General features: G+C 41.2%; 4 protein-coding genes across 16 annotated transcripts in view; all 4 read left to right on the forward strand.

Annotated features, from left to right (window-relative positions):
* Nucleotides 1–19,899: 19,899 nt before the first annotated feature.
* NUDT7 (nudix hydrolase 7) lies at nt 19,900–29,789 on the forward strand. Of its 6 annotated transcripts, XM_030581876.1 has the most exons (5): nt 19,900–19,975; nt 22,578–22,643; nt 23,236–23,389; nt 24,907–25,065; nt 27,564–29,789. In XM_030581876.1, the coding sequence occupies exons 1-5, from the start codon at nt 19,938–19,940 to the stop codon at nt 27,945–27,947; spliced, it is 801 nt and encodes a 266-aa protein (XP_030437736.1). In that variant the 5' UTR covers nt 19,900–19,937; the 3' UTR covers nt 27,948–29,789. The 6 variants fall into 6 exon arrangements, with proteins under 6 accessions (XP_030437736.1, XP_030437742.1, XP_030437740.1 ...); XM_030581882.1 differs by lacking the exon at nt 24,907–25,065; XM_030581880.1 differs by lacking the exon at nt 22,578–22,643.
* A 21,120-nt stretch (nt 29,790–50,909) lies between these two features.
* VAT1L (vesicle amine transport 1 like) lies at nt 50,910–130,993 on the forward strand. Its single transcript, XM_030582002.1, has 9 exons — nt 50,910–51,301; nt 60,938–61,067; nt 66,461–66,676; nt 78,507–78,649; nt 84,623–84,726; nt 85,801–85,856; nt 88,790–88,984; nt 124,800–124,883; nt 127,879–130,993. The coding sequence occupies exons 1-9, from the start codon at nt 51,072–51,074 to the stop codon at nt 127,975–127,977; spliced, it is 1,257 nt and encodes a 418-aa protein (XP_030437862.1). The 5' UTR covers nt 50,910–51,071; the 3' UTR covers nt 127,978–130,993.
* Nucleotides 130,994–161,648: 30,655 nt separating this feature from the next.
* Nucleotides 161,649–166,665, forward strand: CLEC3A (C-type lectin domain family 3 member A). The gene is made up of 3 exons (XM_030581843.1): nt 161,649–161,763; nt 163,900–163,983; nt 165,384–166,665. The coding sequence occupies exons 1-3, from the start codon at nt 161,649–161,651 to the stop codon at nt 165,773–165,775; spliced, it is 591 nt and encodes a 196-aa protein (XP_030437703.1). The 3' UTR covers nt 165,776–166,665.
* Nucleotides 166,666–232,668: 66,003 nt separating this feature from the next.
* Nucleotides 232,669–288,358, forward strand: part of WWOX (WW domain containing oxidoreductase) — a 672,980-nt gene continuing 617,290 nt past the window's right edge. For all 8 annotated transcript variants that reach the window (XR_004002846.1, XM_030582110.1, XM_030582114.1 and 5 more), the window contains exons 1-5: nt 232,669–232,841; nt 236,682–236,746; nt 238,448–238,505; nt 245,016–245,194; nt 277,051–277,157. Coding sequence is in view for 7 of the 8 variants with exons in the window: in XM_030582110.1 (XP_030437970.1) it covers nt 232,735–232,841; nt 236,682–236,746; nt 238,448–238,505; nt 245,016–245,194; nt 277,051–277,157 (516 nt within the window). In the remaining variant the exon portion in view is untranslated. The remainder of the gene's footprint in view (nt 232,842–236,681; nt 236,747–238,447; nt 238,506–245,015; nt 245,195–277,050; nt 277,158–288,358) is intronic.

Below are 288,358 nucleotides of genomic sequence, written 5' to 3' on the forward strand. Positions count from 1 at the left end.
CGAAAAAAGGCCCCACAGTCGCAGGAAATTCCGTCGGCCAACCTTCTTTCCCTGGTTTTGTGGATGGCTAGTTTGGCCAGGGCCAAGAGGAGGTTGAGAAGGAGATCCCGCAACTTTGTGGGGCCACGGATGGGGAGTGCATAGATAAACAGGTGAGGGGAAAAGTGCAACCAAAAACGCAAGAAGAGATCCAAGAGGAGCCAGAACAGGGGCTGCAACCTGGCACACTCTAAATAAATGTGCACCAGGGTCTCCTTCATGCTGCAAAAGGGGCAGGTGTTGGGGATAGGGGTAAACCATGCCAAGTACACTCCCGTGTTCACAGCCCCGTGAAGGAGCCACCAACTGACATCCCCGGTGGGCCTTTGGACCAGGGCAGAGTATAAGCTGGCCCACAGGGGCTTTTCACCCTCGAGACGTGGCAGGAGGTCCCGCCACTTTGTATCAGGGCGGGACGCGAGGGTGAGGTAGTGAAAAGTGTGGAGCATGAGTGTGTACAGATGGTTCCTCAGCGCAGTCTGGAACAGAACCAGCTGCAGATCGTGCAGCCGGCTCATGATGAAAGGGCGGGGGGGCCGATTGGGTCCACGGGGCAAGGGCTCTATAAAAAGGTCCACGGGGCCTGGGGTGGAGGGTGGGCGGGGCATGCCCTCTCGCAGGACCCGGTCGAGGTAGGCCCAAGCAGCGGGCAGTAAAGTGGCCTTCACCTCCTGAAGTACGCGCCGGGGAAGGCAGATATACTGGCCACTGGATTAGCAGTTTCTGTTCCCTGACTGCTCCAAACTAATGAGAACACCTGACTCCAATTAACCTGCAAAGAGTCAGGTGAATCCATTAAGGTAATGTGAACACCTGACTCTAATTAAGGCCCTTTTGATACTATAAAAGGGCTCACTCTGATCAGGCTGGGAAGAGCCAGGGGCGAGCAAGTGCCACTGAAGAGCTGGTTAATGAAGGCACCCTCAAGCCATCAGTAAGATAAGGGTGAAGAAGGGAGAAGAAGGAGAGCTGTGGGGAAGTGGCCCAGGGAAATGTAGCAACTCTGGCAGTGAAAGGTTGGCTGCCAACCCGAAGTAGAGGGCAGGCCCAGGTTCCCTGCCAACCCACCACTACAGGAACACCTCCTGGGAGGAAAAGTCAGGCCCCTGTCAGGACAGGAGGCTAAACTGTTCAGAAATAAGCCCTAGGGATAACAGAGTTCTCTCACCAACCTCCTTGCTGGCTTATGATGAAAAGGGCTCAGTAGACTGTAACCTTGGCCCTCGAGAGAGAAGGGCTCTGTGGAGGGTTGCAGTGAACCACTAAGGCTAGCATAAATTGCCTAGAAGTGTGGGACCCAGAGGGACAAGGTCAGAGCTCTGCCACACCCCACAGAACGTGGGAGATGGGATGAGGAGGACCTACCAAAAGCAACACTGAAGGAAGGAATAGGGAGGAGGACGAGGAGAAACAAGAGATAATAGATTTGCAAAAGCAAAAGCAAGATGAGATTTTGAGCAGGGAGACAGGATCAGCCAAGTCAAAAGCTGCCAGGAGGTGAAGGACAATGAAGATAGAGTAGAACATAAGAAGCCCTAAGACTTAACCCAGGGGAAGTCACTACAGATCTCAATGAAAGCAGTTTCAGTGGAGGCTGGACATCAAATCGGATAGGATCCAGGGTGGAATTTGAGAAGAGGTGTAACACAGGGACCCCTTGGTGCCAACTGGCAGAGGATACAGGGGGCATATAGGGTTTTACAGGCATCCCCTGGAACAAAGATGCATAATAGTTAATGAAAGGATGAGGTCTCTGCTGAAAGCCAGTAGCCTCCTGGTCATCATAGCCATTACCTAGTGTGTGTCGAGACAATATTTAAGAAGTTGCATATCTATTCTATAAATTATGTTCTTAATGTTTTGGAGTTAAGGCAGGTCACATATCTCGGAAATGTTCCTTTCAGGCAGGAGGTAGGAGACACTTATTCCCCTGTTTGATCATCTGTGTATTGTATGCCCCACAATATAGGCCTCTTTTTTTTTTTACTGAGCCATAGGCAAAAGGAGAGATTGTGAAATCTACATAAGAGGAAATGTACAGGTTGAAACAAGCAGCAGGGGGTGTCAAGTTTATGAGTAAAGACAAAGGATGGAACTGACCTATCTTGGTGGGCAAAGAAAAGCACAGAATCCTTCATCTAGGAGGCAAGCTGACAGCATGTCTATCTCATGAAAGGAGGATCCCAGCCAACCTGGCTTTGTTAAATAAACTTGCACTTGATTTAACACTAAACATATCTAAGTGCTGTGTGCTAAGCCGCATGGTGATCTGAGGTGGCACTGTTAAGCTGGGGTATACTGTTCCTTTGGAAGCAGTGAATCTGTAAATACTTGGGTGCCAAGTGGACCAGGATCTTGACACTCCAGGGAGACAGAGGGCTCAAGGGTTGGAGTGTGACTATTGCTAACCTGCAGGAAGACAGCAGGACCTGCAATGTCAAGAGGAGAGTGTTTATGTTGCCCATGGCTAGTGGAGCTGGGGAACTGACCCCTAGCAGGCACAGACAATACTTCCTCACACTAAGGGCAGGTGGTAGTGAGATGCCCTCTCAACTCTGGGTACCCCTCAGAAAGCATTACAAGAGGAACTGAAGGCAACATTTGGAGGTGAAGGAGAAAAAGGAGATGCGCAGTAGCTGGCAGTGGAGAGGGCATCAAGGGTGGCATTATTTGGATGTGGGTGACCATAACTAGCTTGTATTATGAGGAGAAGGAACCTGATGGGAGTGAAAGTTTAAAGGGCAAGGTGAGGAAGTCAGGGAATAAGGGCAAGGGAGGTCACGATAGGTTTGCTGGGGCAGGCGGAAGGTTAGAGTAAGAAAGCAGGAGTGAAACCTCAGTAATTGTAAATGGGGGGAGTGCAGGTCAGGAGGACAACAAATACTATATGCTTCTTTCAATATTATTGAAATGGCAACACTTTCATTATGGTTTCATTGACTCAGTAACAATGCATGCTTCATATCATACGTGCTCTTTGCAATAGTATAGACACATCAGATTCAAATGCATCTAGCAATTGAACTTATCTCCGTACTGATTCAAGAGAAGAACATGAACAGCTGGAATCACTGTTAGCTCTCCAGGGGCTCTCTCTATTGTCCCGTCTGCCAGCCAGAGACAAGCACTGATTCTGAGTATACTATCTGCTAGTGGCAAGCCCACATGGCTTACACACTCCAGCAGTAGCCTTCACATTAGTGAAGCTGCAAGCTGCAGAACACCAGAGGTGCGTACAAGTAAATACAAGCTGCAGCGGCAAAATCAGATTCAACAAATGCATACAGAAGTGACAGTTTCATTAAACAACAGCTCAATGAAAGGCAGCAGGAAGGCTGAAATGGCTGGTTTTATAAAATTATGAGATTTAAGGATTAGTTCTATTTATTTAGTTGAACAAGGTAATTGCATGGTACTCTAAAAACACTATATTTTATTTTAACCAAAATGCATTTTCTACATTTTTCTTTCGATGTTGTAAGGGGAAGATAGCACTTAACTTTTCTAACAATTGAACATGGCTTTTGATGATTGGAAAAATCTGCTGAGGGCGATAGAATGAAATCATTTGAAATACAATCATACAAATAATGGGTCTGTTTTTACACTGTTTTCAGTTCCTCACGAAATGTCAGTGTAATGTAAAGGTAATAAAAGAAATTACAAATAGATATAGATATAGATCCAATTCTATTTTAACTTTTTCTTTGCAATTCACAAAGAATTCTTTCTTGACAATGCACTGAGAACTACTCCATGAAAATAAATAGCCAAGGAGGAATATGGATTTAATTGCTTGCATGGCCACATTGCTAAAGTAAAACAGCTGTGATCACATACTGAGATAAAACCATTGTTCAACAAATAGTTTTATTAAACATCTCTGTGGTGATGATGAGTCCAGCTCTCCAAAAAGCAGAGCAGACCAGTTTCTGGACCACCCATTGCTCTGTGGGTATAACAGTGCATTCAGTTTTTGGGAGAGTTTGGTGGGAGGAAAGTTACCTAGATGCAGTGTATTGTACAATCATTATGGAATGAAATTAATACTGTAGCTCACTGTTACATTAAGTTGTGCAATCATTTTATTTTAAAGTTTAAGTGAATTATTTGTTAGGAAAAAATTCTGGCATCTTTATCATTAGCTGATGACAGTGGCAGAATTTCTGAAAGGGCACCATCCAACAACAATGGACTCCCCAACAGTGTAGGGGAGGGCCAAAAGGGAAACTAGGGTCAGCTGATGACAAGGGAGCACTGAAAAAAGTAGGTACGGGGTGAGGTCAGAGGTATAACAGGAGCATCCAGGGAGACAACTTGGTGTCAGAGCTGAGAAAACACCCCAGAAGCCTTAACCCCCTGCGTTAACCTACTGTACCCCACAATCTTCCCAACAGGATTGAAAGTCCAGGAGAATGAAGTTCTCTCTTTATCTACAAAGTAGCTGTAAGAGCAAGAGCTGTACAAGTTTTCCCAACACTGAAGTTCTGACCTTGCAAGCTTTATTCACAAACACTGTACCTGTGTTTCAGGTTTCCAACAGAAATGTCTGTGAGACTGAAAATTTTGACCCAATTGCTTATAAAAAGAATTTGCATCTACCTCAGAGAGATATCGACAGGCTACCATGGAACATGCAGTTGCAAATAAAATCACATTGAAGTCTGGGACTCTTGCAAGTGCCACGCTTAGTGCCTAGGGCTGGAGAGTGTTGGGGGTGAGAGAGGGAGTGCAGAGCAAAGAGCCATTACAGAGATGGCCCTGTTCCTCTGTAGAGCCCCAAAATCTGCACAGATTCAAATCTCTTGCCTTTTTTTCAGAAGGAAGGCCACATCCCACCCACCCCCACCCAAATTTAAAAAGGCCAGGAAATTCTATAGGTGTAAACTCATGCTGTTTTCCATTCGCTGTGCAGTAGTAGCCTGTGTAGGGGACAATAGGGCCCTAATAGTCTGAAACTGACTCCCTACATGTTTCTAAGTATATTAATTAAAACAAGTAAGCAATTTCCAAAGTGTGTATGTGCATTATTTATGATAGGAAGGGGATTGTGGTTTTAAAAAAAACAACACTGCCTAGGATACACAAATGGGCTTGTGTGAGCTGTGATTTCTGATGCCAAATGAAGAACAGATTTAGGATGTGCTGGGAAATATTGAAATCAAACTCATTCCACAGCCTATTGATCAGGTTTTTTTTGGTAACAGATCATCCACTGAACAGCTGCATGTTCCTCCTGGAGCTCATTTTTAGCCCAAAACCTTATAAATCATTTGGAATATACAGACAAAAGGCCAAGCCCTCAGCTGATGTAGATCTGCATAGCTCTATTGCAGTCGACACTGGTTTATGTTAGCTGAAGAACTAGCTCAATAGTATTTAGGATGCTTGTATTAAATTTCCCTATTGCATTTGAATTACAGTGATAGCTCTGTGTACTTTTCTTCAAATGAACAGTGATTCTCAGCCTAGAACATGTGTTTAATAATAAGGAAGGCACGTTTTATTTCCTATCAGTGAGTATTGTCAGCTGTGGTGGAGGCTTCCCTCTAGTGGACATTTGCTCTGATGATTTACTTTCAAAGCTGAAGGGTGTGTGTGTGTGTGTGTGTGTGTGTGTGTGTGTGTGTGTGTGTGTGTGTGTGTGTGTGTGTGTGTGTGTGTGTGTGTGGCTTCCTGCTGTATTTTCCACTGCACGCATCCAATGAAATGGGCTGTAGCCCACCAAAGCTTATGCTCAAATAAATTTGTTGGTCTCTAAGGTGCCACAAATACTCCTGTTCTTTTTGCTAATCTCATTTGAATTGCTTTCTATAACCCATTAGGTGACTGTGGTTTAATTTAAAACAAAACTATTAGGAGGAGATGCTTGAGTTGATGTAGCATCAAGTGTCTATTAAAATGCTTCCCGAAGACATTTTACATTATGCAGCTGGCTCAAGACTAGTTGCTTCAAACTCTGAGAAACTGCAAAAACAGGTAATGTAGTGAATATGATGGGTACTTGAGTAACCAGTGAATTCAAAAGAACTAATGGGGGAATGGCTGGTTCAGAGAACTGGTACAGAGAGAGGAGCCTGGGGTGACTAGTCACTCTCTGACCCCAGTTGGTAGTTATTAGGGCTGAGCAAATCTTACTGTATTTTATTTATCTCTCTGTTTATATAGTTCACATTTTCCAGATCCTTCAGGGTCCAATTTTGCAGGTGATGGAAACAGACTAACTTCTGCTGGTTTGCTTGGTGCTCTAGGTTCTTCAGAACCTTTACCGTTAAGAAAACCCTGCACCTGGCCTAAGGTGTTATTGGAAACCCCCTGTCACAGGACCTACATACACTTAATTTTGCTTATTTTCTGGAGGTGGTAGCATGGCTGCCCCCAAGTGGAATCTTCTGGATATGCTAAGTAGCCACTTTCCTCCCTGTCTTCCTTATTCAGGGTGGCTGCCTAATGTGGGCTATTTCCCTGCCTCTTTACCTGTCAAATGTTTATATTCCTGTCGCAGAGATCCTGAGTGATGCTCTGGAACTGCTCCCCACGAAGCCAGGCAGGACTTTGGGGAGCCTCCTCTCCCTTGGAGCAGACTGTCTCCAGGGCAAGAAGCTCACATGGCTTCACCTCCTGGATGTCTCCTTGGAGCATTCAGCATCCACTGCCCTTCCGTGTGCTTCCCACAGCGAATCCACCCAGGTGGGGTCCTGGAGAAGCCACCGGGTCCTGCACCCCCACTTCGCAATCAGATGTGACTCTCAGCCAGCCAGTAAAACAGAGGTTTATTTGATGACAGGAACACGGACTAAAACAGAGCTTGTAGGTACAGTGAACAGGACCCTTCAGCAGGGTCCATTTTGGGGGGGCAGTGAGTCAGACATCCACGTCTGCACTTCACTCCTCGTCCCCAGCCAGCTCCAGACTGAAAACCCCTCCGCCCCTTTCTGGCCTTTGTCTTTTCCCTGGGCCAGGAGGCCACCTGATCTCTTTGTCTCCAAAACCTTCAGTTGGCACCTTTATAGAGGAGGGGCCCAGGCCATCAGTTGCTAGGAGACAGAGTGTCAGGCATTTATGTACACTGGCCCTTTGCTCTGCAGCAACCATACACCCTTATCCCACCACCTAGATACTTAAGAACTACATAGGGGACACTGAGCACCAACCCAGTATTCAGAGAAAATATTAAGAACATTTCCAGTTCGTCACAGTTCCTCTTCAGCAACTGACAATAAAAGTGATCATTTTGATTTTATGGTGCAAACCACTATCCAATAGGAACTGAGACCAGCAATCCATTCCACATAGACTACCAAATAGCCAGCAGGAGATAACTTGAGATCACTGTTAGCTAGGGCTGTGTGAAAGATCCTGATTTCATCCAAACAAAGGTAGTCAAAGGTTTGAAATGGTATGAAAAATATCTGCATCAATGGAAGTCCGGAGGACCTGGGTTAATGAACTTTGGACAGTCCTACTTCCCCAGCACATGTACTAAACTTTTCCTCCCACAATCCCCAAGGTTTCCTGGGTCTACTGCTATATTTTTCATGTCTGGTGATCTGACCCTGCTTCTGTACTCTCCTAAAGCCTTTTAGGGTATGTCTACACTGCAATTAGACACCGTGGCTGGTCCATGACAGCTGACTCAGGCTCACAGGGTTCAGGTTAAGGGACTGTATGATTGCGGCTGCAGTCCGAGATCTGGGACCTTCCCACCTTCCAGGGTCCTAGAGACCAGGCTGCAGTATGAGCCCAAACGTCAACACCACAATTAAACAGCCCCATAGCCCAAGAGCTGCGAGCCTGAGTCAGCTGGCGCAGGCCAGCCGCAGGTTTTTAATTGCAGTGTAGACACACCCTTTGGAGATTCTGGGGTTCACACAGTAATCATTCCCACGTTTTTCTTCAGGAATTTCACCAAGACCGGTATAGTTCCCCAAGCCTAACTGGATGAATCTCATTTCCTGTTGGTAGATGTCCACATCACAAACCAATGCCACCACAATAGCCTTTTTCATTGTCAGTCTCCTTGAAGAGAAGCCAATATGTGGTAAGTAAGAAGACTAAATCAACTTCTCACTCCTACAACTGCCCACACTGATACTTCTATAATATCTACAATCCAGAATTATAATAAAATAATACTTAGCTTTTGCATAATAATCTCTATATATATTTCTGACTGGCATTCTGCTTTTTCCTAACATGGAATCCAGTCCTCAAATCCATATTCAGTCCTAGTTCAGACAATATTCCCATTGCAGTCAAAGCTCAGAAATAATTAAAATCAGTGGGAGTTTTGCCTGAAACAGGATTAAACAAGGACTTTAGGACTGGGTCCAATTCAGATCAGATCCAAAACAGTACAATGCCTAAAATGAACACAGAAATGCAGCATGCAATGCATAATCTCTAAATGTGTGAGTAATATACAGTCAAATCTGTCTTAAGTAACCACACTAGGGACCTACAAAAATAATTTACATAACAGAAGTGGTCTTGTAATAAAGGTGGAACATTATTTTCAGTACATTTGGTGATAGAGACCGGAGGCTGCCTAGCCAGGGTGGTCTATTACAAAGTTTTATAACTATTTAATAATGCAGGATCTCCGAACTTCCAGGTGCAGTTTAAGTGATTGCATTTCAATGAAAGTTGTGGCCTGGTCCATTAATCCAATTATTAGGGTATTTTTCCTTTCCACATCTTCCCAAGTGGCATCAGCAATGATTTGATGAAGGACTGAGGAAAAACAAAGTAATTCAGGAAAATAGTTTGACCCTTCTCCCTTTCCACCCCTCCCACCAATAAAAAAAGCTAAATTAGTCAAAAAAATAGTTATTTGTAAATAAACTTGCCAAGTTCTAATATCAACATTTTGTAACACGTTGCATGTGAAGTGCCATTAATTCATTTTAGGGAGGATTTATTTTTCTTTAAATAGTCTAAACAAAGCTTAGATAATATTATAGTTTGGAACACTTAAATACTAAGATAATGGTATATGCAAATACCATTTGATAGTGAATGATCATTAAATATAGAGTTATATTACTGTAATTTTTACAGCTCTGTTTAAATAAGGTGTCACGGAATCAGGTGACACAGCATTTAAATGTTTCAATAACTGCAATCTTATTTGTCTAATAATGGTTAAAAAGTCCAGTTTAATTAGTCCCAGTAATGATTCTAAATCGCAATTTTGAGCCTGAATTTCTAAAAGGAGTGGAATTTAACATACACACGCATGCGTGTACAAATAGTGTTACAAGCTGATGTGCACAAACACCATGAATATGCATGCAAGTTTGTGTGTCCAAGTGGCAAGCGATGCCTCTGAATCTGTCAGTTTAACAGTATCCTGCCTCCACCTGCACAAACAAATACCTGATTTGTGCTTGCAGTGGTAAAGCAATAGTGACCCTGCTATCCCATCAATTGCTTCTAATTTAATTCACATACTTCCTTTTTATATCTCCTTCTTTAGCTGTGTTCATTATGCTGGTTGGTTGCAGCAGAGCCAATGCATAATTCATTTTATGATTAATTTGATAAATAACATGGGCTTGTGATGTCAATGTATTAGTAGAGGGAAGCAATATCTGTTGCAGGGAGGATGGCAGAATAGACCTGTTAAAGGTAGGGTACAGGCTAATTTCCAGATGAAAACAAAGCAAGACAAACTGTATCAATAGTGCAGAGTTATTCTCAGCCCATATAGTTTGGAGTAGGGTGATAGCCTGTGGCTTGAGGGTAATAATAAACTATTATCTGCCATCATCAGATTTTATCTTGTTTTAGTGGAAAGAATAATTGATCAAACTATAGAAAGATTTGCTATTCAGATAACTTCTTTCATGTGCTTACTGAAAGAGGAGAGATCAGTTTTAAAAGCAAAACTGTCTTAAAGAAACAAGGGTTTGTACCACTTATGATAAATAGTATACTGTGTTGAAGACTTTAAAATACATGTTTTCAATTCCTCTTGATTTGTATACATACAACATTGCAGATCTCACTATAACTCTATTTAATATGCATCAGTTCTTTATTTTTTAAAAAACCAGCTTCAATAAATTAGAAGCAGATGAAGTGAATCCAAATTAAGCAACTGATTCCTAAAGTCATAAGCTTGTGATTTTAAATCTTTAATGGGTCTGTGCAGTGGTGATTTAGCAGATTGCTTTATGGTAACAGATTCCTGTATTATTTAGCATTAGCCATCCTGCAAAGGCTTTTATGGGTCTCTAAGATATATGCAGCAGGTCGCTTTGGTGATCTAGTAGTTAAACTGACATGCTCCTTGGGGTTCTGTTTCTGTGTCTTTTACTTTAGAGTGTAGTTGTAGCCGTGTTGGCCCCAGGATATAAGACAGACAAGGTGGTTGAGGTAATATCTTTTATTGGAGCATCTTCTGTTGGTGAAAGAGCTTTCGAGGTTACACAGAGCTCTTCTTCTAGTACATTTAACAATGTTTTGAATTTTATCATCAAGTAGCAGACAGGATGTTTATATAGCAGAGAGGATTTTTTTTAAAAGCTATTTATGTGAATGGCTGTATTTTGTTCATCACAGCTTGGCTCTAAAGGCTTTCAAAATCCCCATATCTCAAAAAAGAGGCCAAGGATATTATGACTATGTCCTACAAGTGTGTAAGCAAAAAAGCTGATTAAAAGCCGCCGAAGTAGCTGTGAATACAACTGTCTGCTGACTCTCACTGCAGAATATTTCCAGAACTGCCGTTGTGTACTATGTGCACAAAACCCATAGTTGACCAGAGAACAAATGGGTTGCATGTATGTAAAATATTCTGAATTAGAATGAGTATAGTTTATTGCTTAAATAAATGTAACATAAGGCTATAGCTGGCCTGCATAAGCAGTAATCACGGTATTATATGTAGTCATGCATCTAGTGTCAGGACTTCGGAACTTTTACCTGAAAATAATGTTCTAACTGCAGCAATATAACAACATTCTTGTTAATGAATATGGCCAAAATTCAACCCTGATTTAAGCAGAATCAACTCTATTGCAGTTCATTACAGTCAATTGTATTACACCCATTTACAACAAGGCTACATTTTAACTTGATGGTTCCATTTGACTCCAGTTGACCCCAGCCAGTTAAACTCAACATTATAATTGCAAAAGTAAATTTTAAAGATTTAAGTGCATTCAGCAGAAATGTCACTCTTTGGACCAATGGCATCATAAGAAAACTGCACAAGCTACAGAGAATTTGTTCAGACAAAATTTTAAACTACCATAAAGATCTTAAACTTAGAGCCTAAAATCTTGGCCCCACTGAAGTTAATGGGAGTTTCATCATTGCCTTCAAAGGAGCCAGGATTTCACTTTGTATATTTTTCTGTTCTTTTTAGTCAAACATGTGACTTATGCACTTGCAGACATTAAGACATAGAAGTCTTTGCATGGTGTGCAGCACAGGGCTCAAGATTCTTTGATTCCTCTACATATGTGAGCACAGCCTGTTCATGAGTGCCAGAAAGGTCCAGCAGTCCTCAATGCTGAGTAATAACACCGCTGTTCCATTGCTCTTGTTCCCTCACCTGCAAGTGCATAGGGTAAAAAAGGAACAGGACATGCATAGAAGAGTACGTATTCCTTCACTCTCACCAGCCAACAGCTCATGCTGAGAGAAATATCCCAGTTCACATGCATGTACAGGGTTAGTATAACAAAATCATGGGTCACATTTTCAGCAGGTAGAAATCAGTGTAGCTCCTTTGAAGTCAACAGAGATATGAAGATTTGCGCCCATTAATGCTCAGGCCCCATATCTACAGCTCATATCAGACAGGCTAGACACTTTCACGATCTCGTCTAAAATTTGGATAGAGCAAATTTAAACTTAAGGTGAAGCCAGTTTTGTTTCATCCCAGACCATATCTTCATCTACTAATAAAGCAACCACTAATAAAATATGGAAACTAAAAGGTGCCACTCTTTCACATGTTGAGTAGTACTCTACTGCACCAACAGTCCTGTTGGTTTGAATGTAGGTACTTGCACAGAATAAGATGCTAAATGGGTCTAGCCATTCTATTTCACATCAGAGTCTAGCCGTTCTATTTCACATCAGAGTGTTGATTTCGAAGAAAAATACTTAACACCTTATGGTATAGCTCTAGCCTTAGAGGAAGTAAGGTCCATTTGCAGACAACTTAAAATAAAACCTGCTAATTGATTACTTCATTCTGTGGCTGCTGCTTGTTTTGCGAGCAATATCCTATTCCAGTTCCCTAAGGTCTACTTTTCCTTCCTCATAAACACTCAGCTCTCCAACTGCCAAAAAGCAGACAAAAAACAATCCTATCTAAAGAGTTTGCAGGTGTTAATCTGTTTACACACAATGTGCTGAGCACTCTAGCTCTGCCAGTTCCAAGCTGACAGTTATTCAGCCACCAAATGTTTGGTTCCTGTGCCTATTTAGTGAAAACAAAAGGATGTTTCACAGTTTGTAGGAGAGTGTTACACATGCCAACCTGGAGGGAAAAGAGTTCGAATCACAGCAAGCTGCTGAGAACAAACATACCACTGAAACTTTGTCTTCCGCTACGGTAGTCACCTGCTTTGTTTTTGAATATGCAGACTATGCAATATTAGGAATATATGCTGCTCTGTACTTGTCCACCTTGGGTAGTTAGCTGTGTATTCTATTGCTTCTGCAAATGGCACTGATATCCACCGAAGAAAAACAAACTACAGAATATTAAGCAGGCTTTTCCAAAAGTAAATTTCAAGAACTTTGTTACATAGCAGATTTTTTGGGCCAGATTTTCTACTGGTGTAAACCAACCTGAAATGTTCAAAAATCATGAGTCAGGCTCACCACAAATCATGAGATTATGTAAAAATAATAGATTTGGTGTTCTTTTTATTTGCCTTGTGCTTTTTGAGCATTTAGCATGCACTGGAGTCACATTTTGAAGCTTTCTCCACAGCCACAAGGGTTAGAAACTTATTTTTTGTTTCAGAATAAAGGCTGAAATCATCATATATCCACCTGACTCAAGGAGTTAAGGCTTTAAGGAAAACAGTAATTATCATGAGACTTGTGACAAAAACGTGAGTTGGCAACACTGTCATAACCCTAACCCCATTGACTTCTGTTAAATGTTACTTTAGTAGAGTTAAACCCATTTCCACCAGCTGAAGATCTGTTCCATTTTACGTTGGGCCTTTATTAAAGGAAGGCACAACTGCCCACTGAACAATTGAAAGATAATTCTAACTCTTAGTGGGAAATTTAACATGCACACTTTAAATTGCATGTAAACTCCATTCATGTGCCAAGCCTATAGTTTACTCTAGATGTCCATTTCTCATAATATTTTGCTTTCTGCTTTAAAAATCTCCTGTGCCTGTGAAGCAATAGCACAAAATGTAAGAAGGGTCTGGAAGACATATATGTGCTAATATATGTGATATGGCTTCTGACATTCCCCATGATTAAGAAAAAATGCATTTAGCCAACACTGGAGACTTTTGGCCAAAATCTGATCCAATGGAAGTTTTGTCACTGATTTCAACCAGGATTTGGCCCAATGTGAAGTGGGAATTTTTATGCATGTCTGTGGCAATTACTCAAAGATTTAAAGAGTTTGGGGAATTGCTATAAAACACACGAGCTTGAGCTGTGTAGATTTTTCTATGCAGCGCAAGACAGTATTATTTTGGGTTTATCTCTCAAAAGGAATGTACACATGAGTGCTGGGGGAGTCCTCTCACACAGAGCTGTGGCTGCAGTGGGGTGTGGCCCTACCCATGTGTGTGTGCTACAAGAGGCCGCCCTTAGTCATCTCTTTTCCAAATTGAACAGTCCCAGTCTTTTTAATCTCTCCTCCTATAGAAGCTATTTCAGACCCCTATTCATTGTTGTTGCCTTTCTCCGTACTTTTCTAATTTTAATATACCCTTTTTGGAATGAGGCAACCAGAATGGCATGCTAATGCAAAGTCATGTGCTGTGATTAATGGCTTACTACACATATTTTATGTCCAGTTAAATATGGTTAAATAAAGTTTATTTTAAAAACTCCTCTAGTGCTTATTGAGAGATTATTAATAATCTGCAGGTGAGGTTGCTTGTCAAGGGCCATGCCATGTAAATCCACTCCTGCTGCTTCAATGGAGAGAATTAACCCATTGTTTCACTGATGCAGATAAAGATAAAGAAATAAGGTAACAGAGTAATGCTGCATTTTTAACATTTGTAAGGACATTAACCCTTTGATATTGCTGCTTATCTCAAATAGGTATCGGAAATCTACCTCTGCTGCATAAACATACCAAAACTGTTTACTGATGTGCAGCATATAGTTTCTACATGCTGCACATGTTTCTAAGGGTCCAATCCCACAGGGTACTGCACATCTCCTGAGAAGGGCTCAGTGTTGTCAACTTCCACCGGAACGCTTGTGGAAGAGTGAATTTAATAGAAGGTGAAGATGCTGAGCTCCTTAATTAAATATAGTGCTTTGGTCTATGGCAGGACTGAGCCAGCTACTATAGGTAGTAAAGTAGGATTAGAATCAACATTGCTCTTATTTCCACTGAATGTATTGCTGTTTTTATGAAGGGAAGGGAGGTTTAGGAAATTATTTCAGCAAAGAAATGTCATATGCTCTTTGAAACATCTTTTGCTGCCTTTGCACAAAATGTTCTATTGGCTGGGATCAGTTCGAACAGAGTTATGATTTGTTTGTGTTTGGTTAGTTTCACTTGTTGAAACTCAAACTTGCTTTTAACAGTGATGAGACTAGTGGCGCTAGAACACTTTTTATAGTGGGGTGCTGTTCCCCCCCCTTTAGCCCTTTCTGTCCCTCCGGCCACCCCCTAGAGCTTGGGCTGGGGACAGGGCCGGGCTCTGGGAGGGGGGGATGCAGACAAAGGTAAGGGGGCTGAGGCTGGGGCCACAGTTTGGGGTGGATGCAGAGCCCCAGGCACGGGGCCGGCAGCCAGGGCCCTGGGTGCAGGGCCAGAAGCTGAGACCCTGGGCGCGGGGCTGGGAGCAGAGCCCTGCGTAAAACCCGGGGGTGCCGCTGCACCCCCCTGCACCCTGCGCCTATGGATCAGAATATAATGCTGATTCACCATGCTGCATTACTAGAGTGCAATCTGAGCATTAGCTGCATGCTTACCAGTGTAGTAATAATAATAATTGAGTAAAGTTCAGATGGCCTGTATGTTTTTCTAAAAGACAGCATGATATGGGAAGGAGGGAGGGTAGGCTGGGGGAGAAAGTGCATGAGAGGGATGATGAAGTGTCATAAATTGAGAGGAAGGATGGTTAAGGCACTGGATAGGGACTCAGGAGATCTGAGCTCAGACACACACTTCCTGTGTGACCTTAGGTAAATTACTTAATCTCTTTAGGCCTCAGTTCCACATCTGTAAAATGAAAGTAATAATCTGTCCTTTCTTCCATACTTTCTCCAGGCCACCCATTTCGATCTTTAGAGCAGTGGCTCTTAGAATGTGTTTGTACAGCACCTAGCACAATGGAGCCCTAATCTTGTTGGGGGATCTACCCTGATAATAATTAATAAAGGAAACAAATGTAAATGAAAGAGTTGAGAGAGGGAATATTCACCGGCCTCTCAAGCTTCCTGCCTCTGAACTAAGCTAATACGAGGAAGTCAGGAACAACCAGCACATCTTTCTCAACATAATACAGCCCACAAAGTCATTGCATTCACCCACAGCATCTTGTAATTCCTGAGAGGCGCTACACTTTGCAGAATAGTAACACCACTTGCATAATGAAAATAGAGAAATGGGTAGCTGGGGTGGAATCAGTAGCTATGAAAAACCTTTAGTGTTCGGGGTTAATGTAAAGGCTTATAAGAAAAATATTCAACCCAGTGTTCCAAAGTAATTTAGTCAATTAATTCTCCTATCATATCTGTCACACACTAGAAAATGTGGAAGTTAAGATAACATAGAAATCTCTGCTACCCTCAGGCAATGAATGCAATTTTAAGTTATTCAGTTAAATGCATTCCTCTTTTAACAGTTGAGCTTTCCTCACTGGTCACTTGTCTATTTCCATTGGCACATGTTGGATCCACATTAATCAGCTGCTTTAGGTGCATTCTGTCAGGCATGTAAGTGGCTATTCAATGCTAGTAATTGTAACTTTTTTAGCTAGTACTGCAAAAGGTTTCTTCACTGCAGTTTTTAACACTAAAGTTAGTCGAAACTCAGACTTTCCATTCCACAGGAAATTCTGACATTTTGAAATTTCCTTTTGGCCCAAATCAAACAGTCGAAATTACCATGGAACAAAAATGCTGAACTATTTAGTTTTGGAAATATCAGAATGACCTTATAGTAAAGTTACATGTTGATAAGATCAAAGCATTTAATTTTGACTATTGCTCAGAATGTTATATTGTAAACGTGCAAGTTTAAATGAAACATCAAAATGAAACATTTTGACCTTCTTGAAACAAAACATTTTGCTTGTTTCCCATCAACATTTTTGAATAAATTTATACTGTAATTGTTACTGTGAAACATTTTGATTTTGTCAGATAAGCACATTTTGATGGAAAATTGTTCCACTGGAAATTTTTCAACCTGCTCTTCTTAACTGTTTTATTTTACAGACCAAGAGACCGATTCAGGCCCTTGCCCAGGCCCATTTACACCCCATAGCATTGTAAAGGAGCAGAATGGCGCGGTAATGGGCCTCCAATGCAGAAGTACAGTGTTTGGGGTTTTTTGTTGTCCCTCAACCCTCTTGTAGGACCGAACATTTGACTTAAAATATCATGGAGACCACCACATTGTTGTGTTTTGTGTTCTTATAGGGGGCTATAAATTCTTTGCCGATTTGCTGAAACATAAAAAGCACTACATTTAAACACTAACATTCACAGTAATAGGTGCAGATTTATCAGACTAAAAAGCTACTGTGTAAGCTATTTTCTCTTTCATGCAAATTGACTCTTTCCATATATTTAAATTCTGAGTCCTATTGGTTTACATGTTGTTGGTACTCAAGAAAAGGAAGAAAACATTGAATATATGCAAGTGTCATGTTTTAAGACAACAGCTTAATTTATGATACATTGAAAAGCAACTGATTTACTGACTTGCCCAAAGGAACAGAAGCATATTATATAATGAACAGCGTGAGTACATGGGAGAATATTAAAGAACTGCATCAGGGAATAGAATCCAGGTCTCTTGACTCCCACTCACTTGCTTTAAATTCCTGCATACGTGCTATTACCATTATAGAAGCTGAGGAGGTAGGAGTTCTAGGTTATGAATTATAGGGTATTGACTATCCTCCTGAAGGTTTGGTTCTTGTAAACTATATTGAGAGGCTTACTTTAAGAATGTTTTATTTGAAAATCCCTGTCATGCCCTATGGATCTACTGGATATAATCCCCCACTGAAAAAGGGGCAGTGGAAACCACTGCAACCCTAAGGTCGCACTAGTTGCCACAGAGCAGCTCTGTGACTTGTAGAGGGAAGGTTCTGTGTCTTAAGCTCCTGTTTCCCCACATGAAAACCCTCAGCTCTGTGCCTGAGTCAGAAATTTTTCCATAAGGAATTATAGTCGTTCACACTCACCTGCAAATGCATCGTACAATTCAAAACCACACCTCTCTGTTGCACTACCTACATATAACAGAGATGACTGAAAGCCATGATGTGTTCTCCAGAAATACATCAATTCAAATGCCTGTCTAGGTTATTGAAAACTAAATTTTTTTCGCAAATCCCACAATCTAGAAGCTCATTTCTCTGACTGATGACTGTTTAAAGCTGAATTTGCCACTTGACACAGTAACAGAAAGCACAAAATTCATGCTAAATGCAAGTTAATACTTTCAAGCATGTGGTGTCAGATTGTTTTAATCTCCTCCTAGAATGGTTAATCTACAGAAAAAGTCAATACTGTGGAAGAAGAACTGCCTGTATTAAATGGAAAGGTATGAACTGGCTTCTTCTGCATTAGCAGAAAAGAGCAGTTTTTAACTTTTCTCAGCAAAGTTCAAGCTAAACTATTTCAGTTGTTGGCTATTGGAAATGAAAACATTAGGGCCTGATTCTAGGCTGCCTTGCACGTTGTGGAGCCATTTACAATTAAGCAAAATGGGTGAAAAATGTCACCATTCTGAATGGGAGTTCTACCACTGACTTCTAGGGGAAGAGTTAGGCCAATGCTGAGCACTTTTGGAAATCCCACCCCAAGTGTTTTGTTTCATTTTTGAACTAACTCTAACAAATGTGTGGTATTGCTATAGGCATAATGAACAACATTACATAAAACCTGAAATTAGAGGTGGTCTTGCAATTTTTGTTTGATAGCATTATCATACTTTTTTGGCCAGAGGAGCAAGGGGAGTTGCTGGGTGCTGAACTCTTAAGCAAATCTATGTCAAAACCTCACACTTTTCTGCCTTTTCCCCACTTTACTTGCCTATAATTGAAATTTTCAGTGGAACTATATCTCTTGTGCATCAATAGCATTAATTGAATTTTGTGGTGAAAATAACTATATATAGGTACATTGTAGATATTTCCAAAATAATTTTGTATGCTTCTTTGCTACATGATTTGTTCCATACTCCCTGTGTTACAGGATTTAATTCCGGCTCCTTCCAACTGGCCAAGGCCCAGGAGTTCCACCTTTCCCTCCGAGATGCTGCTGAGCACCTAAGAACTCCTGCCCTGTGCAACTCATTCCTGACATTAGCTCAAATGCAAGGTTCCTTGATTTAATCTCGTTTTCTGTCATGTGGAGCCCCCTTTTCCAATTTGGCTGCTCGCCATAGGTAAGGGTCACGCCTTCCCCGTCTTCAGAATAGCTAGACAGTAGTTCTGCAGAAAAGGACCTAGGGGTTATAGTGGACGAGAAACTGGATATGAGTCAACAGTGTGTCCTTGTTGCCAAGAAGGCTAATGGCATTTTGGGCTGTATAAGCAGGGGCATTGCCAGCAGATTGAGGGACGTGTTCATTCCTCATTATTCAAAATTGGTGAGGTCTCATCTGGAATATTGTGTCCAGTTTTGGGCCCCACGTTACAAGGAGGATGTGGAAAAATTGGAAGGAGTCCAGTGGAGGGCAACAAAAATGATTAGGGGGTTGAAGAACATGATGTTATGCACAGAGGCTGAGGGAACTGGAATTGTTTAGTCTGCAGAAGAGAAGAATGAGGGGGGCTTTGATAGCGCTTTTCAACTACCTGAAAGGGGGTGCCAAAGAAGATGGCTCTAGACTAGTATAAAAACCTGTAACCAACCTAGGGTGATCAGACAGCACGTGTGAAAAAATCTGGACAGGGGTGAGGTAATAAGAGCCTTTATAAGAAAAAGCCCCCCAAATTGGGACTGTGGCTATAAAATCAGGACATCTGGTCACCCTAACCACCCCAACTTCAAACACATGGGGCTACTGCGCTGGAGTGCCTGGCACTAGCCCATGGGTCGGGGGGTGGGGGCTGAGGCTGGTTAAAAGTGAGGGAGGAAGCTCGCCCCTAAGTTCGGTGTGGCACAACCCCAGGCTCTGATCAGGTTAGGAGCTTCGCCCAAGCCACCAAAGGGTCGAGCGAGCCTCCCAAGCGGAACGATGCTGATCTTGAACCCAGGACCATTCCAAGCTCCGCACACAGGCAGGTGCAGCACGGGATTGAATGGATTTACGTCCCTCCCCCGCTCATGGACTCGTCCTACCGGCCCCGCTCCGCGACTCTAGCCAATAAGAAGCTACGCTTGGCAGCTCTACTCGCTGATTGGGGAAACACAGCTGCCAATCAATTCCGGCGGACGAATTGCGCGGCAAAGGTGGGGAATTGTCCCTCCTCCCGTCCCCCAGCTGTTTTCCCTCAGGACTTACACCGGCCCAGGGGCGTGTGGGGAAGATGGCGGCAGTGAGAGACACTGAGGATGAGCGGGGAAGGTAACAGGCCCCGCCGTTAGGGCGCCGGCTGCCGCACCAGCCCGTAGCGAGGGCGGGGCAGCTGTGGGGCGAGGAGGAGTTTTCCCATCCCCAGCCCCGCGCTGCCTGTGCCTGGGGCGCGGGAGCGCCTGTCACAGCGCGGAGCCTGGCGGCGGAGAGCTTGTCTCGGCGATGTCGTTAAGCGACCTCCTCGCCCGCCCGCGCAGCGCCGCCGGCCCCGGGCTTGGGGGGGTCACACGGAGGTCTGACAGCGATGTACTGAGGTCAGCCTCACTCCCAGAGGCACTTCCCGGGCTTGCCTCGCTGGCACCGAAATCGCGGCTGGCTTGTCCCTCACACTCGGGGTGCGGCCGTTTATGGGGGGCCCTGTTTTCTGATGACCTAAGTAGATTTTTACCAGGATCGCGCGCACCCGCACACACACACGCGCGCCCACACACACACACACACACACACACCCTTGAACTCCAGTACCTCAAGATGTGACCCTCACAATTGATTTCGTGACTCTGATCCCAGTTTCTGGGTGCACGTGCATAGAGGTTTATCCCTGCATACTCCTCCTCTGCGGCACTTGTAACACCAGCCCCTGCCGAGTTAGGGCACTTCAAGCATGTTTCTTTGTGGTGGTAGAGCTCCTTGTATGCCTCCCTCCCCCCGCCCCCATCAGTCGTTTAATGTATTTATCCTCACCCCTGTCAGGTCGGGAAGTGTTATCCCCACTTTACAGCTGGAGATCAGCATTACAGAAAGACTGTGGGTATGTCTACATTGCAAAGACAAACCCACAGCTGGCCTGTGCCAGCTGACTCGGGCACCTGGGACTGGCAGGGTCCTGGAGCTTGGGCTCCAGTCAGAGCCTGGAAGTTTAAAATGTCATTAAACAGCCCCTTAGCCTGATCACTGAGAACCAGAGTCAGCTGGCATGGGCCAGCCACGGATGTCTGATTGCAGCGCAGACATACCCTGGCCTAAAGGTACATCTATGTTGCAGGTAGAAGTGCAATTTCCAGCTCAGGTAGATATACATGCACTAGCTTTGAGCAGGCTAACATGCTAAAAATATCAGTGGACTAGCTGCCTCAGTACAAACCTGTCCAAGACTTAGAGCAGCTAGCTTGTGCCACCACCTGCACTGTCATGGCGACATTGCTACTTTTAGCAAGCTGGTTTATGTACATCTATGCCAGCTGGAAATCACAACTCTCGCTTCAGTGTAGGCATGTAGTGACTTAGAATTATAGGGACTGCAGAGGTCATGTGGTCTTAACCCCCTGCCAAGATGTAGGATTTGTTCTCTAAATCTTATCTAAGACCACATAGAAAGTCTGTGGCAGAGCAGGGACTTGAAGTCCCATTTCCCAATTCCTAGCATCTTAGCCACTGAACTGTCCATGGACCAGGGTTAGTCAGTCAGTTTTTTGTCTATGTCCAAATTTCTTTATCAAGTTATAGTCAAGGTCCAGACTCCAGAGAAGAAAATAATAAACCTATAATGATAAGTAAATAAAAAGACGTGTCCATTCAAAAATGTCTGCCAGTCCCGATTTGACCCACGGTCTGCCCATTGATTACCCCTGGTCTATTGTGTGAACCTTGGTGTAGGGACTCTCTCTCTTCAGGTTAATATCAAAAGTGTACTGAGTCACCAACTTTTTCCATAAGGATAAATATAGTAAATGCCTGTATTGTAGCAGGTCAAAATGTTCACAGAATTTAAGTGAAGCATGTAAATAGAATTTTTTTTTTAAATTCTAAGTAATGTTTTTTGGGGCAATCAGCTTTAAGTGTCATCCTTTCTTAATACAAGGGAGGAGAGTCTAAAGTAAAACCTTGTTACTTAAAATGTATTTGACTAGTTTGAGCAGTCTGGTTTAAATTATTTAAAATACTTCATAGTATACTAATAAAAGTATTGTAATGTATTTTTGTACAAGAGTAGTAAGTTTTTTAGAATACACTGCTCTGCAGTCCTTTGATATTACATATTGACTGAGGCAAGTTTGTGTTTGCGAGTAACTTTATGCTTGCAAGTAAGCCCATTGACTTCTCAGGTGTGTAAAGTTCCTTGTAGGAGTTTTCAGGATTGGGGCTTTCTTTCTTTTGTACTGTGCTTTATAAGACATCTCCCTAGCTGACAATTAACAAAACATAAGCATCATAAATTAGTCATCTTAATTCAAGGTGCATTCTTCATGACTGTCAAGTTGCCTTGAGATTGTATACATTAAGTGCAATAGAATGTGCCCAATCCTGGTTTTGGTATTTATTTCAATGGCAGTCAGGATCAGGGCTATTAACTAATATACCTAACCCTCATGAGGTGGTATTATTCCCATTTTGCATATGGCAAAACTGAAAAAGAGATGTGAAGTACTTGTCCAATGTCAATGACAGAATTGGGAATGGAATCCAATTCTCCTGGCTCCAAGTCTAGTATCCTTTCCACTGAACCATGCTGCCTCCCTCCTAAATGAGACAGAGAGCTTAAGTGACTAGATGAAGATGTCATAGGATAGTTATGGCGGAGCTGGGAAATGAACCCAGCTCCCCCAGGTCCCAGTCCAATAGCCTATTCACAGAACTATTCTGCCTTCTAAAGGGGGCTGTCAGATGTGGCAGAACACAGACTCATCTTCCAGTCATGCACCTTTAAGATTTTTCTTTGGTAACTACTATTTCATTAATTGTGTCGAATATGTTTAGCAATATTGTTTCCATAAACACACTGAGCTGGGTGGAGTCTTATCTTAAATTGAGTCAAAAAAGATTTAATTATATAAGTGCACAATCATATGCAATTTAGAATTATCGGGGGGGATGGGAAGTTAATTCCCACTGTATACACTTTTAAATTAATATCTAAGAGGTTTTTTTAAATGCCATAATATAAAAACACACTATGCCAGTGTTATATTTGCTAATGTTGCTCTGTGTATGTAGCTTGTTTATAATATTATATATCTGGTATAATATGTTAATTCAGTTAATGAGAACTGGTTGCTTATATATGAATAAAAAAATCAGTCCATGTTACTTTGGGAATGATGATGATGATCAGTAGGTTAGATTCAAAGTAATTGCAGGCTTGTATGGGCACAATATTTAGTTATGTTTGCCTGATAATTTTGAAAAACAGGACATAATATTTTTGTGAGCTCTGGTATTTGTAAACCCTAAATGATAATCTTTCCTATATTCCTAAGTAGTAGGATAACCATTCTGTTCAGTTATGGAGCATTTTTGTTTGGTTTTTTTAGCAGAAGTATGAAAGATAAGGCCAAGATCAGTTTAAGAAAATATGATGTTGGAAACAAATTCTCCCATTTGCCACTATCCAAAGCATCTGTTCTTATGCCTCTAATGGTTAAAGATGGAAAGCTGTATTTGCTCTTTACTGTCAGATCAATGAAGGTATGTGAACCATAAGGTCAAAGTCAACTGTATAACATCAAAAGTAAAATGAGAAAGTGTGTTGGAAGATTGTGCTGCGTGAAAAGAAAAAGCAAAGGAAGGAAAGCACTCAGCTGATAGTCACATTTACCCATATTCTTATCCAAGTATTAGTCTCTGTGTACAAATCTTAATTGTTACTGCATGGTTTTAGAGTCTAGTCTTCACACATGTGTGCAACCAAAATATCCATACACACACCTTTATTTGCACTTGTAAACAGGTATTGATCATGTAAACAATGATCACTGATATTTACTTTCCAGATACACAACAATAATGTGGATGTTTCTGTAAAGTCTGATGCCAGTTTCTGGGTCAGAATAAAGGGGACTATTGATCAGTTTCCTACAGAATTTAATAAAAATTTTTTTTACCTGTGCAATAAAGATTTTATCAATTTGATTCCTAAGTTTGTATCTAACATTACTTTCCCAGTCTCTTTCTTCACTTCTAGATGTGAGAGAACAAATCTACTTTTCTCTCCATTTTATGCTAGTGGTGTATCTCTAAAACTATTATTGTTACATATTGTACCTAGGTCTACTGTCCGTACTCTTTGATGAGTAATTTACCTGGCTGCATTTTCTGCTTCTGAGAAATGCAGCATCTCTTGAAAGATGCAATAATAATGTTCCTACTTAAAAATCTTGAGACACTGTAATAACTGCGCGGACACAGTGATGGTAAATGAGCTTTTTAACAAAGGCTATGATTGGTTCATAGAACTCTATTATTAAAGTGAAACTTCAAATAAATATAGAGACATTACTTATTCAGAGGTATTTTTCCACTGTTGATTTTGGTTTTTATAATGAATTCTGTACCTTGCATATTTAATTCTTTTGTTTGACCATGCAAAAGTAACCATTTTAGTGACAGAGAGTTCCAAAGAGCTTGTTCAATATCTCTTACATGAGGGAGAGAAGGCAAAAGGCCTTGAAATGTGGATATAAATATTAAAGGAAAGTATACAATATAAAGCATGTATCAGAGGGGTAGCCGTGTTAGTCTGGATCTGTAAAAGCAGCAAAGAGTCCTGTGGCACCTTATAGACTAACGGAAGTTTTGGAGCATGAGCTTTCGTGGGTGAATGCATCCGACGAAGTGGGTATTCACCCACGAAAGCTCATGCTCCAAAACATCTGTTATCTATAAGGTGCCACAGGACTCTTTGCTGCTAATATAAAGCATGTGATGATAAAAGTAACTCGTTAATATAAAAATACGTCTTTTGTGTGATGCTGAAAGTGAGGGACCTAGATTGGGTAGATATAGACACCATGTTCAGATGTTGAGAGCGCTTCCTCACACAGCTCTGACTGTGCATTTCTCTTCTCTCACCTGTAGAGCTCTTGTTCCAGTTCTCAGCCTTGTTGATTAAAAGAATCTACAATAAGTTGGAGTAATTTTGTGGACACAAGGATTTAAGGTGAAATCGGAAAACTCATGATACTTAATACTCCTTTAATTTCCAGTTGAGAAGATCACCAGGGGAAGTGTGCTTTCCAGGAGGTAAAAGTGAGTCAACAGACAGAGATGAAATAGCCACGGCCCTCCGGGAAGCCAAGGAAGAAGTGGGACTCTATCCAGAGCAGGTGGAAGTCATCTGTAGGCTTGTACCTGGAATTGATAAAGTAAGGTGTACCCGAAAAAACCCAAAACAAATCTGAGTATTAGGAAACAAGCTGAAAATTGCATTTCAGTTCTATAAGCTTATCACTGACATTTCAAACCTGAAGCAATGAGTGACCTTTTACTTTGTAACAGGAATGTAGCCAGTATACTTCCTCTGTTTTGGAGATGTTTTTTGAGGTGTAAATCAGGGTTAAGTTTTCAAGCTTCTAGGCTGTAGCTATATCTCTCATGGGAACCATTTTCACATATTGGAGAAAAGATATAAAGTGCTACATTTTCAAAGCAAGTTTTTTCATATTTTTATTTATAGATAACAATTCTCTTGTATTAATGCTCTGATTTTTGTTTTTGTATTTATATATTAGTCTCCTTACTGTTAGTATTATCCTGCCAGATAAGAAAATGAAAGTAGTATAGGGGTGAGCAAGCTACCCGGCCCACAGGATTGCCTGCCGTGGGCCCCGCACTGCTCTCAGAAGTGGCCAGCATCACGTCCCTGCGGCCCACAGGTGGGGGGGCAGAGGGCTCTGTGCATTGCCCTTGCCTCCAGACACCGTCCCCCGCAGCTCCCATTGACTGGGAACCGGGAACAAAGGCCAATGGGAGTTTCAGGGGAGATATCTGGAGGCGCGGCAAGGGCAGTACACGGTGAGCCCTCCACCCCCAGTCCCACAGAGGCCACAGCGCTTCCTGGAGTGATGCAGGGCTGTGGCCAGAGCAGGCATGCAGGGAGCCTGCCCTGGCCCTGGTATGCGCCGCTGCCACCCCGGAGCTGCTTTAGGTAACGGCGCCAGGCGGGAGTCCGAATCCCACCTGCACCCCAGTTCCCTGCCCTGAGCCCCCTCGTACACCTTGCACCCCAACCCCCTGCCCTGAGCTCCCTGCTGCACCCTGCACCCCTGTGTACCCCAGTCCCTTGCCTTGATCCCTCTGCAACACCCCAACTCCCTGCCCTGAGCCACCTCCTGCAGACCACACCCCTCCTTCACCCCAACCACCTTCCCTGAGCCCCCTCATGCACCCCACACCCTTCCTCTGCCCCAGTCCCTTACCCTGAGCCCCTTCCTGCACACCGCACCCTCCTCCCACAACCCGCACTCCCTCCCGCATCTCAACCGCTGGCCCCGGCCCTGCATACAATTTTCCCACTCAGATGTGGCCCTTGGCCCAAAAAGTTTGCCCACCCCTAAAGCAGTGTCTCCTCGGAGCACAGTGGAAACATGCAGTATCTAATATTTTGAAACTTGAAGTATTCAGGTAAAGGTAGCTTTAAAACACCAAAATTCATAGAAAGGACAAATCTAGCTGTTGTAACAGTTTTCTTAAGTATTATCCTGCTAAGTGAATCATTCAGTATATCATTATTCATTAAAATAATTTGAAATATACATATACATTTGAGTATACAAAAATGTTAACTTTTAATGCTCTCTGTTACAGCACTATCTACTTTTGTAGTGTCTCAGAGCCTGTTTTATTTTGAGAATTCTTAAGGGTGATATAAAATGATGTAATCAATTGGATAAAAATATATTTAATTACTTGATGGGTTTTGGTCTACAAACACCTTTATTTGTCTTATTTGCTCTGTTCCCTTGATATTCAAATACTCTATCCACATTTACATTCGAGTAACTGAGAGCAAATTGTCGTCCTTGTGTTGGGAACAGTGACATTTCCTTGCTGACTCTAAAGGTGATGATGGTTGGCATTCATTGTAACAGTATGTGTCAGCTTTTCATATTTATAATCTATATGAATAAGCTCTTTGTGAATGCTTTATAGTTTATCAGTGACCTCTACTGTATGGAATATCAGACTCTCACAGTGTGTGATTGTTGCCCTGTATTGATAGCAGCGTGCAGAGACTATAAACACTGATGTGTGTCCCAAATAAGCAAGATGCATAAGCACCTGCGTAAATTGAAACACCTAAGTAGTTCCATTGATATCAATGCTAAAAAGTACGTACATGCTTAGGTAGGTAATTGCTGAATTACAGTCTTTGTTTAATCCTGAGCTGATGGTGTCAAATTTGCAGATGAACTGAAGCTCAGCAGTTTCTCTTTGAAGTCTGGTCCTGAAGTTTTTTTGCTGCAGGATGGCTGCGTAAACAAAGACTGTGAATGGCTTACCAACTACAAAAGCAGTTTCTCCTCCCTTGGTTTCACACCTCAACTGCTAGAAGAGGGCCTCATTCTCTCTGATTGAACTAACCTTGTTATCTCTAGCCTGCTTCTTGCTTGCATATATATACGTGCCCCTGGAAATTTCCACTACATGCATCTGACGAAGTGGGTATTCACCCATGAAATCTCATGCTCCAATACGTGTGTTAGTCTGTAAGGTGCCACAGGACTCTTTGCTGCTTTTACAGATCCAGACTAACACGGCTACCGCTCCGATGCTGTAGGTAGATTATTTCTAAAACATTTGAAAAATACAGGACTTTCTTTTTAAGTATTTCAAACAAGTTGATGTTTTTTCTTCCTTTCAGATAGGTTCGTTGGTAACACCAGTTGTAGGATTTATAGAGGACACATTCCAGGCCAGACCTAATCCAGATGAAGTGAGTGATGTGTTTTTGGTGCCACTGGAGTACTTTATCGATCCATTAAAGTACATGACCTTGCCTTATAAAAGAGCGGATGGTGTTGCAAGTCGGCTGCACAGTTTTGTATATGATGACCCTGAGCGTAAAACATCACTTAGGATATGGGGACTCACTGCGCACTTTGCTGTATTTCTTGCTCTTGTAGTTTTTGAAAAGAAACCTACATTTGACATTCAGTATGATCTTGACAACTTAATTTCATCCTCTGAGAAGAATTTCATGGAGGAGTATATGTCGCTATATGAGGGAAAAAGCAGCAAACTATGAGCTGTGGGACTGGCACACAGGTGTAAACAGTTGGTTTAAATTATTTTTCAAGCTTTACTATTTGGTTTTCTGAATCAGAAATTGTCTCGTTTTAATGTCTTCATTGGATTACAAAAAATAAAGTGCTAATAGATTAATCATCCCTAAATAGACAAATTTCTTGTATTTATTTTACATGTATTTAAAGGTTCATTATATTTTTCATGGTCTTTGTGGTAAAGGCATTGAACTGGGACTCAGAAGACTGAGGTTCAGTTTCAGGCGCTGTCATGAATTTCCTCTGTGACCTCAGATAAGTTACTTACCCTCTGTGCGTCAGTTCTGCTCTGTAAAATGTGGAAAAAATTCTTCCCAACCTTTGTCTCTTTGATTTAGAATATAAACAGTTCAGGGCAGTGTGTGTATCTTACTGTTTTGTACAGCACCTAGCATGATAGGGCTCTAATATTGATTGGGGTCCCTGGACACTATTGTAATAAGATGGCAGTGCTTGAATAACTTGTTTTTTTGTTTTAGTTTGTGGATATTGGAGCTTGTGCTCAGAATGACATTCCTCAAAACCTAGCAGTGACACTGAAATATTCTCCACAGTGTTCTCTTCTTCTGGAGAGATCGCCCTCTAGGGTTCAGTCGTTTTTTATCTCTACTGAAATAACCAGTAAAGGTTCCAGGTAGTGCCAGATATAGTGCTGCTGGGTTTTGTGATGTTATAGCCTGTCCACTAGCAACTGCGCCGAGACCATCAGTTCATTTCATGTACGCCAGTAAATAGTTGTCAGATGGCTAAAGCTTTTAAAGGCACTATTAATTTAGGCTGGATTTGAACTTGCAGTTTAGAAGTAAATTTATCAATCTTCAGAGCCAGCTGATTTCCTCCAACATGCAGTGAGAGTTGAGGGCATTTAGAATCAAGCCCCCCTGTTTGCTAGCATAGTACTAGATTTATGCTGAACAACGTCTTCTAATATACTGGGTGAGCATGTGATGTGGACAGCTGGCCTCTCTCCTATACTAGAGTGTTTATTCATGCCCTACTGAACAAAAATTGAGTAAGACTCCAGGTCTCTGCTGTCACGGCTCAGGGCAACTGCACCCGTTTCCCCTTAGTGGTTCAGCAAGGGCATCCGTTCTCAGCTTCCAGCTCCCTAGCCATTGCCTTTCTGATAGAAGGTCTCTACCTTCTGACAGGAGTATTTCTAGACTGCATGGTTCCCTGCCTTCACTGCGTTTCCCAGCCCAGACAGGTTACGCAAGGATGCTTCCTTGCTTTCTTCCCAGCGATGATAACACTGACTGTCTACAGTTATAAATTACCACTCAGCGCTTCCTAGGGAAGCCTACTTTATTTTTAGGGTAAAAAGCATTAAAGAGAAAACATAGAAATAATAAAATAACCATATGCATGCTAATAAATTTACCAGAATTAACCCTAGCCCTAACATGGCTTCTGGTAGGTTCAGTCCTTCCAACTCTACCCTAAGGATTGTGTTCGTCTAGACCATGGGCCCTGTCTATTTACTGGGTCAGGAAGAAGCCCATGAGCCATTTGTCTCTTAGTCCCTGGAGAAACCGGTTTAAATTGGTGTATGCATACCTTTCTGGGGATGGTTTCTTTGGAGATGTTGCAAAAGCTGAGTGAGTTTGTCTAGTCATCCCATGTTCTCCTATTTGCCCTTCCATAGAAGTGTATATAATTCCACAATAACACACACAATCATCGAGTTAGAAGGGACCACAAAGATCATCTGGGCTAACCCCCTGCCAAAATGCACGATGGCTAATCCAGTCTCCTTTTGAAAACCTCCAGCAAAGGAGCTTCCACAACCTCCCAAGGCAGTCTTGTTCCATCATCTTACTGTTCTTACAGTTAGGAAGCTTTCCCCTGAGATTTAAACTAAATCTGCTGTGCTGTAGTTTGAACCCATTGCTTCTTGTCCTGCCCTCTGTGGCAAAAGAGAGAAACTTTAGCCATCTTTTTTGTGGCAGCCTTTCAAGTATCCGAAGATGGTTATCATACTTCCTCCTTAATTGCCTAGTTTCCAAACTAAACATACCCAGTTCCTTTTAAATAGATTTAAATCTGAGTCAGGTTCTCAGGTGTTGCAAACCAGTGTAGCTTCATTTAAGTCAATGGAGCCATGTCTGTTTACAACCATGAGGGTCTGGCCTGTCTTTCTATATCCATCTATCCACAATTTCCAAGGAGTTAAACAAGGTTGCACATTACTCTTACAGTGCTGTAGTATATAAATCATAGTTCAATAGAAAGCACCCTCTCCATGGAGACTTCTCTGTTGAAGGTGAATTTGATAAGAATAAATCATTCTGGTGTGATTAAAGTAGGAGGGCAGTCTGTTTGGTGATGTCTTGAAATATGTTTAATTTAGCTTTGAATCAGAAATCTATCATGTAAATGAAAACTAATGATTGGAGTGGTATCAAAACACATGCAATGTTTGGACACCACCTACATTTTGTTTATAGTTATATTACAGTAGCATTCACAGGCCCCAGTCAGGATCAGAGACCTGTTAGGCTATATGCTGTACAAATACTTATGAAGACACACTCTGGCCCCCAAATCTTATAAACTTAAGAATTCTGGAGAGCTCTGCACATGGGTTACAAAGGCACAAATGTAGTTTTAGGCATGCTATGTTGTACTTGCAGCTACTCAGCCTGCACCCAAATTTTTGTAAACCCTAAATATTTTATTTGCCTATTAAACATTAAAGTTCTTCTCTTTGTTAAGCAGGATAAACAGCTGGCTCACATTTTCTTATTTTCTTGAACTTCCTTGTGATTCCTGATGCTATGTTGCATTTGGCGATCATGCTGGTATACAGAGATGTTTTAGTCACCATGGAGCACTGTCAATCAGATCTACAGCTGATGTAAATCAGCACAGCTCCATTGCTGTCAAGGGTTCTTTCCCTATTTTCTTTTCCCCATCAAAAAAGAGGCACAACAAGTTCCAGTTTCGTTCAAAGCATGAAACCTTCTTTGTTCCAAGGCCTAAGGTATTTCTGTGCCTCTCTGGGAGAATCATCAAATAAATGCCAGCTACTTTAGGAGAAGTGTGACATGGGCTGGATTTGAACCAGTAACCTTCTTATCCCATTGTCCAATCCCCTGAGTTATCCTATCTTCCCTCTTGAAAAATCTTTTTTGAGTATTCTTCTAACATTTAACCTCATTTGTGTGCTTTTTAAAGCAGGAAAAAATATTGAACATTAAATGTTTTCCTTTTAATAAAAAAAAGAAAGATGCATACCCCTAACTGGAGGTATGCCACTCTTACTCCCTGTGCATGCTCTCTGTGTTAGTCTTACATGGTGAAGCACTGGGATCCGGATTCAAAAAGCAATCCTATTCAAAACAAAAGCATATAAGCATGTGCTTAAAATTAAGCACTGCTTAAGTCCCATTGAAGCCATTGGCACTGAAGCACACCTGCTTTCCTGAGTCAGGAACTAGATAGGTACTCTGTAGCATCATAAAGTTTTTCCCTGTCTCATAAACCACAAAGTAGATGTGCTTCCAGATCTAACAGGAGTGAAATTCATCTTAGTGCAGCTGTTCTGCCCAAGGTCCTGTGCACCAAGGGAGGCCCACTTAGACCCCATGTTAAAATTTAAATAAGGTATTCAGCAGAATGTGGGCCTTCTGCACTGGCATACGTTTCACAGAGAGGAAGCTCCTGCTTCCAAGAAGTTAATAGCAAAACTAATAGGAAGAGACCCCTTGGATCTAAAGTGTTCTAAGTCTCTTTTGATGGTACAGTCCAGTGCAGTCTATAGATGAGCTAGTAACATCCCAATATATAACGAGTTTGTTTGACCTTTCATTTCTGTCTTTTTATGTGCCCAACTCTTCTTGGATCTGTTTGCTATTGTTAAGTCTATAACAGTAATTTTTTTGACAGATAAATGTACAGTAGCTGAAATTTGGAAAACATGAAAATGGACGTTCTGAATTCAATAAAAGGCCATTTGTGACAAGTGATAGCAGAGTGAATGTTGTCTCACTTCTTTGTGGCACTTAACCCTCCCCCTGGAGTATCCATAACAGCTTTCTGCTTAGTAATTTTCCTTTTTTTTCTTTTTTGTCCATCCTTTCTCCTCAGTATTTTGACTTTTATGGAGAAATATTACATTCACTGTGTGAAGCTTGCTGTCAACTAAGGCTTTTTTCTAGCTGTGACCTAAACATCAATTCAGCTCCACTCTCCAAAGGTTCATAATCCCCAAAGTAATAGACGCAGCCACATACTCAGTACTGTAGGTTGCTGTGTATGTATTCTCCAATACATACCTAATAGTCCAGGCCAAATTTTCAGCCAGCCTCAAGCTAGCTTTTATATTTGAGTGTGCGAGATCTGCACAAACACCAAATTTCATATGGCAGAAGGCACAAGTTGTACAGTTGTCTCATTTTAACACTCATACCCCTAAGGGTGCACATGTGTTAGATTTCTGAGGGCAGACTAGTAAGTGCATTAATTTGCACCCACCTTGTGTGTCTGATATCCTGGGACTAACACGGCTACACCAACACTTCTAACAACAATGGAAGATACTTAATTTGCCAGTGTAATTTACTATTATTTATTAAACTAGCGCCCAGAGGCCCATGCTGAGATAGGATCCCATTCTACTTGGCAGTGTACAAACACATAGAGAAAATCTGGGCTGAAAAGAGCTTACAGTCTAAATGGAAAAGAAGACAAAATGTGGGAGAAGTGAAGTATTAGTCTCATTTCTCAGATGGGAAATTGAGAGAGAGAGAGAGAGAGAGAGAGAGAGAGGTTGAATGGCTTGCCCAAGGCAATGCAGGAAGCCTCTGGCAGAACTACAAATTAAACCCAGATTTTTTGACTCATAGTTCAGTGTATTAACCACAATGTCCTTCTTTCCTTAAAGGGGCAAACTTAGAGGCCACTCATGACAGGGACCTATAAATCCATAGTTTGTATGTTTAAAAAAAATTCAGACAATGATTAAAGAAGAGTCAAGAGTCAAATCCTCCTGCAAACCAAAAGGCATTGAGTCTGTTAAGCAACTGGATCCCTTCTGATGGTTCCCGGATTTTGCGTGAGTTCCAGGATCTGCAGAATCCAATTACAAGATTGAGGGCCTTTGACCTTGCTTACAGGCTTCATGATCAGGCACCACTACATTAGCATTATTTAAAATCATATTGTGAATGCCTTATTCATCCTGGTGAGCAGTTATTTAAAGTCCACAAGAACTGTTGGGACTTTCTGAAAATCAGGCCACTTATTTAGGTGCCAAAGTTGAGTTTAAGAGTCTAAACTCTTGTTTTTAAAAAAAATCTTGGCATTGTGTGTATCTGATCCTGATCCTGCTCTCACTGAAGTTTGGCTGTTGACTTCAGTGGAAAGAGGGGCAGGGCCTGTATTTGTATACACATAAAACTATTGGAGGAAAACATTTTCCTAGGATGAGTCCTAGTACTACATGTCAGATAATTTTTACAGGCATATTAGAATCCCTTGAACTAAAAATGGTTATAATGGAAAAGAAGATGCCATCTTAGCTGTAGTAATGCAAATGGTGTTAAAATAATGCTGATATTCCTTTCTTTGGTGTGAAGCAATAGGCCATGCTTGCATTTCCCACTAACTACCCACTAGTGCAAAGTATAGTCCATTCACTCTGCACTAGCAGCAGGAAGAGGATGCTGACAGTTTGCCCACTCCTCTTTGCTAAGGCAAAACTCCCATTGAAGTTAATAGGACAGTCGGGGAAGCAATCAGGAAGATGAAAATAACCTGAACTGGGTTTCAATGCCTCCAAAGATGAACTCTGGCTAGGGCCCCGTTAATGATGTCAGGGGAAATAGACTCAAGTTTGCTCACAGTGGGCAACATTGTATGGTACATCAGTATCCCTGCTGCCCAAAGCAAAATGTGCAGATTCCTGTGCACAGCTATTCAGAGCTCTTGGGCTAAGGTGGAGATGATGCACAGGACTGGGTCTGCTACTGCACACAGCTATGTTTGTTTAGTTAATTGAGTTGTCATGACAACTGCTTCACTAAACTGCTACAGTGTATAGGTTGCCATTGGCATCTGATGAATACAAGCAAATCTTAATATTTTCTAGCAAGTCAGCAAAGTCTGAAAGAGATGCTGTACAGTTGCACGAGATCGAGATGCTATTTTTAAAGGTACATCACTAAGAACTCAATGCTGCACATATTTGGGTGCAAGGTTTCAGAGTGGTAGCCGTGTTAGTCTGTAGCAAAAACAACGAGGAGTCCTTGTGGCACCTTAGAGACTCACATTTATTTGGGCATAAGCTTTCGTGGGCTAAAACCCACTTCAACAGATGTATGGAGTGAAAAATACAGTAAGCAGTATATATATGAAAAGATGGCAGTTGCCTGACCATGTGGCGGGGAGGTAAGCGCTAACAAGGCCAATTCAATTAAGGTGCAAGTGACCTATTCTCAAAAGTTGATTACTCTTGGTGCTAATAAGGCCAATGCAGTCAAGATGGACATCGCCCATTTCCAAGAGTTGACAAGAAGATATGAGTATCAGCAGAGGGAAAACTATTTTTTGTCGTGACCCATCCATTTCCACTCTTTATTCAGGCCTAATTTGATGGTATCCAGTTTGCAAATTACTTCCAGTTCTGCAGTTTCTTGTTAAGGTCTGTTTTTGAAGTTTTTTGATGAAGGATTGCCACTTTTAAGTCTGTTATTGAGTGTCCAGGGAGATTGTAACATTCAAAAACTAGTAGGAGAGCACTTCAGTTCTTGATGTTTGATTTGTGTCCATTTATTCTTCTGCCTAGAGACTGTCCGGTTTGGCCAATGTACATGGCAGAGGGGCATTGCTGGCACGTGATGGCATATATCACATTGGTAGATGTGCAGGTGAACAAGCCCCGATGGTGTGACTGATGTGGTTAAGTCCTATGATGATGTCCCTTGAATAGATATGTGGACAGAGTTGGCAACAGGGTTTGTTGCTGGGATTGGTTCCTGGGTTAGGGTTTTTGTTGTGTAGTGTGTAGTTGCTGGTGAGTATTTGCTTCAGGTTGGGGAGCTGTCTGTAAGTGAGGACTAGCCTGTCTCCCAAGGTCTGTGAGAGTGAGGGATCGTCCTTATGGATAGGTTGTAGATCCTTGATGATGCGCTGGAGAGGTTTTATTTGGGGGCTGTATGTGACAGCTAGTGGCATTCTGTTAATTTCTTTGTTGGGCCTGTCCTGTAGTAGGTGACTTCTGGGTACTCTTCTGGCTCTGTCAATCTATTTCTTCACTTCACCAGGGGGATATTGTAGTTTTAAGAACGCTTGATAGAGATCCTGTAGGCGTTTGTCTGAGGGATTGGAGCAAATGTGGTTGCATCTTAGAGCTTGGCTGTAGACAATGGATCATGTGATGTGGTCTGGATGAAAGCTGGAGGCATGTAGGTATATAGTGGTCAGCAGGTTTCCGGTATAGGGTGGTGATTATGTGACCATCACTTATTTGCACTGTAGTGTCCAGGAAGTGGATCTCTTATATGGACTAGTCCAGGCTCAGGTTGATGGTGGGGTGGAAATTGTTGAAATCCTGGTGGAATTCAAGGGCCTCCTTCCCATGGGTCCAGATGATGATGATGTCATCAATGTAGTGCAAGTAGAGTAGGGACGCTAGGGGACAAGAGCTGAGGAAGCGTTGTTCTAAGTCAGGGATAGGCAACCTCTGGCACACGTGCCGAAAGCGGCACGTGAGCTGATTTTCAGGGGCCCTCACACTGTGCGGGTCCTGGCCACCGGTCCGGGGAGCTCTGCATTTTAATTTAATTTTAAATGAAGCTTCTTAAACATTTTAAAAACCTTATTTACTTTATATAAAACATTAGTTTAGTTATATACTATAGACTTAAAGAAAGACCTTCCAAAAATGTTAAAATGTGTGACTGGCACACAAAACCTTAAATTAGAGTGAATAAATGAAGACTCAGCACACCACTTCTGAAAGGTTGCCGACCCCTGTTCTAAGTCATCCATAAAAATGTTGGCATACTGTGGGGCCATGCAGGTACCCACAGCAGTGCGGCTGACTTGAAGGTATAAATTTTCCCCAAATCTACTCAAAGTAATGGTTTGCGGGATCAGGCTGAATTCACCTAAAACATTATCAGAACAGGGGCTTGATCCTGCTCCCAGTAAATGAATGGAGCTTGTGTTTACATAGCACAATGGGAGCAGGAATTATAGGATATTTACAGTGTTAAGAAAGAGAAGCTTGAAAAAATAAAGATCAGTGGTACACTTCCTGCATAATAGACTAGTACCAAAGGCAAAATGCCTTGAGAATGTGAGCTGTTAAATAAATAAAGTTGGTATAAAGTTTGCAATGCAAGTGTTTGACAGGCCAGAACTTTTTACTTTGTCACGTTAAATAGGACATTTCACCTCTGTCTGTGTTCAGTGAATATCAAGACTAAAAGCTCTGACTCTTAAAGAAGCTGATTTCTCATCTTTAGGCATGTTCCAATTTCTACTATATTTCACCTCAGGCTCCAGGCTAGTCTGGCTCTTCCATTTCATCCAGGAGAGTTGGCATTTCATCTTGTAGCCCATGAAATACAAAACACTTGAGCAGAGATGTTCTTAACAAGAAGATAAGCTAGTAATGAATCTTAAAAGATTGATGTGCTTATACAGACATCTGAGTATATAATATGAATGACTGCTCAATGTTATATGTACTGTAGCCTGAAGAAGATAAAGATGCCTTTAAATTTATGATGCAAAGAATAAAATCTCATAATTGTTCACATTAAATGAATATTGTTTCATTTTTTAAAGGGCACTAGGAATTATAGCGATAACACTTCCCATTGAATACAATGCAACTTATATATCATTGTCTTGGCACAAGTGAACATGTATCCATATCTTGTCATTTGCATTCTTTGTAAAGCTCAGTCTCAATTGTGAATATCTACATTTCAAGTCCATAGCTAGAAAGCTTGAAAAATTGGTGATGAGGCCACTGCTTTGTTAAGGCTATGAAGGGAAACAGCACTCCTTGTTGACTAAAGACTGGGAGTCAGGATTCACAGGTTCCATTTCAAGCTCGGCCACTTGAAGTCCAGCTCCACAGGTACTTTCTGTCTGGCAGTATTTGAGAGCAAGTGCAGAGGACAGTGGGTCTGCCATAATGCATATTCTACAGTTCTTTCCCATCTGCTCCCTGGAGGGGTGCATGCTAGGCTTACAGAAGCTGCAGTCATTCAGTAGAGTACCTGTCATGGTATAATCCCCCACTCTGAACCTTAGCGTCCAAAAGATGGGGTACCAGCATGAATTCCCCTAAGCTCAATTACCAGCTTAGTACTTGTAGCGCTGCCACCAGCCAGGAATTCCAGTGCCTGGTACACTCTGGTCCCCCCAAAACCTTGCCCGGGGACCCCCAAGACCCAGTCCCTGTGGATCTTAACATAAGGAAAGTAAACCCTTTCCCTCACCGTTGCTTCTCCCAGACTTCCCCTCCCTGGGTTACCCTGGAAGATCACTGTGATTCAAACTCCATGAATTTAAAAACAGAGAGGAAAATTCACCTTCCCCCCCTCCTTCTCTCTCCCCCTCCCAGACTCTCCCTGAGAGAGAAAGTAATCCTAACACAGAGAGAAAATAACCTCTCTCCCCCTTCCCTCCTTTCTCCCCACCAATTCCCTGGTGAATCCAGACCCCATCCCCTGGGGTCTCACACCAGAAAAAAAAACCAATCAGGTTCTTAAACAAGAAAAGCTTTTAATTAAAGAAAGAAAAAACAGTAAAAATTATCTTTGTAAATTAAAAATGGAATAGGTACAGGGTATTTCAGCTATAGACACTGGGAATACCCTCCCAGCCTAAGTATACAAGTACAAATTAAAATTCTTTCAGCAAAATACAAATTTGAACTCCTTCCAGCCAAATACACATTTGCAAATAAAGAAAACAAACATAACCTAACTCACCTTGTCTACCTAGTACTCACTATTCTGAACTTATAAGAGCCTGTATCGGAGAGAAACCTGGTTGCACACCTGGTCCCTCTGAGCCCCCAGAGTGAACAACAACCAAATTCTAACAGCACACACAAAAACTTCCCTCCCTCAAGATCTGAAAGTATCCTGTCCCCTGATTGGTCCTCTGGAGTCCAGAGAACTCCTATTAACTCCTACTATCTGTTTATGACAGTACCCCTCACAGAATTGCTCTGCCCTGGAGAGAGAATTCCTCTTCTCCCCATTCCTCTGACAAAGAACCCCAGCTGAGATACTCAAACTGGGAACTGGGGACTCAATGTGGACCTTAATCTCTCTGTGCCTCAGCTTGCTCATAAATAAGATAGATGTGGCAATACTGTGTTGTGAAGATTATTTAATTATTCTGTGTAAAGCATCAAGAGATCCTTGGCTGGGAAGAAGTGGCAGGCACAAAGTTATTATTACTTATTGTTATTGGAAATCATCTCTCTTTCTCATTAAGTTTTGTTATTCCATTTCTAGTGTCATCCACTAGCAATATGGGCTGTGATTGATGTGACTTTCCTTCAGAACTTTTGCTCAATTCTTTGAGGCTACTTAGGGTATTTCTTGACTGCAGCCGGGAGTGAAATTCTGAGCACAAGTAGATAGACTTGCACTAGCTCAGGGATCGGCAACCTTTCAGAAGTGGTGGGCCGAGTCTTCATTTATTCATTCTAATTTAAGGTTTCGCGTGCTGGTAATACATTTTAACATTTTTAGAAGGTCTCTTTCTATAAGTCTATAATATAGAACTAAACTATTGTTATATGTGAAGTAAATAAGGTTTTTTAAATGTTTAAGAAGTTTCATTTTAAATTAAATTAAAATTCAGAGCCCCCCGGACTGGTGGCCAGGACCCAGGCAGTGTGAGTGCCACTGAAAATCAGCTCATGTGCCACCTTCGGCACCCGTGCCATAGGTTGCCTACCCCTGCACTAGCTCAACCTGAGCTGGAGCACTAAAAACAGCAGTGTTGATGTTATGGCACTGGCAGCAGCTCAGGTTAGCCACCCAAGTCCAAGCCCACCCAACCTTCTGCATCCAAGCTTGGGTGGCTAGCCTGAGTCACTGCCTGCACTGTAACATTCACATTGCTATTTTAGCACACTAACTCAAGCTGAGCCATCACAAGTCCGTCTGCCCGGACTGCAAATCACACCTCCTAGCTGTAGCGTTGACATTGCCTTGCAGATTTTGACAGTTGACTCATTTTTTCACGGTCTGTTCTCATCACATAATGCATCCATTGCCTGACCATTCAGGAGTCCTGGTAACAGCTGCTCTGTTCAGTTATTAATATATAGCTTTTGAAGTCTCCTGCAGAGACTGGCTGTAGTTACTAAACTTTCTTTGATACAGTCTGCACCTGGGGCAGCACTCAAGAAAGCATTGTTCAGTTTCTCTGATTGTTCTCAGCTGCATTACCTTGGCGATCTGAACTTTCATCCTGCTATTTAGGTCTCTGTATGCCGTACAAGAGCTTCTCATTTGGCTATAAAGACCTACCTTTTCAAAAGTCACTAGTGATTGTTCTCTGAGTGCTTGTCTACTAGATTCCACTTTGGTGCATATGTCCCCCATACGTATGAGATTGGATTCTTTTGACCAGCAGTGTCTGTTGGAGCTGTGCTGCACCTACATGCCCTCATGCCTCTAAGGTCCACGGATGCACCCAAGGACATAAAGGGTAGGGCAAGCCCATGCACCAGTCAGTTCATCCTTACTGCCCATGGCAGTGAGATGGAACTCCTGCAGTGTCACTTCACTGTGCACTATGCATTTTTTCTTATGGTAGTTAATAATATTATATTATTATACATTCATTGGCATTTACAAACAAACAAAAACAAAAATCACCTTTTTCTATCCGATCTCCAAGTATTGGGATCTAGATACTAGCTGAAACAAAGTCCCCTGAGTTCACAACTTGCTGCGCTTGTGACATGGCTATCCTGCTTAATGATGGGCAGTCAAGGTGCCTTTTTTGCCTTGGAGAGGGGCACATCCCTCATCAGTGCTCAATCTGTTGCTCCTTCTCCAAGAGGACGCAGAAAGTGAGAGAGGCCCATCAAACTTTGTCTCAAAGAAAGCCTCAGAACCTGATGCCACCTCACCTGCGGCTCAACTCCAAGGCAAAAAAAGGCACCTTTGACTGGGCTAGTTTACCCTCTCAGATGCCTAATCAAGTTAGACAAAGACCTCATCAGGCTGCTGTTTCCCCTCATGATCTTCAGGCAAAAGGTTCATTGTCCAAATAGAGTCCTTCTGACACCTCAGCATAGACTAGTAACTGGGTACCCAAGGTACTGCCTGAAGCCATAGTCCACATTGCCCCTAGTACAGACATCTTAGTACTGATATAAACACACTCAGTGCTGACAACTCCAGTGCTGATGGCTCCAGCCCCTATGGTGCAGAAGCTTTTGGCAGTGACTTTCTCAGCAATGAGGATGTCCTCAGTACTGAATGATCTTGCAGTGGCACACACCTTTGCTTTCCTCTTCTGCCATTAGATGACCTTTTACTTCAGTATCTCTCACTAATACCATTATGACACCAGTGAGCTCTTTGGCTCAGGTTGTATGTGAGATTCAAGATTGACCTAGGACACCAGATGGTAGATCCCTCTTTGGAGAAAGAATATGCATTTTCTTCCTTTCCTTCTGAGCATAGTAGGGAGCCTAGAAAATGGTGGGGTGAATTGTCCATCTCTGCCTCAGGGAGCAGCTTGCCTTGTCTCTCTCTGTGATTGGGTTCTTGTGTGATATTCTTCTGAATTCTAAGAAATAAGGTACTGTTACATTGCAACCTTCTAACATGAGTACTTTGTTTTTATCTGACTTCTCTGTGTATGCTGTGAACATTAGACTCTAATGCCATCTCAGTGATTGTCTGACATTTACTTGGCTAGTACAGATGTCAACATGCCTTAGTAACTAAATCCATCATCTCTTCAACACACCTAAGCCCTAAAGACAGCGAGGCAGAAAAGGTGACACTCAGTCTTCTTTCAGCGTGCAGCATGCATTGCTGTCAGCAAACTAGCTCCATTTCTGACAAAGTCAGTTTTCAATTACCTTTCTGTATGGTGAAATATAGCTAGAGATGCAATGTATAAAAGACATAAACATCCAAAATGTGTACTGGCAATCCACAGAAGTATCATAAACAGGAAGAGGGCATATAGTAATAATACAAGCTTCCACGTGATTCCTTGCCAATGTGTTAACCATAGCCTGAAGGGGTCACCTTTGTGTATAGAATAGTTCATAATCATTCAGTTCTAGTTCACGTCAATTAACTTACCCATCTGCTGAAACCACTAAAAAGGAGGCCAGTTTTAGAAGTGATGTATGCACCTGTCCACTCTGTCATAAACTGAACCTACCAACTTGTTTGTCATCAAACTCTGACAGCTTTTGGTTTTACTAGCCTGGCAAGAGCTAACCCAGCAGCAGAAAGGTTTAAAAAAACTCCATAGCAAGTTCTCAGAGCAATCCAACCCCGAAAACAAAAATCCTTCTTATCTCCTATCGAGATGTAAAGAAGAGTGCACCGGCATCCACCGGCATCCGCTACTGTAGCAAAACCAATGATACATGTCTGAGTTGTGAAGCAGCAACCTACAGTAGAGCTCAGGCAAACACATTATTTAAAGATTGCAGGAAAGATTGTCCCCCTGCTATCCTGACTTCCGTTCACCGGTGGGGTGTAAGGGCTGTAAAGGCAACACAAATACCCATGGCTCTGTATGGAATATATGAGACACTTTATGATATCATTGATACCATTATTGTAAAATTGCAAGGAATCTTACCAGATATGCCATGTAAGGTGTCCGTGAAAATGTTATGATTTGCAAAGTATGATCATCTTGTTTTTTTGTTTGTATCACCTTTGTATATCGTGTTATAGATATGTAGGTTATATCTGTATATCCAAACTTGTGCTGTGTTTCTGGGTGACACCTCCAGACAGATTGGCATCAGCACTTGGCCTGCTTGATGGCCCATCCAGGGACATCAGTTGTACAGTGAACCCATTGAAAGGAGCCAAGGACTATACCTTATGACTCAGCAAGGCATGCAGAGGCCTGCCTATGGAGATAACTCTAAGACTTTTCAATGCTATGTGCTGGGAAGCTTTTATCTGAAACAAAGGAAGTATCAGATACGTGGCAAAAGGACTATAAAGGGCAGATGCATCATCTCCATCTTGTCTTCAATCCTGCTTCTTGTCTTCAATCCTGCTTCTTACCTCTGGACCAACTTCTCTACAAACTGAAGCTCTGAACAAAGAACTGAATGATCCATCTAAGCTCCAGAAGGATTTTCAAGCTAGCAAACTAACCAATATTGCTAAGATCCTGATATATGGACTTTGAAGTCTTTGTATGTATGTTACTGCTTTACCATTTAGCAACTCTCTTCTTGTTCTTTCTTTATAATAAACCTTTAATTTTAGGCACCAAAGGATGGGCTGGCAGCATGGCATTTTGGGTAAGATCCAACCTACTATTAACTGGCAATGTGTCTGGCCCTTTGGAATCAGAAGAACATTTTGTATAGTGAGCAGAGTTTTAAAATAGCTTCTCACTGTACTTGACCTAGATGCTAATTGGGAACCAGAGAACTGGAATGCAATAAGGGGGCTGTGTAATTTCTTTTTTTGCTTCTTGATAACCAGCATGGTGGTGATCAGAAGCATAGTTTGTGACTGGTGGGGAAGTTTAACTTCAGTGTTATCCACCAGTCTTGGGCAGGGCCAGCTCCAGCATTAATAAATATACAGCACTGAATGTGATTGCTGGCTTATAAACCTAATACAAGCCAATGCTGGTGATATTATTCAGTAGAGTGTATCCATCTAATGACTGGATATCCTGAACAAACTTACTCTCGTTAGCTATTGAATTCTTATACTTGTGAGGATTTAATGTGTCTGTACTTTACTAATAAAGCTTATTTTTCCACAAGCCTTTCTATAGCAAGATGCTCTGGCTTCATAATTTTTGAGACTGAGTTGATCTAAAATGTCAAGTGGGATTATTCATTTAATCCTTTTTTTTTTCATGCTAAGTGGATACAGACAAAAATTGGTATACATTCCAGGCATCAAAGGTCACACTGTTTTTCTGCAGGAGACTTAATTTTCACTGCTGTCTTTTTCTTCGACTACAGAGTACCTAAAAGAACAAGATATGAAAGACCTCCAACAATCTTTGGAATACAAAGAAGTAGTTAAAACATAGCACCTAGATAGCACCATGTACGTGTTCATAGTACAGTTGTTAAGGTTCCTTCCTCACTCTGAACTTTAGGGTACAAATGTGGGGACCTGCATGGACACTTCTAAACTTAATTACTAGCTTAGATCTGGTACACTGCCACCATTCAGAATTTTAGTGTCTGAGGCACTTTCTGTTCCCCCAAAACTTTCCGCTCCCTGGGTTGCCTTGAGAGGCTTTTTCACCAAGTCCCTGGTGAACACAGATCCAAACCCCTTGGATCTTAAAACAGGGAGAAATTAACCATCCCCCTTCCTTCCCCTCCCACCAATCCCTGGTGAGTCCAGATCCAGTCCCCTTGGATCTTAAAACAAGGAAAAATCAATCAGGTTCTTAAAAAGAAAGCTTTTAATTAAAGAAAGAAAAGTAAAAATCATCTCTGTAAAATCAGGATGGAAAATACTTTACAGGGTAATCAGATTCATACAGCCCAGAGGAACCCCCTCTAGCCTTAGCTTCAAAGTTACAGCAAACAGAGGTAAAATCCTCTCAGCAAAAAGGAACATTTACAAGTTGAGAAAACACAAATAAGACTAACACATCTTAACTGGTTATTACTTACAAGTTTGAAACATGAGAGACTGATTCAGAAAGATTTGGAGAGCCTGGATTGACGTCTGGTCCCTCTTAGTCCCAAGAGCGAACAACACCCAAGAACAAAGAGCACAAACAAAAGACTTTCCTCCACCAAGATTTGAAAGTATCTTGTCCTCTTATTGGTCCTCTGGTCAGGTGTCAGCCAGGTTTACTGAGCTTCTTAACCCTTTACAGGTAAAAGAGGCATTAACCTTTAACTATCTGTTTATGACAACAGTATAAACACTAATTTTCATATCATACCTGTGTGGCATCATTTATCCCCATTGTACAGAGGCGGAAAAAGAGGCACAAAGAGATGAAGGGATTAGGCCCAGACAATGCAGTGACTATCGCAAAGCCAGGATGCTCAAGGGTTTCAACAAAATTTCACCATGCTGGGCCTGAAAAGACATAGTATTGCTAATTTAGCCAATTTCCCCATTGTCCTCATCACCACGACTGAATCTGCTTATAATTGTTGCTCCTGTCCTTTAGGCTACACCAGTGGTTCCCAAATTTGTTGCGCCGCTTCTGCAGAGAAAGCACCTGGTAGGTCGGGCCCATTTATTTACCTGCCGCGTCCGCAGGTTTGGCCAATCGCAGCTCCCAGTAGCCGTGGTTCACTGCTCCAGGCCAATGGGAACTACTGGAAGTGGCGGCCAGTACGTTCCTTGGCCCATGCCTGCGCTACTTCCCAGGGGCTCCAGCAGCAAGGATGTACCCAAGTGTTTTCCTGTGACAGTGAAGGGCTCCACTAGTGGGGAACTGGCAGAGCCATTCCCCATGCTGGAGTCTTTCACTGCGATACGGAAAGGTTCCAGCAGTGGAACACTACACTGCTAAAAACAGCGGCGTAGACAGGAAGGCATGGCTCCGGTGAGTAGAGAGCCCTTCAGGTGTGTCTTTACTTCCCTAAGGCCGGCCTTACAAACTACGCCACTATTTATACCCATTTTAGGGGGGCTACATGGGTATGTATGCTGCACGCTGCAGAAAGAAGCATGCAGTGTAGATGCACCCTTATAAACACACTCAGAGGTTAATCCAGCTAGTGAACATATATTTGTAAAGTGTGCATGTATGTTTCCTCTGCATAACAGAGTTATCAGAGAAGTACAAGTATCAGGCAACAGTACGTAAGTAAAGATGTTTTGATATGAGAAGGGGCTCTGTTTTTTAAAAATTGTCCAGTATAATTCCATTTAGCCAAATAGAATGGAGGATGTGGCCTATTTTTAACTGCATGAGGTTTCGATTCATGGTATATTTCAGTGCAAAGGATAAAAGACAGGCATATTCCGCTTTTGGATAGTGGAGGTTGACAGGTAAAAAGGGGTTAGCTCTATCTATGCGTGTACTTATGAGTTCCATCACCATGATATCTGGTTCTGTCATATTTTGATAAATAAAAGTAGCCATATCCATTGCAGATCTATTGTAAAGAATAAAAAGCAACAGAAAAGACAAATATGCAAGAGGGAATAATTTACCTCCTTAAACAAAAGCATCCTTACAAAATATTTAAAAATGAGTGTTTTTTTAAAAGTGATCTATCTAATTTCAATTGTACATATCACTGTGTTGTCTGGACAAGACCATTGAGAAAATACAATAACCAGACAGTCAACCAGATGAGTCATTCTGACATCTCTTAGACTTGCCAAATCCACAGCAAGAATGCTTTAGTTTCTTTTCCTTCTTAATTTAAAATACAATCCATTTTCATTATTCCAAATGACTCCAGGGTGCTTTAAACTGCTTTTTTACAATAAAGGGGAAAATACAGATCTCTGCCGTGACTACAAACAGAGAATTGATTAATTGCACCTCTGATTCATACAAGAATTCATACACATTTACGCTGATAAGAAAAATCCCCCAGCTAAGATAAAAAAAATTCTGAGTGTAATTCAGTATTATGAAATGTACGATCTCAATATCAAAACCTGATATACTTTACTGTTAAAGATTCTCTTGCCTTCCCTTTGTTTTGATGGGTTATATTGATGGGAAATAATTGCTGAGACCATCTCTTCACTGATAAGAGATGCAATTATGAACAATGGGTTATAATAATTGACAAAAATAAGTGTTACACGGACACATACTGCATCATTAATAAAATGCATTTTTCATCAGGCACAATGGACATTTTATAGGACAAAAGATGTAGAATGAAAAGTTGGCACATTTAGAAATAAAATAGAAAAGCTAAGAGAATTGTGTAGTTTGTTATTTTTATTTTGTCTCCAAGCTGTGGACAGTTTATTTAAAACTAGATTGTAAAAGAAAATGTTATATTTTGGTAGAACATTCACATTAAAAATTGCTTAGGTTTAGACAATAAAGCAGCCCCCTAAACATACATGGAATTTATGTCTGCTGAAGACTGCTCTATTATTTACCAAAGTTTGCAACGTACAATTCCTTAAAATAAAAAAATCCTCTGTGCTTTGACTGCAAATGAGATTTAACTCATTAATGCAACAAAGAAAACACTATTGGCATGAACTAAAGAGATCTCATTCTACCCATTATATCAAGGATTAAGGCCAGATTGTGCCATCCTTATGTTATACCTCTTGACCTGAGCAGTTGACCAATCATGAGGAGAAATTGATGATGGGAGGTAGGTATTTCTTTGGTGCAGTCCTGTTTATTTACAAAAAAATGTACACAAAGTCCTATTTCTGTGAACACAGTGGGAATCAAACAGTAGGAAATAGTTTCTTTGCTCACAGTTCCAAGCCTCTTTTTCCAGACAGCATCTACGCAAAAGCTCTCTCTGTGTCACACTACAAGAGCTTCTCTGGCTGCCTTTGCCTTTCTCCTACCTTCTCTGGCTGCTTGGCTGCACCCAATCGCGCACACTCCCCTCCACTAAAAAAATACCCAACCCTCTACATTTTCATTCAGCCCCCAATGAAACTCCTCCACCCAACTAGCTCAGATTCTGACTGGCCTTGTGTATGGTCTTGCATGTGTTTTGGGTGGTGACTCCTATTGTTTCAGCTATCTTACTCTGAAAGAAACTTAGCTGCTTCTTACAGTTATACTGAATTAAATCCCTACCAACTGCAGTGAGGTCTCACCCAAGCCCCAGGATAACATTTATGATGAATAGCCCCCTGCCTCTTGAATGATCAAATGGATTTAAATGGGACTGCTTGTAGAGTATACACACTATGAATTACAGTAGCAGAAAATGGCCTTAAATAAATACAGCATAGAGATAGATGACTACCAACTGTCAGGATTTATCCACAGATAATATATTACATTTTTAGTACTTTCCTGAAAGTACCCTTTTTAAGCACCATTGTTACAAGGAATGACAATGGAAAATATATCATTGACTTGACTTGTAGGTTAAGGTGGTGATCAAAGATTCAGCCTGTTCTGTTCAGGTTCTTATATCGTGCCCACCAATATGTTATCAAAGTGCCTGTGCCCATCAGATGCTTGAAGGCATCTTAATTTTCATATCTGTATAAATGCTAATTTATGGGCAGAATTCTGAGCACCTTCTAATTTCTATGCTTGTACAGTTCCAAACCTTCACATATCTGGGTCTTTAGGGCTTGATCCAAAGCCCACTGAAGTCAATGGAAATTTATCCTTTGACTTTAATGGGCTTTGGATCAGGCTCTTGATGATTTGCATAGGCACTCCACAGGACCGGTATGAAACCAGTGTAAACTGACTCAGAGCAGTACAGGCCAGTTAACATAAGACATATAATAAATTTGTCAGAATAAACACTTGTATCACTTCCTAGTGTAAACCTCAATCATGTATGACGCAATCTAATATTGTTACAAAAGTGGTTATGAATCAACGTGTAACAGAGAATAGAGCATTTCATATAATTCAAGAATATCGATTTAGTTTTACATTATGTTAAATCTTAGAACACATAGGTTTAGGTAACTGATGCGGGGAAAACATTTGTTCTACCATAAGCCAGACATTAGGATCTGTAAAATGGCCACGCGGTAAGATATCCCTTAATCTGTTTTGAGGTGCAAACAATATAGAGCTAGACCAGTGGTTCTCAAACTTCATTGCATCATGACCCCTTTCTGACAACAAAAATTACTATACAACTCCAGGAGGGGGGACTGAAGACCGAGCCCACCCAAGCCCTGCCGGCCAAGCCCTATTCCCCTGGCAGGGGGGCAAAGATAAAGCCCAAGGTTCTTCTGCCCTGGGCGGGGGAGCGGGGGCTTGGGCTTCAGATTTGCTGGGGCCCAGGGCCAACGCCACACGTGGCAATTCCATTAAAATGGGGCCGTGATGCACAGTTTGGGGTCCCAACCCACAGTCTGAGAACCCCTGGGCTAGATCCACCAGTCTGCACAAGCCACTCTTGATACAGCACAAAAAAGGAAGCTTCATGTTCTCTCATTATTCAGGCAAACCAGGGACCAAGGTGGTCCCCAGCATAAACTAATGTTGCTTTGCAGCCCTACACAACCAGAGGATTCCTCCAGGTAAGGGCAAGCCCCAGAGGGCCAGATCTATTTGCTGTGTGGCTGCTTTAGACCACCAGAGTGATGCAAAGAAGCTGGAGCTGCCCCCAAAGTCTCTCCATTATGCTGGATTTCACTGAGCTGACATACACCATCTGCTCTATTTTCACCAATCATCTTACACTTTACCATTTGAGTTAGAATTGTATTAAAATGTCAGCTGGGTGAATCAGTTGGACTATAATGTATGATATTCTTTATTTAGCTGTTAGTTGCCTGATCATTCATTAAAATGGAGAGATCTAAAGTGACAGAACTTGGTATTCTATTTTGCAACATCTAGCCAGCCAAGTATAGCTAGCATAGAAAAGGAAGTATTCAAATTATAACCAAGGGAGCAGAATGGAGAGAGGGGAGCTTCCTGACCTCTAAAATGGTTACGTGCCTCCCAGTGCTGATATTCAGGATGAGCAGATTTCCTCCCCTGTGGCATGTCACTTTGTCATCCTTTGGTAATGTTCCCTTTCCTGGTCTCTTGGGCACATAGCTGAAGATACACCTGCCTGAATATCGTTAAATTGACTTGTAAAAATATGGCTACATTTAAAATGTCTGTACAAAATACCCCTTAAGTGAAATGCATGATGGATAAAAAGAAGCAAGCTGTACATGCAATACAATGATATTCCAGGCATGTAAGTGAAGCCTCATAGTGACCTGATAATCATATATTGACTCAGAGCCTCCAAGGTATTTAGGCATCTAATTCCTTTTGAAGTCAAAGGGGGTTAGATGCCTAAATACCTCTGAAGATCTGGACCATTGTCATGTGCTTCTATCATGTATATTCATTAGTTAATATTTGTATTTGCATCAATTACAATTGATAATTCATAATCAATTGCAATTACAGCTACTTTAATTCACCACTTCTAACATACTTTGAGATCAGAATTTCTAAAGGGAGCATTTTTAAATAGGTCCTCAGCAAACATTAGTAAATATTTTATTTGAAAAGTATCCTCTGAAGAGTTATTATGGTGGATTTGAAGACTAAAATCCAGCTATTGTAGTGTGAAAAAAAAAGGGAGTTTGGTCCTGCTTTCAGAACTTTTCTAAACACAGCCTAACTACCAATGCTCTTTTCATTTCCTGAAAAGAATAACTCTGGAGTAGGACTATCAGTGTCTTATGTTATCACTCATTGCTGTAGTACGTGAGTGCCAATATCTTATACCAACACATTACTAATTATAATGTGATGATTAGCATCTTTTAAAGCTGTTTTGCATCCTTTAAATACTGTGTGCTAAATATACAGTCAGAGAAACATAAATGTGCATTTGATAAGTTAAGGAATATGAATGTACCTTGAATGCATAAGCCAGAGTCCTGACAAACTTCGTAGCACAATATGACCACTGTACTGCCTCCATGAATTGAAACATTTTGAAGCTAACTGAACAAAATTGGTAGCTTTTGGATGTTTTTCTATTTACAGTATATTGGGGAAATCTACAATGATCAGTGGGTCATATGCTTACCTGTATAAGGTATTACTTTAGGCTCTGAAAGCACTTAAACATGTGCATAACTCTAAGTATGTGAGTAGTGGACTTGTCATGTTGGATACATTCAGTAAGAGCCTGAGTCTCATTGAATGTCAATGGGACTTAGGCTCCTAAGGCGCAGATCCTCAAAAGTATTTAGGCTCCCAACTTCCATTGAGGAAACCCCTTTGAGAAGCTGGGCCTAAGTTGCTATTGAAAATGGTTGCTAAGTCACTTAAGCATTTTTGAAAATTTTCCACTAGTGCCCGGTGGGCTTTAATATAAACCATGCAAAACTCACCAATCCACTAAAAGTGGTTTCTTTTGTCTGAGGTTTTTTCCTTAGATGAGTTTCTTTATTTATATATCTGCACAGGTGGGTGTTATGGTGAAATGGGGTTTACACAGCTTGGAGATTCCGCACCAGAATGAAGAGCAGCAAGAAGTGAAATGTCACAAAAGCATAAGGTGCTAACTGATGGGCAGTATTCACTGCAAAGGGCTGTCCTTGGATAGCTTGGCTGAGTTTATCTAGGTCTGTATTTGACCTCTATTTAGGCAGGCAAACCTCTTTCCCAAGGAAAGGGAGCACGGAGTGACAACAAGGGTTAGGATAATCTCTCCCCTTTCTCCCCCCAGCTCTCATTGCAGTATGGTCTGAGGGGGGGAATCCTATGGGAATACAGGCCCCTGCCCCTCTCTCAGCGCTCTCTGGGCAGCTCGGGAGGGATAGCTGACTCATATCTACCCACATCCAGCCCTATATAACCCACTGTCAGGCTGGCTGAGAAATGCGCAATAAGACCTGGGCTGAGGTCACCTACTAATGGGTAGAGAATCTCCAGACAATAATCGCCCCCTCCTCTGCCCAGGGCTTCCTCACCAACCCCTTCTGCCCATGTCAAACTGTGCAGCCCGGGAGCTGTCTAGAAACGCGGGTACCTGGCACCAGACCAACTCGTCGTCATAGATTAACTGGGATAGGCTCTCGGGGGGCGGGGGGCTACCTGCGGGGCTGGTGATTCGTGCTGCGCAGCTACTCTGTGCATTGCGGTAGGGCTGGAAGGACCAGAGCCCCATTCAACCAGCTGCAGCCATTGCACATCCCAGCATCACCCACATTCAACAGGCGCCCCAGGCTGAGCGCAGCCCCCTCCGCCGCCGCAGCTTTGCAGCCCGCCAGCCCAGCGCCATGGCCAAGGAGGGCGCGGAGAAAGCGGACGAGACGGAGCAGATGATCGAGAAGGAGGGAGGCAAGGAAGCTGCCGAGGGCAGCGGCGGCTGCAGCCTGCGGGCAGGGGACACCAAGGAGATGCGAGCCGTGCTGCTGTCTGGCTTCGGGGGGCTCAACAAGCTCAGGGTGGCCAAGAAAGTCATGCCGGAGCCTCAGGAAGGGGAGCTCAAAATCCGAGTCAAAGCCTGGTCCAGTATCGCCTCTCTCTGCCTCTCCCCACCCCTCCCCGCCCCCCCTAAGCAGCAGCGGCCCCCACCTCCCCCCGGCAGCATCTTGTGGCCGTGATCGTTGCGTTTGTGTCTGGGGCGGGCGTGGGACCGTGTCAGTTTCAGGAAGGCAGGAGAGGGGGAAGGATCTGCCCCTGTATTGCATGGGGAAAGGATGGGGGTTAAAGAGAAGTAAATAACCGCCCCGCCCTCTTGCCCAGGAACAGGGTTCAAGGGGCATTTTCCATATGTTCTTTACAGCCACTTTGAGTCTAAATCCCGCTCCCTCCCCTTCGCGCTGACAGTCTCGGATCCTCTAGCCGTAGAGCATCCTGTAACTTGACATGCATGTCTGTGTATGTTTCTGGGGACTGATTTCTGCATTGTGAAGCACCAGTTTCTCTGCCCCTTTGAGTTCCTGTTAGAAAAGGCAGGCAGCAAATGGGAATCCACCTCCCTGCTTGCTATTAAACTGATTACCCCTCCCCCAGGCCTGTGACTTTGCAGTGTTTAGTGTAGCAGATTTTTGTGCTGACCCTGTATCTGTAAACTTTAGCTTCAGGTGTTACTATTTTGCAGGCTGTCCTAAGTTTCCCTTTGTCAGAAATTGCAAATTGAAGCTCGCTGGGGGCATTTTATTTGGTTTCTCTTCCCCATCTGAAGTCAAAAGGCAGTTAATTATTTCATTAACTCCCCTCATTCACCATTTTCTCTCAGCCCCACTTCTGAGCTGCTTTGGCAGTTTCTCTCTCCCACTGCAGGTCATCTTTCCTATATCTCTCTCTAACTTCAGTAGCTTACATTTTATTTTCATCTGATAGCTCCAGAGAGCAAATCTATACTGAGAACAGTTTGTACCAAAATATATTTTCACTAGACAAAGCCAAGGATAAAGGCAAAGTCATGGGTGTTTGTGCTGCAAGTGGTTGTTATTTCACTTTTAATGCCAAAAAAAGAGAATAATATTGCTTTTAATGTCTGAGGTTTTCGGAGCTGATTGGAAGAATTGGGGATATTTGGTCAGCTACATTGGGGTTTGATTTTTATCTGAGAAATGTTGGTGTACCTCTGATTGGTTTCTATACTGCTCAGTAGCATGACCTTTCCTTTTGATACTTGCCATTATTTTTCCTCACTAGACACTGCCATTGCTTCCCCCACACACACCAAGCTTCTCTTTGAGCACTGGCAGCAGATCAACACAACCTCCCCCCCCACCCCACCCTCCCGAAGTTCTTGTGAGGAATTGGTAGGTGGATAGTGACCAGTCAGGATCTAGAAACGTTTGGTCCAAGCTTCCCTGTTAAGAACAGTCTTTCAGGCAATCTAAACTGGATGTTTTTGTTCTTAAGTCTCATATTTATAACTAATAGAGGCCCAAACCTAGAATCTGTCTGTGCACAGAACTTCTTTTGAAGTCATGGATTTTTCAGGCCAGAAGGGACCATTAGGATCATCTAGTCTGATTTCCTGCATAACAAAGGCCAAAGAATTTTTCTCAGATGTCATTGGGAGTTAGGTCCTCTGTGCACACAATCCGAGGAGTAGAGCACTGTGATCACACAGCGGTAATCTGCTGCTATATGTAAATGCTTTGGCATCTGTGGAAAATAGATGTGAAGGTGAAGGCTGAACTGTTTATTTTAGAAACAATCAACACTGAAAGTGACACTGGTTTATGGCAATGATTTTGTTTTATCAGTGTATCCAAAGGGTATCACTGAACCGGCTGTGTTCTGATGGGTTTGCAGAACAGACACATTAACTGTAGATCTCAGTCCATTAGACACTGGCTTTTCCATATTATATTTTTGTGAATCAGCTGTTCTATTCCTGATGAGAGTATATTTTCTTCCTTACTTGCATCAATGAATTATGATCAGCTATCCAGCAACCTGAATGATTAATATAGATGCAGGACAGGATTTTGCCTTTTTTTTTTTTGATAAAGTGTCTTGCAGATTATGGGCACTATGGGAAATAAATGAAAACAAGTCCATGTTAACTATATTGAATATAGTGAAACCTGCTTGGTGGTTTATGTCTGTAAAATCAGGGTTTGGTTAATATTGATCAGAGCTGTAATGTCTTTTCACTGGGTTTTTTTCAATCATTAAATATTTGAAAGTTAACATTTGTAATTTTGAATGTGGTGTATGTCTGTGTTCCTTTTTAAAATGCCTAAGTGATTGACAGGACTTACTTCCATGTATGCACATGAATTTCCTTTTCATCAAGACTGCAGACCTCTGTGTTACAAATAACAGTAGTTAGCTGTGTAGTGAATACTTAGCTGTAAAATAATACTTAGCTTTTCAATAGACTCCAAGTATTTTGTTACTGTTAATAAACTGTTGGAGGTGTACACCCACTGCTTTTGTATCAGTGGAGCCACTCAAGTAAATTACTACTTTATAGTTATGCTTGGATCACTTATTACGCTATATATTTTTTGAAGCTGTAGCACAGTTCAAGGTGGAGGAACATGAGGTTTAGTGAAAGGCCATGTAGCCTACCATAGCCAATTGACAGAAGGGGTGAGATCAAGGGGCCAAAACTTGTATTGAGCAACTAATGGGCAGGGTTAGGTCCCTGAGCCCTGTGTTTGCAGATGGTAAAGAGAGAACAGGGAGTAGAAGTGATGCTGGCTGCATGGGTTTGGTTGGGAGATTGGTTGAGGAAATGATGAAAATGCCTGTTGTGGCCAGTGGAACATGCTCTTTAAGATGCAGAATGCATCTAGGATGAGCTTCTCTAGCATTGCCTACTCAGAGTAATACATTTAATTATGTCAATGTAAAGATAGCTGCCTCAAGCAAATGGGATTTTAAAGATGGGATTTGGGGGAGTGGGGGAAGAATCTACCAACCATACAGCTTTTGCTAAATATTAGTTAGAAAACTTAATAAGAGGCACAAGTACCTCTACAGTCTGTACATACTCATTGCAGGAATCAAGACAGTTAAATGTTACCTTCCTGTTTCAGAGTACTATAAATAGGAGAAACTTGGGACCCATTGTAGTATTGCTATTAATGCTAAGCCAGATGAATGACTTTTCTTTGAAGTCCTGAAATATCAATGATTTGCCTGAAAGTTTTTCTTTTGTGATGAGTCATACGTTAGCCTCATTCAGTGACTAAGAGATGGAGCAATAGTCAGTACCCAAGTTGAATCACAGCTTTTGCATATTCCCTATAATTATTTCTTGATTGGTAATGATGGAGCACCTTGGCACTGCTCTGTTTACTTGTTTATTTTGTCTGTGTCTAACAAAATGCCTGAGTTCATACTGTTTTCAAGATCAGATAAACAGCTAGAACAAACCTACCCCACATACAGCAGTGCGCGGAAGACAGGTAATGATCTCATATAATTGCCTCCCTTTACTTGTTTTTCGTCTTGATATGGTAGCTGTTACTGCTGCTCCTCATGATGCAAATACATAGATGGGGGGCAGAGGTGACCCTCTTTGCCTTCTTGGCATTTGTGAAAGAACAGAGCTGTCTCTAAATTAGAAGCAAGTAAAAGAAATCCCATATGTAACAGTGTGTCACATAGTGTCAAATGTACTCTTAAAGATAGGCTTATTCATATTTCATGTGTTTCTCTAAATAAAAGGAAAGTATGAGCTCTCCTCTTAAAAAAAGTTAAGAGATTTCAGGTTTTCAGGAGTCATTTTAGATCGGTGGTGGGCAACCTGCGCATGTGGCCCATCAGGGTAGTCTTTGGCAGGCCACGAAACAGTGTTTACATTGACCGTCCGCAGGCATGGCCCCTGCAGCTCCCAGTGGCTGTTGTTCGCCATTCCTGGCCAATGGGAGCTGTGGGAAGTGGCAGCCAGCACATCCCTGCAGCCACGCTGCTTCCCACAACTCCCATTGGCTGGGAACAGTGAACTGCGGCCACTGGGAGCTGCAGACTTTCAATGTATATACTGTCTCGCAACCTGCCAGCGGATTATCCTGACGGGCCGCAGGTTGCCCACCACTATTTTAGATAATTCAGGCAAAAGGAGGAGGAATACTTTTAGGAATATTGGTCCAGGTCCTCAAAGATATTTAGGCTACTAATGTCAATTGACTTCAGTGTAAGTTAGGAACCTACATATCTTTGAGGATCTGGGCCACAGGACCTGAGTGTCTCCTTAATTGCACTGATATAAACCCAGTGACTTCAAAGGGGTTACTCCTGAGTTACACCAGAGTAAGCAAGAAAATCAGATCTATTACATAGTACCAGCCCAGCCTGGGACATAGAGGGCACTCTGCAGCATTGGCATTGTGTTTAGATAGGGGCTAGGGACTGGGTGAGTCAGAGTCCTGGGGTGGGCAGCCCTGCACTGGATGGGAAAGAGTAAAGAAAACATATTTTATCACCACCCCCAGACCTGCAGAGATTATCAGGGAAAAGTAATACAGCCACAAAACTCTCCATCTTAGGGAGCCGAGAAATGCCACACTCCCACAGAGTAGCAGATGAAGGTGGAGCCTCAAAGTAGTTGCATTGGCACTGGGTTAGGAGTTCAGATACATCACTGACTCTGTGTTGGGCAAACTCTGCCCAATGACAGAACAATCAAGGAGGGGGTGATTTAGCCCATAAAGTTCAGCTTATTTGACATGCTTATTAATATCGCTGCTATTTCACAGGCTAGTCCTGGCAGAACCCCTACCTGAATACTCTGTTCCTGGGGAGTAGTTACTTGTCATTCTATGCCTTCTTCCTCAGACTCCAGTTGCATCCAAACTTTGACTTAAAATGAAAACTACAGTTAGAACAGAACCGAACTCTACCCACTTTCCCACTGCGTTCCCTGCAGTCCACCCTCCATTAACTCCTGCATATTTCTTAAGCCAAAATCAGGAGTCTTGTCCTTCCATCAGGATCCCAACGCTAGCTATTCTGTTAAGCAATCACGTATTTATCAAAAGTTCGTCTTCAAACCATGTCCCCAGTGCGTCATTCAGGTAGTTCACAAGGGAAGTTGAAATTGCCCATAATGAATTGTCCCTGCAGACTTGAAGTGTCTTCAATCTCCTGTAATATCCTCTAGAGTTATGCTAATATTCCTTTTAACTGAGATTTTTAACCAAAGAGATTCTGCCCCATGCTCAGCTCCTAAATGTTAAAAAAACAGTTTTCTGCATTCCCCAACTTTTGAGGAAGTTTGGATCTGAACTTTGTAGCTCTAAAGCAACACCTCCCCTGAATCCCTATGCAAGACAACCTCTCCTTCCTACATATATCATAAGCAGGGATTGTCATACAAGTGGTAATATAGATCAGTATTAGTATTCGATTGTTCATAGAGGGAAAGTGATTATATATTTGTGTGATTATTCTTAGTATGTCCTTTAGCCACTGTCCAAATTACAGCAAAAGCATCCACATCGAATAAAATGGAGGCCACAGCTTTCAAATATCAGAAGTCTGTAGAGAAAAGACTGAGGAGGCTATTCTCTTGTGCCATACAATGAAGCCAACCTGTCCCTTTCAAATTAGAGCAGACGCAAGGAATTTTGACGAGGGATTCCATGAGGCCTAATGTTGCACCGATAATTAATAGAGTAGCAATTTACCTCTGGATTCTTGCGTTCAAATTTCTCTTAAGCTTATTTAAAGATTAAAAATGAGTTTGCTGGTCTCATCATCAAGCCCTGTTCTGCTCTGAGTTACCTCATTGATGTTGACCAGAATTGTACACATGGCCTTATGAAATGGAAATAGAAAATGGAATTTCAAATCAGGCCAGGAATAAATCAGAGAAATGGAACTTTGCCCAGATGCCAGTATTTGGACATATATTATACATGCCCTTTTTGATAAATGGCATGCAGCCAAAGTACTTCTCCTGACACTGTACCAGGTACATTCAAAAAATATATGTGAACAAGTTGTATACAGGACAATAAAATGTGATGAAATTAGATAGTGTGTGACTAAAGTATTTATCATGCCAAAATCAAACTTGATTTCTCAGCTATGAATTAAATTATAATTAATTAAATTCAAAATTTTTCATTATATACCTCAATATCAATTATTTTAGGGCTGTCAAACAATTAAAAATAATCGCAAATAATAGTGAGATTAAAAATAGATGTAATTAATCACTCTGTTAAACAATAATAGAATACCAATTTAAAAATTTTGGGATGTTCTACATTTTCAAATATATTGATTTCAGTTACAACACAAAATACAAAGTGTATAGTGCTCACTTTCTATTTTTTTTATTATAAATATTTACACTGTAGAAAAGATTTTTAAAAAGACCTACAAGTTGAAGCATGAAGGGGCATACGAATGTTTAGCACATCTGGCACATAAATTGCTTGCAATGCCAGCTACAACAGTGCTATGCAAATGCCTGTTCTCACTTTCAGGGGACATTGTAAGTAAGAAAAGGGCAGCATTATCTCCCCTAAATGTAAACAAACTTGTTTATCTCAGCAATTAGCTGAACAAGAAGTAGGAGTAAGTGGACTCATAGAGTCTAAAGCTTTACATTGTGGGGTTGGTTTTTTTTGAGTGCAGTTATTTAAAAAAATACAAATTCTGCATTTGTAAGGTGCACTTTCATGATAAAGAAATTGCCCTACAGTACTTCTATGAAGTGAATTGAAAAATACTATTTTGTTTCTTTACAGTGTAAATATTTATAATAATAGTAACATAAAGAGAGCACTGTACACGTTGTATGGTAACTAAAATAAATATTTTTGAAGATGTAGAAAAGCATTCCAAAATACTGATAATAAATTTCAGTTAGTATTCTATAATTGCAGTTTTAATGTATTATTAAACAATAAATCACAAACATTTTAATCTAGTTAATTTGTTTTGCGTTAATCACTTGAGTTAACTGATTAATTGACCGCCCTAATTTTTTTTTAATTCTCCACCTTCATGTTCCTTCCCAATCCTGTTCTAATAACAAATTTGTTTTAATTTTGTATTAATGCTGCTGCTTTTTCCTGGAGATAAAGACAAAAGGCAAGGAATTGGTTTGCTAGAGTTATGTAGTCAGATTCATAACTGAAAACATTCCTATTCAAAAAATTTGTCTGCCAAGTAATTCCATCAGAATGAGTAGGTGTTGGTGAATTAAGGTGTGATAATATATACATAAAATCATGTTTTTTTCAAATAGCCACAGTCATACCATGTCTGTCTGGGTGCTCCTTGCCTGCTCTCTGTCACAACTCCAGTTCTTCTGCTTGTTCTTACATCACAACTCCATCCCCAGTTACCCAGTAGGAGTAGAACATGGGAAAGGTTAATTAAATAACTTTTGTAAAGCACTCGAATTGTGGAAAAATCTAGACAGTGGTCTCTAATGAAGTTGACATTTGTGAACAATGTTGCCTACTGTGTGTAAATATTGTTTTTAAATGGTGATCATTGTGTATGTCCTTCACTTTCTCTTAAATAGTCCCAAAACTTCTTTATTGTTCAGAATTTTTCTATACTATAGATGACATTACAGAAGGTGAATTGCTTTGATAGTTTTCTGATCAGATGCAGCCTTTCTGCAATCATTTTTAAGCCTCGAACCTGCAATGTGCTGTGCCCCTGCCAACAATTCTGACTATAGGCTTAGTGCAATCACTGTGTACAACTGTCTTTTTATCTTTCCTCTGGGTCTTCAGGGAGGATGGATGGCCCAGTGGTTTGGGTACTGGCTTAGGGGATGGTAGGACCAACGTTCAGTTCCATGCTCTGCTGTGGGTTTCATATGTAACCTTGAGCAAGCTGATTAGCTTTAGTTCCCCTTCTGTAGAAAGGCTATAATAACGCTTTCCATGGGGTCCAGGAGAGGAGATGGGCACAGTCAGGATAAAAAAACTTCCCATTGAAATGTCATGAAAATGATATCCCTATGACTTTGTGAGTCATGAGACACGCATGTCAATTCTGCCCATAATCTTTCTCATGCACAAATCAAGGATGGGTTGAGGGCACTTTTAAAACTTTATCCACAGCTGCCTTCAACGTTTACATTAGATGGAATTTCCACTGAAGTTCCTAATGACCTAGATCTCACCATGAATTGTCTTGGTTTCATGTGTCACTGTCTTTATCCTGTTTTATGTTTATCAGAGTTGTCCATGTCTTTGTTAGTAACCAGATGAAAGCCCTGATCTTGCAAACACTTGCGCTTAGTTACTGTGTGTGTGACCAGTCAATGGTTCTATTTGCGTATGAGAGATGACTCATGTGCATAACTTTGCAGAATACAGGGCCCCAGTATACATCTCTTCCGGCTGGCAGTAATTATGGGGCTATGCTCTGAAACAATAGGTTAGGGCTGTAGTATATTCTAGCTAGTTATGAACATAAGGAGTCTTCAGAATGTGTGCATAGTGTTTTGTGTGTCTGGAATCTATACAATGGGGCACAGGAAAAACAAAATACCTTTTCCCCTGATATATATATATATATGTGTGTGTGTGTGTGTATAAAATATGACATACAAAGACAAAGTAAGGAGGCCTCCTGATTTTCACAAAATTGAGCATACAAGGAAAAGTCATCAGTGATTCTTCTGAGCAGCCGCCCACGTAAGATTTCAAAGACCTAAATCAATCTTTTGCAAAGACTATTTAAAAATGATCAGGTGCAAAAGCGTCTATAATAGTTTATTGATGATAATATCCCATTTGATGTTTAATAAATTCTCACTAACGATTCTGTTCCTTGCCAAGATAACAGCAGATTCCTCCCTGGTACACAAGCAATTTAAATGCAGCTACACCAAGGTTGTGTCTGGCCCAAAATATCTATAGCATATATCAGTGGATTATATACAAACTCCTAACAAATATCACTTCACTGTTTGCATTTTTGAAGTCCTTAAAGAATATCTCCGATTACTGCATTGTCCTTTTTCTCAAATAAACCTCCGTTGATCAATGCATCCTAGGGACCTTTTAGTGCCCATTGGCAGGATCCATATGGATAGTTAGGGTGCGGCATGTTGGAGTGCTATAGATTTACAGTGAGTGTTCAGGTAGACACGTCCCTCGGCTCACACATAGATTTACAACAGTAATGCTGAGACCTAACCATGCCAACCTTGCATGTGCTCTATGTACCTTGAGTAGCCTGACTGTCCTTATTTACAGAAGTAGTCTGCTCTTCATAAAGCTACGTATTTTTAATACTGAAAGAGGTGTGTGTATTTCACAATAATTCAAAATGTCTTGTAAAGCATCATGAGATATCTCAGGGGATTAGTTATGAGAAGGAGCCTTTCATCTTTCAATCACTGATCTGACTCTGATCCAGGTGGTAATGATCTCTGGTCTGAAACAGTAGTTATGACTCCAGTGCAACCTCTAAGCATAGGAGCCCAGTGTAATCACAGATCTAGTAGCCCGACCTCCAAGACAGCCCATGCAGAGCTAACTTAGAGCCGAGTTCTTCCATGAGAGAAGATGTGAATTCCCTCCGTACACCTGCTCCACACCTGCCTACCCATGTGCAGGAGAACAATGCAGCATTGAAAATAATGGAAGCCTTCAGCATCTTTCATTGTCCTGGCTTAGTTTCTCTCCCTCCTACCCTCATGTTAGTGTTTTGATTTTGTTTTTGTTTTTTCTTGTGTTTACAGTGGTTTAAACTTCATTGATCTGATGGTGCGGCAGGGGAATATCGATAATCCTCCCAAGACACCACTTGTTCCTGGATTTGAGTGTTCTGGGATCGTAGAAGCTCTGGGGGACAATGTGGCAGGATTTGAGGTAATATTTCCTTTATCTTGCAATATGATCAAGGGCACAGCATTTGACTGGGAGTGAAGAAGAAAGGATTTAAGGCCAGATTCTGCCACCCCTGCTCACTTTGAGTAGCATCTGAAACCTTCTCTACCCAGTGAGTCTGTGGTCAGCAAGCCAGGGTGAGATTCTACAGCGCACTAGTTTGCTGCACACTGATTGGCTCTGTGGACCCTCCTACAATGCACTGAAAGTTCTGCAGTGGGCTTTGCCATATTCCTGTTTGAAACATTAAAAGTAGCGTGAAACGGGACTCTGTCAAAGCCCCCCAGGGAACTTTTAGTGCACTGGAGCAGGGGCCACATGGCCAGTTAGTGTGCAGCAAGTCAGGGTACTGTAGATTTATACCCTGGCTACCTGTACACTAACTCACCACATAGACAAGCCCTTATTCTGCAAGTAGTCCCATTGAAAATGCAGGGTAAGAAACTATCCAACTAACTAGGGAGTGAAGGGACAGAACTGGGACATTAACTAGCAGCAGACACTTCCTACAGCAACAATTTTCTTGTCTAGTAAGCTAAGATAAAACCACACTTATCTGAACCTTGATTAATGAAGAACTGTATTTAATCAAAATGACATCAGTTTCCCCTGAGGGGAATTTAAATTCATGGAAAAAGTTCCCCAGCTTATCCAAAACCTTATGTATACATTCTGTTCAACAATGTCTTACTGTAATCTTCCTTAATGGGGAAAAATTCTATTACTACTTTCTTTTTAGTGCATCAAGAGTCTTTTTTTTTTTTTTAACTTGTCATCGGTCTATCCCATTTCTAGAAATTCCTTTTTAAAAGATTTTAGACTGCTATATTGTGTTTGAAGACCTACCCAGAGTGGCACTTTGGAGCAAGTATTCTTTCAACAAGCAGAAGTTGAAATAAGTTTTAATGTATCAATGGTTTCCTGTACTGAAAGCTCTATTGCAAAGCAAACTGACTTCAATGTTGGCCTAGCACCTTGAAGATAAAAAACCTTATATGAGTGCTACCTGTTGTTAATTATCATTGTTGCATCCCTGAAACTTGCATTTTAGATTCCCCCCCTGGTCCAGGCAGCCTAAGTTAGTTGTTAATATGATCACAGGCCATCAAGATTTTTCCGATTCTGATATTGGCACCGACTGTGACAAACACTATAAATGAGATTGCATTTTCAAATTATCACTGAGCTGTAATTCTTATTATAAAAAACAATAAGACATGTTGCATGTCAAATTATCTCAGAGGTGAAATTCATTGATGTGCCCGGCAGCCCCATGTCGGACCTTCTGGGATATAATAGTGTTGTGGAGGCTGTGGGCAGAGCAGTCTTCACAATTTGGCCATTCCTTCGTTACCTAGCCATTTAACCATCCTGCCCTGATGCCTCCTACTCTGCCAATGATGGCAGCCTCCATTATTCACTTGTCTGTTCCTCCCACAGATAAGTTTGTGCTTCCTTTCTTACTGCCCCTTATACATGAAAATGCGCTGCTGGAACTAACCCATACAGCCGCTACTGCCACCTCCTCCAAATTCCTCTTAAAGACTCACTTCTGCCATGATGCTTATGATCCGCTGCCAATTGGTGATGACTAGGCAGGAATCCAGCAGACACGGCTGAGATCATTTATAGTCGCTTTTTATTTATACGTTAAAAGAGTCAAAATAATTGGACTAGAAATCTGCTAATTTTAAACATAATCCGTCTGTGTAACCATATTTCCTATCACTCCTCCCTCCCCTATACATTCCCACTGTTGCTTAGTCCCAGTTGTTGGGTCTTGACTTAAATTAGATTGTAAACTCAGGGACTGTCTCTCTCATGCTGTATTTGTACAACGCCTAAAATAACAGAGCCCTCATTCTGCTCTGAGACTCTAAGTACTCGGGTGAGACTAATAATAATTTACTCACTCTTCATGCAAGGAGGGGGTGAATTTCACCCTCGTTGTACAGTGTTAAATGACAAATAATTAAAATAACAGGTCTCACATGATCTCATCCTATAGCTGGCACCAGGTATTTTAAAGCACCTGTATTATGTGTAAAACGTACAGCATCCCACTCTGTTTTCCATCATTGATGTTAAACACCTCTCTTAGCTGAAACCTTCTGTTTTAACTTCCCACAGTATCTTCTTGATTTATATGCAAATCCTGCTGAGCAAATGCAACGTGGAGATGTGAATCTCCTGAAGTAGGACAGCTGGGCATGTGCCAATTATTTTATCATTCTTATCTCTGCAACATGTTTTATCAATGTAATGAAATAATTCTGCCCCCTTTTTTTTATCCTTATCCTATTTTTTCCTCATTTAAGTAGATATTGCATAAAGAGAGCTTTATTAGGCAGCATTATTGTTCTTCCACAAGAGCTTTGTGAACAGTGCTACATGACAGACCATGGTCCATTTGGTTTCTAATAGGGTCTCATTAGGAATGAGGCTAGAACTGTTTTTTTCCTTCAAGGAATCACAGCTTTTCAACTACCTTTTTCCTATAAACAATAATTTCATTGTCTGAAACCTGTGCTCTCAGATGTGCAGATCTGGCATTCTTAATGTGTGTGTAGGGGGGTTTTTTTTTGTTTTTTTTTTTTAAGAGTTAGACTCTGTATAAAGCTGAGGAGAAATAATCCAGTGTATGGAACTAGTATAATGAGATTCTGCTTTGGATTGCATTTTTTGGTCTAAATTTCTCTAATCCTTTTGAAATGGAAATCATACAGCTATAGGATATGAAAGTTTGCTTGAATACCATTATGCCTGACTGATTACATTGAGTCTCCTTTAAAAGTCGTGATCAAGAGCATGATATGAACAGGGTAGATCATGCTCAGTCTGGTAGAACCATCCTCTAATTAAAACAAGCCTTTGTAATTTTTAGACATATTTTACATAACGACAGCAATGGCTGGGTTATCTAGTAGAGAGACCTGAGACCATAAAGAAAGCTGAGACACACACACATGAATACACTGATAAGGAAATGTACCATTCAGGTCAAAATCAGTATCTGAAAATTAGAGAGAGCTGATGTTTGCACCATACTTGTCACAACCTGGCATCTCTGTGTGCAGGGTCAAAAAGACCAAAGGTTAACGCCAATCTTGTACACGGCTCCCCATAAATGGACTCCATTTCCATGCAACACCAGTGAAGTCACTGGGACTCCTTGCTGTGGAGGATTAATGTGAGCAGGATTCAGCCTGTGGTCATGAGTCTGCAACTGAACTGTGCCTTTCATCTCTGGCATAGCCAAACTGGAATTTAACGAGTCTCTTCATTGCCTGAGAATATGACAAATCCAGGCTTCTATTGGCAACCCTCATTGATAGAGGTTTCTAAAAATGTTCTCTGCGTTGTGCAAAATGATGGGTTTTATTCAGCAGTTGAAGGGCCTGTTCCTACTTCCCACTGAAATCAATAGCTAGATTCCTATTGATTTCACAGGAAACTGGATCGGGCCCCTACTGTTTAAGAAGCTCTTAATTCCATTGGCGGTGCTCAGTTGCAAAGATCTGAAGTGACATGCTGGTTAAACACTATAAAATATAGTAAAAGCATCACAGTAACTGGCAGGAGGGACCTCCATGCCCTACCCCTTCAGTTCTGTAACGATTTTTTTTGGTAATAGAGTATATACTATAAAGTGCTAAAATCTTGTGCCAACTAATCTTATGCAGAAACTGTGTGTTTAAAAAGTAGGCACCTTTTTAACAGTGCAAGGGAAACAGCAGAACTGTTGTTAATATGAAGGACCCTTTCAAAAGGAGGAGGAATTTCAGTGAAATTGGAATTACAGTTGTGTTCACCGACTTCATCCAACAAGATATAAACCTTTCAGAACTGTCACCAGCACTTTAAATTTTAACTAACCTACAGTATCCTAAGGCCAAAGAGATGAAAACATCTTGAGAGGCCAAAATGCTTTTGCACTGTAAACAGGTATTCTCAGGCAGCTGTCTCAGCATACCAGCTGCCTAATCATTGTCAAGTTTTCTTTTGTAAGCATGACAGCAAAGGAGAATTAAATGCATAGAGGCAAAACTTTGCTCACATGAGTCATCCCGTTGGACCAATTTCTGCTCTCACTTACCCCGGTGTAGTCTTCTTGAAGTTTTCCTACACCCATGAAAGTGAGGAGAATTTGCCTTACATTTTCAGACATTCATACTATTATTCTTGGCTGTCTATGGGGAATTGCTGTCTGAATTCTCAGAATCTGAAACTGCAATGAAGGCCGCTAGATAAATGTATGAAATTGATGTGCCTGCACTTCAGCCCAATCCTCAAGAGGCACTTAATATGGCTAATATAATCTCACTCCATCTTCAAATGTATCTTATCTCCATTTTGTATTTGATAGAAGACATTTTTCTCTAGTGTGCGTATATATATTTTTCTATGGTAATTGGGTCTTCAGTTGCAGGAAAAAAGAAGATTGCATTGTTCCTTTAATTCCTGCAGACAGGAGCTGATTGATTTAGAAGCTGGCATAAGAACCGAAGGACAAAAGGTTGATGTTTGAAGTCCTATTTTAAAGTTATAGGGTCAAATTCTGTTCTGTCATACAGGTGTAAACCCATGGTAGCTTCAGGGGAGTCACTCTGGAAATACAATGATATAGTTCAGAGCAGAATGTAGCCTCAGTAATTAAAATCCTTGTCACATATTGATTATCTCCAGCAGGCAAAGGCAGTTTAAATATCTGCTTAGAATAATATAACTACAGAGTAAACAGGTATTGCTAGCATAAAGTAAAAGGCTAAATCACTGGTTCTCAAACTTCCATATTGTGGTTAATTTTTTAAAATAGAAGGCCTCCCATTCCGATGTCATCACCTCCCCTGCAGCAAACGTATTGCCCAGAAAAGTAGCTTGTGAAAAATTCTTAAGATTAGGAAGGCCAGGTGAAAATAAACTCCCTTTTAGATGGGGTTGCTTAGTCATGTCCATTCACTTTGTGTTGGTGCTGTCCTAGCCCTACTCCCACATGCAGGACTTGCTTTCATTAGTAGCAAAGCTGCCCTCACAGCTTGGACACCCAACTACTCAAATCTTTTGATGTCACTTTGTAGTTTGGTCCTCCTGTGTTAACTACCATTCCAGTGTTAATATTGCCTGCACATTTAATCCCGATTAAATGTTCATCAAAGAAACAAATCAGCAAAGAAAGACCTGAAGCTGAGTTGTGGTTTTGTTTTTAAATAAAAGTTTAATTGGTCCAAAAAGCCCCTGGAAATCCTAAAGAGCCCAAGGCTGGGCTGCAACAAGTACTTATTCATGTATTCAATGTTTATAGCATTTTATAAGCATTTCAGATGTGCATGCTTACTATCCTAATAATCCCAATGTCATTCTTTCTGTTACTGCAGATTGGAGACAGAGTAATGGCTTTCGTAAACTACAACGCATGGGCTGAAGTAGTATGTACCCCAGTAGAATTTGTCTACAAGATTCCTGATGACATGAGTTTTTCTGAAGCTGCTGCCTTTCCTATGAACTTTGTAACTGCCTACATGATGCTCTTTGAAGTGGCCAACCTAAGAGAAGGCATGTCTGTGCTGGTTCACTCTGCAGGAGGTGGGGTGGTAAGTTAGTGCATTTAACTCTTCTTGTCATGTGAATAACTGAAATGGTCTGAAATATGTTAACACTCAAGAGGGGTCTGAGTCTTGAAGTTTGGATTCAGATCTAAACTTTCCCATGTGTTGTGAGGGTTTTTATCTGTTTCCCATCTCTACCTAATATTAAATGTATCCAAGGATTGATCAGATAGAAGCTTCAGGCCAAATAAGAAGCTATCCCAATAAACAAACAAAAAATGAAGTTGGAAGGCAGAGTTCAAAGAGCAGATATTAAGGGATAGAAATGTAGCCTGCGAATCTGTGCGTAGGGAGTAGGTGATATGCACAGAATGTTCTCTCCACTTCTGCACACAACCTGGAAAGGGGATACTACTTCTTCCACAGCAAAGAAAAACATTGCAGGACTTTCTAAGGCCAGGCCTGAAGTCAATAATATACAAAAGACAAGCAGAGTTGGAGTGAGCTACTGGGTCTTACAGTATGACACCTGCAGCAAAGTACACATTGCCTGAGCAAAGCACCAGCTGTATGGATTCAGGGGAACACAACACTAGCCAACCAGCAAACAAGGAGTCGGCAAGTCTGTATTACAAATCATGTAGGCTCTGATTCAGGAAAGCACCTAACCAAGTGCTTAAATTTAAGATACAAAAATTCTACTGTCTATCTTTAAACTAAGGGGCCATTCACTATATAGTTTATCCACTCAGGAACTGCAGTAGATCTCTGCCTTCTCAACTGAAGTTCTGTCCTTTATTCTTCAAAATTGTCTTCTTCAGGGCCGCCCATGGGGGGGGGAGGTGGGGCAAAAGGAGGAATTTGCCCCAGGCCCTGCACGGGCCTCCATGAGAGTTTTTCGGGGCCCCTGGAGCAGGGTCCTTCACTTGCTCTGGGGGCCCTGGAAAACTCTCACAGGACCCAGGCTCTTGGAGCTTCTTCCGCTCCCGGTCTTCGCCGGCGGGGGGTCCTTCTGCTCCAGGGCGGAAGGACCTCCCACCACCGAATTACCACCGAAGCGGGACCCACTTCCGAAGACCCCAGAATCCTCTGTGCAGCCCTGGTCGTCTTTATTTATTCCAAATTAATATTCCATAGTCATCTACCACCTGGCAGCCCTTAAACACCTTATCTTTGATTTTATGCCCTCACCGCTTCTTTCAGAGTCTTCTAAAAGATAGGCTGTAATTAAAGGAATAAATTCATCAGCTCTTTACACAAAATATTTGTAGCCAAAGCTAATCCTACTTGCAGTGAACAACCCTCTTGGAATACTCCAGTAAATGACTGGAATTTGTAATCTTATTACAGTTCAGTGCTGTACGGACTAGGGAATTATGGCCTACTTTGTTTAATATTAATCTTTAGTGTGGAATTTGGAACTGTTAAAATAACATGGGGCTGCATATTAAGGGAAACCGTGCACTTTGCTGTCACTGTAATAACTCATGACTGAGGTTTTCATTTAAGGCACTAGATTGTACGGGTTGGGGGGAGGCCCAGAGCTTCCTACTGGGGCTCAGCAAAAAGCTTGAAAGAAATTTCCATGTAGACATTTCTGTATAAATTAATATGCAAATTTGCATAGAATCCCAAAGTGTGGTCCCTTGGAAACAACAAATCCATTATATCCTCCTACACCCATGCAGATGTTACCTAATGCAGATGTATCAATCTTTCCTGCTACATCCACTGTGGAGGTTAGTGGGGGGTTTCCACCTCACTGACTGAAGCCGAGTCTTACAGTGAATGTGCTGACAGACTCAGATTCTAGTGGGCCCAATTCTAATACTCCATCTATTTAAACCACTGAAGACGTAACAGTATCCATTGAGCAAATAATTCCCAGGAAGTTCCTCATTTAATAATACAGGAAAACCAGCATTCAAATCACTTTAAGGAAAGAGATTTTCTGTGCTCTTGTATTAATGGATGCAAAGCCCATTAACGTTGACAGCAAGTGAAAAGATTGGCCAGTTGGTTTCTAAATGTCATCAAAATTCCTGAATAATTTAACAAGACAATAGACTTCCTGTGGTACAAGAACTTTGCAACTGTTCCTTTCTCAGCAATACTAGTTCATTATTCTAGTTACTTCAGGCATTTTATATAAGAAAACTTGTTGATTGTTAAGTTCTTGCCTGTTCATTTTTGGATTTCCCTCTGGGACAAATCCTGCAGCCCTTTCGTAGGCAGGAGCCAGAGAAAACTCCCACTGACTTCTGTGCATATATTGCCTGTTTGTTTTTGGTGGTGGTTTTTAAAGAAATCCTTATGATATTTAGTATAGCAGCTGTCCGTCTTCTAATATCTGTTTGGGGATATGCTCACTGTGATTGAGTATACTGTCTCTTTAAAGTCAGAGGGGGGAGCTTAGGGGCCAGGTAACCCCCATTCCAGGAGTTCTGGGCCAGAGAGGCAGATACTGGGAGACAGCAAGTGGTCACAGGGTAAAAATTGGTTTCTTGAAAAATCTAAGGTTACTAATCTTTCTAGAGCCGGGAACCAGGAGCTTTGTAGCATAGAAAAGGGCAACTCAATTTGCCCTGATAAATATAAAAAATGATTCCATGTTAACAAATCTTATTTGACTCAGTTATAGACTGTTGGGAAACCCTTTAAAATTGATACATTATGGTCCCAACCGGGCCTTTCAGAACGTTTGGTCATTTTTCAGGGTAAACTCATCCTATAACTGTTTATTAAATCATTTCCCTTGCTGTATTACATTGATTAGTATGGTTAGACCTCAAAATACAGCATTTCATCCTCCATGTGACCATGGTGAGCTCTTCGGTATTACCATAGGAAGTGCTGTCAGTAAAGCAGAGGATTGTTCCTGTAGACTTGGTTAAAGCAAGAGCCACTCCCATGAAAATCTCTGAGTTACTTACAAATGCTGGTGTAATTCATACGTTCCTCTGGTGGATGTGACCGGACTTCAAGCCAAGATTTATAGGGCCTGAGACAAAATGTAAAAGAGCCCCATCTCTTCCAGTTTACAGCCCATTCTCTCTCCTCTCTCTGTTGTTTTCCCCTTGCTCTTCACACTCTCTCGGTTGATTCTGTTCTCTAGGGAGGCTAAGGGAACTTCTCCGCCCTTCCTCAGAGCTCAGGGAAGAGGGAGCAGCAGGCATCTTCTGCTGTGGTTGCCAACAGGTGGATGGGGCTCCTCCTCCTCCTATTGGGCGTGATCCTGTTCCCACTGAAGTCAGTAACAAAACTTTCATTGACTATAATGGAGCAGGGTCAAGCCTATTGGCAGGTGGGTTGTGTTTTCCCCCATCTCTTCCCCTGGCATATTGAGAAAATAGACCTGAAACAGCTGCTGGGCATTCATGCCTTGGTCCCAGCCCTTCTCTTTGCTTTCCCCTGGGCACAGGACCCTCCCCTGCTACCCTGAAACTTACCTGCAGAGGAACAGGGGGAAGAGACTCATGGAACAGAATGAGCCCGGAAGAGGAATCTGGTAACAACTTGCATGATGCTCCAAGACACAGCTTTAAAAAAAAACCCATATATTTCACCAGGGCCCCTTGCTAAACCCAGGGATTAGGACAATATTAGCAGTGAAAGAATGTAGTTGGCCATAATTTGGCGTTCAGTAAACATACAAAACTAGTGGAACTGGCACGCAAAGAGGCTTTGGCAGGGGAGAGGAGAAAGCGAAGGAAGCAGGGCTCTGGTTTACCCTATAGTCTTATTTTTCCGGGTTTTTATCCTCCCCTTCCATCTTCTATACATGCGTTGTCCATGTTTTTGCACACCTGCTGAAAGCCAGAAGGGTGTAAATTGCGCCACCTCATCACTTAACCTCCAGATACTGTTAGGAGTTAATATTTAGTAACTTTCTTGCACTAGTATTTCAGTTTCACATGAGCTAAAATTAAACTTACGCTCATGCAGAGACATTGATTGCAAGCAACCCTATAGCTGTGATGTGACCTTCACTTTCAGGTTCAACATCAGAGGAAGTGCAAGCAGCATGAGTAGGTTCTGGATGCGATCTCATACATTTGAACTTGGAGGATAAAACTGGTAGGACAGCTCTTTTAGGTCATAACAGCGCTGTTTACTGTTTGTCAGGTGCTCTTTATCTGAATTTGCAGACACTGCAGCACATGTTTTCCAAGCGAACCAATCTACGTGAGCGATGATGGCATTTTTTGGTTTAGCTATTGAAAACTGCTCTTCCATAACCTTAGTACAAATCTGCAAGGTTTTTTTTTTTTGGGGGGGGGGGGGGGAGGGAGGAGGGGAGGAAGTGAGAAGTGAGAAGCAGAATGAGGAGTATATGGTGGCAAATGTAAGCAGTGGCATATTCTTAGCAACAGAAATTGTGCAAAATATTCATGAAGAAATGGCAAGCCTCAATTCAAGTGTGAGGAAATGTGTCACCAGCCCAGGAAAGAACCAGTGCCATGCAGACGTCTGTCTGAGGCCCTTGCCTCAATGCACAGTTTATTCAAACACATGAACTCAAGAAGTAACACAAAAAACAAAAAAGCAATTCCCCTGACCGTAGCAGGCTGTAGTCCCCAGAGGCCACAGAAAAAGCCCTTTTCAGCTATGCCTCCCCAGAGGACAAGTCCCTTCCTTAAATCCCCTGCCAGGTCATTTGAAAGGCAGGCAGCCCTTACTGTTATTTATTTGTATCCTGTCACATAGGGACTTGCATTTTTGTTCTGATCCTCAGCTGGAGTAAAATGGTACAGTTCCCTTGATGTTAATAGAGCGGTGCTGATTTACATGTTTTGTTTCAAAGTGAACACAACTGTCCAATTTTGCAGGGAGGGGAAAACATTTTGCAAATTTCTGCTTAAAAATAGGCCTGCTTTTGGGTAAAAAGAGGCCATTATCACTCTCTTATCCCTGTTTTGATCAAAAAAAACTTTCTTCTGGTGTAACTAAATCAGACTTGTATCCCAAATCTGTTCAAGTGTTTGAATTTCTCCTATTCCATTTCACTACTCAGCAATGTTTGCCTTTTCTACTGGCTTCCAATTTCTCCATTTTAATTGGAAAATGACACCTTCAGGAAGTGGGTTATTGTGTAGGTTGATATCTGAGGTGCAAGGAGACATCTCATTCTAGATGCTGAGAGGCTATTACACAATCCTTGCCCACAGTCCTCCTATTCAGTATGTTTAACACATGTATCCCCTAACATATCCTGAATATAGGCATTGCATCATGTCCACTTTTAAATATGAATATACCAGCGGAAAAAATCTAATAATGAATAATAGGTTCTATCCACATTCAGTCCCAAACAGGAATCTAATGCAAGGTTGAATCTGAATGATTAAAAAAAAAATTAAAAGAATTGAGCAGTGTCTCTAGACTTGACAAAAATGAGACTAATAGAAGGATATTTTGGTTTTTTGATGCTGCTCATTCTGAGATATTAGCTATACTGTTCATTACCTTTTTTAGATGGTTTATTGAATCAGGTTTTAAAGCTGGACTCAATTTATATCTTATCAAATAAACAAATTTCATATACAGAAACCTTGCTAAAGGTATTTCCGGTCAGAGTCACAGCTAGGGCAAGTTAGCAAGTCAGTATAGCTATGCCAGTTCATATAAGCTGCAGATCTGGCCCATTTTGATCAAAAGGGAGTTTGTGAAGATAAAAATCTATTGTTTAAAAAAAAAAACTTTCCTGTGGTCCTGGTAACACCTTAAATTGTTAAAATAAACTTACTTAAAAATATAATTTACTTTTCATTATGTATGCTTTTTCTCTAAATTGAATGAAATTCATAAACAATGGAACTAGACTGTCAATTTCAATTTTATGTTTCTTAAATTTCACTTTTTTGGTTCTCCTATATGACTAGCAAAACACTGCAGGTTTCCAACTCTGCAGGTGAGTAGCTGAACTTTTTAAAAAAACAACAAAAAAAAACAGGCCTTTTAACAGGATCTTAAAACACAATATTTCTATTTATATGAGATTTTGTAGTGACCCAACATATTGGTTCTATAAATTGATGTTCATGTAAATAAAATCCATCAAACAGCCTTTGAAACTTGCTTGTATGCCAAGCACAATATTATGAGATTCCTTATATTTCCATAGAAGCACTTTAATCTGAGTCATTTATTTCTCTGAAAACTCTTACTGTGATGTTGTGCATGATAAGTTGTATACAAATTACAGGTTTTGGAAATAAGATTAATTCTGTTTCAAGAAAATACGTCATCATAACATTGATTATTTCAGTGAAACAGCTGATCACTTTATCCAAAGGCTGCTAAGTCCTATTAAAGGTAAAATTAGTTGTCAAATGAAGTTTGGATTTTCATGTTTTGTTTTTCTCAGTTTCAGAAAGCATGAACCTGTTCTGTGGTTATGCGTGGAGATTTATTTCCAAATATTAACAATTCGGGGGGGGGGGGGGAAAGAGTGGTTGGTGGGTTTAGTCTTTTGTGCTGGCTTGGTGTGTGTGTCTGTGGTTTTTTGGGCGGGGGCTGCGGGTGGGTATTGTAGTCATGCATGTTTAATCACATAAGTGCTAGGCTGGTTTAGCAGAGCATAAATCATTACTTCTGGTACAATCCTGCCTGCTTCCCCACTCCTACAACATCCAGGATACAGGCAAAAGGCTAACTGGCAGTGGAGCTGCTGATATGGTTCTGCTGTGAAAGGAGCAGGTAGGACACTGGAAGCCCTCTCAGGTCTGCATCCATTACAAAGATGTTCTCTCCAGTGGAACTACCCTAGCAAGCAGGAGATATGGGCTGTGGTTGGCATATCCTCAACTGGGTGACTCCTCTGGACAAACTGTGCTCCTTGTAGAGAATGTGCAGCAGTTAGTCACCGGGGTTAATTGCCAAGTAACTCCACTGCTGCTCTCGTGCAGGAGAAGGGAAGACTCTGTTCTCTCCAGACTCTATAGAAGTCCTCCATGCACATCCCATTTACTCAAGTTCTGTAAGGGGCCTAGGACTGGACCCTCTGGTATTTGTAATTAAAATGTGTAACCTCATAAACATGAACTCTTAATGTGAATGTAACTAAATGAGTTAAGGGATTAAAAAGGAGATTTAAGAGAGATTTGCATAGCCACAGCACTGTTTTGGCATGCAACCAGATTCTACATATCTTTAGTTAAGTATTTGAGTCCACAGTTACTTGACTTCATTGGAAAAGGCATGTATGGTCTCGTATCAGGATCTGGCCCTATATCTTGGTATGTGAGGGTTGCAGAGGTACATGTGAATTACTTCTTCAAAAGAAGAGAAAAGGGATATTAAATTAAGATCAATTGTCCTGAGAATGGAGGAGTAGGGGGATAAGAGAAACATACATAAGAGTCCTTCTTAGGATTGCCTCCAGACTCTTCAGCATTCTTTTTTCAGCCCACTATAAAGGTAAGGGTCATCTTTCTCCAGTTTGGGCTTGGAACACCCACAAATGTCAGAGGGATGTTTGTAGGCTGGGGTTTTGGTCAGGCTTGTATCTGCAATGGGTGCACCACCCAATCTTCAGCAGTTTTGGCACGCATCATTTCTTCTTGTGCATTTTCCTAATGGCCTGGCACTCTCTTGGAAATGTGAAAGTCTGGGAATTTTTACATCCTGTATGTGCCCAGTATAACGTGGTTTTCTACTATAATAGTTTGACCTTTTTAGTATTCAGTGTTTTTGATTCAGGGAACATTTATTCTCCCTTTTCCTCCCAAGTTAGAGGGACTGTATGCAGAAAACTAATTATATTATAGAACAATGAGAAGGTCGGAGTTTTATTTCACTAGCGTCCTTCACAAAATATCCATTTATCATCATGTTCATACTGGTCCGGTCTGGTTAGAAAGCATCAAAATGGAAACTGGCACCAAATGAAACCAGTCCCATTGCAGAAGCGTGGTCACAAAGAGAAAAATACAAAAGCCAGATCTTGTTTCCATTATAAGCTCATGGTGTAATTTTCTTGCAGGGGAGAGATTAAAATTGGATTCAAAACAATATAGACAATTGAAGGTGGAAGTGAGTGTGAGACTAGTAAAAGAACTCCCTATGGTTTCTGAGGGATGAGGAATTCCCTCTCAAGCAAAAATGGCAGATAACAGTGAGAAAAGATGGCCGGTCTTTGAAACACTGGACTGGGATTCAGCAGACTTGGGTTCGGTTCCTGGCTGCACCACAGTTTTTCTGTGTTGTGTTCAGTCACGTCATTTAATCACTCTGTTTCGGTTTCATCCTCCATTTCTCCTGCCCTTTGCTTCAGTGTCGTTGTATCAAGCAGGCAAGCTACTAACAAGCTTCAACAGGACTTTATTTTTTTACAGTGGAAACCTCTTTACCAAGCTGCTGCTGCGCCCTCTGTCACTCCCACTCAGCCTCCTCAACTCCTTCCTGTTTCCTGTCCTTTCAGACTCCCAACAGCCAGTGCTCCCAGTTCTAATAATAACAAGCAACATCTAAACACCACAACTGTCTGCTTAGTTTGTGAGGTCTTTGGGACAAGTGCTATCTCTTGCTGTATATTTATACAAGACCTAGCACAATAGGGGCCCAGTCTTGAAGCTTCTAGAGGTTACCATAGTATTAGTAGTAATAATGTCCTTTCCCAAAAAACACCACTGGAAGGACTTCCAGTGAAAATCACATTCATCATTATGTGAGAGGATAACATCACAGGGCTATCTAGTTATCCGAGTGTAAATAAAAGCACTGATTACTGATATTTACTTATATCACCAGGAGTTCTGGTTGGAATGAACAAGAAGTGTGTTTATCCATGAATGATCTTACTAACCAGGCAGGCAGTTTACAAATGCCAACCGTTGGCTAGAAATATAGCAAGAGTTTGCTAAATTCAGCCAGACATAATTATTAGAATCACAATGCCAGTTCTTGCCTCCAGGTCTCAGTGAGATTACACAGGCGCAATCAGAGGCTGAATGTGGCTTATAAATATGTCTTTTGTGCATCTGTTTTAATAAAATAACTGTAGGGATAACTCTATATTCTATTCTAAATGTAAGCAATTCAGTGTTTATGCAATATCTCCTTCCCCCGCCTCAAGAAAATACAATTTTTCCACGTTAATTCACAGCATTTAAAGCCCACTGTGTCTAGAGATGTAAAACTCAGACCATATAAGGCACAGATTCTGCAAATAGCTCCCCACAAGCAGGGTCCTGCATCAGTGTAGAACTCCATTGACTTCTATGGAATTCTGCCCAGGCCCAGAAGCTTCCATCCACAAGGAGCTGGTTGCAGGATCTGGACCTTGGTTTGCAAGGGGTCCTGTGTATTTTGGGCCTAAGCCTATGAGCCCTTTGGTTTCAATGGGAGCCCTACATACAGAGGCCTTGTAAGAGTGGGTGGTTAATTTGTTTTGACTCACTCTCCACATCTTGCTTGTGAATAATAATAATTAAGAAAAAGCTTAGTGAATACTACACATAGTTGTGCCTGCTTTCTTGTCACAACCATCTGATGGAAGTGAATATCCATCAGACTCTTCCCCCTCTGCTTACAGAGTGCATTCTTGACCCAGCTGATTAGAAACACTTACAAACCTCTCCCCTACTCTGGAGAGAGATTTAATGAAATCGGGCAAAAGCTGATCTTGATATGAAAGTTTGCAGAGCTCTGCTTCTGGCCTGATTATTCTGTTTTCAGTGCATCCAGCATCATAATTCCATTTCACAGGGGATTTCAGAATTCAAAATTGTGGTATTGCTCTGATTGAAAACAAAACAATTTTTTTTTCAAAATTCTGGGACACAGAAAAATGGAAATGTCTCATGTAGATAACTTCAGAATAAATTCTTCCTGGTGGGAAGAAAGGGAGCCACGAGTCAGGATGCCTTGGGAGCCATAACTGAGCATGGAGCCCCAGAGCTTGAGATAGTCAGAACTTTCAGTCTCCCAGCTCCCCTTCAGCCTACCAGGTGGATTACCCCAGAGCAGGGGAACCTGGAAGCCTCGGGGTCTGTGACTCTGAAAGCCTGGGTATGTTTTGAAATCTGCCTCAGTTTCGGAGGAACTTACTCAAAAATGAGCTCTCTCCACAGAATGTTTCGATTGTGATGAATTAGCAAACTGAAGAAAACAAATAATTTTGTCAACGTGCTCTAGTTTTCAGTTAGGTCAGGAGTAACTATTGAATTAGTCTCATTTTAAGTGGGAAGAGAATCAGGATTCATTTTGTGTCTCACTTGCTCCTTGTTCCAGGCTCTACCAAAGAGCGATGTGACTTTTTCTTTATTAAATTCAGACTATCATATTGTGAAAGTCAGCAGGAAGCAGTGGCTGCAATTGTGTTTCATTGCTCAGGAGAGCTTAAGCAACATGACTCGTTCAAAATACTGCAAGATATTTCATACTTTCTGCTAGTAACTAAAAGGAATACATTAAAAAAAAAAAGAAGCTTGCAAAATTACAGGGGCTCAACTCCTCTGCTGTAAAATGGCAAAATTATCTTAAAAAGGCATTTGAGTAAATGGCACAAACTAACCTCAACCGTGAAATATCTTTGAACGTCCTTCCTCATCCCTCATTTAACAGGCATCCAATCCTCAAGTAAAGTGTTGCTGATAAAACAGGTAGAGTAGGCATGTTTAAAAATGCAACGTTTGTCTCTCACACGCTTATCTCCTGTTGTAAGCATAGCAAGATGCTGTGGTTATTGCAGGTACACGAGGCCAGACAGTGTATTTTGAATGCCTCCCACTCAATTAAAGTTTAAAAATACCATTAAAATATGACTTTATTTTTCTAGCTTGTAGTGTTCATATGATACCAGGGGAGAGTTCCGATGGTTACTGTTTATTGCAGATGCCTAAAATTGCCTTTGCATTTGACTACCGAAAGTTACTGAGAGAACACCTGACTAATTTGTGTGATCACCTTTCTAAAGACACGAGCTAATAAACTGTGATTTCCTCACTAGAGCTACATAATCCTGATATAGCAGCACCAAACTGCTCTAGCTGTTTACACTTACAATTTCATATCCTATTCTAATAATAACCATTGTTCTTTGTTTAGTTGCTATGTAAAAACCCACCCAAATGGAAGAAAATAACTGTACCAGAAAAACCATGATATGCTGCTTGTTCATAAGGGCCCAGATCTATAAGGTATTTAGGTGCCTAACTCCCACTGGTTTTAATTAAATCAGTGGAAGGTAGGAATCTAAATACCTTGTGAGAATCTGAGCCTTAGAATCCTAAATTTCATTGACTCTCAGTGAGACTTTAGCTCTTACTTAGTGCACCCAACATAATTTTAAGTAAATGAGTTCTCCACTGCTCACGTGCTTATAGTGACGCAAGTTACAAAGGTGTTTGAAAGCTTTCAAAGCTTAAAGCTGCACATCATACAGGTGAGCATAAGATCCACCGATCATTGTGAATTTCCCCAATGTACGCTCAAAAATCTGGCAGAAGACGCTGGCAAATGCCCATAGTAAACAAACTGGGAAAAAATAGAAATATTTTTCTGATAATCCTTCAGTAGCAGCAGTATGTAAATGTCTTTCATGTGAAAGTATCATTTTAAGTGGATGCTGTCTCTTTAATTAGAACATTTTACAAAAGCTGAATTTACTTCAAAATACCATAGTGAAAGGGATATATGTGTGGTATAATTTATCACTTGTTAAACTAATTTTATCCCCAAAGAATATTTTTCTGAATATGCGTGGGTTTACCACTGTCTCACTATGTGACTGAAATGTCTGACCAGGATATAAAGAAAGTTTTGAAAACTGCATACGGCCAGTCTGGGATTTTATTGTATTATGAGTGAATTGGCAGGCAAAAATCAAGTAATTGACTTTGTCAGTGGAACTGATATAACAATATATTTGCAGGGTCAAGCCATTGCTCAGCTCTGCTCTACGATCCCTAGTGTTACTGTTTTTGGAACAGCTTCCTCTTTCAAGCATGAAGCAATCAAAGATTCAATAACTCACCTGTTTGACAGAAATGCAGACTATGTCCAAGAAGTAAAGAGGTAAGGGTTTTGTTTTGATTATCAAGTAGTAGCTAGCACAGGGATGGGCAATTTTTTTGGCCTGAGGGCTACACTGGGTTTCTGAAATTGGATGGAGGGCCGGTTAGGAGAGGCTGTGCCTCCCCATACAGCCAGGTGTGACCTGGCCCCTGCCTTCTCCAACCCCTCCCTGGGCTTCTTACCCCCTGATGGCCCCCCACAGGGCAGCTACTTCATCCAAACTCCCCTGTTCCCTGACGGACCCCTGCCCCATCCACCTCCCCATCCGCGCTCCCAGTCCCCTGACCACCCCCAGAACCCACACCCCTGACTGGCCCCCACCGCCCCATCCAATCCCTCTTCTCCTTCCTGACTGCCCTCCTGGGACTCCTGCCCCCATTCAACCCCCCTGTTCCCTGCCCTCTGACGTCCCAAACCCCTATCTACACCCCGGCCCCTATCTACACCACTTCTTCCCGAACTCCCCTGCCCTCTATCCAACTCTCTCTTCTGCCTGCCCCCTTAGCACGCTGCCTGGACCACCGGTGGCTGGGGCTGCTACAGCCACACCACCCAGAGCACCAGGACAGGCAGCCGCACCACCAAGCTAGAGCCAGCCACAGCAGCACAGAGCACCAGGTCAGGCCACAACTCTGAAGCTGCACAGCCCCAGGAGCTCGCAGCTCCACCGCCCAGAGCATTGCACTGGCAGCACAGTGAACTGAGGCTGCACAGGAGGGGGAACAGCAGGGTAGAGGCCGGCGACTCAGGGGCTGGGCAGGAGGGTCATGTGGGCTGATTGTGGCCCACGGGCCATAGTTTGCCCAACTCTGAGCCAGCAAATTACTATGAAAAGTGAGTTAAGCATATATATGAGAACTGATTACACAGGTTGGTTTTGGAACAGTCACAGATCTAATCTAGATGTTCTCTGTCTTTCCAATGAAAAGATAATTATAGGAAATCAGTATCTCCCTCTTCCTTTACGATCTAACATGGGCTTTATTGATCATGTTCACTTAGATACCTGCCACAAGCCAAAGGAATTAAATGAAAGAGAACAAAAAAATTGATTGGAGGGAATCTAATCTCATACTATCAGCCTACAGGAAAATAATCTTTCATTATTGCTGTTCACTTAAGTTGTTTTAAGTAGATTTGGTGCAATTGATTCAAAATGTTTGGGAATTCTCTTGTGTGTTTCTGTCTGTCTAGGTTCTTAAACTGTGCAAACCACTAGTATCTTGAGTTCTGTGGTGTCTGGTTGAATTGTAAATACTTAGATTTTGTTTGCTTTAATGTTAGCCTCCTGAAGTTGTCACCTAGGCTTCAGTTTCTCCACAAATGTTTGCAGGTTTTTGGGTTAGTCTGATTAATACTGACTGCTAAGGAATGTATTTGACAGGGAAAGTAAAGAAAATTTTCTTTAATTCTAGAAACAAATATTTGATATTGCGGTTTTCTAATTCTACTTTAAAAATAAAGATGATTTGTTGTTACATATGTCTTGAGTGCACTGATGCACTACCTCAATCAGCTGGCAGGAGCAAAAGAAATTTCTGTGTCCATTGCACATGCACATATCCCGATAGTATGGTGTGTGGTTCTCCATAAGGGATGCTACATCAAAGTATATGCAAAGTTGGTAGTTTTTACCACCTTGGGTTGGGATCAGAGTGGATCTCATAAGCTAAGCAGGCTCAGTGTGTATATGGGATGTCCCCCAAAAGAACATAGGCCACAGGAAGTGGTGTTGGGTATTTGGTAAGTGGCATGCTTCCTTCTCAATCATTGCTGCCCCAGCTTGGTGTTGGGGGGAGAAACCATGAGAACTTTTGGAGAAGTCTCCATCATTCATGGCTGTTGATGATCCTGTGGCATTCCTCTCTAATATCAGAGTGTTATGTCCCCATATCATGACATAATTCTAATGTGAGTAATTACACTGTGCTTCCCACAAGTATTCTCTGCATTGTCAGCTGGATACAGCGTTCGTCACTCTTTCATCCTACATGGGTTGAGTAGTCTGACTGTCTACTGTTAAACACTGTTACATCAGAAGAAAATTTCACTCGGCATGAAGTTTCAATAGATGAGGAGAAGAGTTGTCTGGCAAAGGATATTCGCCCAGCACCACCTCTTCAGCCCTGGACTGTTCACAGGACCTCACTTCACCCCCACTGGAAGCTGTTGGGGGTGAATTTTCACTGCCAGTGGGGAGCTGCTATAGCATGATGGTCTAGCTCCTCTTCACTTCCCTCTGGGAGCAGCTGCAGCAGACTAGGAGTCAGCTACTTCCCACTGTACTAGGGCCATTTGAACAAATTGGGGTGGGGGGAATGTTCACAGAAATTTTTCACTCTTTAACGTTTGACATTTTGAAGAAAATGTTCATCAGAATTCAAAACCAGCCCCTGCTCCTTGCCCAGGGGACTCTGACTTCTCCTGTGCTCAACTGGAAGAAGATACAATCTCCTTGGAATGCCCCACTCTCTATGGTGCAAGGTGATCATTGTTCTGTTCCAAGGGGTTATTACAGTGGAACCCAGTTATAGTGGGGAGAAACTTTGCTACATGGGGTTCATTTAAAATGCCTGGCAGCAATTTGTAGCTTTCCCTGTGGTTTACTGCTAGTGGATTTTCCCCTGTGATCGGTCCACAGGGTGTGTGATTTGGGGCTTTTTGGAATGGAAGGTAAAACATACATGCTAAATGTTACATTTCCTCTTTAGGTTTGCCATGACTATGATGGTAGGGTGATGAGTGTGTCACTGAAATGTAGGTAGTGGAGCTGTGGAAAATCAAAATGTCCATCCCATGGGAAATGCCAATATTTTGAATTTCTGGTTTTGTCTCAAATCAGGAAAGGGAAAATGTTGATCTTGCAGAAACTGGATTTTTCCATTGGAAAAAACATTTTGATGGAAAATTCCTGACCAGCTCTAGTAGATAGATGGCTTGGTTGCCAGAGTGCAGTGGCCTGTTTTATATCAAAATCCTGCAGTAACAATGACTGGCATGATGTTTATAATAACAACGATACATTCACTGCCCTGATTACATTCCGAAAGGGTACATTAAGTACCATGTGTTTACAAATGAATGCTCATCCACTACCTAACTGTAGAAAAAAATATTAGGTTCACTGTTGTTGTAGCAGTGCCGATCCCTGGATGTTAGAGAGAGAAGGTGGGTGAGGAAATAGCTTTTATTGGACCAAGGCCTATTTGGTGAAAGAGAGAAGTTTTTGAGCACACAGAGCTGAGCAGTCCTGAAGAAGAACTCTGTGTATCTCAGTAGCTTCTCTTTTTCACCAGAGGTTGGTCCAATCAAAGATATTAATTTATCCACTTGGAGAAATTATTGGCCCACAAAAATCAGCAGTGTCTACCTGTTACACTACTAAGGGAAGAACTCTCATGTTTTGTGGGTCTTTGTAATGTGTTTCTGGCAGACATTTGAGAGCTGTCTTTATCTCTGTTTTCTGAGGAAAATGAAAAATTCTTTATAGGTCATAAAGCTTTCCCTGTTCTCTGACTTTGTCTAATTGCAGTTAGGCAATTGTAAGAGGTATGGTCATCACAAGCTAATAGTTGCTTTTGGGGATTAGAAACTGTTGACTGCACCTTATGCCTTTGATAGTCCCCAGGGTATAATTATCCTAGAATAATGTGCCAGTGGTTTGCGTAATTGTTTAATTAAAAAGAACTGGTAAATAATTTGCAACTACTAGGGTTATTTACTCGGTCATAAAGTAGAATAGCAGGTTTTAGTCAAACTGGAGGCAGGAGTTCACAGGTTTAGTTAGTGCAGAGAAATGTGAAATCAGTTCTTGTTACTGGCAACATGAGTAACTAATATTTCTCTCCCTCTTTAAAAAAAAAAATCTTCAAACATTGTCAGGTTATATTTTGCACCTGAAAAAAAGATAGTGGTTTTCTTGGCCAGTAAATACTGAGCTATAGTTCAGAAATGCTTGCAAACAAGGTTATTTATTGGAACCATATACAATTTCAACTCCTCTGCTGCACAAATTGTAGCCATATTCTGCCCTTGGCTTCATGTGGATGGCTCCTGTTGACTTCCATCTAAGTTTGGTTTAACTCAATGCAGGGACCTAGTAGATCAAAGATCCAAAATGGAATTATGTCCATGATCTGACACTTAAAAACATACTATCTGAGGAGAAGTAAGTTAGAAAATGACCCATTTCCCCTTTTTTAGTTTGCTTGATGAATGCAGAAGCAGCCCTTCCCTGCCTGCCATCATTACCAGGGTTACAACTTTAGTATTTATTTCTAGTGTGGAAACTATAGATTTTCAAGTTTCCCTCTGAATCTGCATGGGGGATGAATGAGAGTGCATCATGTAGAATTATTTGTTTCCCTGAAGAAATTCATACCTAAGAGCTGTTTTTATAAGTACCAATACATCCCCATGTGTCTGAGCGTAGACTCAGCCCTTAGTCACCTGAGTAGCTTTTTGCACTGGATTGTCATCTCTCACTGGCTTCCCACTAGTGTAACTATTGACCTCAGTGAAGTTACTCTTGATCTACACTGATGTGAGAAGAGAATTGAGACTGTTTACTTGAATGACACGTGAAGAGGATTGGGCTGTATTGTGAGTAAACACTCCCACTGCACTTCTGCTGCATGGTCGATATCTTCTGTGAAGTAGACCAATGCTGTTATTACAGTCGTCCATTCCCATGAGCCATGCTCTAGTCCAGGGATGGGTAACCTTTCAAAAGTGGTGTGCCGAGTCTTCATTTATTCACTCTAATTTAAGCTTTCGCGTGCCGGTAATACATGTTAACATTTTTAGATGGTCTCTTTCTATAAGTCTATAATATATAACTAAACTACTGTTGTTTGTAAAGTAAATAAGGCTTTTAAAATGTTGTAAAAGTTTCATTTAAAATTAAATTAAAATGCAGATCCCCCCAGACCAGTGGCTAGGACACAGGCAGTGTGAGTGCCACTGAAAATCAGCTCGCATGCCGCCTTCGGCACCCCTGCCATAGGTTTCCTACCCCTGCTCTAGTCTTTCACAGGTCTCTCTGACTTGCATAAACACTTCTTGATTTATTTTCATAACCTCCCTATTTTAGATTCTCATCTTGCCCTGTAAAATAGTTGTAGTGATAAATAATGATTTTCTCTCTCCCAACTGTCCACATAGTCTATGTGCCAGAGCTTAACAGTATATAATTTCTACCTTCTCATGTTCTGCTTCTTTCCCCCAGTTCTGGTTACAACACCGCTTGCTCAGATAAACAAACATATTTTAATCATCCTGTAATATACTATCCCAGTTGAATCTCAATTAAGCCAAACTTCTCTTTCCTCCATAATTATCTGTACCACCTATTGCATTCTAGCCACTCCACGAAACTCTTCTTCCTCATTCATTTTTCCTGAAGAAGGAAATAAACAAAAATAGTGTAGCTAACCAATCATTTACTAAACACTTGGCTTTTTTCGCTGCAACTCCTTTCCCATCTCACACATGTATGTTTAGTTCAGGCCAGATTCTGACATGTTTACTCACATTGAGTCGCATGTTACTCGACAAATAGCCCCATTAACTTCATTGAGATTGATTGTGGAGTAAGATGCTACTTAACATGATTGTGTGTGGCAGTGTTAAGACTCTAGGCCAAGTTTTTCAAAAGTGAGTATTGATCTTGGGTGTCTCCATTGCTGCATATCCAAGTGGAGATACCTGGTTTTCAGGGGGTGAATGATAAGCACTTTTGAAGAATTGGGTGTTCTTAAAATGCTCCCGTCATGTACTTTGTAACTGAAATGCTCAAAATCACTAGTTGCTTTTGAAAATCTTAACATTAGATAATAAACTCTTCCGACTCCTCTCTGAAGTGCCTTTCAAACTGTAGGTGCTATGTAAACAATAATCCTATAGTAGACCAGTTAAAATAAATGAAGTCTTGAGTCCTGTTGTGATGTGAAATTTGCCCTCCTTGTGTCTTAGAATCTCAGCAGACGGAGTAGATATCGTTCTGGATTGTCTGTGTGGCGAAAATACTGGAAAAGGCCTCAGTCTTCTCAAACCACTTGGGACTTACATTTTATATGGTGAGTAAAAACAAAACAATTAGAAGTTTATTTCAAAAATATCAATTTGCAAACCTCTTCCGGCAGCATGGGAACACTCTTTAAAACATCCAAGCTAATAAGTTCTCCCTGGGGAGTATGATCAATGTATCTGTCTTGTTACACTTTATCAATCATTTCTATTTAAGAGTTTCTGAGGATCTGATTCATAGGCTAAAAAATTAGGAGAAGCTAGTTGCTACAAAGCAAGTTGTTTTTTCAAAATATCCAAAGGCAGAACTGGCTATATGGTTCAGATAGTTGAACATCACTTGGCTACATAGAAGGAAAAAGTTTGGGGAGCGACTTTGGATCTCTTACTCCTCAGACCACATGAAGCTAGAAGTTTGGTAGAAGTAACGGTAGTATGATGCATGGAACTGTAGAAAGAGCGTCATTCAGGAATGAATTCACTTGGTCTGACACGAAGCTGTGCAAGCTGAATCCAGACTTCTAAATCTCACGCTTTACAGCCTCAGCATGTACCACTGGCCATTCAGCATATTTAAGAATAGAAATTGCTCCCCTATAACTCTGCCTACCTGCCACATAACTTTCTGCTAATGAAACAGCAACATCCCCAGACTCTGTGAGAGGAGAGTTAGAGACTACATATCTCTGAAGACGGAGAGAGGGGAAGTCGATATGGTTATAGCTGCCACCTGGCTGAGAAACTGTAATGGGGAGGAAGAGATTTGCTATCAAAATAACTAATATTATCTAGTCTGCTTGACTATGAACATCTGTCTGAGAGGCTGAATTGATGGTTTTTCTGATCTCAGAAATAAGGAGAGCTTATCTGTCATTTGATATGAACAAATCTTTCTTTTGTTCCTGAAATGTGTAGGATGCTATCAACTTGACTTCTTTGATTGCTGTACCAGTGATAAAAGGAAGGGCATCATTAAAGCTTATGCAGTTTGGAAAGAAAAGAAGAATTTTTTCAAAGCACAATTTTATTTTTTATTGATTTACTTTCTAATACAGACAATTAGATGGCCTCATTCATTGGCATGCAATAAAGGGTGTTTACATGTATGTGATCTCTTTTTTCAGGTTCATCTAATATGGTTACTGGGGAAACAAAAAGCTTCTTTAGCTTTGCAAAATCAGTAAGTATAGTACTCCTGTGGTTCTGTTATATCGCACTTATTAGCATTTATCTCCTAAACCCATTATTTTTAGCAGCTTAGTTCATCTTAACCAACACCAGCCTAATTTGTCTCCATTCCATTGTTTACTAACTCCAACATATAACATCACACTAGTGTAAATGTAGCATGGCCTGACATGGTTTTCTTTTGGTATGACAACTAGTCAGGAGTCTGCACTGTATGCAATAAATATTTGAGTTGCCAATAATCTGTGTAAAGTCATTTTATATCTTAGACCAAACTAAACCATCAGTTTATTTTCTGACCTGGTAGTAGCATGTCATATCCACTGTACAACTGTACTCCAGGGAGTTCTTTCCTTCTCTAGTGTGGATGCACAATTATGTGAATTCAAGGATATACTTGAGTCACAGGGTTCCATCATCTCTAAGAGTCTTAGGAATTAATTGAGCTGTACAGGGTATGTCTACACTAGAGTGTGATTACACCTCATGTAAACACACCCAAGCTAGCTTTAATCTAGTTTACTCAGACACCAGAGCAGTGAAACCTCAGCAGTGCACGAGTAACTACGTGGCTTCTGGGTGGGCTTGTACCGTCCACACTGAAGTGTGTGGTACCATGGCTTCGCTGCTTTGGCACCCCAACTAGCTAGATTAATGCTAGTTTGAGTATGTTTACACGAGCTTCAATCACAACCCATGATTGCAGGATAGACACCCATTGAAATATATGCTTCAATTCTTATGGTGCTGTCTTACCCTTTTCCTTGATTTTGTGAACAAACTAAAAGCTGAAGTATTAATTATTCCCTGGCCTGTTACAAGTAATGAACAAATCTGTTCAGACAATTCACAAACAGAAAAAAGGCCAAATCTGTCATATAAATTGTTTGCAAGGAAAAGTTCAACCACCTCAAAAAGTGATTCCTTCAGATATGAGAAACAAGGACACAAGCTACTAATCAGAGATCGACCACACACAATTTATCTGCTAAAAATTCATCAACGCCTCATATCAGCAACCCTTTTTCCCAGAAGAAATTAACTTTGAATATCTGTATGCAGCCAAAATCAGGATATATCAAAGTCCCCAATAAGAGACACTCAGAGACTTTACCTCCTACTTGTTCTATCTCACATAATGGCAAGGGCTAAAATGTGCAAAGATCCTTGTAATTAGATGCAGACATAGAGCTGAAATAGTCTGAAGAAATTCCTGTCACTGTTAAAAACTATTTTATCTCCAGAGAAAATATCTACATATGAACCTACAGAAAGAGATATTGTGGGCGCTGAAACAACCTGGTCTGGTTAGTTTGACATCATGGGGACAATTGGGAAATGCAAGACCAACATATCCATTAAGTTATTCTATTGTCTCTGTCGCTGCCTTGGTTTGTTTTTGAGCCCAAGACTAGGCAAGCTCCACATTGCACGTGTAAATAAGTCAAGGAGACAGGTCACCACGTTTTTCAATTGGTAGTGTAGACAACCCTGGTAAAAATTGAAATTGGCTCCCACTGGTACCATCTAGAGCAGCTACTGCAGGTTTTGGGGAAAAGCAACAGTTACGTTGGTTCCTTGAGCTACTGGTTCTCCATCTGAAACCAAGGGAGGCCCGGAGAACGAGACTTGTTGAAGATTGCTAATGCAATCCACTAGGAGGGGCTATACTGTTCCATAAAAAACATTAAAACCTTGGTATCTTGCTGCACATTGCAATTGTCGTGAAACCAGGTTGCCTGGAGCTACTGTGATAAATAACTGTATGGAAGTTACAGGCTAAAACAAAAGCCTTGATCAACATGTCCAGGCCTATATTAAAAAGCTTTAAACCAGAATGAGTCGATAGGTGCTTTGTAATGGATACTGGAGGGAATAATGCCACCTCTGGAAACTTAAAAGGCAATCAAAGGGAATATTTAATCAAAATATTAAGTAGTGCATTGAATTGTTCATAAAAATGTAAACTGCTTTTTTACACTAATATAATTAATCCCGTGGAAAATTAAGTTACCAAAAATCATAAGAAATTTTTTAATTAAAATTTTGCCCACTAGAATAAAACTCGCTAAGATGTGGGATCTCACTCACAAGGGTGCCCTGGAGCTACAGTAGCCAAAATGACATAATTAGAGATAATACAAGACTCCCAAACATATCGATGTACAAGACTTCAACAGGAGGGTAGACAGAGAGGCAAGAGCAGCAGAAAGGTTTACATGAGATTTTTGGTGGGATGGGTTATACGGGGGAGTAGGGTTAAGAGGTTTTCGAGAGGAGTTACATGGCTTCCCTAAAGTAACAAAGGAAGGCTGTGGCAGAGCCACAAATAGAATTCAAGACTCCTAAATCCTGTCCCTTTGTCACAGGATTATCCATCCTCCCAATTGTCTCTGTTTGCCTCAAAAACTTGCATTTGACCTTCACATGCAAATCAGGTAGCTACCTATCTGTCTACCCCCATTTCTTTGTGCAAACCTTGTGACTAAAAGAAGACAGCTCTGGAAATTTTTGGAATTTGGGCACAAAAAACAAACAAGTGTGTTTTAGCTCATTATTCTACATCAGACAGTTCAGTTTTCCATGCAGCTATTTCCTTATACTGTGCCTTTCTGCTGCTATTGTTCACACTTTTCTTTCATGAATCTTCTCTCCTTCACCATAGCCCTTGAGCTGTCAGCAAAACAAGAGTGCCTCTGTATTTTTGCCTTGGTTTTTCTTAAAATCCATTAGGTTAATGGGCTTTTGATCAAGTGCTGAGTCCAATTTGCAGAGAACCTTTATTCTATGTTGGGTTACCTCTCCCATGGAAGAATAAACATCTAAATCCCTGATAAGCTCTTTGCATACATTGCAATATTGTGAACCCTTTGGCCTATGTGTGTGTGTGTTCTTGTAACCTTCATGCCATTTGTTTCTCTCCAGTGGTGGCAGGTTGAGAAAGTGAACCCTATCAAGCTGTATGAAGAGAATAAAGTCATTGCTGGATTTTCTCTGCTAAATCTACTTTTCAAACAGGGCCGAAGTGGCCTAATTAAGGGTATAATGGACAAACTCATAACACTGTACAATGAGAAGAAGATCAAGCCTCTGGTTGATTCGTTATGGGCTCTGGAAGAGGTAGGAAAATGGCTTCTCCCCCTCCCTCCCTTATTTCTTAAATTCATAAAGTAAATGGTTATTTTGAACTATGAAATCAGAGTGAGTAAACTATTTACAGTAATTAATTTATCCAACACATTTTTCTTTTACTTCTGTGTGTGAATTGTTTGCAAAAACCCTGTCAGTCTCACATTTCTTTGTTATCAAGAGTTATGCACACATTTCTACTATGAATAATTTTTGGTTTGCAGAGGATCTGTTCCTACTTTGTTACAAATACTCATAATGTATGAAGTGATGGATAGTCACATGGTATTCTTTCTATTTCATGACTGGGTGAATCGTGTAACTAGCCAATGTAGCATGAATTGCAGAGGTCATAGTGGGCCTTTACACCTACGCATGGGCTCAAAATCTGCCTTTAGTGAATAGTCTTAATACATTAGAATGAGACTCATTTCTTGCCTATATTTCTATATTTTGCTAGATCAATTTAACCACTCAAATCTTTGCAGAAAGTGAATGCACAAGTGTTGCTGATCTGGGCAGATCAGAATTCTCTTCTGATTTGAATCAATATTCAGGGACAATTTTTTCTATTGCTTGTTCAACTCTATTTAAAGGATTGCAATCAATCTAGTCTGCTGATAATAGGATAGTTACACACCCCTTTTTAACCAAGCCACTGCTTTCTGAAAACTCTGCTGTCCCTAAGATGTTAGAAAATTAACTCTGGTCATCTTAGCGGTCTGAACAGACTTTTTTTTAATTATTTATTTGTATTACAATAACACCTGGAGGTTTAATTTTTGTGAAATTTACCAAGTTTGACACACAGCTATGATGATGGCTGTGTTGAATGTGAATTCTAGTTGTACAGTTGCTATTCAAAAGGTACTGGCAACATAGGTTGGCTGTGATTGTGCTGGTATTATCTGGCATCCACAAGAAAGTAGTAACCACCAAGCTCCATCAATGTGTGATATCAGCCAAAATCCTGGATGCCTCATAATGAGAGTTCAGACAGGGCACAGTACAGAGACTGCTCCCTCCTCAAGCTATGATCACTGGTAAGATCTCCATGCTCACACTGCTGGATCTCTCTGCAGCCTTTGACGCAGTGGGCCACAAGGTAGTGCTAACGCACCTGCATGACTTAGCAGAAGTACTTGGTCCAGCACTACGATGGCTCCAATTGTTCCTCTCCAGAACTCAGAGAGTGGTGACGGATAAATGCTCCTCCTTCAGGATCCCTGCTATCCCAGCTTGTCTTCAATGTCTGTTTCAGACCACTAGCAGAGATAGTGAGATGTCATGGTGTTGGAAATAATTTTCATCATAATTTTATTTGGGTTTACCACAACTAAGTTTCCACACAAGTATTCCTTTATTAATTCAAAGGTCACTTGATGTTTGTTACATCCAAAACACAAATATTAGCATATGCACACACCTCTATTCTGTACCTTAGCAGCAACAGTTACAAGCATCGGCCAAAATATTTACAACCAGATCAGGCTCAGGAAACACCTTCCCACCATGACTCCAGATGGGCAAGGGAAAGCTCTCACAAAGAACCCCTAGAAAACCTTTATTTTTTTATACACTATTACAAACAAGTTGAGTCACAGCTGGTTATGGGATTTTAGCTAGGGCCAGATAAAAGCTTAGGGCTGAGCCCTGTCCCCTGTTCCAGTACAGACAAGATTAATGACTGGACCTCTTTCTTCAAGCTTTTCTTATCTCATTTTGCCATATTTCTTCCTAATTACTGGGCCAAGCATTTCTTTATAATAAATGAAACAAATCAGTAATTTACTGCATCCAATACCCAGTTTTTAAAAATGTTGATAACCCCAACCCAAATCTTAAATGCCACTAATATTTCAATGGTCACTACAAGTTTAACACAAACAACGCCCTTCTCGTGATTTTATTATTTTTGATTACATGTCTTTGGCCTGTTGCTCATACTGCTATCCAAACTCAATTTAAAACCATAGTTCACTCAGGCCAAATGTGGGCCTTTACTCCTATGCATGGGCTGAGCTATCACCAGCTATAACACTCAGCTATATAGCTCACAGTGCTCCATGCATTTGTCACGCCTGGGCTGGGTTAGTGTAATTCATTGTATCTGAAGCTGAATGTAAAGATAACTCACAGGCTCCAGGTGGGTAAAGAATGCAGTTGCCTGCCTTCTACCTCTCAGGTTGCCATGAGCACATCAGGCCTCAAGTTTCTCCACCAGCTTCCAGTCCACTTCTTATGCCAGTTTATGGCCTGATTTTTCAAAGCAATTAGTGGATCAGGCCCCACCTACATCAAAACCAAATTTCAGTCTATGAACTCCCATGACAGCAGCACTCCTTTGCAACAGTGCAGCTCACAAGGCCCAGGATGAAGCATGTGAGAGCTGGGGACAAAGCATTTTCTGTCAAGGGGATTCCGCTGTGGAACAATCTTTCTGATTTGCTCAGGCAAATCTAGAGGCTAACCATCTTTGGGAAACCAGGGAAAGCCTCCCTCTTCAAGAGAAACTCTCTTCCATAAGTGACATATTTCAAATACCTCTTTTATTCCTAAACCTCTCCTAACTCCTCCCCAAGGAGAGACCTATCTCAATCAGAGTTCTGATCCTATAAAGGGAGAAGTGCCAGAGACTTTGTTTTGCTCTTGATTTTTTTAGGGAAGGGGATGAGATAGTACAGTGATGGGCAGCAGTATAAAACTCTAAGATAGATACATGCAGAATATGATTCTTTTTTTATTAAATGGCATTGCACAATATTTTGAAATATCTAGGTGGCATGAGGATGAAAGTGCTGGACTGAGCATGCTACTGTTTCATTGTAGATTCAGCTGTGGTATATATTAAAATAAGGAAGCACTTAAAACCAACAATTATTAGCCTAAGTAATTTTAGACCAAGAGAAAACAATATAAAAAAGGGTTCTACATAGCAGAATAATCTTCTAGTCAACATGATGGGAATTTACTGGGAGACTTTAAGCAATATTCTTACATTTGTTTGGTAACATTTCATAACATTTGGCAGTACATGAACTATCTCTCTGACATTAGTTTGTGGAATATGTAAATCCATCTGTTCAAGACTGCAGCCTGGCAAAATATAGCTCATTTTTCAATCCTGCTCAGTTTGCATGATCTCAGAGGCAATTTACAAAATGTGTTACTGACTGGCATCTGCAGGAATATAATGATCCTGGAGTTTTGGGGGTTGTTCGGTTTTGAATTGATTATAAAGAATTACTCTTCAATCTAAACATTAGGAAATATGCCCAGGTCAGTTTTCCAGTGCAAAATCAATATGATGGACCTAGAGATGGACCAGAGCTAGTGCCTTAGATTCATCAATCTTGAACTATGGGAAAGGGTTTTTTTTGTTTGGTTTTTTTTGAGTTTTTTTGTCTCTGCATTTCATGGATCTGACCCTTCCTGGAATGCATCATGAACTTATTTTGATTGCTTCTCATTTCTCATCAGTACTGGTAACCTTGATGCAGAACCTCACAGGCTGAATTCAGAAGCTCTATTCAACGCAGGCATGATTTTAAAATGTTTATTTATGCACTAGCCACCATTTGTATGGACATATGTTCATTTTACTATAGGTTCTTAATATGGCATGGAAAAAAAATACCTATCCTTATCCCCTCCTGCCTCGCGGCAAGCCTCTAACAGCAATGGGGGCTAAGGAGAGGGTTGACTTGCAGGCAGAGTTACTGATTAAGCAATACTTGTAGCTCCACTATGGAAGTACTTCCTTTATCTAGAAGCTCTCGGGGTGTTCTCCAGAGAGAAGCCCTATTCTGATTAAAGTTAACACCCCAGGACTCCAGTGGGTGAAACTTATTGGTCCACAGGAGCCTCAGGGGTGCATACACATGCAGGATGGGAGAAATAAACTCAGACTGCTCATATCAATAGAAAGCCCTCCATCTTATTGGAATAGTCAGCAAGCCAAAGAAATGCAACGGAGTTGGGGGTGGTGGTGATAAGGATGAAGCCTAGAGAGAGAGGATGCATATGGGCTGGGCATCAGGACAGCACACTGCCCCGACTTGCCTCTCCAGAGGTGGAAGTGAGGAGACCTTGAGGCAGGCTGGGCCGGGGACTGGTAGTTTATGGTAGATATTGACATAGAGCCTACTTTTCCTAGCATACATGGAGAAGGTTGTGACCAATAAGGAGAATTACTCCTCTTCCTGTTTAATTGTAACATTAGACATTTGGCCTGTGTCTGTGGTGAGACCCTGTATGTGTGAATGAAACCCTTAGTTAGTGGTGACTGGCTTGTTAAGTCGAGGGAGGCGGGGGAAAAAAAAAAGGTAGGACTCTCTTTTGGGTCCAAAATTTTAAAAGTGAATAATTTAAATAGTTTTCTCTGGAAAAACTTAGTAATCTCCCAAGTCTCATGGAAAATTCACTTGTTCACTGACTTCCAACTTGGAGACAATTAGTAATTAAATTCAATTGGTGACATCTGAAGTGTGAAGAGGTTTTCATCTTGTTCCAAGCACTCAATGCAGCCTAAACTACCATGACCCTGTGCATTCCTTCTTAACAGAGGCCATATTTTGCAAACCTAGGTCTTTCAAGTCAGCTATTTAAATCTATATTCAGGCACATAAGTGGCCTATTTTTTCAGGTGTTCTGAGCACTCCAATCTCCCACTGCAGTACCACTTTTAATCATGTTGCCTACTTGATATCTGCCTTTGTCTTCACATCTTCCTTCATTCAGTAGATATGAATCTACAAATGAATAGATTGTGTGCACCTCCATCCTCTCTCCAAATTCAGCCTAGCGATATAGGAAGCAAAGTGCATCATAGCAGGTACTATCCATACAACTCCACTGTATTGTTGGATTAATGCAACGGTTTCTAGTTGGTTGCTAAATGACTTGCAGGATATTAGACTGACATACTTGCCTTGACTCTGCTCCCATTGACATCAATGGGGAGGAGGGGGTTGCCACTGTCTTCAGTGAGAGCAGGATTGGGGCCACTGCGTTCACTGTCTAGCTGGGGTGGAATCCTTTCCAGTGTTTTGAGCCCTCCATTTTAGGGCCTGATTCAAATGCCACTGAAGTCAGTGGAAAGACAGAATGCCAAGGAGTCTTCCCATTGATTTCAATGGCCTTTGGATCAGGATCTAAGCATGCATTCTTAATACAGGCTGCTTAAATGAATAACACAAACTGTTGAAGAGTGGGCTGGATTCTGATCTCAGTTATACTGATGTACATGATTCCATTCTCTTCAGTAGAGTTACACTAGATTATTTAGATGTGACTGTAATCAGTTTCTAGGTCACTGATTGTAGGAGTATTTTTTTTGTACTGCTGTAATATCGGTTGATGCTGACTCATGAAGATTAATTCTTTATTGCAAATCCCTATCCATAAATCCGAGTTAAAAGCCTGTTCTCAAGTGGTTCGGATTAGCAACATTTTGTGATTTATACACAGAGGTTTAGCCAAAAGAGACTCTAACAAAATCCACAGTTACAATAAAATGGAAGTTTAGTTGGAATTATTAATCACTAACTAAGCAGAGCCGAATGATGAATTAGTTCCTCAAATATTTTGCAGTTATTTTCCTATGCAGTGGAGTACTTAAGAGAACAGGTAATTTTGCTGCTGGTGCATGCTTAAAATATTGTTGTAGCAAAGGGTTGATTGTGTGGCAAGATGGCACTTCAGTGTCAACTGTAAACTTTAGATCAGAATCCCAATTAATCAGTTACTTGCTTAGCTATATGTTTGTCTTTGTTGGTAACTAATGATCAAGCCTCTGATTTGGTTTCATTAAGTTGCTTTTCCCCATTTTGATTAGTCTGCAATAAGCATTTAATAAGCGAGTTTGCATTTGCCTGACCTTTTATGAAGTTTGGCTTCATAAAATAGATGACTCCAGATTATCATCCAAGGTAAATTCTAAAACATGTTATCTTAAAATCCAGCACATTAGTTAATCATGTATATGCTTCACCCTCTAGTGAAAGCTAAATTTGCAGTTTACCATAGTTACAAAAGTAGCATCTGTAAGAGGCATGAAATTATAAGTGAAATTGTTGTTTACTGGGGCATAGTGTTTGGAAATGATGTGTTTTTCTTAAGAATATTAGACACCTATTCCAGGCTCTAGATGCCCTGCAGCAATTTAAAATACCAACAATAGCAATAACAACAAAATGATTTCAAACCCCTCCCACATAAAACAGTCGGAAGGGAAATATTGCAAAACAAAATCTCTCCACCTCCCAGATGCCCACAAAAGCTCTTTACCACTCCAAATGCTCGCTCAAAAAAACTAGCTTTGTAGTATGCCCAGTCTGTGGATGGCAGGTTGAAAACCTTTGCTCCAGGGTACCAAAGAACTGGACCACAGGAGCAAATCAGCATCTATGGGGAAAGCTTGCAATCTCCTGACCAGATTCAGAAAAGGGAAGATAATTTTAGGTTATAGTTGCTGAAGGCAGCTGGAAACTAACCAGCAGTTCCCACAAATCACCAATGTAGTTTGTGAACATTGCTGACAAAAGATGAACACCTTTAACTGGGAGCAGAGTGGGATATCATTTTAGCCAAATCCTCAGACTGCTTCCTCTCAGCCACCTGAAACATCTTAGTTTTACCTGAACTGATTCTCGTCTAACTCACTGTTCTCCACACCCTGATCTTGCCTAGACGCTCAACTGAACATTTTCATCCAGAACAAGATGGTGATATACAGCTGGGGGTGTCATAAGCACACTGAAAACACTTCATCTACCTCTCTTAAAGGCTTCATATGCACATTGAACAAAAGGGTGACAGTGTAGAACTCTGTGGGGAATTCCACAAGAAGAAAACCTTGGGCTGAAGAACATTTGCCACTTGGCTCCCCATCTCTGGTTCTGTCCATAAGGAGGGACCTCTGGCTTCTAAGTACCAGATTACTAAGGCCCTACTGATCTTTGTCATCCTTGGGAATTGCCAAACATATTCCTCTACTATCACTGTTGTAGAAAGACTTGCCTTTTAATATAGGCAGTACAGAGGAGCCAGGCCCCAAACACTGCATACCTGTACGTCCTTGTGAATCTTTTTAGACTGCAGCGAGTACTGCTCTTCCTTAATTAGTGGGTTTTGTTTCTGCTATGATGCGATAATTAAGAGAATCCTACTGGAAAACGGAAGAGCAAGATCTCCAGTCAGGTGCAAGTCTTCTCAGAATAACCAAAATTATGAAAAAGAAATTTTCTGATTTCTCTTGTGTAGCAGCAGCGTCTGGAAGCCCATACTAATGTAAGGCACAAAAGCGTTGCCTCTCAGGGAGGATTGCTTTATTTAGGGCTTTAATTAGGCTTAGCACTGGAAAAAAAGAAGGTGATAGAAGTACTAGAACATCGTGGGAAAATTTAGTGCTGTACAATAACTCTTGATACCTTGCTACCTAGATTGTTGATTTGAATTAACTGTGTTTCACTCCAGGTAATATCTGTTGCTACAAAACAGCAGTGTGATAATGCCTTTCGTAATGTTAGTTACCTGGTGATAATGCAGTAAGTGTGTGTTCAGCTTTTATCCCCATGAGGTGGAAATGTTGGGGGCTGACATCAGAGGCTGGTAAGTGTTATGAATAAGGGGAGAGATGCTGACAATCATTTTGAGGTGAAAGGAACATACGGGGCCACCTAGTTGTCTCCATGAATCTATTGAAGCATTGAGTTCATTTTTCCTGAAACATCCTGAATCAAACTGTCTTTGAGAACCTAGCACTGAACCTAGCATTAAGATATTTTAATAGAATTACAGAATCCATGCTAGTATCATAATTTATTTTGAAAGGAACCATTTTGTATATTCCCATTTTTATTCACTCTCCCCTCTCTGCACCAGTTTTTGTTCTTTCTAGCTAGCTACAATGGAATACAGTAGCAACCTTCTGCCCTCTGCATCCAAGGTTTATGTCCCAGTGATGAAAGAGTTCTAGAACTGCTGTTGAGATGGGGAGTGGAGAGCACTTTCCAACTAGAGCAGCAACCCCAATGCAGAAATTTGAACTGTATGGTAGAGAGGTTAAAGGCATCAAAGTATATTAGTGTTTTAGGCAGTACTCTATGGCTTCAAAGAACTCTGTTGTAAATCTCGCTGCTTTTCTACTGAAAACATTGTCTGGCATAAATGACCTTATCAGTGCAGGTACTTCGATAGCAAAACTGTTCTAAGGGAAAAGCTCCTGTAATTGATGATGTAGAATAATGAAAGAGGGAAACCTCTAAAGAGGCTACAATTTCAACAAAACCTCTCTCTGTCTGTCATCAGTCTTAGCTGCGAGGTCAGGAGGAGCATTTGTATTTCAGTTCAGTAAGATTCTCAGAAAACTTGTATATTTCAGCATGGGTGGTGTGTCGTCCTACTGTATGGAAGCAGCCTCCCCAGCTGAAGACACTACAAAACTTTCCTGCCAACATTTGAAATCAATGAGTTTTGCTGTTGGCTTCAGTAGAAGCAGTTTGAGCCCTGTATTTGTCCTTGAAGGTGTGCCAGGGGACTAAAGAAACATTCCAAGCATTGGAAATGAAAGTTCACTGCAACTCTTCAGATTGCTTGCAGTACAGTAGACATTAAAATAGAATCGTTTACCTTGTCCTGATTTAAAAATAATATCACTGCAGTATTACATTTAAAGAATCGGAAAATATTTCAGTTCATTATAATATAAATGCTTCTTTTCCTATTGGCCATCCCTCTAGCACTAGAGTGTGGACTCTGCTATTCTGTTACTAGGAATATTGCCCTGATAGTACTTTAAGAGCAGTTGATCATGCAGGTGATCTTCCTAATCCAAAGTTATAAGACCTTGGTATACACTGTTTTGCCAGAGGGATGTCTTGCTGTTTTCTTGAAGTATAACATTTTGCTTGCTTTGATGACTACATAAAATAAAAAATCAGCAGTTCAAAGTCTAGTTACGTTGTTTGTCCTGTAAATTACTGCAGTTTATCTGTATACAGATACTGTTTAATGTAACAAGGTAATCTCATGCAGATATCAAAGCTAACAAAACTCCAAGAAGCTACAGTCCATCAACTGAGTATGTTTTGGTAATGCAATGTGGGGCGGGGCAGAGACTGAGAAACAAAAAAGGAACACAAGGATGGGAATAACCTGCCAAAAACAATCTCCTAATCCTAGGTGCATCGAAAGAACAATTTCTCTTAGATTTTGTGGAGGATAGATACAAAGCTTGCATTCCATTTGACGTTTACTCCAGTAGTATAAGAGTTTCAATTCTAAATGGATGAAACGGAACATGAGTAAGGTGACTTATTTCTTTGTTTATTTTAAAGGACCTGGCAAGAGAGTGTTTCCTAGAGATGCTTAGGCAATGTTAAAATTAATTACTGTAGCTGAAAAATTCAAGTGTTAACACTTAAAAGAATAGACAGTAAGCCATCTAAAATATTCTGCATACCTCATTAGAGCCCTTGCTGCTTTCATGCATACTATCCCATCTTGCCCCACTTTCACTGTACATCATTTCCTTGATATTCTTTGTCCTTTATTGTGGTTTACCAAGATGTGAATCTAAAAAGCTTTTACCTCATTTATAATCTATCTGCTCCCCCTCTCTGACTCACTGTAAATGAAGGTACAGTCCAGTAGAAGTTTTGGTTTTTAGCTTTTTTTGCTGTTGAACTGAGATGCAATAGGGTTGTGATATTAAAGAATGAGGCAGAGCCAGACTAGGGCAAAGGCACTGTAAGTACCTGCCTAAGGCCTTAAATCCCTGGTGGTTATGATGTACTTTAACATTAGTCATTGTTGCTGCAAGAACGAGGTGGTGGGTGAGCTCTCACAAAGGGAGAGGATTTTTATCTATATGTACAGATGGGGATATATACTCAAGTGAACTGGTATTTTAAGTTGCAGTCAAGTACTATATGAGGTATTATTTATAGAAGTGGGATGTAATTAAACTAATGAATTATTCCAAATTAATACATTTGTTTCCAGCTGCTGGCAATTGGGCTTCTGAAATGTGACTTGTTTTGGCTCACATGCCAACTGTGCACATAAATGTGTAAATAATACTGTAAGCGTATATAATGCATGTCATTGGGAGGGTTTTAAAGCACTCTTTGTCCCAGGTGGGTATGGAGAAGACCACAAGTAGGTTGTGATTTGCCTAATGTCACACAGCAAGTTAATGAAAGAGTCAGGAATAAAACCTGTGATTTTTCAGTTCTGTTTTCTAAGTGTTGAGTCACTCAGCTATGTCTCAGCAATTCTGAAGATCAGGCCCTGTCATTCTAGATGCATGCTGGGAGTCACATGGTCTTTGGGAATACAGAGTTTTAGGCTGGGAGCATTTCAGGAAAGAGTATGACGAAGCTAAATCTCGGGAAGAAGTAGCGAGTGCACAGAGCTTTGTAAAGCATTCCATCCATTATACTGATGAGTGTAGATCCTGTGCTAAAATACTGTGGTTGGAAAGGTTAGAAAGCTGATCAGCTGAACTAAAACTCTCCCAGTTAATGAAGATACAGCCTGTAGCCACTCAGTAAGCAGACTGCTAAGGATTAATTAATTATGAAGATAAGTCAGCAGAAAACAATCCTTTCTGGAGGCCGTGATGAATTGGAATTTGGAGAAAGAAGCGAGTCGTGACACATGTTATTGGGTCAGTGCTGACTGTCACTTCTGGTTGCCCTCGTTTACCATGGAAATAGCAGCTTTCAGTTATGGCAGGACATATCAAAGCAGCATGCAGATTTGGTATCTGGATTGATAATGTGAAAGAGAACAAGAAACGTAGGGAAGAAAATAAAAAGAATATAGTTAGCACTAATAGATTCCACTGGGTAAAAAAAATGAACTATGTGAAAGAGAAGCCAGTTCTATCCTGCCAGTTAATGAAATTACCTAGAGGAGATGAAACTGAGATAGATGAATTAGACCAATTTGTAATTCATTAGAAACTCAGAACAAACCTGTTGTATGGCGTGAGCTGCTGATTAAGTACTGCAAGGAAACAACATTTAACAAAAGGAGCCAGAGTACTAGGATAGGTGAAACGTCTTTTAGTAATAAATTGGCATGTTTCCCCTCTGTGTTAAATAGAGACTGACGATAGCACCCAAGAACAGCCTCCTGGATAAAATCAGAGAGAGACCTGATTTTTGGAGAGCATTACCAAGGGAGACCTGATAAATGTATGTGAAAATGCAGACTTGAGTGCAGGAATATTGGCGGGGTGAGGGAAGAAGAGGGTATCCAGTGTGCTGTATGTGGGAGACTGGCGCCAGTGACTCTAAATTTTACTGTTCGTTTTTATTATTTGTCCCATGAAATTTAACCTATTCACAAGAATTAAGGAAACAAAATATTTCATGGAGTCATCTCCCCTTCAAAAATGGCTTTTAAACTGTTTTAGAGGCCCCTCCCTGAGCCATGCTGAGGCCCCTAGGTGCCACAACTACCAGTTAGTTCAGTGTCTTAAGAAGTGGTAGATGGAGTAAGTGATGCACCCCTTAGAGCAGGGGTGGGCAAACTTTTCGGCCCGAGGGCCGCATTGGGTTTCAGAAATTGTATGGAGGGCCAGTTAAGGGAGACTGTGCCTCCCCAAACAGCCAGGCATGGCCCAGCCCCTATCTCCTCCCCACTCCCCCCGGTGCTTCTCACCCCCGATGGGGGGCCCTCCCATGACCCCTGCTGCATCTACCGACTGCCCCCGGAACCTCCACCCCTGACTGCCCCCTGCCACCCCATCCAACCCCTCCTCTCATTCCTGACTGCCCCCCCCGGACCCCTGCCCCATCCAACTACCCCTTCTCCCTGACTGCCTCTGAAACCCCTGCCCCTGACTGCCCCCCAGGACCCCTGCACCCATTCAACCCCCCTCATTCCCTGTCCTCTAACCCCCCTGGCCCCTATCCACACCCCCACCCCCTCACCACCACCCAAATTCCCTAGCCCTCTATCCAGCCCCACCTGCTCCCTGCCTCCTTACCACGCTGCCTGGAGCACCGGTGACTGGCAGCGCTACAGCCACACTGCCCAGCTGGAGCCAGCCACACCACCACACAGCATAGAGTGCCAGGTCAGGCCAAGCTCTGCAGCTGCGCTGCCCGGCTGCCCAGAGCATTGTGCCGGCAGTGTCGCACTGAGGCTGCGGGGCAGGGGGAACAGCGGGAGAGGGACCGGGGCAAGCCTCCTGGGCCAGGAGCTCAGAGGCCAGGCAGGAGGGTCCCGTGGGCTGGATGTGGCCCGCGGGCCGTAGTTTGCCCACCTCTACCTTAGAAGCAGCTCATCTTGTCACTAATTTTGCTGCTGGTGCCAGTGAGGAAGAATGAGTAGGAAGAGAAGGGGAAAGGGACAAGACTCTTACAGGAAGTAATTGTAAACATATCATACAATTAAGAGGTCTGAAGATCACTGCAGATCCCTGCATTTGGGGAAGTTAAAGGAAAGGACTTTGAATAGCTAGTCTTGCCCATGGCTGCTACCCCTTTAATGCTCTGTAGCCAGGAAACTAACGAACTGCAGTTTTTGTGCTCCCGATGCAGGCATGCTGAGATCCAGTCATCCCATTCTTTTAACCTGGTAATGCAGCTAACTGTCTGTGTATCTTATCCCGATTTTCATAGTTCATGATTAAATATGGTACAATCAGTTGGATCCATCTTGTAAAAAAAATTGTCAAATAGACCCAAGATAAAGAGATCAACTCCTATTAATTTCTTTTTCTCCACTCTATAGAACTGCAGTGGCACTAATTTGCCATCAGAGTAAATTTTAAGAATTACCATGTCCAAGTTTCATGTGCAACCCAGCACAACAGTTATTGGAATAGGCCTGTAACTGAACAGGGCCAGGCAGCTATCAAGGAAAAATCTTTAAGACGTGTTTCAAACTGTCTTTTAAAAGTTTCAAGGATGTATTTGGACTCTTGTGCTATGGCACATCGATGTGCTCTCTTTAAGCCACACAGCCTGTAGATGAAATGCAGGATTTTCTTCTGTGTCCAAAAATTCCACTCACGCTTCTTTGTTAATTAGTTGACTGGCTCAGCGAGAAAGCCCTCGATTGTTCAGGCTTGACGGACAGAGATTCTTAGAAAAACCGGATTTGTTGAATTTTCAGTGCGTCATGAAGGAGAGATACCAGTTTTTCAGAAGATTGGGAATTTAGTTCTTAATTAATTGAGATAGTAATGCTGGAGTCTAACTAGTGGTATGGAAAGAACTGACAGCAAAAGCACCCTCCAAGTATTAAGATACCTGTAGGCACAGAAATCCAGTTTTGTCAGGACTCAATCTTTCCTTTTTCACACTAGAGGCAAAATTCACTGTTGATATAATTGAGGTATACTCCATTGAGGTCACTTGGGTCATGACTTTGAGATGACTGGGTGAAGTTCTTTGGCCTGTGTTATGCAGAGCATCAGACTAGTTAATCATAATTGTCTTGATGGCCATTCAAATGTGAATCTGTTAATTTAATACTCATGATGAGGCTGTGGCTTGGTTCTATTCATCATGCTATCTGAGGAGTTCTGAGAGACTCAAAAGGTGTTGGGAGAGCTGAATGAGAGAAAAAGATAACATGTCCCTAGTCATAGTTTGCCTAGAATATGCCACACTCACATTAATGTCCTCTGTGGCCATCTAAATGACTGAAAACAGGCAGCTAAGCCAGGTCAGTATCTGGTAAGGCATCAGGCATGGCTGAAAAAAGAGAGAGGTCCTAACAGAGTGTTGTGTGACAGAAAATTTAATAGAGCGGAACAAAATGCGAGGAAGATTTCCAAGAGGATGTAAAATAGCTAGGGTAGGAAACAATATTAGATAGTATATGTTAAAGGTTTTTGTCTGGGGTCACAACTTTATGCCCTCTGAGTTCCATTTGCTCAGATAATATGGGGATGAGGATCACACACACTATACTGTAGGGACACTGGTTTTTTTGTCAGCAGAAATATACGTGTCTGATAAAGAAAAGGCATCAGACCCTTTAAGAAGTGCCTTTCTAAAATAATAACTCTAGTAGAATTAGCAGTGTTCCTAAGATCAGTTGTCAGTGTCTCTGGGCAACAGCAGCTAAAGCAGAAGTATGTTGCTAGCTACATCAGCAAGAATGAGTTGCTGTCTCTCAACGGCAATCACACTGATGACGACTGGTTTTGGCAGGCTGGTGGAACTGGAGGGAAGTCTCTAGAGCAGTGGTGCAGAATTCTGCCTCTGCTTTTTGCACTTTCACACTGGCTCAGTGATGTAAATAATAGTTACTTTTGTTGTAGAAAGGGGATAGACTTCTGTTCCATATTATTATCCTGACGCTTGCAAAAATTGCATTCATAAATAGCAATGCACACTTGAATACTTGATCAACAGTATTTAATCCAGAAGTGTTAGGTTAACTCTGATCAGCTGTAGTGATATTGTAATTGGGAAGCACAAATGCAGATTAAACCTTGCAGCTTCAAATCAATCCCAGCCTGTCTTGTGGTGCCACACTACACCCTTCTCAGGAGTAAGCCAGACTATCCCAACAGCGAGTAGGGGAAATGCCTCCTGTGGCTGAGGAGCCCCCAAATGACTGATTGTAACAAGAAGACCTGCAGTAGTTCTGGAAAAGAGATTATGCTAATATATGTGGGGAACACCGCATGTACTCCATGGAGCAGAGCACCAGCAGCAACTGATCTCAGGGTATTCCCTTGATATGATGCCTGTGCTGTCAGGCTTCCTCTATCCTGAAGCTCAGTTGCAATCTGCTCCTCCTTTCAATGGTCACTTGTGGGCCCAGAATATGCTACTTGTGGGCACCATTTCCTCCAAAGAAAGCCTACCTTGTGATGTACTGCCAAAACCAAACGGATGGTATTGTTAATATTGGAACAAATTCAACAGAATTCAAAATACCAGCATGAAAAAGGTCAGTGTAAAACAAATTCATTAACCCCTGGCTAGCAGGTTACAAACCCCTCCATCAGTAAGAAGCTCACCCACCCTGCAGTCAATGGTATGACAGAGCCTGGATCCCTCCGGGCCAACCCTCTGGCATCCACCAAAACACCCCAGGTCATTTGGGGTGGGTGTTGTCCCTGAAGGCTGTTGTAGCAGTCCATGAGTGTCCAGTGTATGGCACTCAGCAACAAGCTTGGCTGTGCACCATTCCATCCTAATGTCATCTGAAGTCTTAGGCTGGCATAGGTATTGCTGGGTTGTTTGTTAGTTTTATCTTTAATTAACCAAAGTTCCCTCTGACAAAAGGTTTGAAAGTCCTACCATTAAAAGCTTTTAAAACTATTTTATTTGGCTAATATTAAAACACGCTCTGATTAAATTCTTCTTTTCTAAAAATATTGTATTCTGCTTTGAGCAAAAGGAAGGTGTTTTGTAGGGCAAATCAATGTTGTGCATCTGCTGATGCAGTTTGAGCATCCAATGGCAGGATTTGGACATGCTATAAAAGCACTAGCAATTTGGAAATGTGGGTGATGATATTAAGAAGTCAGGCCTAATTCAACATAGCCCATTCTCAGTCCCTGCTCATCTGTATTTTGTTTTTTTTAAATGAAGATCACATTAAACTAGTGAGAAACTCCTTCAATAGATGCTGACCGCTCACCTGTACTTGACTCTGGGCTGAATCCTAGGGGGCCTTACTATTTCCATCAATGTTAGTGGGAGTTTTGCTTGAATGAGCGGAAAGGGCCTCGAGATTCTTCCCTAGATGAATAAAGAAGAGTTCACATTAAAGCTTGGGTGGAACAATGAAATTTAGAAAAGGGTGATAATAGCTTAGACAAATCATTGCTATCGCATCTCTTAGCAGGAGTAACCCCTGGAGTTCTGGGGCAGAAGTAAGACAACATTGTGGCAGACTTCAATAAACTATGCATCACTTCTTTGGCCTTAGCAATATACCTGTCTGTCTGCATTTCTCCTCCTGGACAATCCTTTGCCTACAGACATATCATCAGCATTGCCCAAGCCATCACTCATTGTTTTTCTCTTCTCTCCTTTTCACTACTCTTCCTGCCAGACAGCTGGTGCTGGAAGTATCACAGGATGTTTGAATATTTCCATTGTATTTTGACCAGTGGACCTGCCGAAAATTCTAAACAGTGGTGCTCAGCTCCAGTCTGGTTTTAATCTATGTTGCAGAATCCATGGGAATCCAAATATACCATAGAGCTACTCATCCATTTCTGCTTGGTTTGGATAGGAATTCATATGTGCATTTGGTGTAGAAGGATGAAAGGGTTCTGATATTTCCCCACCTTGCTAATAGGTGTTGGAACCCTGCAAGAAGCTTCTGGTTAACTTTTTATCTCCCTGGGCTGATATGGCTCAATAATCCCTACCCTAGATATAAGGAAAGTGAGATTAGCAGTCTGGCAGAATAGTAAGCATCTGGGAGCAGTGAATTAAGGTGCCAATCCAGCGTTCACTTCAGGCATGTGAATGCTCCCATTGAATTCAACTACGGTTCATATGCTTAAAGTGAAACATGTGCTCCAACACACTGCTAGAGCAGGGCCTATGGTAGGCGCTCGAAGGGCAGTCAAGCCAAGGAAAAGGCTTAAGTTGTGATTTATCTTGTTTCCTCCTGAGTTACTTTGGTAACAAAGCCAGACCCCAAGAAGGAGGTTGGCTTTCTACTTTATAGGGTATGCATTAGCCTTAGTCTGGATGTGGGTGGAGAACTTTAATTTGGATTTACTCAGCTGCACAGTATATGATAAGTAACTAACTGACCTTTCCTCTAGTTTCTTTCTTTGGCTTATTAAATGCCTTGCATACTTACAGTGGAAATGTTTTTGAAGCAAAGCAAATAGGAGACAGACCACTTACCAGAATGGCTGTTAGTTCCCATTTCACTGAACTGAGGTGCAGAAACATATATGACCAGTGCTTCAGAGATAGCAACAAAAGAGGCAGAACTGGGCTCTATATTTAAAAAAATAAAATAAAAAATTCCTTAATGTCCATTCCAAAATTGTAAGGTACAGTAAGTTTCATGCCCAATTCTTGCCATGAGAAATTTTGCCTGTGCTTTTGTTTTCTTTAATTTTCACATTTGAATAATCAACTGTATGGCTGTAGAGTCAGAGCAATTAAATCCTTTTCACTTAAAGACAATAGTTCTGAGTCGGCAAAACACTTCAGTATGGACTTAAGCACTGTCCTGCAGTGGAGGCCAAGGGGATGGACAAGTCATGCATTCAACTACAGTTTGGCAATCCGATGGGAAGAAAGGAGTGTTCTTTCTGAAGAGCTTTATGTAGTTCTTAAAACAAAGCTAATCCCTTCACTTGATCAACACGCAAGGAACTTCCTCCTTGATGCAAAAGAAATCACTTTGCTGTCAAATAAACAAAAGTCCGAACAAATGGCCAGTGATGAAAAATTTAAATAGGAGCAAGGAAATAACTTTGGGGTTTTCAACCAGCCTCCTGGGGAAGCTCGCAGTCAAAGCATACAATTGTAAAAATAAACTATTCATGGTCATTATAGCAGCATAAAATAACTCTACAAATCCCTCCCCTGCATGAACACACACACACACATAAGCCAAAGGGAAATGTGTGGGTTTGTATCCTTGGGCAAAACTGACTAACCAGCATAATTAATAAAATAAGTGAAACATCCATTGTCAGGCATTTCTTTATGCTCTGACTTTTTAACAGTACTTCACACTTTGATATGATCTGAGGGGATCTGAGGTTGCTTTACACACATTAGATTATATATATTTATTTGGATTGGATAAAACAGATGTCTATGCTTTAGTCAAATTTCACATAGTTTAAAAAGCCAACAGCACAAACAGCCAAGCACAACTAAAGCATGGCAGCACAATGCAATATATTAAGTTAATTATGTTAACACTTCTGTGAGGTAGATAAACATGATCCTACCAAAAATAAAAAAGCTGAGGCAGAAAGATTAAATAGCTTGGCTAAGGTCACGCACTGAGTCAGTGGTGGAACCGTGAGTAGAAGTCATGAGACCTGAATAAAAGTTGCATGTTCTACCACTATATTACCCTACAATAGTATTATTTGTATTGTGGTAAAACACAAGAATCTCAGTCATGGACCAGGACCCTGTTGTGCTAGATGCTATCTAAACAAAGGGTATGTCTACACTATGGGATTATTCTGATTTTACATAAACCAGTTTTGTAAAACAGATTGTATAAAGTCGAGTGCATGTGGCCACACTAAGCACATTAATTCGGCGATCTGCATCCATGTACCAAGGCTAGCATCGATTTCTGGAGCGTTGCACTGTGGGTAGCTATCCCATAGCTATCTCATAGTTCCCGCAGTCTCCTCCGCCCACTGGAATTCTGGGTTGAGATCCCAATGCATGATGGTGCAAAAACAGCGTCGCGGGTGATTCTGGATAAATGTCGTCACTCAATCCTTCTTCTGTGAAGGCAACAGCAGACAATCATTTTGTGCCCTTTTTCCCTGGATTGCCCTGGCAGATGCCATAGCATGGCAACCATGGCGCCTGTTTTGCCTTTTGTCACTGTCACCGTATGTGTACTGGATGCCGCTGACAGAGGCGGTACTACAGCGCTACACAGCAGCATTCATTTGCCTTTGTAAGGAAGCAGAGATGGTTACCATCCCTATTGCACTGTCTGACATTGTAATTTGGCGATGAGATGACAGTTTTCAATCATTTTGTACCGTTTGCAATTGGAAAGTGGCGATGACTTATCAAGCATTTTGTACCATCTGCTGCTGTCATGGGTGCTCCTGGCTGGCCTCGCTGAGGTCAGCCGGGGGCGCATGGACAAAAATGGGAATGACTTCCCAGGTCATTCCCTTCTTTATGTTTTGTCTAAAAATAGTCAGTCCTGCCTGGAATATGGGGCAAGTCTGCCAGAGAGCACAGCAGCTCCAGGTCAGAGCCCCAGAGATCCCGCAGAAATGATGATCTGCATGCCATTCTAGGGGGTGCCCCTGCAACAACCCCACCCATTGCTTCCCTCCTCCCAAACCCGTCCTGGGCTACCGTGGCAGTGTCTCTCCATTTGTGTGATGAAGTAATAAAGAATGCAGGAATAAGAAACACTGACTTTTTAGCGAGATAAAATGAAGGGGAGGCAGCCTCCAGTTGCTAGGATAGTCCAGGGAGTACAGAATCTTTTTTTTAGACACAAAAGGCCGCAGGGTGGGCTGATAGAGCTCAGGCTCCAGCTGCTATGATGAGGACAGTTACCCAGCATTTTGCACCGTCTGCCAGGAATGACAGGGAGTCATTCCCATTTTTACCCAGGCGCCCCCGGCCGACCTCACCGAGGCCAGCCAGGAGCACTCATGGGATGATGATGGTTTTCCACCATTTTGTACTGTCTGCCATCAAGAAAGGAAGGGGAGGGGATGCTGCTGTTCAGTGCCGCAGCACCACATCTACCAGCAGCAGGCAGTACACATACGATGACATTGGAAAAAATGGCAAGAAATGATTTTTTTTCCCTTTTCTTTCATGGCGGGGGGAGGAGGAGTAAATTGATGAGAGATACCCTGAACCACCTGGGACAATGTTTTTGACCCTACAGGCATTGGGAGCTCAGCCAAGAATGCAAATGCTTTTCGGAGACTGCGGAGACTGTGGGATAGCTGGAGTCCTCAATTCCCTCTCCCTCCATGAGCGTCCATTTGATTCTTTGGCTTTCTGTTACGCTTGTCACACAGCACTGTGCTGAGTCCCTGCTGTGGCCACTGTCTATCATAGCCTGGAGATTTTTTCAAATGCTTTGTCATTTTGTCTACTGTAACGGAGCTCTGATAGAACAGATTTGTCTCCCCATAAAGCGATCAGATCCAGTATCTCCCGTACGGTCCATGCTGGAGCTCTTTTTTGATTTGGGACTGCATGGCCACCCGTGCTGATCAGAGCTCCACGCTGGGCAAACAGGAAATGAAATTCAAAAGTTCACGAGGCTTTTCCTGTCTACCTGGCCAGTGCATCCAAGTTCAGATTGCTTTCCAGAGCGGTCACAATGGTGCACTGTGAGATACCGCCCGGAGGCCAACACCATCGATTTGTGGCCCTATTAACCCTAATCCGACATGGCAATACCGATTTCAGCGCTACTCCTCTCATCGGGAAGGAGTACAGAAACCGGTCTAAAGAGCCCTTTATATCGATTTAAAGGGCCTCGTTGTGTGGATGGGTGCAGGGTTAAATCGGTTTAACGCTGCTAAATTCTGTTTAAACCCGTAGTGTAGACCAGGCCAAAGAACGAAAAGTCCCTGCCCTGAGGAATTTACAGTCTAAGTACAGAGATTATATTCTGCTACATCTGAGTGCACACCAAGAAACTGGGCTTAATATTACTATTTGACAAGACACTTGATGAAAATTCACTGGCTCAAGAGTGAGGGTCATATTTAGCAAGTTCATTTCTTCCCATTCAGAATGTTTGCTTAGAAACAGACTATTCATGAACTCAGAATGCCTTCAATGGGTCAGATTTGAGAGGGAATTCAGAATAGATTGTCAGAGAAAAAATTTTGTCGTCTTTAAAAAGTGTCCTGCAAGTATCTAGACATTGTGTGTGAAAAGCTGTGGTTCTGGAAGTGTTTCAGACTTTGAGTGCTCACGTGACTGCCAAACAATATGATTCAAGAAAGGCTGTTTCTGATCTTTCACTTCTTCTGTGTAAAGGGGGATCACTACTTGCCAGATTCCCACAGAGAAGTTACCAGACAGAAGGTTTGGGGGTGGGGAAAGAAGATGGAGAGGAAAAGGGGAAATCAACAGCATTCATCTTCTATCACCCGAATATCATAATTAGAAAGCACTAGTAATCTGTAGGATGATACAACAGAATCAAACCAATAAGAAAAGCAAGGGATGCTTACTATTAAATGGTAGGTTTGGTTTGGTTTAGTTTGAGTAGGATTTTTTGTTTTTGTTTTATGAAAGGACTGTAACTATTAGAACATGCCTATATGAAACAGTATTTTGGTGACATGTATTTGTGGCATGATGCATATTTTTCTTGCAAGATCACAAGGATACATTGTTTAGACAAGATTTTTAAAAAACGGATGTCATGGTTTTGCTAGTCAGTAACAGCATAAAATGTCTTATTTTAATTACATTGTACTTCTTATAACATGCACGTGTTATTTCACCAGAAGAACACCATAAACTTTATTTCCTGCTATAAATCCTCCCAACAGCTGTGATGTAGGTTCCATAGGAATAGTCTAAATGGTGCTTCAAATATGCATTTAATTTATCTGCAAGGATTAGTTCATGTTTACTAAATACAACAGGCCTATTTCTTCAGGGTGTGTGCCACCAAAACGCATACTGAGGTCAACAGGCTTTTCATCTATGGTTCAACCCCGAATAGATTATCATTGGAGATGGGCCTGAACCGCAACATATGGACCAATTTGTTGAACATTCCAGAGTCCTGGAGTGTTTGGACTTCATGGTCCATATACTTGGCTGCCACCAAGAAGTGTCCATCACAGCTCAGAATGGGTAAGGGAGGTCCAAAAGTGACCTTAAGCCAACTCTGAGCTCCCTACATCCTGGGGGTGATATGCTTGAAGGTGGACTCCTGGTGTAAATTAGAGCTGGTCTAACATGCCAGCTGCCAACAACCGCAAAGAATCAGTACAGCAGAAAGCCATCAGCATGCAGGGATGTCCCAGCCTCACTTCCTAGTGCAGGAGGAATGGTGCTGTAGGAACCACTGTAACAGTTCTCCCAGCGTCACTGGTTATCTGCCTCTAACATAGTTGATCCTCCTCAGGCAGACTATATTTAGGGCTGCTGTGTGCGCCAGATGTAAGACAGGAACCACAAGTGATGGCTCCTTTCTCATGCTCACAGTAGCCGCTTGTTAAAACATGGTCCGTGATCCCCAATGTCTGTCAAAACACTGAAACACTAACCTTTACATTAAAAACCTTTGACTCTTTCCAAGGTAATGAAGTGAAGAAAAACTCCCTGTCTGGCCTGAGCAGAGCATATGCAATTATAATGCAACCTGCAACTCTTATTAAAGGCAACACAAGTCTATAATAGACCAGGGCAGCTTGTCAGATTGTGAAAAGCAGGGAGTGCTTTATGATGCTACTGAAAGCTATAGTACTATAGCTTTGATTAAGGGGTATCTCCACTAAAATAAATGGTGCAGCAGGCTTTTTCTTCACTGCTGCATTTAAATGATGCGTAACTAAATATTATTGATATTGGCGTAATTCTAACAGTGATAGCTCTGGTCTGGCTCAAATAGTGACTGATATTAACAGCAGCAAAATAGGACCAGCTCTAGAATATAGAATGGACAAGTTTTATTCAGATTATCCCTTCAAATCTGAACAAATCTGGATCATTATCTGAGCCACTCAGGTTGCCAAAGTAACCTTGGCCATCCAACTCATATTTACATACCACATGATCCTGTCACCATGGAGATCTATCCATGTGATTTGCAGATGTGATTAAGTTGCTGGCTCCTCAGACACACCACACCAGGGTGGGGAGAGGAATTAATTACGGGTAAGGAATGCTCTCCCCGCTCTTTTTTCTGTGATAGAAAGAGCCTGCATTGACTTCTATGACAGAAGCATAAACTTGCGCTGCCTTACTGTTTTGCTGCAGACAGAGGATGAGAAAGAGATTAATAAAGAGAAGGGGTTTTTTTAAAATCCTCCCAGTGAATAGCATCTGCATTATTGAGATATCAGGAGTGGCAAGCAAGCTCATCTCAGTATATATCCTCTAAGAGAGAGACCCTTGAGGCATAATATTTATTAGCCCAATAGCCCCACAAGTATAATCTCTACATAGCAGATGGCAAACTTTGTATCAGTCCAGAGACTCAGGGACTTATTACCCCCTCCTACTTCCTTTCCTTCTGTCACATCTATGCGACCTGACTAAAATCAGTGAAATTGGATGGGTGTAAGTGGAAGCAGAATTTCTCCCTCCATGTTAAATATATGGACCTCCTCTAGTCAAGCAGCTGGCATTTCCTCCTCTGCATACAACACATCCATGCTGTTATCCTGGAGAGCCTTACAAACCTTAGTAAAGCCTCACAATGCCATTCTGAAGTAGATAAATACTATATCCATTCTTCAGAATGAGTTTCGGAGTAGTTAAATGACTACCCCACAGTCACCTAGTGAATCAGTGACAAACCTGGAAACAGTCCAAGGCGCCTTCTCTAACCACATAGCAGAACTCCCTTTCCACAGAGCAATAATTCCCACAAAGCACTTTTTCATCTGTGGATCTCAACATATTTTAAAAAAGAGGTCAGTATTGTTATTCCTGTTTTACGGATGGGGAAACCGAGGCAGAGGGCTGTGAAATTATTTGCCTAGCAATCCAGTGGCAGTGCTAGAAATAGAGCAGCTCTTGAGTCCCACTCTAGTGCTTTATCCACTAAGCCAAACAGCACACCTTAGAATGAGATTATGATATTTTCTTCTATTTTTTTCACCTTTCCTGGTAGTTTCTATCACTACACAGTCTGTATCAGAGAGGTGGCCTTGTTAGTCTGGGTCTGTAAAAAGCGACAAAGAGTCCACAAGGTGCCACAGGACTCTTTGTCGTTCTTTACACAGTCTGTGACCTGTGGCTTCCTATTTCCTTGTAACAGACTTTTTTGTTCAATAGAACACACTTGTCTGCTTGGGGCGGCTCCAGGCCCCAGCACGCCACATGTCTGCTTGGGGCGGCAAGCTGCGGGGGGCGCTCTGCTGGCGCCGCTAGGGCAGCAGGCAGGCTGCCTTCCGCGGCTTGCCTGCGGAGGATCCACTGGTCCCGCGGCTTCGGTGGACCTACCAAAGGCGTGCCTGCAGAGGGTCCACCAGTTCCGACCAGCGGACCCTCCGCAGGAACGCCTGCGGGAAGTCCACCAAAGCCTCAGGACCAGCAGAGCCTCCACAGGCAAGCCGCGGAAGACAGCCTGTCTGTCATGCTTGGGGCCGCAAAATCCCTAGAGCCGCCCCTGCTTGTCTGGCTAGATATTTAGATGGCTCCCATCATCATGGTATCAGAGTAACTCACATAATTTGTTCTCTCAACACCTGGGTAAGGTAGAGAAGTGGTTCTCAACCAGGGATACCCATAGCCCTGGAGGTGTGCCAAAGTCTGCCATAAGTTATATCAACTCATCTAGATATTTGCCTAATTTTACAACAGGCTACATAAAAAGAACTGGCGAAGTCTAGTACAAACTAAAATTGCATACGGACAATGACTTGTTTATACTGCTCTATATACTACACATTGAATAGTAAGTACAATATTTATATTCCAATTGATGTTTTTTATAATTTATGGTACGAATGAAAAAGTAAGCAATTTTTCTGTACTAGTGTGCTGTAACACTTTTATATTTTTATGTTTGAGCTTATAAGCAAGCAGTTTTTAAGTGAGGTGAAACTTGGGAATATGCAAGACAAATCAGACTCCTGAAAGGGGTACAGTAGTCTGGAAAAGTTGAGAGCCACTGAGGTAGAGAACTACTATTCCTCATTTGCCGATGAGGAACTGAGGCACAGAGAGGTTAAATGACTTGTCCAGGATCACCTGAGAAGTCTGTGACAGAACCAGGAAATGAACCCAGATCTCTGGAGTCCTTTGGTATGTTAGCCACAAGACTATCCTCTGATTCTGGGCTGCATTTGGATTTGGGTTTTGTTGGGTACATTTTCAATTATGGTTATTATTAAAAAAAAACCCATCTATTAAAGTCTGCATTAAATCTGTTACTTTTAGTGAAGATCATTTGCCTCTTGGCCAGACTATGGATTATGTATAATATTTTAAAATATCCCCTTCCTCACTCTCTCTCTCCTGGGATCCTGAAGCAGCCAAGCATCTGCTGGCACTAATCAAATAACTATTTAGCTTTTGAGCAAAAATGTTGTCCTGCCTCACATGGTTAAATGGTTTAGCTTTATGTTGTTGTAAAATACTTCCAAAGGTTGTGTTTATTCTAGCTAATTTCCTGCCATGTTTTTCAAGGGTCTATGACTGGCACAAAGGGAGTCTCAAGACAGACATTAGCATTTGCACAAAGCTTAGAGCCTTGTCTTATTATTCTTTTCGGGTTTTTTGGAAGAGGCTGTATTGGTGTGGGATATAAAATGGTGGTATTACTGTTCTTTATTTGTAATGCAATAGTGTCCAACAGCCACATTTTAGAACTGGATGAGGGTCTCATTATACCATACAGAGAGAAAATGAAAAGACAGTCCCAGCCTCAAAGAGTTTACAAGCTTAGTATATGAAAGGAGACAACAAGAAGCAGATGGGAGAGCATTGTATAATGGTGAGATGATTATGATTGTTGTACCAAACCACAGTTCTGACTCATGGCTGCCTAGCCATTGTCAAACATCTTGTAGGCATGACAACAGAAGTGACTGAAGGAGAAATTTGAAGACCACTGTGACAGCCAGTATTAATGGTCACTAAATAAGTGGCTTTGCATATTTTTATGGGGAGCTCCACTTGTGCCTAAGTGGCAGCATGGGAGAAAGCATGAACGCGTTTAAGGGAAGATTGGACTGCTAGGTGATAGGCTGGCCTTGCCAGAGCAGAGGTAGTGGTTGATGGCTCAGTACCATATAAGAGGTTTATTGGTAGTGTAGGGCCGAGCTGTAACAGTCCTTAAAGGTGAGGACAAGTTGTTTGAGTTTGATGCAAGGAACAGGGGGAGTTGGTGGAAGGTTGCAAAGAGGGAAGCAAAGTGAAGTGGCTGGGATGGTGAGCCTTGCAGATGTTCTTTGCAGGAAAGTTTAGAAGGATAAAAGAAGGAAGGGATCAAGATGGCGTTTGTCAAGGCCAGACAGGCGGATGTTGTTGTAGTCAAGACATGACAAGATGAGGGTTTGGATGAGAATTTTAGCTGTGGAAACAGAGGGGAAAGGCTGGATCGTCGAGAAGCAGCAAGATTTAGATGCAGCCTAGAGGTGTGGGTCTAAAGAGAGGGCCAGGTTATGGTGCTGAGTCACCAAATAAATAGTAGTGTGTTCCACAGTGCCCCGCGCCCAGAGGGGATGGAGAAGAGTTTTGAAATTTGCATTTTCTCATGTCCTGCTGGAGGTGGTGATTGCCATTTCCCTGAAATGTGAGATCAGTGGTTACACTGGCAGAACTGTTGTCCAGTGTCCCAGGCTACCTTAAGACTACTGAACAGATGGGTATGAACTGGCCAGGAGTACATTTAGACTGGAAAGTAGGTGGTTTCTAACAGTCACAGGAGCGAAGTTCTGGAACAGTCTCCCAATAGTAGTGGGGGCAATAAATCTAAGTGGTTTTAAGATAGGGCTTTATAGGTTTATGGAAGGGATTATATGATGGGGGCACCAGCAATAGCAGGAGACTGGACTTGGTGACCCAAATAGTTCCTTCCAGTCCTATATTCTTAACTAATTCCACTTGTGGACTGGGCCAGATTCAAACTAGGAATGGACAAATCTGTTCAGCACCATTCAAAACTGGTCCAACCTTCACTCACATGCCCCAACATCATTTTTCCTGAGATTTAGGAAAAGCTCAGAGTCTCACCCAATCCTCCCTGCCCCCTCGTTCCCTAATACGTACCTACTTTCTGTGAATCTTAGATTTCTGAGAAGGGGCTAGAGGGCTGGCCCATTCGCCACCCTTTGGCACAAGTCTGTCTCTCTCTTGGTGGAAGCTTATCATTTGTGTGTGAACGGGTAGTCTGTTCCTTGTTCCAATGGGATCACCTTAAGGGATTGAAGGAGGCAGCAGCAGTTAGGTGTTGATATCGAGCAGCTTCTTAATTGAGGCTTGTAGTTCACACTGGAGCACAAGTACTGGGGAAAGACACAGGGTGCTGCTTACAAAGAATTAGGGAAGGGATTACTGTGTTACTCGGGGTGTCACACTGCAACTGTTGCCACTTACAAAGGGAAAAAGGGATTCCTGTCTTCTGTTTGGGTTTCTCCCCAGCCACCTCCCAAAGAATAACCTACACCAGGGGGACCCAGGGAATGAAATCACCAAACCCAAAGTAAACATGCCTTATTGTAGGAAGAGATATGTATGGAAGGAGAAGCACATGACAGGTTTAAAGATGGAAACTTATAACCTAGAGATATCATTTTGAGCCATTGGCTGGGGTTTGCCCAGATGGAGGGGAAAGCATATTGAATCATTCCTCTGTACCAATAGCCTCCTAGCCCAGATTCTGTTTTCATAAAGGATATACACTGTATCTGGGAGAAAGCATCCCAGCCCTGGTCCACGGACTTGTGCTAGCAGAGCTTGCACTAGCCCCCTAAAAATAGCTTCTAGACAGTGCTGCGACATTGCAGCTTGGGTGGGGGCTTGGGCTCTCAAACTCACCCCCCAAGCTTCAGAGCCTGAGTTCAGTGTAGATATCCCCAAAAATATTTTTTGTAAAATATATGGTACTGTTGAGCTGATCAGGTTTTTTTAGGATGACGAAACCATTTTATTTTAATGTTCCCACAGGTAAGTTTTTTCCCATGGTATGTTGCATTTGTTGTCTCTGTACCAAGCATCCACATTACTAACATGGATATAAAGCCCCCACGGGTGTTATGTTGTCACAGGGAGCAGTTTAATGTTCAAATGGTGCCTGATACTACTTTGACTTGAATATGTTTCTGCATTCAGCTACACTGAGATTTCTTTAACTTCCCAAAGGCTTGTTTCTTAATTGGAGCTGTGTAGCCTATTGGAGCCTATTGATTCAAATAATATTGAAAAGAGGATTTTGCAAGACACACTTGATAATTATGTTGCATTACTCATTGTTTCACAGGAAAGCTGCACTTAATTTCCACACTGCAAAATGATACAGGAGATAATTAGAAATCTATTTTTTCCATTTGGATAACAAATTATTAAACATTTACTATATATGTAGCAAGTAAATTGCTTTGGTTGTACCGTAATGACTGTGCACACTTAATGAAATTCCAAAGGAAACTGAATATTAGCAAACATTAATGAGTACCTCAACAGAGATTATTGCTGGGTCTTGTTTTCAAAATGGAGAATAGCTGACAGGTTTGAGGGGATAGAAAATAAAGAAGCAGAGATGGAGTAAAACAACAGACAGTTGAAGCATGATTTTGGTTTATTTGCTCCAGGCGTAAGATGTCCTTAAACCAGTGGTTCCCAAACTTGTTCCACTACTTGTGCAGGGAAAGCTCCTGGTGGGCCGGGCTGGTTTATTTACCTGCCGCGTCCACAGGCTCAGCCAATCATGGCTTCCAGTGGCCACAGTTCACTGCTCCAGACCAATGGGAGCTGCTAGAAGCAGCAGCCAGTACATCCCTCAGCCCACGCCACTTCCCGCAGCTCCCATTGGCCTAGAGCAGCAAACTGCAACCCCTGGGAGCTGCGATTGGCTGAACCTGTGGATACGACAGGTAAACAAACTGGCCCGGCCAGCCAGGAGCTTTCCCCGAACAAGTTTGGGAACCACTGCCTTAAACTATTAGAACCAGATTCAGGAAAGTGTCCCTATTCAGGAAGGCTGCTTAAGCATGTACTTGAAGTTGAGATTTAAGCAAGCGCTTAAGCGTTTTCCTGAATTGAGATCTCACCAAAGTGCATTAATGAACTATCATCTGCAAGGTACACAGCACCCTGTTTTGTCAAATTTGTCTGTGGAAAATTTCAGCTTTTCATCGAAAAACTACATCAAGGAAACCAAAAACTGAAATTCTGCAGCTGAAAAATGCCCTAAAAAACCCCTACCAGTTTTCCAACAAAAATCCAAAATTTTCAGGGAAAGCAGACAATTTCTGCAAAATATTTTGTTACGCAGACAAATGGGTTTTTACTGAATTTCAATGGAACATTTTCAACCAGCCCTGCCAAGAGCCCTGAGAATGCAAGGTTAAAACTAAATTAAATTACAAACTGATCACCGTATGTATAATTCTCATAATTTGATAGTTGATTGAAAAAGTTACTTCCTCTAATGATGACATTCCTCGTTTTCCATGATTGTAGAGTTGCTGAAATGATTTATATATATATATTTATATATATAGTTGCAACTACTTCTTGAAAATCAGAAAATAAAACTACAAATTGTCTAATTTGGATGACTGCAGCTAAGCAGTCATCATATTTAACCTTGAACAACTTCTCACTAAGATATGCATTCCATATGAATCAGGTGCTGCAGTTCTGCAGGCCTCGCTAATTGTAGATGGACATTATCAATAAAATCATACTTAGGCAGCAACACTGATATAGTGTGATTCCTAAAAGAGGTGGAAGGAATACAAGGGATTTGGTTGCATTACAGTCTCATTTTAGAACTGATAGCGATTAAGTAGAACAAGATTATTACTTCAGCCTTTTAAAAAGTCATTAATTTCTCAGCAGAAATGGATTCCATATTTTTATTCATGTTCAGAGAGATAAAGAAACAGTTTGATATAGGAACCGTAATGGTCATACTCAAGTTGTTTATTCATGGGAGTGCCTTTAAATAACGAGTTAGATAGTTGTCCATCACCTTCTACATTCTGACTTTTTACTTTTAATTGTAACTTTTTTGCTTAGTTCTTAATTTGTTTTCATGTATAATTGCTTTCAAGGCACTAATTAAAGAGTGATTACAATAAAGCTATCCTAGATTCCCATAATATACATCACTATCCTAGTCACTGGAGAAAAATGTGTGGTTATTATGTGGTAGTGTGCATTTTTAATGAAAAAGAACTATTGCTGTTCAAAAGTAAGAGTCTGCTTTGCCACTGGGCTTTGGCACAGCTAATGGGATACAGTAATAATCTTCCTTTGGCTTTAACAGGTTATCCAACAAATTCAAAGTATCGTTGTTAGAAGGAAATGTACAGTAACCAACAATACTTTGCATTTCTACTGCTTTGCGGTACATCTTTAAAGAGCTGTATGTAAGATGTGTATTTATTTTCATTAGACAACATGCTTGGATCTCTGTCAATTATGGCACAATAAAAAATTGCCATTATTGTAATTATAACTTTTAAAATATCAATATACTTTTAAAACTTCCTGTGGAGGTTTTGAAGTAAGATCTGTTAAATTACTATTTAATTACTGTGCCTTCCACTGTGGTATATTCTGGCATTAGATACCATGGATATGTTAATCCTATTAATGTTGACAAGATACAGGATTAATTACTCCAAAACTATCTCAAGTTCCTCATATCTTAAGACATCAGCACTTGCTGGACTTTCAGTTTTCATAATGCAGTCAAATGTTGGAGTAATTCTTTGAGTCATGCTAATCTTTTCCCCACAACTTCAGAGCATACTAAAACAGGTGAATTGACTGGCCAATGTTCATCCAAAAAATCAACCACATACAGGCCTACATAGCAGATCTGTGTGATTATTCTTTTTATTGCTCATGTAAGGGATCAGAGATGGTCACCATGTGCAATATAAGGGTTTTATTAAAGGGTTTTGGTTTTTTGACACAGGGAAGCTGAGCAGCATCCTGCTCACAGTTGCCATGTGGTGCAGCATAGCTTCTGTGTTTGCATACAGCTGTTGACACAATCAGTAATGGTCAGAATGCTCATTAGCACTAACATCCTTGTCTGGGGTGACTGGAAGCAAAATGAAGCATTAATGATCCACAGCGATCAGCAGTCCAGTAGGAAAGGCAGACAGCTGTGAACCAGTATTATGGTTTTGTATATAATCATAGGAATTGGAGATGGAAAAAGAGCAAGTTGCTGATCTAATCTAACCTCCTGTCATGCTGGATTCCTCACTAGAAGACTTTTTTCAGCATTTGGTGAAGTCTAGTTTTTTAAATGTCTCAGACAGCAAACCTATCCACCAAATGGATTTTCTACATTAGGAATCCTGTTTTTAAAATGCACCATCATCCAGGTTCTCTTTGAAGAAATGTAGAGCTTAGCTATTCAAAATCACAAACAATGTCTACTAGTCAATCCCAAAATGACAGGACCTAAGACATCTGGCCAGCCTGGATTTCCTATTCACTTTTCTGCTTTCAGTTTGGATGGTGTCTCATCTAATTTTTTTGGAGTGCTTCTTTGTATAAATAACGTCTGAGGACTCAGTGACATAACGTGTTGCTGAACTTCTTCACAAGAAGAAAGAGGAAATCTAATTTGGCAGGAGATGAGAGTATTAAATCAGGCACTTTTCCACAAGCTGTAGTTGTTGATGAAGATAATTGTCTTGACTTGGATGAGTAAATTCATCCAAGGTCCCAAATTCCAGATTCATTGTTCAGCTATGGTGGGTATAATTCACATCCCCCCAAATCTTTTCACTATGAAGTTATTAAGAAGAAAAGGATAATAACAAACAGTGAAGAGGACACCAAATCAAACAGCTCTGTGTTTTTATCGAGTGTCTTAACAGAGACAACATGGTGGTCTTGGAGAAAATTTGATGCAGCTGTCAAACCCTAAACCTCCAAAGAACACAGCTGTCATTAAACCTATTTCAGAACATCCTCTGACCTTTAATGCAAATGCATTTCTGTCCTTCCTCTTCTACCATGGTCCATTGGCAGTAAGTGTTGCTCTTCTCAGCATGCTACACAATACAGATGGACAGAAATGGCTTTGATCCAACAACAGCAGCAGCTCTAAACTCCCAACCATAACATTCCCCACCAGAAAATATACTGTGATAGGCTCTTTCACCACAGGCCGTCTCTTAGGCAGTTTTGTGAATTTCTTTTAAATTGTTCCTATCTAGGCCTCATTAAGGAGTTCTGCTTTAAAAAGGATGGTATGAAATGACTCGTGTGTGTGTGTGTGGGTGTGTGTGTAAATTAAATAAAAACTTTGTTAAAAACAGTTATAGCTGCTCACATGCATATTACCACCATCACAGTCCTTCCTAGCTATAATCATGATTTAGCCTTCAATACCCTGCCTCACCTACATCTACCATCCCACGATGCACGTTCATCCTCCCTCTGCTCTCCCCCCAGAATAGTTCTTGGAGTGGGGAGCAAGAAGGAAATAGGTCTCCATCAGCCTGGACTGATATGAGAGAACTCCAGGAATTCATTTTATTGTAGTTTCCTACTCATCAGTATCTCTTCCTGCTACACAGGAGGACATGCTTCATATTCACAAGGCACTGTACTTTTTTACGGCAGCATTGACCATAGCAGTCTTTTCTTCTTCTCCTTGACTGTGTGTAAATGGTTATTTGGTGCCAGTTCTGAGCTGTGTAATGCCTCTGGGATGGTCATTGTGTCTCTGTTGAGTCTCTTGGGGCTAAAATCAATACCACAGTGGTAGTTTAAGCACCAAACGTGGCAGGTCAAATTGGGCCCAAAGTGTAGGTTGTATGAAAGCAAGCCTATTGGAATGTTTCTATGGCTTCCTTATTTCAATGGGAATCATTTTTAAGTAAGGAAACATTCCCTTGCAGTGTCTGCAACCCAAACACTCTATCACTGTGCTAATGCACAAGAAGCAGAAAATGAAATTGACTAAACCACAAAAACTAAAGTGAATCTTATTTGTCTATTTTGACTCTCTGAGCTGACAAATACAAACAACAAACACACAGCATGATCAGTGACCAGTAATTTAGGGACAAGAAAGTCTGCTTGGCCTCTGCATGCTACACAACTCCAGCAGTTCCTTGCTGGAGCTAATGATACAGGCCCTGTGGATGAAATTCAACCAGAGTTCAGAGAATCTGCATCTTTTTATCACTTAAGCCCCACTTAAACTCAAGCCCAGAGGATGAAACTCAAATGGGGTGATGTGATAAATAAGGCATGAGACCTCTGATTTGGAGTGAATGTCACCAGGATGCACTGATGTGCAATAGAGAGGCATCAGTACAGATTACTCTCATTTGAATAACTGTTATAATAAATATCAACAGCAGTGAGATGTAGTGGCAAAGAATGGTTTGATTTTTTTCTTTTCCTAGCACCTTGATGAAACAAGCTGCCACAGACTTATTTACCAAATATGAACTTTTGGCACCCATATACTGCAAAGTCTTCTACTGTCATGCATTTTACAGCAGCTTGATTCAGATACCGTATGGCAAATGGAATTGCATTGATACAGTGAAGGGCAGAACCAGGGCCATTGAGTGGGCAAGCAAGTTACAAAGGACATTCTCATATACAGATTTTGGAGTGTGAAACTTTAGCAGTTCTTTCAAAGTTTTGGTCAAGTGAGGTTTTTTTTAAATATTATTCTTAAGTGCTCCACCTAGATCCCATATCCAATATTGTTTTTAGAAACTGTAATGTTCCCTTCTCCTCTCGCCTGCTGTTTGCATTTGCAAGCTACTTAAGGGTATCCTAGAAACACCCCTGAACCTTTCTCCAGAATCTTAAACTTGATACTGCGCATGGGAAAAAAAAATGCTGGGAAAGCACATTTTCTCAAATTTGCCTTGCTTAACGTGAGGTGGTGCAGATGATAATAAATGTTGTGTGCCCTTGCTTTCAGCATGACATTTCTGGTGATAAGTTTCAACTGGTGGGCAAATATGTTTGCTGGTTCCTTCAGTTCTGTCCTATTCATGGTTCCTTCAGTTCTGTCCTATTCATTTGGATTATTTATATTATTCTGTAACCTTTTAAAGAGACTAGATTTAGCTGAAAAGGTTTTTTAAAAAAGAAACTGCTTCTTCTTTAGGAACTCTGTTGGTTGTTCTTAAAAGAATGTTTTCTGAAAAGAATTCCTAGGCTCATAGAACATATCCTGCTCAGTACAGAAAGCTTAACAGGGTAACTGGGCTTACTGATCACTATACAGTTATTTCATAAAAGTCTGTTTGGTTTTATGTACACCATTTAAAAAGTCAACAGTCTACCTTTTGGTGAAAGCATCTGGGATCCCTGAAAAGAGGGAAGATTTCCAAAATTAAGTTACAGCAGGGTCCTTAATTGGAAAGCCTTTCATATTGGTAGTACATTTGTTTACATTATAAATGTACATATTCATTCATGTTCTCACAGATTTCTAAAGTCCAGCATTTTCTTATGTAGAGCACCATTGTGCAACATTTGGGTTTCAGAGCTGAGGGTTCATTGGTTCCAATTTTCAAACATTGGGGTGGCATTTAATGAGGGATTTAGGGATCCAGCTCTCATTGGATTTCAGTAGAAGCTGGAAGGCTTACTCTCTTAGACACTTTTAAAGAGCCAAGTCAAGATGTCTAAAGTTAAGTATCTACATCCATATTTGGGCCCTAACTGACCATGCTAAGTATCCAGGTCTTGATTTATGCCCTTAAATCTAGGCAGGGTTTATTTGTTCATGGAGCAATGTTTAGTTTCAGACGTCCATGCTAATCTGTTTAATAATGTAATAAAGCTATGTCACAGGTGGTAGGTCTTATTAACATATCATTCTGTGTTTTACGTTCTTGCCTCATCACATCCCATTGTTCTGGCAAAAAAAAATGAAGTGACAATGATATGAAACACACTTTATATTTATATCACAAGGTTCACAGTTACTGAAGTTTCCCAGCATTAAAGTGAGGAAAGTGTCTAATCCTCTTCCAATCCTTGACTATTAAATAATGTCTACATTTTATGCATCAAATAGCCAGTAAAACACATACTCACAGTATTCCATTTCATCAACACACCGCTCCCATGAGTTCTGAAACTTCATACATCAAAATAAGCTCCTCTCCAACGCATTGGTGAGCTGAGGGTTTTTTGTTCCTTTCTCACATGTACTAATTACATTCAGCTGGTAAATGTCTTTTTTTTTCAGTGCTATCTGAAGGACATGAAAAAAATTGGAAATGCACATAGCTCATGCACTGAGGGGTTAAATTATGGTATTAGCCACAGCCATGCATTTGCTGTAGTGTACATAGCATTGCTCCTGCATGCAAAAAAAGTATTCACTGAAAACCATGACAGACTAATTGAAAATATAGTAGTTGAATATATTCCTATAATGAATACATTCAGTGAAAACAGTCTGCTCACAGATATTCTGCAAAGAGAAAAAGAGGCAGAAATGAACTTTTTGCTGGGAATTACTGGCTGATCGCTACTTGCATTAGTTTGCAGTTCAGGTGGCCATAGTATAATTTGTTATTTGTATTAAACTAGCACCTAGAGACCCTTATCAAGACAGAGATCCCACTGTGTTAGGTGCTATACAAAAGAGAATCCCTGGCCCCAAGTATTTATAATCTAAATAGCACCAAACATGTACTTTTTTTAGAGCTGACCAGGAACTTTTTGACAAAACATTTTTGTTTGGTTTTTGTTGGTGGTGTTTGTTATGTCAGTTCATTAAAACTTTTTACGAGAATGTACTGGGTTTGATGAAACTTTAATCAGAAGGGTCTTTCAGGTCCATGATGGAATTTCTTGTCAAAACCAGAGGGGACAGCCAGTGAGAGAAAAGGTTACCTCAGAATAGCTAATGGCTTATTGGTTAGGACACTTGCCTGGGCTTTAGAAGACCTGGTTTCAATTCCATGTTCTGCTTGATTTGGAAAAGGGACTTGAACCCTCCTACATTCCCAATGAATGCCTTGAACATTGGGCTATTCTGGCAGGGGTTTCTCTTTATTTTTTTAATGAAAAATTTGACAGGTCTCTGTTGTGTCCTGAAGAAGAAGAGGAACAGTTTATGAAGTCACAGGATGGGAAAACTATTTCCTGTCTAATTCTCCTCATTTTTCTTTGAGGGACAACATGAGCATCCTGGAAAATAGCTGTCACTTTAGTATGAATATAAAATTCTGGTTTCTGCATTATTACATCCTTGAAATTTAACATTTTTTGTCTTACAGGTGAAGGAGGCCATGCAGAGAATCCATGACAGGGGCAATATAGGAAAACTTATTCTGGATGTGGAGAAGGCACCCACTCCGCTGGTGAGTGAAAAGCACTGAGTATATAACAATTGTTATCATACAAATGACAGTGTGTCAACAACTCTGAGTTAATTATTTTGCCTGTGGTTTTCTACCAGATAATCTCACCTAAAGAGACAAAATCAGAACCAACAATCACAATCTTTAATTTATATCATAAGGTACAGTACAAATTGTAGTTCTTGTTTTGAAAGAGATTTGCAGTAAATAGCCACAGCAGTTCATTTCAAAGGTAAAATGGCCTTCTCTCTCTCAAAATATAAGCCAGTATTGCTTCTGGAAAATCTTATTGGATTAATTTGATTGGGAAAAAAAACAACACAGCATCTATTTCTGTCTCTGATGGAAAACGAATAGCAGTCCCATGTAATACTGGATTGCTACACTAGTGGAGATAATGCAATGGATTGATGCCAAACAGACAAAATCAACTTATCTTTACCTATAAACACAAGAAAGTACTCCCCTTAAAACCTGCCTCTCTGTAGAGTTGCCTTCCCAGTTCCATATAAAGGACAGGATGTGTATTGGGTAGGAACCAACTAGTGATTTCTTTAAACTTTGTTGAAAATGCCAGGTATGCTGATATTTTGGGTAAAGTCATGCTTTGTAAGCTTTAATGTAATGATAATTGTACTTGTTACTGGGCAGCACCTGAAAGAGAAGGCACATGGTGGATCTACTGAAACTAAATGTTGTGTTCAGACTGAGCCCAGCACATCAAGATGCTGAGAGCAAAAGGTTACAGAGAAATATCTGGTAGAGGGAAGTCAGCAGGATCAACCCAAAATTTGGCTATTTACATTGGAAAGAGTAATTGAAGAAAAGCAGGAACAAATTAACTAGAAAAGGGTCTAAAATGCACAGTTTGGATTCAGATCTGAAGTTTTCCCCATTTGGAGAGAGGTGGTTTGGATGTGCTCTAAAATTGACCACAAGTTACTTCATACTGTATATAACCCTCACAAGGCAGCAGGAAACCTGACTTAAAGGCTATTGGAGTCTCACACATGGAAACCAGACATTATCTGACACCAGACACTCAACTGAGCCCTAAAACTGTAAAACACAGCAGAGCAATAAAGAGTGAGGAAAGAGGAGGGTCTCCAACACTGCATTAATACATATTAAGCCATCTATTCTCTTGGTAATGCACACACCTAATTGCCATTAGTGTCTGTGGAAGCTACAGACTTAGAAAGTGAGCAGATATGTGATATATTTTCACAAACGCTGAAGGGAATTCATTCAGAAATATGAGGAATTTCATAATGTCACTTGTGTGTCCATTAAAATAAGGTTGCGTTTATTTATTTCATTTCATTTCATTTCTGTGAGGTTTCAAGAGCTAGCAACAATCTAATAGAGCAGCTATAATTTTGGCTGTACTCCATTTTTTTCCTCCTCCAGAGTTTATAGTTATTCATTGTCCTTAGTTAGGGAACCCAAACTGCAGTATGAACACTCGAGTATTTCATGATTCCGTTCTAATTCAGAACAATAGAGCTATAGTATTGCAAACTCGTCTGCTTCTCTGAAGGTAATTATTTAGCTGCACTGCACTTTGGCATCAAGAGTGGGATGAAGGGATCCAAATGGGCCAGGAACTCCAAAAAGAGAGAAATACGTTAGAAACAATAATCCACAAATATATTCAGAGCAGTAGGGGAAAAGTGGTTGTAGCCATTTTCCCCAGGGTTACCTCTTATTCTTCTGGTTTTCAAAGAATGGAAGAATACATAGTAAAACTGCCTTCTTTCCCCGAATATGTTTCCAAGTAAGTTGTTTGTTGTGAAATTAAGGAGTCAGGTTCTTACTGCAGTAAGCCATTCCAGGGCATGCATAATTAACTTATTGGTGCCCTCATGCAATACACCCCTCTGAGGCTGACATGACATGCAATACACCCCTCTGAGGCTGAGCCCACTAATGAACTCTCCATTGTGGATTATTGTGATCTGCAGGTAGAAAAATAAATCAAAGCTTGATGGTATTAATGTTTGGTTTTTAATTCCTTATTTCATACAGGTTTAGAAAATACCTATAAAGTCAAATGCGGATTTCACCATGTACTAAGTAGGGTAGTCTTTAGTTAACAAGAAAATTCAGTCCATGCAGATGAATGCACCAAAGATGTCTCATGGAACATGTAAAATGACTACAATTGTGTTTATGCCTGCTTGACCTCAGTCAAATTGGAAAGATGCAATGTAAGCATCTGTTGCATCTTTGCTATTTATACAGCATATAATAACCATTCTTGTCTGGAAAAAATGATGCTGTGCTCTTTAAATACTACTATGGATTAATATTTTGTGTGGTTATCTACAACCTGGAGAAGTTCCTGCACTACACAATAGAAATCTAGCATCTGTCCCACCATTAAATTATATTGTATTTTCACTGTAATGATGTTGATTCAGTACCTAGTTATCCTATGGCAGCAAGTATACGCACATTCACATGCCCAGTGGTCCTATAAAAATAGGTCCTATATTTCTTTTTATACAAAACAAATAACCATTCTGTGAGTTCCTAAGACACTGTGCCTCCTTGAATATTTGTAGGACCGGATGCCAGCTATTAACACTCACCAAAGTATCTTGCTATTCGCTTTTGTGAGATAACTGATTCTGAAGGATTCATAAAACACATGATGGATGCGCTTTGTGACCCTCCCACTCATTTTTCTTTCATCTTTGGGAGCCTTGATGTTGTTTTGCTACCAATACACACATCAAACCCAATTGCACAAATGTCGTGCATAGCAGCTCCTGATAAATAATTCAACTGTGTAATCCTTTGGAGAATGGTTTATGACCTTACACTGAAATTGATGTGCAACAGACAAATCTTTTGCACAGATAGAATGTGCATTTTCCATTTTTAATGAAGTTTTCTTTTTTTAATGTCACTTTATCAGGTGAGTCAAACTAAAATAAAAATAGCTGAAAAACCACCATAAATATTGTGATTTCCTTAATTTTGTTCACAGATGGCCAATGACAGCACAGAGACAAGCGAAGCAGGAGAAGAGGAGGAGGACCATGAAGGGGACAATGAGAATAAAGAGCGCATGCCATTCATCCAGTAACCCTTAGGAACCGGGAATGGGGGAAAACAGAAAGATTGATTGAGGAGAAGGGAACAAGACTGGGAAATCAATTCTGTGCATCAGTGAACAAATGCTGTAGTACAGTGTGTGTTGTATTTGTCTGCAGCCAGCTGAGCTATAAATTGTTGCTCATCGTTGTTTTGAACTCAAGTGCCATTCCCATCCAGTGCAGTATTATGACATTCCATAGTGTGACGGCCAGTCTGTAGGAGTCCCATTGATTTTTCTTTTCCTATCTAAAAGCCTTATTAACACTCTGCGTAATTTTAAATGGGCATCTTTCTTCTTGTGAATTTGTGTAATATTTTTTCAATTCGGAGATTTGTTTTTTTTAATTCCCTGCCCATCGTCTGGAATTCTCCAGTAATCAGAGGGAGGGCTTTCATTTTGTGGACTTTCAGTAAAGAAGGTCAAAACATAGCATTTCTTTATGGGACACAAATAAGAGGCTGCAAAGAAGACAAATTCTGTTTCCCTGAATCATGCTACTTCATCTCATAAACAGTTCTGTCCAGTTTTAAAAAAAATACCTCATTTGTAAACCTAGATAATATTGGTAGAATCTGAAAGAAAATGTGCCGGAAGTCATTACTAAGTGGCTTTGATTAGTGTTGTATAACCGCATTAGTCATCAGCACTACAAATTCAATGGAAATTGATGCCTGGTGCCAAGTGTCATGCTTACTGTTGATTCCCCTAATACCATTCCCTTATATTACTTGCAAGGAAAAGTCAATGGGCCACTTTTTCTGTCCAGTGCTTCTTAACCATATGAAACTTACCAAATGTACTGTTGATTCAACAGCATCTTTTCCCGAGGTTTAATTTGAGCTGGCTGTGTCCAAAAGCCGAAGCAAGCATATTCTTAGTGATATTTAAAAGCTGGCTAACAGTAGGGATCATTGTTCAGCACATGGAATAGATGTTATTTTGTTGGCTGAGTTTACACCTCTGAAATCACTAATGGACTAATAAGTTGAGTAATGGTGCCAAACTCCTACAAAGATTAATCAATTTGATCACAACTCTTAGGCCTCAATTCCATCAGCACTTATGCACATGAATAATTTTGCACAAGTGAGTAATCCTGTTGCAGATCTGTTCCCTTGTGTAAAGTTAGTCATGTGTGGAAATGTTTGCAGGATCGAGCCCTTAAGAACATGTAGCATATCTACCTCCCAGTAATGGAAACAAAAACAAAACATGACACTGAAATAAATATGCTTGTTCCTATATTCCATTTACCCAAGTAGTAGCTACTCAATTCTTCTGTGGTCCTTTTTTTTTTTTTTAAATGACTGCAGCCACTCACAATAGAAGCAGTAAAGGCCATGTCCAATACTTCATATTCTGACAATTCTCTTTTGGATTTAATATCTTTTTCACAAAAGAAAACACTTCTCTAAAATGCCAAGTTAGCTCCTAAACCTATCAGCGTTATGTAGTGATCAAAGTGAAAAATGGGTTTCTCAGGCTTTTCTCAATGTGTTGGGAAAGATAGGTCTGGATGACTTGTGTGTGTGGTTTTAGAAGATTCTCTCTCTCCCTTTTTTTTTTTAACCCCCTTCCTCTTTCCCTGTTTAATCCATGCTCCCTGAGTAGCAATGTCCATCTCTTTACTCTGTGCTCATGCAGTTGCTGCTCTAATACTAGTTAATTGTGCAGAATGTTCATTTTCAATGGGTTTACCGTGGATTGAAAAAAAATTGCAAATAATGAAAAAAGCCAAGTAGTCAGTTTATAGAGAGAAATGCCACAGAAAAAGCTGTTGTTGAAATACAAAACAGAATTTCAGTTTTTTATAGAATTTAACGCAGAACTTCAGCATAATGGTATCATCTTGTAATGCCGGTATTTATCTAATTTATTAGTGCCACATTAGGCCCAAGTTTGCCATCAGAATGCTGCCCAAATGAATTCAGTGAGAGTTTTCCATGCTTTGGGACTGCTAAATTGAACCTTTAAAGGAATCACCATTTAGTTTTTGTCACATAAGATGACAGTAAGAAAAATGGTTATCTTTGTTTAAAAGTTATTGTAGCAATTTTGTCCTGCAACACAGTTAAAACATAATTCATGACTTTTCATTTGACACCAAACTGAGCAATATTGCTAGTAACCCTGAGCTGGCAGCAAAGTGGCATTCCCAAGGCCTTAGATAACTAGGGCAAGCAGAGTAACAAACCAGGTCTTCTGTTAATACCACAGTCTTGGTGGGACGGTACTTACATTTCCTTTTGAGTCAAATAAAGATTAACATTCCTAGAGTATCTGTAGCAATGGTAGAGGACAATGATTAAAAGAAAACATTTTTCTCATTCTTTCTGGTTATTTTAGTGAGGCAAAAATACTTCTGATGCAAGTCATGCCAATTTAGGGCCAGTTTCTGAGCTCCAAAACGCCTCCTGAAAGGGCTGGAGAAATTCTACTGGATACAATGAATTTCCTCCAGATCTACCCTCCCCTTACCTGGGCTAACTTCTACTCTTCATTACGCTGGTGTAAATGTGGACTAAGTGAAGATCCTGTCCTCTTCCATTGAAATTAAATGGGAGTTTTCAATTAGCTTCAGTGGAAGCAGGATTGGGCTGTGAGAGCAGAATTTGACCCACTAGTCCTAAGAGTTTACTGAAACTTCACAAAAGGTGGCATCTCTTTTGTCTGGCATGTTACAGGCCATTCAGAAGAAAATGGTAGTAAGTAGGCTGTTATTACTGAACAAAACCCTCTCACAGTCTAAACAAATATTTGCATTTAGCACTTGCTAACTCTGTCAGTTAAACAACTTCTCTCTAGATAATTGATTGGTTTGAAATAAATTATTTCTCAATTTTGCCTTAAGGAACTGTGAAACCTTCTCTTTAACTGAAGTCTGATTGAAGTGAACTGAAACGTTGTTTAATTGTCTTGTTGCTTTAGAGCTTTTGTTATATTGTGCCTACAAAGCAAATTATGTTTACATAAAAATATAAATAAAATATTACGTATAGCATTACCCTAGACTGGTGTCACTCATTCTAGTATACTGCTCTTGTTTGGGAGGAGGCTAAGATAGGTTAAGAAAATGAACATTTTTTTGCAAAATACACTGGACCAGGGTCATTAAAACCAGCTGAAAACACTGCCTTTCGGAACAGTAACAACTCAGACATAAAATGTTCTATGATATTACAAAGAATTGGTATTTTTAACAATCTGTGAGAAAGGTCAGACTATCACAGCAGCATTTTCCTAAATTGCTAGGGGGAGAAATCAGTGGCTTTCACAGCATGTAAACACCAACTTTCAGAATGTTCTCTCTCGGATTGCATTGAGATAAATATGGGCATGCGTGTCACAGTCACAGTAAAGATTGCTCCCCCCATGGGGTCCCCTGAGTAAGCACCAGGGTTGTATATTGCTAACGCTTATATATGCATGGGAAAGGACCTCAGGAAGGGTTGAGTGAAAGGTTCCTTTGCAGGTTGCAAAAGGCTGAGGGGGAGGAAGGGAGAAAGGAATGGGTTAACTTAACAATCCAGCTAGGTTCAAAGATAAGGAATGAAACTGCAGCCCAAGGCCAATGCACACAAACAAGCTCCCTGCTGCCAAACAGCCAGAACCTTGTGAGAAAGGAGAACTGAGCCAGACAGACCTGACGAGGTTGCAAAACTAGACCGATTGCGAAGGCTAGTGAGTTGAAAACAACAACCTTGCGACCCTGAAGACGGTGTGTTTTGGGGAAACTGAGAGAGCTGAGGAAGACCAATTTGGACTGGTACTGAGAGCGTGGGGATGGGGGTGCGAAGGTCCCTAGACGAAAATGCCCCTGGAAGAACCCAGGACTTAAAATCCTCCCAAGAGCTGAAGCAAGTCAGAGATCTACAGCGGAACCTGGACGGCCTGTGCGCAGGAAGAACTCTTGTCTACCCTTCCCCCTCTTCTTCTTACGTTTCACCCAGGCTTGGCCATCCTTGGGTTGTATGTACGTGAGTATCAAAGTGGGTTTGGGCTTGGGTATTAATGCTTTCTTCCTTTCTCCAAATGACGTGGGGCATACCCAGCACTCACCGCTGTAATTTGATTAATAAAGCTTTAAATTTAGTCACTTGGTGTGCTCCTTCATATCCTCCCCTAAAGATCCTGCAGCCTCAGCCTGATCACCTGAAGCCCCAGGCAGATTGGTCACATAAATCTGTTACGTGCACATTAACATCAGAGACAATTTTTTCCTTTCAGACAGTAATAAGATATTTTTAGCTAATGGGATCGGGGTTTTTTCCCTTCCTTTCTGATTTACATACTGGAGCTCTATCTAAGTCAGTCGAACCAACTTGTGTAAGGGCTTGTCTACACTACCTGCTGGATCGGCAGGCAGTGATCATTCCAGCGGGGGTCAATTTATCACATCTAGCGTAGACACAAGAAATCGACCGCCAAGTGCTCTCCCGTCGACTCCAGTACTCCACCAGGCAAGAGGCACAGGCAGAGTCGACGGGAGAGCGTCAGCCATCAACTTACCTCAGTGAGTAGATCTAAATACATCAACTTCAGCTACGTTATTGACATAGCTGAAGTTGCATAACTTAGATTCTCCTCCCCACCCCCGAGTGTAGACTAAATGAAAGAACCACATACATGGTTATGATCTGAAACAATCAGGAGGGACTGGTTGGAAGGGAGGTCAGGTGGCTTTGTGCACAGTATTGGGAGTAAGAAGACCTGACTTCTAGTTGCAGAACTGCAGCTAACTTGCTATATGACCTTGGCCAAGTCACTTAACAGCTCTCTTCCTCAGTTTCTTCATTGGACTCTGATTTAGACAAATAGCCAATATAGTACTAAGGGAGCCTTCTCATATACTGATATTGACATTGAGCCATATTCTGCCCTAAGATCCATCTAAACCAGCTATCTAGGCAGTTAGGCTTAGATTTTCAAGGATATTTACACATAATATTCCCAATGGGAGTTAGGCACCAAGGTGCTTTTGAAAATCTAAGCAGACTCTGAACTGCATCTTTAAATGCCTTAATACCTTTGAAAAGCTGACCATTAAGTCCTTACTCTGTAAGGTGCTGAACATCCCTTAGCTTATGTTAAATCCCACGGGAGCTGACAGAGCTGAGCACCTCTCCAAAGCGTTCACAAAGCCCTTACTGCGTACTACATTCATCACTGTGAGGCCAGTGAATGAATGTTTTAACTTTAACTGTCAGTTTCCTGGCTCTTGCAGGTTTAAGTCAAGGGTATGTTTGTAGTTGATGCCTCCTTCACCTCACAGGAGTGTTATAAGAATTGACTGGTCAATATCTGTAGAGTGCTTTGACAAAAAGGGATATGTAAGTAATAATAATATTATTATTATGCAAGGTGTCCCTAAGGACATGAAACATCTCACAGCCAAGTTTCATCCAGTCCAGGTGTGTTGATTAGACTATATAATCTTCTGAATGCATTCTTATGAGCTCTATGGATATGTCTTTGATTCACATCCTGAAGATTGGGTATGCTTTTAATTATTGTGAAAGCCATCCATCAATAGAACTGGTGTGTGTGTGTGTCTGTGTATACACACACACCAGTGCTAATGATCGGATGGCTTTCACAATATTATATATAAACCAGTGATGGTAACTTTATACACATATCCTCTCAGCACACCTATCAAGGTGATATTTTTGACTTAGTAGCTCCATTAGAAGTCTCTCGTGTGAATTTCCAGTTCGCCATTGCCTTCATTTCTAAGGTACCCATTTTAACTTGCTGACTTTTTCCATGCCATTACTTCTTACTCCCACCTTTTTTCAATAGCAAGTTTCCAAATGACTTGACATTTCAGAATAAACGTCTTGCTGAAGGATTGTGTGAAGTGAAAATAGCAAAGAATCCTGTGGCACCTTATAGACTAACAGACGTTTTGGAGCATGAGCTTTCGTGGGTGAATACCCACTGCGTCAGATGTGACGAAGTGGGTATTCACCCACGAAAGCTCATACTCCAAAACATCTGTTAGTCTATAAGGTGCCACAGGATTCTTTGCTGCTTTTACAGATCCAGACTAACACGGCTACCCCTCTGATGTATGAAGTGAGGCATCCTTCTATCTAGTGAGTTCCTTTAAATAAGCTTCTTTAAACTAATGAATACCCGGCATTTCACCTGGTTGCTTAGATTTCAGATAATATTGAAACCTGTCTGTACTGTGACATGGTACCTCTGAAACATGAATACCACCTCTGATATTGGGCTGCCAGTAGCATTGATGGGATTTCTACATGCCTTACTTGGGTTTTTCAGTGGACTTTTTTGCCTAGGAAAAAGAGGACAGGGGTTCCAGAGCTAAGAGCTCCATTGGTCGCTTGCTCAGCTATCAACACAGCCATCAGTCATTTCTATGATTTATTGAAATTCAAGATGAAGAAGACCTGTTAGACCATCCAGTCCATTTCCATGGCAATATAGGCTTGTTTCCCATAGTACATCTTTAGTGTCTTGTGCAGTGACTACTGAAGGTAAGCAGAGCTGCTAGTCTTCACATTGCAAGTTACAGTATATAAAATATCAACTCTCACTACTTAGGTGTGAAGGTATTCAAAAGATCCAGAATGCACATTCTCTGATCAAACAATGGACTTAAGCCTACAGAGAATCAAAGTGGAAAAGTTTTGCTAACTCTTCTGAGAAAAGAGTTCTACTGATGGGACTTGTGAATAACCCATAATGGAACTGGATGGGGAACAAAGGACCTGGCATAAAGCAGTGACTTGGAATAATTGAATGTGAGCAGGGGCTGAAGGCAGCCTTAGAAAAGAAAATAAGAGTGATGCAGCAATTATATGTGGAGATGAAGGACACTTATTTAAAGATCCCTTAAGCAGCGTATGAAAAGGCTAAGGTGCATAGTGTCTTATTTCAGAGACAGCTAACATTTGAAGGACATGGGGAAACAGAAAGGAGAAACTAGGTTTCCTCTCTTCCTCAGGCAGAGTAGATCATCAGACTCCATCCCCACACCCGTTACACACAACCCCACCTTCTTTCTCCAAAGCTTTAATTACTGCAGTTTGGAGGCATCTTTGAGGAGATTACAGATATCTGCACACATAGAAGAGCCAATCCTTCAGACCTGCCATAGGCAAAACTCATATCTACGTCAAAGGGAGCAAACTATGCATACTGTGAAGGCATGAGGGCAGCAATTATGAGACTCTGCGCTGAATTAATCCATCGCGGTATATTATTTATTTAGTGAATTTCACTTCTCCTTGATTTTGACTTTCTGAGTTTAAAATAATCATTCATTATTCTAAATTATTTGTCAAATAATTTTGGCTGAATAGCCTTGGTCTGTAGATTGGGTGTCAGCAGTTCGCTGCGAATATATGATAGTCAAACTTTGAGCTGCCTTGCTTAGTTTTGACTGGCCATGTAGGTCATGTGATATGTTTCCACTCCCTGAGTGGAAAAAGTGTATCTCTTAAAAACATGTGAATACTCATGCTTATTAATTCAAAATGTTTTTTTCATAATGCTCCCACCTAACAGTCCTGCCACTAAACTCATTTTCTGGACTTTGCCTAGAAATTAAACATCAAAGGAACATGAAGACATTCTAAGTGAATTCATTTGAAAAATGGAATGGATATTCATAGATTTTTTTTATATATAATATAACTCAACTCTGACTATGTTCAACCTCAATTCTGTTCCCTTTTTTTGTTCTGTAATGGAAATAACCTGCTAGAAGTATATACTGTTGATTTTATATATAGTTTAATAAGTATAATAATGACTTGGAAAGGAAAATAATCACAGGCTCATAATGTCAGAATTCTGTAAGTTTTATCATAGTATGGTGTGTGGATGGAGTAGAAGGATATTTTAATGACTGCACAATCTGTTTGGTGTTCTGAACTGTGTTGATTATATAAAGTAAGTTTATGTATGGGAATGTAGACCTTACACATTCATATATTGAACTGTAGGGTGTAGCAACTAACACATGTAGCATGTTTTTAGTTGTGAATTTGTACCCAACAACAAAAGACAAAATGAAACTGCCCGTAGCAAATAATCATCAGGAAATATTCTATGAGGAACGCAGAGTAATCTACAAGAGGAAATATCATACATATTATTCCAAAGAACATGAAAAATAATTCTGAAGAGTAAAAAAAGCCTCAGCATTCCACACTGTCAATTTTCCATTCTCGTACAGTATAGATCAATGAAAGCCTCCAATGTCTATTCATGAATATGGAGTTTATTCAAAGGTGAGTAACAGACTCTATTTTCACTGTCTTTTAGTGCTCTCATCCAGTCAGCTGTACCTTGGAGGGATTTTCTTTAGCTCTCTCTAAGGAAAGTCCACGGGGATCAAAAGTGGTCTTGAATATGTGGTCTTGCTCTATGAAGAACTCACCAAAATTCTTGTCAAAAAATAAGTCTAGTGGTCTTGTCAAATTCATACTGGGATGCTTTGTCATTTGGAAATAGGCCTTAAAGTTCTCTTCTTTAGTGCATGGAGGGAGAAAATGCTTCAATACTGTTCACTTTGATGTAAAATCAAAGCAGTAGGGCTATCTTTGATTAATTTCAGGCACACAGGGCTTGATCCAAAACACATTAAAGTCACTGAAAGAATTTCTGTTGACTTCAGTAGGCTTTGGATAAGTCCCATAATCCAAAAAGCACACATGTCAACTTGAAGGCAAGCACATCAGATTTCTGCTCTATGATTTCCAGTCTTAATAAGCAAATAATCACCAGTCCATTGCTTATCGTGGGGCCAAGAGTAGACCAAAAGCAAGCAGCCTTAGCCCTTTGTAAACTCTTTGTGATTACCAGCAAAGCTCTGCCTCTTTGAGGCTTTCCTGCTGGGCCATCTGTACTCAATTATCTTATTCTCTAACACACAGGAACTGCTACACTACAACAGAATTGCAGGAGTATATCTATCACATCAGGCCAAAGAAAATACAAATTCATCTTGCAGTACATAAAACGGATGGGATGGGGGGTTAATATTTCCCCCTAAAGTCCTCGTTCTCTTTGAGTTTAGCGATTATTTCTGGTGGTCATCCCAAGAATAGATTTCTCCTGGTTATTGCCATAACTGCCAACACATATAGTGTACAAAACACTTCCAGCTCCTAGGCAATCAATGGGGATATTTCTTACACTGGCAGCCTGTAAATCCCGCAGCATGAGCCAGCCTTATCCCTGGTGTTAACACCCTTTTCACAAAGACAAGAGCTGAAACAATCATCCAGCTATAATTGACATCTGCAACCCTATTCTTCAAACAAGACATCTTTGTTCCAAGTCATTTTTAATATCCAGGCTGACATTCTTCAGCAAATGTTTTCCTTTGAGGGAACAGGTTAGAGTTTGTGTGAATGTGACTTTATCTTCTTAGTCTGAGCTGTCATGTTGATTGATCCCATCTGATTGATCTTAACTAAGCCATACCTGCAGTATCTCTATCAATTACTTCTATTACAAATCGTGTGGTAATCTGAATGCTGGCTGGGTCCTTGCCAAGTGGAACTAGGGTGACCAGACAGCAAGTGTGAAAAATTGGGATGGGGATGGGGGGTAATAGGAGCCTATATAGGAAAAAGACCCAAAAATTGGGACTGTCCCTATAAAATCAGGACATCTGGTCACCCTAAGTGGAACAACACTGTGCTCAGTGCTTCACTGCCAGAAGTTGTTCAGAACCTGGAAGGTCTTAAGAGAAAAACACAGATGATGAAGAGGTGAGAAGGTGTGATGCAGGAGAAAATATTACATTAACTATGTGCATCAAGGCAGAGCAACACCTGAGGAGTGGAGCTGGTTGCCTGTCATTTGTTGAATTATTTCATAAACCTTGCCATTGTTTGTTGGATGAATTATTTGATGAATAAGTTTGCAGCATTCACCCACCTCTGCTAAGGAGGAATATAATCCTGCGTGGGTATTTGGAGAAAGTAAACCCCAAGGATGGAGAAGAATTCCTTTGGATACTGAGAATTAAAGCCATCAATCTCTTTCTCCACTGGTTTTGGCTGTCAACCAAAGAATTAAACCACTAAAAAATGGAACCCATTCTTTATACCATCTCCTTCCCCCATGGCCATAACATGCATCATAACTCACACCCCTTCCCATAGTTATTTGCAGGAAATCCAGTTGCCTGATAACCATCTTTGTCCACTCTCTCCTCTTTGGCTGACTTCCTTCCCTGTGCCCGGAATTTCAGTGGGTGGCCTATTGGCCATTTCATGCCTCCAGGCTGGATTCTGCCAGAAGATGTAGGGAGGGCTGTAAAACACAAGGCTGTGCCTCCCACGATTTCTGTTGGCAGATGTGCATTGAAGTGCAGGATTCCTACCCATCCTCCCTCAACCTTTCCACAGCATGGCTACCAGAAGGGATTCTTCATTCACAGCTAGAGTGACCCTAACTGAGAGCCTGAGATGCCCAAAGACTGCACCATGCAGTAATGGAGATTCTGATAAAACATCTGGATCCTATACTGGGGCGGGAGATCCCATGGCTTTCAAAGGAGGATGACTAGCCTCACTGTTTGAAAATGGCAAGTTATGTGATGTTTAAAGGGCATGTGAATCTGTGCAACCTATACCAGCCAGTGGTCATTCCTGCAAACCAAAGGCAGCAGGAGAATGGAGGTTGCAGGGCAATTCGCTGAAAAGGTTTGGCTTTGTCTCCTTTAATCTCTGCCAAGCTGTTCTGCTCCAGTACAGGCTCAGAGTTGTTCTGTCCTCATCTCCTTCACAGCAGCACTAGATATCTGATTCACCTCATCTCTGGGGAGAGGGTTCAGCTCTTGCAATGCAGTTTAACTGACTTTCTCTCTCTCTTTTTTTTTTCCAAAATGAGCAGCATTTCCAAGAGGCTGCAGAACATTCCACCGGCACGGCAATGAGACAAAACGAGATGTATGTAACACTGCAATAGTGCTCCAGGGGCCAAATTTGTTCAAAGCCTGAGTAAACCGGCCTCATGCAGGAGATCTCCAAAAGGGGCAATGGGAAACATCCTTCCCCCGCCACAAAATAGTGTATAACACTCATGGTGCTGCTGTAACCATGACTTTTAGAGCAGCTGTGGCTGCCACCTCAACCCTAGACATTGAAGGTTTAACAGGTGGAGATGTAGCCCACATCTCTCCTCTGCTTGGCTATGAGCAGAACCTTACCAGAGCACTGGTCTGTGCCACACAGGAGCTGGGAATCCCTCTGCATAATCACTCCATGGCAGTTCCTTGTAGCGGACGGGCTCTCCACCCCCATAGAGTGTGGTGAGGTGGATTAACCCTCCAAATAGCAGACGGCCCCCTAGGTACTTTGGACAAGGGGGACAGAAGGCTAGAACTGAAGGGTTAACAAATCCCACAATATTTGGTGTTTCTCTTAAAACCCCTGCTCCTGGAGGCATGTGATTATGTGAGGCTCTTAGCTGCCCTTTAAAGAAAGAAAAGTAAGATTTTAGAGCTCATGGTTGCAGAGAAAAGCAGAAAAATGTGACCCAAGTAAAACCAAACAGCTCCAAAATATAAGGCAAAGGAAATGAACCTAGTTAAAATCTCATGGTTTTTGACCCAGCTTTAAGATTATTGGGAGGGGAGAGGCAGAGAAGGATTGCCTCGTTATTTTTGAACATCTGAGGTTAGCAATGCTGCCACCATCTAGCAGGACTGCAGTGTGGCAAGCCAGCCTGCCAGGGGTTAAATGGTTGGATCCAGCTGCCATGCATAAAAAAGGGGAAGAGGTAAGGTAGGAGCCTGGGGGAAATTATGGTCCTCAGCTGAGCGGGAAAGAAGGTGTTTTATTGCGTCCTGGGAAAGGGAGGGAGCTTTGTCTTGCCTGCTTGCAGCCTGGAAATGGGAAGGCTTTGACCTGGATACAATTCATCTTTGCTCTGGGAGCTCCTGGTGCTGAGTGGGGAAGCTGGACCTTCTACAGGTACAGTGAGTCTGAAAAAACAGCTGGGCTGGAAAAAAGTAGTGAGACAAGAAGCTAGGGAGGCAGTTGTAGCACATAGTTGGGGAGAGAGGCCTCCTTCTTATCGGGTGACAAGTCTGCTCTGAGAGCTGTGCGAGCATTCATAGTGCCCATGACCTCATCACCTGCTCATCACCACTCCCCATTCTAACCTCAGGCGCGCTCTTCCATTCCCAGTGTTTGTGCTGTGCAGCACCCAATCAGCCCCTGGCAACCTACAACCCTTTCAGAAACTGCTCTGCCTCTGCAAAGGAAATGCATTGTCAGACCAGAGCCACTTCCCCACCGAGTACTATTTTCTTGATAAGCTGCAGTTTGCAATACAGATGACTGCATATTCCTCTACTTGACAGCCCCCACCTCCCTAAAGTACATCTCGTTATTTAGGGTGTGTCTACCCTGCAGCAGAGAGCATGTTTCCCAGAGTGGGTAGACAGACATTTACTTGAGCTAGCACACTCAAAATACCAGTGTACCAGCCAGGGGTAGCACAGGCAACGACACGGGCTAGCTAGCCAATCACATACCCAGGGGTCTGGACAGGTTTTTAACCAAGCTGCCCCCAGCTGTTTTGCATGCATCTGTCTATCTGCTCTGGGAAGCACATCCCCAGCTGCAATGCAGAAACACCCTCAAGGAATAAAATGCAGCTTTAGCTGGTGCAGCATCTCCATGTCAGAGCAAACTGTTCAGCTACCTGCAAAGCTACACCGACTAACGAAAACTTGTTATTTATAGTGAATGCCTATACAGTGGTTGTGCATATATAGCCTGGAGTCCACTGAATAGCTGTGAGGCTGCTCTTGCACCAGGTGACTAGACAGCTGAGGTCCTCCACATGAAATATAGGCAATGCTTTGTGAAACCCCGGGGAAGTAAGTAGAATACAGGCCTTATGTACCAGCCACAATACAGGCATCGTACTATGAAAAGGAACTATGTCAGATGCACAGGATTTTACAGAGATTCCAACAGGAAAGGGCATTTCTTTTAATACTAACACCAAGGAGAATGGATGGTAACTGAAGTGATTTCCTTCTCATTCCCTATCAATGTCAGTTTGCTTTGGCACATAAGTTCTCTGTAATTTCACTCTCATTGCTATTTTTTCCCCTCCAGGGCCTGCATTTCACATTTGGATTTGGAATTGAATTGCTCATGACTCACCAGTAACCTTATTATTTTCCATGTAAAAGGCTGCGTTTCCTTCAGCAGTGCATTTTGATTCTACTGTTATGTTCCCTTCTAGAAGGGGTCAATGAGGCTAAAGGACTTGCCTGGAACCACACAGTGAGTCAGTGGCACAGATGGGAATAAACTCAAGACCTCCTTGGTCCCCCGGGCCATTCTCAAGAAGACCATAACTGCCCTTTGAATTTAGCCTTTCTGCTAACTGGAACATATTGCTGGAAACTATGCTTTGAGCTGAAAGTTGCTCTCAAAATCTGCAAAGACTGAAATAACTTACCCTAGACTTAGTTTAGAAACAGTAGGCTAAATTATTTACTTACACACATTGAATGGGATTGCTCAGTGCTGAATTTGGCAATTATTACCTAACTACCACCATTTTTGCTGTCCTTCCTGACAGTCACAACAGGGTGGGCTTGAACACAGTACCTCCCTGCGGGTGTCCTGGGTAAAGAGGGGCCAAAGCTGGGACCCCAGTTCCAATATGACCAGACTTTGGCAAAGCTTGGATTCAAATCAGATCTCAGCTCCAAGCTTCCTGACTTGTCCCCATAGTGTGAGGTTTACTGAACTGTTGCAAAGTGTTTGTAGCTCCTCAGATGGAAAATAGCATTATATATTGAAATGTAAAATATTAACCCTATAATGTCTTTAATCCCAAAGAATTACATATAGCACTATTGAAATGGTTTCCTGTGTATATGAAATGGTGCGGAGCATAGCAGTCATGGGAAGGGTACATATTGCCCAAAAGTGTCAGACTAAATTCTTGTCCTACAAAAGTGCCCAGGGAACTTTGATCTGTACACAGTTACCTCTTTGGCATTAGATACCAATGCCAATAGATACCCATTCAGTAAAGACAAGTGAAAAGTACTACACTTGGGAAGAAAAAATCAAATGCACGATTACAAAATGAGGAATAACTGGCTAGGCAGTAGTGCTGCTGAAAAGGGCCTGGGTGTTATAGTGAATCACAAATTGAAGATGAGTCAACAATGTGATGAAGTTACAAAAAAGGCTAAAATCATTCTGGAGTATATTAACAGGAGTGTAAAACACTAGAGGTAATTGTCCTGTTCTACTCAGCTCTGGTGAGTAGAGTAGTAGTGAGTAGAGCTGGAGTAGTGTGTCACACTTCAGGAAAAATGTGGACAAATTGGAGAGAGTCCACAGGGAGGAAACAAAAACAAATGTTAAAAGATTTAGGAAACCAGATTTATGAGAAAAGATTTTTAAAAATAAGGCATGTTTAGTCTTGAGAAAACAATATTTGGGGACTGATAACAGCCTTCCAATATGTTAAGGGCCATTATAAAGAGGATGGTGACCAATTGTTCTCCATGTGCACTGAAGGTAGGACAAGAAGTAATGGGCTTGATCTGTAGCAAGAGAGATTTAGGTTTGATCTGAGGAAAAACTTTCTATCTGTAACGGGAGTTAAGTTCTGGAACAGGCTTCCATGGGAGGTTGTGGAATCCCCATCACTGGAGTATTTTAAAGAACGGGTTAGACAAACACCTGTCAGGGATGGCCTAAGTATACTTGGTCATGCCTCAGTGCAGAGGGCTGGACTACATGACCTCTCAAGGTCATTCCAGACTGTGCTATTGGCTTTACATAGTCACACAGTTCACTTGCAGAACGCTGGTGTTATTTCAGCACTACCTAGGCAGCAGCGTTTGTGCTGGCATTGTGGCTTTAATTTAATAACAACACATAATATTTAATATGACTCATGTGGAGATGGTTGAGCTTCCTTCTAGCTCAACATTCCATCACTGAATAATGTTGTTTCACAGTGCTCTGTTTATTAATCATTGGGCCAACAGAGCAAACACAGACCTAATAAAAAGATTAATAATTATGGTTATGATTATTAAGCTTCCTGCTTTATCCCCAATAAGATGGTAAATTAGGCCCAATCTCATTCCTACTGAAATAAATGGGAGTTCTGCTACTGACTTTGCTGGAGAGAGGATCATTATTAAGTTTTATTATTATTCATTTGTATTATTGTTGTGCCTGGGAGCACCAGTCATGGACCAGAACCCATTGTGTGAGGCACTGTGTAAACACAGAACATAAAGATAATTTCTGCCCAAAGATCTTACAATTGCCACCTTAAGTTAACCCAGTTGTTGTAGCTATAGTCTTTATAATTCAGAGAACAACTGATTAATAAATATATTCAATGTTGCATTGACTTGATTTTATTTAATTCTCTCTTTTTCAGCAAAATATGTAAGGTCAAATCCTGATGTTGACAAAAGCTGCTTGTCTTCCTTGAGGCTCCTGGACTAGTAGGTATTGGTTTTTGAGGAGCCACTGGAGCAAATCATGAAGTAAGTGATGTATGAAACAGAAAATCTCTGCACAGAGAATACAGATGTTACTTTGCAATCATTGTTGCACTGGTTCCTATGTGCTAAAGAGACTCACTGGTTCCTATGTGCAAAGAGTCTCTTTAGCACATAGAAAACTCTGCTCTATCAAAAACTGCAAAAATGCCAGCCAAGCCAGCATGTAAAAGGCATTAGATATACAAAGCTAAGGAGCAAATACTTATCTTATAGGTTCAGTGCTGAGAGTATGAATTCATTAGCCCTTCCATAGAATGATTGGTTTGTTTCTTGGAATTATGTTTTGCAAAGGGACTGTCTTGATAAAGACCATTCCTATCTGACACACAGATGTTTCCAATGAGTAAAAAGTAAGACTAGAGGGTTAAATCCTGTTGGCCTCACTCAGAGAAAACCCCTGTTGACTTCAGCGAGGATTTGGCTCATGAGAGCAAACCCTTCCTCCATGTGAGGAGGGCCCTCTTGCAGCACAGCTGGGATGGTACCACCACATAAGGCTGATAGCAGGAAGGGGAAAGCCATGCAGTAGTAGTGTGCCCTTTTTTGGTATGGAGCCTGGCCATGCACACAAAGCATTTGGGGCTGGGCCAGGAGAGTGGCTGCACCAAGGGATCTCATTGCATGCCTCCTCCAGCTCCTTCCCCACTCCCGGGCCAGGGAGGCTGCTCCAGCCACTCCATGGTTTTGCTTAAGGATTCCTACTTCCTCCAAGGTAGACCCCAGCATCCAGCCCAACAGCTTGGCCTGGGTCTTAGGGGGAGGCCTGCCTCATAATGATTTAAGGTATCTTCTGTAAATGTGGGTAACAACTTAAGCGTCAAGTCTTGGCATGTGTGCACTCTCCCATAGCAATATAGTGAAAGGAGCGGCAGACAAGTAACTTTGATCCAGCAAACACAGGGCTCTTGAAAGGTTAGGCAACATAACAAGCCTGTCATATTGCCATATACTTACGGCACAAGTGAGCATGAAATCTTGAAATCATGTCACAGCATTGGATTAAGTTGATTAATAAGCACTGAAATCAAGGTATTCATTTGGGGAACAATATTAACAAGAGAAAGCATCGCCAGCCTATTTTTTTCCCCATGTGTGAAATATCTCTGGATCCCATGAAGGTGTTCATCCTTCTGGCTATCTCTGTAACCAGAGATCATGCACTGAAGAACTGTCTGGAGAATATACAATACAGCATAAGCCCAATGCTCCACTTACTGACTGACACTGGTATAAATATGGAGTGGTTCCATAAACCTCAGTGAAATTACCCTGGTGCAAACCAGTGAGAAAAGAATCAGGCCTTTTCTGTCCAGTTTGGTGGGTTTAGCAGCACAAAATCATGGACTGAGTACTCAGTTATTCCTAGGTCTCTTAAGCCATCTACTGGAAATACGCATAAACTGCAGTGCAAAAGAGCATGATACAACATATAATATGGTTTTGGTTACATTATATCTGAAGTGCAAGGCGTCCAGGAATTAATGAGAAAAGTAGACCACATAGCTACTGCTTGAAGTATGCCATGTCAGGCAACAAAATGTTGAGAAGTTAGTTGCATTCTTGTCTTGCATGGTGAAATCCCTACAGATTGAACCTATCCACTTAACAGCTCTGAGCCCTTTGAGCAGTCACTCTTGTGTGCAAATGGAGATAATGGGCTGTTATAGGATTCCTCCAGCTCCACCACAGAGACCAAACTTACAGCTGTTTCATGGGCAAAGGAGCGAGGGATAAGGCAGTTTTCATGCCTTCCTTTCCCTGGCTAGCAGCTATTTCTGCCTAGTGCTTGCCTGGGCACCTTTTAGCTGGCATCTTGGGGAGGTTATTTGTCTATCAGTCATCACACTTTTGTCCGAGAGTACATCTAGTTTTCCTAAAACGTCAGATGAATCTTTCCTATCATATGCGATTGAATTGGCTGTCACAAAGACTTCTTCAGCCCCCATTTGTTTAAGTAATTCTAGAGTTGTCATAAATGCTAAGGTCTGTAAATCAATGGAATTTCTGAAACAGCCTAAACCTATTCATCAATTAGTGGCCACATCTCTCTCCGGTTTCCACCACAGATGCTAGCTGCCTTGAAATCCAGCCACAAAAGAGCTGTCGAGCCACCAGGCAGTGCTGTCCCAGCTATCCAGTATGATAACTAAATGCCCAAGTTAGATTAAGCAAAGGGAAGTCACCAAGATTTTGAAACGGCCCTCAAAGATTTTTGTATCATAAGGATGAACAGGAAAATTGAGGGCATGCTTTTGATGTGATATGTAATATATTTATACCGTATAAATGTTCTGGGAACCTTCCATAGACCAGTGCATTTAAAATAAACTTATAAGGATTGCCACTATAAAAGTCCATAGTGACCATAGCAGATGTCTCATCTGTGACCCATTGGTCCCCCTGAACCTATAAACCAAGCCACATCCAAAATCTTTCTGTTTAAAGCAAAGCAGAGCAGACAGGGAGCTGCAGACGGGAATTTGAGAGAGTTTGACAGAGGGAGGCTTACGATGGTTAGGAGGACCCGCAACACCTGTGGCAGCACTGCTTCTGTCTCCTCCATCTGCGCCTGTAGCCAGACAGAGCACCAAAGCATGGATGCTTTTACCCAGATTCTGGTGTGGGTTTGCAAAGACTGTAACTTGCAATTTCCACTTACTGATATCCAGGCTGGGGGTGGCATCCAATGTGAAAGGTGCCTACTGGTGGAATCTCTCAGGCAGCAGGTGAGAGAGCTACAGGAGGAGGTAGCTAGGCTGAGGAACATCCGTATCCATGAGCAATTCCTGGACAGTATCCATGTGGAGACAGCTGACGTAGCTGTCCCAGTTCACAGGACTACTGACACATCAGTGGAGGAGGAGATGGCTCAGGGTGGACACTGGCAGCTGGTTACTTCTGGCAGCAGGCAGTGCTCCACCCCTGCTGCGAACCCTCCTGCTGTGGTAATAGATAAACATTATGCTCTTCTTGATACAGGAGAGAAGGAATCACCCCCAACAGTTAAGGAGGGGAAGCCTCGTACCCCTAAGGCTGGGAGGTCTGCTGCCACCACTGATAATAAGAAACGTAGGGTAGTGGTGGTTGGAGACTCTCTACTGAGGGGGACGGAGACATCCATCTGTCGCCCTGACCGTTCATCCCAGGAGGTATGCTGCCTGCCAGGGGCCCGTATCCGAGATGTTACAGAGGCATTGTCAAGGATTATCCAGCCTTCTGACTACTACCCCATGCTACTCATCCATGTGGGCACAAATGATACTGTGAGGTGTGACACTGAGCAGATCAAGAGTGACTACAGGGCTCTGGGAGTACAGGTTAAGGAGTTTGGAGCACAGGTGGTATTCTCTTCGATTCTTCCTGTCGAAGGTAGGGGCCCGGGCAGAGACAGATGCATCGTGGAGGTGAATGCCTAGCTGCGAAGATGGTGTCGCCAGGAGGGTTTTGGCTTCCTCGACCACTGGATGCTATTCGAGGAAGGACTGCTAGGTGGAGATGATGTTCACCTTTCGAGGAGGGGAAAGGCCTTATTTGCACACAGACTGGCTAACCTAGTAAGGAGAGCTTTAAACTAGGTTCGACGGGGACAGGTGAGCAAACCCCACAGGTAAGTGGGGAACAAGACCTGGGAGATGGGTCGGAAACAGGAGGGAGCGTGGGCTATAATGGCAGAGAGAAAGGAGGGTCAGGGCAAAGCTGGGAGGCAGGATCAAACCAGTATCTTAGATGCCTATATACAAATGCAAGAAGTATGGGTAATAAGCAGGAAGAACTGGAAGTGCTAATAAATAAATACAACTATGACATTGTTGGCATTACTGAAAATTGGTGGGATAATACACACGACTGGAATGTTGGTGTGGATGGGTATAGTTTGCTCAGGAAGGATAGACAGGGGAAAAAGGGAGGAGGTGTTGCCTTATATATTAAAAATGTACACACTTGGACTGAGGTGGAGATGGACATAGGAGACAGAAGTGTTGAGAGGCTAAAAGGGGTAAAAAACACGGGTGATGTCGTGCTGGGAGTCTACTATAGGTCACCTAATCAGGTGGAAGAGGTGGATGAGGCTTTTTTCAAACAACTAACAAAATCATCCAAAGCCCAAGATTTGGTGGTGATGGGGGACTTCAACTATCCAGATATATGTTGGGAAAATAACACCGCAGGGCACAGACTATCCAATAAGTTCCTGGACTGCATTGCAGACAACTTTTTATTTCAGAAAGTTGAAAAAGCTACTGGGGGGAAGCTGTTCTAAACTTGATTTTAACTTGATTTTAACAAATAGGGAGGAACTCATTGAGAATTTGAAAGTAGAAGGAAGCTTGGGTGAAAGTGATCATGAGTGAGTTTGCAATTCTAAGGAAGGGTAGAAGGGAGTACAGCAAAATAGAGACTATGGATTTCAGGAAGGCGGATTTTGGTAAGCTCAGGGAGCTGATAGGTAAGGTCCCATGGGAATCAAGACTGAGGGGAAAAACAACTGAGGAGAGTTGGCAGTTTTTCAAAGGGACGCTATTAAGGGCCCAAAAGCAAGCTATTCTGATGGTTAGGAAAGATAGAAAATGTGGCAAAAGACCACCATGGCTTAACCACGAGATCTTGCGTGACCTACAAAATAAAAAGGCGTCATATAAAAAATGGAAACTAGGTCAGATTACAAAGGACGAATATAGGCAAATAACACAGGAATGCAGAGGCAAGATTAGAAAGGCAAAGGCACAAAATGAGCTCAAACTAGCTATGGGAATAAAGGGAAACAAGAAGACTTTTTATCAATACATTAGAAGCAAGAGGAAGACCAAGGACAGGGTAGGCCCACTGCTCAGTGAGGAGGGGGAAACAGTAACGGGAGACTTGGAAATGGCAGAGATGCTTAATGACTTCTTTGTTTCGGTCTTCACTGAGAAGTCTGAAGGAATGTCTAATATAGTGAATGCTTACGGGAAGAGGGTAGGTTTAGAAGATAAAATAAAAAAAGAACAAGTAAAAAAATCGCTTAGAAAAGTTAGATGCCTGCAAGTCACCAGGGCCTGATGAAATGCATCCTAGAATACTCAAGGAGTTAATAGAGGAGGTATCTGAGGGCTTGTCTACATCAGAAAGTTGCAGCGCTGGTGAGGGAGTTACAGCGCTGCAACTTTGAAGGTGTACACATCTGCAGGGCATCACCAGCGCTGCAACTCCCTGTTTGCAGCGCTGGCCGTACTCCCGTTTTGTCTCGGGTGTAGAGGATCCAGCGCTGGTGATCCAGCGCTGGTAATCCAATGTAGACACTTACCAGCACTTTTCTTGACCTCCGTGGAAGGAGGAAGCCTCTGGTAATAAAGCTGGTCTCCTTTCCCGGTTTGCTCTCTCGTTCCCGGAACCCCGAGCAAGCAGGTCTCCTTCCCTGCGGTTTGCAGGGGGGTTCGGGGAACGCGAGAGCAAACCGCGGCGAAGCTGGTCTCCTTTCCCGGTTTGCTCTCTCGTTCCCGGAACCCCGAGCAAGCAGGTCTCCTTCCCTGCGGTTTGCTGGGTGGCTCCGGGAACGCGAGAGCAAACCGCGGCGAAGCTGGTCTCCTTTCCCGGTTTGCTCTCTCGTTCCCGGAACCCCGAGCAAGCAGGTCTCCTTCCCTGCGGTTTGCAGGGTGGCTCCGGGAACGCGAGAGCAAACCGCGGCGAAGCTGGTCTCCTTTCCCGGTTTGCTCTCTCGTTCCCGGAACCCCGAGCAAGCAGGTCTCCTTCCCTGCGGTTTGCAGGGTGGCTCCGGGAACGCGAGAGCAAACCGCGGCGAAGCTGGTCTCCTTTCCCGGTTTGCTCTCTCGTTCCCGGAACCCCGAGCAAGCAGGTCTCCTTCCCTGCGGTTTGCAGGGTGGTTCGGGGAACGCGAGAGCAAACTGCGGCGAAGCTGGTCTCCTTTCCCGGTTTGCTCTCGCGTTCCCGGAACCCCCCTTGAAGCCGCCCAACAGCGCTGCAGTGTGGCCACATCTAACACCACTTGCAGCACTGGTTGCTGTAAGTGTGGCCACTCTGCAGCGCTGGCCCTATACAGCTGTACTAATACAGCTGTAACAACCAGCGCTGCAAAATTTTAGATGTAGACATGGCCTGAGCCTCTAGCTATTATCTTTGGGAAATCATGGGAGACGGGAGAGATTCCAGAAGACTGGAAAAGGGCAAATATGGTGCCCATCTATAAAAAGAGAAATAAAAACAACCCAGGAAACTACAGACCAGTTAGTTTAACTTCTGTCAAAGGGAAGATAATGGAACAGGTAATCAAAGAAATCATCTGCAAACACTTGGAAGGTGGTAAGGTGATAGGGAATAGCCAGCATGGATTTGTAAAGAACACATCGCATCAAACTAATCTGATAGCATTCTTTGATAGGATAACGAGCCTTGTGGATAAGGGAGAAGCGGTGGATGTGATATACCTAGACTTTAGTAAGCCATTTGATACGGTCTCGCATGATATTCTTTAGATAAACTAGGAAAGTACAATTTAGATGGGGCTACTATAAGGTGGGTGCATAACTGGCTGGATAACCGTACTCAGAGAGTAGTTATTAATGGCTCCCAATCCTGCTGGAAAGGTATAACAAGTGGGGTTCTGCAGGGGTCTGTTTTGGGACCGGCTCTGTTCAATATCTTCATCAACGATTTAGATGTTGGCATAGAAAGTACGCTTATTAAGTTTGCGGACTATACCAAACTAGAAGGGATTGCAACTGCTTTGGAGGACAGGGTCAAAATTCAAAATGATCTGAACAAATTGGAGAAATGGTCTGAGGTAAACAGGATGAAGTTCAATAAAGACAAATGCAAAGTGCTCCACTTAGGAAGGAACAATCAGTTTCACACATACAGAATGGGAAGAGACTGTTTAGGAAGGAGTATGGCAGAAAGAGATCTAGGGGTCATAGTGGACCACAAGCTTAATATGAGTCAACAGTGTGATACTATTGCAAAAAAGCAAACGTGATTCTGGGATGCATTAACAGGTGTGTTGTAAACAAGACACGAGAAGTCATTCTTCCACTTTACTCTGCGCTGGTTAGGCCTCAGCTGGAGTATTTCGTCCAGTTCTGGGCACCACATTTCAAGAAAGATGTGGAGAAATTGGAGAGGGTCCAGAGAAGAGCAACAAGAATGATTAAAGGTCTTGAGAACATGATCTATGAAGGAAGGCTGAAGGAATTGGGTTTGTTTAGTTTGGAAAAGAGAAGACTGAGAGGGGACATGATAGCAGTTTTCAGCTATCTAAAAGGGTGTCATCCAGAGGAGGGAGAAAACTTGTTCACCTTAGCCTCCAATGATAGAACAAGAAGCAATGGGCTTAAACTGCAGCAAGGGAGATTTAGGTTGGACATTAGGAAAAAGTTCCTAACTGTCAGGGTAGTTAAACACTGGAATAGATTGCCTAGGGAAGTTGTGGAATCTCCATCTCTGGAGATATTTAAGAGTAGGTTAGATAAATGTCTTTTAGGGATGGTCTAGACAGTATTTGGTCCTGCCATGAGGGCAGGGGACTGGACTCGATGACCTCTCGAGCTCCCTTCCAGTCCTAGAGTCTGAGTCTATGAGAAAATTGGAGGACATGTTATGCACTAGAGCTTCCATGAGATGGCAGCATTTCTGGAAAGGAACATAATTTATAAATAGACAAATCGGACTGTTAGTGAGAGCTATAGTAATCTATATAATAAGATTCCAGGAATGTCATTGGGTCACACCGAAGCCTAGCCTAGAATGTCCATTGAGTCTTGCTAAGAGTCCTAGACCATTGTGTTACCAAAGATAACTCAACATATCACCGTTCTTCCCCTACACTTGATTTTCTTGCAACAATTACATTGGTTATACGAGGGAGACTGCACAGATGTGGGGTTACTAGGTCCAACTGCCACCCACACAAATCAACACAACAAATCACCGCAGCAATGCCCCCGAGACACATCAACACAACTACCCACTCTGCAGCACAATCAACATATACAATCCCAAACACACAGAATACCCCACCACAGCACACCCCCTCATTTGCCACTACACAAATCCAAACATCAGCTATAAAAAAAACATGGAACAAATCAAAGGCTAGGTTCTCCTTTATACCATTCTGGCCATGTGAAGAGACCATGAAGTGGGAGTAGATTACATTTACATCCATTCTAAGTCCCCGTTCCCCCTGACAGAGTGGTGTACAGGGGCATTAGGGTAAAAGGGAATATTATTCCTGATGTTTTACTGATGTATTTGTCAGCATTCTAGAATTTTGTAGACACAATTGCCAGAGTTCTAGAATAATGAATGTATTGCTAAGGGTCTGACTGAATGCCCAGTCATGCCCCCCCACTGGCATTATAATAGGGGACTGGCCTTTTAAGGTCAGAGGAGGTAGCTTGAGATGGCAGCTACCCCATTCCATGTGTCCAGGAAAGTGAATGAAGCAGTCTCTGGGAGAGAGGAAGTTGGATCTGGGGACCAATTAATGACTGTGAGGGGAAAGCTAGAGGAAAACCCAGACCACTGTTCCTTTAAGAGTCCCAGGACCATGATCCTTATACAGTGGGTGGGACTCACCTATCACCAAGGCAACACAAACAGGTGTTTGGGATTATTAGACCCAACTGGGAAAGATTAAGGATTATTCAGGTGGCTGGGCAGGTAATTTAAAAGCTCAGTCAAGGAGTTGCTTGAGGAAGTTGTGGTTGGGAGCCTAGAAAGAGCAAGTGTGCAGCTAGTCCCCAGTTCTGGGAGGAAGACTGTAAAACCCTGATCTAAAGGGGTGAGTTTGAAGGCTGGGGCAGCCAGGATTAAAACTGCACATTCCAAAAGGAGCTGTATGGAAACCCTGCACCCAGCAAGGGGTGAAAGAGGGATGGATTATATAGAACAAATTAGATCCCAAGAGAGGGGAGAATACCTCATTTCTGTGAGTGGCTTACTTCTGAGAACCTCTGAGGGAAACTGTGGCAGAATGCCTGCAGAGCCACCCCAGCCATACTAGAGTGCCCTGGAATGGCATCTCCCTACAATCATCCATGGGTGTTGGATCATGCCTCTAGGCTCTTACTTCCATTGACTTCAAGGGAAATGAGGAGCCTAAATACCTTTGTGGATCTGGGCCTTAGACATGCTAGATGCCAAACTCACACAGCTAGATGTCACTCATGTTATAAATAGGGCTGGATTAAGGCAGTCCAGGGCCCAAGTATACCAAACCTAGGCCCATTGGGTCTCCATCCCTGAGGCCCTCTCCCCACACTTTTTCTGGCCCTATAGTGGGATTGGGTGGGGGCATTCCCTCTCAAAGAGGAAGGGGCAGTAGCATAGCGCCCCTATTGCTTCAGCATCAAGGCCCCTCCTCTGGTCAGGGGCAGCAGCAAGAGTCCCCACTTGCCCCTGGAGATGCAGCACCATGAGGTCACTGTAGTATCTCAGTACCTTCCAGTAGTGCAAGAAGTGACATGTGGTTTCATCCCTCATCCTTACTGGAAGGTTTTGTTTTGGTGATTTCTTTTTGTTTTTTTGTCTTGGAGTTAACACCCCAATGAGATGCAGGAGGCAACTCACACTTCTCAGAACTCTTGCTCCAGGCTATATGCACACTCAGGCAGATGTCACTGCAGAGGTTTCATTCCTGTCATGATGTCAGACTATGTGAAATGAAAGCTGAGATTCTGACCTCATCACAAAACTTGGGACCTGTACACCAATGTATAGTGGCTATGCTTTAAACTGGTGCTGGTTATAGCAGGGATCGACAACCTTTGGCACATAGCGTGCACTGCTTCCCACAGCCCCCATTGGCCTGGAGCGGTGAACCTGCGGTTTGCCGAACCTGCGGATGCGGCAGGTAAACAAACTGGCCCAGCTTGCCAGGGGGCTTACCCTGGAGGGTCACATGCCAAAGGCTGCTGATCCCTGGGTATAGGAACACTGGAAGCTGGTGTCAGCTGTTCATCCAGTGATAGCCCTGAGCTGAAAGTTGGTGGTCTGTCTTGGCTGCCACAGGCAGGGCATTCAGTGCCCAATGAGCGAGAGGGATGAGGGGTGATGTTTGTTTGTTCTCACTAACAATAACTCTTGCTGGCCAGGTAAGAAGAGTAGGGTTGCTGGGACCCTCAAAGGAACTCTAACAAACCCACAGCTGCGGAGGAATCTCAGACCTCATCTATTCCCTACATATCCCTGTGGTCACATAGACCTTATGGGTGTAACACAGGCCTGAAGAAGTTTGTGGTGCTAAGAGGTATGGATGATGTATCCTCTGTAGGATGCAACTGCTAAAGGGAGAAATGACCACATACTTGAGAAGACCTGCTCTTAAAGCTTAAATAAAAGTCCAGAGTGACCAAATCCTATGTGGGAAAGCAGTCCAAACAAGCCAGCACATTTATCTCACTCTGGCTGGACTCTGGCAAGAGGCAAGCTGCCCTGTTAAGTTAGCTGCTCATGAAGGGGAGTTCACAAGGATAATATCCCACCAGATTTCATGAACATGTGCATATGTGACTAGCTGTCCTCTGTCTCGCTTACTGAAGCTAAACATTCATTCCCACCACTTTGCCTGGAAGTTGCCTATCTGTGGAGGAATAGCAGCAGTGCCAGGCTGGGACAATTTTGAGATAGAAAAAACGAAAACTTCATGAGTCTGAAATTCTCAGATCATTTCCTGGAAGGGAAAGAAAGCACCACACATTACAGGGGCAAAATTAACACAATGGGTCATCCTTGCTTATTTAAAATAAAAATTAAAAAAAAATCCAAACCTAGGTCTAAACAAACTGAGGTGCCGCCATAATTACAGCCAGGCCTGGAATCTTTGCCAAGCCAGAAGGGGCAGCATTTTAAAAGCCTCCATTCAGCTTCTTCACTGCACTTGGAATGCAAAGAAACAGAGGCTTTGCTTTTCATCCTAACTTTCCTTCTCCTTAAAGAAGACAAAACAAAGTTCCATTTTATCTTTAACAAACAAAGAGGGTATAATTCAGCCTTCCCCAAAAATGCAGGATTTAAAAAAATGTAAAAATTGGGGGTTTGGGACAGAAAACCCAAACCACATCCTGTGCATGAGGTCTCCAGTCTGCAGGAGTTTGTTTGGGTATTCAGCTCTATTTGAACACTTCACATATTAATCAGCAGAGAAATGTTTTGATGGAAAATTACTTCTGGTGTTTTTCCTTTCCAACTACATAGCACAAGAGTTCAGGGACAGTCTGCAGAATGGTCACTTAATTGTGCAGTCCGGGCCCCAATGAGAAATGAGTTGTGTGACAACCACTAAAATGTTTACTGCAACCAAGAAAAAATATTTAGTGCATTAAAACTAGCTGAAGTAGAAAATGGAAGCCATTGATTGAAGATTTCAGCAAGTTCTATGGAAATAACAATGCATTTTATATGGTACAAATACTCATTTTATTTGTGAGTGAATTCTCTTCTGGAACACGATGTAATAAAATATGTCCTTTTTGACATTACACTGCAGGGTTTAGCCTAACAAAAACAGTGTTTGGAAACTGTTGGAATTATTATTTATGCAGGGTATTACCACAATACTAATTTAACCATAAACATTTCTTAAAGTCCAAAGGCCAAATGGTATTTTATAGAATTGCTCTACACATGCTTTTAAAAAGCCTAAATATTAAGCCATTTACTACATCCAAACAGTGACACAACATTTACAAGCATTTGATCAAGATACAAGTGGGCTAAACCTAGGGATGCTTAGACCCAGATTGGTCCACTCCAGAGTGCTCGGGCAGATATTAGCAGTAAACCCTTTAAGAGTTAACTTTTTTATACCCTGCAAAAAACAGGTGATGTCATCCCCAAATACTGACTTCAGCTTAAAACCAGTTGGAGACAATTCACCCTATTACCAATCTTAATCCAGATAAAATTTACAACCTCCTTTCTTCTCAAGGCCTTTCCTCCCCTCCTCCTTACTGACCACCAATTTTTCCATTGCACCAAGTTCACACAGGCTGCAACAGTGGTGTGTGGGTTGGAAGGACCACGCTGGTTTATGTGAAGACAGATTCTCTTTGTCTTATTTAAAACCATTTGCAGCCACCCCTATTGGTCACCTGCCTTCTTTTCACAAACTTCCCCTTATCCCATTAGTTATTCTTTGAACCAGACGTCCTCTCTACTTCACTCCTTCCGGCCTTGTATCTAATTATTTTTAAGGCCTTCCTCCTACTTACTACTCAGGGCGTTTCTTTACAAACCATTTTCTTAACCAAACTCAAACTAACCGTAATTCTTTAATTTCATATTTGTCCTGTAGAATGTGACCGCGTTAGTGCATTGCAATTGATATTCACATTTGGCTTTTAAAAATTAGGTTTATTTAGCAAAATCCAGTACAATATCTAAGCAGAACCTGTGGTATGATGGGAAAAATCCTTTGATATGCTGAGTATACTCAATCCTGACTGCAAACTTCAAAGGGTATTGAAAGGCATCAGCAATCTGAAGATTTAGGCCCTTTATTTGCCTGAAAGGTACCATAATAAATTTGAGATATGGGAAAAAATTAAAATACAGTGAGGCAGAGAAAACATGAGTGCCAAACAAGACCCACCAGGCACCTGGTAAAAATCAGGTGATAGCCAGAAAACTTTCCTAAGGAAGAACAGGGTATCCATTGGCGGCTTCTAATAGAAAAAGACTTTTCACTTCAACCTTGGTGATGAGCACCTGTGAAATACTCTCACATTGGGTCACATGCTCCCATTCTTTGAAACCAGAAGAACAGTCAACATTTCTTGATTCTCCTCCTCATGACACACTAATCGAAATCAAACTCACAAGTAGTCTTGATGGGCAGCAGGTTCTCCCACCTGCCAGCAATTTGGCCCTGAGGGAATCAGATGCCCAGCAGGTGGGATGTAATAGGTGTCTGAGGTGAAGGTGCTACTACCAGCTGTACTTCAGCATGCTCCCAAGCTGACCAGTTCATAGAACAGCAATGAGACAAGTCTCTGAAATACAAGTTCTCCCAGGAGAGGAGCTGAGGGTTGATGGTAAAATGTACATTTTACCTAGTCAAATTTTATGCTTAACCATGCTCTTGCATTTCAAAGGTGAAAGCAACTTGGAAATATTTGTGCTCTGGAGAAGAAGTTTTATGCAAAAATCCTAGTTACCACTATCCTCATGGAAATGGTCATTCTCTCTCCTTCAGCGATCTTCATCCTGGCAGTGCTACAAAGCCAGCAAAGAGTGATAGCGATTCACAAAGGCACACAGCAAATGGTCTGACATTCCAGTGATGTGTTTGAACTGTGGCAACAATGCATCCCTGTCAACACAACATGACGTGAGAGGCTACAATGTAATGCAATTGCCTGACATTGTTTCATATTTATTGGGTAACTCTCTGCAACTCCATTTGACTAACATTGCCTTCCTGCTCCACCACCCCCAGTATACCTACATTCCACTGGTTCTCAAACCATGGGTTGCAACCCCAAAGTGCGTCGTGAGTTTCTTTTAATGTGGTCACCACGGCTGGTGTTGGACTCCTGCCGCCAGAGGCAAAAGCTGAAGCCCAAGCCCGGCCGCTCAGGACTGAAGCCATGCATGAGCAACTTAGCTTCACTCTGGTGCCTGTGGAATGGGGCCACGAGCAATTGCCCTGCTTATAGTCCCCTAATGCCATCCCTGATTCTAGAATCTAGAGTAATACAGGACACTGGGGTCATGTAGTAATTTTTGTTGTCGGAAGTGTGTCGCAGTGCAATGAAGTTTGAGAACCCCTGCTATATTCTGACTATTCAAGAGAACTGGAGGAATAAAGAGACAATACTCTAGGCCACCTAGATAGGACAGTGATAGTTGCCTTAGAAAAGGTCCAAATATGGGACCTTATGTATGACACAAAATATTCATGAAAGAAACTTAAAATACTCTTAGATTCTTTCATTTTAAATTGGTGCCCATAACTCTTCATAGTCAGTGTCTGTGTTCAGAATCTTTCTAGTCTTCAGTGTATGAGCAGACAAATTCCTGTTATGCATCCTACTTTGTGTAGTAATAATCCTGCTCCCCCTCTATCTCTAATACATAGCATAGTCTTCTTTTTAACTATAAAATTTCCTTGGAAAGAATGGGTTAACATGACAGGAAAGAAGATTATCCATCTCACCCTCCCTGCGCAAACCCAGAATATGGCTAATCACATTTACAAAACCTCACACACTAGGAGGTTGAGCCATCCCTTTTTCAAACGTACGACTTCATTTAGTCAGTATCCATGTCCTGCTTCCTAGTTCTTGGATGTCAGCCATAATCTCCCCTTATGCTTGCTTGGTCTGAACGCAGAACTTTTAAAAAGGTACTTACAAGGCTTTGGGGGACTGAGGAAATTGAAACATACAGTAGTTTTCCAAGCATGACTTATTCAGTGACTTGAAGAGTTTGCAAACCTGTTACATTTAACTGAAACAAGTACTGTGTATGTTATCCAGTGTACTCCATGCTTTCTACCTTAGATAGTCATGAAATAACATTTGGAGAAGGATTATGATAGGGAAAGAGACCTCACTTTCAGCTTTATATTATCTACTTTTATCTACCATGTTAGTTTCTCTGGTTGTGCCACTTGAAATTCCACAGGTTGGCAGTGGGTCAGTGTAATTCTTGACAGCTTTCAGATTCTCTCTACAACAGACAATTAGCCACAAACTCAAGAGCTTTTCTATCTAAGCCTATATTGGTCCTGTTTGTCAGAGTATGAAACTCTGGAAAACAACTTACTGTAACTCCAGAAATAGCTATTGCAACAACATGTCAGTTTCACATTTTGTCCAAGCATGACATGACACACATAGTAATCTATTAGCTCCAAGACCTGGAGGAGGTGGTAAACCTCAGGTATGAGGGGATAGCCATGTTAGTCTGTATCCACAAAAACAACAAGGAGTCTGGTGGCACCTTAAAAACTAACAGTAAAACATAGTTAGCCAAAAAGCAATATTTGAACAGCTTTCCTTTGAACAGATCAATGCATTCACCGTCTTAAAAGGTCTGTTCACCAGCTGTGTTTTATTTGCAGCTCTACTGACTCAGGAGATAAGTGAATGACATGACCATCCTTTACAGTAACTTCTTATTCCATGCAACAGGAAATTATTCATGCATCCACACCTATTTCAGGAGATGAGCCCAGCATCCAAGTCTGGCTCCACATAGATCTCTTAGTATTCAATGTGTAACTGCATGTTGTTTCCACAAACTTGTTATATACACAGTGGAGGCTAAGAATGGGTTATTCAAAGCCAGTTTGCAGCAGCAGATAAAGATCTGACTGCCAATAGGGCATACTTTCTACCCTGAGCAGCCTCCATGGACCAACCTGCAGGGTCCTATAAACAAAGCAATCTCATTTTCTGAATGACCCTGTTATTGGAAAGAAAGTACAGACAAACTGAGAAAACTGCTTCTAAAAACCCACCTGGGTCACTGAACAATATCGTGGATTATGGCTTTTGCAAGTTGGAGGTGATCATAAGACCTTGTCTAAACACACAAGCTGAACTGATTTAACTACACCAATATAGTTAAAGCAACACACACACACACACACACACACCCCTGCACGCACGCACACACACACACACACACACACACACACACACACACACACACACACACACACACCATGGATGTGGTTACACCAACATAAAGGTGCTTGTACCCGTCTAGTGTAGTCCTCTAGGGGAAGGAAAATAAACTATATTGGCATAAGGGACCTTTACACTATATAACTCCATGCAGATTAGGGGAACATATTCTCTCCAATTTGTCCACAACTTTCTTAAAGTAGGATGCCCAAAATTGGACACAATATTCTAGCTGAGGTCTCATCAGTGCCAAGTAGAGCAGAACCTTTATTTCAGTTTTTTACATGGGACACTCCTGTTAATACACCCTAGAATGATATTATTTCCATATCTGCATGACATTGTTGACTCACATTCAATTTGTGTTCCAGTATAACTCCTGGAGCCTTTTCTGCAATACTACTGCCTAGCTAGTTATTCCTCATTTTGTAGTTGTGCATTTGATTTATTTTTTCTTTCCCAAGTACGGTACTTTGCACTTGTCTTTACTGAATTTCATCTTGTTGATTTCAGACCAATTTTCCAATTTATCAAGGTAATTTTAAATTCTGGTCCTATTCTTAAAGTGCCTGCACTCTTCCCAGTATGGCAAATTTTGTGTGCACTCTCCACTTCATTATCCAAGTCACTGATGAAATTATTGAAATGTATGATTCTCTTTGTACCTGATCCACAGAGGATATGAGTATGTTACAGTTCTCAGCTTGGTTGCTTGGCTTTTTTAGCTCATGCTGTAGAGACTCATGCTTTCAGCTATAGTAGTTGACAGTTCAGTCTCTGGTGTGACAGCTTAAATGGCAGCCATCACACTTATCTACTGTGTTTTCAAGGCAGACTATATGTTTGCATACATGACTTGTACTTGGTCAGCAGTATGCCAGAATGCCCACTACTACAGGACCCTGTTGTGCTGTGGTATTTAAGAACAACACCAAGGAGTTAACGTTACTGTGACAGAGACTTCATTATGCTGATCTAACATTACTGCAAAGTGCATAGCTCCTCTGGCGAGAGGGCTAAAGAGACCTACTCATACTTTATATTAAGGGTACATTTATAAATAGTTTTTAAAGGGTTAATTAATTCTTAATAGATGGTTTAGTGATTAATCAAGTGTTATGGATTGTTAGAGTCAAACAGGTTGTTTATAGCAATCATTAACACCTTCTCCTGATGTCCTGATAACCAGGGCTTGGAAACAGACCTATGCACTGTACAGGCACATCTCTGAAACTATTATCTCGTTCTCCTGAATCTCAGTTTTTTTATCACTCTCCCGCACCCCCAGCTGTTCTGGTTGTGAAGAAAACCTCTCAAATGGAAATGGAATGTAGCCATGCAAAGATGTCAAGGTGAGTCTGAAACAGCTCCAACAGGTATGAATGGCCCCATTCATCTCCCTGCGGTGTGAACCCAGACACCCAATGATGATTGTTTGAACATCAACATACTTAGCTATTCCATTCCTCATGTAAAAGAGGAGAAGCCGGGTCACAGATCTGCACAATTCCTTGTGGGCAACATCTCGTTTTTGTGCCACAAATGGGCAGGAGGTGCCACCGCTTATTTTTTTTCCTTCTAATCAAGAAGGATCCAGGCCCATGGAGGATATCAGATTCTGTGGGCATAGTCAAGACCACCCAGGGAAGCCTGATTTAAAGAGCCCCGTGGACCTCAATTAACTGAGAGACCTTTGATTCTGATGACTTAAGTTAGAAGCGCTTATTGTGGGGAAGAAGGCTGGAAGAGTACCAAGACTTTCTCCCCCAATCCAACCCGAGTCTATAACACATACTGCTCACGTCAGTAAACTTGTAACATCTATTAGTCACTTATTAACCCGTTGTATACTATTGATAAATGTACCCTTCATAGAAAGTGACCAAAACTCCTTGGAGAGCTACAGAGCACAGTCCTGCTGCTAAAGAACTCAGTGGCAAAACTCCCATTGACCTCAATGGAAGGAGGATCATGCCATTGTCTATTTTTAATTGGCTTAGGCCAGACCTATTTTCAAAAAGCTGGATGGGAATGTTGCTAAATGTTTCTATGACATTCATGTAAGTAGTTTGACTGTATCTCCTTCAAAGTGACAATGCACAGATGTATGTTTCTTGAACGCCCATTTGCTTTTCCATGACATTCATCCTCAAAGTTTTAAAAATTACTCCTGAAAAATGGAGTTCACTGACAGCAAAACAAATAAATTGTTCAGTTCTGGTATAAGCTCGTAAAATGGATCTGTTCCAGCTGAAATCAGTTGAAGAGGAGGAATGAGAACAAGGGGGTACCTTATGCTGCAGCCAGCTGAAGCATCAAACACATTTCGTAAGCAAGGAGTACAGCCAACTCTATCCCTACAGTTTTATAAAGCTGACCTCAGGCAGTTCATATTGAGCTGTGGCTGTGTGATTTGCTCTCTTTGCTGCTATAGAGACTCTCTGGAAGCTTCTTATTAGCTTTTGAAAAGAGACATGGCACAAACTGGACTTCTAATTTTTCTCCTCATTAGCATACTACTGCTGGATCAAGCTACTGGCCAGGCTTCCAAGTTCAAAGCCAGAAAGCACAGTAAACGTCGAGTGAAAGGTAATCAGTTTAATTTGGGGGGGCATATGCCAAGGGCATTTACAATACTCTTAAATATTATTTGAACCAGTGGTTAATATTATTTTTAAAATGTGTTATCAAAGGATATTTGGGCCTATATTTACTCTGTCTAGAGAGAAGATTTTGTATACGTTATGTGGGTGTAGTGTAATGTGCCAAATTGTATTACATAAATATAGGGTAGAGAGCAAAATACTGTCCTCTCAGCTCCATTGACTTTATTTGGGATTCTGAGTTGGAAATGAGGTCGCAGTTTGGCCCATGTTCTCAGTTACAGATTATGTAATGGATATCACCAAGAATGGAATATCGTGTGCATCTGATCAAAACAAGCTGAAGAAACTAAGAGACTCCCAAGGATTTTTGTTGAGATTTATTTTCCATGACCTAGAACGTTTTTTTGTAACTTTTTAACGGGATATTTGTAGGATATTCTTCTATTCTAATTCTTTAGGAGTGTTGTACAATGAGGGACAAAAGAAGCCAGAAAGAATTGGTGAGAAAAGTATAGTTTCCCGCTAAACATATGCAGAGCAAAGACAAAAACCTTGAATGTTGGGAAATGTGTGTATTTAATTTAAACTTACTTTCCATTTTTTAGAAAGCATAATGTAGATTACACAGTTGGTGAATATTTACTTGTTAGTCAGTGAAAAGTTAGCAGCTTACACAAGTCCATTTCTTACTATGCTCACACTACTCTGAAAGTCAAGACACTATATGGCATTTGTTTTCCCTTCTCATGAATCTATGTCTAGTTTTGAGGGTTTTCCACCATGCTCTTTACCTTGGTATCAGAGAGCCCTGATTCCTATTTTAACCCACGTGCATTTTTGTGTAGTAGCAAAGTAAATCTCAACATCGGGCCTTTTATATTTAGGTGACTAACTTTAGACACCCAAAATTGAAAATGTATGCTATAGCATCTTTTGGGATTGTTTGGGGTTCTTTTACCAAGACGAATATATAAGGCAGGTTGTAGCCCAATCATTAAATATAGTTTTCAATGCGAAAATTCCATGAAAACAAGCTCTCAACATCTCCAACCTACAAAATTATGTCAATCTAACTTACATACGAGTACAGCCACCGTAGTTATTAAATCGCTTGTGTGTGTGCACAGTTGGCTCCTTGTGTCAGCGGGGCGTGTCTGCACCAGGAGTTCTTGTACCAATTGAATTGTCAGTGTAGGACATTGTGGGATGGTTTTTGAAAGTCAGTAAAAGTTGACGGAATTAACTCAGTGACCACATTGACCTTGCATTGACCTAATTTCATCGACCTTGACTCTACCCCATTTGGGGAAGTGGTTAACACTAAATTGGTGTAGAGAGGCGCTTATGTTGGGGGGAGCCAAATTTAAGTGAAGGCACTTCCACAGCAAGGTTGATGTAATGCAGCTTACATTGACCTAACCATTTAGCATAGACCAGGCCTCAAATGTACAGCCAAAACCAAATCTTGTCAGCAGCCCTAATACAATAATGACTGACCTCTAAGCAATAGTCTTAATTTATAATTCAGTAACACATTAAAAAGTTGGAATACGTGAACTACCATGAGAGTGCATTGGAATTTCATGTGTATTTACCTAAAGAGAGCCCAAAATGCAATTCAGTAGAAACTAATCACAAAAGAGCAAGCTGCCATATTAGTATTATACTGTACTTAATCTTGGGAAATTAATTTTACTAAACCTATGTATTTTAAAATGTTAAATATGCAATTTATTTGTTTATGAATATTTGTAGCTTTATTCTCATCCTGCATAAATTTTGTGTTGGTATAATATCGCTGATTTCAATGGAAGAAGGTGCACTAGTGTTACAGAGAACTGAGTCTGACCCAGGTGAACATTTCCTTTGGCTTATAATGATTATTAGAATTGCATTGCTTTGATATTGTGATTTTTATGGCATGTGAATGATTGCTACTTAATTTTATTGCATTACAGTATTTTGATTGTCTCTGAACATTGTAATTACTATGATTTTTCTCCCAACTAAAGAGTTATGCAAATCTCATACCTGCAGAAGCCCATGATATTTTAACTGGGCTTCTGATTTAAAGATATTCTTGAATGTGTATATTTATTCATTCTTTTTTTCTTTTAAGAAAAGGATGGTGATCTAAAGACTCAGATTGACAAGCTGTGGCAAGAAGTAAACTCCCTGAAAGAAATGCAGGCACTTCAGACAGGTAACACATGTTTTATTAGTCTGTTTTACCAGGAAATAGAATCATAGAATATCAAGGTTGGAAGGGACCTCAGGAGGTCATCTAGTCCAACCCTCTGCTAAAAGTAGGACCAATCCCCAACTAAATTAACTAAATGTCACTAAACATTTTATCAGTGAAACCAAACATTTCCTGCCCCCATTATAATGTTCAATGAGAAATCATACTTCTTTGACAAGTGGAATTCCTTAGCAACATGTCACTGAGATGTTGGCAACATCTTCCACTTGATGAAGCCAGCAATGACCTGGACTTTGAAAGAGCCATGCTGGCATACCTCGTGGTCTCTTACCACATAGGGAAGCATAGCCAAAATTAAATAAGATTTAATAAATGAGACTGTTGTGCAAATCAAGCATTGAATGTAATCTCTCTCTTTTAAAAGGCATTTCTAGTTTTAAATCACCTTGGGTCACTTGAAATTAGCATTTGAAGGGAGGAGGATGGTGGAAAAAGTGACTGGAAATGAAGCCCTAAAGAGTTTAGGTCCTCTGTATGTTATCCTTCCAGTGACAATATTTATCTATCAATTGCCCAAACAGAGATTTGAATTATGAATTTCCAATCAATATCTGACGACCAGGACATATTGTAACTAACCCTTTCGCACTTTCTGTCTTCCATTTATTTACTAGGCACTAGGCACAGCTAATGCATAACACATTTTACATTGGCACTTAAATGTCACAAGTATGAAAAGACCTTTAGATCCTTGTTTTTGGTGTGAAGCCAAGAATACACCTACTTCCTGGCAACTAAGCCAGCTCTGCCAACAATACAAACATCCATTTCTCCTCAGCATACGTTATGAACCCGATGAGGTGAAGCCAAATGTGTAAAGTTGGCAGTAGGGACTATTTAAGAAAAATAAAAAAAATTAAACAAACAACAGGCCTACACCGTCTTTGTGTGTATGTGTGGTCTCAAACAACAGCATAAATAATCCTGAGGAAATTAGGTTCCTGGCTGGATCCTGGCTGAGAATGGTGAGCCAAGTAGATTAATATAAAAAGCTTAGAGGTGGGATTTTCAATAGCCCTTTCTGAAATTAAGATCACAAGTCACGTTGACTTTCAGTGGGACTTGTAGGCCTCACTCCCTTAGGGGCTTTTGAAAATTTCCCACTAAAATGTCAACTCTGTTCTGGAACATCCCTGGCCATTTTGCCAGCCAGGGTGGAAAATGTTCTTGGTGCTCTCCCCACCCCCACCAACCTGCACATGAGCAGACAAATGCACAAAATAAAAAAACAAAAGCTGAGTGGCGCTTCTCTGCTCACCTGCCCCTAGAACTGGTCCAGCCCCTATTCTAATATGTGACTCCGTTTCTTAATCAACATGCTCAACCATATCTATTCACAGTCTGTCTTCGTGGAACAAAGATCCATAAGAAGTGCTACCTGGCATCTGAAGGTGCCAAGCACTTCCATGAAGCCAATGAAGACTGCATAGCCAACGGAGGGACACTGGCTATCCCCAGAGACAATGATGAAACCAACTCCCTTCGAGACTATGGCAAGAAAAGTCTGCCAGGGGCTGCAGACTTTTGGCTGGGTATCACCGACATGGTAAACGAAGGGAAATTTGTTGATGTCAATGGGATGGCTCTAAACTATTTCAACTGGGATCGCTCCCAACCAAATGGGGGAAAGCGTGAAAACTGTGTCTTGTTTTCCCAGTCATCTCAAGGCAAGTGGGGAGATGAAGTCTGCCGTACTGTCAAAAGATATATTTGTGAATTTCTAATCCCATAATTCCATTCCCATTAGCTGAACCAATATTTGGTTATTAATGTGCAGTTTTTGCATGTTAGTAGTTCCTCCTACTTACAATGGTGAATTGAAAATACTTATTAAAATGCACATCTCCCACAATACACAAACCTTGCCCTAAGGCAGGAATTTTCTTTATTAATTTATTTTCCATTCAACTGTTAAAAAGGTTGTGTTTAGTGAGGTCTCTCACCATGCAACCATCACATATGCTGTACGTTTTGTTTTGAGATGTATTGCATCATATTTTGCCATATTCTCACAGTCTGATGTTCATGCTATCAACATCGTAAAGTCAAAATCCATCTTTCAAACCCACACTACATATCTCTATAGATTAGTGTTTGCTTGAACCCCATCCAGAACTCCGGTCAATATTTATGAAAATTCCATACATAGAACATTCACTAGAGAGTGAAGTTTGCCAGTATGAGGCTATGGATGCTTAAGTAGAACTTTAGTGGTGTATAAACCACTGAAAATGGATGGAATTCATCTGCTGGAGCTCAACAACGTAGCTCTGAGATAAGATTTTGATCTAAAAGGAAGAAAAAAATGAATAGAAGCTGATGTTATTCTGAAAGATTATGGAGTTAAAAATGACCCATTCCTAGAAAGTAGGGGAAATATTCCCACTAGCGATCGAGACATCATGAAACGCCAGCTGTGGAAATCTTTTGTATGTACTTGTCATTTGGAAAACTTTGTCTTTGTGTTTCTGCCCTGACTTGTTTACATGCAAATTCCAGTTAAGCACCTGATGTTTGGAAGTGGAGGAATTACAGTGTTTATTTTTTGCTATTCTTAATCTTTCAAAAGAACTGTAAATAAATCCTATACATATAGAGAAATGGAAATGATAGAATAAAAGAAGCCAGCCATATACTTTGCTTTGCATCACCCAAGTATGCTTTATCTTAGTGGTATATACAATGCAGTTTGCAAATAACCTCTTGCATCCTAGAACCTGAATTCTGTTACTTGGAGGCCAACTCTTAGTTTTCCTTTTAATTATACAATACTTTTTAATTGCTAATAAATCAAACATATAATTCACTAGTGGGTTGTTGAGTGTTTTTTGAGAACATGAAGACACGTACAATCAGCATTTCAAAGATAAAGTGTACAAGATTACATGTATTGTGGTTCTGTAAATATTGTGTATACATCCTGTATGAGAGAATTCCATCAATACTGAGGCTGAGAGAAATCTGAGTGAAGCTGCTATTCCATAATATCGAGTACTCAAGGCGGGTTTGTTCAAGATGCATTGAGAAGACAGGGCTCAGACACAGATTAGGTTTAGGATAGGGCTTGGATTCATGTTCAAAGCCAAATCTGGGCTGGGATCAGAGTCTAATGTCACCAGAATCTTGCAAGACTCTGGGCCAGAAAAATAGAAATCATAAGAGTTCAGCTGTCCTTGTGACATTTCTGCTATCTTGGGCTGAGTTTGATGCTGTTGAAGTCACATGAGAGATACGGAAAATAGGCCCTTTCTGATTTCAGCTCCAGCCAAGAACCAAAGCTAATGCAGCAGGTCTGGTGTCAGCAGTGGAGCAAATGGAATCCATTTCTTACCAGTACAGGGGCAAGGGGGACACCAGGGGCAGGTGACCTCTTCACATGACATTCCATGTGACTCCTCTCCACCCCCAACCTGGGGTCCCCATGGTCTTCCCATCTACTTCCCGTGATCCACACCCCTTACCTAGGGAGGCGGGGGGTCTGTCCTCCTCCCACTGCACCTTCAGGACCATAGCGGGGAAAGGAGCAGAACGTGGGGCCGCAGTACCACCCCAGCCCCGCCCTCTGCAGCCCTGTCCTCTGTCAGGGCTGCTGCTGTACAGATGGAGGAGACCCTGCATGGAAGGGCTGGGGGTGGTACAGCTGTGCCGGAGGAGTTGCTGGCATGAGGCCATTCAGCTCATTCAGTCGGGTTCTGCTGCTCCTCTTTCCAGTATGCAGTACCACCTATAAATATCTTCTTGTTACGGTGTACTGGACCGTACCACCCTACCTGCACTGCTGGGTGTCAGTGACTCAGAGTGGAGGTTCCCCTTCCAGTTGGGCCCATCACTAGTATTTGTAAGTGGAATGTGATACCTTTGGCTAAATGGGTTGCTCACCCACAGATTTCTCTAGCCAGCTAAGGCCAAGGTCACATAATTTCTCACAAACTAATCACCATTAGGGCTGGTTGGCACCTGGCTGGGAGATCACCAAAGACGGTGCAAGATGCTGCAGCAGGAAATGTTGTAGTCCTTTTTGATAGGTGTCACTCTTCTCACAGATCCAGCATTTCAGTACGGCAGTAAAGGAACTGACGTGTTTGTGGGATCATATTCCAGGTGAGATGCTACACCAAAATCCTGACCCCATCTAGTCTTTTGCTGTCCATAGCCCTTATCACAAGAGTAGTGAGAGTGAGTTCTGTAGGCAGATTTCACTGTAAGTAGTTAGATTCTGGCTAACTAAATTCCCCTGAACTTTCAATCAGATAAGCTTTTCTCCTCATCTTTAGCTGTTGTATCGTGTTGCTATGTACTGGCAAACAGCTGCCCCCTTCCATTCCAGAGATGGCCACAAATCAACAGTGGACAATGATACCTGTACATATAGAACCATTTTATACATAAATAGTTATTATTACTGCACCTTCATTGGTGAAATCATTATTTCCCTAGACGAGGAACCTGCAATGGAGGTTTAACTGTCCACTCTGCTAGCCATCCTCTGAATTAAATTACAGGAGCAAAGCAGGCTATCAGGAGCTATCCGTCTCTATTAAGCTCAGCAGATGCTATGGTCCCCATTTGGTTTTGTTCATAAACTGTGATTTAAATAAATGGAGAGCCCTAAAGTAGTTTGATATGGCCTCCTGAGTGCGGGTTCATTGGGTTAATTAATTATGTAAATATATCTGAAACTACATTATGTTCAACATGTAATTTTACCACAGTTTTGGAAACCTATTCACATGCGCAGTAGCACAAATACCTACCAAATTCCAAGGAGGTTACTCTTTATTTCTACTTCATTTTCATCCATTTACTTTAGGTAATAGCAATATAAACTGGTTATGGACACTACTGGGGGACATTTTTCCATATACAGCAGATGTCATACACTTTGTTAAACAAACAGACATCTGTGCCAATTAATTAGTTCACAAAGTTACAGTCAGTATGGGGGACTGAGACTTAGGTCTTCACACTGGCAGACAGATGCTTTGTCTAATAACTGGGATATCTGAAGTAGACCAGAAGGATAGGGTGAAAAAGGCAGGGCAAAGAGAATGGAATGGCTGGCAGGAAGTTGAGGGTGGGCAGCAGGAAGTGGGCAAGGGAGAGAGAGGAGTTGGGATAGATGAAGAAGAGGAAACAGAGTGATGGTAAGAGTCAATTGCTGGTAATTGAGCCAAAGCAAAGAATGTTCCTCTCCGCCCATTCACTCACATCCATGAAATAGGTCACTTGATGAGCTGCACGGAGCTTTGCAGTTGTGGCTCTAGACAGTAGTGACTAGCGAGTCCTGGAAGGACCTCGTTAAATAGCACAGACAATCTTCTTCCATTGCCCCCACCCTCACTCCTCCACCTAGCCTATCGCATCCTGTAGATACCATGTAGCAATTGCACAGAAGTGAGTATTGCCCCCTCACCACAGAAAACAGTCAGTTTCACCTCCTTGCTCCTCTCCCTTCAAGATGGCTTGCATGGCCTTCCTAATGCAGGGACCAGCTGGTGCCAGCAAAGGGTCTAAGTGCACTAGCAAGGCACAAACTGCCACATTCCTCTGCTTTTCCAACTGTGATCCTATCCCTGCATGAAGCCAGGACCACTTAGCATTTGGGGATAGGTGTCTGATGCCTGATAAGGAAACAACCCTGTCCCAGATGGCTTGAATGACTTCATCAGAGCCTCACAGGGGAATATATTTCTTGTAGCCTTTCTGTGCTGCAGCTCCACTTTTATCCCAGAACAGTGAGTGAAATGGAGAACGCTCCCAAAGCAACACACTGCTCTTGGGTTCGAGGTAAGAAGTACAAGCTGGTAAGCAGCATGAACAGCATTTGAGCCATCATGGCACAGTGGAAATCACACTTCTCTGTAAATAATCTCAGTTTGGGAACACTGACATAAATCCTACTCACTCTGAAAGAGAGAGAGTAAAGCTTTGTTGAAGAATTCTTGTCCCAAGTGCTCAGACACTACTGGGATGGAACCCATGTAAGCATTTTGACAGACAAAAAGACTAGAGATCAGACAGGCACAGGGAAATTAACCATTTACAAAATATTTCTTGCCAACTTTTCTACATGTTAAATAGTTTTGTTTCTTCATCTGTGGTTGTAAGCGCAATTAATTGTACAGCATTAATTAGCTCTTTTTCTTTCACTTGGATTATTAGTGAAATAAATTAACACTAAAAATAAAAATAAAAAACCAAGGAAAATATTGGTTCCTGGTTAAAAAGAATCAAAATGGGACAAATAAATTAGATTCAACAGACAATAAAGTTATTTCCAAGTCAAGTAGCAATCATGTAGCATCTGTTCCCTATGTTCAAAACAATGAGTACAGCCTTTTGAGAATTTAGATGCTGTTTTATCATATGTATCATCACTTCAAAGTTGTTTTCATTTTAAAATATTTGAAATGAAACAATGAATAGTTGTTTTTTCCAAAATATTTGAGAGGTTTTTTTAATTCTCACCATTTATATTGCAAATGTTAATGAACTACTTATAGACGTTTTGTGTTTACTAAAAATTGGTTTTTGGTAAATGAGAAATATTGATAATTGTTTTGATAAAAATTGCAAAAAAAAAGGTCATCTCTTTTGTGAAAAAATTGACAGTGTCAACAATTATTTCATTAAATGTTATTTCTGAAAACAGACCATTTTCCAATAAAACATACTTTTGTTTGAAAAATGTTGGCTACCTGTAATCTGCATCCACATTTTATTTTATACAGATATAGTGTATGTCAAGCGTCTCAGTATTTCTTTCTTCCAGCAGAGGTCTACCTTTCCTTAGAAAAACCCAGAATGATTTTCAGACTATAACTACATAAATACCCACACAGAGCTACCAATTCTCTCAAATGATTTTTTGCTTCGATGTAATAAAATACAAGTTTGACAAACAGTATATGACTAGGATTGAAAATCAAACAAGCATGATAATAACTGATAATAGCTTTGAGTATCTGTGAAACCATGACCACAGAGAACTTAAGGCTTGAACTTAAGATGGGCTGCAGCTCTACTGTCTGAACTCATTGATTGGGATGTGGGGCTGTCATCTTCATATGAATTATTAATATTGCCTAGGTATCCCAGTCAGAGATCAGGACCTCATTGTGCAAGGTGCTGTACAAACAAAGGACAAAAAGACCATCCTTGCCCCAAACAGCAAATACTCTCTCCTGATAATGGAATGTGTCGCATAACCCATGGATCTTGATTCATCCCCTAACCAGATCCTCCAGTAGTAAACACCTTGCATTCCCAAACCCCACCTATAATCCTATTGATGTATTTCCTCCAAATTCCCCTTCTGCTGCCTTCCCTCGACTCCAAATTCTGATAGTCCCTGCTCTTTGCTCCTGGTTGTACAGCACCTAACATAATGGGGTCCTGATCTCCTTTGAGGCTCCCAGATGCCCTTACAATACAAATAATGATGGTCTCTACTGAACACAGCCAGGGTAGCTTTGTTTTGATCACTGTTAGAGCAGCACATGATAGGTGGTTGGTTAGTTAGTGATTTCCCACTGATGACTTTCCTTAGTGATTAGTTGTGATGGCAGACCTGGAAATCAGCTGGTTCCTTTGCATGGACTGGAGGACGTTGAATGTGATACATAGTATTCCAGTTAAATAAGTTACAGTAAAAGTACCCAAGATGTGGAGTAGAAATTGCAGTAGTGACACCTAGTGGTATAACAAAACAATGTGGTTCCTACTTAATTTTTAAAAATGCCAGATGATCTTAGTAGTAAGTACTGTTAAAACTGCTTTCCCCCCCCTTCTAATTCAATGCTAAAGAAATCAGTGCAGTGTAATAAATCAACCCAGCTATTATTACATTAGGAAGGGATCCATATTTTGGAAGTTTACATTAACACCTATTTAAAATGTTCTGAAGGCAAATGTATTGTCTGACTTATTTCTAGTCCATTTAACGGATGATGACTTACGTTCAACCTATGTTATACGATTACACTTAGAATGCCCCTTATGTGGATAACCAGGACAATGCAAGGAGTGCAGAATCAGGCATACTCTTGGCAGGTCTATGAGATCAGATGCATGTAGCATGGTCTCAAAAGGCCCGAATCTGGGATATCCAGGAGGAGATGGGAACCTCTGTTATCTGACCTGCCAGGTTAATTCTGAGGAGACTTAATTTGATGAGCCCCACAGAATTGGTTAAAAGTGCACAGGTCCATGCAACAATGATAAGTAGCCCATGATTCACAGAAGCAATGCAGAGAGTACAAAGCCAGATTACCTGCAGTTTGGCTTTGAGGTTGTCTCTGGTTAGACCAAAGGCACTGATGGCCATGCAGATTTAATGATTAAACTCATGGCTGGTGGAATATCAAGAGGATTCTGCTTACATTCAGCAGAGACTTGTGTAAATAGAATTAATAAGTTAACCCATGGAAAACATAGGGAAAAGGAGGATGATCCAAGCATTTAATTCCTGAACTTTGGAAATAAAAAGATGTGTGATGACAAGTTATTCCCCAGAATCAGAAAAATCAGAATTACTTCATGATGATGCAGGACAAGATGAGCAGAATAGGAGATCATAGTTAGGATCCTAAAAGTGTTGACCATCCAGCAGCTCCCATTGAAGTCAATGGGTGATCAGTACTTGTAAAATTCAGCCCATTTATTATGGAGCCTAACTGTGGATGTAGGAACCTAATTCTAGGCTCCTGCTTTTTAAAATCTTGGCTGTGGTGACTAGGTAAAAGTCCATTGGAAACTCTGGTGCCTAGTGTCTCTTGGGGGAAGTCTCTGTGCTATCTTGTAAATACTGTGGTAAAGGGCCCATGTGACTATTTTATCTGCGCCATCAACCCACTGTAAAACTATAGCACTAGTTAGCAGGCATGCAGAAGGAACCAATATAGAATAACCTTGTATTGATTTCTGTTACTTTTAGGGGTAGATTTAGGAGTTAGTTCAGAACAGATGGGATTGCCCATGGACACTAAAAATAGGAAGAAGAGAAAGGGCCCAAGTACAGAAGTCTTAGGGGCAAGGAGAAACAGTGAAAGATGGGGATGTTGATGCAGAAAGAGAAGGAGCAACTATCAGGGACATTACAGTGTAGGCTCAATGTGCATGAAGTAATTATATGTAACAGTCATCTTGACAGCTGCTGAAGAGTCTAAGTGATTGGGCCATAAATGTCACAAATAAGTAATGAATCTAAAAGGATGCTGCTACTACTATGTATTTTAGAAACCAGCTGTAGGTTGGTATCTGGAAAAAGAATGATCCTGGTGTTTCTCGGGCATCTGGTTTAATTGTGCTTAATAAATATATACACAGAACATTTTCTGCCAGATCATATTCACTTTGAATCCACTAGGATTATTACAGCTAGATGATCCTATACCTCACTACTATAGATATCGACAATTTAAGACTTGCAGCAGGAAACGTGGAAGGACAGAGCAAATGGTTATCTTGTATGGAAGCAAAGTCTCTGGAGAATGGCTGTGTGTGATACAGCCATACCACAATGGACTAGAGATCTAATACATGCACCTGTGCATTCATCTAACAAGCAGGTGCTCCATCTGCCAAGGTTTGCATAATGAAGTCAGTATAAGCTAGTGAGAAATATTTCATATATATCATTAATGGATCTGCTAGGTATTGACTTTTAGGCACAGCACTCAGTGAGCTGACACAAATTACATCAGATTATAGAACCATACATGTGTAGGACTAGAAGGGACTACAAGAGGTCTTCTAGTTCAGCCTCATGCACTCAAGGAGGACTAAGTATTATCTAGTATAATCCTGACGCTTTACAAGCGTCAATGCCAATGGTAAGGTCCTGCTGTATGTTCTAGTTTTTTTAGTTCAACATACATAAGTTATTTATAGCGTAATGAAGATTCTAGGATATTCTTAATATTTAAGTGAATGGTTAATATAGCTTCCATTAAACAGCAACTCATTTTTAACTAATATTGTATATTGCTCTTCTTCATAGATTTAAAACTGCCTGGCTGTGTGTCATAGATCCTAAATTGCTCACAGAGAACAGAGATTCATCCTTTAGCTCTACCAGAAGGTGTCTGTGCTTTTGGAGCCTCTGAGTTCTGTGCTAACCATTGGGAAGTTCTGAGCAGCCATAGGACCTTGTACACAAACTTTAAGGAAGAGGCTTAAAATGTTCAATATTTGTAAAAACTAAAAATCCTGCCTGCAGTTTATCAGCATCTTAGCTAATTCCTATCATATGCTCTTCTCCCCACTTATCCTTCCACCTTGGCCTCTGGTGATGGCGATGAAAGGTCCTTCCAGGAGCTCAGGATTGGATTGGAAATAGCTCCCCTCAAGGAGTCCTCCTCTAGTCATTGCTGCCTTCGTCTTGCCCTGGGAAAAGTCGCTCACTCTCTTCATTCCAGCCTCACCACTCTATCTTTATTGGGGAGGCACCAGCAGGGAACTGTCCCTTGTATAAAGGATTCACCCCCAAACACATGACTCAATACTTAATATTTTTAAAAATACAATTAGCTTCAGCTTGTCATATTAGGCAAACAACTCTTATTAAGGCATGAGGTTCTAATCTCATACTGTCATTGCTCATCAACTCACTGGACATAACAACAGGGTCTCCCCCCCCACCACTCATCTGTATTGGGCTCTCATTCTTCCCTCACTATGCTGGTCTTGCCTTTTTACAGATTTTACAAGTGATATTTTACCTCAGTATGAACTGAGAGGCAGGACTCTTGGGTCTTATTCATGACTATGGGATTGGTCCTCTGTGAGTTTAGGCAAGTCACTGTTCAGTTTTGTGCCCCAATTGCCCTTCTCACTTGGAAGTTTAGAATGCAGTGGGAAGTTCCACTAGGCTGGTTTTGGCTGCAGTAGCATCTGCAGGGTGGACGTCCATGTGCAATGGATTTCAATACAAATAGTCAGCAAAGAAGAAAGTAGCCTAGGGATTTCTAAATAAAATGAACCAGGGAGCCACTAATAGACTGGGAAACAGTTTCCAGAGTTTGAATTTCAGGATTCTTGCTCAGAATGCTCAGTTTAAACCTTTCCCTGCAATAAAAACCAGCTCTATAGACCACAGTAGCTGCTGTGCTGGGGTATACGGTCCTTCAGTATCATCTGGGAGAGATGTGACAGCCCTGTTATGCCCCCACCACTTAGGGATCTATAAAAGAAAAGCCCCCAGAGCAGCATAAGGTTTGGGAGATTAAACCTCAGCTGGAGGTTCAGAGTACCAGCTGAAAGTACTTCCCTGAGCTCAGGCAATCAGATGCAGATGTGACTAAATGGGCTCAAAGGCTTTAAAAGGAGCTTTAGTCACATGATAGTAACTACAGATAGGTGTTTGTTAGCTGGGAGTTGTGATTGGGTGCACTGCAGATGTCAGAATTGCTGTCTGCCTTAGGACAAACTGTTGAGTTGTATGAAGGGTACATGGCCAGACACTTTTAACAGTTTACATCCATTAGTTTGAACAAGAACTCTGTGAGTAGACCAGAAACCTCATAGAGGGGTTTATTTTGTCTATGTGGAACTCCTGTGAACTATCTCTGTAGCACAAACCCGGGCCTTGTCCCATTCCCATCCTGTTAAGCAGATGATGATCTAGAAATTTCTTGGTAGGATTCCATGAAACCATCTCCTTACCTGACCACTAACAATGAACAGAAAGCAAAGGGCCACCAGAACCTAGCCATCTCCTCCTCAGACTCTACTAGAAATTACTCTAGCTGACATGATTTTGAAGATCAGATTTTTAAATAAAAAGAATGTGCTGATGTACAATCCTAGTCCTCTTTCTGCCCTCCCTAATTTCCATGTTGTTGCTTTTATATAGATGAAGGCAGAATGTGGCCTATCTAGGATGGTTCACATGCAATGCGTGACTCTTCTGGAATTGGAAAAAAAGAGTAAGACTTACAATATAAATATTTATCTTTTAAAAAGAGCTCTGCTACTCTGTGGTGTTTACTTTGTTTATCCTTTGTGGTTTGCCATTGCTGTTGAGAGTTTGGTGCTATTTCCTTCCCTATTGATTTTCTGTTTAGAAGACTGAAGGGTTTTGTTTTGTTTTGTTTGCTGGCTTTCACCTACAAAGCCTCATTCTGGCATAGTTGCTTTTTGTTAAATTCCTTATCTGTGATTAGCTTAGTTAACAAGACAAGAAATGTCAGAGCTCAGATACTACACTGATGGGAGCCCTAGGAACATTATACTACATAATTAGGGCCTGGTTCCTTTCTCACTTACAATGATGTAAATCAGGAATCACTCCACAGATGTCAAGGGTCCTGATTCTTGGTTCTCTTTTGCCTATGTATGTGGCAGGAATCGAAGCAGAGAGTAAAGGTGCTTTTAAGTTACTTTGCACTCCCCATATTCTGGAGCAGTGAGGGTCGCTCAGCCACTAGTGTAAGTTAGAGCAGTATGCAGGTGCTGGGAAGCAGAAACCAGCTATAACAGAGTGAAGGCCAGCCAGACTCCTTTCCCATCCTCAATACACCCCCTGTTTCAGTGGTTGGGAGTAGGGTCAGCACAGAGCCTTTATGCCAGCCTCTGTACAAGGGGTATATTCAGAGGTTGTTTCCTCCCTTTGCGCTGCCATTGTAGCATGGAGGAGGCCTTTGGTGTTAGACTCAGCACAATGGGTATGGTTTTGAGAAAATGTGTAGCACTTTGTGACTTCTTTTCAGAGGCCTGTGAGGTTCCAGTGCTGAGATGAAACAAGGAGAAAACTGGCAACTTTAAATAAGCTTTGTGTTGAGTTTGGGGCCCTGATCTCTTTGAAATGCATGTTTGCAGAAGGTCCAGTGAATGGGTTGAGTTCAAGTATTGGCTTAATGAACTGGGTAGGATCATTGTAGCAGTGGTATCGTGGCATCGTATTATTGTAGCACAGCATCAAAGAGAAATCCACCAATCTCTTTGGCATGTCAAATGGAAGAGAGGAAAGCTTCTGTGAAGCAAAGTTTGTTCTCACTAAAATAACTGACTTAGGTCTGATGGCCTGTGCCCAAGGAAGATGGAGGTGCAAGAACCCAGGCCCTCTATTTGTATGACTGCCGAAGAGCCTCCCACAATAGCAATCCTTGCTCTTCCTGTGCTCTGGCCTCTGCTCCTCACCCAGAATAAGTTGGCAAAAAGGGAGTGGAGAGGGCAGAGTTCAGAGAGAAGGACTAGCATGAATGCAGGAGCACTCTGCTGCAGCCTAATGAAGGAATCAGCATTCCATGTACACAGAGCAGCCCCCAGAGAGCAGGAACATGCCTGCCTGAGGTTGTGCCTGCACAATATAGTACCTCTAACTAAGTCCTGTTTCTAGAAACCATGTGCTGAAGCCCATGCCTAATTAGCAAAGCACCTGTGAGCACATGCTGGATAAGATAAGTTTATTGAATTGGGGACACAGTACAGAGGAAAATGGCATTATCCAAACCTGAAAACCATGTGGTATGTATAACAACACTGTGACTTACCTTCAGATTGCCAGGGAACTGCAGTATGGAAAATTCTGCACAAATAGACCAAGTTGTCAGGGTAGCACAAGAATATAGGCTAACAAAATGGAATTGGGGCCAACACTTGTAAAAGTAGAGTTTGAAAATCTCCTGCTTCTTCAAATAAATACTATACTGTTGTGATGGGCTGGATTTTCTCTGTAAGGTGGCTGGATCACCAAGCTCTCAGTAATTAATAAAGTCTTCAAATTTAAACAAAACACTCTTCTCTTAGCAACTGTAACTTGAGCCAAAGTTATAAAAAGATTTCCCCTGATATTTAAGCTTCTCTGCAGCTTCCCACTCACCCTTAAGGGGAATGAATTAAAGTAATGTTACCCACAATTCCAGATGGGCACCAAATGACAACTTTCGCATCATGTATGTGCCCACCTTGTATGTGTAGCTGTGTCTGGTTTGTGGAAAGAAGACTCCTTTTTTTCTACTTTTGTTAAATTTACTTGTGTTGCAAATTTCCTTTATTGTTTAAAAATGGGCCTGGAATTAGTGTCTGATCCAAAGCCACTGAAATCCAGGGAAAGTACCCCCCTGACTTCAGTGATCAGACCTTCTCCCCCTGCCACTGCCCCCACAAGCTTTTGGCCACCTGTAAATAAAAAAACAATACAAAATGAGTACAACAATCCTTAAAGGCTGGGATTTCCAAAGCAGCCTAAGGAAATTAGGAGCCCAAATCATTTTGAAAATCAAAGAGAGATGTATGCCTAACTTCTTATGGCTCCTTTGAAAATCCCAGCCTAAATGAAACAGATCTGCTGAAATAACTGGAAGTATAAAAATTGTGCTCACCAGACAACAAGATTCAGCCAAATTCTGCATTAACATCCACCAGTGTAAGTGCAAGGGAACTCTATTGATTGCAATAGTGTTACTCTGGATTTACACTGGTGGGGCTGAGGGCAGAATTTGCCCTGTGAATTGAATGAAACCACAAAATTAATGTTCGTTCATGAAATAAAGTAGGATTTGATCCTAATTCTCTGCAAATGAATAGCTGGTAAAAGTAGCCCGGGTACTACATGCTATACCCATAAGCCTCCTATATTCAAACTTCATTTAGAAACTTCACTTCAATGTTCCTATTCCTTTCCATTATTCAGCCTTATTTTCAGTCCTTTCTCCGCCTCACATTTGCTCTGTAATTTATACATATCTGAGTGCAAAGTAATTTATCCTGGATCCATAAGTATAAATTCTATTAACATTGGCTTTTGTTTAAATTGTGACTGTGAGAATCAGGTTTTCTTGATCTCAGATCAGTTCTAGCTTTAAACACCTTAATGCCTCCTTAGCCTGCTTCAGTTTCTTTAGTGCTGTTTACATGCTAAATAATTACTTAGCAAAGCTAAATCTTATGTATTGCTTCATTCTCCTATTTAGGTCAGATGTTGCTTTGCTCTTTTCTTTTTCTCTTAGGTGTTCTCATAAAAGTCAGCCTGTGGTGTGCATGAGCAAAACAGCACTTGGGGACCAGTTTAAATAGGGCCTTCCTCAGATAGTTCCCTCAGACGTAGAAATTCACACTCCCTGGGGCAGGGACTCCCTTTTTGTTGTTTGTGTATAGAGCCTAGCACAATGGGGGGCCTGTAGGTGCTACAGCAATACAAATGAACAGCAGGTAGTTTAAAAATCCAAAGCCACAGCAGATGTTGGTTTAGAACTGGATTATCAGTTCCCTCTATTGTCGTATATTCTGAGAAATCCCAATAAGCCTGTCTTACTTTGGGTACTGGCATATTCTTGTGAATCCAGTGCCTTCTAGCATGTACATATGGAGACAGGAGAAAAAAAAACCTGTTAGGAGGTGAACTATAAGTTTTCTCATACATACTTTGGTGAGTAGCTGAGACATTTGTTTCTTTAAAAAACCCACTTCATAAACACTGTTTATTTTGACTATTTTTTTCAGTTCTGTGAACTAGGCCTCATCCTTACTTCTTCTACAGCCTCTTTGCACTGCTTAGGCAGCATAAAGGGCCTTCAACATATAATTAAATGTCATTTCCCACCTACTGTATAGCCCTTGTATACTGGCAGAGCAATGTAAAGATGCTTAAATGTGACCGAGCGTCTCCATGTGACAGGGTGTAGACCCCACACAGGCACCAGAATTGACTGCACCTAAGGAGGGTCTGGGCAGGTGAAGGGGATGGGTTTAAAGGAGGAGACAGAGAAGACAGTGAGCTCCCCCTTGCTGGGAAGGGGCCTGATATAAGGTGGGAAGAGCAGAGAAAGAGGCAGTCTTCTGTTGTGAGGATATTACACTATAGTTGAGGGTCTCCTCTAAAAGAGAGTGGTGGCCAGCTGAGCCTGATTAGGGCTGAAGGACATCTTTATACTTCTGTTGGATGTGTTAAAGCAGAGGTAGTCAATTATTTTTTGTCAATGTCCAAATTTCTTGGTCAAGGTCCAGATTCCTGAGAAAATAATAATTTAAAAACCCAATAATGGAAATAATAAGTAAATAAAAAGATTTTGGGGTCCATTCAAAAGCATCTGGTGGTCCAGGTTTGGCCTGCAGCGCACTTATTGACTACCCCAGTGTTAAAGGATGCTGAAGGGATCAAATGCTTGAATGCGTCTTGACCAGAGCTCAGGTCACGAAACACAAGAGGGGAAACTGGGACACAGCTACTATCATCCTACATCCACCTACTTGAGGGTGTGATACAGCAGCAACTCTGCTGCATTCCCCTAGAAAATATTACTGGCACCAAGCTCCAAAACTCCCCCAAGCGTGGATACATTTATTTCAGTATAAAAGTGCTTGCAACTAGTATTGCTTATCCTATACCAATACAAGAAACTCTTATACCAGTATAACTACATCCACATGGCTTAACAGTATAACTAAATCAGAAAAAAAGCATGCTTCTAACTGACAGTTATATCAGTAGAAATTTAGTGTATACCAGGCCCAGTAGTCAAGGTTGGGGAAAATGGAAAAAGACACTGTGCATTAGATTGCCTCATGCAGTTTTAAATGATTTTAGACTTGTGTGACCTCACGTGCAAATTAATTTGGCACAATTTCTTGCTGAAAACCTAACTACTAGATAAATTGTAATCCCCTTGAATACAACTTACCCTCTTAGGGGTGCTGGAACAATTTGTATAGCGGGGGTGCTGAGAGCCATTGAACCAAACTGTAAATCCTGTATATAATGAAAACCACTTCAAGTTGCAGCACTGCCCCCCTACAAACACATGCACACTCATAGTTCCAGCAGCTATGTACCCTATTTACATCCTGATCCTGACCCCATCAAAGTCAATAGACATTTTGCCAGTGATGTCAGTGGGAGCAGGATTGGGCCCTTAGCATTCTGTATATCTAAGGACTGGCTTATGGTGGTATTTAAATGCTTTAAATAAATAGTCTTGGAAATAAAATCTGTGGCAATGGAAAGACTCCTACTGACTTCAATAGTCTCTGGATCAGATCTTGAATGCAGGCTGCTTATTGCAACTAATATGATACTGACAGCCCAATAGGGGCTTCTAATGAATTCTGAAAAGTGTTTGCTTGTATGGACAATAACTTTTCTGTCAATTTTATACAGGGCTTTTGTCTCTTTCTAAATAGACTGCAAGGGACAAGCAGCTGTAAAGGCAACTACCACAAAACAGCATTGTGTCTGGTTTGATAAGTGAATTGCAAAAACCTAATTAAGCACCTTTGGTGTATTGTAATTGGTTCTCTGCTATGAATAAGCTTTTCTTGATTATATATCAACCATGTTGTTTGCTGAATAGGGGTGTTTTACAGAGGAAAGAAGAATGCTGAGGTGAGTGTCTTCTTGTGAAGCGTTAGTATAAATGCAAGAGCTAATTATGTGATTTCCGAGAGCATTTTTCTGAATGTTAAATCTAGACATGTTTGTATGCAGTACAGAAGAAAGAGCAGATGCAAGCATACCATGTTTAAGAACAAGACTGTGCAGTTACTAAGAAGCCTTTCATAGATGAAAATGGTAGCCCATACTATTGAATATATTTAATAAGTGGAGCACTGAAGCTTTGCTCCTAAGTTAAAAAAAACATGGATAGATGAAAATGAACATTGGAGATCCCTAATCTTCATCCCAAATATTCCTTCCCTCTCCTGCATGAAGCTCATATGTGACACAATTAGCAAATGAATAGTGCATCAGATCCACCCTTCCCGGGCAAGCTCATTAAACAACCCCCTGCATTCAGCTTTAAAGCTGAGGCTTGATAGATCTATATTTTTAGGATAGGCTCACTGCCTTTTCTCTGCGAGCTCGCAGGGACTCCTTCCCAGGAAAGGACTGCAGCTCTACAAACTCAGCCTGGAATTTGAAACTCAAGCTACTTTCTTTCTGGTTAATGCAGGCCCAGAGTCTGCGCCTGGTTAAATGAGTACAATGCCATTGCTTTCAGCAGGGGTGCACTAAAAGTTATAAGTGAGGGCACCATTTGGTCCCTGCAATTGAAACTGAATGAACAATTCCATTGTGAGCCAGAGCACAATCCATCTCCTACTAGTTTAGCTGTGTTGGCTGTGCCACCTCTAACAGGTACAAACTATTTTATTCCCAGACAGCAGAAATGTTTCAGACTCCACCTAACAAGTGGATCTCCATAAAAAGGTTCCATTTTCACACAGCCTCTTCTCAAGTTTTAAGCAAGTTTTAAGGTTATTCTTCAAATTATAGCAAACAAGACCTCATGTCACCACTTTAAAAAGCTAGGTTATGCCTGGTCCAGTAAATCCCAAATATGATAAAATAGTTTCAGGTAAAATGATAGGCTCAGTTTGAAGGATTTATTGTACACCATTAAAGGATGTGGCTGGTGTAACACAGCATGTTTATAGCTTGTGTTAAAGTTGTTTTACCAATATAAAGAGAGGAAATTGCTACAACCACTGGGATTCAGATAGGTGCAGCGAACTGTTCAAAGGCAGACAGGTCTCTGCAATTATGTTGCTTATCCTCTTTCTGGGCACAAGCAGTGTCAACCCATTTTAATGCTCTCAGAGCAGAGATGGAATCCATCCTCAGGAACTAGCTCCTTCCAAGAACCAGCATCAGACAATGTCCTATCATCACACTGGTTGTGGAGCCAAAGAACCCTGATAGATACACACCCTTCATGAGGTTGGACAAAGCTGATCAGTTAGTGTGTCATAATGTCGATGTTTCAGTTTTTCAGTTAACATTTTAAACAATTTCCAGTTTTGGCAAAAAAAAATGGGGGGGGGAATCTGAAAAAAATAATTGAAATGTGTTTCTGCTTTTACCATCTATAGAGCCGGTTTAAGTATCTGAAATGTTAACATATCAGTGAGAACTTGGATCAAAATTTCAATGGAAAAAAGATGAGGAGAAAATCATGCTGCTTCTTCAACCATTCTGCCAGACTCTGACGTGTTCTGCCCCCTGCTACAAAGTTGTACCCTTAAAATGGAGAATCTGCTCCTAAATCTGAGTACGAGTGATCAGTCTGGGAGGAGGGGAGGCTAAAAAACCAACCAAAAAAACGAAAAAGTTTCTGGAGCCCGCAGGCTCCAGGTGCTGTATGTACGTTTTGGTGCTGCTTCTCTATCGCTTTGCAACGCGCGTCTAGGTTCTTGAGTGCACTCCTAACTGCTAAATATGGTTTCTCTGTTTAGACAGCAGCAAAGAATCCTGTGGCACCTTATAGACTAACAGACGTTTTGGAGCATGAGCTTTCGTGGGTGAATACCCACTTCCTCAGATGCATGTAATGTAACTGTTTAGACAGTGACATGTTGCAGGATCAGGATGAAAAAGTGTCTTCATCGAGCAGTGTCCACAGACCAGACTAGCAGTTTTCCAATGAGATTTGCCACTACAGCAAGTTGCACTACAGACTTTTCCCCTGAAGGAAGAGCAATTTCACTTGTGTTTTTTCGAGTGTATACTCTGGAGCCAACAATTGCCAGGGAGGAGCTGGCTCTGGATTTTTGCAATGTTAATGTGCGGGGATGTGTCAGGGTCTTAGAACTGGCGGGAAGAGAGGAAGCTAGACTGGCTCTATTTAGACAGTAGAAAGTGAGGGCTCGGAACCGAAACGCGGCAGCATCCCTGCTGCTGGATCTGCTTTTCTTTAGCAGCCCTCCTGCTCCGGGACGCGTGGGGGCGAGGCTGGAGTTCCCTGGCGCAGCAGAAGCTGCCTGATCCGATCTCTGGTTCTGACTGTACAATTTCAGGGCTTGGCCCCCACAAATCGGCTGGATAGATCCAGCATGACTTTCCGCCAAAGCTCCCCGCCTACCCCAAGTCCCCCTGCCGCACTGAGAAACTGATCCCTTGGGTGAAAAGGGAACTGGGCGGCACCTCCTCCATTGTTTATCCTGGCTCCCTAGAGGAGGAGGAGGGCCCTTGATTTCACCAGGAAACAGGAGCGGAGAGAATGCTGCTGGGAGCCACAGGGGCTGAGGCGTAGAGGCGAGCGGTGCAGCAGGGGGAGTGACAGCCGGGGCGGAGGTGCAGGAGGATCCGCCGCTGCCAGGGCGTGGAGCCGGGCTGGCGCTTCCCTGGAGCCCGGGTTAGGGCGCGCAACGTGGGGACACGGAGAGCCGCTCCTCTGCCCGGGCGCCTGGGGCTGCTGGCCGCGTGGGGAGCATGGAGGAGGCAGGCGGGCGCCTGGATGCGCAGTACGAGCGCCTGGCGCTGGACACGGCGCTGAGCACCCTGCTGGCCGTGCTGCTGTACGTGGCGGTGAAGGTGAGCGTGGACGGGCTCCGCCACTGGAGGGCGAGGGTCTCGGTGCTGATCGTGGGGGCTGGCCCCGTGGGGCTGACGGCCGCGCTGGTCGCTGTCCGCTCGGGCAAGGTGCTGAAGCTGACGCTGCTGGACCAGCGCTACCGGGCAGCCCTGCTCTGCAGACCCCAGCAGATCGCCCTGCAGCCGCGCAGCGTCCGGTTCCTGCTGGCCCTGGGGGTGGATTTCGATAACATGGAGGGCTGCTGGGACAACGAGCACTTCTTCACCCGCATCGGCGTCTTCCAGGAGCACCTGCTGAGCATCCTGGAGCAGCAGAAGTACAGGCAGGAGATCCGGATCCTGCTGGGCACCAAGGCAAGTACCCGGCTCCCTGTAGTCGCGCTGCAGCTGCAGGGACGCGCCGAGTTGCACTGGCTCTGCCGGGGACTAACTTCGGCTTGCAACTTACACCCCCTGCCCACCGGTTCCTTAGAAGGGGGAGAGGGAAAGAGAGGAGTGAGGGCTAAAGCCTGACTCACTAGGAGCTGTTTTGCCAATGATTTAATTGGGGTGCAGAACTGAGCCCCTGAGGACTGGTGAGTAAACTAGTCTCTGCCGTCTCCCCCTACCCCCCGCCAACTTGCTTCAGAAAGGGCCCGATCCCACTGAATTCGGTGAGGTGGGGGGCAGCACCTCTCCGGACTGGGCCCACTGCTTGGGGGAGGAATCTCCCCTGGAGTGCTGTGTCCCAGTCGTTGGGAGGGAACTGTGCAGGCAGCAGTACCCCTGCTAAAGCGGGAACGGAAGGGAGGGAGCATCAGCAATTTGTCTCCCGTATTAGAGCAAAGCACATGGGAAGGAAAAAGGTAGAAAGAGGAAAGATGTTCTGGGTGTGGAGTGCTACCTGAAGTGTGGGATGACTTATCTGGAAAAGCTCGTTGGGAAATGGTTCTGTCTCTGTCCTGTGCACACATTTTTGGGGAGAAAACAATATTTTTGCAATGTTTTGAGGTTTTCATAATTTTATTTTCAAAAAATGTTGGTTTCCAAATTTTTGGGGGGGGGGGGTCAGGGGTTGCTTGGGTTTTGGGAGGACCTGTTTTTGACAATCACTCTCCCCAACTATTTTGTTAAAAATTGACTTTCGATAGAATTTCTACTTTAGTTGACACCCTTTTTGTCATTTAAAAACTTTCGACCTACTCTAGTAAGCATGTTTATTTGATAAGCTTCTGGGGTAGGGGAGAGAGTTAGGGACACCAGGACTTCGGGGTCCCCAGGAAGAGAAGGGGAAAATAAACATTGTTGGCAGGACATGCTTACAACTAGCACTATCAAGCAGGCACCCTGCATTTTGGAGGATTAACTTATTTTAAAGTAGGACTTCTTATCTTTTGAATTACTGTTGTGTGACTGAGATCAGGGCCACCTTGTGTTACCTGCTCTATACAGAATCATAGAAAACTTGGGTTGGAAGGGATCTCAGGAGGTCATCTAGTCCAACCCCTGCTCAAAGCCGGACCAACTCGAACTAAATCATCCCAGCCAGGGCTTTGTCAAGCTCAGCCTTAAAAAACCTCTTAGGATGGAGATTCCATCACCTCCCTAGATAACCCATTCCATTGCTTCACCACCCTCCTAATGGAGTAGTGTTTCCTAATATCTAACATACACTTCCCTCACTGCAAATTGAGACCATTGTTCTTTGTTCTGTCATCTGCCACCACTGAGAACAACCAAGCTCCATCCTCTTTGAAACCTCCCTTCAGATAGTTGAAGGCTGGTAATCCTTCCTTCTGTAGTGAGGGGCCCAAAACTGTACTCAATACTCCAGATGTGGCCTCATGAATGCCGAATAGAGGGGAATAATCACTTCCCTTGATCTGCTGGCAATGCTTCCACTAATGCAGCCCAATATGCCATTAGCCTTCTTGGCAACAAGGGCACAGTGCTGACTCATATCCAGCTTCTCATCCACTGTAATCCCCAGGTCCTTTTCTGCAGAACTGCCGCTTAGCCAGTCGGTCCCCAGCCTCTAGCAGCGCATGGGATTCTTCCTTCCTAAGTGCAAGACTCTGCACGTGTCCTTGCTGAACCTCATCAAATTTCTTTTGGCCCAATCCTCCAATTTTTCTATGTCACCCTGGACCCTATCTCTACCCTCCAACATATCTACCTCTCCCCCCAGCTTAGTGTCATCTGAAAACTTGCTGAGTGTGCAATCCATCCCATCATCCAGATATAGTTACAGGGCTTCTGCCCCAGTGATCTTACAACAGAAACAGACAAAGGAAAGATGACTATCCTATTTTACAGGTGAGGAACTGAGCCACAGAAAGATTAGTGAGCTGATGAGTGTCACACATGGAGTTTGTGACAGAGCAGGGAATAGAAACCTACATCTTGTGGATCCCAGTCACAGCCTTAACCATCAGACCATCCTTAGTGCTAGACCTGTAGTGTGTGACCAGAACTGCAGTTAATAGACAGTAACTTGGAATCTGAAACTTGTTCTGTATCTTCTTTGCTGGGTGAAAATAGGTTGACATAATTTATTTTATTACACACAATCTTTATTTTTACTATTATGTTATTTTTAGATTCCAGTGCCATATGTTTTCTTGATTCCAGTGTAATGAGTCAGATGACACATTAAGGGTTACATTGACACACTGTCATTTTATATTTACTTCAGCATGTATTAAATAATTAAGTTAGTGTACATTACAGGATTAGTTTAGCCAGTAATGAATTGTTATTGAACAGATCTATAAATCTAACATGCTGTTAAACTAATTATCATCATATATTTAGTAGGGTAATCTGTCTCAGCCAGGTAAAGTAAACAGAGTGAAATATATCAAGATTGAAGGCATTAAACAAACTGTAACCAGCATCTAATTAAGCAGGGAACAGATATGCTGAAGGGTGACCTCAGAAGGTTCAGTTTGGATGTGAGTATAATTTAGAAAGATTGTCCAGATTTAACAATGGAGCAAGCTTTGGTTAACTCCATCCTTCCCAACTGAGGATTAAGATATTCAGCTCCAGGGACCTAAATTCAAACAAGCTTGGTCTCCTCTCTTCTCCCCAGTGGACAAATAAAACTAAACACATGCACAACCCACCACTACCAGAATTCAAGCATTAAGACATCTGTGCTGAAAGTGAGTCCTGGACATGAAATAGCAGGAAGTGCTTTTGCAATTCTGATGCATTGACAGAGCTATGTGGGGAATCATAGAACTGGAAGGGACCTTGAGAGGTCATCTAGTCTAGTCCCCTGTACTCAGTGCAGGACTAAGTATTATCTAGATCATCCCTGACAGGTATTTGTCCAACCTGCTCTTAAAAATCCCCAATGATGGAGATTCCACAACCTCCCTAGGCAATTTATTCCAGTGCTCTACCACTCTGAAAGTTAGGAAGTTTTTCCTAATGGCCAACCTAAATTGCCTTTGCTGCAATTAAAGCCCATTACTTCTTGTCCTGTCATTGGAAGTAAAGAACAATTTTTCTCCCTCATCCTTGTAACAACCTTTTATGTACTTTAAAACTGTTATCATGTCCCTTCTCAGTCTTCTCTTGTCCAGACTAAACAAACCCAATTTTTTCAATCTTCCCTTGTAGGTCATGTTTTCTAGACCTTTAATAATTTTTGTTGCTCTTCTCTGGACTTTCTCCAATTTGTCCACATCTTTCCTGAAATATGGCACCCAGAACTGCACACAGTACTCCAGTTGAGGCCTAATCAGTGTGGAGTAGAGCAGAAGAATCACTTCTCGTCTTGCTTACAATACTCCTGCTAATACATCTCAGAATGATGTTTGCTTTTTTTGCAACAGTGTTACACTGTTGACTCATATTTAGCTTGTGATCCACTATGACCCCCAAATCCCTTTCATCAGTACTCCTTCCTAGGCAGTCATTTCCCATTTTGTATGTGTGCAACTGATTGTTCCTCCCTAAGTGAAGTACTATGCATTTGTCCTTATTGAATTTCATCTTATTTACTTCAGAGCATTTCTCCAGTTTGTCCAGATCATTTTGAATTTTAATCCTATCCTCCAACACACTTGCAACCCCTTCCAGCTTGGTATCTTCCACAAACTTTATAAGTGTATTCTCTGTGCCATTATCTAAATCATTGATGAAGATATTGCACAGAACTGGAATGCTTGCATCACACTAGCCTATACAATATTTGCCTATACTCTTATTAGTCCCTTTTCTAAGGCCTTAATCAAGCAGAGTATTGAAACATGTGAATAGTACCATTGCATTTGGTGGTTGTTTCTTCATTGGAGACTACTCATGTGCTTAAACTTAAGCAAATGCCTTGCTGGATCAAATCCTGTACATTTGATCCTAACCTCATTGAAATCAGTCCAATCTTTGGATTTGCCTCAATATTCCACTATTCCTATTTTGGAAAAATAATATCCTCCCCGTTCTTTTTCAATTATATTGACAGAGATGCAAAATTGTGAGCCAATTTCAAAACAGCAGGGGAAAGTATTCATCTTGACATCTTTAAACATTGTCATTTAATTTCTTAACTTTTAACTTAATTTTGTGCTTCTTATAGGAACTGAAGTGACAGCTTTGGAAATCCTCCTCTAGTTAACCCAGAAGGGGGACAGCATTGGCAATGCAAGTTTCCCTCCATACAGCACTGCATCAATTCACTTTGAACCTGCCTTGGATGGACCATCTGTAGGGCTAAAGGGTATGACCAGGTAGAAAGGTTCTCCACAAGTCCTAGTGCATGAGGGGTTCCAGACTCCTGTCTGTCACATGGGTCATCAAATGATAGGGATATAAAGATAGAGAAGTAGCTGTGACAGCAGTTAGCTAAGGGGAAGAGTGTGTCTTCCCTTCCCAGCTGATCAAGAGGTTGGACAGGTCTCTGTTCAGAGTGGCTTGTTTTTGTTTGGAATCCTTTGTTTAAGAATCAGTAAAAGAAAGCCCTGAAGAAAGTAACTGAAACTGCCACTGATGAGGCTATTATTCATCTTCTCTGCATAGGGATTCTTCTCACTAGCCTACACAGGGCTATTTTATTCTCCATGTCCATTCAAGCCTTCGCCTTTATTAGGCTGTAAACAAGGGTGACAATTGTAAAAGTGGCTTTGTGATATCAATACCTATCCAGGAACTGGGCTTGAGAACAAAATTGCTATCAGATTATGCTAAATTCAGCTCAATACTGACCTAGATGTGAATATAGCTCTGGGGTATACATCACATTACCGATCTGTTGTTATCCAGTCCTCACCACAAAACGTAGCCTGTAATATTGTTAACTAAAGAGGGATAGTCCAACTCATTAGATGTGTTTATGCACTGTATCAACATATTTTATGTCCGCACAAGGCTTCACTCTGTGACTTTATGAAAACAGAGTACAGATTGAAAAGAAAATTGGTCCAGTCTTGGCTGGTATAAATCCATGTAGTTCCAGTGAAATCATCAGAGCTATGCACCAGCTGAGGCTGTGACCCAGTATTGCATACTCTTTAATTTTAAGAACTACATATTAACAAACTAGAAGGCTATCTCAATATTGGCTGTTTGTCGGACATGGGATAATTTCCAGCTAATGGGGACAAATGAAAGCATGAATAATGTTCCATTTCTTGTAGTATAATAGATGAGCTTGATTTCAAACAGGACATTTTCCAAATGATAGGCCTGATCCTGTTTTGTACTGAGCAAATGCAACTCCCACTGAAATCAATGCCTCTCAGTCAGGTCCTAATGTGTTGCTAGAATTCACAATTTCTTTGGAGACCTGGTTTAAGGAGTACCTCTGGCTGCCAGATGAAGTAGCTATCAAAAAGGGAATGACGCTTATGTACTGAGGGGTGCAGGCACACTAAATCATTCTCCAATATCCCCTAGTAATTGATCTGTAGAGTGGAATAAGCAGCACTGCCAGAAGAAATTATTTGTTCTGAACACCAAATGTACATGTATGATGCACATGTATTTGAAAAGTATAAAGGGTAGGCTACAGGGAAAGAGAGGCTGGGAAAGTAAACACTTCCTTGGAATACCTCCTTGATTAGAAGAGTGAGGTAAGGCCTCCATGTGTTTTTGTTTTTATATGCCATGGTAGACTGGCTCCAGCCTACTTCAAGGACCTTTCCTTTCTTCACATCCTTCCCCTTCTTTTAATCTAGCACTGAATTCCTCAACCATTCCTCTGCACAATCTGGCCTCTTTTGAACCAAGAGTCTTCTCTTGTGCAATTCCTTTTGTCTCAAATAGCCTCCCTGTAACATTGACTCCATCTCACTGAAACTCTCAGATTGGGGGGGACCCCAACCTCTTGTCTCTTGTACATCTCTCCCTCGCTGTAGAGCCTTCTGGCATTTGTATGGGAAAAAAGGGCATACATATCACTATTGTACCCATGTAACAAATCCTGGCCACAGACATACATGCAGGGAAGAACCCAGGCCCTTTAGCATCAAACACAGGTCTCTACCTCTTGAACAAAAGGAGAACCCCTTTAGGCGTGAGGAAGAAACACCTGGGTTGGGAGGCTGGTGTATTACGCTTGCTCACTTGGTTTTGGCAGCTAACTCCTATTGCTGTAAAATTTCTTCATGATGAAATTCAGCACTATACAAAATTATAGCTAAGAAATTTTATGGTCTGAAATATTCCAGCATGTATTTAGATTGATCTTGCACTCTTGCTCATTTTATACTATTAGTTTTTTGTTCAGGCAACATGGCCAGTGACTACAGCACTGAAGTGGGATCAGCGGCGGCTCCAGGCACTCGTGCTTCAAGCGAGTGCCTGGGGCGGCAAGCCACGGGGGGTGCCCTGTTGGTCCCTGCGAGGGCGGCAGTCGGGCAGCCTTTGGCGGCGCGCCTGCAGGAGGTCCACCGGTCCCACGGATTTGGCGGCAATTCAGCGGCGGGTATGCCGAATCCGTGGGACTGGGGACCTCCCGCAGGCACGGTGCTGAAGGCAGCCTGCCTGCCATGCTTAGGGTGGCAAAATACATAGAGCCGCCCCGGAGTGGGATCCAACACATCTATAGTCTATTTTTGGCTTTGCCAGTGACCTGTTATGTGATTTGGGGCAAGTCACTTTCCTTCTCTGAGTCTCTCACTGTGTTTGTATAGTGGCTAGCACAATGAGGCCTCTAGGCACTTCCATATACTGTCATTTCTAATAATATGTTTAGAAGTTTTTATTTTTATCAGCGTGGTAGAGAAGTAGAAGGAAGAAAAGCAAACTTCCAGCTCTGATGCAAATTTATATGTATCATGCATGAGGTTAAGATTTTGTCACGGTTGTTTTTAGTAAAAATCACGGACAGGTTGCAGACAATAAACAAAGATTTGCAGAAGCCCGCAACCTGTCCATGACTTTTACTAAAAATAACAGTGGGGAGGAGGGAGGGCTGACTGCCAAGGAGATGGAAGCCCGACTTCCGCCCTCCCCAGCGGGAGGGGCACCAGCCCCCACCACAGCCGTTGTAGTAGGGTCTAATGCTGAAGACGTCACAGAGGTTTGTTAAAGTCACGAAACCTGTGACCTCTGTGACTAAATCGTATCCTTAATCATGCATAGTGCAACAAAGGTAGAAATTGAGAGTAAAATGTTGCTTCATAATTCAGAGCAGAAACTGAGCTAATGGGAAATTTTAAGGTTATATAAGCAATAACGCCATAGTAACAGTAGTACTGCTAGGCAATAAATGTCTCCAACTCATAAAAACCAAAGATGCAGGCTCAAATTTTACAATCTTCTGAGATGTTTATTCATGGGTGACTAGCTGTTCCTCTAGAGTTGTTGGTTTTATTTGATCACTTTCATAGTTAATATAAATAGATCATTTTCAATGTGAGCTTTACGGTGAACAAAAGGTCAAATATGGCAAATGCAAAGATAAGACCACTGGGTTAATAACCAAGAACAGTAAACAAACAAACATTCTTTTGCTACTTTCATCTTAACTGATTTGGAATTCTGTATACATTAGAGATGTATCAGATCTAACTAACGAAAGCAAGTAACAGTACCATATAATTAAGCAACCATTCAAGCCAAACTGGCATTTCCAGTTAAGTTTGTTTGCACTCTCACCAATAAAAAGCAAAACCAAACCATATGAGTCGTTTCAGCAAACTAGATGTAGGTGGGTTTATTGTTCTGGAAACTCTAACATGAAATATACAATAATTATAAGATAGTGCCCATTGTCATAAGCACATAAGCCATAGTGCAAAACGGGAGGGGGGGGGGCCTAAACAAAATTTAAAAGTCCCTGAAAACCCTGTCAAAACAAGATACATCACTGCACATGCTTCTCCCCCTAAGGAGGGGATGAGGGGACAAACACATGATATATGTTTTTCATAAGAACAACAATACTGGGTCAGACCAAAGGTCCATCTAGTCCAGTATGCTGTCTTCCAACAGTGGCCAATGCCAGGTGCCCCAAAGGAAATGAACAGAACAGATAATCCTCAAGTGATCCATCCTCTGTTGCCCATTCCCACCTTCTGGCAAACAGAGGCTAGGGACACCATCTCTGCCCATCCCAGTTAATAGCCAGTGATGGACCCAGCCTCCATGAACTTATTTAGTTGTATTTTGAACCCCGTTTATAGTGTTGGCCTTCACAACATCATCTGGCAAAGAGTTCCACAGTTTGTGCATTGTGTGAAAAAATACTTCCTTTTGTTTGTTTTAAACCTGCTGCCTGTTAATGTTCCTTAATATGCTACTGGAAAGCGATGACTGCAGTATAGGAACCTACAGAGAACAGACTACTTATACAGATAGGTGCTCACTAGAATGAGTCGGGGTTACACCATCTAGCCCTAAGTGAACAGAAAGATGTGATGCAGCGGTATAAGTATTAAATAATGGATAGGCTAAAATATAGATGCAAAAGCAAAGTGGTTGAATATTTCCCCTTTCAGGGTCGAATTTGTGTACAGTGAACTCCAGGGATTCTGGAGTTATGCCAAGGTTGAATGTTTTCCCATTATATTGGACACATTCCTCTATTTTATTCATGATTATGCATTAAAGTGTAAATCAGAATCAGTTCTGTAAATTCTATTGGTGTAATTTGGTTATGTTAAAGAGACTGTTCTGATGATCTAATCTGATCTCCTGCATAACCCAGGTTATTTTTACCTCCGTTTCACTCTCACTTGTAAATTTATAAATCTTTCAAAATTGTTTGTTGTTGTTGTTTTTTGTTTTTCATTTCACAACATTATAAAATTTTTTTCTCTGTTATTAATCTCTTTAAAACACAAGCTAAGAGTTTCAAATAAGAACAGTTTTAATTTATAGGTACAACTGTTAATACTATTACATCAGATATTGCCACAGCTACTTTATATCATATATGAAATATCTGACTATCAATACAGAAATGCTTACCATTTCAGGTGAACTAGAGCAGTGAGTGCTCAGAAATAGTTGCAAAACCGTCAGACACATTAATTCTACCATTTAGAGTGTACTTTGCCATTTACAATGTATGTTTGATGAGAATATTGTTTGGGAACAACTATTGTCGCTGAGTTTGATCATTACAAAATTTGTTTGAAGGGCAGCTGTAAAAACCCCTTAGGCCACTTCCTACATTCCATTTAATCTGCCATGCATAGTTAATAACATGAACATTCTGTTCAGTTCATGTAACAAGGGTCCCACAATCATAGGAATGGCTGTACTGTGTCAGACCAAAGGTCCATCCAGCCCCTTTTATTTGTAATAATCCTGCACAAGGTTCCCATTGGAATTATTCTGGATTTACATGTTGTAAATGAGATCAGATTCTGGCTTCTAATCTCTCTCTGACTGTTTCTTCATCAGTAATATGAGGACAACAACTCTTAGCTGTTCCACAAGTGTGTTATGAGATTATAAATTTAATTAATGATGCTGAAGAATTTTGAGATTCTCTGGTGGAAGTCTATCAAGAAATGTGAAGTGTTACTATTTTGTGGTTACATCTCTGGGGCCAAATTAAAGGACTGTAATATGCTTTTCCATTGCATTATAACAGTAGACCTGAATAAGGTTTGGTCTACATTTTTTGACTTAGCTGTTGCAGGTGATCTTCCCAGCATTTAGTAATCACTTTACTAGATGCTGGAGGTAAACCACTGACCCTAGAGTGGAACCAAAACTCCATGTGCATAGGCTACTCTCTTAGTACAAGCCCAGATCTGGGAAATTTGATGATTGCAAAGAGTACTATATGCCAGAGCGGTGTCTGTCTGCTGCCAGTGTTGTGCCTCACTGATCATTTATCTTTGATAATGTAAGGGGTGCTGCTGGGCTAGATGAAGACCAATTTTTTGCTGACATTTACCCAGGTATAAATCTGGAGTAATACCATTGGAATAATTGGACTAGGTCCTTGGACCAAATTCTTGGGACTGGCCTATCTATGTTCAGAACAGTTCAGGGTAGGGAGCTGTGAAACACATCAATTGAATCATGGAGCGGATCCTCAAGTATCAATTCTGAAGCACTTAGAGGACAGGAAAGTGATCAGGAACAGTCAGCATGGATTCACCAAGGGCAAGTCATGCCTGACTAACCTAATTGCTTTCTAGGAGGAGATAACTGGCTCTGTAGATGAAGGGAAAGTGGTGGATGTGTTATTCCTTGACTTTAGCAAAGCTTTTGATACGGTCTCCCTCACTATTCTTGCCGGCAGGTTAAAGAAGTATAGGCTGGATGAATGGACTATAAGGTGGATAGAAAGCTTGCTAGATCATTGGGCTCAATGAGTAGTGATCAGTGGCTCCATGTCTAGTTGGCAGCCATTATCAAGTGGAGTGCCCCAAGGGTCAGTCCTGGGACCAGTTTTTTTCAATATTTTCATCAATGATCTGAAGGATGGCATGGACTGCACCCTCAGCAAGTTTGTAGATGACACTAAACTGGGAGGAGTGGTAGATACGCTGGAGTGTAGGGATAGAATACAGAAGGACCTAGACAAATTAGAGGATTGGGCTGAAAGAAATCTGAGGAGGTTCAACAAGGACAAATGCAGAGTCCTGCAATTAGGACGGAAGAATCTCATGCACTGCAAAAGACTAGGGACCGAATGGTTAAGCAGCAGTTCTGCAGAAGAGGACCTAGGGGTTACAGTGGACAAGAAGCTGGATATGAGTCTTCAGTGTGCCCTTGTTGCCAAGAACGCTAACCTCATTTTGGGCTGTATAAGTAGGGGCATTGCCAGCAGATCGGGGGACGTGATCATTCCCCTCTATTTGACATTGGTGAGGCCTCATCTGGAGTAGCGTGTCCAATTTTGGGCCCCACATTACATGAAGGATGTGGAAAAATTGGAAAGAGTCCAAGAGCGGAAGGCAACAAAAATGATTAGGGTGCTGGAGCACATGATTTATGAGGAGAGGTTGAGAGAACTGGGATTGTTTAGTCTGCTGAAGAGAAGAATGAGGGGGGATTTGATAGCTGCTTTCAGCTACCTGAAAGGGGGTTCCAAAGAGGATGGATATAGGCTGTTCTCTGTGGTACCAGATAACAGAACAAGGAGTAATGGTCTCAAGTTGCCATGTGGGAGGTTTAGGTTGGATATTAGGAGAAACTAGGAGGGTGGTAAAGCACTGGAATGGGTTACTTAGGGAGGTGGTGGAATCTCCTTCCTTAGAGGTTTTTAAGGTCAGGTTTGACAACGCCCTGGCTGGGATGATTTAGTTGGGGATTGGTCCTGCTTTGTAGCAGGGGGTTGGACTAGATGACTCCTGAGGTCCCTTCCAACTCTGATATTCTATGATTCTATGAATGAGGTGGGACTTTTTCACATTGTTTGCTTTTTAGAGGAGATCAACACCCTAAAATCTGTGTTTTACTGTAATAGGTTGACATACAACATTCACGGTCAACTCTCCTTTTCTTTCAGTTCTCAGATGACTTTATAAGGAAGAGTTTAACCTCTGAGTGGCCACAAATAATTGTGATAGCAGATGGATCCTGCGGAGAATCAAGTTCAGTTCTTGGAATCAGTCCAGATTACATCGTGGAATCCTGTAATGCTTATGGAGCAAATGCAGCTATTGAGAGGCGTGATCAGAGACAGGTAATGAGAAGAACACTCGTTGCTATCAGTTGTTTACTCCCGTCCGCTGTATGATGCTCTATACTATAGAAATATGGTGGGGATTTAAGGGCTTTTATGCTGTCATGTGACATTTCCTTACTCACCTAGAGTTTGCTTGCAAATTATTTTTCCCACCGAGTTAAATAGGTGATGCTTTATATTCTGGGGTACATTTTAGAAGGCTTTATAAAGGGTGAGTAAATTATTAATAGATGTCCTAAACATGTTACAGACACATGAGGAGTATGTGTTGTAGATAGCTCTAAGTACATCGGTAGAAGATCTTATGGTTATAAGCAACTTATTGACAAGTTGGGCCCTGTAACAACTGAATAACAATTTCTTTAAACATATATATTAATCATTTCTTACTTCATCAATACCTTATATAAGGTTACAAATGTTACTATTATTTTGTTGCCTGAGTTCAAATTAATTTGTTCTCAATATTAAGAAAAATACACAACCCCAACAGCTTCATATTCAACTTTCTTGGCAAATACAGCAAGAAGGGCTGAACAAGACTACATAAAGGAACAACTGATTAGAGGAAATGATTACCATGTGCAGTGGATAGTTTGACTGCTAGAATATTAAGGGAAGATGACAAGAATAGATGAATTGCACACTATGCCAGTTGCCTTTTCCATGCATTGCTTATTAGTATTGCTGTGCTAATCCTGTCGTCCTTTGAAAGGAAAAAACAAGCCATGAATGAATAGGAAGGGAAATGTCAAGCTTTATGCAAGGCTTAGGAGATGCTGTTCATTATCCAGGGACAAAGACTCTTGAGAAGAGAGCTCATAAATAGGTTTGGCATAATTCAATTCTTTTATAATTGCAATAAATACCAATGTTTGTTTTTAAGCATTTTTTAAATTTCTATCTATATACATTTTCACAGTTGTGGGAAATTCTGGTGGGATCAAATGTGAGGAGTGAGACAATAATTATTTAATGTCAGATATTGAGAGTTAAAAGAAATAAAGCTTTATAACTATACAAACACAAATTGTCAACCTCATAAGAATGGCCCTACTGGATCAGACCAAAGGTCCATCTAGCCCAGTATCCTGTCTTCTGACAGTGGCCCATGCCAGGTACCCCAAAGGGAATGAATAGAACAGGTAATCATCAAGTAATCCATCCCTGTCGCTCATGCCCAGCTTCTGACAAACAGAGGCTAGGGACACCATGCCTGCCCATTCTGGCTACCTACCCTCCATGAATTTAGTTCTTTTTTGAACCCTGTTATGGTCTTGACCTTCACAACATCCTCCAGCAAGGAGTTCCACAGGTTGACTGTGCGCTTTGTGAAGAAATACTTCCTTTTATTTGTTTTAAACATGCTGCCTATTAATTTCATTTGGTGCCCCCTAGTTCTTGTGTTATGAGAAGTAGTAAACAACACTTTCTCTACACCAGTCATGATTTTATAGATCTCAATCATATCTCTTCTTAGCCGTCTCTTTTCCAAGCTGAAAAGTCCAAGTCTTATTAATCTCTCCTCATACGAGAGCTATTCCGTACCCCTAATCATTTTTGTTTCCCTTTTCTGAACCTTTTCCATGTCCAATATATCTTTTTTGAGATGGGACGACCACATCTGCACACAGTATTTAAGATGTGGGCGTACCATGGAATTATATAGAGGCAACATGATATTTTCTGTCCTATTATCTATCCCTTTCTTAGTTATCTTAATTATTTGACTGCCACTGCACATTGAGGGGATATTTTCAGAGAACTATCCACAATGACTCCAAGATATCTTTCTTGAGAGTGGTAACAGCTAATTTAGACTCCATCATTTTATATGTATAGCTGGGAGTATGCTTTCCAATGTGCATCAGTTTGCATTTATCAACATTAAATTTCATCTGCCATTTTGTTGCCCAGTCACACAATTTTAAAAGATGTCATCACGTGTCGGACTATACAAAGTACCGTATATACTTGTTCATTAGCTCGTTCATTCATAAGCAGACCCCCCAAAAGGAACAGGTAAAAGTAGCAAAAACTGTATGATTCTTTCATAAGCTGACCCTATATTTCAGGGGTTGGAAAACTTTGGCTTTTGGCCCGTCAGGGTAAGCTCTGCTGGGTTGAAACATTTTGTTTACTTGGAGTGTCTGCAGGCATGGAGCCCCTCAGCTCCCTGTGGCCGTGATTCTCCGTTCCCGCTGCTCCCATTGGCTTAGAACGGTGAACCCTGGCCACAGGGAGCTGAGGGGCTCCAGGCCTGCAGACACCTCAGGTAAACAAAACAACAGTGTATTAGATAGTCAATTCAATGATTCCATAAAGTTTAAAATCATCAAATTTTGGTGTAGACCTGTTTATAAGCTGATTCCCGCTCTTTGGTGTGTCACGTTTTAATCATATTCGACTTATGTATGAGTATATACGGTAAATATCCTTAAATCAAACTCTGAAGTTCTCAAGCAGCATTATTTTTACTCTGCCTGTCTGTAAACTTCAATTATTATCGATGGAAATCTTTTTTTCAGCGTTTTGTGTGTGTTAGTTTACCAACTAACAAAAATTGAATCCTTCCAAGCACACTCATAAATCACAAGAACTTTAATCCTCAAAGGCATTTTTTTGTTACTTTTCCATAACCTTACAAATATTGTATGGGCCTTATTTTCAGATGTGTCAAGTGCCCATTTACTTTGAAGAGAGTTTGCAGTGCTCAGCATCTCTGAAAATCAGGCTGTATGTGTGCGGAAATAACAAGCATTCTAAGCATACTACCAAAATGTCTCTGGGCTGCTCCCAGTGCTTCTGGAATGTTTTAGTACCAAAAAGGAAACCAAGGAGGGACTCTATTAGTTGACCTATTTGTTCGCATTATGGTAGCATCTGCAAAGTGTGAGGTCCTCACACATACTGCCCCAAAAAGCATACAATTTGTTTTTCTTCTTTTGTATTTAGCACCTATTATTCTATTCTGAAACAGAAGAGTCAATATCAGGAAATATACCATTACTTTAATCTAATATCTGTTTTATATTACTTTAATCCAGTGTGATATTTGTTACTATATGGCAAAATAAAATTAATTAGGGCTGTCAAGCAATTAAAAAAATTAATCGTGATTAATCACATTGTTAAATAATAATAGAATACCATTTATTTAAATATTTTGGATGTGTGTGTGTGTGTGTGTATATATATATATTTGAAAATGTAGAAAACATCCCAAAATTGATATATATCTATATATAATCAATTACAATACAGAACACAAAGTGTACAGAGCTGACTTTTTATTTATTTTTGACTTACAAATATTTGCATTTAAAAAAAAACAAAAGAAATAGTATTTTTCAATTCACCTAATAGAAGTACTGTAGTGCAATCTCTTTATCATGGAAGATGAATTTACAAATGTAGAATTATGTACAAATAAAACCTGCATTCAAAAATAAAACAATGTAAAATTTTAGAGCCTGCAAGTTCATTCAGTCCTACTTCTTGTTCAGCCAATCACTCAGACAAGTTTGTTTACATTTGCAGGAGATAATCCTGCCTGCTCCTTGTTTACAATGTCACCTGAAAGTGAGAACAGGTGTTCTCATGGCACTGTTGTAGCCAGTGTCGCAAGATAGTTATGTGCCAGATGCGCTAAAGATATATATTTCCCTTCATGCTTCAGCTACCATTCCAAGGGACATGCATCTATGCTGCTGATGGCTTCTGCTCAATAACAATCCAAAGTAGTGTGGACTGATGCATTTTCATCTTCATTATCTGAGCCAGATGCCACCAGCAGAAGGTCTTTTTTGTTGGTTTGGGTTCTGTAGTTTCTGCATCAGAGTGTTGCTCCTTTAAGACTTCTGAAAGCATGCTCCACACCTTGTCCCTCTCAGATATTTAGAAGGCACTTCAGATTCTTAAACCTTGGGTTGAGTGCTGTAGCTATTTTTAGAAATCTCACATTGGTACCTTCTTTGCGTTTTGTCAAATCTGCTGTGAAAGTGTTCTTAAAATGAACAACATGTGCCAGGTCATCATCTGAGACTGCTAAAACATGAAATATATGGCAGATATATGGCGGGTAAAACAGAACAGGGGACATACAATTCTCCCCCAAGGAGTTCAGTCACAAATTTAATTAACGCATTATTTATTTAATGAGCGGCATCAGCATGGAAACATGTCCTCTGGAATGGTGGCCGAAGCATGAAGGGGCATATGAATGTTTAGCATATCTGGCACATAAATACCTTGCAATGTCGGTGTGATGTTGCACTCTATATGATTTTATGAAAATATGTTAATCTGTTTAGATATAATGTAACTGGAATATGCTTCATGCAAAAGATCTCTTGTAAGGTATCATTACAAAGCTTATAATCTACTGAATGTGGTCATCCTATTTGTATAAATGTACCATTCTTGTATCTGAACCTAGAAATATGAAATATAACTCTCAGGGCCTGTTGTAATTATGCAAAGTGTGGGCCATTAATGGTGGCTTGGAATCTTGATGACTTCCATTAACCAGGACAATTGTCTGCAGATGGCTCTGTTCTACTTGTAAGTCTCCCTATATACGTGTGTGCTGGAAAGTGGGTAATGAAGTCTTACAGTGACGTGTGATCATGTCACCTGAACTGGAATCCATCTTTAACCTGGTGCTTTTCCATTGAGAAGGAGTGGGTGGGAACTCAGAGAGAGACAAAGGATTCCTGCCTTATGCAAAAGATATATAAATGGGTGGAACAGAACAAAGGGGAAGCCATCATGAGGAATCACCTAGCTACCACCTGAGCTGGAACAAGGGCTGTATCAGGGGAAAGGACTGTGCCCGGACTAGGAAGGCATCCAGTCTGTGAAAGAGACTTATTGAAACATCTCTCAGGATGAGATTTTTATCTCTATTCAGTTGTATTACTGTATTAGGCTTAGATTTGTGTGTTCTATTTTATTTCACTTGGTAATTCACTTTGTTCTGTCTGTTACTACTTGGAACCACTTAAATCCTACTTTCTGTATTTAATAAAATCACTTTTTACTTATTAACTAACCCAGAGTATGTATTAATACCTGGGGGTAGGGGCAAACAGCTGTGCATATCTCTCTATCAGTGTTATAAAGCGCGAACAATTTATGAGTAAAATGGATTTATTTGGGCCTTGGACCCCAGTGGGAGTTGGACATCTGAGGGTTCAAGACAAGAACACTTCTGTAAGTTGCTTTCAGTTAAGCCTACAGATGTTAGGGGATGTGGTTCAGACCCTGGGTCTGGGTTTGCAGCAGGCTAGCAGGTCTGGCTCAAACTAGGCAGGGCACTGAAGTCCTAAGTTGCCAGGGCAGGAAAGCAGAGGCAGAATTAGTCTTGGCACATCTGTTGGCAGCCCCAAGGGGGTTTCTGAGATCCAACCTGTCAGTCGGCTGCAAAAGTGCTATGCAAATGCCTGTTCTCACTTTCTAGTGACATTGTAAATAAGATGGCAGCATTATCTCCTGTAAATGTAAACAAGTTTGTTTACCTTAGCAATTGGCTGAACAAGATGTAGGACTGAGTGGACTTGTAGGCTCTGAAGTTTTACATTTTTTTGTTTTTGAGTGCAGTTATGTAACAAAAAAGCCTACATTTGTAAATTGCACTTTCATGATAAAGAGATTGCATGACAGTACTTGCATGACTAATGAAAAATGAAATGAAATGAAATAAAAAATACTATTTCTTTTGTTTATCATTTTTAGAGTGAAAATATTTGTAATAAAAATAATATAAAGTGAGCACAGTACACTTTGTATTCTGTGTTATAATTGAAAGGTATATTTGAAAATGTAGAAAAACATCCAAAAATATTAGTAAATTTCAATTGGTACTTTATTGTTTAACAGTGTGATTAATTGCGATTAATTTTTTTATTCATGATACATTTATTAGCTAGTCGTGTAAATTAACTGCGATTAATCAACAGCCCCAATTTAATCTTTAGATAACAGATTCCTGTCCAATACAATTGGTAGTGACTGGAAGCCATTATTGTTTGATACATCTGGCTTGTGAAATGACCTGCACTCATTTACACACTCATTTAAGAACATGAGTAGTTCATTGAAGTCCTCTGCACTTCCTATTCTGCACACCTGTCACAAGCACTAGACATCAGTAGAGAACCATAAACTGGAGGGAAGGATTTGGCCTCAAGCCTTTTCCAACTTTCTTTTTGGTGAGGAAGGGAGAGTTATGGTGATATTTCATGTGTAAAACAAGTGCTGAGAAGATATACACACACACACACACACACACACACACACACACACGGATTTATCTCTAATGTTTCTATAGTGCTAGAGTGGGGCAGACCTTTACAGGGGTGCCCAGGAGAGGGTGGAACATACTGGGAGGCTCCACAGCTGGATAGCTCCAAAGAGGCTGAAAGAAAGCCATGCTCTGGTCCCCCGTTCTCCTCTCACTAGCCCATACCATGGTTTGAGCTGGAGCAGACTACATCAGCCTTAACACCTTAACAAATACTTTACACTTGTGAAGAAAGCCTGAAGAATTTGGTGCTGTAGTAACAAGCTGAAATATACGGAACAAAGACTGGCTATTTGACAAAACTGGCTCTATTGAACGATCTCAAGTTACAATAGTCTTAACACATGCAGAACTTTTTTTCTTTGCATTATTATGTGGGACAAATTCTAATGTATCTGGGTCCTGCAGATCAATGGATTTGTCTTTGAATGTGAAATTAATTTCCTGTACATGTATAGTATAAGATGTGGCAATTGTAAATTACAGACAGACACAAGTCGTGTTGGAATTTTATGGTCTCTCTTTTTTCCCCCTAAGAATTCTGACACCAGCAAAAGTGCCTGAGCAGCTTCAAATAACTGTCTGCCTTATAAATTATAAACATGTTCAGTTAATTAAAAATGTCGCAATTTACATCATATAAAATGTAGTAAAGAGAGATTTTTCCTTTTCTGAGGCAGTTAATTTCTAATAACACAAAAGTACCACCCCCATAGCCTTATTGAAAAAATTATTCTCTAAGAATACTTTGCCCTTACGTGTAACTTTCCAAGCATTTTACAAAAGAATAAAGTACATTATTCCCACTAACAGATGGGGAAACTGAGGCACAGGGGTTTCATGGCCCGCACAAGATCACACAACAAGGCAGTGTCAGAATCACGAGTAGAATCAAGTTCCTTGATCTCATGATTGAACCAGTGCCCAGTCCACTGGACCATGCTATGTTCCTATGGAAAAGGCAGTTTGCTTTTAGAGTTTTTAGTGCAATTTCACTGAGCTGAAAACATGATATACTAGTATCTCAGAGGGGTTCTTTTCTCCGCCTTCAGCATGAAGAAAAATCATCTAGAACAGGGGTCGGCAACCTCTGGCATCCCTCGGCCTGTGCCGCTTCCCACTGCACCCATTGGCCTGGAGTGGTGAACCAAGGCCAGTGGGAGCCGCGATCGGCTGAACCTGCGGACACGGCAGGTAAACAAACCATCCTGGCCCACCTGGGTGTATACCCTGGCAAGTCGTTTGCCAGAGGTTGCCAATCCCTGATCGAGAACAACACAGGAAGGAAATGAAATGGCAATGCAAATGCATGGGGTAACTTTCTGAATTCTTCTTATCTGGAAACAAAACCTCACTCTCTAAATATTTAAGTCATTGCAAGGCATCCCATATGAGGGTCATCAGGTGGAATCCATGAAATGAATATATTAGTTAGATTAGCCCTTAATTATTTTTCCCTTTTTTTGCATTCTATAGGTGCCAACTCCAGAGATCCGTGCTCACAGTCTATATTTTGATCTCTCTGCTTATGGAATGGATATATCTTCCATGGGTAAGGAATCTCTGAAGCCAGGATTTCATCTGAAAATCTATGGGACATTCCGTAATCGATACATGGCTTTGGCATGTCCAGCTTCTGATTCCAAAGTTGTTAGATTTCTACGGCATACTCTCAATTCCTCAGTGAGTATTCAGAACTATCGCTTTTCAAAGGGCCAGGAAACTCTTTGAGAAGAGAATTATTTTTCAGTGTTTTAAATTTGGTAACACCAAGCAAAATTATGCAACCCTTATTCAAGGAAAGCTTTCATTTATGTCAACTGGAGTTTTGTTCAGTTGCAGAAAATTGGCCCCAAACCTATGATCGGATGCACACGTTCTTGGCTTGGGCCACTATATAAAGAGTTGAGGTTTCAGTTGCAAAGACTGGACACTCAGTTAAAGCTGCTTCTTTCTCATGAGCAATATGGGAAACAATCTATACCTGGGTACCTAAGGTATGTCTACAGTGCAGCTGGGAATGTGCCTCCTAGTCAAGGTAGTCAGACACATGTTAGCTCTGCTCTAGCATGCCCAAAATAGCAGCGTGAACACTGAGGCATGGGCTAGCCTCTAAACAAGGACCCCAGGGGAGCAGGCTGGCTTGTACTCTAAAGCAAGGGCGGGCAAACTTTTTGGCCTGAGGACCACATTGGGTTTCCAAAATTGTATGGAGGGCTGGTTAGTGGAGGCTGTGCCTCCCCAAACTGCCAGGAATGGCCTGGGCAATGCCCACTATCTGCCCCCCCTGCTTCTTTCCCCCGATGGCCCCCCTGAGACTCCTGCCCCATCCACCCCCCCCCACTCCCTGTCCCCTGACTGCCTCCAGATCCCCTGCCCCTGACTGTCCCCTGTTGCCCCATCCAACATCTCCTCTCATTCCTGACTGCCCCCCCCCCAGGACCTCTGCCCCATCCAACCACCCCTTCTCCCTGACCGCCCCCGGAACCCCTGCCCCGCCTGCTCCCTGCTTCCCCATCCAATTCCCCCTCTCCTTCCTGACTGCCTACCTGGGACCCATGCCCCCATGTTCCCTGCCTTCTGACCGCCCCGACTCCTATCCACATCCCCGCATCCTGACCACCACTCTGAACTCCACTGCTCCCTTACCATGCTGCCTGGAGCACTGGTGGCTGGTGGCACTACAGCCACCCTGCCCAGAGCACCAGGACAGGCAGCCACGCCACCCGGCTGGAGCCAGCCACACCACCGCGCAGCACAGAGCACCGGTCAGGCTGCGGCTCTGCAGCTGAGCAGCCCCAGGAGCTCGCAGCCCCACCGCCCAGAGTGTTTTGCCAGTGGCGCAGTGAGCTGAGGCTGCAGGGGAGGGAGAACAGCAGAGGAGGGGCCGAGGGCTCTGGGGCTGGGCAGGAGGGTCCTGCGGGCTGGATGTGGCCCGTGGGCTGTGGTTTGCCCACCTCTGCTCTAAAGGCTAGATTGCAGCACCACCTGTACCCAACATCTATAATGCTATGCTTAGCATGCTGGCTGAAGTAGAACTAACGTGTCTGTCTATGTGGGCTGGGAGGCATGCTCCCAGCTGCAGTGTAGATATACCCCAAGTCAGCTGAGGTTTGGGATCCATCAGAACTGCTTCTCTGTGAAGCTGCCAGAGACTACAGCTCTTCAGAAATATTCAATTTTGATATTTTCATGTGTATCTCCTTATGACAGAGTGCTGGAAGCTAGCAATGGAGCCAGCACTGTGATCACTTAGGCATTAGTCAGCTCCCCAGGAAAAGGCTGATTTGGGATATGCAAGCTAATTAGCTGAATAGGCTGGGAGGGCTGATAAACCAATTAGCCCATCAGCTGCAGGGGCTATACAAGACACAGGAAGGAAGTAGGAGGAGTGAGGACCCAGGATAGCTGTATGGAGTGTGTTCAGACAGCTCAAGAAATGGAGATCTGTGTTCTTCTTTGGCCCTGTGGGAAAGGGCTAACAGTAGAAAAACACTGTAAATATTGCCGCACAAAACTGTCTTGGTGTTTGGTGAAGGGAATGTAAATAAATCACACAAAGTTGTCACTTCCCAGAGAAACCTCTCAAGCTCTGTCCAGTCTGTGAGAATGGTGACGGAGCCTGCCCCATTACACTCCTAACAGCAGAGCTGGTGAGAACGCTGTCAGTGAAGTTTGTGGTGTTGTTGAACAATTGTTTCATCAAAGCTGAAATGGTTTATGAAGAATCATCCATTTTGAATAAGTTTTTGTTGGGAAGGTTTCTGAGGTCCACAGCAAAGTCTCTGGTCACTTCCCTAGAGACACTTTTTCAACGTCTTTTAACCAAAAATAAATAAATAAATAAATAACATAAAATAAAAAATAATTTTTTTCATTTCTCATGAAAACAAAACAAACCTCTAAAAGTTGTCCCAAAACCCAATTGTCATTCTTTGGCTAGCTCTACCTATTAGCATTAATAAGGTTTATCTATGTGAATCCCACAGCAACTGATGGGAACATACATGCTAGGGGTAAGATTGAGCCATTGGCTCAATCCTGAGTAAGGGATGGCACATAGCGGCCCTGCCAGGGCAGTGCAGCTGAGAAGGAGTTGTGCCACAAAGTAACAATTCCTTCCCTTTTACCACTTTGCTTTGGTGGTGGTTAGGGTAACTTACTACTACACTCTTTTCCAGGGTGTAGCATATTCTTACTGCACTGCCAGCTTATTTGTACTGCCGTCAGCCAGTGCTTAATTGGTTATGAAAGAGGTCCGGGGCTTAAGTAATTTTTTTACTTTCAAAATTGGTGCAGCAAACCCAGACACACATTACTCACTGCCTTTAGTGAATAGGAATGAGGTCTGTTTTTCACCACTGTCATGTCTAACGTTTTTGAGCCTTTAGAACATGAAGAGAATATGTATTGCATAAGAAATCTGTGTGAGTACCATGCCTAGTGAAGGAATACAAGTGTGTGCTGAAGGCTTTATTAACAAGGTTTCAGAGCTCATGCCACCAGAGATCCAGTAAACATGAAGTTTTTACGAGTTTAATCACAGAGGTCCCTGTGTATACATAGGTTGTGCCAAGAAAAGCAATTGAAATGTGAGTAATGAGGGCACATTATAAACCACTATTCTTCTAAGATCTATTTTTCATTTTAAAAGGCTGGGTAAGTGCAGCCTTTTTGGGGAGTAGCTTTCCCTTTCAATCTCTCTTGAAAGACAAACTCTGGTTCAGATTCAGTGACAGAAATTAAAGCATCAGTGCAAACATCTTGTAGAGCAAGGGCCAGATTTTCAAGAAAACCATTACTAGAGCTGGGTGGAATTTTCAACAAAAGATGCAGTCAGTGACACCAAATTAGTTTACAAATTATGTTGACTTCACCAAATACTTCTAGATTTAAATAAAAAATCAAAAAAATGTATTTAGATTTTGGTTCAAAATTTCTTTTTTAATTTTATTAACAATCAAATAGTTTAAAAATGGTCAAAATCAAAAGGAAACTGTGTAGGTGGCTTTTTGGAATGGCAAGCAAATGAACAAATCTTGTTGTCCACCTCTGCTTATGCAGATTTTTTCAAATGCTCAGCACCTACAATCAGAATTTCAAAAGCGCCCAGTACCCAACATCTTGAGCCTCTCTGAAAATCTGGTCCTACACACATCATTCAGTGAAAAGTTTGCAATATGCTTTTCAGGCTCCTGTATTATATCTGAAATTAAATACAATGTAACCTTTAACATACATTTCTATAACTCCTTGTGGCCTCACTGCATCAGCTTAACACCCCATTAGTAGGCTAAGCAAATGCAACTGCTTTTTAAATTTGTTGATGGTGTTACAAAATTGATGGAGAATGCAATTGATCTAATATAGCGAATCTTTACTAATATGTTTGATAGTGTCTCACGAAGCTTTATTTGAAGCTAGTTCAAATTGTTTTTGAATCAGAATCAAAAACTGGTCAAGAGACCATAAACAAGATGCAATATACAACTGAGAAGTATCCAGTGAAATGCTTCAGGGACAGGTGTTGGGACTAGTGGTATTAAATATCTTTTTATTCAAGTGGCAATTTAAGGTTAAGGTTGAGCCTCTGGGGTACCATTTCCAGTTCTACAAGGGTGAAGACCATTGACTTTAAAAGGACCTGGTTGATATCTTACATAATTCCTGACAATATAGGGGCCTAGAATTAACCCATGCTTGTTGTGCCTTCCTTCCTCCCAATTGCATGATTTAAGGATACTATGCTAATTTATCTGGGTTATAAGAAGACAACCAGCCACATGGTATCTGAGCACCAGCTGAGGGTGGTTTGACCATGACTTGGTGACAAATGGCAATTGCATAAAGGTCGTCATGATGTACTTTGTTTCTGAAGTTCAAGGGTGATATGAATGGCTACAAGTTGAATTTAAATGTGTCCCTTTTTTCAGTTTGTTGCCTTTTCTACAGACTTAGAGACATGTCTAAAATGCTCAACACTGTCACGTGTCCAAGAATTCGAACATTCCGCACTCGTTGATAAAGCATCTTTAAAACAAGTTTTATTCAGAGAGGTTGCTATGCTGTTATACAAGTGGATGTTTGTAACATGTACATCTCCAGGGCCTTGCTAGTGAGAGAAAGATAGGATTGCAGCCAGAAGACGTGACATGCATCATTGAGATGGCACAAGAAGCAGCAGATTGGAATGAGAGATGGAGTGGAGGAAAAGAGGCAAGGGGTTTTTGTTCAGCTTTTTTTGTTGTTTGTTTTAAAAGCCCTACTCAATGTACGGTCGCCGTCAGCCAAAAGAACCTTTATTGGGCACTTCACAGAAGGGTTTATGATCCTTCTTTGTTTAACTTGCCCAAATTGCTTAACACAAAAGGCCCGATTCTGATCTCACTCTAAGTAGTGTAAATTAGGAACCAGGGTAATGAAAACTTACTTACTGGTGGCGCCAGTATAAATGACATCCAGAATTGGGCCCAAGATTTTTCCAAACCAGGTATTTCGTTAGTGCAGTAGTCCACATTAAACATACACAGTATAGAGTGCAATCTTTCAGAAAATGTACAGATTAGATCAGAGGTGGGCAAACTACGGCCACTTCCAGCCCACGAGACCTTCCTGACTGGCCCCTGAGTCCTTGGCCCCCCCTGCTGCCGTTCCGCCTCCCCCACAGCCTGAGCTCACTGTGTCGCTGGTGCAATACTCTGGACGATGGGGCTGCAGAGGCATGGCCTGACCCAGTGCTTTGTGCTGCGTGGTGGTGTGGCTGGCTCCAGCCGGGCAGCACAGCTGCCTGTCCTGGTGCTCTGGGTGGCACAGCTGTATCGCCGCCAGCCACCGGTGCTCCAGGCAGTGCGGTAAGGGGGCAGGGGAGTTCGGGTTGGGGTCAAGGTGGTCAGAGGGTGGGGAACATGGGGGCAGGGATTCTGGGGGGGGGCAGTCAGGAAGGAGGGAAGGGTTGGATGGGGTGGTGGGGGGCAGTCAGGGGCAGGAGGTCCAGGGGTGATCAGGGGACAGGTGGCAGGGTAGGGTGTGGATGGGGCAGGAGTCCTGATGGCCCCCCGGGTGACAGGGAATGGGTGGGTTGGATGGCATAGGAGTCCTGGGGGGGCCATCAGGGGGCAAGAAGCAGGGGTGGTTGGATAGAGGGCATTGGCCGGGCCACACCTGGCTGTTTGGGGAGGCATAGCCCCCCCTAACCAGCCCTCCATACAATGTTGGAAACCTGATGTGGCCCTCAGGCCAAAAAGTTTGCCCACCCCTGGATTAGATAGATACAATTAAAAAACAGGTTGGCAGAGAGGTTGATTTTTTGTTGTTTGCTTTGTTTTTGTCTTTTTCTGCAGCATAGAGCACAGGTCACTTGCAGGTTTAAATTAAAGTAAATGGTAGATTCTCTGTAAATCGTGTTTTGAGGAGTCAGTAGCTCAGCCAGAGGTGAGGAGTCTAGTACAGGAGTGGGTGAGTGAGGTTCTGTGGCCTGCAATGTGCAGGAAGTCAGACTGGATAATCATGATGGTCCCTTCTGACCTTAGAGTCTCTGAGTCTGAGTACTCTGAGTAGGCACACCTAACCCTACTACGTTGCAGGATCCTGCTTTACTGGTAGCAGCATTACTAGTTTCTGCAGTTCCAGCATACGTTACTGGAGAATGGAAGGATATAACAGTTGGATAGAGATGGGGGAATAGAATGAGTATTGAAACTGGACACCACAATCCTCAATTTGAAATGTCTTCCTCGCAGTTTTGTTCTTTATTCTTTCCTGTTTCTGGTGCCCTATCATTGTATGAACCCTGTTACTGCATGACTTATCACAGCAGAGTCAGCCTTTGACAAAATACAACACTCTTTGATATAATATATACATTAGAAATAGTTTTCTTCACAGCAGTTTAGCAAGGATTTTTCCTTCCCTCTTTCCCCATTCACGGTATGGCTATTTGAAATACACAGGATAGGGTTTTGTTTTTATTTTGTATAAATATTGTGCTTTCTTTTTGACTTTTTTTCTGTATCTAAATAATACCTTTTCTTCTCCTTATCATCAGTGTTTAATAGTCATTCTGGTGAGTCATCTTCATAAATAGTCTTGTGCTAGGTTACTAACCTGCCAGATCAAGGAAATGAGCATGTGGTTACTTAGTTACCACTTAAGTGGCAATTGTCTGTTGTGCTGAGTGAATCTTAGGATAGAATGAGCCTTTTCAGAGCAGAATGCTGGAGATTATTCTCAACAGCAAACAACTTTGCTTTCCAAAATGATGGGTAGATACAGTTGCGAAGAAGATAAGATTTTGCACCAGGAAGAGATTAGAACAAGTTATAAACTAGTTACCTTTTTGTAATTGAATAATATGTTTTATCTGAACACAATGAATATCTTGTACAAGGTGAAATTATTGTTAAAGGTTAGCAGGAAAAACAAGTCTGCAGACCTACCATCTTCTAAATAATCTTTTATCATTTTTTGTTTACTGAACTCTAGAATTTTTTTGAATAAAATCACTATGTTCTTTGAGTGACGCAAGCATCTGCTACAAAAAGTCAACAGTTCATTTCTATCACTTATCAATGTATAGTGACTTGGTAAGTACTTCAAAACAAAACAAAACCTTGCATTTAGCCTTAGAGCTACAAAGACACTTTTGATGTTTGGGCTGAATACTGTGATTGGTTAGCTTATTGTTGTAATATAAGTTATCTGTTTTGATACCACCATTTTCTAAGATAACTGCTTTTCTATGACAATTGTTAAAATACCAATGTTGATGATAGAACTATTCATTAACCATGAATTATGAGTAGAACTAATTTTAGCCTCAGGAATTACGTGTGTTTTTAATCTTGTTTGAGTGGTACATATTGATCCGAGTGGTACATACTAGTTTTCATAAACACTGGGATATGACAATTTTGTCCATGCCCTGAAACATGTGAACATTAAGGAATACAATTACTCTCTATTCTTTAATATTAGTATTTACTAAAGATCAGAATGCCAGGAAGTCTGAACATTTTGGCTTATTTACCATGGTGTAGAGTAATTATCTATCTATCGTTCAGTTGTCTCTCTTTTTTAATAACACTTCTTTATGGAAAGGATGAGGGTTTATAGACTTCACAGAAGAAGTGTGTTTTCAGGAGACAAGGCTTGATGCATGTCAGAACAGGCTAGGAAAGGAGTTCTGGGCATAGGAGGACACATGGAAGAAGACACAAATGAGATTAGGAGAAGGAAATAATGAGATCAGTTAGGCATGCATCTTGGATGGAGTGGCACATAAGGATGGGTATCACTCTGTACCATTCTACTATAAAGTCAGCCATGTGACCACACAGCTTCAGTAGCTTAGTAGGTACACCATTTCCTTTTCCCTCAAAATGACACAATTTCTCCAAGTGCAGTTTCAATCATTTTAGCATTCTGGCACCAGAGATTCTTCTAGAAATTACATTATCCAAGGAATTGGTGATCAGCAGTCCAGCAAGCAGCAACAATCTCTGTATACAAATAATCATGTATGTGAACAGGCTCTATAAACACTACCAGGGAAATAGTCAATTCTTGGCTAAAGCTTCCAGGTTCCCACTGAAAAAGACTGGGGTAATGAGGCAAAGCTCCTGAATGACAGTTAAATTGGGAGCAAAGGTTCTGAACACACAAGCTTTATATGCCGGCCTAATTTTCAAATGTGGCTAGTGACTATGGATTCCTGAATTTTTGGATGCCCAAGTTAAGACATTTTGATTTTCAAAGGGCAGGTGGTCAAGCTGTTCTGTGTTACCCTGGCAGCAGCAGCAGCCCCACAAGCAGTATTGGGAAGAGTGCCATGCACTCCAGCCCTGGCCCTGTCTACTTCTAGCCATGACCTTGGCCTTCCTCCTCTGCCCCCTACACGGAGTAAAGGTTTCCCTTTAGGGCTGCTTTGTTCTGTCTGAGCTGTGCAAAGTGGCCAGACCAAGGACCAATCTGGAGCCTATGGCCTTCGATAACAGTGCTTTTGGAAAAGTTAAAGAGCCAAAAAAAAAGTATTGCCAATTTTATTAAAAATCACACAGCCCTACATCCTTAAAATTCCACCTGTCCTGTGCGCATGCGCGCACACACACACACCTCACCAAAAAAAGAGAGAGAGGGAGAGCTTGGTTTCTTTATTTAAAATACGAACTTCAGGGTTGGCCAATGGAATTTATTCTATGGAGGAAGTCCTCAGATAAGTAGTTTCACAATTCAAATATGTTACAGTAGCAACAAATTTGCAACAACCATCCTCAATCTCAAGAGAGCCCTTGAAAGAACAAAAGTCTTGTCTGCATTTAACCAGTAACTTCTGCTCTTTATCTACTGGCAAGGACAGACCATAAATCTCCAGCTATGCATGTCTATTTACCATGCTGCATTGAGCTCAGATGAAGGGCATTAACCAGGCAGTTGAGTAATTTATTCATTATGTTTGTCAAATTAAAAAGTTAAGAATGAGTCTTCCTTATATTAAGCATTTTTGAGTGCAGATGTTTAGTTTGCTGTTTGTGAACCAGTGTATCACTTTGGAAGGGAAACAATTAAATGAACCTTATCCAAATCCCAACCCAGTTTTCAATCCTACTCTGCACAATCTACAGGGCTGTTGAAGTCTGGAAAGTAGGTTGGTTCAACCCATCATGAAAACAAAGGACAGGGACAAGGCAAGAAATTCTGACTCCACTCCAAGATCAGTTTCCAGTTCTCCTATTGTAGTCAATGGAAGCTGTGGGTGCTTAGCACAGTACTAGCGTGCTTAAGAAAAACAAGGAAATAAACTGATTCCCTTATAGAATTGCTTTATGCCCTTTGCTTGATATATTAGATAAATGTGGACAATTCACTGTACTTTATTAAAGTACATCTGTTTTCTTATTGATAGGTATGTTTAAAGCAAACATGCTGTACGCTTCCAGATAAATGGAAAATCATGCCCCCTGTGACTGGTATCTGCTTCTCATTAGTGATCTTTCTATTGGTTTGTACATAATTGACCTTTGGGTTGCTGCCTGATTTTAAACTGGTTCTCCATGTGTAGGCAGGGACTAGATTCACAAAGAAACTTGGGCATGGTTAATGGGAGCATCGCCATACCTGGCAAATCACTGGGATTCACACAGCCTGGGTAAGATTCCTAAGCTCCTCTCATAATACAATTAATGGGGAGAGATTCAGAAAAGCCACCATGCTATGCTGCTCCAAACCTCTGCTAGCTAATGGGAGATGCCAAGGGGAGGTGTGGTGCTAAGCTCTGCCCCATCTCTCAGAGATATGTGCCTGCGTCTAGGTGCAGGGAGGCATCTCCCCCTGCTTGGGGTTTTCAAAGCTACCCACCCTCTCTTGGTGTTAGGCACCTATGCTATTTTAGCAAGAAGCTGGGGGAGAGAATGAGCTCCCTCATTATTTTTAGCCCACAGGCTAAGATACTCACCTGGGATGTGGGAGACCGCTGGTTCAGATCCCCCACTCCACTAGAGGGGGGAAAAGGGATTTGAACTGGGATCTGATATCTCTCAATTGCATGTTCTAACCAGTAGCCTATAGAATATTCTGATGAGGCAGTCCCTCTCCTATTGCAGCCATTCCCTGTGCCAGAGGGATCTTGCAAGCTTGAGAATGACATTGTAACCTGGTGCTTTGAGCACTCAAGGGGAGAGATCCACGATCTAGTCCCTCTGCTTCAATGAATTTTTAATTATTTAAGGAAACTTAAGCCAGAGGAGGGGGAAACTTCAAAAAGTAATGAAAAACTGACAACTGGGCAAGGAGGATGAATGGAAGACCTCGTCCAACCTGAAATATAGCTGCTGTTCATTTTCCAGCTGTAGTGCTGCCAAACAAAATACATTTCATGTTCTCTTGCTATGAATGTGGGAGGAAAACCAACCAAGCAAAACATGTTTCACAAATACAGGTTTTCTACTTCCCTTCAATGCATATAATATTTGTAGCTCCCTTTTAACTTTATTGGAGAATTGTGCACTTTTTCTTCTAATTACAATGAGAGAGTAGGGTTGGTTTCTGTTGTTTTGTTTTATTTAAATGAAGTGAAGTGTTTTCCTGTCCCACTCCACAAAGCTGGTATGCAGTTTTGATGATGCAGATAAAATCTAAAATCCTCCCCCTTTATCAGTAGCATGGAAATTAGGATACTGCAATAGCTTGAAAATGAGGCAACCAGTTAAAAGTTCAGCCCAGATAATGACTGTACTGTTAATGGCTCACACTTTTCTAGTACCTTAATCACGTTCAGCTAGAAAATAATTAACTGAGCTCTCTGATAACGTTATGGGTATCTCCAAAATCTTTGAAAGGAGACTGTTCTACTGTGTTAACCCATTTTAAAAATAAATGTAATGTTGCTGTCCCAGGGCAGGTCTCCCTCACCCTGGATTCCTTGTTGCATACAGTCCTCACCCACACCTATGGCAAGTTCGATACCATGTACTTCATTTCCATTATGCTATATAACATGACGCCTGAGCTACCCTAAAGAGTTAGGGTCAATGTAAGCTGCCTTATGTTGACCTTCCTCTGTAAGCATCTACACTAAAATGTAGCTCCCACCGATGTGACTTGCCCACTGCACTGACTTAATAACTCCACCTCCACAAGACGCATAGTGCTTAAGTCAATGCAGTTAGGTCGACGCAGTGTCAGTGCAGACGTTATGCTGCTTACATCGCCTGTTGCTGCCTTTCACGAGCCATCCCACAATGCTCCACGCTGAGAGTTAAATCAGTGCCAGAGCTCCTGGTGAGGACACAAACCACTGTAGTGTGGACATGCAAAAGCAATTTTATTACTGTGGTGGCTGTATGTCGATATAACTTAGGTCGACTGTTTTGTAGCGTAGACTTGCCCCAAGTCCTTGTTCCCCAGGCTTTTACCTTCTCTTAGGGTACGCCTATACTACCTGCCGGATCAGCGGGTAGTAATTGATCTATCGGGGATCGATTTATCGTTTCTAGAAGAGATGCGATAAATTGATCCACGAATTGATGCCTGTACTCCACCTCAGCAGGAGGAGTAAGCAGCATCGACGGGGGAGCCGCGGCAGTCAACTTGCTGCCGTGAAGATGGTCAGGTAAGTTGAACTAAGATACTTCGACTTCAGCTACGCGAATAGCATAGCTGAAGTCATGTATCTTAGATTGAACACCCCACCAGTGTAGACCAGCCCTCAGACATGGGGGATGGTGAGGGACTCTTACCTGCCTGAGATTCTCAGTTTCTCTGGCATTCCTTAAGCTGAATCACCTTGTTGTTTGTTTAATCATCCAGTCCTTAAACAATTATCTCCTCGGTTTGTCCCAGTGGTGACACTTGCCAAGTGCACAGAGTGGTGAGTGAGTCTTAAGCTAAACACGCTCTGTCACAATTGCAGAGTCCTGGTTTAAGGAGCTTGGCTATAAATTACCGTTACTAAGGATAAAACTCCCAGCATTTATCCACTGGCAGATGCTATGGTGAAGTGAACTGGGAAGCTCATCTTTGGGTATCTCTACACTACAAGAAAGAAAGAAAGAAAGAAAGAAAGAAAGAAAGAAAGAAAGAAAGAAAGAAAGAAAACCATAGCAGTGAGTTTCAGACCCTGAGTCTACAGACTGAGGCTCATGTCACAATGCTAAGAATAGCCATGCAGATGCTGTGCTGAGGCTGGCACTCGGGCTTGGAAGCCCACCATACATCCAAGGCTTTAGAGCCCAAGTTCTGCCTTGCTATGGAACGTCTACCTGGCTACTTTTAGTGCTGTCCTGTAAGCCCAACTCTGTAGACCCAACCTCTGAGATTCACTACTGGAGGATGTTGGTTGTTTTTTCCAGTGTGGATCTAGCCTTAGTGAAGGGACCACAGTTAAGTCTGACAATAAGGTAGTTAACTCTTTATAGCCAGGCTGAATAACAGAAGAAAGAAAAGTGAAGAATCATGAGGCTCAAGAGGGGGGAAGGGATATCCAATTTCCCACGGCAAGTGAGTGAGTTTGAAGTTACTAAATAACTATGCAAAAATGCAACTTCAAGAAACATCAGGCACTCTAACAGGTTGATATACTTCACCGCTACATGCTAGCTGGAACAATAATCCATAAGGAAATCAAGAACTTACCCAAAACAAGGTAGAACCTAAAGTTGAGGTGAAGCCTGAAGAGAAAAGTTAGCAGTCTCCTCCACCCCACAATTATATGGAGAATCAGCTATATTTCTTTGTGGGGGAGACAGAACTGGGACTTTTATTAGCAAAAATATCAGCTGAAATGGTTAATTCCTTTCATTTTACAGAAATCCACTAAAAATATAAATGTTCTCTATGGTTTTGCCAATTCTGTGAACAAACTATAGACATTGCTATTTAATAGGAAAAAGGACCATCTCCCTAGCCATAAAGAATCCTTAGCATTCTGACATCTCCTTAGCAAAACAAGTGTGATTCAGAACTTGGGTGGAATCTGAGTGCTGACTGGCTGATTTGGAGCCAGGAACTCTGGAATTATATTTTCAACTCCACTGCTGACTTGCTGCATAGCCTTGGCCAAGTCACTTAATTCCAGGATCTCCACTTCTGCAAAATGGGATTCATGGCCTTGAACCAACAAATCACTTGAGCACATGCTTTAACAGACTTGACAGGAACTTAAGCATATTCTTAAGTGCTTTGCTGAATCACACCCATGACTTGTGCTCTATAGGAGTGGTGTTAGGATTGACTAGGGCTGCACCCTTCAAGTTTGACACACATAAGTAAAGATTACTTATGGGAGTAGTGTCTCATTGACTTCAATGGAACTATTAGTATGAATAAGGAATAATTTACATGAATAAGGGTTTACAGGGTTGGGACTTATCTTGTTCCTACTGAAAATATGACAAAAATAGTGTTGGCATTACTGATAAAGGATCAGGCCAAGCTATTCATGGGAAGTGCTACGTAAGTGTTGACCATTGTGATGCTATCTTCTGGTGTTAGTATTCCTTTTTTATTTTTCTCCTCCTGTAGTCAACAATAACAGTTATATAGCTTCCTTGCCTTTTGTGCTGTAGTCATGGCTTCATTTTGCTCAAAAAATTATGGCCTATTTTCTTGCTATTCATTTTTTTCCTGAGTCACAATTTTTGTGCTAAGAAATTGGTTTGTTTAGAAAAGCCAGCTGATCATCACCTCTTTGTGTGTGTCGGAGGTGGGGTGCGGGTGGAAGCCTCTTATAAGTGAATTGATTCTGTTCGTTCAAGTTTGTACGTGTAACTGAAGATAATTCGGTTTCGGGGGAAAGTGTAGTGATATTATTCCATATCATGAAATTTCCTGGATTTCCCCCCACCCTACACTCATTTTAATAATAACCATGCATTGCCATGCAACCTGTGGGAACCTGGACTTCGCATCTGATATTTGCAAAAAGTAAGCAAAGCTACATAGCAAATGGTTTAAGCAAGCAAGAAAGACCAGATCAAATCATTGTTTGGACATAGGCATAGAATGTTCTTTGAACACAGCATTCTGCTTTCTTTTAAGAGACACATTTAGACCTTAGAAGTAAATGAACAGTGTCATGCATGGGGGTTGTATTGTTATCAGTGTAAAGAAACTAAAGATAGCATTGATCAGGAGTGAAGATTGCTGCTAGTGATGGCTCATTTGATGAAGAAAGAGTGCTTGTGATTAATATTCATAAACAATGTTAATGATTTTTTTACTTCCTTTTACTTATGCTCCATCTCCTTGATTTCTCTTCTGTAATTAACTAATTATCTAACCCCAGTTTTAAAACCTTCACAGTGAAAGCTTCATTTGTTTTCATTTTTGTAGTTAATGTTCAACTCCATCCTCCTTTCTAAAGGGGCTGGTAATCTCCCTTCCTATTCCATTTTTAGTAGTTTATTATTGCTCCATGTTTATTACAGGAGTGCCTAAAGGCCTAATGAGAACCCATTGTGCTAAGGGTTATACAAGGGCAAAAACGATGCAGTCCCTTCCCTGAGGAACCTCAGGGGACTCCAACCCGCAAACTCTTTCCTATGTTCTTAATTTTTTTGAAGTCATTTGGACTATTCATGTGTAAGGCTAAGATTTTGTCATAGTTATTTTTAGTAAAAGTCATGGACAAGTCATGGACAATAAACAAAAATTCATGGAAACCGTGACCTGTCTGTGACTTTTGCTGCTGCGACTGTTTTCCCCTGCCCGCATGGTGGCTGGGAACTGCCAGGTTCCCTCTCTGCCATCCGCAGCTGGGGGAAAGGGGGGCACTCCACCCACATTGGCTGGGAGAAAATGGGACACCCCCAGCCACTTGCCCGAGGTGTACCCCTCTCCCTGTGCAAGGCTGTCGCCCATTGCTAGAACTCTGAGGAGAGCCCCCTCAGGAGTCTGTCACCTGTCGCTGGAACCTTGCAGGGGGCCCTCTGTCACTTGTTGCTGGAAAACCCTGTCAGGGCCCTGCTGGCTGCCAGCTCCAGAATCCTGCAGCCCCTCGGGCTGAAGCAGAGAATGTCAGGGAGGTCTCTGTGGCTTCCATGTCCTCCGAAGGTAGCCTCATTCATGTGTAAAATTAAGCATGTGTATACATTTTTGGTGCCTTGAGGGAGGGGACCCTAATAAACATCACTAATTTTCTTTTGCTCACTCTTCACTCCCACCTTTTTCCCTTGCCCGGTGCAAGACACTGATTTCTCTCTTTGAGCCTATGATTACCCAACTTTGTGCGTCTCTGTAGATGCACAACTGCCTAATATGCATGCACAAATGTTTGTTGGGTGTGCAAATGTGGGGTTTGCAATTAAGATTGTTACCTTTCACTAGTCACTTTGTTGTTTTTTAGATAATGAAGAACATATTCCACCAATCTTTCAATGCCTACAAGATGGATATTGAACCCAGGGTGAATGAATTGACTCTACATCATGTCCAGTGTAGTAGAAGACTCTTTGAGATCATGCTTTCTCATAGGAGGGTTACAGCAGCCTTTATTGAGGGGGATAATGTAGTGGTCACTGTCGAAGGAGAAGCAGCCAGAGTGCTGAATTTTGACACTGGTGAGTTGGAATTTGTGTTACAGATTTGTAAGCATAACACCACAATAGAAGGTAGAAAGGAGAAAAAACATCCTGTGTACACAAAAAGAGACCATTGCCAGTATTATTCAGTATCAGTGATTGAGCAAGCTGGTTGCTCTTATGAAGGTAAGCAGTGGTAGAATTATATGGACTTTAGAACAGTCAAACAGTATCTCAGTTAGCTGAAGTAACAAGCAAAGCAAGGTCAGATAGTTTCCCACAAGGTAATAGTGAGGGTAATTAACCATTGGAACAGTTAACCAAGGGTTGGGATGGATTCTCTATCACTGGCCATTTTAAAATCAGGATTGGGTGAGATTCTAAAAGATAAGCTCTAGTTCAAACAGGAATTAATTCAGGGAAATTTTATAGCCTGTGATATACAGGAAAGTAGACGATGATCACAGTAGTCCCTTCTGGGCTTGTAATCTAGGAAGCTATGAAAAAATCAGTTGCTCCTCACCAGTCTTGACCTTGGAGTCTACCTTAGAAGTGTAATTTCAGAACTATGTGTTATAACTAGAGCAACAGAGAATCGTTTAAGAAGTTATCCATGTTTATTTTCAATTTGTTTTCCATATGACTGTGATTCCAACTATGCAGGATTCCATGAATGTTTCATTAACGGATTGATCATGCAAACTGTACAAGATTGCTTCTGGTTAGAAATGAGAAAATTGAAACATACTTATCAGTAAGGTCAATTCGGAACCTATTTCAACCTCCAAATATTTGAGATTGTTTGTTTGTCTTTGTATGCAAAAGATACAAACTAAAATTAATTTATTGGACCTACTAGCAATTCCTAAAACTAAATTTGAATAAAAACTAAGGGATTTAGAAAGCTTAAATGGATCTTGCAATAACAATGAATGATCTTAAATTGGAATTTAATGAAATAATGATGTAGTAAACTTGTTTTATGGCCTACATGTAGCCTCTAGCAAGCTAGCTCTGTCTTTAGCTCTGCTATAAACGTAAATATGAATTATTACAAATGGGCAAGAGCCTGAGAGTCAGATATTTCTACAGATTGGGCTATATTTTAAAGCCATTGGGAAACGAGTGACAATGTACAATGCACTGTGTGGTCTAATCCTGAGGCATGAATCATGGAGGCAAGATCTGTATTTGGAAGAAACAGTTGCTATCTTTATAAATACACTATGACTGCTGCTGATAGTTGATCATCTGAGAGCAGCAGGGAATTTACCATATCTCTAAATTGTGAAAAAAACTCTTTGCCATATCATCAGCAGTGGCGGAATAGCCACTGGGCTCAGAGGGACTGGGACCCACCAACTGGGCGCCCCCCCCCCAGTTTCTGTCACCTTGCGGATGGGGCCGGGGAAGTCCTCACGCTCCCCAACCCCGTCCCCAGTAGAAGCTGCAGGACAGGGGAAACCACCACAGCATGCCCTCCCAACCCTGACAGAAGCCATGGAATGGGGGAAGCCTCCCCAGCAGAAGCCCGCAGTGGCCCACAACTCCATCCCCAGCAGAGGAAGCCCCCTGTGCCCCGATCCTACTCTCCAGAAGAAGCAGTAGGTGGGGCGGGAGAAGCCCCAGCAGCCCGACCCTGGTTCCCTGAAGAAGCGCAGAGGATGTCAGGGGAAGCCTCAGGATCGGGACCCCCATTGCAGCCCGAGACTGGAGGAACAATCCCTCCCTGATATGACCCCGGGGCCGTGGTATGGGGCCAGAGCTTCTCCAGTCTTGGGGCCACAGTTGATGGAGGGGCAGAAAGGGGTGGGACTGTGGTGTGGGTGGAAGAGGGGAGAACCCTGGGAGGAACAGGGGCGGGTTCCCGGGGAAGGGGCAGAAAGAGGTGAGGCTATGGGCGTGGCCACAGCCAGAAGGGGTGGGATGGGGGTGGGACGGCAGACGGAAGGGACGGGGAGGAGCCCTTCACTTGCTCTGGCTCAGGAGCCCAGGAAACCTTAATCTGTCTCTGATCATTGGGTTGCTTTCTGTAACATATCAGCATTACTTTTGTCTTAGCCAGACACCTCTTCCATCCCCCAGTCTCTGGCAGACTATACAGGCCCCAATCCAGTAAAATAAATAAGCACATTCTTAAAGTTAAGAAGATACTTAAGTGCTTTGCTGGATCAGGGTTGCCAATAGATTATATATAATCAAGTTTAAATCAATATTTCTAGTGCTGAAACCTATAAGACACTTGATTTTGATTGCTTAAAGCAAAGGAGATCAACAACTCCATGTGCTAATTGGCAAATGTTGCAGCCCTAAGGTCTTTATTCCAACATGGTGTCTGTATGGCCAATTGTCGATCATCTAAAGGTCACACTGGTACTGTGTGCAACACCGTAGTGCGGTGTGCAACATTAGAGTGCCGTGTGCATTTTTCCCGCCCTTTTTCCTGGTCACCTAGGGGTCAGGCTAGTGTCGTGTGCAGTCTCCTGCTCCTCTCCCTGGAAACCCAGGGGTCAGGTTAGTGCTGTGTGCATAACACCAGCGTGCCGTGGGCAAAGGGATCCAATCTGACCAATCATAGTTCAGTTCAAATGGTCAGATTAGGGTTGTGTGCAAAACTATGCTAGTGTGCTGGGTGCAGCTTCTAGTGTGCCGTGTGCAAATCCTATCTGCATAGGGGGCAACAGCTGGGAACCTGGAGGGCGTAGGAGCCAGGGACCAATCAGATCCTGACAAGTGTAAAAGGGCCTTTGAATAAAACCATGCCTCGTGCCAGGATCTGCAGGAGTATCCACGTACTGACTGAAGGACCTGATCAACCCTTCAGCCAGGGGTCTCCTCCGGATATAGCCGGCTCGGGACATGTCGTTTTATTGCTTTTTCAGCATTCCCTTCTACGGATTCGGTATGCTCCTGGTGTCTGTTCTGCTGGTCAGCTGCGCCTGGAATACGGTACTTGCTTTCTAATCTTTCTTTCTGTGCCTTGCTTAACCTTTTCTCTTTTCCCCTCTCTTATTTGGTACAGAACTGCATATATTGTTATCTGATGTGAAGTTGTGTATATATGGTATGTAAGAACTGAGTTATTGTATGAACTGCTATTGAAGTTAATTGGTGTATCTAATAGTAGTACTTGGTTAGTGTGCACACAGTTTATTTTATTTGGTGTATTCGTTTACCTTTTTCTAAAGAGCAGTTAATTTTGAATTATTTGCTTCCTTGTTGATAAATGTAAATAGATTGCTTCAGGTTGTGTAAAGGTTTCTTGTTCCACTAGTAAAAGTAAAAGTGCTCCTCCCCAGCCCAAGTTGTGATTTTCTTCCTGTTAATAAACGGCCACGTGGTGTTTTGAAGTTTACATTTGTCTGTTTTTAATTTTCCTCTCTCAATTAAAAATTCACCGAACCTGCATTAGGGACGGACAGCAAATATTTCATTGTGACATTAATCCGCATTTCTAAATGCCTTTTTATTTTATCCCCTTTTTCTGGCAGGCTGTGGAGTTAATCTTGGATTGAGAGGTTTGGAATCCTTGGAAGAATTACTTTACAGGGTTGCTACAGCAGTGGATCAGAATGATATCTTTGAAGCACTGTCTGCCAAGATACGACACTCCAAGCAAGTGTCAGAGGATTTTAAGCAGAATGGATTATTTACCACAGTTTTTGAATAAACAGGTGGAAGGAACGCAATGCAGCACTATGAAGATATGGGCCTATTTATAGGACAAACAAAATGAGTAGTAACTGCAAAAAAATCCAGGACCTCAAATTCAGCACAGCTATATAAAACTTAAAGGAGCCTGCTCAAATTTTTTAGGATCCAAAGTCACTTTCGCCGTGCCCCACCCCCAGTGGAGGAATTGATGTTCTTTTTGTTGATCCTACAGTCCTTGCTCCATGGACGAGTCTGAGTGACTTCACGGGGATGCTCATGTGATAGCGGGCTGAAGGGGCAAGCCCTTAATTGGGGGAAAAAAATTAAGTGGCCTCAGCTCTTCCTCTGAGATTGTGGTCCAGCTCCTATTGAAATTATTGGCAAACTTCCCACCAATTCCAGAGGTGCAAGCCCCAGGTCTGCAATGTGATGCACATGGGCAGATCCTTGGGCCCACATGGAGACCCACTGAAGTCACAGCTTAATCTCAGATGTCTGGTTGAAGACTCATGTATCCATTTTCTACTCTGGGGTAATACAAATGAGATGAGAGTAATGCTGGTAGATTGGGGAATAAATCTGGATGAGGTGGCAAAGGGTTTGGGTGCTCTCTTGAGAGATGGTGTGTCCCCCACTTGTCAGAATTTGCAGTTTAAAGGTAGGGTTAAATTCCCAGCTGCTCTAAGAGAATCAAGTAGTAGTGGCCAAAACATTGTAAAGACTGCAACTGTTTCCTTCAGGTGTAAATTTTGTTGTCATGGTTTCAGCTAGAGCTGGTCAAAACATGGAAAATAAAATAGTGAAAGATGTCAATATGATGTAATTTTTGTTTTATAGGTTTTGGAAGGGAACACATTTTTTGTCTGTTTGAAAATTTCTGTGAAAATTTTCAATAAAAAAACCTCAGTTTAGAATATTGGCGGGGGTGTTCCTTCCTTTTTTTGGGGGGAGGTTTGGTGTTTCTCCCACTCTTTTCCTCCCCCCTTTTCTCCCTTTTCCATTTTACCACTCAGAAATGGTTTGTTTTAAAGGTTAATCCAGTGTGTACTGTATCAATTTGAATTGGGAAACAAGTATTTGAGATTTCTGCTTACTACTGCAACAGGCAAACTGGTGAAAACCTACAGTCAGTGGAATCTTAGGAAGGTTCTTGTATTCACATGTCCTCAATTTTCAGAAACCCACTTTCATTAAATCACAATTCTAAGGTGAAATTATTATTTATTGTATCAGATTATTTTGGCTAGTGTTTGTCAAAAGGGCAAATAATTGCCATGGTATTTCTACCATATATATAATAAACCTAAACTCTTGAAATTCTTGTTTCAAGTCAGAATTTAAAAAGTCAAAAATATGTATATCAGTGTGTTTGTATGGGTGTGTGTGTGTGTATGTATATATATATGTATATATACACACACACACCCCTACCTCGTTATACCACTGTCCTCGGGAGCCAAAAAATCTTACCGTGTTATAGGTGAAACTGCATTATATTGAACTTGCTTTGTTCCACTGGAGCATGCAGCCCTGCGCCCCAGAGCGCTGCTTTACCGCGTTATATCTGAATTTATGTTATATCAGGTCGTGTTATATCAGGGTAGAGGGGTGTGTGTGTATATATATATATATATATAATATAAAATAAATGCTTTTTAAAAATTTATTTGAATCAAGAATTTGAATAATTTGGCCTGGATCCATAAATGGACATTAAGTGTTGCAATACCTAACTTCTAGGTGCCTTGAAAATCACTGAAATCCACAAATCCTGAGATAGGGGCCTAGGCACCTTATACCATGCATAGGGAGAGACAGGCACCAAAGAAGGGGATCTATAAAAGCTGGCACGCTAGACAAGACACCATGTAAGTTAGCCAATATCAGAGGCCTAACAGAGGGAGTTTCCTAAGCCTCATCCCTCTTAGGAAGATGGGCACCTGACTCCACGAGAGGTTCCTGACTGTGTATCTTAAGCGCACATATCCCATAACTCCCACCAATCCATACTTAGGTACCAAAGTGGCACATGTGTCACTCCACACAAAACATATGTGAGGCCTCTTCATCCACCTGGCTACCTTTTAGCCCAGAGTGGGGGAGCTCACTTGGGACGTAGGAGACCTCGTTCAATTCCCCCCTCTTCCTGATGAAGAAAAAGGATTTGAACAGGAGTTTCTCATTTCCCAAGTGAGCTTCCTAATTATTGAACTATGGAATATTCTGATGTAGGCTGCTCTCAGTCCCACTGAAGCTGTTTTATTGTGTACTGAATATGCAGCGAGCTAGAGAGAGAGAGTGAGAATGACTTTGTAGTGCAAGTGAGCAGGTGTTTTGTAGATTGACCTAAATCTGGGCTTTATGGATCTGGATCTTTGTTTAAATTTTTACAATAAATATATATAACTTGGAAAAAAACTTTTCCAGTAAGAAATATGATTTTCATTGGGGCTGCATAGAGGAGGATAGCTATTTGAGCAGAATTTGGTCCATAAAATAATAATCTTGTTTGAAATGTTTTTCACTTTTAGAGGAATGTTCTATATAAATACTGTAATAGATGAATATTGTACTCAATCTGTACTATGGACCTAATTATCCTTCTATACCCCATTATACAACAGCAGCATTTACATGATTTGCTGATTCACACCCATCTATATTTTGGGAGGGATTACACTAATTTAGGTACAGACATGTCTCTGCAAAATGTCTTAGAAACTTTTTTTTTCTTGAAAAGATGTAATTCTCTGATCAAGGCAGATTATTCTGTTTTGACTGACTGTTTTTTGCCTTCTGTTTACAGCAACACTTCTGGACGCACAATTTACCTGATTTGTTAAGAAATATAAAGCATTAACATGTGTTTTATATATGGTAAATGCTTTTTATGGGAAAAAACCACATAACTGATGTACTGAAGTGGATAGGCAGAGGAGGCTTGTGTTCTCTTCCCATCTCTTGCTCGTTAGCTGCATGACTGTGGGCAAGTCACTTAACTTCCATGCCTCGGTTTCCTCTTTGGCAAAATGAGAACAATGACTTACTCACTTTTATTAAGTGCTTTGAGACGTATGGGTGAAAAGTGGTATATTAATGGTAAGTATTATTCCACAAAGTGGTAAATTAATCATTTTTTATCTTAGCAGCATGACACATGTTTTTGCAAAAAGCATAGTAGCTTAATTTAACGTGCATATTTTTTCCTTAAAATATCACTTTGTTAGAGTCATATGTATCCTGTGAAATTTCAGGATTTTTTTTTTAAAGGGCTGCTTCACTGTGATTATCTAGACATTTTCCTGCTCCATTTTTATTGTGGTTTTTCATTTTAATAAAATGTGAGGGACTTGAAGGTTAAACCCAAGAAGTTTCATAAAAGTTGGTTTTGTAATTGCTGCAAAGAAGTACTTGTATTTGGTGACTTGTCCAAACAAAGGTAAGAGAAGAGGTTTTATCTTGGTGATTTTTAAAGAGTTGCTATCTGGGGTTGGGAAGTTGGGGTGGGGGTAGGAGGGAGAGGATTTTAAAAGAACATTGCTATATGTATATAAATAAATATTTAGTTTTCAAAACTAAAAAATAAAATATTTAGTTTTCAAAACTAAGATAGTACAGGTGTGTATGCAATTTTGGTACAAAGTGCGTAAATGATTGATGACAAATTACATTAGGGTAACTCAGCTCAGTGTTTTTGGGCTCATGGGTTTACACACTGAATCCTCACTAATGCTGAGAGGACTGAATGTTGTAAATGAATCTGTGCTTTAGGGTGGGATTTTGTGATGTGCCTAAGAGAGTTAGGTGCTTCTAAAAAACTCACCCCTAAGTCATTGAGTGTTGAGATTAGAAGATACACTTAAAGCAGGGGTTGGCAACCTTTGGCACACGGCTCACCAGGGTAAGCCCCCTCGCGGGCCGGGCCGGTTCATTTAGCTGCCGCGTCTGCAGGTTCGGCTGGTCGTGGCTCCCACTGGCCGCGGTTCACCATCCCAGGCCAATAGAGGTGGTGGGAAGTGGCGGCCAGCATATCCCTCAGCCAGTGTCACTTCTCATAGACCCCATTGGCCTGGGACTGCGAACCGTGGCCAGTGGGAGCCATGATCAGCCGCACCTGCGGATGCGGCAGGTAAACAAACAGGGTGCTTACCTTGGCGAGCCGCCTGCCAAAGGTTGCCGACCCCTGACCTAAAGTATAGTAAATCTGAAAGGATGCAAAACTAATCAGACACCCAAAAATCATCACAGAATTTTTGTTTACATCCTAGCCCTATCTTGTTTTGTGCCTGCAAACAGTAGCACCCACAATAAATTCTTGGTGTAAATGGTAGACCTTCCATTTCTAAGTTTCTGATTGTGCCCATAAATAAGATAGCTAGACAGTTAAGTGTAAACCATTTTTCACCTGCAGTTATTTCTGGGTGAAAAGCAGGAAGCAGCGGTTCAAAAGTGAGTTTTGGGTGTGGATAGAGAACTGAATTGGAGCTCAGGTCTTCTGGCTCTGCTTCTAGCCTGCTGGGTTACCTTCCTTGAGCAAGTCACTTCAGCCCATATCATCAAAGGTATTTAGGTGCCTAACTCCCATTCAGGATCTGGACCATCAGTTGTGTACCTCAGTTTATCCATCTGTAAAAGGGGGATAATGATACTGATTGCCTTTAAAAATGCTTTGAGTTGTACTGATGGAAAGAGCTGGGTGTTATCATTTTGTAATTTACCGTGCTAAATATAAATATTACTACTCCTGAAACAGTAATATTGGATACATGGATATTTCACAGAAAACATTGTAAACCCTGAGGGATGCCATAAAGGTATCTCACATAGACACAAGGACAGGGATTTTAAGACAAAACTCTTTTTGTATTTTATCTTTCATACTGAACATGTCACATGAAAGATAGTGGTTATTTACAGTGCATGTGTGTATATATACAAACACACACCTACTTTTAAACTTGCTATCATTCTCTTTGTGATCTGAAGGGTATTTATACACGTACTTTAATATAATCCTTCACGATGCTGTCTAATTGAGAATGTCCATTTGTATCGTTGCTATCACTGTTTTACAATTGCAAGAATTTTTTTACAAAATGTACCATGAAAGGTGTCAATGAAAAAGTTAGTCTATCAAGTATGATTAATTCTGGTGAAATCCATGTATCATCAGTGTATCTAAAGTTATGAATATTGGCTCTGTATCTGTATCTCAAATGTGTTTGTTCCTGGGGTAACACCCCCAATCTCGCCAGCCCATTGTGAATAACTATTCAGGCTTGATGGACCATTAAGAAGAATCAACTCTCCAGGTCCTCTTCCTATGGATGTCTCAGCAAGAATATGGGTGAGCCATCAAACCACGTGAGGACATGTGATATGCTCAGGTGACCCTCGACTCCATCTTGGGTTAGTAACTTTCGACAAACAAAGGCTGTGCGCTTTGTTTGAGCCAGTACATTTCCAGGCATGTGGAAAAGGGTATAAAAGATGCCTGAGATTTCTCCATTTTGCCTCTTTGCTGCCCTCATTCTCTGGACCATAGATTTACAACTAAAATTTTTTTGGAAGATACCAGAGAAATTTTACAAGCCTTCAGTTTATTCCATCACTGCAACAAACCTGATATAAGGACTCTGCAATTATTTGTATGTATATGATTTATTAACTCTCTTATTTTCATTTAGTAACTAAAATCTAAAGTTTTATTAATAAAGGATTGGCTGCAGTGTGATTATTGGGTAAGAGCTGAGTTATATATTGACCTGGCTAAGGGGCTGATCTCTTGAGATTAGAAAGACCCTATATTTGATAAAATTGGTTTTCTGTAATTACTCATTATAGAGTCCAATGTCTGGGTGGTGAGACACTGCTGGAATGTCTAAACAGACTGCATCTTTGACTTCCTGTTAACTTCTGTTTACTTTTGTTACTGGTTTGCTATAATCTAATGATAGAATTATCCCACATCTGGAGCGAGTCCGCCCTATTTCTCAGCAGATTGTCCTGAATCTGGTATTCCTGGCTGTGAGCCACTGAGGCACGGTGACACCCTTTTAAATATTGAATGACTATTTACTAGGACATTAAATCTTGCATACTTTTAGCACAGGGGTCGGCAACCTTTCAGAAGTGGTGTGCCGAGTCTTCAATTATTCACTCTAATTGGGTTTCGCATGCCGGTAATACATTTTAATGTTTTTAGAAGGTCTCTTTCTATAAGTCTATAATATAGAACTAAACTATTGTTGTATATAAAGTAAACAAGGTTTTTATAATGTTTAAGAAGCTTCATTTAAAATTAAATAAAAATGCAGAGCCCCCCAGACCGGTGGCCAGGACCTGGACACTCTGAGTGCCACTGAAAATCAGTTTGCATGCCATCTTTGGCACGCATGCCATAGGTTTCCTACCCCTGTGTTAGCATATCTTAGGATATATAGATACTTAGGCTGAATATCTTCGATTCCCCCTTAGAAGAGAGCTGGCTGACAACTAATTTCCATATTCCAATTAACCTAGCAGCATGCAACTTCAGCCATTAATTGTTGGGAGGAGGTAGCGAGAAGAGGAGAAAACACTCCTAAAATAACCGCTTTCTGCCAGTAGTCACCGATAAGTTAATATTTATGGATTTCAAACCTTGGAGATACAATCTTGAAACAAGTGACCTTTTAGGCTACCAGGTAGATCTGGAACACTCTTCTGTCACAAGTCACTTGTGTAGGCGCTTCCCAGGGCTGGCAGGTCAGAGGTGAGCATGTCACTGAAGTGCCCCTTCCCTTTTGGATGCCTGCACCCAGCAGGGAGCTTGTTGCAGTGCTTTTCAGTACTCCCAGCCCTGCTACTATAAGTTCTCTGCTGTAAAAATTGGCACATCCATAGCCAACACCTCTTATGACTGACTGACATGAGGAACTGCTTCAGTGTCACTTCTCAAACAGGCCTTCAAAGTGATGGAAGGGCAGGCCAGGAACTAATTTAAGTCTTTGCAGACAGACAGGTAGGGTATGCAATTATTGGGGAGCAGGTGAGCTGTATAGCGCCAATAGTGCATATTCAACTTTATTTCTTTATCTACAGTGCCATCTGCTGCAATCTCCAATAATTACATTTGCAGCCCAGCAGTCTGTATTGCTCACTCATTCAAGGAATGACTGTGAGGAGGAAGAGGCTGAAGAACAACAGAAAATGATTAGCAGAAGAATGAAGACATTTTGTTTAACACAGACTCTGAGTGTCTCTCTCTTAGAGAGACGGACTTTGTTACAGGAGACAAATCCTATATCCCAATTACTCCAGACTCTATCGGTATTTACCAGACCAAAGTCCTGGGTTCTGACCCCACTGATGACCCATGACATTACAAATGTTCACAGGCAGCAGACCTGATTACTATGTATAGTTATCAGGATTTCCGATTCCACAGATCTGAAAAAGGAGCCTATGGAGACTGCTCATTTAGGTGGTCTGAAGCCACCAAAGAGAGGAGATTTTTCCCTGAAGAAAGTTATGGTATATTGATACCATACCAGGCTGAGCGCTACGTAAGCTATGAGTAAGGTATATATCCTAGTTCTGAGTCCAAATGGAGGTCTTGGCAAGCTCTAATCTGTGGTCATAAATTTCTCCATTGTTTGAATCTTTTGCCAAAGCGTGTGCTCATGTTGTCTTAACTTCATTATGGCAGGAAAATAACTTAACTTTTCTTTAATAATGAAACTTGCTTTTGTGTTGTTCCTTTGTCCTGAGGCCTATTCTTTGCTTTCACAAAGAAAGGTATGGTCTTGTGTTTAAAGCCCAGGGCTGGGCATCTGACTTTTATTCCTGGTTCCACCACATACCAACTGTGTGGCCTCAACCTAGTCACTTAATCTTGCTGTGATTCAGTGTCCCAACACCCCAGTGAGGGATAACACCACACCCAGGAGGTGTGTTATAACTTAATATATTAACAAATATTAAGCATTTTGATACTTTCGGATAAAAGCTGCTATAGAAGTGTAAAGTATTATTCTAACAAATCCTAGAGAAAGAAACAGAGAGATTATTTCTTGCCTAAAAACAAGCAGTAACAATATGATGGTACTAACTAACAGTATTACTACTGTGGTCTAATAACCTTAGCCCCTGACAAGTTATTGTATCTCTTGGTTGCTTCCACTATAAGCATGTTGCTTGGCTGTTTGCCCTCAGCTACTAGGTGGCTTACACATTGATCACTAGACCATGACCATATGTCGCCATGATCATTTACTCTCCGTGATTCAAAGTTGAATGAATGGCTGGAGAGTTAATACAAAGGGGACACAATAGTCATCATCGTCAGCAAATAGCCATACATCACTGCAGTCATCCTGCTGCCCAGTCTTGGGAAATGGGCCATGCACTGGCCATGCAGAGTAGTCCTAAGTTGCAGTAAAGTGAAGGCAGGGGCTGAGACCTATCCAAGTGTCATTTTGGATGCAATTGTTAGCTCTGAGGAACTGGCAAATGTATTTCTAGCCCACTAAGGGCAAGGTAATGCAATGCTGGCCTGGCAGCTACAGAAACTAAAATGGGCAAATAGAGCAAAAAAGTGGTCTAGAACAAAGTCGTGGTCAATGATTTTTCCTTCTAACCAAAAAGCGATTAAATAAATCATCAAGTAGCGTAAACCTGTGGCACCCATTAGTGTACAAAAGTTAGCAAGCTCAGTGATCCTCCTCTATGTGTTCAGAGAAGAGCAATGAAAAATGATCAGATGCCAACATGCAATTTGGAAACTATCTTGTTTGATTATTTAATGCAGTGGGTCTTAGTATTTTCCAATTGCACCAACCTACCATATACAACCAATCCCCTAAATGATGAAACTGGCTTAAAATGAGGATTTCTTAAGTGCTACAATTGATTTGGGTTTTTGAACCTTTAGGCTCCACTGACTTCACGCTTTTCTCCGCTCTCACTCTGTACTGCAGGTGAAAAGAGTCAGAAGACATCACGATTCCAACATGAGCTGGCGCTTTCGCACAAACGCTGAGCCGCCCTGGAGGCACCAGCGTGAGAGCTGCACTCGCGCTCAGGCAGACTGTGAGCCCAGCCCTCATGCAACAGCACCAAGGAGAGGCGGGCTGAGAATCGCGGCTTTACAGCCAAGGTGTGGGCGCTGTACCTGCAAGCTGGGCAGCGCCCGGGGAGCGTGTCTATTTGCAGCAGTGGGGCTCCCTGCGCCCGCCTCACGCACACCACCTGCGCGGCGCGCCCCTCCTGTCCGGACTACATTTCCCAGGGGGCAGCGGGCTCCCCTCACCACCCGATTGGCGGAGTCCACCGGAAGGGGCGGAGCCTCGAAGGAACGGGTCGGTGGGAGTTGCTCTGGGGCTGGCTGGATCCTCTCGGCCCAATGGCTGCTCTGAAGTACGCGGGGCTGGAGGACACGGACAGCGAGGAGGAGCTGCCGCCCGGCTGGGAGGAGCGGACCACCAAGGACGGCTGGGTTTATTATGCTAAGTAAGGGGGCACCCGCCGCGCCGGGACCCTGCTGACCCCTCTCCCTCTCCCGCCCCGGGGGTCGGAGGGGCACGGAGCTGCCCCTCCCCCTCCCGCCCCGGGGGTCGGAGGGGCACGGAGCTGCCCCTCCCCCTCCCCCTCCCCCTCCCGCCCCGGGGGTCGGAGGGGCACGGAGCTGCCCCTCCCCCTCCCCCTCCCCCTCCCGCCCCGGGGGTCGGAGGGGCACAAGGACACAGTAGCTGCCTTTTGCATCTATCCTTGCTGCCTTTCCTAAGGGTGTGTGTGTGGGCGGGGGCAGGGAGCTGCTTCTTCCTTACACAGAATAGCACAAACATAAACTTGGGTGGGGCAGAGAGCTCTATGTGGGAGGGTGGGTCGTGAGAACTGGACTTAGTTAAGTCACCTGTTTCACTGCATGTCAGTTTCCTGATCTGATACTTACCTCATGGGGTGTTGGGGTGATAGATCTACTAGTGTGTGTGAGGTGCAGTAAGGTACTATGGTGATGAAGGGGGCAAATAAATACCTTGGATACAGAGAAGGGAAGGGGGCAGGAATGCCCTACACATCAGGGGAGACTGGGATAAGGGGAATGGGATAAATTCTGCTTTATGTGTGGGGATCAATAAGTGCAGTACTAAGTATATGTAGGTGTAGCTGTAGTTTCTTACCTGGTAAGTGGTAACGATAGAGCTCTACGTAAAAGCAGTAAACTCCACTGGGAGGGCTGTAACACAGGGCATGTTTGGGGGCAATATTGCTGTACAGTTTTTGGGCTGGGGATGGAACTTTCATATGTTTTGGGATATTTGTGTATATATACTGGGGCAATAGTGTCCTACATAAGGGATCATGATGCTCTCAGTTTTGTCCTGTGCAGGAGGAGAGGAGAAACAGGTTCCATAATATTCTGTGGGTGGGTGGCTATTGGAAGTGATAAATAGGGGTGTAGCTCAATCTGGATGTTGAGGTTTGCCAGAGTTTTGGCTGGGTGATTCATGGGCCCATAGCTGCCACCCTGTGCCATTATGAAAATGTTAAGCCTAGACATTGCCATATTCTGGGCATTTAGCAAGAGCAGATGCACTACAGGGCTGACTTGTGAGAGGAATTTCCCCACTTTTCTATTAAGGCTCCCTTAAATGGAATGGCCGTGGAGTCAATCTGTATTGAAGTCTGAATGATGGCTCCGGTTATAATGCTAGCATGATCTCCCTTTGTGGAAAGAAAACAATGTAGTGGCAGTGTTTTCTCCTATGTACTGTCAAATGACTTCTCTTCTCCCTACTTCTGCACTCCCCAGTGTACTTCCTAGCTTGTCCAGCATGTGAGGAGAATTAAAAAAAAATAAAAAAAATTCTTCTCCACAAACTAAATTATTCCATCTAGATTTTAATTTTTTCTTTATTCCCACCAACTTCAGTGAGCCCAACTTTTGGTAATCATTACTAGCATGTTTTTAAGTAAGATCCTATGCATGTGATCTCTGTCAGACATAATTGTGCTGGCAAAAGTCCCTAGTGTAGAGTGACAAAACTTCAGTTTTGCTGCCATAGCTTATTTCTTTCGGGAGGCTGTAATAAGCCATACCACAGCGGTCTCAAACTTTTTTAGTGGTGACCCCTTTCACACAGCAAGTCTCTGAGTGCAACCCCCCCTTGCAAAAAAAAAATCACTTTTTTATATATTTAACACCATTATAAATGCTGGAGGCAAAGCGGGGTTTGGGGTGGAGGTTGACCGCTCGCGACCCCCCATGTAATACCCTTGTGACTCCCTGAGGGGTCCAGACTCCCAGTTTGAGAACCCCTGCTATACCAAGACTAAGTACAGTTTCGCTGATATAAGCTGTGGCCACACTAGGAATGCTTTCCTGGTGTGGGATACTGGTATAGCTATACTGGTAAACCACTCCTAGTATAGATCTGGCATGTGTGTGTATATATGTATGTGTGTGTACACATACATATTTTATTTTTTTTCCAATAATTTAAAACAATATGCTAAACCACAGGCGAAGTACCTTATGCAAAAGAATTCACTCAGTGGGTCAGACTGTTAGCTGGTGTTGGGTTAGCTCTATTTAAGTTAGTGGAGCTGTGCATATTTACACCAGCTGAAAATCTGACCCAATATATGCAAATATTGCTGACTTTTTTTTTAAAGAAAATGTTTGATTTGTAATTATATTTTGGTCTCTGATATTTATATGGCAATTTTTTTTAAATAACCTGTTATCCTCTTAATTAATGTTACACTTGCCATGTATAGGAAATAAGATCTAAAGGCTCTGCATCCTCACAGGTCTTGCATGCTCAGGGTCTTATTTATTCACAGTTCTTCCTATAAGTTTACTTTGCTGACAGTAGCCTTAACATGTACCTGTATTTTCTCCCTTTACCAGAAATATCTAACTTTATACTGCATGTGTCTTGACCAAGTATTCTAGTAACTTACCAGTATGCACTGTAAACTAGTATTATTCCTCTGCATACATGGGTGTCAGAAATTTATATTGATCCTATCATTAATTTTTGTACAAATGTGATCACGCTATCAATATTTCTAGTATGCACACACACTGGTAGAGAGTGAGGGGCAGTGGAATGGAGCCCCTTCTTTCTCCTGCGGTATTAGAAGGTATCCTCTTTCTTCTTTCCCACTGAGATGCACAAGCAGTATCAGGGATGCAGCAACAGAACTTAATCCAGCTGCTGGAGTGTTTCATCTTAGGTAAACATCTCTAGTCTATCCTACTCTTTCTTCTGCTCAGGTGGTGTTTGCAGAGGCCCCCAGAGCAGTGGGTTAGCATGTCTATTGAGATCCAGGGTCAAGTCAGACCTCACAGAGCCATTGTTTCTAGCTGCCTGCAGACTTGGGCAGACACCACTGCAGCAGTTACTCTTGAGGCATGCTTTCAAGCTTTTCTTCCCAGATGTGGGGGCTAGAAATGCCCTTTATCTTTTAGATGAAGAGATTCTGATTTAATAACAAGCTGGTGTTGTAAGCATGGGTCTATAATCTATATGCTTTAATTTGGCCCTGCTTGTTTACCTGAGCTCAAATGTAGAAAGCTAAGTGGTATTGTTAGATCTGTTCAAATGAATATTTTTCAAGTGAATAATGGCATTATATCCCATCTAGTGCTATCTTCCATCTTATTAAATAACTAAGTAATGAATAAATCAGTGGTTTGCTGGCCTATAATTAACTACTGTTCCTCCCTTTGGGCTCACTGATAAATTTCTTTTAAGACTTGCTATGACTTCCACTTGCTAAGGTGGAAGTTCCAACTCTTTTTTACATCACATCTTACATATGAAAATTTCTTGGGCAAAAGTTTGAAAGGGATTTTTGTGACTTCAAACTTTTCTATTATGTATTCCCATTGGAATCCTGTGGATCCCATTCATGGTGGCATGTTTCGTGCTCTTCCCTTTAAGGCCAGCGGCTTTTGTACGCAATCTCTGAGTCTGTTAATGTTGCTCTTTAATCATCCAGAGGGGTTGTTTGCTCCCTGCCAGCCTGAGAAATGAGGCTTGGATCCAAACTTGTGTTTCAATTGTAGTGGCTTCTGTTCTGTGTGACTAGGTTTTTCTCAAAGGCCTGGCGCCATAGAATCTAGTTACCTGAGGCAGCACTCGTGAAACTTCTTTTAAACGGAGGGGATATTATTAATATGTATGGGGAATATATTTCTTTCCTCAGAGGTTTACACCACAGAAAGATATAATCAGATTGCAGAGGAACACTACTATGGTGATATATTGTATTGCAGGTAAATAATAGAAATGCATCTTTAAGTTACTCTTTAATTATCCTTTATTTTTTTTTAAACAGTCATCTTGAAGAGAAAACCCAATGGGAGCATCCTAAATCTGGAAAGAGAAAACGCGTTGCAGGAGGTTTGTGTTGGGCTTTTGTAACACAGTAAGTTACAAGTAATGATCAGAATGGATGGAGGATCTAGATGGCCGATTTATGTTGTATTTGGTCTCAATCCTGTCAGCTACTTTATATAAGTAAAGCCCTGTTGATTCACCAGGGCCCGACATGTTTGCCGGGGGCCTGTGCATGTGGATTAGTTTACATGACTTTATTTCTACATAAAGGCAAAGAATAGGCAGAAGTGCCAAGGTCTTCTGTTTACTGTCCTTGTAATGGACGCAGAGACTCATGGCAAGATTCGTGAATTGTGTTATGGCCTCTTTCCGCCACTTGGGTGACACAAAGGGTCCTTATTTCAGATGCGAATGCCAGCACAGAATTCTGCTTGTGTAGGAGAATTCCCTGCCAGTGCCGCAGACTGTTCCATGTCTCTCACACCTGGGCTAGGTATATGTCAAGGAAGGAGTGGGCAGGAAGAGAGCGTGGCAGAACTTCAGTAATCTGCCACTGGGAAAGTGCCCATTTAAGGACCTTCTGTCAGTGGCTCAGGTTAGCGTGCTTTGAGAATCAAGGAACCCAGACTGGTTCCCTGAAACCTCCCTTCGCCTGTGGTAGCCCAGCTCCAGCACTGGAGAGAATAAAATCCCTCATTTACTAGTATGATCTCATCTTGCTTAGCAAGAAGATTGTTGATCAGGGGAAAGCTTCAATAAATATAGAGGATAAATAAAAACAGTGTATTTTAAAGGAGGCAAAGTTTTATATATACTGAGAAACAGTCCTGCATTAAGGCTAGATGATGCATATTAACATATTCAGTAGATTAATATTAAAGGGATATTCGTAACTTTTTGGTTGGGGCGGGAGGATGAGAGCATTATAAATAGGCATGCCAAGGAGGGACTCCATTACTAAATTTGAGGTTTTTTTATGTGATCTTTTATTGTGTCAGTAAAATCTTTAAAGCCATTAAAGAAAGGGATAGGCTGTTCATGTGCTGCTGGTGTCTCATATATTGTCAATAATGTGCACATACCTAATTGGAATGTTTTCAGTATATTTGAACCACCACCCTGATGAATTACAGCTCATATTTTCAGCCAAGTTTAGCTTCTTTGAAATAGCAGGAAAATTCCTTGATTTCAACATTTTAATGAGTATTTTATAATAAGATTTGGTTTGTAGGAAAATATTCTGTTACACTTTTTATCGTTTCTTTCCTTTAACATTTCACCTCCTATAACGGTATTGTCTGCCATACACTGGGGCTTATTCTCATGTTCATATATGTAATGTGCATTATATACAATATTGGAGAATCCAGTATTTTGATAGCTGCTGTACTTGATCGTGCATTCACATCAGCTCTGCCCAAAATGCATGGGACATGTGCAACATATTACAAGTCAAGATCAAATCATGTGGGTTTGTACTGCAAGTGAAGTAATTTTGTGAAAGGATTACTAGCCTCCTGCAAACATCTCTATATCCTCATTAGTAATGACCATATGCCACACAATATTATTTATTCTAGATCTCCTGAATATTATACCTTTCATCTGAGAACCTTTCCTTTGTTTTGATGGTTTGTGAGCAGTTCTTGTTTTTAAACTTAGCTTCAGTGTACAAGTCAAGCAGGTAGGAGTACTAGGGATGGAAATGCTTGTATATGTTTCCCATATTCAGCAATGCCAGGAGTTATATTTTCTGTATTCTAGATCTGCCATATGGGTGGGAGCAAGAAACAGATGAAAACGGACAAGTCTACTTTGTGGAGTAAGTACTTGAAAACATAGATCATGAATGAATAGGAGGGATGATGACACATACAAGATTTATGATCAGTCAAGTGAGTTGCAATACTATGATTCTTTGAGTTAAATACACAGAAACCTGTAAACAAAAACTTAACATTTTAAACTTTTAGGCATGTAACAAATCTCCCCTCCCCACCAAGTTAGTAAATTTGTTTCATGTCAAAATAAGTATAAACTTGCAGTGCAGAATTGAGTGATTAAAACTTAATTCTATAACACAATACAGTAACTCCTTGCTTAATGTCTTAGTTATGTTCCTGAAAAATGCTATTTTAAGCACAACTATGCTAAGCAAATCCAGTTTCCCCATAAGAATTAATGTAAATGGCGGGGTTAGGTTTCCAGGGAAATTTTTTTCACCAGACAAAGACTATTTTGATATATACACGCACAGTATACGTTTTAAACAATTTAATACTGTACACAGCAATGATGATTGTGAAGCTTGGTAGATGTGGGGGGAGTCAGAGGTGGAAGGAGGGGTGGGATATTTCCCAGGGAATGCCTTGTTGCTAAATGATGAACTAGCACTCGGCTGAGCTCTCAAGGGTTAACACGTTTTTAATGTAGCCTCACACTCTAAAAGTTCGCATGAATGGAGGGAGGGGAGACAGCATGGCAGAGAGAGACAGAGACACACACCATACGTGTGAGAGAGAGACACGCATTTCCCCTTTAAGTACACTGATCCCACTTTAAATACACTGCCTTTTTAACTAGATCAGCAAGTTGAGACAGCAGCTGCTGACAGCAAGCTCCCTCTGTCCTGAGCCCTGTTGTGTGTCCCCCTCACCCCCAGCTCTGTGAATGGAGTAAAGGAGTGGGGGGGGGGCATCCTGACATTAGCACCCCTTTCGCGCTCCTCCTCCCCCCACCTTGCACAGCAAGCAGGAGGCTCTGGGGAGCAGCTCCAAGGCAGAGGGCAGGAGCAGCGCAAGGCAGTGGGAGGAGGGACAGCTGAACTGCCTGACAATTGATAGCCTGCTGGGTGGCTGCCGGTCCACCCTGGTTCCAAGCCCTCCCCAGCTAGCTCCAAAGGGCTGCTCTTTCTGCAAGCAGTAGACAAAGCAGGCGGCTGCCAAACAATGTTACAAGTGACCATTTGTCATGGTATAATTCCCCACTCTGAACCTTAGTGTCCAAAAGATGGGGTACCAGCATGAATTCCTCTAAGCTCAATTACCAGCTTAGTACTTGTAGCGCTGCCACCAACCAGGAATTCCAGTGCCTGGTACACTCTGGTCCCCCCAAAACCTTGTCGGGGACCCCCAAGACCCAGACCCTCCGGATCTTAACACAAGGAAAGTAAACCCTTTCCCTCACCATTGCCTCTCCCAGGCTTCCCCTCCCTGGGTTACCCTGGAAGATCACTGTGATTCAAACTCCTTGAATCTTAAAACAGAGAGGAAAATCCACCTTCCCCCCTCCTCTCTCCCCCTCTCAGACTCTCCCTGAGAGAGAAAGTAATCCTAACACAGAGAGAAAATTAACCTCTCTCTCCCCCTTCCCTCCTTTCTCCCCACCAATTCCCTGGTGGATCCAGACTCAGTCCCCTGGGGTCCCACCAGAATAAAAAAAACAATCAGGTTCTTAAACAAGAAAAGCTTTTAATTAAAGAGAGAAAAACCAGTAAAAAATTATCTTTGTAAATTTGAGATGGAATAGGTACAGGGTCTTTCAGCTATAGACACTGGGAATACCCTCCCAGCCTAAGTATACAAGTACAAATTTGAACTCCTTCCAGCCAAATACACATTTGCAAATAAAGAAAACAAACATTAGCCTAACTCCCCTTATCTACCTATTACTTACTATTCTGGACATATAAGAGACTGTATCAGAGAGATTGGAGAGAAACTTGGTTGCATGTCTGGTCACTCTCGGAACCCAGAGAGAACAACAACCAAAAACTAACAGCACACACAAACTTCCCTCCCTCAAGATTTGAAAGTATCCCATCCCCTGATTGGTCCTCTGGTCAGGTGACAGCCAGGGTCACTGAACTTCTTAAACCTTTACAGGCAAAAGAGATATGAAATACTCCTGTTCTATTACCCTTAACTATCTGTTTATGACAGCATTGCACAACTTTAAACGAGCATGTTCCCTATTTCAGCAGCAACATAACAAGGAAGCAGTGTTAACCGGGGCGACTTTAGGTGAGGAGTTACTGTAATTGTGATACCAATAGATTTCCAGGATCCTCTCCCAGCTAGAAACAAATTTGGGAAATAATAATAATGGAGTGATTCAAAAGATTGGGTTCCCAAAGAGAACACCCAATGATATGTTAATATCCTCTGTTGTAAAGTCAGGACAGAAAGAATTGTGAATTCTTCATACAAGAAATTTTGACTCTGGTAGACCAAAATTCCTGCCTCTTCAAAGTGTGAGTAGGTGAGGCTGTCTCTTTTTAGCCAGAAAAGTAATTTAAGAAATTCAATAGGAACTTGATTTTGTGATCTCAGCTCAGAAAGATAATTATATGGATCAGTTTTTGTAAAGCAAAGCCTGTTTCACACTTTCTATATGTGACTTTGCTTATATGGACTGCCACGCTTCCGTAATTGGTTGGTTGGTCTGTTTTTAGAATATGGTAGTGCTCAAAATGTGTTGGATGCTGTGAAAAACAGAAGGAACAATCCCTGCCCCAGAGAGTTTACAATCCAAAAGATGTGGGGGGCTCAAGGGGAAGGACAGAGGTTGAACAAGGGGCAACAGCAGGAGGGGTGAGGTCATAGGAGCAGGAAGAGGAAAGAGTATTCCTTATGATCGTTCCTTCCTTCCTCTGAGTCTGGCTTTGAATAGACATTGGTAGAGAGGAGAAGGGAGGTAATTTCAGTAAACAATGAATCAGCAGAGAGGGGAGAATATTTACAGTCCATACTCTAGAATCTGCTCACACAAGGGGAGCACAGGTGTTGTGAAGATCATTAATCAGAAATGAGTTGAGAATTGTTTTATCAGAATGATTTTCTGACAGGAAATGCGGTTTCTGCAAAACAGAAATTTTCCATGGAGTGGGTGAGGTGAATGTTTGTTTGTTTTTTGTTTTTGGTTTTTTTTTTTTTTTTGGCCAGACTTTCTTTTTTTCCCATTGGGGAGGGAAATCTAAATGAAGTATTTCATATACAGCCAGTTCAACCCAAAATAGAATACTTTTTGTTGAAGATTTATTGAATTGAATTTTGAATCAGTTCAATAAAACATCACATTTCAGCAGATTGCTTTATGGGAGTTATAGTTCAAACCCCGGTCTCTCTTATGGGCTGGGCTGAGCTCCACTCCCTGGCAGGCTGTATCTCCCGTAATCGAATGTAGATTTCCCTCTGATCAAGTTCTGCTTGATTCATCATGGGAAATGTGGCCTGGATAGGGAGCCTGGCACAGAGGGGAGAATGGAGGCCTCAGGCTTCTGAAATGCAGTTCCCAAGAGTCAAAGCATTACAATAGGAAAATGCAGTTTAATGTTAAAGTGACTCAAAGTGAAACATTTCTGTTCACTTCAATTTCAGGAATGTTAAAATGTTTCCATTAAAAATCATAGAATATCAGGGTTGGAAGGGACCTCAGGAGATCATCTAGTCCAACCCCCTGCTACAAAGCAGGACTGACAGCAACTAAATCATCCCAACCAGGACTTTGTCAAGCCTGACCTTAAAAACCTCTAAGGAAGGAGATTCCACCACCTCCTTAGGTAACCCATTCTAGTGTTTCACCACCCTCCTAGTGAAAAAGTTTTTGCTAATATCCAGCCTAGACCTCCCCCACTGCAACTTGAGAGCATTACTCCTTATTCTGTCATCTGGTACTACTGAGAACAGTCTAGGTCCATCCTCTTTGGAACCCCCTTTCAGGTAGTTGAAAGCAGCTATCAAATCCCTCCTCATTCTTCTCTTCAGCAGACTAAACAATCTCAGTTCCCTCAGCCTCTCCATAAATCATGTGCTCCAGCCCCCTCATCATTGTTGTTGCCCTCTGCTAGACTCTTTCCAATTTTTCCAAATCCTTCTTGTAGTGTGGGGCCCAAAACTGGACACAGTACTCCAGATGAGGCCTCACTAATGCCGAATGGAGGGGAATGATCATGTCCGTTGATCTGCTGGCAATGCTCCTACTTATACAGCCCAAAATGCCATTAGACGACAAGGGCACACTGTTGACTCATATCCAGCTTCTCATCCGCTGTAACCCCTAGGTCCTTTTCTGCAGAGCTGTTGCCTAGCCACTCGGTCCCTAGTCTTTTGCAGTGCATGGGATTCTTCCATCCTAAGTGCAGGACTCTGCACTTGTCCTTGTTGAACCTCATGAGATTTCTTTTGGCTCAATCCTCTAATTTGTCTGGGTCCTTCTGTATTCTATCCGTACCTTCCAGCATATCTACCACTCCTCCCAGTTTAGTGTCATCTGAAAACTTGCTGAGGGGGCAGTCCATGCCATCTTCCAGATCATTAATGAAGATACTGAGCAAAACCGGCCCCAGGACTGACCCTTGGGGTACTCCACTTGATACTGGCTGTCAACTAGACATGGAGCCATTGATCACTACCTGTTGAGCCCAATGATATAGCCATCTTTCTATCCACCTTATAGTCTAGTCATCCAGCCCATACTACTTTAACTTGCTGGCAAGAATACTGTGGGAGACGGTATCAAAAACTTTACTAAAGTCAAGGAATAACATGTCCACTGCTTTCCCCTCATCCATTTAATCTTTTCTGAATTGAAATTGTGGGAGTTTGTGTTTCGTGAAAAATGTGGACATTTCAATTGAAATGCTGGAATTTTTCCTTTGAGACAGAAATTCTGAATTTCACTTGGCTCAACTGCTCTGCCAGGTTAGTCCTGCTGTTCCTGGGGAAAGGCTATGACCAAGGATGAAGATACTGTTTCTGTTCCTCCTCCAGCTTATTTGGCTGTGGAGTGGTGGTGGATCCTGCTACAGTTTGAGTCCAGAGGTATAGCCCTTTCGAACATTGGCAGAGTTCTCATTAATTTCAGTGGGGTCAGGTTTCACCTCCAGGACCCAGTCACAGTGAGCGGGGCGGGGGCAATCCGTGCAGCAGCATCTTACCAGTTCACTTTGACAGAGTGAGCACATCGGAATTCAGAACGTATTGTAAACAGAACTTGACACTAGCAAAGCAATAAAGAGCTCACATTGGAGAGAGAGAGAGAATTATATAAGCAGGCACTCTCAGATAAGCCTGGCTTAGCCTGCGTCCTGCCCCATTGCTTCTTAACAGATCACGTGGAAATAAAACTGACTCAAGCACATCTCTCCCTCTTTTTGGATAACATCTCATTGTGCAACAAAGTGGAACCGCCATTTCTTAACAAGGGGGTGGAGGTTTTGTGGAATACTGAAATATTACCTGAAAGAGCTGTCAGCAATGGATGGATATTTCACAGTTCCTTGATCGGATGAAGGTGTGGTTAAAGCACTGGAATTTGAGCCAAGTGTGATCTGAGTTTTAGTTGCAGCTCCTCCACAGACTGAACTTCTTTTGACTCACTTCTGGTTCCCCCCCCCCGTGAACTGGGTATCATAATCCTCATATACTTTATATAGGTGTTGTGAAGCTTAATTTGTTAACGTTTGTGAAGTGCCTTGACCACCTCAAATAGAGTGAAGATGAAGATAATTTTGCACTTAGAAATGCTAAATATTTTTACACTCACGTGTCACTTAAAAGCAAGCATAACATGTTGGAATGACTTGCTGTGAACAGTAGAATGCAGACAGCAAGGATAAATGAGGTGGTGAGAAGTGGGAAGTAGCATAAACGATCCTATATTGGAATCAGTAAGCACTTGACTATTTTGTTTCTATTCTTTGATCTTAAAGGCCTCCAACTTGCAGCAGTAAAGGGAAAGCTAGATTTCACTTCAGCCAAACGATGACAGCGTTCAAAAAATCTGAGTTCTCTCTCTTTCCACTGGTCTGTAGTAAAGAGTAGCCGTACAGCTATCATGAGATTGGACTGTTTGGGTATGGCAGTTAGCTATGGGAGACTGCTGGTCTACACTGGGAACTTATATCGGCATAGCTGTCTCTCTCAGGGGTACGAAACATGCACACCCCTACAAGATGTAGCTATACTGACCTAACCCCTGGTGTAGACAGCGCTAGGTTGATGGAAGAATAATTTTTTTGACCTAGCTACTGCCTCTCAGGGAGATGGATTACCTGAGGTGACGTGAGAACCCTTTCCGTTTTGTGGTGGAAGTGTCTATGCTGCAGCAGTATTTCAAGTATAGACAAGTCATAACTCTTAAAGGGCTTTGTCCCTGAGGTAAAAAGGAGAGAACAAGTCACATGTTCTGTTATTAACATTCTTGATATTAATCAGACATGCTTATTGTAGAAAATTGGCAACACTTCAGTGTTTCCCTAATGCTTGCAACCTTACTGCACAGCACAGAAGAAACAAAAATTAGTTTGAAATCTTGTTTTTGATTTTTACAGCCATATAAACAAAAGGACTACGTACCTTGACCCCAGACTGGCATTTACAGTTGAAGATAATCCAGTGAAGTCTACGACTAGACAGAGATATGATGGAAACAGTACTGCAATGGAAATCCTTCAGGGTCGTGATTTGAGTGAAAGAGTGGTTATAATCACTGGAGCGAATTCTGGACTAGGTAGGTCAATGTGACACTTAAGTGAGTAAAATATTATGGTTCATCTAGTTGCAAGTTGTTTTGATCTAACATTGGTTAGGTCATATTTAAAAATGTACATTCACTCTTCAATTCTGGATTGAATTCACACCCATTATTACTAAGATTAAGTTGCTTGGAGAATTAGTTCTCCCAAATCATCCTGATCATTCATCTTCTGCAGTAGTTGGTTGTATGGTGGCATTGGAATAGGTGTAGACAGTGTATAGTTAAGGCATTTTTTTAAGTTACTGAATAGTTAAAAATTTTTTTTTGATGAAATTTAAGAAGGGCTTAATTACTTATCTCTCAGAAGAGGATCCCATAGACCTCAGTCTTTCCCCCCTGCCGCAGCCACTACCTTGGTTTGAGTCGTTGCCGCTATGATTTGTAGTAAAAGTAAATTGTACAAGACATCTCTTCTGTTTCTGCTGTTTGATTTTTTTGGAGGAGCCAAAGTTGCTGAGACACAGTTGGATGGGGATTAGGTATTAAACTTGGTTCTCTCTCAGGCCTGTGCAGATAATCCACTGAGCCCTCCAAAATTTTATTTAAAATTTAAATTGCTGTTCGTCCTTTTTGTAGTCTACGTTTTGAGTTGTAGAATCATCATAATTGTAGTCGTTGTGCAAATTATAGCTATTGTTTAAAAAACAGAAGCAGATTAAATTAAAAAAAAAAATTAAGATTGCACCTTGGGAACCCATGGCCAGCTTGCAGCTCTCTTGAACAATGAAAGGATTTTTGGACCAAGTGTCAGTCTGAATTGCCTTTGGTGCAGTTCATCCTTGAATCATTTGAAAGGGAACATTCTCTGAAATAGTATTTTCAGGCTACAACAAGCTCTAAGCTTTTCTTATTGTCAGTTACTGGTTAAATTTGTTTTTGGGAGATTTTATATCGTTAACTGAATAACTTTAAATTTATGTAAACATTACCAGAGCTTGCAGTACTACTCTAAATTGGCTTTACCTAATGCAGCAAATTTGCTTATATAATTATTAACTAAATTTGTTTAATCAAATGGTGCACATTTAAAAATATGTAAAATTTGGGGGATAAATCAATCAAAGCTTCTCCTGCCCCCCTTTAGAGTATTTTTAATTGAGTCCATTGCTAATAATCTGAGACCGTGTATCTCAGAAATAACCTAGCTCTTCTCTCTTTTAACCTTGAACCAGGTGAGGTTAGTCTTATCATGTGAACATGTTGAGTGAAACAGTATTCCACGCTTCTATAGAGATACTGTAGTCAAAGGGTTTAACACCTCATCCAGATTTGTGATGCTTGTAAAAGGCAACTGTTGTTATCTGGAGAGGATGTCTGGATTTGTATTGTGGTTCCTCTTCCTTTTCCCCACCCAACTTGCCTTCTGGGAGGTCATAGTCCCGCGGTGCATGTATTTAGCTAAGTGCTTGCTACCAATGGCTATTATATAAACCTATCAAGCTAGCAGGAAATTACTTTAGAACCCTGTTTATCTGACTCTCCATTATCTGGTTCTCCATATTAACTGAACTACCAGCACGCACAGGTCCAGAAGTGGGCGATCTCTCCTTTGGCTGCTAGATGGCGCTGCAGCCTTGCATTTGCCCATTCTCTGCATTATCTGAATTTTTGATTATCCGATCTGTCCTGGCCCCAGTTAGATGGATAAATGGGCTCTGCTATATATTAAGAGGAGAATAGAAGCATAAGTGGGTGTGCAAGACTAGGCAGGAAGTATGGCTAACTATATGGACTGTTTGAAAATCTGAGTGTCTTGTGGTTTGCTCATTTTTATTTTGAGCATTTTCCTCATCGTGGGAAATAGCCAAATAAATAAGGCTCCTTGTCTGACTGGAAAACTTGTAGTATTAATTACAAAAGTGCATCTGAAAAGGCTGCACAGAATAATTGACATTCAGCACTCTCTCATCCTCATAGAGCAGACTTCTCAGCAACTCGATTGTACCTGGATGATCAAGACCCCTTCGGTGACCTGATCCTTAGCCACCTTTCTCTTTGTTTTAAAGCCTCTGCAACAGTCAGGGTAATGCAACAAATGACATTAGTGGCATTAATGGAGTGAACGAAACGTTGGGCCTGTACTGGTTCAAATTGTGACGATAAGGTTCAGAAAACCTGAAGTCCAGATGGTTTTTCTCAGTCGAACTTGAATCCTATGTGAATGCGTGAAGTGAAGACATGGCCTATGAGCCTCAGACTTCTCAGATACTGTAATGTCTTCGACATCACTTCAGGTTCCATCTCTACATCCAGCACTAGTTACCAGCTACCAGAGAGCAAGATGTTTCAAGGGTGAGGCCACTGGGACGTGGGTACAGGGGGATCAAGTTAGAGTCCTGTGCTGTTTGGGCACCCTGAGTTGTCCTGATTTTGTGAGGCCTAAGCGTGAGGCTTGCTTTCTCCTTCACTGCTTACTGTGAAGGGGAGCCCTCTTCCTTTGCTTCCATAGAGCATGGCTGCTAATGTTCTTTTCCAGTCCATTTGGATGTATCTTGTAAGTCTTGAAGATCTGTTGAGATGGGGTTATCTAGAAGATTGAGATAGGACTAGAAATCAGTTCAGCCACTGTAATGCTGTGGGGCCTTGGGTAAGTAACTTGCCCTCTGTATGCATCAGGGATAGTACTTCCCTATCTCGCAGGAGTGTTCTGAGGATTAATTAGTTAGTGGTTGTATAATGCTCTGAAAATAAAGTACTCTGTTCTGTGTTTTTTAGTGTGATTGGATGTTCTAGAGCAGTGTTTCCCAAACTTGGGACACTGCTTGATATAGGGAAAACCCCTGGCGGGCCGGCCGGTTTGTTTACCTGTCATGTCCACCGGTCCGGCCAATCGCAGCTTCCACTGGCCCTGGTTCACTACTCCAGGCCAATGGGAGCTGCTGGAAGCAGTGCGGGCCGAGAGATGTATTGACCGCCGCTTGTAGCAGCTCCCACTGGCCTGGAGCAGTGAACCGTAGCCAGTGGGAGCTGCGATCGACCGGACCTGTGGACACGGCAGGTAAACCAACCAGCCTGGCCCACCAGGGGCTTTCCATACACAAGCGGCGTCCCAAGCATGAGAAACACTGTTCTAGAGGAAAATATTGCTGTGTTCCACTAGCTAAAAAGTGATTAAAAGAAAATCTTGTTCAGCCTTCGCAGCTTGAAATTTCATAAGGTCAGAAGCACTCAAATGTTTTTTTTTTTTTTTTTAAATAATGAAATATTAAGGCTTCTCATCAAAATCAGTTTGCAACATACTTTAAAGACTGATTTGACTGTCTCAGTGAATGGAGTTTCTGCGCATCATGGGTAGGGAACTTTGTTTATTTCATAATGACTGTCAGTTAGCTCCAAAAGACCAAACATATATTTTGAACTCATTACATTTGTTTCTTTTTGCTCAAATGTATCTTTTTTGACATTTTACATTAATGAGTTAAGCAAAAAAGATGGAGTTCAAACAAATCCGAGAATGCAATTTGAAAAAACCGCCAAACAACCCAGAATAAAAACCTTCTTTCATTCACCAACACAATCAGTTGATTATGCTAAAGGTAAAAAACCAAACTGTTGAGTTATTTCTAATAATTTATCAATAGGTATAATACATGGAAGCTTATGCAGGTTACTAAGTACTAGAATTTTATTGTGTAATCGTCCTGATCTAGTAAATGCATGTGAAAAAAATCACTTTCAAAGTGTATAATGTCACTGTCACTGAGGGGCAAAGTAGGAAAAAATAAAGATACAGTGTGTAAAAACAAAATGACTTCTGGGGTCTTAAGTGTATTCAACTTTCAATTTCTATGTTCTGACTATCATGGGAATATTGAGGAAGGTCAGATAATTCAGGGATTTGTCACTACAATTCATAGACTCTAGGGAATGCAATCCTTTTCTGGACAAGAGTTTCAGATTATTTAGGTTTGAAAAACTTTGTTATAGTACTGCAAATCATGACTCCATTGGAGTCAGTGGGAGTTTTGCCATTGACTTCGAAGGGGCCAAGATTTCGCCTTTAGTCTAGGTGTATATACAGTTGGGCCTCAAAAGCTAAGCAACTAAATCTGTGTGAGGGCAATTAAGTAAGTTGCCTATTTTTCACAGGGACAAAGTTTCTACAGAGTCCACTAGGAGTTGTAGGTGCCATACACCTCTGAAAGTTGAGCCACTTATTTAGTTACCTGAGTATTAATTTTTGTGCTCAACCTTAGGATCTCATGTTGGGAAATATTGGATGAAATCTTGGCCCCATCAAAGTCCTTGGCAAAACTCCCATTGATTTTAACAGGATAAGGATTTCACTTATTGTCTTGACCTCTGTGCTCATCTATAAAAAGGGAAAAATTATATCTACTACAGAAGTTTGTTGTGAAGATTACAGAACACTTGTGTAGTTTTTAAAGTGATGTTCCTTATTTTACTTGATGTAAACTGACATACAGTTCAACAGTTTATGGCTGTACTACTAGCTGTAGAAGTGGTGGTATATTTTCTTCAATTCTTTCAATATATCCAACTTTCAAACAAATTATTTCTCCCTCCCATCAGATATTTCCTTTAACATCTATCTTCTTATTTAAAGCTAACAATTAAGCCATTACAGGTTCCATTGTGAGGAAAACTTGTTAATGTTCAGATTTCTTGGTTTTATCTAATGACTGCTCTCCCATATCTTTATATATTTTGTTGTACTTAGTCTTAAAAAAAAAAAAAAAAAAAAAAAGGGTACCATAAAACATATTCAAGAAATAGTCCCGTCTGTCCCCCCGAGGTATATTTAGAATATATAATGAATAAGTGAAAAGATGTAAAACTTATGTTGAAAAGAATTTACTAAATATATCCACTAGTTGCTTCGCTTGAGGCAATTTTTCTAAAATACTTAGATTTTTATCAGGGAGTGAATACTTACCAACGTCTTTAAAATTAATGCTGGTGTTTATGTTGTGAGGATGGTAAATACGAAATGTTTTTCTTCCTTTCATTTTAAAGATCTCTTCTAGCCATGTGATAAACATTCTTTAGGTCTTGATTAGTTTTAGCCAGGACTGAATTTTCATGTTCTAAATATTGTGTCAGACAAATGTTAATTATTGGTGTACTGCAACACTATATTGTGATTGATTTTAACTTCAGCTATGAATGGTCTTGTAATATAAACCCATCTAATTTCAGAAACAGACCCTGTTCCTGTAGAGACTTACTCACACAAAAAGTAGTTCTTTTAACGTCAGTGAGACTACTTGCAATACATAGTTAATAGTTAATGCATAGTTAAGTTTTTGCAGGACTAGAATCCTAATTTGGTTACGAAGAAAGAGTCCTTTAGTTTGTATCATGCATACAAATAAAAATAATTCTTTAATTTTTTTTGTTTTTGTTTTTTCCCACTAGAGGGCTGTATTGACCTTTGAAAATATTAAACAAAAGAGAGCTTTTATATTTTTTCCTCCTCTGTGGTTTTTTGTTACATTACAAAAATTCAAAAAAGTATTTATATTATGTGTTTTTAATTATCAGCATTTAAGTTCAAAATATGAGAAGTATGTTAGTTGTTTCATTGAGTTCTGATCTATAAGAAGATACAATATTTTCAACTTTGTTTGTAATCAGTTCTGCCAAATTACACACTGTCCATATTTTTAGTAGTATTTGTTTTTAATATCAAGGAGACTGTGGTGTGGTTTATATATTTGTAGGAAGCTGAATTACACAACTATTAGTGTACATTTTAAGGCTCATCTAAGGCTATACTAAATGACCTTGAAACTGCATGTACCTCAGCTTCATTTTTTATACAGTACACATTGGCTCCCTAATCTATTGTGAATATTAGACTATGAAAGAACAGTAAAATGACACAGTACTACTTAGGCTATTTTACTGGCATATTGTAGAGCAGAGGTAGGCAACCTATGGAACGCATGCCAAAGGCGGCATGCAAGCTGACTTTCAGTGGCACTCTCTCTGCCTGGGTCCTGGCTACCGGTCTAGGGAGCTCTGCATTTTAATTTAATTTTAAATGAAGCTTCTTAAAAATTCTAAACTTTTTATTTACTTTACATACAACAATAATTTAGTTATATATTATAGACTTATAGAAAGAGACCTTCTAAAAAGGTTAAAATAAATTACTAGCACTCAAAACCTTAAATTAGAGTGAATAAATGAAGACTCGGCACACCACATATCTTTTTGAGCTGGGGGCAGACTTTGGAAAACTTTTTTTTTTTTTTTTTTAAGAAGCCATCTTGTATGAAACTGTTCTTTTAATCACAGTTTCATTTTTTCTCTTTACAAAGCCATCATGCTTTTTGTATTCAAAGAATGGGAAATAGTCCTATTTTGGTTATATCAAGGTCAAAGCAATCTATTAATTACATATCGTAGGGAATGCCCAGATCAAACACAGAGGTGACCTCAGAAAATTAAAAGCATTCTTGGCTTTGTGCAGCTTACTTTTTTAACCAAATACTGAAAAATTCCAAAAACTCTTGTGTTGAACACGAACTGTCCATGCTGCATTTTCTTAACTCTTGAGTTACAAAGCCTTTTTTCAGTCCATAAACTTAGTTGATCTGCAAACATTTCCACTATTTCAAAACCAGTAACTGTGTATTAACACTTGTTAAATAGAATATTATTTTGTATTGCAAACTCCTAGAGACTCCAGTCAGGAGTGAGGTCCTATTCTTCTACTATTTCTTGTTTCTACTATTGCCAATACAAAGCTACAGTATTCAAAAGTTTTGTAACATCATATTGGTGCCTAGAATGAGGATATGTTCTTTTAATATATCAAAATTAAGCTTCTGCTGTATAATTTATTAATCTGTTTTGGATAACTGGCCCTTGTATTTATAGAGGCTTTATAAAGATGTGTATTTCCCTTCTTTCACCCTTGTCTGAATTACTGTGATTATAGGTGGGCTCTGCCTTGTGTACTGGAGTTTGACTTGCATGTCATTACTAGAACACTAGCCTGAGACAGCTGTTAATAAAGATTAAATAGAGGGCTTAATTAGTTCCTAGTTTTGTAGTATAGTATTAAGTTTTAAAATCCAGAAGTCTGTCTTGGATTACCATTTTTAACTATAATTTAAGTTTCAAGAGAAGAGGACATGCTTCATTAAGGCTTGCTTATATAAACAAAGAAAACACTAAGCAACCTGCATTGCTCATCTTAACTACAAAAAAATAGGTGGTACCTCTATCCCTTTAGTCTGTCTTAAATTGAATTATATTATACTCATTGATGACTCTGTTGCTTAAACAACAAGTAGTATCTGTGCATTAGGCTATGGAATTGGGGAATACATTCTCTACGTTAGCTAAAACTCTTCGCTTTGGGCACAGCTATTATGTATCTTCTGAATGGAATGTATATGTAATTAAGTGTATTCTCAGTAGCAAGTGCTGTAGCTAGGGTTTGCTTCAAAATGACAATTGTATGTTCCTAAATACATCTGTCTTGTAAAGCTTTGCTTACCCCAAGAAAGTAAGTATCTATTAATTTACATACTATCACCATGCTAATGTATGGGTGATGAGGTTTTGTTCATAGGTGGTCATGATGTTTAGGTGATTGTATTTATCATGCACCTTTGACTGTCTGTCTTGCTCTCAGCCCACTAATCCATCTCACCTGGAACTTTAACATTTCAAACCCATAATCAGTATGGAACATCTACCTTTTTTTGAAAATCAGTCTGCTCTCCAAAAATCATGAATTCAACTTGCTCTTTGCCCAGAAAATTAAAAATCATTTGCAGTGGGCTAGCCAAATTCAGCCTTGGATCTGTGACACATTTGAGATTTGGTACCTCGAGGGGAATATGTGAACTTCAGACCATTGGAAACTCAGGAATATCTCTCCACTCCAGTTAAACACGTTGTGGTGTGTGTGTATATATATCCTACAGAAGTGATGAAAGGGCTAACTGGAACCTCTCTCTCCTCCCCCCACCAAGATGAGTCCCAGCTGAGGAAGGAGCTGAGCATAAAGAGAGGAAGCCCAGAGCAGAAGAGAGGTCTGCAGCAAGATGCTGTAGGAGAGGGTAGTTTCCTGCAGTAGTCCCTGGAACAGGGAAAAAGACCCGGCGAAGAAAGCCCAGAGTAGTGCCCCTGGGGCCCCTATACTGAATAAGGGACAGGGAATTGGGAGAGAATCTAGAAGCCAAGGAGCGGGTGGACGTTGTTTGTGTTGGTCCTTTGTTTGGGCCATTTGAACTCTAGTAGGGATTCTGGAGCTGAGAGCCTGCCACTGTGAAGGAAGATTAAGACAGATGAAGAGCCTGGGTTCACAGAAGGCAGCAGAGCCAGAATCTTTTGAGTTACAGTCTTGATCTTAATTGTTCGATTTGACGTGGTGTTAGTCCAACAGTGTTGGAAAAGAACAGTATTCTTCAGGAGTCCTGAAAAGGGAATGCCTGCAATGCTATCACGAGCCATGGGGGTGGGGGAGGGGGAACACTCTGAGATGACAACCCTCGAAAGACGGACAAAGACACACACAATGCTTACATTTAGTTCTAGGAGCGCCCAAAGTTTACCATCAAAGCATAATTTTAGATACGGTCATTGTAAGTAACAGTGTCTATTCTCTCTCTGTATCTAAAGCTTGTACAGTTAGACAAAAGCTAACTAAGGGCCCTGCTTTAGTGATATGATGCTTGTGTGCTGGTCCATCTAGTCATATCACATTGCAGAATTGAGGCCAATGGCAGCTTCTTTTACAGGCGGAATGATGCGTCTCATAATCCCAGTAAAAGTTCTAAATTCAAGAATCTTATGTTTTCTCACTAGGGTTTGAGAACTTACCATCATCATATGTATCAGAATGACTTTAAAGTACCTGTGTTTGTGACAGGCTCAACAACTTGAAAAAAATGGTTCAGAATCTGCCTTCAAGAAGCTTCATGTAAGGGCAGATATGTAGCATTCATCCTCTTTGCAAGTCTCAAAACACTTGGATAATAGAATAGTTTTGACCACTGTCTTCAACAACTTTCTAAACTGCTTATGGAGAGGTTTTCAGGTCTCCGGTACTTGCCAGCTAGCTCCTTCACCAAAAAGCTTTCCAGTATAGGTAGAAAATGACAAACTCTCCTATATGAAACATATACACTTTTTGTTTGGGGTATGCGCTGATGCTCTTGAATATCACAAGGTGCTTGATCCTTCTTGGATCTATGAGCAGAAAGCAAATATAAATTAAAATAACCACTGAGATGTCCCTTTTGATTACTTCTTTTTTTCATAAATCAGAGGTTGAATAATGTGTTCTGAACCTCCCAAAAAGATCACTTAGTGCATATAGGGAAACATGCCACACATGAGAGTCTGCTCAGTCATTTGGCAGAGGGCACAATACTCTTTATTATGAAGAGATGGTGGGGGGTGTGTGTGTGTGTGTGTGTGTGTGCGCGCTCATGAACGATGTAGTAGTTGCCCCTAACTAGACAGTACATAGAACAGTATCTTTAGTCAAATCCAGATCATATGAGAGGAATAAAACAGACCCAATAAATATCAATGGGGACTATCATGTTAATGATAGTAGTCTGATTCTTTAAGTTTGTTCACTGTCTCACTATATTACATAGCTCTTGGTGGTCTCGGCCCACACAGACCCTTGTCTGAGTTTGTTAGTAAGGAATTGTTCACCTCTGCTTTGGAGCTAGAGGACACATTTTTCTTCCCCTCTAGAAGCATGCATACATTTGTCTGAACAGACATTGGTTTATTTTCTAATTTATGTCTTTATCGTCTTTCTGTTTGTCTCCAGATTAAATAATAGTTAAAATGATTATATGAACTGACATACAACTTTTTCTATAAATGATTCACTAGACATGCTGTCCTGTCCTAGACTCATTTTCTGATTTGTTGCAAGTCTTCTGAGTCGATTTCACAGTTTAGTGTCTGATTTTTACCAATCTTTCTTTCCAGCAGATAGTACTTTAAGTGTGTGTGCGGGGGGGGGGGGGTAAGGAATAAGATTTTGAAACCAATGTGAAGCACTCAGTCTTGGTTGTTCAGTTGTACTGAAAAATAAGAACATTTTATTTAAGAAGGATCTTTTTATATGGAACTTTTCTTTTTGTTTTTGGTTTGTACTGTAGCTATTGTCAAATGCACAGCAGTAGTACTAATGCAACCTTTCATGCAGCAGAGCGCTTTAAATGCAGATTAGCTGTTTAAATGCTTTTTTTTAAACTCGCTGTAATGAAATGCAAACATCAAGAAAACTTGCTTGTATATTGCTTCCACTACTTGCAGTGCCTCTTGTGGTATGTCCTCACTGCATAGTTAACCTGGGCTTCTTACCTGTGTTTTAGCCCCCTACCATCCTCGCAGAAAACCCTCTAATCTGGATTAGGGTCTGAAGACTGGGCTAATTTACCCATCTGGGGTATAGTTTAGAACCCAGACTCTAGTTTAACTCTGGATGGAATCCTCCCACTTTGCAGTGAGCATGCAGACAAAGTTACTTGAATGCTGATTATCCTCCAGTGCCCTTCCCACAATTCCCCTAAAGGATGGACAGGGTCTCCCACAATTGACTGGGAAAGAATTTGAGTATCTCAGCACAAAGAACCATGGGATATGCCCTCAGGGAGACGTGGGTGAGTCTAGAAACTAGGAGGACATGGTAACCCAGATAGGGCTTTGGTGTGAGGATGCTCGCATCCAGTGTAGGCCAATCCAGGTGTTTAGGCCTGGGTGTCGATCACCCAGAATAACTGGGTAGTGAAGATTTAGGGCTTGTCTACACCTGAAATGGTACAGCTGCTTCGCTGTAGTGCTTTGACACCATGTATGCTGACGGGAGCGTCCTTAGAGGTCGTAGCTGGGTTGACAGAAGAATTCTTCCATTGACCTACCGCTGTGTATGCTGGCTTAATTATGTTACTCAGTGGTGTAGATTTTCTTATACCCCTGAGCGACATAGCTGGGTTAACTTAACTTTTTAGTGCAGACCAGGCATAAGTCTTTCCCTCCTCAGAGGAGGAGGAAAAAGGAGATGGGGGAGTTAAGGCCTAATTCAGCACAGCCCTCGAGGAAGGCAGCACTTGCTTACTCCACAGGCCTTGTGGTAGAACTGCTGCTGCAGTAAAGGCCCTGTGGAATCCAGAGGAGGGAGTGTGGCTCTACACTGTTCCATCGGTTGAAAGATGCCTTGTTCCCTGGTTGCCAAGTCTTTCTCCCTCAGGGATCAGCTTAAGGTAAACCACATTTTGTAGCTTGGATCAAACAATTGGGGAATGTCCAGGCCTTTACAAATGTGATGAACTACATTGCCAATTAACTCAATCTGTTCAGTGGAGTTTTTACCACCTTAAATTAATTTTATTGTATTGGGGTGAAGGAAGGCTGGAGACTTTGAGCAGTAGTTGGATCTTGTGCCCTCATCTGGAATTGCTTACTGGATATCTTGTTGTGGTGGCTAACTCTCATAGCTTTTTTGATTGGCTTTGTGGGTTGATCAGTGCTGCTACTAGGAATTGGGGATAGAGAGGATAATAGCAGGTATATTTGTTTCTGCAGGTTTGGGCTTTTAGTCCTTTTGTGATAAGTAGCCTTTCAGATGTAGGCCTGCAGCTAGTGGCTTTATCCACACTGGACTTTTGTTAGTAAAGCTTTTGTCGTTCAGAGGTGTGAAAAAGCCACCTCCCTGAACCACAGATGTTTTGCCGCCAAAAAGCACCAGTGTGAACAGTGCTTTGTCGGCAGGACAGTGTCTGCCATCCGTGATGAGATCATTTTCTAATCAAGACGTGGCTATTTTGGAGATGACTGCAGGAGTGTGCATACAAAATCTGAGACATGTGCATACACAAAAGTCGGGAAGTCTGGGTCTGCATTCTGGTAAGCATATACCAGTCTTTATTTTTCATGTAATTACTCCATTTCTCAAACTCTGTGTGTCTACTAGATAATGCTTCATTGCTATGGAAGCAGAGATGTAAGCAGTGAGAAAGACCTAATATGTCATCAAATTAATTTCTCTAATAATGCAACCGAGCTTGCCACTTTGTCTCCTAGTGTTCTGAGAATTCTAGTTTTAAATATCCTAAAAAATGGGAGTTTCTTCCATTTCTGTGGAAAGAGACTGTCCTACAGCTTCATACATTTCACTTTTGGGGATGCAGCCTGAAGGAGTCCTTTCTTAGGGTATGGCTACATTTGGAATTTCAAAGCGCTGCCCCGGCAGCGCTGCGGGAGCGCTGTCACGGCAGCGCTTTGAAGTGTGAATGTAGTCAGAGCGGCAGCGCTGGGAGAGAGCTCTCCCAGCGCTGCATGTAAACCACATCCCTTACGGGTGTAGCGTGCAGCGCTGGGAGCCGCGCTCCCAGCGCTGCTGCCCTGATTACACTGACGCTTTACAGCGCTGTATCTTGCAGCGCTCGGGGGGGTGTTTTTTCACACCGCAGTTGCAGCGCTGTAAAGTGAGAGTGTAGCCAAGGCCTTAGTTTCATAGTGTTACTTTGGCTCCAACAGAATTTATTTATTCTATAGGGCAGGGACTGACTCCAACACTGCAGCTCTTAAGCTTCATACCAGTTGAGGATGTGTCCTGCATGTCTTTTAAGATGCATAATAGTAGAGTGCTTGAGAGGCCCACAGTGTTGGGGTACGTGGTTGTTCAGGGCGCTTTGGGGCAGTGGCCAGGAAGAAGGGTAAATTGTGTGGGTAAGAGCTTCAAGACAGGCTTGTGGAGTTCTAAGTTCCACAGATCTGAGGTCCCTGTTCTGATGACTCTTACGAAGTTAGAAATTACCATTCATAGGTCAAAGTGTATTTTGAATGACTGAAAATAGTGAAAAGCAAACTGGCTTTTTAAAACTGATTTAATCACATAAAGTGTTAATTACAAAGGTAAGGACCCTTTTTTATTTTAAAATGTAATTAAACTGCTATCATCCTTTTAAATTTTTTGTTGCCTAAGATTTAGCTTACATTCCAAAAATCCTTTAATGTATCTTTTTTTTTTTCCTTTGTGGCTTAATTTATTTGAATACTAGGTATTGCGTTATTTAACACATGGTTCTTATGTTGTCATTGTTATAGTCCATAACAGTTAATGAGTACATTGCATTAATCAGGAAAGTTCTTTTGAGGTAGACTAGAAATGGTATCCGATTTTCATATTGCTTTTTTCATGTCCGTTTTGATGAATCTATTTATTACTTCTGTAATGAGTAGTACACATGGTTGGTTAGCCAAGTTATTGAACTTTATCAACCTTGGCTGAAATTCACAATGCATGCCAAAGTTCTTGTAACATGTAAGAAATTACATCTTGGCTAAAAGGTTCAATAATGATTACTCTTGTAATGGAATCTGTTCACAAAGAATGAGATTTAACTGTGTGCCTATGCTTTTCAAAATTCATTCTGACACTGAAATAACATGCCTATAGATCAAATTAATTCACTTATGATACACAATCACATTTAAGAACATGTTCAATTATCTGTTATGAAAGGGTTAAAAAAAACTTGTGCCTTGGGAGGAACTGGATCTTTCTTGTCAAATGTCTTTTAAAATATTTTACTTGGAAAGGTTTTTCTGCTTATAAATGTTAATATAATAATACTTTTCATGGGATGTGGAGATGGAAAAGATCTTTTTGATGAATCAATCCATCTCTCTACCAGAGCAGGATTTATTTCATATTCTGAAAGTCAATAGCACTAGAGCATCATGGTTGTCTGAGTGACCTTAGCTGTGCATTTTAGAGTTGGTTAGGAATTTTCCATCAGAATGATTTTTCCAACAAAAAAATTGACATTTTCCATGGAAAAATTCCTGTTTTGCTTAGTACATCTCTACCCCGATATAACACAACCAGATGTAACACAAATTCAGATATAAAGCGGGGAGCTGCGCACTCCGGTGGATTAAGGCAAGTTTGATATAACGTGGTTTTACCTATAATGTAGTAAGACTTTTTGGCTCCTGAGGACTGCGTTATAGGGGTAGAGGTATAATTTTAATTTTTTACTGGGCAAATGGAAATTTTGTGACTTCCTGGCTGCTTGCCTAAAAGATTCTTGTCACTTTTTTTCTTTCTGCCTGCAGGAAGAAAGTGGAATTGAGAATGGCCTTCAGGCAGGCAGCAAAAAAAATCCATTTTTGGTTCTCCTAGGACAGGATCTTTCTGGAAAGCCCTTCCCTAGAAAATATTTCATGTTTTTGTATTTTCATCTCATTCAGGGCAAAATTTGTTTTACAAAAACACACAATTTTTCTTGGGAAGGGATTTTCATTTTCTGGCCAACTGGAGGGCATTTGGATTCTCTACAATGCTTGTGATTTCTTAAGTAAAACAGTAACTATTGATTTACAAGCTTCTTAATATTTGTTTTCTAAGAACATAAGAACAACCGTACCGGGCCAAGCCAATGGTCCATGTAGCCCAGTATCCTGTTTTCGAACAGTGGCCAGTACCAGGTGCTTCAAAGAGAACGAACAAAACAGGCAATCATCAAGTGGTCCATCCCCTGTCGCCCATTCCCAGCTTCTGGGAAACAGAGGCTAGGGACTCTTCAAAGCATGGTTTTGCATCCCCGCTAATAGCCAGTGATGGACCTATCCTCCATGAATTCATCTAGTTCTTTGCTATACGTTAATACTCTTCTTATTCTTCATCTTTTGTTTCAGAACAACTCCATCTCCTGCCTTACTTTGTATGTTGGAACCACATGATGGAGCATTTGAGTTACATAACACCTCCCCTTCTCTCTCTTTCCTATGTAATTAAAAGCATTTCTAAAAGGTCTTCCAGTTTTGAACCCGGGAGGCCGATACCCATTCTGTTTTAAATGGAGCCCATCTAATCCAAAGACGCTCTGGTTGTAAAAGGTGTTCCAATGCTGTGTAAATCCCCAAACCTCCACACTCCAGCCTCTTCCATTAGTTGTTCTTCAGTGTCAATCTTTGTTTGTTTGAACCTGAAGAATCTTTGAAAAGATGAACTGCAACATGCCAGTATTAAATTCTCTTCAGTCATGAATCACTTCAGGATCCTGTGAAGGCCAAATGTTGACGTGTCATCTTAACTATTTCATATTTGGTTGAAGCATGCAATTAAGGAGCGATGAGCATGCACACAATCTACTGTGTATGACAGCTCATTTTGGATTCTAGAGGGATGGACTAGAATTACAGGCTGAGTTTGGGAAAAGATCACCATTTCCCCTTTCTGAGATTTAACCAGAAAAAAAAAAAAACCAACCAAAAAGGAATTCCCATGGGGGGAAAAAAAGTTAAATCTGAAAGTTACACTTAAAAGGACCAATCATTTACTTCAGTCAAAAATCCCTCAAAGAGACTATCATTTTCCTTAGAAAAGATAAATGCAAAGTAATGCACTTTGGAAAACGTCATCCCAACTATACATATAAAATGATGGGGTCTAAATTAGCTGTTGGCAGTCAAGAAAGATCTTGGAGTCATTGTCGATAGTTCTCTGAAAATATCCACACAATGAGCAGTGGCAGTCAAGTTAACAGAATGTTGGGCATCATTAAGAAAGGGATAGACAATAAGACATAGAATATCATATTGTCTATATATATATGTCCATGTTATAGCAACATTTTGAATACTGCATGTGGTCGCCCCATCTCAAAAAAGATATATTGGAATTGGAAAAGGTTCAGAAAAGGGCAACTGCAAAAATGATTAGGGATGTGGCATAGCTTCAACATGCAGAGAGATTAATAAGACTGGGACTTTTTAGCTTGGAAAAGAGACGACTAAGGGGGGATACAATAGAGGTCTATAAAATCATGACTGGTGTGGCAAAAGTAAATAAGGAAGTTGGGGCATGGAGAAGACTGGCAAAAACTGAACAAATTTGTGTTTCATCCTTTTGTCACTCTTGTTTCTGTAATATGGATTGTAAGCTCTTCAGGGCAGGACCCTGTCATATATAAAATACCTGTAAAATACCTTGCACAGTTTTTAGACCACTACAGTGTTTATGTAAATAAATAATAAATATTAAGTTTAAGAAAATGGGTTTGGTCAAATTTTATGCAAGTAGAGCTCACAAGTTTTATAGAAAATTTGGAATATCATGAAAAAAACTTGCAGGATAGTGCTTGCAGTATCTAGCTCTCTTTAGCCGGCAGCACAGTATGTCTTTTAATTATTCTGTCTTAGATAAAATATTCCTTTTTAATTTTATTAAATTTACTTCGCATATTAACCTTGTGTGAATGTACTTGCCAAAAGGAGATTTAAAACGTGCAGCTAATTTTTTTTTAAAGAATGCTTAATTAGGACTCAGCTCAGCAGTGGAGAAGCCTCTGATGCTTTTGGCTCACAGGAGGTCTATGCAAAAATGTTTGCGCCCAAAAAAGAAACTGGAGACATTTTGGCTGCCTTCTCTGTTTTGCTTTAGAGTGAAAACTCTGGTGTATGATTTGAAATTATGACTGAGAGGAAAAGCCATTCTAGGTGTGCCAAACTGCCCTTTCTCCTGTCTGATCCCCCTTTCTCCCCCTCCCCCCACACATGCACACTTAGGAAAACTATGCAAGGTCCAATCAAGAGCAACTTTATAAACCAAACCAGTTTCTGGGTCCTACTGAGAGCACCTCAGGAAGCTGAGTGGACTTTCAAAACAGGTAAGACCGACCTATTAGTTGGGAGGGGAAAGGGATCCCGCTCACCCTGAACAACCAGTGTTCTTCATGTCTGTCTCTTGTACAGTTTTTTTGGTGTGAGTGGGTGGGAGGAATAGAAGGGGGGGGGAACAGAAATAAATCATTTAATGCACAGGATGGCTAACAATCCCCCAACACCAATATTTCACAAAATGAAAAACTTTGAACAGCTGTTGCTAATGGCAGTTCTGAGTGGTTATGACAGGTCTGAAGCAGAGTTTCTTGCTACTAATGTCAGGTGAATTCTTTATGTGTATTTTTCACTATTACTGTGAGTTTTCCTGGCATATTTTTTACAATTATTTGGAGTAAAAGATACTGAAGCATTACAGATACTTTAAGTAACACACTAAGACATTTATTCTCCCCTCCTGATTTTGTGTCCTTGGAAGGTGTGAAAGTAACAGCACTCGTAAGCAAGCTAGGTTTATTAACAGTTCTGATCAGTTGTCCATGAGCAGTTAAGTCTTCAAAGGCTGTCTGACAAAGAAAACATTCACCATTGTAGAGTCATCTTTGTCAAGTTTGACTGCCATCATGAGTCTGATCTTCCTGTTACTGAAGTCATTGTGAACAGGGTTATCCTCTTCTTTTGAATATAGATTTTTGTTATGGTCAAGAATTCTTTTCTTTACCATATAAAGATTGGGTTTACAACCTATTTGTGGCATAGCAACATATTTCCACTGCCTATTATAGGTGTAAGTATATGAATTTCAGAATAAACAGGCATATGCTAATTTCAACCAATATATTTTTCTAAGAAAATCAATCCAAATAACATTGGGCAATATGGGTAACACTATTTTTAAAAAAATAAGTAATTTTTTATTTTAACGTTACAGGCTCAGATTTTTAAAATTGCACATATGCGTGCAGTTTTATGATCATGCCATCATGATAACTATGTGTAGATGTCTCTTTCTGATGTGTATTTTTTCATTTATGTCTAGCTACCTTGAAGTTGTATGCTCAATTCTTACGTTCAGAGGCGCACAGGAGAAAACCTGGCTACAGTGTTTAAAAGAACGAAATACTACAAAGACAAAAGAAATAAAACACAGTGCAAATGAAGTATTACTACACGTTTTTGAAAATTTATTAACCAAATAGAAAATGGAGTGCCAAATTCAGATATTTTTCTTTTAAATGTAAAGAATGATTTGTGTCTATAGATGACTGGCTTTCTTGCTGAAAGCCAAGCTGACACATGTAAAGACAACCAAAAGAAAGCATGAACTTAGCCCATGCTTAATAAAACACTGAGGAGATTATAAAGTTCAGATAGATCATGACTTGGTTGCAAATATGAAATTGTTCAAAGGTAGTGAAAATTTGTGTAAATGTCTACAAGGGATTGTAATGGTAGTAACATGACACTACAAGTGGTAGCTAGCGTGGCCATGGTGCCACGTGCTGCAGTCAATTGGAATATTTAAGCACAATTTATCCTTTCAGAAGCATGCCCTACCACTGGACAGAATAAGGGAGTAAAAAGTTCAACAAAGAAACCAAGGCTGAGATTTTTGAAAGCCGTTTATCCTATTTAGATGCATCTCTCTTTTAATAGAAGAAGTGTGTCTAAATCCCTTAGACTACTTAGGAAAGTATCTATTATAAGCCAAAGAGTAGGTTTCAAGGATCAAACTGGAACTGCGTTGAATAGAGTTATATACTCCAAGCTAGTCTCCCACTGCACCCCACAGTCTACTGGTCACATAAACAAATGTCTAATGGGCCCATCCTCTATAACTTGAAAAAGTACTGCTCAAAAGGTCATCCACAAGTCTGTATTTTGATTCAGTAACTAATACTTGGTTATAATCTGATTTATATTTTAAGTAATTTATATATCAAGATTTTTCTTTAGATTATAAGACTTTTTTTGCCCCCCTGCCCCGGGGCGTGTGCCAAGCCTTTGTGTTTTGAGGCAGACACTCAACATGAAAAACTTAAGCCTGACTGGTTAGTTTTGGAACACTATAAGCAAGCAGAAAACAGGGTCTTATAATGGGAAGTGTCTGGTAACCCTAACTATAGGTGGCACTTCAAGATTTTCCTGTAATGGAGTGCCTGTCACAATGGGGCTCATTCTGATGGGAACATCTGGCTGTTACTGCAAGTTATTTATATTGAATAATAGCAATTTACAATATAAAGCTAGGAAATGCAAGTTCACGTATGTTAATAAGCAATAGTTTTTAATAGTCATTGACCAAAGATTTATAACATTTTGAAAGGGTAAATCTGATCAGCTATTGGAGATCTAGCTGAGTATGTGTGTGTCATAACTGCATAGATTTCTTCATGTAAAACAACTGTTTTGTTGTCTCATAAGATGGTAGGACTTTTCAGAAAGTGTAATTACACCAAATATTAATTTTTGGCTTGCTGAAGGCATTTGGCTCTAATCTTGAAGTGCATCTGCTGGATAGCTCTGATGTAATTGTAATATTTTGTGTTTACAGTAAATTATTAAACTTTCTTTGGTTCATTTGGTGCATTTGCTAGTTTTCCACTGGAAAAACAAATGAATGTTAGATACTTAAGTTTTCTATTTTTATAGTTTACAATATATTTGATCTAAGAAAATGCTTTTGTATTTTTTTGTTGAAAGAAGATGGTCTTCCTTTCACATTAAATACATATTTGTAATTTTGTCATCTCAAATAATTGTATATATGTAAAGTAATTACTTTGTTTTGTTTAGAACACGATGTTAAACTGAACAAAAAAGTGTAATAACGTGAAACTGTTTTTTATTTTAACATTGGTTGAATGGAAAACAGAACCAATACATTAGTCATCCTAATTCATTTTGGTTGGCTTTCTCCATAACTCTTGAATCCAAGAACAACAAAACTGTCCATTTTTCACTCTCTCAGAGAGGCAGGATATATCTTAAATTTAACATCAAACTTTGCAATGAAAATCAGTGTCTAAAGTTAGTGTTAGCAAAATGAGCAAATAATATCAAAATACTTGATTCGGCTTGCTCTTTCTAAAGTCTTGAAAAAGTTTTTAAAAAGCATGGCATTCAGATAGCTTGATTTACGTTTAGGTGACTCAATCAAACTTCTGGAGCTGAATTACCTTTCTTCAATATTGATATTCAAAAGGAACAACAGTTTGTTCCCAAACATTGCGTTCTATGTGTATGAAATTGTTTATCGGTTATTTTTGGACTCTGAAAAGTCAGGAGAAGTGCATATAACTTCGTGACATATTTTATAGTGGTTTGGAAATTGTTACATGGAGAATACTGTCTGGATTTATCAAGATCTCCAAGAAGAAACTGCAGGTATTTCAAGCCACCTCCAAGAAGCAGAAATCTGTTGTCATGGCACAAGAGACTTTGTTTTTCTTTGTTTCAAGAAACTTGAGTGTTAATTTCAACTGTCAATGACTCCTTGTAGTCTCTGCTAATGGTATAGGATTTAAAAAACTCATGTTTCTAGCATTATGATGTGCATTATAAAATGGAGTAAAGAAGTTTCGCAGCCTTAAAAATACTTGTAAGATGTTGCTCTTGTGGCATGGGACAGGCTGAGTTTATTCAAAATGAAAGATCTGGTTTATTGTGTAACACCAACTTACCATCGCTAGCAAGGAAAACCTTAGCTGAAATATTTGCCTGCTCCTAAATAAAATGATCAAGTTGCGAGGATTTGTGATTTCATCGCAAAACACCACTTTAAAGGGAGCACAGTGTACATGAGTCCTGCACAAGAACTTCATGCGTTTGGAATGCTTGGATTTGCCTTATTTATTCTAGTGTTTACAAGGGCAGCTTGATTATTCAGTGCTCACCTTTGTTGGTGCTTAGTTATTTCTTTGTGTTAAAATTATCCCAGTGATGCATCTAGACAAGAACCAAGTCATTTTACCTTTGCTGCATGTAGTGAAGTTGACAAGGGTCTAGAAATTATTATTGTGTATCAGGCAGTCTGGACCCTTGGGTATAGAACATGGGACTGGAAATCAGGAGACTGGGGTCTATTTCTACTTGTAATGATGACTTGTAAAATGATCTTGAGCAGGTGCTTAATCTTTGTGTGCCTCGCTGTCTCCCTTGCAGAAATGGGGTTATACCACCTTTGTAAACATCTGTGAATGAAAGGTACAGAATAAATGCAAAGTGTTATTTAAAGGGGTGTATGTAATGCCTATAGTAAAGGTTGCATTAGTTTTATTTTTAAGGTGTCATTTTGATCTGATCTTTTCAGCCCAAAAGATAAATGTGGCAGGTTTGTTCATGGCCCAACAACCCCCCTCTCCCTTTAAGTTGTAACAGTAGTAACAAAGGTTGGGTGTCTGAGTCTTTTTCTCTTTAAATAAGTTGAAAATATGCTTATCTTAATTAGCTCTAGTTCCTTAGTGGAACAGTAAGTTGAGTGTTTAAATTTGGCTGGGAGATGGAGGTTCTGTTGCAGACATACCTTGCGTGGTCTTGTAAAAATTGGCTATAGTCTATCAATATTTTTGAGGTTTTAAACGGTACTTTGTGGGTACACACTGGATTCTGTAAAGCGAAGTTATAGCTGACTGCCAGTGTTCTGTTGGTTCTGTGCTTGTGTGCCTAGCACAAGAAAATTCATAGGGAGTATTATTTTTATTTGTCTTGGAGCAGTGCCTCAGAGCCCCAGTAATGGACCAGGACCCCTTTATGCACTAGACATATAAACACAGAACAAAAAGGCTGTTTCTCCCTCAAAGCTTTTACAATCTAAGTAAAAAGCATAATAAATATCTTTATGCTGAATTAGAGGCAGGGTCAGAAAGGAGACCTATTTCTGATGAAAGTACCAACAGCATAGTGACAAAGAGCTGGGAAAAGGGGTCCTGTGCTACATTCCCCCTCTAAAGTGCCTCTTTGCTCAGAGGAAGGCCCTCTGGACTGACTTTGTGTGAATAATAGACATTACCAGAGTTGAAACTTGTATAGGGAGCCATATGGTCCTGAAGTTGCAGTTCAGATGGCCTGTATGGATGAGTAAGGAGTTGGAAAAGTTGCTATTTTCATAGCGTACACTTGTATCAGGAAAGTTTCTCTCTTCATGGCTGATGTTTTAGATTGCATTATAAGTAAAAGCTACTTATTTTTATTTTTATAGATTCATAGATTATAAAACCAGAAGGGACCATTTTGATCAACTAATCTGACCTCCTGCATATCACAGGCCATAGGACTTCCCTGAATTAACTCCTATTCTAACTAAGAGTATGTCTACACTACGGGATTATTCCAATTTTACATAAACCGGTTTTGTAAAACAGATTGTATAAAGTTGAGTGCACGCGGCCACACTAGGCACATTAATTCGGTGGTGTGCGTCCATGGTCTGAGGCTAGCATCAATTTCTGGAGCGTTGCACTGTGGGTAGCTATCCCGTAGCTATCCCATAGTTCCTGCAGTCTCCCCCGCCCATTGGAATTCTGGGTTGAGACCCCAATGCATGATGATGCAAAAACAGTGTTGCAGGTGATTCTGAATAAATGTCGTCAGTCATTCCTTCCTCCGTGAAAGCAACGGCAGACAATCATTTCGCGCCCTTTTTCCCTGGATTGCCCTGGCAGACGCCATAGTACGGCAACCATGGAGCCCTTTCAGCCTTTTTTTACTGTCACCGTATGTCTACTGGATGTTGCTAACAGACGCGGTACTGCAGCGCTACACAGCAGCATTCATTTGTCTTTGCAAGATAGAGACGGTTATCAGTTGTTCTGTACCATCTGCTGCTGTCATGGGTGCCCCTGGCTGAGGTCGGCCAGGGGTGCAAAGACAAAAATGGAAATGACTCCCCGAGTCAATCCCTCATTTATGGTATCTAAAAATAGAATCAGTCCTGCCTAGAATATGGTGCAAATGTACTAGAGAACCAGTGTACCAGAGAGCACAGCCACTCCGTGTCAGATCCCGCAGAAATGATGAACTACATGCCATTCTAGGGAATGCCCCTGCAACAACCCCACCCATTGCTTCCCTGCTCCCCCAACCCTCCTGGGCTACCGTTTGCATGTCCCCCCATTTGTGTGATGAAGTAATAAAGAATGCTGGAATAAGAAACACTGACTTGTTAGTGAGATAAAATGAGGGGGAGGCAGCCTCCAGCTGCTATGATAGTCCAGGCAGTACAGAATCTTTTTCTTTACACATGAAAGGGAGGGGGCTGATGGAGCTTAGCCCCTAGTTGCTATGATGAAGACGGTTACCAGCCATTCTGTACCATCTCCTGAGAATGACCGGGAATCATTCCTATTTTTACCCAGGCACTCCCGGCCGACCTCACCTGAGGCCAGCCAGGAGCACTCACGGGCTGATGATGACGACGGACAGCAGTCATATTGTACCGTCTGCCACCGGGGAGGGGAGGGGAGAGGATACTGCTGTTCACTGCCACAGCATCGTGTCTACCAGCAGCATGCAGTAGACATAGGGTGACATTGAAAAAAGTCAAATGATTTTTTTCCCTTTCACTGGGGGGGAGGAGAGTAAATTAATGAGCTATACCCTGAACCATGCTGGACAATGCTGGGAGCTCAGCCAAGAATGCAAATACTTTTCGGAGACTGCTGGGGACTGTGGGATAGCTGGAGTCCCCAGTCCCCTCTCCCTCCCTCCATGAGCATCCATTTGATTCTTTGGCTTTCCGTTACGCTTGTCACACAGCACTATGATACAGCATCCACAGCACAGCCTGGAGATTTTTTTTCAAATGCTTTGGCATTTCGTCTTCTGTAACAGAGCTCTGATAGAACAGATTTGTCTCCCCATACAGCAGTCAGATCCAGTATCTCTTGTATAGTCCATGTTGGAGCTCTTTTTGGATTTGGGACTGCATTGCCACCCGTGCAGATCAGAGCTTCATGCTGGGCAAACAGGAAATGAAATCCAAAAGTTCGCAGGGCTTTTCCTGTCTATCTGGCCACTGCATCCAAGTTCAGATTGCTGTCCAGAGCGGTCACAATGGTGCACTGTGGGATACCGCCCGGAGGCCAATACTGTTGATTTGCGGCCACACTAGCCCTAATCCGATATGGTAATACTGATTTCAGAGCTACTCCTCTCGTCGAGGAGGAGTACAGAAATCGGTTTAAAGAGCCCTTTATATCGATATAAAGGGCCTTGTGGTGTGGACGGGTGCAGGGTTAAATCGGTTTAACGCTGCTAAAATCGGTTTAAACGCGTAGTGTAGACCAGACCTAAGCCATGTCCTTTAGAATAACATTTCATCTTGATTTTAAAATGACCAGTGATCGAAAATCCACCGTGACCCTTGGTACTTTGTTGCAACCTTTATTTACCCTCATTTTAAAAAATGTGCATCTTTATTTCCAGTCTAAGTGCTTGTCTACATGGCAAGTTTACTGCACAGCAAGCCAGAAAGAAATTATACTTTTCAACTACCACTGCTGTTCTTTTGGAAATACTTAAATTATGTAAGAGTAGTATTGAAGAAGATTCTTCTTAACCTCCTTGTACTTAGAAGAAAAATATAATATTCTAGAAGATGGTCTGATTCATTCTGAAGATTAGGAGCCTATTGGGCTGTACAAATGGGGACCTTTGTGACAGATTGGTTTGCTTCAAGTTAGAAAGGAAACCTGAAAGTCTTAAGGAACAGAGAAATACAGACTATAGCAGTGAAAAGAGAACCAAGCACAGCTGTGAAAACAATATAAGTTTAGTAATATAATATACTCATGCTTACAAAGTCAGAGTTGGTTTCTGCTATTGTAGAGGCTATAAGTAATCCATCAGAGTGTAAAAAGGAAGAAACATGCATACCACACAGAAACAGGCCAACACTTTTCACTTCCAATCCTACAGACCACTTTAATTCACTTAGTCAAACTTGTTGCTTTTACTCTATTACAAGAGGAAAGCATCTCTCTTTTGCAGTTTCTATTAGTTTATTTTCACATTTAAACCACCTGTGACATAGGGCTCAATAAAACTCATGAAGGTTCTAAATCTAAAATAAACTACATTGCAAGGATTTATAATCTCAAGTCTTTGAGAGTACTATTACAGGGTGAGGGAGAGTCAAAAGATTTTTTTGGAGAACTTTCAAAAAGTTTTAGGCTTTTAGTCTGGGGAGATTGGAGAGGAAAGCTGGATATCTTCTTTGTGGATGTTTTGTAGTTGATGTCTGGGAAAGAGGTTTTCTGAATATGGGGAAGATCTCCAGACACCTGGTCCTAGGTATTCATAGGTGGTTGTGTGAGCATTCCGAAAAGTTGAATCAGAGTCACAGAATCCCAGAGCCCGGGCTCCCTGCCAAGGTTTGTTGTCTACACTGCCCTGTGAGCCTGAGTCAGCTGAGATGGACCAGTCACAGGTTTTTTATTGCAGTGTAGACGTACCCTGGGTGACACAAAAATAGTAAGTTCACCCAAGCTGCAGTGAAAACCTTTTTTAAATCAGTAAGAATAAGGCCATGTCCTGAATGCACTACTGGAATTGTCTTACCCAGACCATATTTTATAATATGAAGGACAATAAAATATTAAGGTTTAGATTAAAAAAGCCTTCTCATTTATAGGTGGAGTATTTTAAAGTTCTATAGCCAATCCGGAGCAGTTATGCCTTTGTTTGTTTGTTTGTTTGTTACCAACCCATTGGGTCAGCCTTTGACAAAGAGAACTGTGCCATAATGTTTGTCTTCATGTATTTCTCATTGTTATTCTTAAACAGGATTGTCACTTGAGGGTCAGGTTAGAGCTCATTCAGCCAGAGCAGTGGCAGCAGTAGTAGTCAGCCTCAGGTCAGTCTTGCCTCTTGAGATTTTCAGGGTAGTCACTTGGAATTTATTGTATAGTTTTACAAAATATTATTGCCTCAACATTGTACTGCATAGAGAATTTAAATGTAGTGTGGTTGTACCACAACGTGGATTCCTTTTGAGCGCACAATTCTCCTTGCCATATTTTGGGAAATATCTTTTTCTTATCTTTTTCTTATGTAGTAATCTTGTTTTGTAAGTAATTATATCCTTAATATGTGTATATATTATGGGGTGTGTGTGTGTGTGTGTGTGTCTGTCTGTCTGTCTGTGTATATATATATGTGTGTATATATATTTAAAATGTACCGCATATTTTTGCATGTGGTTTATTTCCTCTTGTAAAAAGAAAAGTCACTATTAACTTATGTTAATGCAGTATATTTTCATTATGTTAGGGGCATTCTCTTAGTTTTGTAACATCAGAGCAGGCTATTCTGTCATTTGCAGCCCAATGCAAATCAGAGGGTCAAAGGTGCTGCAAATATTGATGTACTGCATCTGTTTCACCCCAATTCTTCCTGCCAATACCCTCTTTTGCTTATTACACCAGTATTGGGAAGCACAGATGGCATAACATCTGTGCCACCAGTCGATTGCCATTTCACTAGGATTACCTGTTTTGCTGGTTAAACCATTTTTAAAGCTAGATGACACTGGTAGTGCTGTACAAAGTGGACTTACCTCTGTGGAGGGTATATCCCATTGTGTGTCTTGCAAAAAATTACCCTAGCAGGTTCAAACTTTTCAAAATAACCATTCACTTATAATTGATGCTAATGGTATTTGGAGTCCTGAGTTTGAAATTGAGTTTTAAAGAAACATCCCTTCCCAGAGTGTTGCTGCAGGGGCAGAGTTAAGGTGTTCAGGTCCCTTAGCTGTGCATTTCCATACTTTAAGGTGCTTTAGATTTCTTTTATATGTAAACTTACCTCTGAATTTCCTGGATTTGTGATGCTTGTTTTGGATATAATTGAAACATCCTTTAATAGTTTACCCTTAAGTTACTGATATGTAATCAACATTGTAATGCAATTTTTATATAATGGGCTAGGCGGAACTTTTTTTTTCTTTTATAGCTTTCAAGTCTTTTAGTTGTCAGCACCGCCATTACAATTACTGTTAAGAGTTTGTATTTACTCTAGGCTGAAAATTAACTTGTAACATTTGAGTCCAAAAGCAAATTTTGTTGCCAAACTCCAGTGGTTTTGCTGTTAATAAATTCAATATGGAATTCCCAGACTGGATTAGACCAAAATATTTCCAAAATAATAGAAATTGGTGTGATTATGTTGTGTTACTCTGACAAACAAAATATGCAGAATTTTAAAATATTGTGTGCAAAATTTCTATTTTTTGGCACAGAATTCCCGCAGGAGTACTAAATACATTTTGTTTGAAAAAGTTGTACCTTTTTACCAGGTTTGAATTTGCTACCTATTAATTTAATAGACTGTCCCCTTGTTCTTGTGTTACATGACAAGTAGAATGTAAGTTTCTATACCAGTCATTATTTTATATACTTTTATCGTGGCTGCTGATTCATCATCTTTCTAAGGTAAATAATCCCAAACTTTTCAAACACTCTTTATGTGAGAGTTTTTAACCAGGGCTGTGATCATTCTCAATCCCCTTTTCTGATCCCTTTTTAGTTCTGCAATATCCTTTTTGAGATGGGGAGACCTGTACAATGCACAGTATTTTAGCTAAGGCCACATTGTTGATTTGGAGAATTTTGTAATAGCTTCTATATAAATCTCTGGCTTTACCTGCGCATTGAGCAGAAGTCTTCATTGAGCTGTCTACAGTGACACCCAGATCCCTTTCTTGAGGTAATACAGCTAATTTAGAATGCTGTATGGTGTATCAGTAGGTTAGATTTCTCCATCCAATGTGTACTTTCCATTTATCAATAAATTTCATTTGCCAACTTCATTGCATTGCTAATTCACCTAGCTTGTTTTGATCTCCCTTAATTTCCTAGACTTGATTCAGATTTGTGTACCCTACATGTGAGAGTTGCGTTCACAGCTGGTCCCTCCCCCAAAAGGATTCTGAGGAAATGGCTAGAGGGTACTGTTTCCTCATTGAAGAAGACAGATGGTTACTGAAATATTGCCTCTTTGTCTTCCTGATGGCCACATGCGTTTATTGTATTAACACACCTGCTTGTTCCCACCACTCCCCAAGCTCTTCCAGCCCCCAGACAAACGCCATAGTCTGCCACCTTTGCAACACACATCTGGTATATCCCTAGGATTAGTGCTGAAGCCCCATCCACGCACATAGCCCTCTCTTTCCCACCCCCATGCTGCTTCAGTTCTTCTGCACATCTTGCTACTGCTCCCTTGCTTTCACCACACTTGGGTCCTGCTTTTTCCAGTACTTCCTCCACCCCCAGCTCTTGCTCTCCTGCATCTGTCATTTTCTTCCCACCCTTAGTTCTTCTCCTTACCCTATCCCTAGGCCAGCCTTCTGGATTCTGCATCTTGTCCCTTGCTGTTTCTGAGGGTGCGGTGCTGGTGTGGTAGCACAGGATGGGCTCTGGTGGTTCAATGACTAGATTGCAGAGATGGTCCTTGATTATCAAAACAAGCTGTCTTCACGGTTCATATTTATTCTATAAACACTGGGTAAAATCCTGGTCCCATTAAAGTCAATGGCAAAATGCCCATAGATGTCAGTGGAGTCAGGATTTCACCTATTCCCTGAGCTGAAATCTGGCATGTACATAAATGGCTGGAAGTCAGTACCAGGGGAGCCACAATTGTTCTGTCCTCTCTTCCTCTCCCTACTTCTGTTGGCACCATTGTTACATGCTAGTGATTATGGAGGTAGCACCTGGCCACCACCACCTCCTTCCTCTCCTCTCCTTTCTTTCTGCTGCTCTAGGCTTTCAAGTCACACATTGTTGGATAGTCGGATTATGACTTCAGAGGTATGCTTGCTAACCATCCTTTTCTCCATCTATCTTACTTAAGTGACCCCCATTATCATAGTATCTGCATGCTTCACAATCTTTAATATGTACTTATCCTCAACACCCATGTGGGATAGAGAAGTGCACTTATCTCCATTTTACAGATGAGGAACTGAGCCTCAGAGAGACGAAGTGATTTGGCCAAGATCATACAAAAAATCTGTGGCAGAGCAAGGAATCAAATCCAGGTCTCCAGAGTCCCAGGCTTGGCCCCTAAACATTATCCTTCTTTTCTACCTCTGTACACTCTCGAGTGTTCACCCTGAAAAACTTCTCAGTTACTAAGAATCAAGATTGCTTCCTTGTATTGTGATTTTTTAAAAGTAGATTTTTTTTTTATGGGTGATCTAAAGGTGCAATGTTTCTCCACTTTTGCCTAAATCCTGAATTTTTTGGTTGGTTTAAGATTGTTTGTGTGTGCAGGGTAAAATTAGCTAAATTGTAACATGTAACTTTATTATTTCAATTTTAAACTTTGTCAGACAGTTCATATTTTTTATAATAAAACAAGTTATTAACTGAAAATGAGGTGTAGAGTTAATTATTTTGCACAAAATATGGCACAGGGTAGACTTGGCTAAGCGCAGCTACATTTAACTAATTAAACTGGTCATCAGCTCCACATTGCTAGTATTACAATACAAAAGAACATGATTCTCAAGGGTTCAAACCAGATTTTAGCAATATGTAGAGCTATTAAAATTAGTACTTTTTTGTAAAACAACTAACATATGGCTAGCTAACAATGTTCCAATACAACATGTGCCACGTTTGTTGCATTTTAAAATTACCCTGCTGTATGTGCTCAAAATGGAATTAGGAACAGGGGAAATATCCTCTGCATGTACTGAAGGTACATTCGTGCACATACAATGAATTTCCCAGGTAATTAAAGTTGCTTAGTACAATGAATGGTTTGAAAAGAGATGCAGGAAAATTGCTTGGGCTTAAATACTGTAAGTATGTAATTGCAGAGAATGGTATACATTTTTTCTGGTGTGTGTTGTTTCTATAATCTGTTATACCCTATGTTGTAATTGAATTTCTTTTTGCCCCAGGGCATTTTTGGGAGTGAGGCAGCATAATTTAATACGTTTTCCCTGGTAAACAACTTTTTAAAAGGAAAACATGAATATGCTTTAAGCTACATCAAGCTGGAACAAATATCCTCCCCTTCTCTGTGACTTTCTAATATGTTCATATTCAAATTATTGGGCATTATGATTTGATTCTTCATGTTCTAGTTTTGAGCTTTTCTAATTGGAACTCATTAAGTGCTGTTATGGTGAGTTGCCGCTTTCAGTTAGATGGAAATTTCTCTCTCATTGTTACAGTGCTCCATAGCAATAGAACACCCAGTGATAATGCTGAATGCTCCACAAACACAAAGCAACTTGCCCCAGGTGGAACCCTAGTTATTGACCCAACCCTGTGCATTGTAAATCAGGCACTCTGCACTTGCAAGGGCAGGTTCTCAGATGGTGTAAACTGGCATAGGCCCTGTCATAATATAATTCCCAATTCTGAACCTTAGCGTCCAAAATATGGGTACTAGCATGAATTCCCCTAAGCTTAATTACCAGCTTAGATCGTGTAGTGCTGCCACCAATCAGGACTTAGAGTAGAGTGCCTGATAAACTCTGGTCTCCCCCAAAACCTTCCCTGGGGACCCTAAGACCCAAATTCCTTGAGTTTCACAACAAAGGGGAATAAACCATTTCCTTCCCCTCTTTTCTTCCTCCCAGCTCCTTTCCGCCCTGGGTACACTAGGAGATCACCGTGATTCAAACTCCTTGAATCACCACACAGAGAGGAATACCTTTCCCCCTCCTCTCTTTCCCTTCTTCCCACCAATTCCCTGGTGTACACAGACTCAGTTCCTTTGAGCCTTAACTAGGAGAAAAAATCAGACAGGTCTTAAAGCAAAGCTTTTAATAAAAAGAAAGAAAAAAGGTGAAAGTTTATCTCTGCAATTTAGATGGTAAAAATTTACAGGGTCTGTCAGCTTATAGAAACTAGAAAGAAGCCCCCCCCACCCCCCAGCAAAATACAATTTAAAATACTTCCAGCAAACTACACATTTGAAAATAAAGGAAAATAAATAAAAAGACTATACCGCCTTTCTACCTTTATACTCACAAAATTGGAATAGAAGATTAGAGAGCCTGTAGGTATGAGTGGTCACTCTCAGAGCCCAGAGAGAACAAAGCAAAACCCAAAAAACACAAACAAAGGCTTCCCTCCATCGAGATTTGAAAGTATCTTGTCTCCTGATTGGTCCCCTGGTCAGGTGTTTGGTTCCCTGTTTAACCCTTTACAGGTAAAAGAGACATTAACCCTTAACTATCTGTTTATGACAGGCCCATTTCAGTTAACTGTAATAAGCCATGGCAATTAACAGCAGCTTGAGGCTATGTACCCCAGTGTCTCGATACAGGCCCTTAACAAATAAAAGGGGAGTGGGTGGGAGAGATCAGCAAGGGAAGCAGGTATCTTCCACTGGCTGGCATCTTTATTTCTCCACACTGTGTGCATTGGACGTCCAATCCTGCCATAAGTGGCCCTCATATCGGTCAATCACAGGCCAGCTCCAGGTGTGTTAAATCCATCCAAGCCTGTAGGCACACCTGGGCCCCTCTCCTCATGCCTTTCCATGCTGACTTGGCAAACATAGAAACATATGCTTCCATTCAAAGCTTGATGCAGCATTTTAAAGAAAAAACAAAACTCACCTCTTCTGTTAATTGTGGGTAGGAAAGAACTCCATAATTTCAGATGAGTTTATGATCTCAGTTTTGAAGAGAAAATCTGGTCTGAGTTATGATCACCGTTAGCACTTACATAGCACTACTGCAATTCTTCATGTATTGTGGGCTTTAAGGATGAAATCCTAGCTCCCCTGAAGTCAGTGGCAAAGCTCCTATTGAAATCAGTAGGGCCTAGATTTCACCCTAAGTGCTAAATCTTCATAACTCTGTAAAGTAAGAAGTGAGACTTCTAGGTACTATGGTAATACAAATAAATAATAGTAGTTATCCTCATTTTACAAATGAAGAAACTGAGGCAGAGGGGTTAAGGTGCTATACTTGTAAAAGCACATGTGGAGTTTTGCATGCACCTAAGTTTTGTGATCCTAAAGTCTTGCAGGCATTTGCCTGTATGCAGACTTGACTTGCACGTGCATGCTAGGCATTTGCTGGGCACAGCTCAAGTACATTCAAGTGTCCATCACCTTTTTCATGTGTGCCCTTACAAAGATAGGCTCAAGTAACTAGAACAGCGGAGATGCATATTAAAGAAATTCCTAAGTTCCTGTCTGCATCTCCCTTGAAACATAAGTTTATACCTCTTGCTAGACTCACCTTTCTCTGATTTGGAATTTTTTTTTTATCATAGGATTTGAAACTGCAAAATCTCTTGCACTCCATGGTGCCTATGTCATTCTTGCCTGCAGAAATATGTCAAGAGCCAATGAAGCTGTGCAACGCATCCTAGAGGAATGGGTAAGGGGAAATGCACATTTTTTCAACATTGAGCAAATTCTTCCATCTTCAAAACAATGTGCAATTATGAGGTTGTTTTGTGCAGTGTACGCCATTTAATAAATGTTGTTTGTCACTTATCAGAATTAAAGAAAACAGCTTTCTTTGTATTGCAATAATCACTTCAGTACTTAAATGTGTTTATAGACGGAACAAAGGAGCTGTGCCATTTTATAATGTGTATGTACAGTTAATTTTAAGCGTCATCATACTGTGCTTGGAAGGTTATTTTAATACTAAAAAATTCAAAAGGACTAATCAGGCGCATGCCATTGATGACAGAAAAAGAGAATTTTGTAAGCATCTAAATGTGTGCTTAATTGTTCCTGAAATTGTCAGTGTAATGCCCTTGCTACCCAAGTCACTATTACTTTGAGAGTTCCATAAAATTCTGCCTATAATGTGTTTCAAGGAAATCATTTTTGTCTCATAAATACTTATTCTTCTTTGAGTACTATTCCTGTGGGTGCTTCACTTCAGGTGTACGTGTTCCTCTTGAGCTCTTGACTGGAGATTTTCTGTTAGCAGTGTCCATTTGGCCTATACAACCTCGTGATGTGCTTAGAGGGTACATAGGACTATGCAGGTAAACTGCCTTCCATTCCTTCTTTAATGCCTGGGCCTGAGATAGAGTTCTAGTGTGTCCACTTCATGCATGCCTCAGCATGTTTTGTAGTTGTTGTTGTTTTAAATTGTTTAGTGTTTCTAGTTAGTATTATTGTTAGTCTAGAATTAGTTAGATAGTTGTGAGAAGTTTGTCATCTCTTCCTTTTTTCTCTCCCATTTTTCTGGGGAGCTTATTTGGCCTGGCTGGACATGGCTCACTCACTGGTTTTCAAACACTGTCTTTCATGTCGGGAGGTTATCTCAATCAGCGACAGTCACTCTAAGTGTATCCATTGCTTGAGAGAGTCCCATATCTCCCAAAAGAGTAACTTTTGCCTGGCTTTAAAATCTAGAGCTCAGAAGAATCAGGAGACCAAATTGAAGCTGCTGCTGATGAAGTGCTCTCTTCAACCTGTTTCTGAGTTCAGTCAGGAGACCCTCACATACATCTGTCTTCAGACAGATCCAGTGCCCTCTTTGACTTTAGCTAAAGTCTAGCCTAAGAAGGGGAATATCTTGGAGGACTAGGGAAGACTCCTAAGAAGAGGAGCTCAGTCTCCCAGCATAAGGAGTGAGCTCCCAAGAATTCCAATCTTGTGCTAGGTCTATAATATCCGTGGCCTTGGCTTCTCAACTTGGTACCATGGAGGCAAAAGTCTCTTCCTCTGGTACTGACGGAGCAGGGAGATCCCAAAACACTTTAGAAAAACACTGCACCAGCGGGGCCCTAGTACCATCTGCTTCCAAATTGGCGCAGTCTATTTCAGACTTACCAATGGTGCCTTCTTAGTCGGCTCCATTGGTACTGACGAAATCAAAGCACACACTTTTGGACCTGGCACCTACACACTCCAAACCAATGATACCACCTAACTCAGCTGCTGTGTTGGTACAGACCACTAGTACTGCAAGCATTCGGTTACTTTAGAGACTTGTCAGTGTTAGATGAGCTGGAGTCTCCACTGCTTATGGGTACTGAACAACTCTCAGTACTGAGACCCCAGTCTCTGATTTACCAGTGTTTCACAGTACCGCAGGATTCTCCACCTGTTTCTACTGGGGCCCCTCCATCAGAGAACATTGAGGAGGATGAAAGAGACGTTCAGTCACTCTCCTCCTTATCCCCTCCACATAATTACAGAAACACGTACTTTGACAAAGACCTTCAACCACATCAGGGATTGTGGGGTTGGTCATGGGTATCTCCCTCTCTCCCGTATGGACCTCCCCAATTGCTATACTGTCGTTCTTGGATGGTATATCAACAGCAATTTGCCAGACCTCTGGATCCACTGCACCAGGAAATGATGCTCACACGGTCTCCTACCAACTTCAGGAGACCTTTTGAGGAAAAGAAGGCTAGGGGGTGGACGAAGAGGCTACCCTCAAACTCTTATTTTGTCTTCATCTCTGGGCCAAGCAGTCATGCCTCCACCACTATACATGTCCGGTAATTGTAATCAATTCCAGGACCTTATGAAGAGGGTGGTGGACACCCTCCACATACCTTTTGAGGAGGGTACATCACAATTTCTTGGATGTTTTGCGGTTGGCAACACCCACTTAGATTGCACTGCCCATTAATTAAGTGCTCCTGAATCCAGCAAAAACTGTGTGGTACACTCCTGTTCCCATCCTGCCAACTTGTAAATGGGCAAATAAGGAATATTATGCCCCCCCCCCCCAGAGACTTAGAATTTTTGTTTTCCTATCCCTACCAATTCCCTGGTGGTGGACAGCATTTTTCCAGGTCTATTCCTTTTATGACAAGGACTAGAAAAGGTTAGACTGTTTTGGATGGAAGGCCTAACTCTTTTGCAACCCTCAGTTTGTGATCTGATATTGATCAGGTGATTGTGGACAAGTATGACTACTGAATTACAACAAGTTTGCATCTTTTATGCTCCCGTTGGAGATATTCAATAGAGAACACTTCCAGGCCAATATTAAGGAGGGTCAGTTTTTAGCCAGAACCTCTCTCCAGGTGTCCTTGGATGTTGCAAAAATGGACAATATTTGACAAACTTTAAAGACAAGAACGAGAGATGAGAATGTGTCAAGGAACTATATGGTGAAGATATTCCTGAAAAGCTCAACTAGAGATGTATCAGGTAAACCTGCCAATAATGGATGAAGGAATCATGGCAGCAATAAAAAGACCATGAAGGAAAAAGCACTATGTTGTGATGGAATACTGGCTGAATTGTTTAAAAGCGTAGGCAATGAAAGTTTGTAAGCCCTGTCAGAGGAATGAAGAATATGTTTGAGACAGCAGAATTGCCAAAAGACGTTACAACCTCTCTGTATATCCAAATCCTCAAAAAGAACAACTCTATGGATTGTAAAGACTATAGAACAATCAGTCTAATATCGCATGCCTCTAAGATACTATTGTAAGCTGAATACAAAGAAAAATTGATAAGGAAATAAGCAAACAACAGTATGTTTTAAAAGGTGGAAAGGGCACACTAAATGCCATTATGAACTTGAAGCTCATATTAGAAAGATCAATCGAAATGGGGAAAACAGTATACTTGTTAAGTATCTCTTTTTATTTGGGAAGTCATTCTACGCATACAAGTTACTCAATATATTAAGGTCTGTAGGGACTGATGGATACAAACTGAGTAATAAAACAATTTATACTGGAATCGAAAGGTGATTATAATGGGAAACTAAAATGAAAATCTAGTAGGGATCAAGAGATGAGTTAGGTTTGTATAATATCATTGACTTTATTCAGCACTTGTATCAAGTTTAGATGAAATTAAGTAGAAGAAGGTATTAAGATGAATGGAACATTGAATAATATTTGCTATGCAAATACCACGGCACTGTTGGCTGATTCAGAAGAAAGTCTGTGCAGTTAGTGGAAATTGTCATATACATATATAAAGAATATTGTCTATGTAAGGTCGTATGTGGACAAGTGAAAACTATGGTGGCATGCAAGGATCCTAGAAAGACATGCAAGATGATAGTGCATAACATAGTCATGCAGCAACTGAGACGTTATTGCTACTTAGGAAGCATCAATACAGAAGATGGAAGATCAGATATTGAAGTCAGCACCAGAATAGCAAAAGTGAAAGAGACATTCTGGAAGAATAAACACCTGAGGAGAAGGGACATAAATCTGAAGACTAAATTCCAACTCTTAAAACCTTGCATTTGGTCTGTGTTAAATTACAGCTGTGAAACATGGGCATTCAAACAATCAATAATAAAGAAACTACAATTCTTCTGAAATTATGATGTTATAGAAGAAATTGAAAAATATCGTTGATAGAGACGTGATGAAAAAGTATTGGAGATTATTGGAACTCAGCGAATGCTAGTCGGAAATCTTATGAAAAGAAAGATTTGATTTGTAGGGCACATTTTAAGGGCTTCAACAGGTGATGCATGTTTATGGGCACTGGAAGTGAAAATTGATGGATGATGTGTTATGCTGGATGAATCAAAAGGACTATTCATCCAGAAGAGATTAGTGGAGGGTCATACAGAATGTGCTACTGTGATTGCAAACCTCCTGTAATGGAGATGCCACATAAGAAGAATCATTATTTCTGGAGCCCAGTTTCTTGAAGAAGGTATTTTGGATTAAAGCCTTATCTCTCTTGGGCCTGTGAGTTCCAAATACTGTATTTTAAGGTTTGTTTTTTCCATAGTTCCTAACTGAAATGGAAGCTGCCTGTTTTCTTTGTTGCAATACCACCAGTGGAATATCTAAAGGGCCCATAGAAGACTGTGTTTGTGTTACTTTTAAATTTGGCTTTAGATTATCTTCCAACATAGCTGGATTTTTGAGTAGACCCTCATTTGAATTGATTTTAGTCTCTCTCTAAATGTCCATAAGTAAATGTAATTAAATTGTTTCAACAGAAGAGTGAAATGACATGAAATAATGGTGAGTGCCTCTTACATATAATCTGCTTTGCACATTTAGTTTAAAAAGTACTTTTCCAGAAGTTATCAAAATTCAATGAAAGCAAAAAATTGTTTTTAGTACTTTGTTCAGACAAGAGTACCAGACTACTTGTGTAAGTACCTATATTACCTCGCTGAAAGTTAATGAATTGGTAATTGAATGAAGATTACTGTCTTGGTTCAAATTACTTAAAAAAACACTACAGTTATTTACTAACAGTTCTCAAATTCTAATTGTTCAGAATACAATCTCATCTGTAAACTCAGTAGCTGGAGAACCTTCAATGCATCTTTGTAATGGCTTTGTTGTTGTTTATTGGGAGGCACTAATTAACTTTGACTATTGCACTAATATTGTGGCATTTTGACAGTCCCTCAGATTTATGACTCTGGGAAAATAAACAAATGAAATGCAGGTGCTGGAGCAGAAAGAATAAGTTATTACTGAACTTTAATTACTTGGAGTGTGTAACCAGGAGAGAATTAGCTGGTGAATTACAAGGTGCTTAAAATTTACATAAAATTGTAAGCAATCTTGAGCAGAATTGTGGGGGAAGAGACAACACAGTTATTGTAAATAAAAGGGAGAAATACATTTGTAATACTTATGCATGTTAGATTAATACTAATATTACAATATTGATACTGATATTTATTTTGTAATACATTTTTATATACATTTTTCTTATATGGGAGTGTGGAAGCTTGTTAACCTGAACATTCCACTTTTCTGAACAAAATGTCTTGTTAAAGAAAACATTACTTAATGTTGTTCAGTGGAATTCCCCCTACAGGGCAGGAAATACTGTACCGTGCTGGAAAGGAAAGCTTTTAAGTGGCCATGACCTTTGACTTTGTAGTTTTAGGGTAAGCTATATGATCAAGTGGACTTGGTTCACTTCAGCTGAACTTGAGAATGTAGAACTATATTTGGAAATATACCACCTTAAGGTGTAATCCTACATAGTTTAGCACACATAAGTAACTTTACTCTTGAGAGTAGCCCCATTGAAGTCAGTGGTGCTATCAACGTGAGTAAATTTACTCATATGAATAATGCTTTGCTGGACTGAGTCATTAATCTGCATTGTACAAATGTAAATTCTGCATTCCCTAACTTCTCCCATGAAGTGGATAAAACAGCTTTTAAAAAATTCATATTATTAATGGAAATCTGTTATTTCTCTGTGAAATTGTCTATGAATATTTTCAATAATTAATTTTATCTGATTTTTTTTGTTGGAAATACTGCATGTGTGATAATTTTAGAAATGTATACTACTGCTTATAATACCCATATAAAAGTCACACATGTACAATTATAGCAACAAACTTAGTGTGTTTAAAAGAATAGCAAATCTGTTACAAGTGTTTGTGTCCTATCTAAGGTTTTAGAAAAATGTTTGAGAAATAGTGTGATTAAAGATTTATATCACACAACTCAGTCAACCTGTGGAACTCATAGTCAGAGGATGCTGTAAAGGCCAAAACTATAACTGAATTAAAAAAAAGAAATAGATAAATTCATGGAGGATAGGTTCATCAATAGCTATTAGCCAAGATGGTCAGGGGCACAACCCCATGCTCTCAGTGTCCATACACCTCTGACTTCCAGATGCTGGGACTGGACGACAGGGGATGGATCACTAAATAATTGCCCTGTTCTCTTCATTCCCTCTGATGCATCTGGTATCATCCACTGTCAGAAGACAGGATTCTGGGCTAGATGGACCATTTATCTGACGTAGTATGGCCATTCTTATGTTCTTTTAATATGAATGCATAACTGGGCGGAGTTAAGGTTGCACGTTCTTCCTTAAGGTTCACGTTCCTTACTTTGAGTACTTCCCTTTGCAGCTTTTACATTCTGTTAAAGTAGCGCCAAATACTAAGAGATACTGAGCACTTACCACTTCTAATGAACCTGAGAAGTATTTTGCTTATTTTAAAGTAATCAGGAATGTTCCAACTACCCAGAACATGATTAAAGAAACAAATATTTTTGTTTAAAGTTTTGATTCTCTTGTATTATGTATTATATATCTAAACATTTTGTGGGAAAAATATAATTCTTGTTTAAAAATATGTGAAGACCTATTATAATATAGAATTAAAAAAAGTCATTATGAAGTACAGTATGCTTAAATGAACTTATGAGAAAAACCTGAGTAATGCCCTTGACCTGGTGCGTTTGAGTTATGAGATCATCGTCAATAGTGCCATAAAATGTAGGTTCCATTAGTATCAGTAGAGTGTTATCTTTTTTTGTTGGTGTTAGCTTTGTTACTACAAAAGAATCAGTTATTGTTACACAAAAATCAATTTTAGATTATCTCTTTTCAGTGAATGTTGCAATTTAGACATAAAAGTAAGCTTTTTTTTAAAAAAAAAAAAGCCATGTGGACTGAAAAAAACTTAAAGGACTTGAGGATAATACTAACAATATCCAGGAAAACACGGTTTGTCAGATCAGCAGTTGCATAGTTGCATGCACTGTAAATTAAAAAAACCACAGGGATGACTTGGCTGATTGAAGATGTAGAAAACCACAAATTTTCTGCTATTTATATCCAAAATGTTATTTTGTGGAGACTGTTAGGATATAGATATTCAGGCCTGTCTGCAAAGGCTTATACTTTAAGAATTTAGGTGTATTTTTAACACTTAGCTAGTTATAGAGGTATAAAAGAAAGAATTAAAAAATTACTGTCTGTCTGTGTAATGACCTTTTTTTTACTGTGACAGTTTGAGGCCTAGTGTTTTAGCTAAGCAGCAGAGGCCAGTCATAAACTTGGAAATGTATGGTTACATTCTTACATTTCAAACTAGTTACATTGAAATAAGGTGCTGTTGGCTGTTAGGAATACAATCCTGTTCTGATACTCCTATCACTTTCAGAGAAAGGGAAGAGCCTAAAGGATGTAAAAGGAAACTTAGTTTGATAGCATTTTGTCTGGCAAGAACTTATTTATTAATAGCTGGGATGCAAAATCCTTATTTTTGTATTGTTCTTTTACTGTAGTCTTCACTTTCCTATTGTTTGTCTGTATAATCTTTCTTTGGTTCTGTAATTGTTTTTGTTTGCTGTATAATTAATTTTGTTGGGTGTAAACCAATGAAGGTGATGGGATCTAATTGGTTAAATAACCATGTTACAAAATATTAGGATTGGTTAGTTAAATTTCAGTAAAATGATTGGTTATGGTATAGCTAAGCAAAACTGAAGTTTTACTATATAGTCTGCAGTCAATTAGGAAGTAAGGGGGGGATGGGAACAGGGGATGAGGATGGGGATGGGGGAATTGGGATTATGTTTTGCTAAAGGGGGAAATGGGAACAGGGGATGGGAACAGAAACAGGGACACTGACAAGGCTCTGTGGTGTCAAAGCTAGGAAGGGGGACACTAAAGAAGGAAACTGAAATTACGCTTGCTGGCAGTTTACCCCAATAAACGTTAAATTGTTTGTGCCTTTGGACTTGGAGTATTGTTGCTCTCTGTTCATGCAAAAAGGACCAGGGAAGTGAAAGGGTGAAGGAATAAGCCCCCTAACATCTTGGTGCCGTTGACTCGGATGCTTCGCATCGGATAGGTGAGTGGCAACCTGTAAGTCCCCCTCCCCAACAGTCGGCGCAGCTGCTTGGAGGGGGTATAGTGAACTCTTATAATGATAGTTGCGGGTTCTGGCAAGCCAGGGTAAAGGATTTTTTGGATAAATGGATAAGGAAGAACCAGGGCCCATACCAGGTGCAGGGGTCAGCCTGGGATGAGATTAAAAAGGAAATGGAGGAAGTGTTAGGGGACCCAGAGGGATGGGGGGTGGCTGAGGAGCCCACCCTCCTTTGGTATATGGGGTAGTGAAAGAAGGTCCCTGCCCATTGGGACTGAATGTCTTCCAGGGAAAGGAAGCACTTCAGTCCACTTGTGAAAGGTTTGAAGTAATGGCTGCATTACGGGAAGCTGCTAGTAATCTTTCAAGTTTGATGCTGTTTCAGCAGGGGTTGCTGCAGTGTTGTAAATTAGTTAGGGTGGTTAAAGACAATTTGGCACAACAGGGTTTAAAGTCAGAAGCAGAGTTAACAGACCACCTTTAGAGACAGGAGCTGGACCAGGGAAGTGAAAGGGTAAAGGAATAAGCCCCCTAATAGAGTTTGATACCAGCTCTGCAATGATCATACTTGAAAACTTGTCAGCTACATTAGGTAACTGCATAGCATTTAATGTTGTATTTGCGGTATTTTACTTACTTCCTATAGTATAGTGAAGGTTACATACTACTGCAAATACAGAAATAATTGCCTTATTTATATACCTAAAGGAACAACTTTTCAAATGTGGCCATTGTAGCTTTTCTTTTTTAAAAAACCATAAGATGGAAAAAACAAAACAAACAAACTAAAAAAACCCCGAACCCCAAAATTCACACAAATGTGAGGGGATAGTAGTGGAGTATGTCGGTACGGACTGAGATATAAAGGAATCAAACCAAAGAGAGACATGTGTTGCTTTACAGTAGATGTCTTGAAAATGGAAGTTGCGCATGCATGATAAAGCTCAATATCAGTTTAAAACTGAGTTTGATAATTTCTTACTCAGAAGAAAGGAAATTGGAATTTTAGAGCTATAATTAATTTTAATCATAAATTGTCAAACAAATTTCGCCTTGAGTAGTGGAAAGGCCCTAAAGCAGCCAGGAAAGAATATCAATACTCTGCAAAGGAGGAATGATTGTTCCAATTCGCAGCTTAATTGACTTTAAGGCTTAATGAAAAACACTACAGTGCTGTTAGTACACATAGTTGCTCTGATGAACATTGAAATCTGTGCTCCAGAAAGAGGAGTTAGGGAGCTTTTTATATTGTAGTATTGATGCATTTTTCTAACTGAGTATAAGCATAACAGTTGGACAGAGCTACATAGCTCCAGATGTTAACTATATTCTCAAGAAAATTCTTCAAAATGTGGATGAATAAAATATCATACAGCTTTTTGCATTGAGAAACGTACATGTATATATTCCTATCAGATTTCAGTCTTTTAACTCAATATTAAAAATAAATTGAACATATATTTTTCTTAACAAAAAGTCTAAAGAAACATTTCTTTTATAGTTTTTTCAATATTAAGACGACAGTTACTTCAAATAAAGATTAAATTATGGGCAAACTTAAATTTCTGTTACATGGAGATGATTACAAGGTGTAGATGTAACAAGAGTAGAGAAAACATCTAACTCAGAACAGCAAGATAAGTTTGACACTTGCCTCCACTCTTTTCTCAAAGTATTGTCCACCTGAGGGTAACTCCTATAAAGAATGACTGATTGATAGACACTTGCTGATTAAATTATTGTGATTGAAATTAAAACCTGATCTTTCAGGTTTGGATCTCCAACTGTTACCTAACAGAAATATAGGAAGACAGGAAGCAAGCTGTATGCCCATGCTTTGTGTATGTGTCCCATTTGAGAGGAATGCAAGCAGCACTTTTCATGCAATCTATACTTTAGCCTAGTTTTTCAAGGAGAAGAGACTATTCTGCCAGTTAGCCTCAGATGTTGATTTTTGGTTCTGTGTATTGAATATGTTCATAGAAAAGAATGTTACCTCTATCAAGCAAAAACTCTTGTGTAGCCTTCAGCATCTTGACCCCTGTGGATGTTAATCTTGATCTAGAAGATAAAACTCTTGCTACCCATTATGTGCTAAGTCACTGAGCTTCTGTTTTTCCTCAAGAATGCCACAAAACCTATATAGTTATTTTCTTCACCATAGTCCCATGTATAGGATGCCTTATTAGGAACAATCCACTAAAAATGCTCTGAGTCCACTGACATGCTCAAAGGAGAAAGGGCTCCTTGCGGTTGATTAGCCGTGAGCTATAGAGGTCAGTAATAAAAAGTCCTAAAGGATATGAAATAGACTGCTTCTGAAAGCACAGGTAGGAATCAGTAACTGTTGGGTTCCACAAAATGGCACTGAATGGCACTTCTGTTATGTATCTTCTGGTAAACTTTATAATGAATAAACACTCTCAAAAAGTAAAATGTTCAAAAAACAGGTATAGGTATTTCAGGATACTTTACTGCAGAGTAAACTCAGTGTGGGGAAGGCATGTTTCTTCAGTGTTCTAAATCTGGTAAACAAGCTGAAGACTGCAGATAAAGATAGGGAAAAGGGATAGGATAACTAACAGGACATAAGCTTTTTACTTTTTAAAGGCCTGATCCTACTCTCCTTTAAGTTAAAATCCTTCAGTTGATTTTAATGTGAGTTAGTTGAGAACTGATGTTACTAATGCAGTTCTGGCTGAGGTTGGTAGTAATCAAATATCATAACCATCTGAGAGCAGGCTGTGAGCTGTGTGAAATGAACTGATCCTCAGTCCAGTTCCTAGTAGCATCTATATTAGTATGTGGTCTCTATCACTGACCTTTCCAGTGTTGAGGGACACAGAGGGTGTGGTGGTTGGGGCCGCTAGTAAAGCCATTTTCCAAGTACAGCTTGTAAATAACTTGTTATACTGTGATACCCAAGACTTTGAATAGCACTGAAATGTGTCTGCAGCTCTAAGAAAAAATAAGGCTCAAATGTACTGGAACACAGCCTACTAATGGAGGAGCAAATT

The sequence above is a fragment of the Gopherus evgoodei genome, chromosome 12 (genome assembly GCF_007399415.2).
Source record: "Gopherus evgoodei ecotype Sinaloan lineage chromosome 12, rGopEvg1_v1.p, whole genome shotgun sequence".
NCBI lineage: Eukaryota > Metazoa > Chordata > Testudines > Testudinidae > Gopherus > Gopherus evgoodei.

Excerpts from the sequence above, each read along its gene's own strand:
- NUDT7 (XM_030581876.1), top strand. The coding sequence starts at position 19,938 with ATGGCGGCAGTGAGAGACACTGAGGATGAGCGGGGAAG. Across the intron at positions 23,390-24,906 it reads TTACTGTCAGATCAATGAAG|TTGAGAAGATCACCAGGGGA; the intron begins GTATGTGAACCA and ends TTTAATTTCCAG. Across the intron at positions 25,066-27,563 it reads TTGTACCTGGAATTGATAAA|ATAGGTTCGTTGGTAACACC; the intron begins GTAAGGTGTACC and ends TCTTCCTTTCAG.
- VAT1L (XM_030582002.1), top strand. The coding sequence starts at position 51,072 with ATGGCCAAGGAGGGCGCGGAGAAAGCGGACGAGACGGAGCAGATGATC. Across the intron at positions 85,857-88,789 it reads TCTTTAGCTTTGCAAAATCA|TGGTGGCAGGTTGAGAAAGT; the intron begins GTAAGTATAGTA and ends GTTTCTCTCCAG. Across the intron at positions 88,985-124,799 it reads CGTTATGGGCTCTGGAAGAG|GTGAAGGAGGCCATGCAGAG; the intron begins GTAGGAAAATGG and ends TTTGTCTTACAG.
- CLEC3A (XM_030581843.1), top strand. The coding sequence starts at position 161,649 with ATGGCACAAACTGGACTTCTAATTTTTCTCCTCATTAGCATACTACTG. Across the intron at positions 161,764-163,899 it reads CAGTAAACGTCGAGTGAAAG|AAAAGGATGGTGATCTAAAG; the intron begins GTAATCAGTTTA and ends TTTTCTTTTAAG. Across the intron at positions 163,984-165,383 it reads AATGCAGGCACTTCAGACAG|TCTGTCTTCGTGGAACAAAG; the intron begins GTAACACATGTT and ends ATCTATTCACAG.